General features: G+C 43.2%; 20 protein-coding genes across 31 annotated transcripts; 11 read left to right on the forward strand and 9 right to left on the reverse strand.

Moving 5' to 3' along the window:
- The first annotated feature begins 56,510 nt into the window (after nt 1-56,510).
- On the forward strand, nt 56,511-61,454 carry LOC115566502 (uncharacterized). Its single transcript, XM_030392424.1, has 5 exons — nt 56,511-56,569; nt 56,987-57,607; nt 59,354-59,684; nt 59,784-59,959; nt 60,066-61,454. The coding sequence occupies exons 2-5, from the start codon at nt 57,018-57,020 to the stop codon at nt 60,292-60,294; spliced, it is 1,326 nt and encodes a 441-aa protein (XP_030248284.1). The 5' UTR covers nt 56,511-56,569; nt 56,987-57,017; the 3' UTR covers nt 60,295-61,454.
- An 81-nt stretch (nt 61,455-61,535) lies between these two features.
- LOC115566501 (glycosyltransferase family 92 protein F13G3.3-like) lies at nt 61,536-73,563 on the forward strand. Of its 3 annotated transcripts, none has more exons than XM_030392422.1 (5): nt 61,536-61,756; nt 66,480-67,094; nt 68,008-68,338; nt 68,454-68,629; nt 69,187-73,563. In XM_030392422.1, the coding sequence occupies exons 2-5, from the start codon at nt 66,508-66,510 to the stop codon at nt 69,416-69,418; spliced, it is 1,326 nt and encodes a 441-aa protein (XP_030248282.1). In that variant the 5' UTR covers nt 61,536-61,756; nt 66,480-66,507; the 3' UTR covers nt 69,419-73,563. The 3 variants fall into 3 exon arrangements, with proteins under 3 accessions (XP_030248282.1, XP_030248283.1, XP_030248281.1); XM_030392423.1 differs by lacking the exon at nt 61,536-61,756 and adding an exon at nt 63,934-64,580 and having other exon boundaries at nt 66,800-67,094; XM_030392421.1 differs by lacking the exon at nt 61,536-61,756 and adding an exon at nt 64,481-64,580.
- A 197-nt stretch (nt 73,564-73,760) lies between these two features.
- On the reverse strand, nt 73,761-82,173 carry LOC115566294 (programmed cell death protein 10). Of its 2 annotated transcripts, none has more exons than XM_030392112.1 (8): nt 82,019-82,173; nt 80,422-80,654; nt 79,429-79,482; nt 77,243-77,360; nt 76,970-77,096; nt 75,313-75,391; nt 75,121-75,206; nt 73,761-74,682 (listed from the first exon to the last, which is right to left on the reverse strand). In XM_030392112.1, the coding sequence occupies exons 2-8, from the start codon at nt 80,509-80,511 to the stop codon at nt 74,601-74,603; spliced, it is 636 nt and encodes a 211-aa protein (XP_030247972.1). In that variant the 5' UTR covers nt 80,512-80,654; nt 82,019-82,173; the 3' UTR covers nt 73,761-74,600. The 2 variants fall into 2 exon arrangements, with proteins under 2 accessions (XP_030247972.1, XP_030247973.1); XM_030392113.1 differs by having other exon boundaries at nt 74,322-74,682; nt 75,121-75,203.
- Nucleotides 82,174-85,214: 3,041 nt separating this feature from the next.
- LOC115566240 (inositol-3-phosphate synthase 1-A) lies at nt 85,215-93,225 on the forward strand. Its single transcript, XM_030392023.1, has 11 exons — nt 85,215-85,412; nt 85,782-85,906; nt 85,995-86,156; nt 87,821-87,950; nt 88,248-88,441; nt 88,784-88,933; nt 89,528-89,743; nt 90,296-90,460; nt 90,543-90,656; nt 91,407-91,624; nt 91,893-93,225. The coding sequence occupies exons 2-11, from the start codon at nt 85,793-85,795 to the stop codon at nt 92,086-92,088; spliced, it is 1,659 nt and encodes a 552-aa protein (XP_030247883.1). The 5' UTR covers nt 85,215-85,412; nt 85,782-85,792; the 3' UTR covers nt 92,089-93,225.
- Nucleotides 93,226-94,183: 958 nt separating this feature from the next.
- On the forward strand, nt 94,184-96,283 carry tpgs1 (tubulin polyglutamylase complex subunit 1). Of its 2 annotated transcripts, XM_030443185.1 has the most exons (3): nt 94,184-94,535; nt 95,180-95,834; nt 96,109-96,283. In XM_030443185.1, the coding sequence occupies exons 1-2, from the start codon at nt 94,198-94,200 to the stop codon at nt 95,823-95,825; spliced, it is 984 nt and encodes a 327-aa protein (XP_030299045.1). In that variant the 5' UTR covers nt 94,184-94,197; the 3' UTR covers nt 95,826-95,834; nt 96,109-96,283. The 2 variants fall into 2 exon arrangements, with proteins under 2 accessions (XP_030299045.1, XP_030299044.1); XM_030443184.1 differs by having other exon boundaries at nt 95,180-96,283.
- An 881-nt stretch (nt 96,284-97,164) lies between these two features.
- On the forward strand, nt 97,165-101,477 carry LOC115565812 (protein ANTAGONIST OF LIKE HETEROCHROMATIN PROTEIN 1). The gene is made up of 4 exons (XM_030391347.1): nt 97,165-97,469; nt 98,425-98,973; nt 99,049-99,209; nt 99,861-101,477. The coding sequence occupies exons 1-4, from the start codon at nt 97,305-97,307 to the stop codon at nt 100,291-100,293; spliced, it is 1,308 nt and encodes a 435-aa protein (XP_030247207.1). The 5' UTR covers nt 97,165-97,304; the 3' UTR covers nt 100,294-101,477.
- A 616-nt stretch (nt 101,478-102,093) lies between these two features.
- gna11b (guanine nucleotide binding protein (G protein), alpha 11b (Gq class)) lies at nt 102,094-129,167 on the forward strand. 2 transcript variants are annotated; one of them, XM_030391350.1, is made up of 8 exons: nt 102,094-103,323; nt 115,295-115,479; nt 117,153-117,307; nt 118,937-119,065; nt 120,041-120,169; nt 122,979-123,108; nt 123,246-123,399; nt 124,115-129,167. In XM_030391350.1, the coding sequence occupies exons 1-8, from the start codon at nt 103,188-103,190 to the stop codon at nt 124,303-124,305; spliced, it is 1,209 nt and encodes a 402-aa protein (XP_030247210.1). In that variant the 5' UTR covers nt 102,094-103,187; the 3' UTR covers nt 124,306-129,167. The 2 variants fall into 2 exon arrangements, with proteins under 2 accessions (XP_030247210.1, XP_030247208.1); XM_030391348.1 differs by lacking the exon at nt 118,937-119,065 and having other exon boundaries at nt 102,099-103,323.
- Nucleotides 129,168-130,645: 1,478 nt separating this feature from the next.
- LOC115565815 (TLE family member 5-like) lies at nt 130,646-138,640 on the forward strand. The gene is made up of 7 exons (XM_030391352.1): nt 130,646-131,051; nt 132,736-132,833; nt 133,467-133,530; nt 133,946-133,990; nt 134,090-134,152; nt 134,340-134,414; nt 134,547-138,640. Exons 1-7 carry the CDS (start codon nt 131,025-131,027, stop codon nt 134,784-134,786), a joined length of 612 nt encoding a protein of 203 aa, XP_030247212.1. The 5' UTR covers nt 130,646-131,024; the 3' UTR covers nt 134,787-138,640.
- A 1,272-nt stretch (nt 138,641-139,912) lies between these two features.
- Nucleotides 139,913-155,628, reverse strand: plpp2a (phospholipid phosphatase 2a). Its single transcript, XM_030391351.1, has 6 exons — nt 155,308-155,628; nt 142,534-142,685; nt 142,178-142,440; nt 142,003-142,060; nt 141,425-141,601; nt 139,913-141,142 (listed from the first exon to the last, which is right to left on the reverse strand). The coding sequence occupies exons 1-6, from the start codon at nt 155,366-155,368 to the stop codon at nt 140,993-140,995; spliced, it is 861 nt and encodes a 286-aa protein (XP_030247211.1). The 5' UTR covers nt 155,369-155,628; the 3' UTR covers nt 139,913-140,992.
- A 1,138-nt stretch (nt 155,629-156,766) lies between these two features.
- LOC115597280 (interleukin-31 receptor subunit alpha) lies at nt 156,767-170,735 on the reverse strand. 4 transcript variants are annotated; one of them, XM_030443066.1, is made up of 16 exons: nt 170,554-170,735; nt 169,541-169,694; nt 168,654-168,800; nt 167,629-167,791; nt 165,674-165,834; nt 165,435-165,598; nt 165,088-165,262; nt 163,834-163,916; nt 163,291-163,522; nt 161,608-161,796; nt 161,415-161,516; nt 160,069-160,215; nt 159,851-159,976; nt 159,652-159,748; nt 159,442-159,523; nt 156,767-158,661 (listed from the first exon to the last, which is right to left on the reverse strand). In XM_030443066.1, the coding sequence occupies exons 3-16, from the start codon at nt 168,754-168,756 to the stop codon at nt 157,918-157,920; spliced, it is 2,568 nt and encodes an 855-aa protein (XP_030298926.1). In that variant the 5' UTR covers nt 168,757-168,800; nt 169,541-169,694; nt 170,554-170,735; the 3' UTR covers nt 156,767-157,917. The 4 variants fall into 4 exon arrangements, with proteins under 4 accessions (XP_030298926.1, XP_030298928.1, XP_030298929.1 ...); XM_030443068.1 differs by lacking the exon at nt 169,541-169,694 and having other exon boundaries at nt 168,654-168,785; XM_030443069.1 differs by lacking the exon at nt 169,541-169,694 and having other exon boundaries at nt 159,442-159,520.
- A 6,635-nt stretch (nt 170,736-177,370) lies between these two features.
- spmap2 (sperm microtubule associated protein 2) lies at nt 177,371-180,388 on the reverse strand. The gene is made up of 6 exons (XM_030391871.1): nt 180,213-180,388; nt 180,055-180,116; nt 179,914-179,971; nt 178,771-178,897; nt 177,848-178,007; nt 177,371-177,757 (listed from the first exon to the last, which is right to left on the reverse strand). Exons 1-6 carry the CDS (start codon nt 180,272-180,274, stop codon nt 177,516-177,518), a joined length of 711 nt encoding a protein of 236 aa, XP_030247731.1. The 5' UTR covers nt 180,275-180,388; the 3' UTR covers nt 177,371-177,515.
- A 1,335-nt stretch (nt 180,389-181,723) lies between these two features.
- On the reverse strand, nt 181,724-189,473 carry LOC115566298 (SH2 domain-containing adapter protein F-like). The gene is made up of 8 exons (XM_030392120.1): nt 189,248-189,473; nt 187,899-188,148; nt 187,646-187,747; nt 187,349-187,511; nt 186,375-186,638; nt 186,118-186,292; nt 184,409-184,528; nt 181,724-182,880 (listed from the first exon to the last, which is right to left on the reverse strand). Exons 2-8 carry the CDS (start codon nt 188,142-188,144, stop codon nt 182,694-182,696), a joined length of 1,257 nt encoding a protein of 418 aa, XP_030247980.1. The 5' UTR covers nt 188,145-188,148; nt 189,248-189,473; the 3' UTR covers nt 181,724-182,693.
- A 729-nt stretch (nt 189,474-190,202) lies between these two features.
- yju2 (YJU2 splicing factor homolog) lies at nt 190,203-193,683 on the reverse strand. The gene is made up of 8 exons (XM_030392412.1): nt 193,527-193,683; nt 193,140-193,240; nt 192,758-192,902; nt 192,496-192,630; nt 192,229-192,410; nt 191,935-192,091; nt 191,292-191,460; nt 190,203-191,058 (listed from the first exon to the last, which is right to left on the reverse strand). The coding sequence occupies exons 1-8, from the start codon at nt 193,548-193,550 to the stop codon at nt 190,937-190,939; spliced, it is 1,035 nt and encodes a 344-aa protein (XP_030248272.1). The 5' UTR covers nt 193,551-193,683; the 3' UTR covers nt 190,203-190,936.
- Nucleotides 193,684-195,590: 1,907 nt separating this feature from the next.
- LOC115565973 (cocaine- and amphetamine-regulated transcript protein) lies at nt 195,591-197,374 on the forward strand. The gene is made up of 3 exons (XM_030391689.1): nt 195,591-195,825; nt 195,971-196,051; nt 196,880-197,374. The coding sequence occupies exons 1-3, from the start codon at nt 195,691-195,693 to the stop codon at nt 196,985-196,987; spliced, it is 324 nt and encodes a 107-aa protein (XP_030247549.1). The 5' UTR covers nt 195,591-195,690; the 3' UTR covers nt 196,988-197,374.
- Nucleotides 197,375-198,688: 1,314 nt separating this feature from the next.
- On the forward strand, nt 198,689-207,613 carry LOC115565951 (microtubule-associated protein 1S-like). Its single transcript, XM_030391642.1, has 10 exons — nt 198,689-198,939; nt 200,128-200,223; nt 201,268-201,350; nt 201,718-201,855; nt 201,996-202,491; nt 202,785-202,871; nt 203,159-205,620; nt 205,962-206,103; nt 206,209-206,426; nt 206,777-207,613. The coding sequence occupies exons 1-10, from the start codon at nt 198,744-198,746 to the stop codon at nt 206,930-206,932; spliced, it is 4,074 nt and encodes a 1,357-aa protein (XP_030247502.1). The 5' UTR covers nt 198,689-198,743; the 3' UTR covers nt 206,933-207,613.
- A 2,764-nt stretch (nt 207,614-210,377) lies between these two features.
- On the forward strand, nt 210,378-214,088 carry LOC115597299 (interferon-induced protein 44-like). Its single transcript, XM_030443105.1, has 8 exons — nt 210,378-210,427; nt 211,144-211,636; nt 211,856-211,907; nt 212,260-212,455; nt 212,599-212,751; nt 212,846-213,017; nt 213,222-213,322; nt 213,409-214,088. The coding sequence occupies exons 2-8, from the start codon at nt 211,156-211,158 to the stop codon at nt 213,655-213,657; spliced, it is 1,404 nt and encodes a 467-aa protein (XP_030298965.1). The 5' UTR covers nt 210,378-210,427; nt 211,144-211,155; the 3' UTR covers nt 213,658-214,088.
- Nucleotides 214,089-215,014: 926 nt separating this feature from the next.
- On the forward strand, nt 215,015-217,242 carry LOC115597300 (growth arrest and DNA damage-inducible protein GADD45 beta-like). The gene is made up of 4 exons (XM_030443106.1): nt 215,015-215,234; nt 215,825-215,926; nt 216,022-216,238; nt 216,473-217,242. Exons 1-4 carry the CDS (start codon nt 215,197-215,199, stop codon nt 216,575-216,577), a joined length of 462 nt encoding a protein of 153 aa, XP_030298966.1. The 5' UTR covers nt 215,015-215,196; the 3' UTR covers nt 216,578-217,242.
- Nucleotides 217,243-219,175: 1,933 nt separating this feature from the next.
- On the reverse strand, nt 219,176-229,415 carry gng7 (guanine nucleotide binding protein (G protein), gamma 7). 3 transcript variants are annotated; one of them, XM_030443804.1, is made up of 4 exons: nt 229,285-229,415; nt 225,898-225,992; nt 224,960-225,075; nt 219,176-224,816 (listed from the first exon to the last, which is right to left on the reverse strand). In XM_030443804.1, the coding sequence occupies exons 3-4, from the start codon at nt 225,038-225,040 to the stop codon at nt 224,691-224,693; spliced, it is 207 nt and encodes a 68-aa protein (XP_030299664.1). In that variant the 5' UTR covers nt 225,041-225,075; nt 225,898-225,992; nt 229,285-229,415; the 3' UTR covers nt 219,176-224,690. The 3 variants fall into 3 exon arrangements, with proteins under 3 accessions (XP_030299664.1, XP_030299665.1, XP_030299666.1); XM_030443805.1 differs by lacking the exon at nt 229,285-229,415 and adding an exon at nt 229,097-229,278; XM_030443806.1 differs by lacking the exon at nt 229,285-229,415 and adding an exon at nt 228,752-229,080.
- A 3,805-nt stretch (nt 229,416-233,220) lies between these two features.
- On the reverse strand, nt 233,221-254,579 carry diras1b (DIRAS family, GTP-binding RAS-like 1b). The gene is made up of 3 exons (XM_030443807.1): nt 254,379-254,579; nt 239,850-240,191; nt 233,221-239,655 (listed from the first exon to the last, which is right to left on the reverse strand). The coding sequence occupies exons 2-3, from the start codon at nt 240,156-240,158 to the stop codon at nt 239,368-239,370; spliced, it is 597 nt and encodes a 198-aa protein (XP_030299667.1). The 5' UTR covers nt 240,159-240,191; nt 254,379-254,579; the 3' UTR covers nt 233,221-239,367.
- Nucleotides 254,580-257,287: 2,708 nt separating this feature from the next.
- LOC115566342 (receptor expression-enhancing protein 5) lies at nt 257,288-266,475 on the reverse strand. 2 transcript variants are annotated; one of them, XM_030392178.1, is made up of 6 exons: nt 266,324-266,475; nt 266,089-266,223; nt 262,582-262,675; nt 261,608-261,746; nt 259,434-259,602; nt 257,288-257,936 (listed from the first exon to the last, which is right to left on the reverse strand). In XM_030392178.1, exons 2-6 carry the CDS (start codon nt 266,201-266,203, stop codon nt 257,899-257,901), a joined length of 555 nt encoding a protein of 184 aa, XP_030248038.1. In that variant the 5' UTR covers nt 266,204-266,223; nt 266,324-266,475; the 3' UTR covers nt 257,288-257,898. The 2 variants fall into 2 exon arrangements, with proteins under 2 accessions (XP_030248038.1, XP_030248039.1); XM_030392179.1 differs by having other exon boundaries at nt 259,412-259,602.
- Between the last annotated feature and the right edge of the window lie 2,485 nt (nt 266,476-268,960).

The raw sequence follows: 268,960 nt of genomic DNA on the forward strand, positions 1-268,960 counted from the left end.
GACAACGATTCTCCGCGCCTCCCAGTGTTACATGACAATACTTATTTACAGCGTCTTCGAGCGAAAAATGGCGGATTATTCGGCGCGTTGGTTAGGTGTTATTCCCATAAGCTGATATGTGTCTGTTACCGTGTCATTCTGCCGCTGCGGTAAGCTGGTGTGGAGACACTAAGATGGCAGGGACGGGGGCCCGGCTGACGTTGACAACATCACATGAGCCTTACGGGGGCCTCGTGCTGCAAGCTTTTCAAAGCATGTCTGTGCATGTGTGTGTGTGTGTGTGTGTGTGTGTGGTTTTATGTCTTTGTGGGCGTTTATGTGAGTTTTAGGGTTTGTAGATCAGAAAGAGACAGAATAAGGAGAATATGGATGAGAGGATGGAAGAACTGGGGAGTTCTTTTTTTTCTGATTTTCTGAGAAATACTTGCGGAAGGAAGTCGATTTGCTTTGAACAGATTTTTTTTTTTTGCGCCTGGATTTTCAAGTCCTGGCACATCCCAAAGAGAAAAAAAAAAGGTGTTGACTTTCCCGCTGCGAGGGGAGCGAGAGGAGCATTCAGAGGGAGAGATGAAAAAAGACAAGAAAAGAAAAGAAAAGAAAGGGCGGGAAATGGAGACGATCTGCTGATCAGCGTCCCCTGAAAAGTACGAAGAAAAACAATAAATGATTCAACGAGATGTTTATTTGCTCCCCGAAATCAGATTTTCGCTGAGGTATTGATTTTTTGTTTTCATCCAATTTTCCGCTTTTTGAATATTCACTATATACAAATTATTCGCTAGATTGAGAGCTCCGGAAAAAAAAAAAAAAAAACTCAAACAACCCCATAAAGCCTCAGGATCAGTGCCTCACTGAAACAACTATAAGAACAGCGCTGATCGCACCATAAATTCTGATTTGCGAACGTGCCTCCCCGCGCTTGTTTCCTCCCCCTGTCAGGAGCGAGCCAGCAGCAGAGGATTAGAGCCTACCTCAGCACCGGAATGCCTTGTGACTGCTATTGCACAGCTCCCATCACCACCTAAATACCCCAGCTGGTGGCTTTAGTATTGAGAGGCAGTGGGCCACACAACTGTCGACTTTGCTCTTCATTTATGATAAACTTAAGTCGGCCTTAATCTCCGCCCGTCGCCGTGTGTTGAACCAGTGTTTGGAACAACATGTTTATCTGGCGGGGAAAAAGGCGAGTGGAGTGGGAGCCAGGGGAAGGCACCCGTTCACAGAGATAACTCCGGAATATCTTCTCTCCCTCCAAGTGCTGCTCAGAAACCCGGGGAGTGCGATTGTGTTTATGTGTCTGGGTGCAGGGGCGTAACAGTGATTTATGGGTCCTGTGCACAGACGGGGAATTATGGGGCCTCGCTTTACTTTTTTTTCCATCAGCAGGCAGGAGGTGGCAGCCAACGTCTAAATCTAGCGAGCCAAAAATGCAAAGTTCACACAATTTTCTGGTTTGCTGATAACTTTCTAGACCGGGCTGGGGCGGTTTACTTGAATACGGATTACAATGAAATGTCGGTAATTAGTGACGTAAAATCAAATCTAATCTGATCTGAATATTGTCGGATTACTTGTCTGATATAAATGGAGGCCTTTGCAGCTGACGGCAACTTTTTATTTTTGTCAAATTTGTCGTCAAATTCGACGTAAACATTCTTTTAAAGTGACGTCAGGATGTCAGAAGCACTTTTTCATGTGTTGATTACATGTTGGTTATCATGAAAACTGTTTTTAATCAAGTAATCTGTGGAACTGTTAATCTAACTGTTAAAGCTTTATTATGAGGTTCTTGTACTAAGTTACTTACAGCCCTCATAAGTCCTTAAAAGATCTAAGCGTTAAATAATAGGATCACACACTTAGATTAAAAGACATTTATAAGCACTTACAAGAAACTTTTTAAGTTTTTAAGCTGCTTTAAAATGTTAATTAAACCTAGAGTTTAATATATTTGTGTATGTTGTTCTCACTTCAGATTAAGTGGCTGCACAAAGCACAGTTGACTGCTAATAAACTATGTATTAACCTCAATAAAGCACAAAAAAGCTTAGTGTCAACAATGTTAACAAAGACTTTATGTTTGTTATGCTATCAAAGATGTAAAAAGTGCCTATAAATGTCCTATAATCTTAACAGTACTATCATTAACGCATATAGTCTTATAAGGATTTATAAGGGCCTTGATACCTGTTAACTAACACTTATGCAAGGAAGAGTGACCCTATAATCTAAATACACTTTTTTCCTCCCGCTCATAGACACCTGTCAGTTTTCCTCATATGAGTCTGAACCGAGCCATCGAATGAGTTTCCGTAGCTTTTCACATCGATCATCCTCTGGCACACCATTCGTCTCTTTACTCGGCAAAAACAAAGTGATCCATCAACACTTATCTTTGGAACAAAACACAGGAAACATCTGGCCGGGTCACTGACCAGTTCCTAGAAGGCAGCCTGACCGGAGCCGAACATTATCCCAACATCCTGTTTTGCACCAAATCTAAGCCTTTAATCCAAGGACATTTAATGAGATTGTGATTAGAGTTACTTACTTTTTGTAATCTGATTCCATAACCCTGCGTACACGCAACGTTTTACGACCCAACCCTGTGTCTAGGAAGACTTGTGTGGGTACCTGAGAGCACTAAGCTGGCAAAAAAATTAAGGTTATGATGTTATAGAAGCGCCTCAGACTAAGATTTCCTCAGCCCAAAGCCAATTTTTCAGGATTTTCCTCTTATTTTCAAAGCTCACAGCAGAGAGGCAGACGGGACGTTTTGTGGAGAGAGAGACAGGCAGATAAAGAATCTGACAAGGGTCCCAACGCAGCCGGATTCAAACCGAAGATGTCACGGTTGTGTGATTCACATCGAAGCCACTGTGATGCCCCGAAGTCAATATTTTTTTAAACTGTCTCACTCTCTCGCCGTCTGTCAACACCAGACAAACAAACACTGGAGCGACCGGCGGCAGACTTAAAATGCATTCGGCGCGGCAGTGCGATAACAACGGCGTCGAGTCTGCTGCTGTTTTATCAACCTATCCATCATAATGTAGTAACAAGTAAATCGACTGAAAATATTGACATCAGCTGGAGTTATGTAGCTCTCCCTAAACATTAGCTAGCAAGGCATCACACGCACGAAACAAAATCATTGAGGCTGCGGCGGTCGATGCTTTTATATAAACAACTGGTCAAATGACTTTGTGTAATTTGAAAGGAGTCGAAGGTAGTGACGAGCCCGGAGATTCATCAGCCGCCTGCAGCTCTGCAGAGACAGAGAGCAATAACTGAAGGCAGGTTTGCCAAACATAAAGTGATAAATCTCATACATTCTCAAGCAGATTATTTTTTACAATCTTGGCTTTAAACAATATTTAGGTTTTAAGGGAGGGGGAAAAAAAACACATTAAGAGATGTTGGTTACAGCCAGCTAATCTTCGCAGGATCGGTCTGGCTGTTGTTCTGTCAGGGTTTTATTGAGCGAGTAACTCTTTTATGTGGGATAACATAAATTAAATATAAACGTTGGTTCTTCAAAATTGATTTTTCAGTCGCAGACAACAGGAAAATTTTGCAGAAATAGGCCGTAAACTCGGCTAAGGCTCGCTGTGGCAGTGTCACAAGCTAGCTTTGATTTAACCCTGCAGTTTATAGCTCTGTTTTGTAGTTTTTCTCACTTATATGGTTTAACATAAATGAATGAATTGGATGTTATATCATCAAAATTGAACTTTCAGTGAGAGACAAGCAGTCAGAAACCAGCAGTAAACTTAGCTAAGGCTAGCTGTAGCGATGTCAACCGCTGGCTTTACCGTTTTGTAACTCTGTTTTCTTATTTTTTTCTCATTTATATGGTATAAGAGATGAATTACTATGATGTTACAGTATCAAAATTGTTTTTTCAGTCACAGAAAACTGAAACCTATTGCAGAAGTAGGCTATAAACTTAGCCAAGGCTCGCTGTAGCATTGTCATAAGCTAGCTTCCTCTTAACACTGTAGTTTTTAACTCTGTTTTGTATCATTTGCAATGCATATGGGATACCATAAATGAATTACTTGGATTTTATGTCATCAAAACTGATTTCTCAGTAACAGGAAACAGACAGATGTTACAGAAATAGGCAGTAAAGTTCAGGTAAAGCTAGCTGGAGAAGTAGAACAAGATATTTCCCTTCTACAGGAACTATCTTGTTCTTTCTTCTTCTTCTGTCTGAGATTAGACAAGAGCGGAAAGTAGACAGAATATTTTGACTATATTGGGATCAAATTTGTGATAATATTTGCAATCTGATCTTTTTTAAAGGAAAAATGTGTCAGTATTGTGTTTACGCTCTGTTCCACTGGCCCCAAGTGGCCAAAGATCGCTCGATACTGCTTTAAACTTCGCTGATTCTCAACACGTTTGGCTGGGAAACCAATTTTTTGGATCCACAAAAACCAAGTCATGAATTACTCTTCAACTTGAGAAGAATATGATGAGGAAAATGCTGAGTTTCTGAAGTCTTCGGGGGAAACGGACAGATTCAGAAAGAACAGAAGATCCAGAACAAATTCTACCTTAACTCCCTTATCTATTTTACTCTGCAGAGTAGTGTGAGTGTGTGTGTGAGTGTGATGAAGCAAGACGAGAACAAAATCATCAGTATGCTTCGTACGCACTCCATCATTGCAATTTTAATCCAGTTTACAGTAATAATTAACAGTACCGTTCAATGCTTAACAGCCATATTTGTACCCACTTGACCTGAGCCTGCAGTGTGCGATTCACTTCATTTCTACGTCCATTTGTTGAAGCTCCGGCGCGTGATGTTGTTGCACTGGATTGCACGAATTCATATAATTGTTTCTGCCTCGTCTGCTTTGAACGGTTTGTGTTCGAAATCTGTCGAGGGCGAGGCAATTTACAGGCTGTTTACAAAAAGAACTTCTCGCCTGGCGTTCTTCCTGTCGGATAACTTTGCGACATTAGTGTCGTATTTCCGCCGTGTGCCTCGCGATCGTCGAGATAAAAAGCTTGAAATGTTCCCGCCGCGATGACTTCCAAATGGTTTTACTAACCCGTCGTGCGGCGTTTTGGAGCGCCGTGCGTTTCATTTGTTTGTGGGCTTTTTTTTTTTTTTGGATGATTTTTCCCACCAACCCATGTTTCCAAAAACCAGAGCCGTGTGAAATAGAAGTGTGAAATCTTCCTAAATATGCACTTGGGGGGATGACAAAAGGCATTTTAGTTCTGACAGTTTAGGGAGCCATGTCTCATCCCGGGGAGATGCTGTTTTATATGAATGCCAGCATAAGAAAAAGGTGTGCGCGTGTGTGTGTGTGTGTGTGTTTTGCTGAATGTGAACTGGTTGCTGTGTGCACGTGGCAGTTCTGCAGCCGTGGAATGAATCAGATCTGCTCTCAAGACTGCGTACCTCTCTCCAACGGGGGACTCGTAAAAGAAAGCCCGACATGAAATCCATTATGCTTAATTCCCCAAATCCATAATACCCTCAGAGGTCTTAATCTCCATCCCATTCTTATATAAATTAGCTTCCTCGTCTCTGGCAGACACAGCTTTCTGAGTCGACTCCAAATGCCCAGACCTCTCTGCTCCGAGTTGGACCGAATCACTGCGACTGCGAGGAGCAGCCATGATCTTTTCTTCGGCCACAGCATCTTAAAGGAATAGTTCGACGTAACCCCTCCATAAAACGACGGATTAGACCAAGTCGGTCTCCGCGGGGCCCTTTTATAGACCTGCGTCTTTACAGCCTGACACTTTTGGGAACCATTAAAGGAAGCCGGATGGGCTATTAGCATTTCATTCTTACAGTCTCCCTCTGAATGTACAGAAGGATGTCTCTGGGTTACTTTGGCACTGAAGAATAGCTAGTAGCTCTCACCTCTTTTCTATGATTTGTGAACAAAATGATGGTCATTTTTACACCAGAATGACAACGTCTGACACTGTTGGGCCCCCTGAGCCTTTTTTGGCTACATGTTAGCAAATCGGCACCATTAAAATGATGCCAAATTAGCGATTAACAGTTCGTGTTTACGGTCCACGACTGGACGGACAGACAACTCTCTCTGGATGACTTAAAAACACGAGGATCCTCAGTGAAGCTCTCGCCTCTCGTCTACGATTTGCGGTTGTTTTTCGAAATGTCAGAGATTATGATATCGTTGGGGAGGCGTGTGTCACAGTGAATCTAAAAATATGCGCATCATGTACTCGATGTCATGACTGATAGGTCTCAGAGATGACTCGGTGCTATTTCTGACACGAGCCGCAGCGATCCGGCGCCGAGGCTCTGACTGCTGGACGCGCCGATCATCTTAAGAACCCCGGCGTGCACCTTGTCCCTGCACCTCGAGCAGCTTCTTTGTCTCAGGTGTTCGGCACATGTGTGAACGAGTCTTTGTCATTGAATTCTGAGTTTCTTTTTTGTGATCTGACTGAAATGAGTCAGCGCTGTCACTGACAGAAACGGTGGCGTGTGACTGACAGCGCTGTTGTCACCCAGCTGTGATTCACTGCACTTCACACTTAAAAGCTCGTTAAAAGACAGAAACCCTCATAATCTGATAATTTAGCATAATAGATCAATAATAGACCGCAGAGCTTTTAATCTGTGCCGTGCTTGTGTAGGGTAGTTTTGTACTGAACTGACAGCTTTGACTCGCAGCGGGGTAAATGTACTTCAACCGAGGAGCGAAATTGGAGCTGAAAGTCTCACATTGTATACGTTGATGTATTTTATTCGTACTAATGTACATACTGAAGTCATTACAGGCGAGTCTTACTACTCGCCAGCTAGCTCGGCAACACCCTCGGGCTGTGTTTTCAGGGCTAACAGGACCTAGCGGCTATCCAAATCAATGCGTAGAGAGCAATAACTTCAGTGGGAGAAGCATCCCCCCGCTGTGGCTCCTCCTGAGGTATCTTCAGTTTTGAGTTTCTGAGTTTTTATAGATCTTTTAATTGAAAATTCTCTGAAGTTGCAACAAACATTCGGAAATTGATCTCAAATTATCAACAGAATGTAGCGAAATAATCGTTTTGGCGTTAAGTTAGCATGCTAACCAGCTAGCCATCGGCTCTACCCGGTCCAACTTTCCTGAGCGGTGTAAATTACAACACTTTTCCTCCTGCACGGCTAACCAAGCTAGCAGCTAAATGGTAGCTACGGTTAGCAGTTATACTCGTGATATGCTGCCCGCTGTTTGTCATGTGAAGCAGTGATACAGCTGCTCAGGATAAAAAAAGACTATGAACCGTTGACAGAATAAAAAGATGAGTTAATTATTGAGCTGGAGAAGTGCTGGTTGGTGGATTTCGCTACTGTCTGACACAGCCAGGCTAGATGTGCTCCCTCAGCTAAGCTAACTGGCTGCCGGCGGTACTCTCAGAAAGGGGAGCGGTATCAATCTTCTCATCGAGCTCGCTGCCGGAGAGCAAATCAGCGAATTTCCCCAAATGTCTAACTTTTTTGCTTTAACAGCAGGGGGGGAAAAAAGGGGGGGTCGTCATCTCACGAGGGGGCCACTCGCCACCAGGAAACAAAATGAACTTGTTATTTTCGAGGGCACGCGCAGGCGGGGGGGCGAGGGAGAAGGCGACACTCTTCGTCGGGGCTCAGATGTTTTTTTGGCCTCCAGTTTCCTTTTCTGTTCGGGGCATCTGTCAGAGGCTGTTTTCTCGAAAGTGGTTCTGGGACGAGGATGAGTGAAGCTCTTCAGCGCGACTGTGTGTGCGTGTGTGTGTTGCCTGTGTGTGTGTGTGTGTGATGCTGGATAACCAGGGGCGATGCGCCACAGTTTCGAACCAGGAAATAAAAACAACATTCCAAAGAGAATAATGCAGCAGGAGGAGGAACCTACTTCTACCGAGGTCCCCTGGCGTCGCTCGGATTGCTATAGCGCGCGTGTGTGTGCGTGTGTGCGTGTGTGCGCGTCTACATGCCTCCACCAGCTTTTTGTGCGTCTCTGTGTGTGCTGGTTATGTACACATGCTTGTCCTCCAGCGCAGGAATGAATCACACACACTCACACACACAGAAAGAGAGAGAGAGAGAGAGAGAGAGAGAGAGAGTCACATAATTAGTGCCGAGTCCCCACAGCAGCATATTCCACAGATTCTTCTCCACATTTCCAAAGAACACAATGTTTTGCTCCTCTCTTGTGCGACATTAATAAGCGGGGGGGAAAGACTTTTACTGTTTTTCAGCACTTTTTTTTTTTTTTTTTTTTACCCCCTTCTTTACTTATTCTCCCCTCCCTCTCCTCTTAATCGCTCCTGCTTTCAAACACCTCCCTCCGTAATTATTTCCTTCCTCGCTCTCCCCCCTCCTACTCCCCCCGTCTTTTTATTATTTCTGCCTCCCTTGCCGTCCTTCCCCCTTCGTTACTTCTTATTTAATCTCATTTCGTTTTTTACCATACCCCCCCCCCCATCACCCCCATCCATTCCCCCTTCTTCCTTCTCTCTTCCCTCTCTCTCTCTCTCTCTCTCCTCTGTCTGTCTCTTGTTAAATGGGAGCAGTGACCCCATTACGGAGCGCCGGTGCTGCGGAGCGTCGGAGGGAAGAGGAGGCGATGGAAGGAGGAGCAGGAGGAGGAGAGGATGGGAGGATGGATTACGTTCCGTGGGTTTTGAATGGGATGATTAATGAGCGTCGCCTCCAGAGGGTGTTATCCCCGCTCTGGACCAGCAGGGACACCACTGGGTCACCTCTGGTCACACACACACACACACACACACACACTGCTCTGATACACACCCGACAGCGTGCACACATAAGCTGGCACGCTCGGCAAACACACTGTAAAGCACACACACACACACACCTCACACACACCCATCACCGCTGACATTATCATTAACAATGGTGGGACAATGGGATCGGGGGCCACAATAGCAAACACAACCCAGAGGCTGGAAGTGTTCACAGTTCATGAGCTGGATGTTACGCGACTCTCTGCTGCTGCTGCTGCTGCTGCAGCTGCTGCACTTTTCCTCCTCGCCGCTCCTTCCTGCACGCTCACTTTCCAAATACATGATTGATTAGTTTGACGACTTGATTAAAATTCTGAAAGCTGTCTATAGACATCTCGATATTGAATGTCCTCTTTGTCAACTTCCAGCAAAACTATTAGTTTCAGTCTTGATTAATCCTTCAATTTTACTTTACTTTTTTTTTTTTTACTTTATTAGACTCATTGATTAAGCCCAGAGTTTGTCACGCCCCACCATCCCCACCGCGCTAATCTGAAGCTTCATCAGCCATTCATATTGTGGAAATTGGCGCCGAAAATGAGCTCAGTTAAACGTGATTACATTTAAATAACATTATCAAGAGCACGAGCTGCATATTTCTTTTCACTTCTACATTTTTTTTTTTTGACAAAGCTGCTCACAGTGATTTCTCCTCAATGAAAAAAAAAAAAACTTTATGGGATTATCAGCATAATTGGACTGTAATGAATCTCGAGCTGAACGATGACTCGACTAATGTCGGATTGCAACGGTGTGTAAAAATGTTCACGGCATGATTGATATCATGGTCATCGCAATTATTATCACGAGTTTTAACGACACTCGAATTGGAAAAGAAACACTTTCTGGGCGAACAAAACGCTTTTGCATAGTTTCGCAACATGAGCAGACGATAAGCGATTAGTGGGGGAACATGGTACGATAATCATCAGGTTTCCAAACTCTTCTGGTTCCGCCATATTTGTCTGTTTTCATGCGACGCTTGTTTGACAGTGAGCTGAATAATTGATGCTGAGGACCCTTCGTCGGGCAGAGGAATGTGAATATTTACCTTACAGCAGGGATGTCACTACATATTGATTTAAACCGCTAACAGTGATATAAAAAGTTAAATATTGATATCATGTTAATAATACATGTATGATGATATTGTGTACATAATCCAGCACCTTAAATCATTTCCATTCTTTACGCTGCGTCATCTTATATGCCGGTAATGCATAAAGAGCGTCATACATACAGTTATGGTGACAGACTCTCTCCCTCCCAACACTTCATTTCTAAAAGATCATCTTGAGGCACCTATAGGTTTCTTTTGGTCCAATTTCTCATTTTATGGTGTGACAACGCTGCGCTTATGCTCTGGTTGGGTTTAGACACAAAAAACACCTGGTTAGGTTCAGGAAAACATCATCCTTTAGCTTAAAATACCTGTCCCCCCAGCACAGCTGGAAACTGTCCCATGGTCTATTTAAAAATATCGAGTGGTTCCACTCTTACAAATGTTGAAACGCCGTCTCAAACTGCAATCTCTGGCTTACCAGCCTCCTTGCTCCTTGCTTACAGATATGAAAGGTTGTAAATATGTATTGCAAACATGATATGACACATTCTGTTGGCATGTCAATAGGATACATCGGGTTATGAAATGCGAAAGTGTCAGTTGTAGCAGAAATGTTAACTACCAACTACGACTCGGTTGGCCAGTTCCGACTTTTTTGCCAATCGACCCAACTACTTTTCCTCCAGGTGCCTCCGACTGTGAGGTCTGCGTTCTCTCAGGCGCGACTCATCAGTCTGAATGCGACCTAAATATCTTCACGTGTTGTCATCGCATTCAAAATTAGTTTTAGTTCAGAGCGTGTTCTCCCTCAAAGTGAACCCGCGAGCGAGATTTGATGTCCTCAGGCTTTTTCCTATTCACTTCAGGATTCAGGCGTCTCTCTCGGACGAGCGTTGCCTGTTTTTCTTCTCCTCCCAGTTAAAAATCTGTCTCCAGCTTTAAATGTTTTGCCGTCTGAATGACACTCGCTAACTTGAATACTGATTGCTTTGCTGGCGTGGAGGCGCTCTGTTTGTTTATTGGCCGTGACTGAACGGATTCATCCAACTTTTGTTCCGCCTCAGATCCATCCAGAAGTCACGTACCGCCTTCTGAGGAAAACCCGCTGGTTCAAGTCTATAAAATGTCAGGGAACAGAGTCGGCTGGAAACTGCTCGTTTCTGTTCCGACGGAGACTTTTGGACGATTACGATGCACTTTTCTCCACCGTAAACGCAGATTAATTGATTATCAAGAGTGTGAGTGGTTGTTCTGTTTCATCACAGCCGAGCACTTAAAACCATAATTATGTAAGTCAGATTATACGAGCCTTGATTACAGTGTTGTTTTGATGAGAGGAGAGGAATTAGAGTGACGCCGTAGGTGTTTTTGGAAGGTGTTAAAAAAAAAAAAAACCTCTGTTTGAGAATGCTTTCTGGAGTCTGCTGTGTCTGCCCTCATTTTTATTTTCCTCCTTCATTTCGTCACTCAGCAGGACTTCCTTCTACTGTCTTCTCCCCCACCACTCCTTCCTCTATAGGAACGGCTCTCGTATACCTCAGCCACATGTGGACAGTTGATGGCAAAATGAATTTCACTCATTCCCGCGATGATGAGAGACGATGGGAGACCGGGAGGCGCTGCTGATGTCGACTGCAGCGGTTGAAGATGCAGCAATAAAACATTTCACAATATATTAAGCCGCCCACATCCGAACCGAAAAACGCTGCGGCGATCTCCGTCCCGCGTTTATAGGGGTTTTTTTTCTCGACCAAAAAAACTTCTCGTGACACTGAATTTGCAATTATGCGCGAGGCTTACCCCGCGACTCCGCCAGAGGTTAGGAGGCCGCGGATACCCAATTGTTGAATCGAATAAATACGCGGCAAAGTACCGGAAAAGTGCACAGCTGAGCAGATTCAGCAGGGGCAGAGTCAGTGCTTTTGTTTTTCCCGACTCATTCCGACCCATAAGGGCCTTTTTTTTTTTTTTTTTTAAATGTTGCAATGTAAATGTGGCATTAGTGCTCTGTGTGTCGACCGAGTCTGTGCCGTCTGTTATTCAAATAGCGGGCTGGTTATCAAGCAACACACACACACACACACACACACACACACACACACACACACAACATCCAGTTTCACCAGCTGAGAGTTTTTTTCCAGAATCTCCTTCTTCTCCGCTTCAAAGATCTCTCAGTTTCAGCGGTTCAACCCGTATTTCACTTCACTCGATTATTGCTGTGCCACACCTGACTGCCTCCGAGCCCCCTTCTCTCATTTCAGCCTCACAGAAACACTGAACCGTACTGTACACCGTCCTCCTGCCTCTTCCCCATCTGCCTCACTCTATTTGCCTCACTCAAAGTCGTTCCCTCTCGCTCAAGATCAAACGGTATATCGATAAAAAAAGAAGAAAAAAGAAGAAGCCCGGATTGGACACTGAGCCCCTGTTTACACTTGATCTTGGGGGCGAGCTCGGCCCATTCGCACCGGACTGGACTTTCATTCCCTCTAACTGACCGCGATAATCCACTTAGCAGCGCAACTTCTGCTCTCCCTCAGAGTCCTTGGCTCGGTTTCCAGAAAGCATCTTAGCATTAAATATCATCTCTCGCACACAGTTGTGTAAGTTTTCCATACAGACACAAGTGGTGCTCTCGCCAGTGTGCCTTTTTTTTTGGGAGGGGGAGGACGCTGTGAATGAGGAGAAGAAACGATGTGAGATTTAACTTTCAGCAGCAGTCTTATTCTTTTTTTACAGTCCACTCTTTTGGCGAGACTCATTCATGGCTGGAATGTTTTCGTGTCCTTGTAGGTATTCAGTGTCTAACCGTCGCTCAAAGAGGCATTTACATCTCCTGAAGGATTGCATATCTGTGAGCAGTGAAAGAAGCACAGATCCGAGTCGAGTGCTACATTTTTGCGACTCGTTCAGGCTTTCAAAGACATGACTTTTTATAGAAGAAATAACTTAGAAAGACTTGATGAGGGTATATAACAACCACGGTAACAGCTTTTTAACCCAATACTGTTTTAAAATGGACCAAAAAAAACACAATGAACATTTTTTATACTATACGAAAAATAAGCAGTCGTCTGCATAGTATTATTCTGGGTGCCAGTCAAGTGTATGCAATGGACTTTCCATTTCTTTATGTTGCCAATTTATGTTTCTTGTATGTGTCACTGTGCTCATGCTCTGGTTAGGTTTAGGCACAAAAAAACACATGGTTGGGCTTCAGCAAAGAATGAGTTTTAACTTCATGTTTATAACTGTTACTGAATTGTTGCTTTTTACCCCAAAAAATAAGGACAAACAACTACTTTGGTTTGATCCATCACTCATCTAATTTTTGAATAAATAGCTTGCTAAAAAAATAAAATAAATATGTATATAAATGTATATAAATGAAGTTTTTAGCCACCAATATATGAAATTTGAACATCTAACCAACCATTTATTGACAATAAATTGAGCTGACATGGCTTTTTAAAGATGATCTTTAAATGACACATGAGTATTTGTAACAGGGTTGAGAAAATACCAACGTCTTCCACTTAGAAAACTTAAAAAAAAGGGTATAAAAGTTGCCTGAGATTGACCAACACTCTATGAATGCTGAAATACATTTGTTAATAGTTTCAGTTTTTAAAAGATGAAGTGTTGAAGGGTTACAAGTTGCAGTTAAGAGTTACTAATGTTGAAACTCAGTCTGCAGCCATTCTCGCCTGTAACTCCACCACCATCCCCTCCACCTCCACCTCCACCTCCTGATAGGTAAGTCTGGTCATAGATGTGTAATGTAAAAGTGACGCGACGGGTTTCGTAGGAATGTGAACATATCATTGGTTTGCAGAAACACTTTATCCTGGCGACTAAGCTGCTATTTGTCCGCAGACAAACATAAAAACTTTGGCAAGAAAAACACTGAAGATGTTTTGAAGCCAACAAAAACACTAAAATGGGTAATAAAGACTTTGTACATCGGTGGTACAAATCTGCTGTTATATTATCAAACATAATTAGAACAATGTCAGGATTGCCAGTTCATAAAATAATCCTTGTGCTGGTGTTTCTACTCATCCAGCAGCTTGTCTTTTCAGCTCCTTAATTAACCATTAAAGGGGCACCATGTAGTCTCGGGGAAGATATTTTAATTAGAAGAGGAAGATCTTCATTGACTGATTCTCCTTATGTCCAAACAAGCCACATGAACCAACTCTATTTGTTTTTCATGATTGCATAAACAAACTGATGACACAGATTCATACTGTTTTACTTTGTTCATATGTGGCGGACCCTGCCACCTTTTTAGCGTCGAACGGTGTTCTGGGGACCTCATTTTCCTCTGAGAACAGCTTGTTTATTCAGTTATGGAAAAGATAAATCTTCCTGAGCTGTGTTATTACCTCATTAGCATTGTAAATATTTCAATTCTGAGTCTGAACTGCATCTCCAAAAGTACAAAATGCCCTTTTGAGATTGCTTTTAGTCAAAGTAAACAGATTGTATCACCTAGCATTAGAAACGATTTATCAAAAAACACTAAATCCATCAGTTAATAACCTTCAACCCTTCATTTAGGGTGACTAACTAGAAAATTGGTGTCAAAACATGTCACATTGATCAGTTAGTCCCTGTAATACTAAGCATTAATAAAGTCTGGTTATCATCATTTTCACCAGACTAATGAACATTATGTGCATTGAATCATTTGAGTAATGCGGCTCACCTGTAACCTGAAGAATGCAGAGGCATTAGCTCAATGCTAAGTAAGCGCTAATTCTACAGAAGCCTCTTCATGGTTTTACATTCTGTACGTAACACTTCCTGCTCATCCTGCTAATACACTGTGCACTAAATTATCATTGTATTAGAAGTTATAAAGCATTTGAAGACCTCAGATAGATTTTTTTTTCTTTTTTATAGAGTCATGTTTTTATTATCTCCACCAAGGGCAGATATCCTTTAAAAAATGATGAAGTGATTTTCATCAAAATTTGGTGAGCAGCCTTGGGTGGAGAAACAACCGGTCTGGTTTTTAATCCAAATCGCTTATTTCCACAATTAAATGATGATCTATTTTTAAAACGGCGGAGATGAGACTTGAATCCGAGGGTGAAGGTTGCAGGATAAGAAGAACATTTTAGTGAGACTCTCAAGTCAAGTGTCCCAGTAGTTTGTCAAGTGAGCCCAACGGCATAATAAACTAATGCTAGCATTCAGCGCAGCGCACCGCTGTCCCAGGGCAACCAAACATCCCTCCCCACCAAACTTAAAACCCACTAACACCTACAGACATCTGGCTGTTATCTTCAGTGGGAAAGGGTACAATATGTATTAATTCCTGCAGTCGTCACAGGTATGTATTGGCTCCTGCTCCTATCGACAGTCGTGCAAACATGGCACCTGCATGGACAGACTGTGTCTAGAAGATCCACACCATGAAATCAGTCACCTTAGCAGAGGGCTAAACAGCAAGTTAGCAGAGTGTTCATGCTCTTTTAGTCCTACAGTGTGGAAGTTTTGGGTAATTTGATATCCAGGCATCAAACTATTTTGGCTTCATTACCAAAAAACCCATCGATCCACAAGAGGTCAGCGTGCGAGGTTGAAGGTTTGGCACTTGAAGCACCTGACGCAAACAACCAGCGGTGACTTTGCTGAGGAGGAACATTTTTTTAAGCTGTGCCTTATCCAGCCTAAAGGTGTTTCGGTGCTTTTATTTTGAAATGTTCCATGGGAACGAACAGGGACTCACCTCTGGTTGCAATATCCAGCTCTCATTTTTTCGCTCACATTGCTCACTCAGCGTTAAGAAAGACTGAAGCAGAAGATCTAAATAAAGCAACCATCATAAATTGTCACTGGCCTCAATGTTGCTTACACTTTCCCTGTTTTTTTTTCTTCTGGCGAATGTGACACACCAGAAATAGAGACAAGCTCCACTGGGAATCAGAAATGAATCAGCTGCCAGTTTTTAGCTGATTACCTGCATTTAAAAACCTGCATATACGGCACTGCGACATGAAATCTTGATCTGGATCACGGCCTTGAAGCTAACGGTGTACAGATCCATCTCATGCCAGACGGGATCGCGCTCAACTAAAATTTGACTTGAACGGAAAACATGGCCAAAGGTTAAAAAGGGCTGAAATCAGAAACGATTAACTTTAGAGGCCTTTGTACAGCTTTAAAAAAAAATGTTACACTAACTTCTTCTGAAGCAGTTATACTTTTGTTTCGAGGCAAGAGATGAATACTGAAGTCTGTTATGTTTTTTTCTTTTTTTTTCTTCCCCTCAGAAACTCCCTGATCTCTGGTGTTGCAGGGCAGCTTGAACTCTAGTTGGCGTTGAGGTTTATGCGGCAGGCAGGCGGGCTGCCGGGCGGGCAGGCGGTCGGGGGCTGGGAGGTGGATAGAGACGAGGAGCGGCATCTGAACCTCATTAACCCTCTGTTGTTTTTTTTCATATCCCCTCGGTCAGTGTCAGCAGTTAGAGGAGCCTGGTAAGAGCGAGCGCTGTGAGCTGTGGGAACAACCAACACCTACTGGAGAGGGAGAGAAAAAAAAAATAAAAAAAGAAGCGTCTGTTTATATTACAGCCAAAGTGTCTGTTTGCATTATATCTTACAAGTCGGCGTGGCTCCCAAAAGGCGAAGAGAAGTCTGTCCCTCGACTGCGCTCTGCATCGCTAAAGAGAACAAGCCCTGTTGTAATAACTGTAAATATTATACTATCATACCTTTCAGAATACTATGAGCTCATGTTTTATTGAGGCGTTGAGTTGCCCGCAGCTTACATTAGGCTGATCCTCGTTACAAGTGTGTTGGCGAGGAAAATCATAAATATAAATAATATCTGCAACAAAATAAATGGAGTTCGTAGAATGTTATAATATTTTTATGTGACTTTCCTCATTAGAAAAAGTTTGTACAGCGGTGAAGCATGAATTCATATCGTAAAAATCCATCATGTTATATTATTTAAAAGTGCTGGTGTGCCTCTTTCCTGCTAATGTTTTTTAACATCCGGTTTCCTTCTTTTTGTTTACCTTTCAAGGTTGTTATAACAGGCTGACAGTATCATAATACAATATTCTGTTTAAACGGCTTAATATATTCAAATGCAAGTTATTTTTTTTACGGCTTCACCGTTTTAATGAAATGGAAATGTTTTATTCTCTCAGACCGCAGCCTGACAGGTTCGTTTTTTTCCGTCCTAAACTTCGGGATCCCCACCAGATTTAAAAAAAAATAAAGCTCAGAAGAGGGTTAGAACAATGTTTGGCTGCGCAGCACATTGTCTGCCTGACTGGCGCGCCACCAGGCACCTGCTTGTTAATGCCAAACGCAGAGCACACACTCATCGGTCCGACGCCGGCCCCGCCAGACAGACAGACCGTCATAAATTTGCATCAGGCACGACGCTGTTTCGTTTTATCTGGCGTGGTGTGTCACGGCGAGCACACCTGCCAACGCTCCCGATTTTCATGGGAGACGCTCTATTTTTAACCCCATCTCCTGCTGTCGTGACGGTCAAATGGGTGTTTGCACAATTTCCAAATGTGTTGTCATACCTGGCAACGCGACTATGCTAAGCCAGGAAACACAGTAGACGTCTTTGACACACAGTAGCGTCAACACCGTGGTTCTCCACACACTGATGATAACGTTAGATCCATTTTTGATTGTTTTAAACTAAAATTAGTCTGTAGGATTTAGTGGAATACTGGGTTGAGGTCGCAGATTGCAGCCCACCCTGCCCTACCGAGGCCTCTTAACATTGTGTTTTGTCCCTCTGGGCTACTGTAGAAGGTAACGACAACACAGAGGTTCTTAGTTTATAATCAGTATCTCCGCTTAAATCCCCTCTAAATCCGAGACCTCTAGACCTCCAAGTGTCGTCTAATTAAAATGTATCGCTATTATTACCGTTGCAAATTCGGTTTAAGCGCGTCAGCGACTGGAGGACGAGGTCGTTTATAACTTAACGGGCTCACAGGAGTTGCCATCCCTGCATTACCAGCTTTAATTTGATAGCGTCTCCTGAATCCAACTCCTTCATGAAATATGAGGTGTGTTTAATGACGGTCAGACACATGAATGTATGCACACACACACACAATTCCCCCAACACACAACTGTACATACACTTTTAATGACAGCCAAGCATTCCCTTTAATATTCATGCCTTTTTTACGTAACCTTTACGTAACTGTGGGACATGTGTACACGTTTCTACGTGCGTGCGCGTGCTCCGCTCCATGCACGTGTGTGTGCATGCATGGGCGTGTTAGTGTGTGTGTGTGTGTGTGTGTGTGTGTGTGTGTGTGTGTAGTTTAGGTCTTTTCTCTGTAGTTTCCCTCATTATGAGAAAGCTCTTTAATGTTTGTCTCCCAGTGGAGAGGGGAAGGGAGTGTGAAACTGTTATTGCAGAGAGAGAGTGAGAGAGAAATCTGAGGGAGGGAGCCAGACAGACACTCCTGCTCATGCAGTGTGATCTCTCTGATGATGACACCCATATTTGCCTCGCATAGCATCCGCGCGGGGGCTACCTACGCTCGCGGCGCTCGTCAGAGCGTCAGCGTGACCTCAGCACTTCAGTTTGCCGATGTTGGGGGATGGGGGGGTGAAGAATGATTAGGGTGTTTTACTTAAGAGGATAATATGGATCAGGGTGGGAAGGAGAGGTAGAGGAGGTAGAGGGGAGGAGGTGGAGGGGAGGGTGGTAGGAGAGATAAGAGCAGATGTGTGGATGAGGGGAGAAAGGAGGGGGCAAGGAGGTACAAGACGGAGAATAAGAGAGGCTGAGGAGGGATGATGGCAGGCAAGGAAAAGGCAGAGTCTGCTCCCATCAGGCTCTGACTGTACATGACAGTGACTGGAGAGCCCTCAGGATTGTGTGTGTGTGTGTGTGTGTGTGTGTGTGTGTGTGTGTATGTGTATGGGGGGGTTATATATGTGTGTTTGTATATGTGTGTCTGGGCATGCTCTGTTGGCCACTGATAACCCCACAGCAGAACTGTCACAGTCACGCTTTCACTCACAGTCGCAGCAGTGTGGGCACAGTCCTGTGTGTGTGTGTGTGTGTGTGTGTGTGTCTCTACATGTGTGTGAGTCCATCTGCCTCTCCCTGTCTGCCCGGCTCAGCGTCAGTCTGTTACTATATTCCCCGATACCTCTCCAGTATCAGAGGCCATGATTTAAAACGGCTCGGTGGCTGCACGGGGAGCTCACAGATCTGGGGGAAGAACATCGCCTGGCTAACAGGAGCCTCGTGGCCATTACTCCTGCACAATAGCTGAGCAGCCAGCTGGAGTACCAGGAGGCATCGTGGTGGGCTGTCGCTGGACCAAAACAGAACAGAAAAATAAAAAAATAAAAAAATGCAGGGAAGAGAAGTTGGGAGTTGTTTTAGCACTCGCTCAGGGCTGCTGAAGGTGTGGCCCAGAACACCATCACAGGTTTCACCTGCGTAAAAAGATAACAGAGACATTTCTCACCTTTTTTTTTTTTTGTGGAGGTATTCCACTCTGTGTCTGATGAGTTTTATAACTCAAGGCAATTGCAAACTATGATATAATTAAAAAAAAAAAAAAAACTGTCAGAGGTCCTCGTTAAAATACTTTTCTCCTCCGAGCCTGAGGGCAGGTTTTACACACTTTGCAATTTATAAAATTCACAAAAATTAAAAGCGATAAATATTCACAGGTTTGACAGATCTTCGTTTTTTTTTTTTTTTAATGATTTGCGGTCTTCCATCACGTCTAGATGCTTGATCATTATTTCATAACGATGATGTGATGGGTTTCGCCGTATCATACCGAAAATGAATAACTCTCAGCAACCTGCAATCAAAAAAAAAAAAGAAAAAAAGAAAACTGAATTAATCATCAAAGTTTGGTTTGATGAAACGCAAAACAGCAGGAACAAAAAGTATTTCAAACGCAACCTTCAGATGACTTTCTGTGAACGACGACTTCAAATCGCACACAGCCACACTGGGGGAGACAAAGATGCTATAGCAGTAATTAAGAACAACAATGAATACATGTAAGAAAAATAACAAATATAAATTGTAAGATGCCTGTTACTATGTCCCGAGTGGGTATGTGGAAGTATTGAAGCTCACAGATATAACAGGTGAGTTTTGTGCCGTGTGATCCGAAGTTCAACCAGGACGGAATACAACTTTGATCGGGCTTGAACAAAAAGCTACATCTCGACGTCGAACTGCACACTCAGACATACGTACGACATTAACACTGCTTTGAATCAATATGGGAGAGAGCTCCACTGTTCGAGACAGCTACAATCGCATTATCATTCCGGCTGTCTGTGTAAGGTAATCTGATTTAAACCTACATTTGATCCTGTCATTTTGCGCTGTGAACACATAACATATCATGATACGGTGTATTGGGTGGCAAATATCCTCCTCCAGGTGCCGATAATGACTTCAGCCGACGCACATGTGCTTCGTTCTCCGAGCCTTTAAATGATTCTGATCAATTAAAGCGACCGGAGAGGACCGAGCACGCTGATAATTCGCCTGGCAAGCGGTGCGAGCTCATGTGGAGTGAGCAACAATAAATGCTGCGAAAGCTTCCGTCGGTTTCCTCTCCCGGGCTCAGTGAACCAACTGCGTGACTTTCACTCAGGTCGAGATGCATTGTATGAGCCGGTGCTATTGATCCTCTTCGTTTAGATGACGCATCGATTGGCGGTGTTAGCTGCGCTCATTTTTCATGTTTGTAAAAGCTGGTCTAACATGTAATGGCAGCAGATTCCTCAGTGGGAACATATAGAAAAGCTGTGCTGGTGGTGTGATTGTAGGGATGGCAACGCTGCTACGTCAGTCAGTTCAATATATGTGAACGACGGATGGAGGGACTGCCATGAAATCTCACACGGGCATTCATGTCCCTGGGAGGATTGGATCCTACTGACTTTGGTGATACCTTGATAATTCTTCTAGTGCTCTGACGAGATTCACATCTGTGGTTTTCAGTGAAATGTCTGGGCTTGATCCCAATCAACTCCTTGCACCTACCTTAGTCCTACTGCTCCGTTTTCACCTTCACACCCAGGGGTAGGGTGTCCCGATTCTTCATGGGATAGACGGGTATGTTTAGGTGTCAGTGCTGTAGAAACTGATTGCAAAATTGTACTTGACACGTTCATTCGGCCGTCATACCGTTGGGAACTTTGGCACAATCAGAGGCAAACTTCAAACTGTCATTTTAATGTATTGTGGTCAAATCGCTATGCTTTGTTGACGTCTCGGTAACCAACCAGCTCGCTAGCTATGCTGCGGTGTTATTGCTGATCTGTACGTTTTGATGCATTTCATTCTGGCATCCCTCCTCTGATGGTGTGTGGGGCCTTAACTTTAGCTCGAGCAGCAGTGAAGTTGCTGCTCCTCTAACATCAGTGCAGACTGATTGCTAATGGAAGCCTATTAAGCACTGCCAGTGGCCAGGTAATGAAGCAGTCTTCTTATTTATTTGCTGACTCGATTGATAAGATGAAGTTGTGAACAAATCGTGGGCGTCATTTTAAATGGCTCGCCGAGAACGACGGGATCGTCCACCGCGACGCAAGAGCGATCACCGCGGCTGAAGGCGGCTTATTGGAAACGTCCACTCGCTTAAAATGATCACTGTCCACAACGAGGGATCATCCGTCTTGAAAAAGTCGTCGGAGGAGATTCAAGCCTCTCGCTTCTGAAGGGCGAGGGGACGCTCTGAAACGAGGGAGTGAGCCTTGGTTCATGTTCCCCTCAGGATGAGTTGTAATCACGCTGGTAGTCCCCTGACATTTGCTCGAGCACCATCACTGGTCAGAATTTTATTTTGCTCCACGCTGTGCAAAAAGTAGCCTCAGCTAGTGTCACCGAAACACCAAGACACCAAGACAGTGAGCGTGCTACACATTCCCTCTAGTGATATTGTCTTGTGTCTTGTGTAGCACACTGATATACGCATTTAGCTGAAAGCCCCACTTTGATGAAACACGGCCTCACAGAGCCGGCAGCATGGCTCGAGACTCCTATATAATAATATAGGAGTCAATAAATAGACGTTAGGATCATGTTGCATTTCAGAACAAGACAATATGCTGTAGGATTATGTAGTGGGTTTTGCCGCTGGCCCCCCATCACATTGAATCATCTCATGTTCCGCTCTGCATTGCAGCAGGAGTCCTCCGGTGTTCCTGTCCGTGTGCATCATTTTCGGTATAATACGTAAATGTCACGTCATGTCACCGGATACACAGCCGAGGAGGATGCCTCCCGCGGTGCCTGTTTAAAATTCATGGTGTTCCTTCTCTCAAAATAATGTGGACATAATTGGAAAGTCAAGTGGATGTAAGTTTATCGCTTTAAGTGGTTCTTGCCTTTTGCTGCAAACAGTTCATAATAAGGAGGAGATGCAGCCCCCCTGAGAACTAATGGAGTGGATCATTTTAAATCACCTCAAGTAACAAAAATGTGGCCGCCTGAAGATATCGGATTTTTAGTAAAGCGGCGGACCGGAATTCTTCTTCTGGTTAATATCCTCTCTGACGGGGATGATCCCGGTCTTCGCTTTCGCGCATGAAAAACACACACTGAGCTCGATGTTTGCAGAGCTACCTATGAATGTCATCTGCACGCAACGTTTCACAAGGGAAGACAAAAGCCGACGGAGAATGCGTCATTCAGCTTCACAAAGTCGCACTCCAGCTTTTCGTACCGCAGAAGTAATTGGTTTCATTGTGCCTTTTCTTATTTTAAGGACTCGCTCATCAGCCAAATTTGTCAATACGAAGACGGCAGAGTGAATTTCGTCAGCCCGAGAATATCGAATTTTAATGCGCTGTCAGGTCTTACAATAAAAACATAATTACACTTTTGGCAACACACACACGGAAAAAAAAAAGGAGCGAGAACTGGAGAATCAGACTGCTTGGTAATATTCCCCAATTTGTTTCGATCCTCAGTTTTCCATGACCTTTCTGATTAGGTGCTGATTAATTTGTTTTTATTTATTCCTGCGTGTTAAAATTAATTCCAGGTAACCGGAGAAACTTTGCACGCTTCACAGTCCACGACTGCAGGTGCCTAGACTTGATTTGAGACACATTCATGAAAGCTATTAAAATGTTCCTCGAGATTAATGACCAGCAATAAAAAGCAAAGCATACAGTAGCTTCTAATAAGTCTTCTGTTTTCGCAGGCTTAAATGAATCTGTAGTTCAGGGAAAATTGCTGTCTGATCTCTTTGTTTTTTGTTTTTTTCCCCAGCACCATTATGATCTCATCCGGTACTTTTAGTGTTTCTGCTGACAGTCCTCGCCGTGTTTCCTGCTCTGGTGGGATTAGTGACACCACTTTACACTTGTATTATAAACCATCTTCATTTCCTGAGTTCCAGCGCTCTCCCCCTCGTGCTCACAGGCCACTTGACAAAGCATCCTAATGCTCGCAACAGTTCACTGATTACCAAACAGCCTGACAGCCCAGTGGCGGCGGCACAGCCGGACGGGCCCATCGTGCTGCTCTGCTTCTGGTCAGAGCTCGGTGGGGCTGATTGTCGGGGAACTGCGAGACGTTTTTCAGCCTCGATGGCTGCCAACTTACAAATAGCTCCCCGCGGACCCAAACTGAAGGAAGGTCGATTTAGTGGATCAAAAGGGCTCAACGGGAGCAGGCCTTGTGCCCCTATAATTTTGTGGGTTTGAATCTGTTTCCTGACCTTTGCTGCACGTTATCCTCTCCCCACCTTCCACTTTTACTGCCTCTAGTCACGACTTTTCCGTGCCTCTGTCTGCTGCTCATCATTTAATGCAACAGGAGGGTCATAAAGAATAAAACTTTCCCCTTAACGCACACTTTACAGCCTATGTAGCACCTTTATCTAAACTCAAAGATCGTGGAGAGCGGGGCCCCGTTGTGGAGAACGTGTCCTCAAACAGAAGCCCGAGACAAAACAGAAACTGAACTTTGAATTCACCAAATGGCATTCAATACCTCATTAAACCTGGTATTAAAAGGTCTAATCTGTATCCGTATATGTTGTCTGGATGATAAATGATCCGATCTCGCCTTTGCCTTGTATTTTTTCAGCGCATTCTTGTGGTCCTCTTTCGGATCAGGTCTGTCCTTCCGAGTTATTTGAGGTGGCAGCCAATTGGATCCAGACTCTCTTTTAAAAGAAAAAAAATCCATGAATTTTGTGAGTTGTCGAGTTAGGGAAAACTTTAATGACTTTTCAAAATGCCATCTATGACAAATTCTTAATTATCTGTCGGCTCTTGTAAATTCTGCAAATGTGAAGTACGGAGTTATTCCTTTCTTTGCATAAAAAAATACTGTCCAAGTTTCTCTCTGCGCTGCGGCACCAGCATCAAGGCTACTCTCTAACTTAGATTATATGGCTTTTTAATGGCAGATCAGCTGCAGTGAGGCATACAATACAATCTTTACAACGATGTAAAGAGTTGCAGGCGGTCGGGGAATAGAAACCTAAGGTAAATCGTCTAAGATCGGTGCAAATGTAAGGATTTGAAATGATATGCAGCAGGAGAAAAGGTGTAGCTTAGCTGTTACATGTGATGGCAGCCTCCCAATAAGGGCCTTATAGATCAAATACATATGCATATCACGTCTCACAGTCAAAGGAGACCTCCCAACTTTTTCATAGGAGGTACAATGATGAGTGATATAAGCACCATGAGTAATAAACCTAAGAGCAGAATGACAAACAGCGTCCAAGGCTGAAGGGTACAGGGAGAAGAATGCTTATAAATCACATCTCATTCCAGAGAAAGACACCTCAACAATCCTTTTCCTGCAAAGCAGCGTTAGTTTGATTCTACTTTAGTTTGTCGTCTATCCAGATACGGAGATATTTTCTATTCTGTCTCTCTCTCGACGTTGGGTCCTTACGGTGGCTCTGAAGGTCAAAAGACAACGCGTTGCGGCAAAGAACATTTCAGAGAAAGGAAACACAATTCAGGAAATGGTCGTGTTTGTGTTCTGTGAAATGTTGTGTTTTGTGAATTGTCATTGTGTTTTGTAAAGAGACCACAAAAAAATGTTCTATGTGCAGCTTGGCGAAGGGAAATGCTTGAACCAAAGCTTATTGAGCGTCTTTGGCGACAAAATACAAAATTGTTCTCAAGGTTGTGCATCAAATTGTGTCCCTAGTTTGAATTAGAAAAGCTCAGCGCTCTCACCTCGGACCCGACTCGTCAAGACGACTTCTTCTATTTTCTGTCTCTACTATTGACTTACTTCAACGTCTGTGCCTCCAAAAATACAAACTTGTCCATTTGTCAATTTTAAGTGACGTGATTGGAGGGAAGGTGTATTTTGGAGAGCGTAGGAGGCAGCGAGTCAGGAGTCAAAAAACTCACAGGGGGTGAGGTGTTTTTAGAAGTCCCATTTTTATCTCAGCTGCACAGTTTGTAATTCTTCTCTCTCTTCTGCCTCATGGCTTCGTGTGAGAGCTGGGAAAGGATATACTGTATCAATATTGTATCGACGGGGCAGGATCTGAGGATCTGAGGCCAGATATTGTGTTATATAAGTCGTGTAGCTTCAATTATGTCCTGTCTCGGGCTTTAAAGCTGTTGTTTAGGTCGACTGTTTCAACTCAGCCTGTTTGCCCTTTATATACATACCACATTGCAAACACCTTCTTAATATGTCATATCCAGATGTCTACATACTTTTGGCCTCGTTACGTACGTGCGATGTAGGTTAAATCGTGTATTTTCCTGGTCTTAAAGGCTACAGTACAAATCAGGCTGGATTTCCACTTCATTTCACCCGCTCGCCGCACTGGGCTGATTTATCATACTGTACAGTATGTGATTAGGTCATGTCCCGCTTTAATTACATTACCCACAGTAATTGTGTTTACATTCTTTCATTTACTTTGTTGAATGGGGTGACAGTGGGCCGCTCAGGCATTCACAGCGCTGGAATTACATCCAGGTAACTTCTATTTCACCTTGCCTCATTTCTGAATAGAAGGCTATTACCGCGTGGTCGCATTCTTCCGCTCACTTTGATACGGAGCGGCGATCGCGGTCGGAACGCGGTTCGCCGCGGAGGCGGCTTTGACTGATTTGTGTTGTTAATTCAGGGAGGACAGCGGGTTCTTTCTTAAACTTTATTTATTCAGACTCATTAAGGACTTCTTCCTCTGTAGTCCCCACAGGTACAGTACCTGTAGTCACATGTTTAAGGAAGGATGACGGCAACGGACGTGGACTTTTATTGTCTCCTCTTTCACCTGATTTATGATAGCGGGTTTTCTGGCCACTTGCAGTTAAGTCAAGTGTCGAACATGTCTTGAACACATCATCAAAGCTCCAATATGTTCTTCTACCTCTGTTTTTGGTCTCCACCAGCCGAGTCTTCATCTGCTGAATGCTCCACTGTTGCCAGCTAATCACTAACTGCGGATCACTGACTGTGAATACCTGTTGGCTATTCGATGATGAGCAGATAGTGTAAACAGAGTTTACAGCTGCTAGAACAACGTCATAGTTAAACATGCTAAGCTCTCTAAAGCCGAAAAGAGCTGCCGATTCCGTAGATAAGTCGCTGTAGGTTGTCACCACAAATGTCCTCTCTTCCCGTTGTTTGCACATTGTTATCAGAAAAACATGGTGACATGTTAAAGAGCATTTGGCTCCATTGTTACCTGGACTTTGTCTTTGAAAGACTCACATTGTTCATACATAAGGATCCGTTCTGAGGACGATGTTGTTTGTTGGCGTACCATCTTCACTTACAAAGTAGTCGCTGTGAATTTCCTCCTGTCAAGCCGTTAGAAGTCTAATCTCAAGCACTTTGTCTCCTTCGTCTTCCTCTTTTTTTTCTTTTTGTCTAATTTTAGTGCTCTCCCAACAGTGTGCTGCCGTTTCCTCTGTTTTAGCTGCACTGCACAAACTGCTGCGTCTAAATAAAAGGCACACGGGAAACTGCCAACGTGTCAAGCAGACTGCAAGGTGGTGTTTAGCCGGACAAGGACTTCCACCCACCTTCTGTTATTTCCCCCTCAAAAAAAAAACAAAAAACAAGTATTACTGCAGAGTCATGGCAGGTCAGGCCGGTGATGTCCACTCCACACGCCAAACAACTGAAGCGCCGGGCTCCGTGCCAGCGGATGAATGTCAACCGCACAGTGGGGCGAGCCTTCAAGGATAAGAATCTGTCTCTCTACGGTCACCTTTAGTGGTCAGATTCATGAGAGAAATCTCCCCTCGCTTCTCACCCTGCGGAGGGGGGGGGGGGGGCGCCGTTATCTTTGGCTGCAGATTCGGGCCCGAGGGGTTGAGGGGGCGACGCCTGGGATGTTGTCTCCTCCTGTGGTTCAGCTCGTGGTTTGTGTGGGAACGGTTATCTGATGACACTTTTATAATCCCTCACACAAGTATCCCTATAGCGCCGTGTCTCGTACAATGCTTAACTTTGAAGCTTTACAGTGGATTACAGTAAGAAATAGGGTCGCTAACCTTTCAGCTCTTAATCTCCATAGTAGGAGCTTCGGCGGGGCTCTTTCGGAAGACGCGCGATTTCCAAAAAACACTACACGTCCATTTAGCGGAGCTCTTTGTGACCTGTAATGTATTAGTTAATGACTACAAAATTCCCAGCCTTTTAACTTTTTTTTTTTTTTTATTTATTTTTTCATTGAAGCAAAAGGTGTTAAGTGTGACTTGTAATTTTTGATGATAATAGAATGTGCTCCCATGCCAGCAATTATGTTTGTGCGAGTACGTGCCACTTGTTTTTCCATTTGCATATTTTAACACTAACTCCACGGGAGCCCGTGAACAGCCAACTGAGGTACTTACTTTGAAGTAATAATGTTTAAACTTGTAATATATTTTCAGTGATTTAGACTCAGAAAAGAGCGTTTTATTCCGCAGTGCACGGTCATTTTTCTAACAAAGAGTTGAGCTTTAAGTTCTGTCTTTGCTGCAACAATCTATATCGAGCGCAGGGAAGGGAAGGAAAAAAAAGAAAAAAAGAAAGAAAGGCTGAACGCTGGTGGTTACAGCCGATTCCCAAGGCTGCCGGTGTTGTAGGTTGACTGCTCCTGAGTTCCTCTGGAGGTGTGTGTGTGTTTAAAAAAGCCCTGAAAAACATTCTGCCGCTGTGAAAAATCGCTTCAAAGGGGGCATTTCAGCAGTGTTGACTATACGGCGAGATACGTCTTAAAGAAAACACTTTCTTTTCCTGGCCCTGATGGATCTCGGTAGAGGTGCATCCAAAGAAGACAGAAGAGGCAATAGGGAGAACAGCAGCGGCGACACAAACACACACATGTGGACGCGGAGGCAGACGGATGCCGTAGAGCTCATGCAACACACATGGGCGGTAACGAGCGAGAAACATGCACAGTCTTAAGCTGCTGCGCACAACTCGACTGTAAGAATATCGGCGAAAGAATAGGCGAGTAAATGTGCCTCTCTATCCACTTCTGTTATGAGAATATTAGGAGATGGTTCAAAGCAAACAACTTGAAGGAATTCGTTCTCCAGTCAGTCGTGATTAAACCGCTGCAGGAGAAGATGAAGTAAACTGAGAGAGCGCCGGTCAAATCTCAAATGGTGGGGGGGGGGAACGTAGAAAACACGATACACAAACGTGAAATTTTATGTTTATTTCATGTAATCATTTGGAAATGTTACCTCGTCTCCTCGCGGCTTCTGACGCTTTCATCTGTTTCCCTTCTCTTCGGCGTGGCTTCGGTGGACGTCATGATGCGTTGATGATTTATTTACTAGATCTTTTTTACGTTTCCCACCGCAGTGTCAAGAGCAAAAACTTTATTGTAATATCTTCTTCTTTTTTTTTTATTTTTTATTTTTTACCCCAATTCAAGGCTCTTCCACTCGGTTTTGTTATGCTGAAATTGAAAAGTGGATGGAATTGCACCCCAGTTGGCATCTTTGCAGCTTGGCACAGCAGGACTGTCAAAACGTCGGTGCGAGTGTAGTGCGTGGAGCCGAAGCACGAACCATTCTCTGCACTTAACGAGTGTTTCTTTTTTCTTTCTCTTTCCAAAACCATGAACACAAGAGCAGTAGTGTGAGGAGTGGATCCAACTTTAATAACGTAAGCTGCAAACGTTAGCATACCCAGCTAACTTACACTGGTACCTTGTGTTTTTTCCAAGGACAAGGGACATGTTAAGCAAAGACATTGTTTTGGAGTGTTACACTGTGACTCGTTCTGAAGTGGAGCATCCATACTGTGAGTTTGTTGAGGCTACCGTTAGCAGCCATATCCTTCATTTGGTTCGCGGATGTTTCCACCCCTGCAGCTCCCTTTGTTTACTCTCTTTAAGCATTGCTTTTGGTCTCCGAGAAACTCCTGAGAGATTTTTCTGTGCCTTTAACTGCTCAAAGGCGCGACTTTGTTCATCAGCGAGTGTGCCTGCCTACTGCTTGGTGCTGAGCAGATGGCGTGCTGTGTCCTATTAGCTTTTTTTCACCAACAAAACAATGCTGCAACAGCTGCGAGAACGAAACCGAAACAGTAAATTTTCGGGGCCGGACGGCGGAAACAATTATCCCGAAAAGCCTCTTTTAAAACTGCGAAGCTGAGCGGAGCTGCAGGGGTCGAAACATCCGCAAACCAAAGTGAGGAACGGAACAGAGCCGCTCACGGTGGCCTGGACTTGACTTGTGCTACTTCAACTGAAACAACGACTGAACGTTTTGCAGAACTTGTCCTTTAAGATCCTTCTCCACGTTTGTCCTCTCACCTGCAGCAGGACAAACCCTTTTTTTTCGAGCGACAGTTCACGCGTCGATCCGCAGTCGCCGCTTGAAAATGAGAAGCACATGCTTTTGTTTTGTGAAACGGGAAGACCTATTGTTCCAAAGACCGCTGCAGATTCCAGGCGGTAAAATCTGCCACCGCGTACGGGCCGAGTACTGATTGCTTTACACGTATGGATGCAGCAGGGAGGTTATCCAACAGTCATTTTCCGGTGGCAAGAAAATGGCCTCTCGTCCTTTCATGCATCGTGCCTCCCTGTCCCCCTTTCTGTCTCCTCTCCTAGAGCACTTCCCTCTGTCCCATTTCCCATCTCTCTCTCCCTCTAACTGCGCTTTCTGCCAACCAGGATGCTGACAATAGCTTCAATAAAGATGAATTGAAATTGGCTGTGGCTGGATTCGGCTTCCCAAGGCACACAATGGAAGGACCTAGCGCTGTAATTATTACTCTGGATTCCAGCACACTGTTCGGCAAACTCATTCTCCCTCCCCGCGTTCCCCCTCCCCTCCTCTCCCTCTATCCACCTCTCTCGCCGTCTCTGTCTATCCGTCGTTCTCCACCTGAGTTCCTCTTCCTCGCAGGTTGATATTTCTCACCTCCTCCTCCTCCTCCTCCTCCTCTTCTCAGTCTGTCCCTGCTCTCTGTCAGTCCCTCCCTCTTCCTCTCTTTTACTCTCTCTCTCTCTCTCTCTCTCTCTCTCGCTCACCCTGTTCAGCCCAGTACAGTCCATTATTGTTGTTTGCTAAAGTAGAACTATAATTTCACAGCTGAGGAGCCAGATCAGGTCTGGAGTAGTGATTAATAATCTGACGGTGAATAATGATTTCATCCTCCATATTCAGCTGTAGGTAATTATGCGCTGTGTAATCGTGGAATAGATTTGCTCATGAAAAACAGACTTATTCAAATGTGAGATAGAAAAGCGGAGCGCCTTGGGTGTGTCGAGGCATCCGTGAAGCTAAATTTACATGGGCGGGATCCAAATATAGGCCCAGGAATGAGATTAGAACATTAGCGTGGGCGTCACTTCAAGCCTCTCCGGTCTCAAAGTCTTACCCGGTCTTGTTTCAGCCGCCGGAGTGAGGCGCACTTGCCTGCCTATCCCCCGCTCATCACAAATGTGATGAATGTGTCAAAAGAAGCGACGCGAGGCATTTCATTCTCTTTGTCCTTGTATCTCTTCTTGTCTATAATGATAATGGATTGCATTTATTTTCTCGATGGAAGTCGGTGGGGGGGATCAAAAGGTGGCGGGCGCGGCAGCAGACGGAGCGAGGGGAAGATTGCTGGGAGGGCTGCAGATATGAGCCTTCATATTTTGTTGCTGCTGTTTTTTGTTTTTTTTCGAGGGTTTTCTTTTTTTAATGTTTTTTTTTAAATTGGTCTCAAAGCAGCTGAGCATTGTGACGGCGGGGGGGGGGACACACACACACACACACACACACACCGACAACACTGTCACTCACTCAGAAGGATTCAGACACACAGAGAGGCCGGCCACACACACTTTAAACTCCATGGATCAGGACGTAATACACGCTTTGCATAATTAATTGAGGTATCTTGATTTACGTGTGTGTGTGTGTGTGTGTGTCTGTCTTTGTATTTGCACAGCTTTGGTTATTTTGGATCTCGCCGAGGATGCTGACACACACGCACATTATACAGATGATCAAAACAAAGGTCACAATGCAGTTAATCCTGGTTCCATAGCAGTGCTAAGTGTTTTGTACAGTGTGTGTGTGTGTGTGTGTGTGTTTGCACAGGTTTGGTTATTTTGGGTGATGTCAACGAGACAGTGAAATCCTTTTTTTTTTTCTTTTTTCCTGTAGGTACAAGTTTCTCTATCCGGTTGCCAGGCAACCGAAAGCCTTGGGTTGGTCCACAAAAGGCATGTGCGTGCACGTGCATCCAGATGTGCACGCACGCACCGGCACACATTAACACACGCGCACACACACACACACACACCTGCGTGGGACCGCAGTAAACATTGGGCTCACGCAAACAAGAGCTATCGCCCCCCGTCACTGTGTCCACTCTGGGGTTTGTTCTCACAGATCACATGCCAGATCACCAACAGTGTGCGAGTGTGAGCGCATGTGTGTGTGTGTGTGTGTGTGTGTGTGTGTGTGTGTGTGTGAATGTGTGCATCAGGGGGATTTTTAAAGTGCCATTGTTTAGACAGTTTAGATAGTTCTGCTTGCCAAGGAATCAACAATCCCCCGTCTGTACGCACGCGCGGCGACACACCAATATAGAGTCACGCCGCACATATGCATGCGTGCATACACACACATCCGTGCGAACACACATCAATGACAGGGAGATGCTCATCCCCACTCAGGCGTGGGAGACGGGCGTCAGGTAGAATTTCTTTCCCCCATATTTTCTCGCGGTGACAGGTGGGGTAATGGGCCATTAGATTAACACCAAACAGAGGAGGTGGTTTCAAACGTAATGTAATGCTTTGTTGATAGAAACCAGACGCTGCTCTCTTCCTGACGTAGGCTTTTTTTTTTCTTTTTTTTTCTTTCTGCAGAGCATGCCCGTACACGCTTCGCTCAAAATAAGGCCAATGATGATAGAATGAGGCAATCTCTGCTCTTTAGTGTGTGTGTGCGAGTGTGTGTGTCAGAAGAGAAAGAGAAGGCACAAACACGGGGAGAGGGAATCCAGATGGAGGGTACGTGTGTGTGTGCATGTGGGGGTGTGTGGAAGTGTGTGTGTGTGTGTGTGTGTGTGCTCATTAAAACAGAGATGGAGAGGAGAGAGAATCCTCTGTGCCCATCAGCGAGGATTTACTGATGAGGGAGTAAAGGGTCTCTCATCTCCCCTAAGACGTTCCCTCTCCAGCCTCCTCCGCTCCCTTACTGCCTTCTGTTAATTGCCAATTGTTCAATACTGTAAATTCCCTCTGTCAGCACGTAACCCTGTGAAGACGGAGAACTTTAAAAAATTCTGACCCGTTTCAAAGAGGGAATTTTGTTCTGTATTCCAACTGTAGATGGTAACAAAAAAAAAAAAAAAAAAAAAACTGCACCGCCTTCAGCTGCAGCTCGTTTCAAGTTGAAACAGATGGTTGGACAGCGGTGGTGCTCCTGCAACAGGTCAGACTTGCGCGACTACAAAGCTCGGCTAAGTGAGGGTGATTTGTAACGGCGCGGTGCGAGAGGATAAACAACGACTTGACTGGAAATGAGTGAGAGATTATTTTTAAAAAACCAACAAAGGGTTTTGCCTTCCGCTGTCATGTGGAGACAAAGACGTCAGGAGCGTATTTTAAGAATGCCAGGCTCCCTCAAAAATGAGTCACGTTAAAAAGAAATACTCATAAATGACAACGTGTCGGGAACATTAAAGAGCATGCGAGGTGAGGCTTTGTGCACAAATTGGCACAACGTGTTTCATATTAAAGTCCTCCTCCACTCATGAATGTGTTTTGCTTGTTGGTTGACCTTCGCGGTGCAGAATGTGTGCAGACTTTGACGCAAGAAAATCTGTTTTCACATTCGTCGGCTAAAGGAGGCTGACCTCAAGGTCAAGACTTTGAGCCAGTTAGCTCCCGCTAGCTGGAGCCACAGCAATCCCAAGGTAAGAATTCTGAATCATCCAGCTGGCTGCTCTTTACAAACCAACACAGAAGAGAGACACCAACTAACTTTTCCTTTTATTCAATTGAAAGTGACAATGATTGACATTTTCACCTTAATCTGCAGCTCCACTCGGCTTACGGAAGCTTTATAACCGGCTCATTGAGAGACGTTAAAGTTTGGTTCACTCTTGCCCCTCTCAGGCAGCTGTTTCATCAAATGCTGAGCACACAGAGACAGTTAGCAACTAACTTGCAAAAGTAATGGGGCATTTAGCAGCTAACGAGCCAAATATTGCCCCTTAGCAGTTGGTGGAGACCAAAAACAGAGCTAAAAGAGAGTAAATGTTGGATTTACATTCGCCAACTTGCCACAAACTCAACTCTCAAAGAAGGAAAAATGTGACTCAGGCAGAAATGTTAACGAATGATGTAATGTTTTTAAGTTTTATTCACGATTGACATTTTTATAATATTGTAACAAATCTTGTAATGATGTCACCGAATCACCTGAATCTGCAGCTCCTCTCGGCTTTAGGAAGCTTTATAGCTAGGTCATTGTGTTGCTGTTTGACTGGCAATGTTAAAGTTTGGTTCACTCTCATCGCTCTCAGGCAGCTGTTTTCATCAATTGCTGAGCACACAGAGACAGTTAGCAACTAACTCGCAAAAGTAATGGAGCATTTAGCAGCTAACGAGCCAAATATTGCCCCTGAGCAGTTGGTGGAGACCAAAAACAGAGCTAAAAGAGAGTAAATGTTGGATTTACATTCGCCAACTTGCCACAAACTCAACTCTCAAAGAAGGAAAAATGTGACTCAGGCAGAAATGTTCATGAATGATGTAACACCTTAAGGTTTTATTCACGTTACAGTCTTGTTTGCAAACTTCCCTCTTCATCCTCTCAACCAAATGACCTTGAGAAAATTAGGGATTTCTCTTGGTTGATATTGTCGTTAAGTGCAAACTTAACAAAATAGGCAACAAATGTAGTCACTTTTAGACATTTTCATACTGAAATGTATCATTTAATATCTTTAACAAAGCCTCATTTGCTGCATACCTGCTCAGTTTACCAGCTACAGGATGTGATTCTGAATTACATCTCGTCATCAAATTGCAGAGCTGCTGTTAACAGCATCGGTTAGCCGATTTAAAGCTTCCCCAGCCGTGTTGTGATTCTAAAGATTTTCCAGAGAGAAATACACTAAACCCCGTGAAGAGTAAAAGGACAGTCTCTGTCATTGATCTCTCCAGCCAACAGGAGCTAGTTGGCCCGCTGGCAGTACAGTTCACGCTGACAGGTGCTGAGTCAGCTCGGAGAGTCTGGGACACGTGTGATCAGTTAAAAATCTGGAGGCGCGGGAGTTTCACAACGCTGGTGACAAGTCCGCTCGACGTTGTCACATAAAACACAGAGTTTTGACGTGAAAATGCTGAAATTACACTTTATAATAGGTTGAGTTTTAAAAATTGGATGTCCCGTTTCTTTATTTATTTAGTATCGACCACTTTGGGGCTCCACATAACGCGGAGTGCAGCTACAGATGAGAGACATGTTGCTGCTGTTGCTGGGCTCCAGAATGTGGGCCCCGTGACAAAAAACTCAAAATCAGCTCTGACACAATATCCATAATCCCTGACATGTTTTAGGGCCCCTGTCCAGCTCTGGGTAAAACCCCCTTTATCACCACAGTGTCAACTTCTCACAGGCTAAGGAAAACTATTTTACTTTTGGATGAGTGACAATGCATTTTTTGACACCAGTCAGCGAGTGTCTGAAAGGGATTCGCGGGCCAAACAGACACGAAAATGGAATCGAGTCTGCACCGGAGTCACCCGAAATTGGACCTTCCACATAAGAAATACATGAATCCATACTGCAACCGGAGTGGACATCGAAATAATAACGCGCCACCAGTGACAGCCAAGATAACAACTCGGCGTAGTAATTGCTTGACGGCGAAACAATGAGCGTTCGTAAAAAAAAAAAAAAAAAAACAGATAGAGGGAGAAGCGAGCCGAGGGTCGGCTGTTTGTGTTTGCTGCTCCGGCGTCGGCAGCAGATCAAGATGACTGAGTGTAAGCGAGCTAGTCAAGGCCGCGCCAAAGAATCCATATCAGGAGAGAGGCAGAGGAGTGAAAGGCAGATCAATGTGCAAACAAACCCAGCCTTGCAACAGAAAAAGAAAAAAAAAAAAAAAAACCCTCTGCTCTGGCTAGAGGACTTTTTTTTTTCATTATTCGGCACTCTTATCTTTAGTCAAGGCTGAAAAATATGTCTGGTAAATATAAAAAATATATATATAAGGGGGGAATGTTGGAATGGTCTACAGAAGTCTCGGCCCTGAAATGTTACAGTGGTAATCTGTGACAACCTGTTTTTGTTCCATTACGTCTCTGTTTGTGGCGCCTCGTTGCTCTGGTGTTTATGCACTTTACTCCGCGGAGAGCACTCGTCATTTAAACAAGGGAGAACAAAAACTCCTTTTTCCCTCGGATTTTGTGGCGCTGAAGTTTATGTTGCCTTACATGGAGCACCCTTGTTTGCCTTTTTTTCGGCTTTGGTTTGCGAATGTTGCTCGTGAGTGTTCGCTCCTGTCAGGCTGCTGCTGCTGCTGCTGCTGGGTGTTCTGGAACGACAAATATAAAAAGACTTTCATGAGCTGTTGTGCTGCTTTAATTGCCAAAAGGGGAGCAGAAAGCCTGACATTTATTTCGCGCCGAAAGGTTAAGGATTATCACGACTGGGAAGGGATAGATGGATGAGGATTATATTGTTACTCGCTATTACCTAGGTGAATACAGGTACAGGCGACAATCCCTCAACAATTTCACATTCAGACGAGCTGGAGGGAAACAAAGAGGAGGAGGCGGGTTAAAGAAGATTTTAAATCCTGGCGACGTCTGTTGAGGGCAGGAGGGAGCGAAACTCAATATTTGAGGAATCGCACCTCTGCTTTCTGTTTTGCTTTTCTGTTCCTTCATTGCCTTTGTCAGCCTCGGAGGCGGTTTCACACCACACACCTCTCTCTCCCTCTCCCTCTCTCTCTCTCTCTCTCTCTCTCTCCTCTCTGACCACGATAGAGAATGACGCCTTGCAGCGGACAGGCAGAAAAAAAAAAGAAAGAGAGGAGAGAATACGCAGACGGATTACCAGGCAGATAGATCAGGAGGTGGTGGAATTATCTATGCAGCGAATCACAGCAGTTACAACTTGTGATCACAGGAGAAGGAGCGAGAGGCAGGGAGACAGAACGAGAGTGACAGCCGGAGGGAGGGAGGGAAGGAGGGAGGGATGCAAAAACAGGTGAGGAGGGAGGGAGGGGAGAGGAGGTGTAGTTGAAAGTAAGGAGAGAATAGAGCAGTGGAGGGAATCGATGTTCCCCATGCGATCCATAGAACTCTCAATTATCCTACTGCAGCCTGTCGACGGCAGCTCTCGAAATGAAGAGGGGGAGCGAGGAGGGGAGGAAGGGGGAGACGCGAACAGGTCGCCGGCGTTTTTTGCAGGGCAAAGTGGTGGTGATGGTGAACCGTGCTCTGCGATGCAAATGTACTGTCCTGTTTGTCTAGCGGGCGCCGGCTGCAGAGGACAAAAAAACACAAGACACAGGAGAGAGAGGGAGAAACAGATCGACACAGGGAGGGAGAGAGAGAGAGTGTGAGGGGGGAGAGAGAGGGTGAGAGTGGGACAGCGACAGAATGGAAATGAGACACAGAAAAGACAGAAAAAAATGAAAGAACGGAACAAAGGGAGGGAGGGAAATAGATGAAGGTAAAGAGGGACAAAGACAGCAGAAGGTGGAAAAATAGGAGGGGGGGGGGACGCTTTGAACGGAGAAGAAGAAGAGAGGGAGAGATAACAAGAGATGTGAAGGAAAAAAGAAAAGAGGGTAAATAAATCCAATAGAAAGCTTCCACTTACAGCATCTGACTTCCTCTGAGAAAATCAATGCCGACTGTAGCACAGATTCCCCACAGGCCAAAGAAAAAAAGATCCGCTCTGCATGAGCATTTTCACACTCAACACACATGTCAGCTGTGCTACACCTGCGAGCACACTCTATTTACCCAGCACTCATTTGCTGGACTTAAGTGCCTGGCGTCTAACCCCCCCCCAACACAACCCAAATCCAAGTGTAACTCCAGTCCTAATCCTACAGCCGTGTCGGATGTTGTCTAGCTTCTCCCCGTGATTTGTGAAAATCTGTCTCTCCATCCTCGCCTGCGTGCTGAAAAGAGGTACAAAAGCATCTTTTAGCTCACAAACCAAGAGGAACAAATGATTCTGCTATCATATTAAAAAAAACGCTGGTACTTACTGATGTGAAAAACAAAATGACTGTACTCCTAATATAATCCTTTGAACTAAACACACCCCCCGCTGTAGCTGAGACATTACAGATTCAGGACATGGAGGGGAGAAAGAGAAAGCACTCAGCGCAAACTGGGAGATTGACTGCAGCCGAGTTTCAGCTTCGCCCGGCTGTTTTAATGGCGATGCAATGCCGAATGGGTCACACATCGCAAGGTTTTTGTGGCAGTTTCGGCTTGGCACGCTGCGGTCGTCAGTGCTCCCAGTGTTTAACGGTGGTCCGGCCGGCAAACACTGATTACACTTCTTGCCCAACACCCCTAACATCATTTAGCACCGACGGACACTATAAACAGCGGTAAACGTCTGCTCGGCGCAGCAGCAGGGCCAGCAGCAGAGTAGCAGGAGTCACGGTTCACTTGTAACGTGTCGAGAGTAGTTTACTAAGAACAAATTTCTGATTTTAAACCTGAAGGTGGGAGGAAACCTGTTGTAGTTAATGTCGTGTCAATGAGGGAACAGTTAGTTACCTTACTGAGAAGTTGGAGGTGTGCAACCTTTGAACCTGCAGCTTCAGTACTCCCACAGACTGAGTGAAACTACTCCCCGACAAATTTATAATTGATCTGCTGCCAACAAATGCAAAATGACAGTTGTTTTGCTCTGTAGCCACATTTTGATGAATGATAGCAGTGAACGATGCTAATATCACTGAGCACTTTGCATTTCCTGTGTCTGACCTACTTCAGAGTGAAAGTCAACTCGTGTTTTGCCCATTAAAAGCTTTAAGTGCGAAGCTGCATCAGTAGGAAAGCGAGTGTGTTTGCTTGTAAAAAGCCGGTGTACGAGGGATTACCGGTGTTGTCACGACAGCAACCCTAGTTTCTGCTCACTTAAAGCTGAGAATCAACAATTAGGTGCGTTTTCTGGTGCATCTGGGGCTCGAGTCAGTGTGGGATGGAGCGCTGACACTGACTCTGGTCATGCATAATTCACTCGAGATACATGTTTGGGGAAGCTGCTAGTTTGTATGTGATTTGACCCATTTTAACTATGTAGGAGCAGTGTGTCGCACTGTGTAACAGCTTACATGCGTGTTTCCTTATGTGGGAGGAAGCACCCGGAGCATCTGGAGGAAACTCACTTGGAGAACATGCTAACTTGACACAAAATGACGCCAAGATGGGGTTCAAATCCAGGACCCCCTGCTGGGAGGAAACACATGGCACGTACAAACAGGAAATTGCAAGAATGTTAGCATGAACTTCATACGATTAACGAGTGAACTGTGTCTTTAAAAAGATTAAAAACATTTTGGGAAATACCCATATTCTCCTTCTTGCTGAGTGTTCATGAGAAGATAGTTACTGATGTCAGTGTGTACAAACTGGTTGGTGGTTAGCTTAGCTTTGCATACAGACTATGAGCAAGGGGAAACAAGCTAGGTTGGCTATCAACGGTTAAAAAATAAAATAAAATAAAAAATAATTTAGCATTTTCACGAAAGACACTAAATTTGTTCCCCCTCTCCTCGTTGTAACACTTATCAGGTAAATACAAGCTCCAGTTGGCCGTCCGCATTACAGAACATAAACACCCGACGACAGCTTCTCCGCAGATCGCTGCTGCAGTCAGGCTGATAAACAGGAGTGAAGATAAATCCCCTTTTTTGAATCTCTAAGGTTTAAAAAGTCATCTCAGTGATCAAATCTGACTGCAGGTGTTTCTTCCTACAGAAGGTCTGGCTCTGCACCGTGCTCCCTCCTCGTGGGCTGGCCATATTATGTGTTTACATCTGTGTTTCCACATCATTGAGGACCAGTCAGAATGTCCCTCAAACATTGTGTTTTTTGCTCCAATTTGTTTCCTCGCAAGACAGTCCAAACACACACACATATACACATACAGAAATGATATTGCACAATCAATGAGATACCCCCCGCGGACTCAACACACACACACACGCACACACACACAGCCAACAGAGACACACAGCACGCTACACAGGAAAATAAATGCAATCTTAAGGTACGTTGATGACTCATTTTAATCGATGGGAGACGGTCTAACCGCTCCAATCTCCGGGGAGGGCCGGCTCCCCCCAGCTCAGCGGGGGGGTCACTGGGAGGAGATCCACCAAATCGATAGATCACTTAAACTCGGAGTGGAAAGAGAGAAGCAAAACCAATCCATGAATCTGGTGAGTTATGTGTGTGTGTGTGAGAGAGAGAGAGAGAGAGAAAGAGAGAGAGAGGGGGGATTGTATGTAAAGTGTGTGGACGTGAAGAGAAGGGAATAGAAAAGATTTGTGGCACTAAAGCTCTTCTGGGTCCGTGAGACCCAATTCTCTTTAAAGAAACTTCATCATCCTCCCTCAGTGTCACTGTGTGTGTGTGTGTGCGTGCTTGTGTGTGTGTGTGTGTTCGGACGTGCACTCGTACAGTATGTGTGTGTGTGTGCTTTCGTGTGATAATTGGGCGTAAACAACAGTGAGACAGTAATTAGGGAATTGCCATTTTCGCTTCTCTCCTCAGCTGTATTGTCTTTAAAGGTGCCTGTGATTATGATTGATGCGCCTTTTATCCTGTGTGCGTGTGCATGTGTTTGTGTGTGTGCATGTGTGTGTGTGTGTGAGCATGCATGCGTGTGTGAGATTGTGATAAAGGGGTTATTGTGTTCGGACTCAAGCTGCGCTGCACTGAAAGGGGGCCGTACCCAGTCATTATGGTCACTAAGACATCCATTGATCAAACTGTCAAGTATCTATGTTTGTGTGTGTGTGTGTGTGTGTGTGTGTGTGTGCAGTTTTGAGTGTGTGTGCTCGAGCCTGATAAGCTAATTGCCCCTTGGCCAATGGAAATACACAGTCTAATGGCTCCGAGACATCAAGTCAATTAGCACATATAACAACGGGCAGCGATGCAGTCATTCACTTTACACGTTTTCCCCCTCATCAAACATTATCAGCCCGTTGTTGTTCATTGTTTCCTCTTCCTCGGCGCGCTGCTGGTATGTGCATACACACCTACATGCGATGCTAACATGCTTGCACACACCCACTTGTGGTGCGTTTCCCTCAGCGCGCATTGCAAAAAAAAAAAAAAAAAAAAAAAAAAACATCTGCGCGCGCCAGCTGAAAATGAGGCTATATGTGGAGAGAGCTGCGAGGTGGTTATACCTCGGGGAGCTGATTTACAGTGCAGGAGTGTGTTTTATGCAAACACACACACACACACACACATGTACAAGACACAGATACATAGAGACACAGATGCCTGCCAACACAATAATTTATTCAGTCTAAAAAAAGGAGGAAGCTGCTGAATCCCTCAATCGACACGGCGCCTTTCAAACCTGAACGCACACACGAACACACCCGAGCGGCTTTTAAAAAAAAACACACATGTACAAAAACACACATGTCTCCGAACGGGCGCACACCTATAGGCAGATCGCACACACACAGAGGTATCTGGAATAAAATGGGATTAACGGTTGCTGCAGCTTAATCCTGTTTGTTTGGTTGTCTTTTTTTTTTTTTTTTCAAAGCCAGATTCTGACTGCATCACATTCGCATCAAGCTCCTGAGTTTAAACCCAGATCTGTCAATTTTCTCGCCCACTTTTCCCCTGTTCCTCTCACGTGGACATGTTCGGAAAAGACTGCATTAAGTGCCTTTATCCCATCTCTGCATTCCTTCGGAAGCGAAACTGCGATTTGACGTCACTAAACCCATGAATGTTTCCACTGCTCCGATAGATTAAAAGGTAAAAGCTTGAGCCTGTGAAAAACTCTGGTTCAGCTCCGCAGGTCAGCTCATGGAAAGTGCGCTGTGGAAAAATGAATGAGAAAGGCAGTTAGCACTCACATGCTCCAGTGGAGCCGCTCAGCAGCCGACAGTAGCCGACAGGGGTTCTGCTCCAAGGTGTGAATGTTTGTAAAAGCTGCAATACACCAGAAACAAAATTGAACTTGTGCAAATCCAACCGCTGTCCATCACGCTGCTGTGAGCAGAACTCACTGCAACTTCGGATCTGCTCGTTTAGACTCTCCAGATGGGTGTGCTTGAAAATTGCAAGTTAAAGGGGTCACTTAACCAAAATCCCCTCGAACACATGCTCTCTCTCCGGGCCCCTAGTCGTGTCTAGTCATGCAGAGTGTTTGAGTTTTATGAGCAGAGGTTTTGGGGAAATCTGCTTCTGGAATCGGGGTGAATGTAAATGTTTTGTTTGTGCACAGTCAAGGCAATTAAATGACTATTTACTATGCAAATTGGTGCTAATTATTAGGAAAACAAAGACATCGTAGTTGAGTTTGTTGTATTTTGTTCGTAAGCAGTTGGTCATTAAAAGGGAAAAAAAAGACGTGCTTGATTTCAACAAACTCAGTAAATATTAATCATGAATGAGCCATTCGTGAGCCTGCAGGTAGACACGACTGACATTTTTCACTGTTCGGTTTGTTATTCTTCAGCAATCCTGAAATAAAGTTCTCAGACGAGCTCTGTTTTTCTACAGCGATCTGTCTGTTCCTTCCCTGGAAGCGACGTCAGAAAATGTCATACCCGCGTGAGTCGAACGCGCACAGATTACATGTTTACACGGTTGATATTTTTCTATTGAACGGATTATTAAAGGTTTACGCTCGGGGTCGACCAATATCGCTTTTTCAGGGCCGACGCCGATACAAATTACAGGAAATCAAGGAGACTGAAATCAGATATCTGTGATGAGCCGACGATTATCGGTCCGCTCATAGTTTACAACGCCCCTGTTTGCCTGATTGAAAACTCATTCGGATCCCTCCTGATTGCCGTTGAATGCGAATGAGGTGTTTTTTATTCAGATTGAGGTATTATTCTAATGATCAGTGGAATATCAGGGCCCATGTCAACGCAGCTGGTGAGATCTGCGGACATGATATCAGTCACATTGGTATTCTGTCCTCTCACAACCTAAAATCAGTTACTGACCTCATTAACCGTGCAAAACAGTCGGTGAATTCTGACTTTTTTGCCTCCGGTATTCTTTCTGTGTTGCAGGTATGCGGCGAAACATCGTGCATGTTCAGTGACAGCCACCCTGAACATGTAAATACGGGTTGAAGCGATTAATATGCGCCTCAAGGGTATGCGCCACTTCTCTCAGGAAAGACAGATCTTTCGGTCTGAATTGTAACTCCCCACAAATGCTTCCTGCGGCTTCTGTCCCCTGTTCTGTTTGACCTGATTTATCTGTCTAACTTCTGGCTGGCTAAGCCTTGCAGCTTTCTCTATGATCTTGTCTAAATTTACATCTCTCTACATGCCCCTCTAATCGTGGCTGAGGAGAAGTTCTCATCGCTGCTGATGAAAGAGTAAGAGGTCGATCAAATGCAAAGCGGGGCTCTCTAAAGCCTCCTTTTGCATCACACGCCGCTCTGTCTTTGTGGCATGCGGCTCGAAACGCCGCCAGGATGGTCCGCAGGCAGCACTCCCATGAAAATCGATGATGAGCCTTTGGTAAGCCTCCGTAAACAAAGTGTGAGAACATTTCTGACTCGAGAATGAGTGTTTGTGCTCGGCTGTAATAAAGACAGCGGGACAAATCTGCGTGTTTGCGGGTCTGATAGGAGGAGGATTCGCTGTGATGGTATCCGATGGAGTGGAATGACCAGATGTCCTTTCACGTCCCAGATACATTAAAGATGTGGTGCAAAAAATTTGGCTGTCAGCATAAATCAGTGTCAGCTTCAACATGCACCGCAATACAAAACAAACCACCGCATAACTCGAGGAGGAGATTACAGAGCGGCATGGTGTCCAACAGCACCGAGGGAGCAAACGTGTCACTGATTCTCTCTATTTTAAAGGTGGCCTGTGGAGTTTTTGACCAGCGGTGGCGCTATTGAGCAATGTTTTTGTTTTGCGTACCAAAACGCAGATGAGAATTAAACAAATATACGTGTTTGTAACTCACCCACAGAGGCAGTGAAGAAGAGAAACGCACGCTAGCAACCGCAAAGCATTTCAGAAACTGAGCGTAAATGCACAATCTGATAATGCCATGATTGTGTTGTTCCTGCAAAGTCACCGCAACTACCAGATCCATTTTTTGTGTCATCATAGCTTTTTGTGACGGAGAAGTCCGCCTTTCTAAAAGATCATCAACGTGAAAGAGTCGACCCACTCGCCAATATACATGTTGATAATGCACGCTCCTGCAAACAACAGATGTGGCAGACAACTGAAAATAAAGAAAACTCAAAATAATAAGTTAACTAGTCAACAATCTAACAATAAGCTGCACAGGCTGTTTCACTTCTTGTTCAGCTGCATCGACGGTCCTGGAGTAACATTATTTTATGATGTTGCAGGAGCAGCACCAACATCAACAACACCGCGGTAGCAGATCAACTAAACGCCGGAATAACTTCTGTTTGTTTACAAGAAAGCTCTACGGGGTACCTTCGATTTTTCCTGAGCAAAGATGGCTGGAGTAAAGACCCATCTGTTGCGACCCAGTCTGTCTGCCGAGAGCACGGCAGATACAACACAGCCAGATTGCCGGAGCTCCGTGCAGACACGCACCTTCCTACGTAAATGCGAAAATATGTTTCTAAAGCACATGTTGGGGTCGAGTCTGAATGAGCAAAAGTTTAAGTAATTTACACATAAAAGTCTCGACGCTGATCTCACCGGGTCAGATGTGATAAGCTCTCCGCAAATGGCTCAATTTATTTATTTGATGTATTTATTTGTAGTCTTGCTAAAACTGCACTTTTTTACACAGGAGCTTAAACTGATGAACCCACAGAGAATTAACACCTGACTCTACAGTTCCTCTCAGAGTTTAGTGTCTTTCAGCTCGTTCTTTTGGTTTTACAGCCCACTATTTTAGGGCACTTTACATGTTTTCTCCACTGGAAGAGCACCCTAAGGGTCACTTTGTCCCCTTTTTGCCACTGGAAGAGCACCTTAAAGATCACTTTATCACGTTTTCTCCACTAGGAGGGCACTTTATCCTGTTTTATCCACCATCCAAGAAAACCCCCGCGCCCCTGGTCCACCAGTGCCTCCATGGCTGCTTTCAATGCCTGGCTTCTTTTGTTGTTCAAGTAACTTTAGTGTTTGGTAATAAGTTTCAAACCCTGTCAACTACAAAATTATATACTGTTGTTTTAAATTATACAAAACTTTACAGCTCTTAAACCAACTAATTGTTCTATTTAGTAGGAAGAACTAAATAATACCAACTCGGTATGAATACAGTCTTTGTTGTGTTTGCAGCTGTTTTTATGAGGGCTCTCGAGTTCCTACTAACATCTTCTACCACCACCCTTCGCTTAATAAACTGTCCTCATGATATACCATCCCGGCCTCCAGGCGCAACAACGGAGCTGAGTACAGCGGAGGAGTGAGGCGGTGACGGCGATGATGAAGACGGCGGCGGGGTCATTGCGTCTCGGGCAGTACATTTTTAAGTGTGCCTACACAAAGTGCGTTTCCATCGCGTGGGAACATTTTTCCGGGTTGCCGAGCGGAGAGCAGGGTTTATTAAAACCATTACTTAACCTATAATATTCACCCAAGAACTATGACTTACTTAAGTGAGCGTCTAATGACTGTAATGGTTGGTTACTTAGTATGACATGCTGCTGGAGGGAGCTCTCGGATTGTTCTCGATTAATATATATATAGCTTCATTTGCGATGATGATCTGTTCGTGTAGCATTAATTAACTTAGTTATGGGTGAGCAGGAGACGGTAGCTTCGCCGCTCACAGCGGCAGTGAAGCTTCGTGTTTTTTTATGGCTTTTAGAGGAGAACGAGGGTGAGTTGTTTAACGTCCTCCGGAGAGAGCCGCTGGAAATACGATGGCATGATAAACTGCCTTAAGTGATGTCACCTGAGCCGTTTGGGGCTGCAGGTTAGAAGTTATAAGATGTAACTAGATGTTCACTAATTAAGTGGTTCATGAGCAACTGCCAGAATTTGCAAATTATAATGACGTCGCAGTGAAGTAGATCTTTGAACTCCTGGATATAAAATGTCAACACCGTCACACATTTTTTTCCTAGTAGACCGTTGCCAAAGGTCGCCGAATTTGAAGAAATTCCCTCAAGGTGTTTCTGAAGTATCTCATCCAGCCACAGATGAGGAGGAGGAGGAGGATCAACCACTAAGAAGAAAACAAATTCAAAAATAAACATGTGACAGGTGTGAGAAAAGTAGTAATCAAACATTTTAGTTAAGTAGAAGTAGCATATAAAAGTGTTGATTTTTAAGTCCGTGCAAGGAAATACTTTTTGCGATGTGAGTTTGTTCAGCACCATCTGTGTTCGGTGGGTAACTCCATCAATTTTACACATTAGAGTGTGCTAACAGGTCTTGAGGAGTACTATCATTTTTTCGTTTTCCAGCCAAAATGGAAGCCAAGAATGGCCTCGGTGACTTTCACAAAAATAACATGAGCTCATGTAAGCGCCCTGAGTAAGTCCAGTTTGTTTAGCGAGAACGAAACGCTCTTCATCGCTAAATATTAATAAAGAAGCGCGTGTTCCCTCGGAGGGGACGTGTGATAGCTGGATAAATCTGATCTTACCAGGGATATATTGTACAGCATGCACCTGTACCTGCTGTAATAAACTCCTTCAGTGCACCTGGGAAAACCTGCAAGGTAATATCATATGTAGATTCACGTTATTGCCATAAAGCACAGCGAGGACGAAGCAGAATGACAGCCGAGCAGAAGTTCATATTTTCACGGATCATTTCAGCTCATGAGTCATCCTGTGTGTGCAAAACCTTTGCTCTGCTGACAGCAGGTGGAGACATCGGTCAGCTGTGTTTATACAGGCCGGAGTGGCGCTTTGGTAATGTGATTCAGTTTGAATAGAGAGTGGAGACACTAATGAGACATCTGAGTGGCTTTAGTGTTCCTTAAAAAACCTTAATGCTCCTTTTCTGTAAGGTAAAATGTTGTTAAAACGATCCCAGAGTCCGACTAAAAGTAAAGTTATAGTGCTGGAATATTGCTTTCAGTCATTTGTTATTCTTTTTAAACAGCCCAACTCCACCTTCTGCCCCAATATGGCCGCTCCTGGCTCCAGATGGTCGACGGCCATGTTGCTAAACTGGCCTCAAACTGTGGTCCACAAACCAATGGTGATGTCCAAAGAGCCAGATTTCTCCCTTCAGGAGTCGGTGGAGGTCACAAACAGAGTTGAAACGATTGTGATTGTTGGTGGCCAAAGAAATGCTAATGTCACCCATACGTCTGCTCATTATGTAAGTAGGAAACTGTTTTTGCCTTATCAACTTTTTTTTAACCTGATAATATAACACTGCTGTGTTTACAGCCTGGCCCCCCCCAAAAAAAAAATATATATATCTGTTATTTTCAGGGTTTACAGTTCTGGCACAGGTAGATTTCTTTGCACACATTCCAAAACTGGCAAGGCCCTGTTTCTTGCACAGAGGGGCTCATTTTAAAGAACTATGTATTTCCCCAGTTAACATAAAAATTGGAAATAAAACCCCGGCGACCCACTTTCTAACAAAACCTAGAATGCCTTCTCTCTGTCTCAATTTCTAGTGCACAAGGAGTCCAGTGCCTCTCACACAGGACTGGGACACATTATTTACAAACTATTTCAATACAAGGCCGGCAGCAGGGGCTGGCTCCTCTTCATTACACTCTGAGAGCAGGGAATATAACAGGACTTGGTAAGGCGCACACTGTGCTGGGAGTCATTTGGCTTTTCTGTCTTCTGATAATAAAGAGAAACAATGTAAGGGTCTGCCTCTCAAATGTCCCGCACTGCTCCTTCTCTCCTCGCAGCTATTTCACAACACTGCTCCCTTTCTTCGCAGTTATTTCACCTGCAGGGGGGAAAAAAAAAAAAAAAAAAAAAAAAGCTCAGCTAAGGTCCTGATTTCACTCCAAAATTAAAACTGTGTACATAAAATCACTCAACAGCATTTTGGCTCTGGACGAAGACCAAAAAAAGTCCTGATTGGATCAAATCTAAGCGGCGCTTGAACGCAAATCTTGATTCGACTCCAACCCTGAAATCAACTCTCTCTCATTTACATATATGGGTCAGGCGCTTCCTCAGTTGGGAGCCTCTGTGGTCTCGGGGGGGCCTGGGCCTGGCTTTTGAAGATCTGCAGAGCGGGGCTGGTTTTGGTGGATGAGCGGGGGCCCCTGTGTGTCGATGCTATGTTGATTTGGGTTTTCCAAAAAGTGCTGAATCGTTTGGAAGCGAAATCCACCCCGCTCCTGAGATCTTCTTCTGCTCCTAACAGCGATTCTAGAGCTATAAATAAAGCCCCGAAACAGCCTGTTCATTCTTTGTTTGTAGCTCTTAATGCATATATATATATATATATATATATATATATATATATATATATATATATATATATATATAATATAATATAATATATAATAATGCAGCTACTGTGCACATGGAGCATGTAAAGCCTATATTTCAGGACCATGGATAGCTACAGGACACATGAATCATGTCAAACAGACGTTTCAGTACCACGGACAGCGACAGTTTATATGTAACATGGAGATCCGCTGAAATTTCATGTTTTAAAACTTTCCAAGGTCCATTTTTTCCGACCGCAGTGATCCCATGCAGACCCGACAGCTGTTAAAGTTGTTGTAAAAGCTGCAGTACCTAAGAAATGGACAGCTGGAATCCATACTCTCAACAATTAAGGGCAGCAAACCAGCAGAGAAGCTGCTAACTGCTGCTAGCTGTATTCTTTTAATATATCCCTGACTTAAGCTACTGTCCTTCAAAAGTAATGCAAAGTAATCAAGTTACATTACTTTGATATTGTGATACTTGGATTACGTGACTCCCAACCCTGTAAATATGTCTATACCTTACTTTTACTTGTATTTTTGATACTTAAGTACATTTAACATCCGATACTTTAAAGACGTTTACTCGCACTGATGCCTTTTACCTTTAGAGATGTAATATCTTAATACAGTATTTTTACGTTCACTTTCTAAGTATGACTTCTGGATACTTACAGAAGTTGAGACGCCATCTCGAACAGTGGTACCTCGCTTTTCCAGCTGTCGCGCCGCCATCACCATGCCCTCCGCCTCCTCATATTTAAGCTGTAATGTGAATGTGATGTGACACGAAACACGACATGCGAACCGGACGTAGAAGAATCTTTATTTCATCCAACACGTTGTATAATGTGGTGACGCTGTTTGTTAAGGTCATCTAAGGCAGCACATTACATCGTGCGACTCTGTCTTGTAGAGAGCGGCCTGTTGGGGGAAAAAAAAAGCTCCAGTTTTCAGACCTTGATATTGCTCACCGCTCGCAGTCGACACATTCATAAAAAAACAAAAAAAACAACCTTTAATCAAACGATCACGACCTCACACACTGAAAATCCCTGGGCCAGGTTGAATTGCAGCAAAGGTGTTCTGGTTAATCTCTGGGCAAATAATGAAGCTGCCATTTAGTCGGCTGTCTGCTCTGCCAGATGGGAATTTGGAGGTGACTGGGCACAAACTTAAAAGGGGGCTCTTAAATATGTTAATATGTTAATCCAGCCATGTCCTAACAGCCCTGCTCACCCCCAAAAAAAAACCTGCGAAGAAATGATCAAAAGAAAGAAGAAGGTTCATCTTACTCTTCATACTGTATGGATTCACGGGTCCCCGGTGTTTGAATTTACAGCACATATGCGACAATATGGTTTGATTTTAATGGCATTGTCTATATTTTTATCTCTCGTATCAAAGATGGCTGTTTTTAAAGTGCCATCTGTCACGATGAGAGCACAACAAACACATCGCAGCTCGGGGCCAGACTGACGCAGCAGCAGCAGCAGAAGCAGAGACTCGTGGTGAATGTTCTGCTCTTTGGTGGCATCTGCTGGCGAAAAACAACGCTTGCTCTCGGAAAAAAGTTTGACTCCCAGCAAAAGTGCTGCGGCTGCTGATGTGCTATGATCAGAAAATGTCAGTTGGTAGCATCAAACAGCCACCGAGACACCGCAAGAGGAAGTGGTGAATAAATACACTGTCCATACACTCTTACATATGATAAGCTAGACAAGTATCTGCACAAGTACACCTGCATAATGTTAGCTCAGTTTCCCCATGTGTGATGGATGTTCATGTGCTCCAGATTCCCTTTGTATTTGCTGCTGATGTGATACAGTTGGATTAAAGCTTCACAAGGCCGAACTCTGATTTTATACGGCTGCTGTTTCCAACCTAGTTTGACACTTTGTGACCCCCAAAAAATCTGCTCGGTGCCCCTCAGGTGTAATACGAGAGGTCGAGTTATCTGATATTTCACCATTTCAGATTTGAGAGCTGTGTGTTTTTTGTTCTTGTGCAATCTTGTGAAAGGCCCGTTCCTTGAGTGAAATATGACAACATAGGTCTTCACGGGGGGTCATCGTTTACTCTTCCTTTTTCCCGTTAATTAGTACATTCAGCTGGATTCTGGCCTTCTACTTATGTTGCTGTTTATTGGGACTGTCTGCGGCTGCTACCTTGGCCGGGCCTCTCTCGTAAAAATTGCTCTCGATCTCAATGAGACGTCCGGGTAACATAAAGGTGAAATAAATAAATATAATGAAAATCTTCTGCTGTTGTTTGAGTAAAGAATCTGAGTACTTCAACCACTCTTCCTGCTGTGTCGGTGCCTCATTCTGATTGGCTGTCTGTCTTGGTCGTCTGCAGAAATCACGCACACACCTGTCGTTTTTTACTCATTTGCTAGGATTTGAAACGTGGCTGTGCAGGTAGGCTAACTGTTTTTTGCCCGAAGAGAGCTTTGTTTGGTGAGACTGACCGATTAACGTAAAATCCCACCTGCCGTTGATGTCTGGAGGCACATAAACTCTACAGAAAATCAGCAGTTTATCACATTTGGGACTGAAGTGCTTGAGGAACACGAAAGAAAGGAGACACGGGGCGAAGCAGCTGCAAAAAGCAACACTTTAAACGTCCAAATAACTCAAAAAATATGGTTAAGGCTGCAGTGATGGAGCTACTTCAACCCTTTCTTTCTTTCTCCTCGAAAGAAATAATCATAATGCAATTTTTTTACACACATTATTTAAAGATTTTTTTTGGGGGGGGGGATTATTTTTCACTAAATAATTTTTTTGAAGCTCAGTAATCTCCCACTTTATATTTGGGTACCAGGCCTGTATTTATTCAGAGACTTTCCACGTCTATCATTTGTGCTGTTATTGAAAATGATACTCACTTAACCACTTGCTTTTACGCTGCCGCCACTTTTTCTTATCCTCTTTGCAGAGAAAATCTGTGTTCACGATGCAAATTTATTTAAAAAGCACGCACAGCCAACGTGGTAATGGCCGTCTGCTCGAACACAATACATACGAAGCGGCATGACTGCAGATGAGACTGAGCTGACGACACACAGCAGCGTCTGCTCCAATGACACTACTGTATCCTAAATATATATGACCTATAACAACACCTACACACACACGTGTCATGCTGTATGCCTCCCTTAATGTATGTCCGCAGCTCTATCCACACTCACTTCCTGAAAAGTCATTGTTAGAAACAAACTAAAACCCATCTACGTCGTATGACTCCAGACAGATGTTTTTATTGGCTCCTTTACAAGATTTGTGTGAGAAGGACCTCTGTTCGCGGTGTAATTGCCGTCTTATCAGTGATAATCAGTCCGACCTGCCCCGTTTGATCACAGTATTATCAGCCCCGTCAATCATTTGGGGGGGGGGGGGGATCAGCGGTTAACCAACTCTCTGAAGTCTGCTCTTTCATTTTCTGGAGGCGTCTCTTCATCAGTTTGTGTTTGCAAGTTTAAGCTTGCTTCTCAAATGTTGAATATCTGCAACGGCGGCTCCGACCTCTGGTGCAGGATTCTTCTATCTTTGGCTGAATGGACTCAGAAGGTTGTTTTCCTCCCTGTCGACTGGCGTCGACATCTTCACGGTTGTGGTTTTTGGTTTTCTCCGGGGCACGCGGGGCCATCTCAAAACCAATTTAAAATGTCCATCGAGGTTACAAACTCTTGCCCCCTACGTACATCTGCCCTGACCAAGAGTACAAAGCACTTGCTGGAGTCTGTCTGCCCACACGGACCAGAGGAAGAAAGATTTTGATGTACGCATCATTGGTAGATATAAAGAAGCTCCATCGCACCCCTTTGCTGTCTTTTAAGCCAGGAAATAAATAGAAGCTCAAGCAAGAAATGAAGAAAAACGCACACAACTTGGGTTTTCCCCCTGCCGCTACCGATGTTAAATGTCAGCGAAACCCATGTCTGTCTTCAGATCGACTCAGACGCTCTCCAAAAGGAAAACAGAGGACTGATGGGTAAGAAGAGGAACAGTTTATCCTCACAGTCTGTATGATTTTCAACAATGCGCTTCAGGATGCACAAAGCCTGGAGATGTACAGGTCAGCGCTTTGCACAAAACACACCGTACACAGAGGGTAGACAATAACCGCAGCACCGCCAGAGAGCCCGGCCTCGAAAGCAACATCACAACGTTGACAAAGGAAGTCGTTATCGCGGGGCTTTGTGGGCCGCATCACATTGCATTTCAAGTGTGCCCGTCATTAAACGCAACGACAAATGTTCAGTCGTTTTCTGAGGGAGAGGGCAGAGATGTTTGTCCTTGCGTGGAACGGTCTTCAGAGGAACTCGTTTGACCTGCTGCAGGAGGAGAAGGATGGCAGGACGGCGGACAGGAGGGGCATACAAAATAGTCTCTGCATTCTGCCACTGGCTGCGTTTCATGAGAGGTCAGCTAATGCATTTAAATGTTGAAAAATGCAAAATTTCCGTCAGCTTGAGAGCGAGCGTGCCTGGGAAACACTGAAGATGATTCAGGGTTCATTGTTGGAACTCGCTGGCTGTCCTCCGACACCTTTTCCAATTAAAAGCCCATAGAACAACTCAACTGTCGTTTCAATTGCTTCGGGCTGAAGGACTTAAAACCAGCCTTAACCTGTTTTATTATTTTATTTTTTTATTATTTCTCTGCTGTCGTTGCAGTCGATGCTGTTCTTCACCAACACCATTATCAGCGCCCTTGGGGGATCTCTGGCTGGCTTCTATTTAGTCTATAAAGTTATATAATTGACAGGATTGATGTTGCTATAATAAAATGAAATGCAGTTAGTGTCTAACCTGAGTAAGCCTTGCTTGTTATGAAGGACGAAATGCTTCTCGGTGATGTATTTAAGTATAACTGCTAGAATAAACATTGACAATGTAGGCGTCTGCTAACCACAGGTATGTTTGTTGAATGCTTACATTTCTGTCTGTCGCAAATTAACGTTTCCTTAAGTCCAATTCAAAGTTTTTCAAACACTGTGCTTATGGTCTGCTTAGGTGTAAGCCCAAAGGCCAATCGGTAACTAACCAAGCTAACTGCAAACCACAGTATCGTCCAAGGTTGATCATTAACGAAGGTGGCATATCACGTTCACAATGTTAAGCTGATCAGCCACCTGTCGCAGCAGGAAATGAAGGTGAAGGTGAAGGTGAAGGTGATGGTGGTGGCGTTGCTGCAAGCCAACAATCGTGACTATCTACGACTCGTGTCCATTTTGAAGCGTGCCGTTATGGTTATGAGCAGTGGGGACGGGGACGGGTGCATCTAATAATAATAATAAGAATACATTTATTTTATATAGCGCTTTTCAGGTACTCAAAGACGCTTTACGGGTTAAAACAGAAGTATAAAAACAACACACACGTGAAATAGAAAGAAAAGAAACAGGTTATACATTAAAAGCGATTTTAAAAAGGTGAGTTTTGGTGAGTGTTTTGAAAGTATTGAGTTCTGTTCAGTGTCTGATGTGTTTGGGGAGGGTGTTCCAGAGGGAGGGGGCAGCAACTGAGAAGGCTCTGCCACCCCAGGTTCGGTGCTTGGTTCTGTGAGGTGGAGTGAGGAGATTTGCGTCCGAGGAGCGGAGGGTGCGGGACGGGTTATGGCGGTGGAGCAGATCGGTAAGGTAGGGGGGTGCCTGGGTGTTGGCGGGCTTTGTGAGTGAGGAGGAGTATTTTGAATTGAATCCGTTGAGGGATGGGGAGCCAGTGGAGTTTCTGGAGGACGGGGGTGATGTGGTCACGGGTGCGGGTGTGGGTGAGCAGGCGGGCAGCAGAGTAAATCTAAGGAAGTCCTTATGTTTAAATAATTTCCCAGTCTGGGATCATTAAAGTAATTCTATCTATCTATCTATGTTTACTTTTCTGCTTGTAAAAGTAGGTAACCTCACCTGACCTGGTGGAGTTCAAACACTACCATTACATCTTCACATCTGAATGAGCGACTCTGTCGTTGAAGGCAACATCGAGTAAATACTTAACTGCGTCAAGATCATTTTGATTGAACATTAACTTGTAGGGAGAATGGTGACTCCGCACTGTGTGACTTTGGTTGAGCGGTTAGGCTACAACAGGTTCTTTGGTGCTTATCGCCACTAAATCAGGAACCGCTAACTAGCTCAGTGATTTTGGTGAACCCTGATCATAGTTTCTTAGATGGTGTTTTTCAATGATTCAGTCATATCAAGTGACGATAACTCGCTTTATTTATTTTTTTTGGCTTTTATTAGATTCTTATACACTGTAACTGTGTGTTAAATCTATTCAGAAGTATTGTTCCACACTTTGGTTTGGTTTTGTTCTCCCAGTTGTTCGAATGTTAATGAATGTGCTCTTTTGTTCTTTTGAGTTTTTTGTTTAAAATGTGCAGCAGATTGTAATTGCTTGTCATAGTCTCGCTTCCTGTTGCTGACTCTGTTCAAAGGGGGGCAGCACTGAGTGATATTATTGTTTCGCTGCCAAGTTTAATTTGGTCTTTTGTTTCCACTTAGCATGCAAACGAGGCAGGGATTTTGCAGAGCGGAAAGTGCTGCGACCGCAGTGCGAAGTAGGCCCGGCTTGTAAAATACGCCTGTCAACATACTTGGAGGGTGTTATACGTCGATACCTTCCTGTTAAGGGGGCGGCTGTGGCTCAGTGGATAGAGCAGGTCGTCTAGTGATCGGAAGGTCCCCCTAGCTGCATGTTGACGTGTCCTTGAGCAAGATACTGAACCCCAAATTGCTCCTGATGTGCAATGAGTAGTCGGCGCCTTGCATGGCAGCCTCCGTCATCAGTGAATGAATGTGTGTGTGAATGGGTGAATGTGGCATGTATTGTACAGCGCTTTGCGCTGTCGTTAGACTGGAAAAGCGCTATAAAAATGCAGACCATTTACCATTTAAGCACCTGGTAATACATGCATAAAGCCACAGCGTGCTTCTGCGCTTTGTTCTTTTCATTGTGTCACACTGTCTGAAGACGAAAAACGGTGTGTTGGGCACTCTATAGGAAGTTATATGTGGGTTTAGTGAATCTGTAAGTGAACGTAACAGAACATGAAAAACCTGCACAAACCACTTCCTTTGACTGCTGCTATGAACACCCTCAGCAGCGGTGGTGAATAGTTCAGCTGTTCCGCCGTATAACACACAGGGATGTTGAACAGTTGGAACTTTTATCGGCAATTTTAGATCGTTCATTTGTTCTAATACGCAGAACTTGGGTATCTATTCTTACAGCAAGTGGGAGCGCGGTCAACTGATTTTTGCACAGGACAAAGTGGTGTTTAAACGCCTGGAAGGGCTCGAGGAGGTGCTAACATTCACGAAGCTGAGTTAAACGCTCTGAGTGGCTTTTAGGGTCCTTCAAAACCCCTGATGCATAAATTCTTTCATGTTCCCATCTTACAGCGAGGCAGGATTGCGCTCCAGTCGCTGAGTGGTTTGGCTTCTTTTTCCAGCGCTCGTTCGACTGTCAGTCCACCGATACTTTCCTCCTTTTCAGGTTTTTAGTTGTGTTTTAGAGTCGCTTATGAGAATTTACTGTGATTGAAGCTCCAGGAACCAAAATTCACGGGTGTTAGTGTTCATTAAGGATAACACTCTCTGGCCCGCCATGCACACAGCCAGCTGCGTAAAGACTGAACTGAGAGCATGACTTCATATTTCACATACAAACAAGCAACTTATTGTTTTAGTTTTTTATACTTATTTAATTTTTGAATCATGACTCTTTTTTTGATTAGATTTTTAATCTACGTTTAACTGTTTGTCATTATTATTATATTGTATTTTATTTCAATAAGTTATAATACATTTTTGTGAGTAGTGTTTCATGATTTCATATTTGCTGTTTATTGCTTGTGTTATCTTTCATTCTTTATGTTTTTATCATCTTAACTACGCACATATTGATTGCCGTCTCTATGACCCTTCTTGTTTTTCAATATTGTTTGAAGTTTTTTTCACAAAACAACCACTTGCAACTGCCTTTAATTTGTTTTTAATATAAATAAATAAATATATATATATATATATATATATATATATATAATGAGTGATTGATTATAAAATGTGTTGCATTGTTATAGATTAAGCAATATAATGTAGACAGCTGCACCTTAGAAATAAACAGTATTATGCTTAAACATTCAGGCATGTACAGATAATAATAGACAGTGTCAGTACTTTTATTTTTGATACTTGTGTTTATTTTGATGGTACAACTTCCAATTCAGGATTATGACTTGTAATGGAGTATTATTTATCTTTTTGCTTGCTTGATTATAATATTGAATACTTCCTTAACTTCTGGGTGCATGTCTCAGTAAACAAATGGTATGCCATAAAAATGAATATATTCTCATATTTATTTACTTTTCCATTTTAATGAATTTTTCAGGCTGTTTTTTTGTTCAGTCTTGATTTTGCTGGTTTCAGTCTTCCATACAAAATCAGGAGCATTCAGTGTTTGGGCTTCACAAAGTCAAAACTAGGGCTGCTTTCACCCTCTGTAATTAAAGACCGTATGTATTGTTCCTCTTCACAGTGGACGCATCGCTCCACCCTGGAAAACAGACAGAAAACGCCCACCGACAGATAATAGTGAGGAAACCACAGACTTCTTATCTAAAACGTCCACCTGGCTTCTCTTTCAGTGATCGGCTCGAGAGGAGAGCAGCAGCCGCCTTTCAGTGAGTTATACAATTTAATATTTATGCTTAGAAAACAGGAATTACCTGTTTGAATTCTGAGGTCAAGCAGCTCTGTGGTCCAATCGGCCTGGAGTGCATTCGTGGGCTGAATTTTATGGTAATTGAAAACTGTCAGAGGGGTTATTGTGTCAGATCTCTCACTCTTTAAAGACAAATCCTGCAGTTTGAAAGCCGTACCTGAAGAGAGGCTATGTGGGAAGTCTTAATTATACACTGCTGGATCTGGTTGGCACAAGGGTACACATCATGTACGTGGTTTTCAGGCTAATATTTGAACGCAGGCAGTAAATAAAGACCGAATTGTAATTTCTCAGTGAATCTTTCCTTAAAGGAGGTATCGCTGCAGTAATGCCGCTCTCTCTCTCTGTCTCTGTCCAATTTATGATTCTGCCTCAGGTTGGGAATTGTCTCCTTTGGCTGGATTGAGATGGCAAGAAAGTCCAAATGGAAGTTCCTTTTCCTCGTCATTGCTGCTTTCATTTTAATCCTCTTCCTCACTGTGAGAACACCCACGACGCACAGGTCCATCCCAAAGCCTCGCGGGCCTTCGGACGCATGCCCCCTGCGGATCTCCGGGGAGAGCATCACCCCCCTCGATGACACCAAGCACCTGCTGGTGTCGGCCTACATGGACCAGAGAGTTAAAGGCTTTGACGTGCGCATCATTGGCATGTTTAAGAGAGACTCCATCCAGCCTCTTTACTGTCTCTTCTGCTGTGCAGGCTTGTTATCAACCACAACTCCAGCAACAATTTCACAACACTCAGACAACTTTGGTTTTCCCTTCGTCACTACGGACGTCATGTGTCCGATTCCTGAAAGCTGCGACGCAACACACGTCAGTCTTCTGACTAAACCAGACACGGTGGGGGTATTTAACCAACCGTGGCTTCTGATAAGAAACAAGAAGGCGAAGGAGGAGAACAAGCTGCCGTTTGACTTCACAGTCTGCGTGTCCAACCTGTTTGGAGACTACAACAACGTGCTTCAGTATGCACAAACACTGGAGATGTACAGGTGAGCACAGCGACAGCAACACAAGCCACATAATCAAAACTGGGCTGGGTCAGTCTTCCCTCTGACACAGGGCCGTTTCAAGGAATTTGGGGGCCCCAAGCAAAATGGACATGGAGCCCCCCCCCCCCCCCCCCTGCACGCAAAGCCTACAGGAACCACAGCATAGCCATACAGTTTAAGTTCACCCACACTTTATATAATAAAAAAATGTTGACAGTGCAAATACTGCTGTTGCATATACTGTGCATAACATTTGAACATTTTGAACATTTTAACATGTGCAAAAACACATACACACACACACACACACACACACACACACACACATAAATACATACACACACTCACATTAACATTTTTCAGTTCTCACAAAGTGAGAAAATAAAACACTGCCTTCTACTGCAGGTAGCTAACATAAACATTGCTAGCCTACCTGCTGCGAAATTACACTAATTGTACAAGACAAGTAGAGCTATTTTATCCAGTGTAATGTATCACTTACCACTATCTTGTTTTTTCTTATCCTCCTCTTCCTTTCTCTTCTTTCTTTTCTGGCTTCCTGATGCATTATTACGGTTCATGTGATGACTGCCGACGTTTTGTATTTTGCCGGCAGCAGAGGTCACAAACCTGGCTGGCTGGCTGCTGTCAGCGACTACTGAGAGGGGCCCCCTTGAGGGGGATCCCGATAACAGTGTCATTGCACTTTACTGCATTGACTATCAAAGGGGCGCTCACACAGTTTGTCGCTGCATTTTATTCATAACCAGTCGTTGTCTTGGGGCCCCAGGCCAGCTCGGGGCCCCAAGCAATTGCTTGGTTTGCTTGCCTTCTCGCGACGGGCCTGCTCTGACACTATAAATACAAAAAAAAAAACCTTATTAATATAATATAATTGTAAGCTTGCGAATGAGCTATTTGGTGGAATACCAAATCAGCTCAAACACATGTTCTCACAGAGCCGACCGCAACACGGAGGATTAGATATCATGGAGGCAAATTGGCAGTAGTAATAAAAATATTAGTGTCAGCATCTATAATAACCAGTTGTGGACAGTAATGTACCACAATTTACTGAAGTTCTGTACTGAAATACAATTTTGAGGTACTTAAATGATAAATTATTTCCTTTTGAGGACGATTAGTTAGCAGATGGAATATAAACCCCAGAGTGACCATCCTGCGCTCAGTCCACTCAGCCGGGGCCCGCTTGCACTCCTTAATAATTTGAAATGATGGTCCCGGAGCGACATTACTCATGATGTTGCAGGAGCAACACCAACACAGCCGTATTAGATCACGCATGTGGAGGCAGCATAATGCGGGCGGCGTCCCCGTGCCGTATGCAAATCTTTGCTGCAAGTGTGCTTTGACCCGTGCACGGCATCATACAAACATGATGAAGTATGACAGGGAATTATGTAGAAGACGACCAATGGGAAGGAAAAGGTTTTGTTTTGACCGCGGCTCCGTGCTCCTGTTTACAAACAGCCTGGAGACGTGCAGGCCAGCGAGGCAATTATAATCCAAATTTAATCATAACATGACGCTGATGTCCATCATGGGTTATAAACAGACTTACAATGTGTTACAGCGTGCCAGAGTTACAAGGTCAAGTATCAAAGGTATCTCATTTATGCTGCTTGCTGAACATGGCCTTTACTTATTCTTTATGCTTATTGTAAGCTGCGCTGGACATTTGAATGTATTGTGATGAATTTTAACTCTTTCCTCACTTTGCCCCAGACTGCTTGGTGTGAACAGGGTGGTGATCTATAAGACCAGCTGTGGCCCAGACCTGGACCGCCTGCTGCAGAGCTACAGTCAGGAGGGCTTCGTGGAGATAGTTCATTGGCCCATCGACCAGCATCTGAGCCCGTCTCGTGGCTGGCTGTTCTGGAAGCACGGGGGGGACGTGCACTACTTCGGCCAGCTGACCACGCTCAACGAGTGCGTTTACAGATCCATGGACCGGTCCCGCTACGTCCTGTTGAACGACATAGATGAGATCGTGATGCCGTACCAACACGACAACCTGAAGGCTCTGATGGAGATGCTCCAAAAGCAGCATCGAAATGTACGGTATTTCCTCTTATTTATCATTTATTATGTTCTGTATTTACTTTATTGGCTTTCCTACTTCAGTGCTGACTCCATCAAACCTCACATTCTGCAGGTCGGCGTGTTCCTCATTGAGAACCACATGTTTCCAAAGATATACTATACTGAAAGCATACGTGGCCCCCTGGCTCGGTGGAACGGGGTGCCGGGCTTTAATATCCTGGAGAACATCTACAGGGAGGAGGTGGACAGGAAAGTGTACCACCCCTACAAGATGATACTTCAACCAAGGTAGACTGACTTCATTCGCTTTTTCTCAACGCAAACACACAATAATACGGAGGATTCATTTGACGTGTTGTGACTGTGTTTGACGACGCGTGGATGTTCATCACAGGTCAGTGGAGCAGACCTCAGTGCATGCTGTCCTCAAGAGGTCTGGAGGGATATTCAAGGTTCCACCGGACGTCTGTCGGATCATTCACAGCCCAATCAAGGCGACAGTGCGGCGGCCGCGGCGGCTCCACGTGGACACCCGACTGCGGGACTTCGGAGACAAGCTGTCCCCGAGAGTGAGCGGGGTGCTGAGGAGAGCGGGGCTACTGAGCTCAGAGCCGCAGAGCTAACGGATGGGATGGACAGGCTGAGTGTACACCGTTGACATGTGATGATAGAAGACATGACAGTGTCACAAAAGCAAAGCCGAACTGTATCGATTGCCCCGTGGTGGCCGGCTTCAGTGTGAGAGCAAACAGTGGCTGGTGACGACGGTCCCTATCTGACAACAGAACTTGATACTGGAGTTTCTAATTGCCCTCGTTTTTGCAGGGCCCCCTCAGCACCGCTTGTTCCCATCTCCATGAAAATAACACGTACTACTCAACTGTCGTTGCAACCGTTGACATGCACTTTAAACTATCTTCAGCCGTGGCGGCTCCATCGGCGCCCTTAGGTTCCGTGCTCTCAAAACAACCTGGTTGTTGACCCTCAGTCTACTCAAATGCCTATTTGAGGCAGCATAGCGAGACACGTTTTTTGTCTTGTTGCCCCCAAATGTATGAATAACTAATGTAAACTCAGGCTCAGGATGTTTGCAGAGACAAAGTCGCTCGGAGGGTTTCGGGAGCAGATGACTTTCAACAGTACAGGAGACAGTGTTACCTGCTGAATGACACACACACACACACACACACACACAAACAAGAATCCAGGAAAAAAACAAGAATGAATCAAAAAGACAAAGTAGCAACAAAAGAGTTTCAACAAAGTGCAAACAAAAGCAAAGTACAAATCAATGAAAACACTGAAAATGAAAACCAGAAACACACCGCGGGGAGACACTGACGAAAACAATGGAGATGACGCAGGAGATAACAGGTGAGAAACAAGGCACGAAGTGACAAAGACAAGAGGGAGAACAAAGACTATATACACAAACACTGATGAGGGGATTACAGGTACAGGTGGAGTGGAAGGACAGGTGAGGGAAAAGGAACAGAAAAGCACTGGAAGGAGGGAAAAGCACACAGAGGGAGGAACTGAAAGGCGACACGCTTTAAAAAAAAAAAACAGAAAACGCGAGAAACAACAAAAAAAATATCATGACAACTTTAATATTCCCAATTTTCGACCTTATTCCACTCCTCCAATATTTTGAAGGCAGATATTGTACTTTTTTACTCCACTACATTTATTTGATCACTTTAGTTACTCGTTACTTTGCTGTATCAGTTTCACATATTTCATTTTCGCACATACCATAATAAACAAAACTAATCACCACATATAAAGCTTTGAGTGTTGTGAGCATTGTTTTACTAAATGTGGAAATTCAGCACAAGCGAATACTTGATCCCTGTTTAAACAGCGCCCAGGTCTTCATATTTGTTGAAGGCAGGGTCGAGTCGCAGTCCGTTCTATAGCTGTGTAAACAGTAAAGAATACAGCACTGTATAGATTCTCATAGGTGTTGAGTGTGATGCGGTGTAGCTGAGTAGCTTGAGCTGAGGTTCGTCAGACTGATCGATTCACTGCGTCGTCTCAGGGCTTCACTGGAAACGGGAACACCGACGGTCTGACACAACTGTGGTGAGACAACACAAGGCGCTCTTTATTTGTCTGATTGTATCAGGTTAGATTAAGTAACTCTATCTGGTGAGAAGTTTGCATGTCACAGTGTTTCTCTGTTTTTTACATTTTCACTTCCTCACAACAGCCTCCATTTGCCTTGGGGGAAAAAAGCTGAAATGCAAATACAGTTTTAAAGGAGGAAAATATAGAAAAAAAGAAGTCTGGGGAAAATATATTGTGAGTACATAAATACATTTTCTTCAAAAAGAACAAATCAGAGAATCAGAATCAGAATTTTATTTATTTGTCCCACAAACAGGGAAATTTCTTCATCACAGCAGCCAAAGGACAGGCTATTGTAATAAACAGTAATGATATTAGAAGAATAAAAAATACAATAAAGAAGTAAGAAATAAAATGTAGAATGACATGGGAAAGTAAATAATAAAGGGAATTAATACAGACGTATGATGCATTTTTGTAAATTGACGCTATACATTTTTATTCTTAATATTGTCAGGCAATTCTTTTTTTGCACTTGATTGCATATTTATTTATTTATTTATTTATCATTACTTTTAGAATCTGGCAGTTTTGGTCCTCCGTACACATGACTGTGTGAAGGATATCACTACATGGGTTAAGGATGACTTTGTAAGACTTTTGCTCTCTTCTTCATGTATGTTTTATACACACAATCATGGGTTTGCAGGGTTGGGCCTCGTTGGAACATGCAGGTTTTGACACGAACTTGTGCACTGAACAACACGCTAGGAACTAAAATGCAGTATTACTCGATCGGCAGGGTCAACTGTCACCATAGGTTGTGGACGCAGGTGTGGTTTTAAGGCGTAACACGACGGCTTCTGTCTCTGTTTGCGTATCCAAGAAACACAGCAGTATTGTCTTTTCCTACGTCTGCTATTAAAGAATTTGGTTGAGAAAAAAAAAAGAGGGAAAAAACACCATTTGAATCTGAATTGTTGATTTGGAGCTTTGCAAGAGATTTTTAGGCAATATGTCCTTTGTGAACAAAGACAAAAAAAGAGAGATTAACAGCCTGGAAATGGAACAATCGATGTTCAGACCTGGGAAGTGGAAAAACAAACTTGTTCTGTAACTGGAAAGTTGCCAGTAAGATTTCTCCTGATAAGTCAGACTGTGGTTGTACTGGACAAAAGAAACATGTGGGCAAATAAATCATGAGACATTAACATCGCTGGATAAAAGCTGAAAAGAAAACAATCTTGATGCGCTTGGAATACATCACAGGTTTTGTTCTGGAGGTAAAAGAAAGATTCAGCATATTTCTATTGAAAATCGAACATTAAGATTGAGTCTTTATCTCCTCGCCATGATGGAAAATCGGATTTATAGTCCGAAAGAAAGATTCTGCAACTTCACTGCAAAACAGTATCACAGCATTCTTCCTCAGCAGCTGTATTAGATGGAGACTTGTTTTAAGATAATCCAAGCTCGTCTCTGGAAGCCCCGAGAGCCCAAATAGATTTAAAAATCAGTATTTTAACCCTTTTAAAATCAGATCTCCTCGCTCTTGCTGCTATGCTAAAAGCGTTAGCTCGCGACCTGTCTGAAGCTCGACCGCGTGTCAAGGGTGTAAATAAAGTAAATGATATATATACATCAGACAAAACAAGGTTTAGGCAAGAAAACTACTTGGTCAGGTTCAGAAAAAAACATCGTGGTCACAATGTCACTCATATACAGTTATTTGTGTTATGTCATGTTCGTGTCCCTCCTCGACTTCAGTGGTAAGTTAAAAGAACTCACGGCTGACTTCTGGTTTCACACTGGACGTTAACATCTGTCTCCTGAAGGAAAGCCCTCTGCTCGTTCAACCCAACCATCCACCTCCGACCTATACACACTTTTAGCTCTCCACTCACTTCTCCGTTACAGCCGCAATTCACACTGCTGGACGTATTAAGCTGCTTTCAACGTCGTTTTTCTGATGAGGATGGGGCTGAATCTCTGCCTTATCCTTACAAAGTTCGTTAGGATAAGGCAAAGAATAATACAGCAAAATACAGCTTTCGCACGATTGAAAAGTGATTGAAAAAGTATTATTATATCATCAATATTATCATTATTACCATTATTGTACCATGGTAGTAAGACTGAATATGACTTTAATCCCCCCCAGGCGTTTATATGTGTGTTTATGTGCATACATGTCTTCCTCATTGTGTCTTTTTTTGTGTTTGTTTGCTTTTGTTGCCTTTGTCTGCATCACCAATATAAAAAGAAAAAAGAAAAAGAAAGAAAGGAAGCACCGACATGTTTCCTGGAGTTTGGGTTGCTTCCAAACTATTTGTGATGCCGCTTTAAATAAAAATCCCGTTGCTTGTGAGCGCAGCGAATAACTGTAGGCTACACTTTGAGCGATGAGGGGGGAAAGTGTGCTGCTCCTGTCAGACTCTGCAGGTGCACCAGTCTACACAGGTAAAAACCAAACATCCACCTGTAGGAACAAGGAACAAGGAACAAGGAGAGAAAAACAGATCTGGACCGGAGGTGGGCTTAAATGCACTCAATCAAATCACTGCGCTTACCAAACCAGGGTCTCACCTGGCAACCTGAGCCAGGTGCGCAGCCGGAGTGCGTGACTGCGCGCACAGCTCCCCAGATGTCGCTCCTCCCCGGGCAGAGCCGGTCCCGCCCTGCGGCAACTGCGCACCGGGTAAAAAGTCTCGTCGGGGAAAAGCAGCGGGACAGAGAATGGGAGACAGACAGGAACAAGAATCACAGGGACTAAAATACCATCCTGCCTCCGCGTTATATGGGTGTCTTCAGCCGTCACACGCCTACACGTCATCTCTGAGTGAGTCACAGTATCCATCTTCTAATGCGCATTAGCTGAGTATCTCTACATCATGACACGTAGAAAGAGATTTAGCTGTTGTGCCATGCTCAAGATTCTGTGTTATGAGGCTACTGTAACGACACTCCTGCTAAATATCGAGTTTATGAGTGTTTCCCTACTTGATATAAGTCTGAGAGGGTGTCAGTTTATGTTTGGAAGTGTCACAAAGACACAGTAAAAGCCTCCTATCACAGACACCGCAGCTGTTCCCATGGAACCTCTTTTTTAATTCCCATCAGTCTAATTAAAGAACTGGAACAGTCAATAGGACAGTTCATTTAATCTCCATAGAAGGTGCTAGAATCGGGGAAGATGCCCAAGGTGTATTTTTAGACTTTGTCCCTCTCCATAAACAGTGTCCTTACGGTCAAGAACCCTGGTTTTATATAGTTGTAATGATTTGCAGACAGCTGGTTGCAGTAAAAAAAAGATCATCAAGTAGCCGCAATGTTCAGATCAGCAGAGTCAGAGAGCAAGTGGTTGCTTTTAAAAGGTGCAATATGGAAGAATTTTAGTGGAAAACGTTGAAAATGTAACTAAACTGATCAGTAGAATGAGAGATTTGACAGGTGGCCAATCTTTACATACTGCACCTTTTTTAATATTTGGTCTGAGTGTCAAGATTTTGGACAGTTACAGGTTTTTAAAGGGGTAACGCTTCACAAGATAAACTGTATATCTCCTCAAATGGATGTCATTCTATAATTAGGGGTTACATGTCATGTCCATGTCTCTTTTATTTTATACAAAGAAATAACAGATCCCATTATTCATTTATTCATATACAAAACTTGATCTTGTTGGTTTTCTTGCTGTCCGATTTGCTAATTTTCTTCATTTAATATTTGTTCAAAATAATTATGATATGAGAAAATCTATTTTGCTCATTTGTGTACATTAAATCATCCACTTACTCACTGAAATAACCCCTATAAATCAGCAACGGTTTGCTCTGAAGTCACATGCCCAGCATCATTGTCATATCATTTCCTCTTCAGAGGGAGATGTGCAGACAGTGTGGTAAGTCACCACTTCCCCTCTTCTATATTTTATCGATTATAAACTGTGTTATCAACTTATTCATGTAAACTTGAATTAGATGTTATAGTTATAAATATGCAGTGAAAGTGTATAAAGACACAAGTTGATCGAAGTCATATGGTGACAGGTCTGAGGTCTGCAGTGAGCACGATGCCCTAAAATGTCTGAAATGCCGAGAAGCAGCGCCAGTACAGGGCTCGGCGTAATGCTGATCTCGATAGAAGGGCTGCATGTAAAATATGCTAGGACTAGGCGAAAAAATGAAATATCACACAAGTAGTATAGTCAGTGACTTTACTGTTATGCAGACTGTTAAACCAAGGAACTTAAAAACAGAAAGAAGTGTCACTGAATCCAGCTTTGGTGCCAGACTGTTCTGACGGCTGTGTTGAAGTCTACGGGAGATGCACAAAGAAACAGACTAAAACCCAACAAATCTACGTCCTGTGACTTCGGGTGATGAGATGCCTCCAGAAAAATGGAATAACAACACTTCAGAGTCGGTTGATGAGTGACAATTTTCCCCTGATGATGGACAGGGCTGTTAATATTGTGATTAAATGGGCCATGTCAGACCAAATATCGCAGCTGACATTGCAATTTCACAGAAGCCTTTTCCCAAATGAAATCAAGGGAGGAACAACATGTCGATTAAGTGAGTCACTATATTGTTTGACTCTGATAAAGACACTCGTGGTGTCGGAATGTTAGTTCTTTTTGATAAAGTTTTAAATCCGTGCTTAAATACTTGGAGCCATATTTCTTTGTGAGTTTCACTGATCACATCTGGCTAACTGATTCATCACTCTGCCTCAGGTTGGAAGTCTATCTCCTCGGTGGCTGGATGGACAAACTGAGAAGGAAGTTCCTTCTCCTCTTCATTACTTCTCTCATCTTCTTCATCTTCCTCACTGTGAGAACATCCACAACATACAGGTCCATCACAAAGCCTCGTGGGCCTTCGGGCGCATGCCCCCTGAGGATCTCCGAGGAGAGCATCACCCCCCTCAATGACACCAAGCACCTGCTGGTGTCGGCCTACATGGACCAGAGAGTTAAAGGCTTTGACATACGCATCATTGGCATGTTTAAGAGAGACTCCATCCAGCCTCTTTACTGTCTCTTCTGCTGTGCAGGCTTGTTATCAACCACAACTCCAGCAACAATTTCACAACACTCAGACAACTTTGGTTTTCCTTTCGTCACTACCGACGTCATGTGTCCGATTCCTGAGAACTGCGACGCCACACACGTCAGTCTTCTGACTAAACCAGACACAGTGGGGGTATTTAACCGACCGTGGCTTCCGGTAAGAAACAAGAAGGCGAAGGAGGAGAACAAGCTGCCGTTTGACTTCACAGTCTGCGTGTCCAACCTGTTTGGAGACTACAACAACGTGCTTCAGTATGCACAAACACTGGAGATGTACAGGTGAGCACAGCAACAACAAACATCTGAAACTGAAAAACGGAATATTGTAACATTGAAAAGGTGTGTTTTTGGAAGTAGAAAACATGGATTCTGACTTGATCCTGAGTCGTTTACCAGCTGCAGGAGAACTCGGAGATTACTTTGTTATCTTCACTCCTGTTAATCAACCTGACTGCAGCAGCGATTCTTGCAAATGACCTCCATTGTCGGATGTTTATGTACCACAATGTTGCCTGTGGAGAGGAGAGGGGAAAAGAAGAGAGAGAACCAGAGTCTCTGTTGAGTGCTGAGTTTAGTCGGTCCATGCTGTTGCTCGCTAGCTTACGGCTAATATACAGTAATTTACACTTGTGCAAGTGACGCGATTGACCGTAAATGATCCTGTGGTCACACGAGGCTTTCTGCGTGAACATACCATAATGCCTGAGTCTAAGATCCAGCAGTGAGCACATAAGCATGAGAGGTCAACAATGTCAATTCAATGATGGTCAGAGAGATTGTCTCAGTATAGGTCTAGTACACTCAGACAGCTGACATACAAAGCTAATGACTAACTGGTGAACAAAGTTGTCAAGTTATTTCATCCCATTCATCCCTCTGTTAAAAATTAACAAATAGCCAACAGACTACAACAGAAATTGCTTTATGTGTGGAGATGTTGTAAAACATGTAAATAGTATCACCATCCTGTATGCAAATGTTTTTTGTTGCTGAGGCATGACGTGTGCTGGAGCTTGGCCATGCATTGGTTGAAGACAAGAAACAGTATTTAAAACCAAACTTGATCAGATTACATCCCAGCAACACTTGTTAGCACTTACGTATGTCTAGTTTACCAGCTTTGAGCAAAAGCCCCTCCGATAAAAAGGAATGTATTGTGTTAAATGTTAACTCTTGCCTCACTTTGCCCCAGACTGCTTGGTGTGAACAGGGTGGTGATCTATAAAACAAGCTGTGGCCCAGACCTGGACCGCCTGCTGCAGAGCTACAGTCAGGAGGGCTTCGTGGAGATAGTTCCTTGGCCCATCGACCAGCATCTGAATCCGTCTCGCGGCTGGCTGTTCTCGGAGCACGGGGGGGACGTGCACTACTTCGGCCAGCTAACCACGCTCAACGAGTGCGTTTACAGATCCATGGACCGGTCACGCTACGTCCTGTTGAACGACATAGATGAGATCGTGATGCCGTACCAACACGACAACCTGAATGCTCTGATGGACGTGCTCCAAAAGCAGCATCCAGATGTAGGTCCCTGCACCCGAGAGGACAAATATTACACCTATGTCCAAAATTTAGGATTTGATATTTATTAATATTTCTGTTGTCTTTCAATCTTCCCTGCTGTGTCACATCCTGCAGACAGGGGTGTTCCTTATCGAGAACCACATCTTCCCCAAGACACATTTTGAGCCAAGTGGGAGGTTTCACCTGCCTCAGTGGAACGGCGTACCAGGAGTTAATATTCTGGAGCACATCTACAGGGAGGAGCCCGACAGGAATATATACCACCCTTACAAACTGATACTTCAGCCAAGGTAGGCTAACTTTACCAACATCTGGTGCTTTGATTGAAAAAACAACCCAGTCACCAGAATAAATGTGGGCAATGTACGATTCTGCAAATCCCGGATATGTTGAAGATTTGCTGTTCTTTATGTTGCAACTTAAGGTTTATTTAGATTCAGTGTTGTATTGTATGTTGTCACAGCACTGTTTTATGCTCTGGTTAGGTTTAGGCAATAAAATAAATTGGTTTGGGTTTAAAACCTTTTTTTTTTTTTGCTTTAAATACATTATTCGGTCACCACAATCATGGCCAGAGATGTCCAACTTCCCAAGTACTGCGAGGTACTCAAAGTCCATTAAAACTCAAACCCAACCAATTGGATTTTCTAATTGAGATTTGACAAATACTATTTCAAATATGCTGAACAACAAATGACTAATGTCCATCCTAAACCTGACAAACAAACCGCTCGTTATGGTTTCATAAATAAAAAAAAATCACCTCAGTTTGTTGAGACTGTCATATTTAAATAAAGAATAAAGCCAAAGAATTGCTCTCAACCATTTATGTCTTTGTGCACCACAGGATGGTGGAGCAGGTGTCAGTGCATGAAGTGCTCAAGAATTCTGGACCGTGGTTCAAAGTTCCGCCGGACGTTTGCCGACTCATTCATGTCCGTGTCGCTCTGCGGTGGTCGTTAAAGCTGGAGGAGCTAAATGTGGACAAACGACTGTGGACCTTCAATGAAAAACTGATTCCCAACGTGGACAAACAACTGAAGAAAGCGGGGCTGCTCACCTCCGAGGGGCAGATCTGACAGATGGGAAGGAAAAACACTCGGGACAGACGGGTTGAACAGGTTTAATCCCACAATGGGTGTTCAACTCTGAAGAACAGCCTGTCTAAATGTGGAGAGGTAATATGATCGTCATTGCCATTTTTTTATTTGTTTTCTGATGACCGCCATGCCCTCAGTGAATGCCATAATGTTGGCGCTTATCCGTTTTATGTTACATATTCTATGTGTCAAATAATGCCTTCCATTAACAAGGAGGAGAAGCCAGTCGGAGCACTAGCAAATCTAAATCAGTTCTTGGCTTGGCTTGTTCCTTTTCTCAGAGAACCAGATTATCAAACAGAGTTTCTTAATATTTTATACTTGTGGTTAACCAGGAGAGTTTAATGGCGCCCCATTCAAACGATCTATAAAGCATGGCAAAAGTGCATTTAAGGCTTAGTCAACTCCTTTTTGCTTTGTAAACGGCACATAATCAGAGAGCAGTTGATTCTATATAGGACACAGCAACAGTGAATGACAGAGCAACAGTCCCATCATGTCGACACGGTCAGCGCGTGAGCCTGTTGAAGTCCAACAGTCAATTCTTTTAGCTCTTTTTTTGTTTTTCACCAACTCTGTAGGGAGGGGCGGCCCTCTGTTCACTTTAGGTGAGAGACTGGGTACACAAAGCAAACACAGGGTATTCATAGCTCATGTGTGCAAGTGAGCCCAAGGTTTGCTTTCAACACTTCGGTGTATTTAAAGTAATTCAAAATAGTTTTGACTATGGTGTTTATATTGCCGGCTCATTGTGACACGATACAAAACTCATATATCCAGCCTAAATATATCATTTCTCTTTGCTGACTGAATACCTGCTTTCCACTGAGAACTTCAAACATCAGTAGGAACATTATGCAAACACGAAAGAATATTGAATATGTTACAAGTATTCACCCTCCTTTTCTTTTCATGGGTGCTGCTGAGGAAGAAAGCGCTTCATTAAACATTGATCTCAGTCACAGAACAAAGACAAGGCATATTGGATTGAACGACACTGTGAAGGAGGACGGGGATAACTTCAATGTAGTTTTACTTTTCTTCGGTTTTGTTCGATGTTGGGTAGTAGAGGAACAGGAGACCTCACTAGAAAACCCTCAACGAACTATTTTTATGTATTTTCTGAGACGTTTCCTGTACAGAAAGTGGCGGTGGTTGACTGTTTTTTTTTTTTCAGGACCACATTTACCAAAACGCGATTTAGATTGCATGCAATCTGCCAAACTGCCTCCAGTGATGTCTCTCTGTGGCTAGGTTGCATTTTGGGTAATGTAGGTGGCAGGTCTTTAAAGGCCCACTTGTCTAGGATTACAATCCTACTACACTGTTGGACTCATTATGGACCAAAACAAACCAGAGATACGGCCCTTTTTATTCCACACATTCTTCTTTCTTTTCAAAACCTGCTGCCTACATTACCCACACTGTAACTTAGTCACTGAGTGACATCACTGAAGGCAGTTTATCAGATTGCATGCAGCTCCCTCTGGAGGCTTTAGTCTACTTTTTTCACATATGCATAAATACTGCACAAGACCTGAAAACCCACTAATGTGTATAATTAGTGGAGTTACCTTTTAAGTTTCACATTATTTATCACTTCTTACTGTATTTATTTGACAGCTATATAGCAAGATTTTAAAATGAAAACATGTGAATGTATAACATACCTTCAGACTGAAGCTGGGCTCACATGGGATCCCTCTCATGCAATCTCACGGGGAAGCAGACGTAAACAAAATGGAGATTAGCATGGTGTAACAACTTGCTTTAGGAACGGGTTGCAGTGACAAAAAAAACAAAAGCACAAGTTTTATCTTCTTCAGCAAGAGCTGGAGGGGAGATTTAGAGTTCGGTCAACAGTAAAAGGCTAACCGGGATTAGCTTCACAGGCTAGAATGTTTACTGTGGCTTGAAAGCCCGTCATCTGACTCAGGATGCCTCACTGTGTTGTGGACATATTAACTCTCCATTATTCTGCACTGAATACTTTCACTTTTTGATACATTTTGCTTATTTAAACTCTGTTTTACTAATGTGACCATTTCAATTCTTTGCTTTTACTGGTGCCAGCGTGGTTTTTTTATATTGTGATGTTGCTACTTAAGGAAAATCTCTGAATAATTCCTTCTTCTATTCAAACCCACACAAAAAAAACTTTTTACTGTACAATTTGAGTCCAGGAACCAAGCAGCAGGAAAGGGCCTCGATAATGTCATGGTTTCCTGCTATGCACTTTCCCGATAGGGCTGCAAACATTATTGTCACAGAGCCCTGTGGAACTAAGCAGCAGTATTTCAGCAGACAAAAGCAGTATCAAGGAAATGACCTGGTAACAGTTAGGAAACATCTGTTGATAAGCACGTGAATGCTGATCTAAAGAGCAGTGACACTGGTGATGACACACATTATCGAGGTACTGGGGATAAAACATGATAAAGATTGCCGGAGCTTTGATAAAGTGCACAGAAATTCTACAAGGTTACTTTTTTTTAGCGATTTCACATAATGTTTGACCTCTTAACTGTCGGGCCTAACAAAGGACAGGGATCAAATTCAATTCTTTGCGTGCGTTTCCCGTAAAGCAGAAAAGAAGCAGAGATATTCTCCCGGTGAAGAAAACTTTCTACTTTTCTTTCTGAGTCATACAAAACATACCAGTCTCAATAGAACCATGCACATAAAGTAAAACATGTCTTGTATTGTATTCATTTGTAGCCCCAGTTTGTGTGTTACCATTACATCCAGATAAATAAGAGAAAGATTGAACATTAAATGCTGCTCTGAACTTATTTCCTTATATATCAATATTTCACAATCAAAATAAGTGTGAAATATTGGAAGAAAACATTTAATATATGACAATATAACTGAAATATTAAATCATTGTTTACAGTGTAAGTCTTGAGCAAGGAGGTTGGTCATTTCCAGTCTGTGCCTGGATGTGGGGGAGATGAGAGATGATGTCATACTCTTTCCTGTAGTTTTCAAGATCACAAGTGGAAATTGGCAACAGGCTGTAAAAGCGCCCCAGAGGGAGGTGTGTAAAATCTGATGTATTGCCTGAGGTGGTGTAATTTGAGTCAGCATTGGGCGGGGCTGAAGACAAAAAGATTTGATGGCTTTTCAAACCCACATCATTAACACAGAGTCGAGCCAAAGCCCAGGGCTACACGATTCACACTGCGTTTTTACCAGCCCTGGGTTAAATATCTGTCGGAACACACAACTGTTTATGTTCTAGTGTGATGGGTGACCACTGTCTACTTTAGTTCAGATGATTTTCAGGGGATAACTTGGGGCTAACCCTGTTTCATAGCAGGGCCTGTATGCACCTCGGTTAGAGTTGGGGTTTTCTCACTTTGGAATATGTCACAACTGTGCTAATGTAAGGCTTCTCACACTGCACCCAGCCCAGGGCTAAAGGCCCAGCTGGTAGCCCCAGGCTAGAAAGTGTTAGCATTAGCATAATTCAGGCACAAATTAATCAATGCAGTTATACTAAACCTTACTACTTCCATGAGTTAACTTGGAGTATATCTAGAGCACGAAATGGACTGATTTGCACCTATAGCTCGTTGTCTACGTGGTGTCAGTAGCTTCACCCTCAGAATAACTTTTTCATGCAGGCTAATACAAAAAAACTTGGCATTCTCTCGCGTGGTCTGAACCGCACCAGCCCCATTTCCCTTTCTGTGTGGGCTTGAGCAGGAAAAGTACATGTACATTTAACGAAACCTATTGGGATGAGGAAACCTTATTCTACATAATGTTTGGAATAAAAACATAACTAATAATGTAAAAACATCAATTTTGTGTCAAGGATATTTTTATTTATATTGAACTATGTTTTGTATGAATGCAAAGAGCGCAGCATTCCATGCTTGGGTCTTAATTTAACCAAAGACAGATGTTTTTTGGAACTTATTTAACACATTTTTTTTTTTTTTTCATCTCAGGGCTACTTTGCACCTCATGTAAACACTGTGAATATCTTACTTGTCTAGTTTATTCTATCAGACTTGTTTGGTGTTTGTATACTTCACGCGCTGACTTGTTTTGTCTGTGTACAACTACTGCACGTGCCTTTAATTGCAAATAAAGTATTTTGAATTGAATGAAAATATGTTCATTATCTTGTTATTCCCTCATTTATTCATGTATTAAAAGGAAACAACGTCTTCTCTTAGGAGCGTGTTTCTGACAATGGTGTGTACAAAATGAGGAATGTTTTCACCATCTGTTGGTCTTTTCAGCTTAAAGCCTAAAATGCTCTTACGCAAAGTGACGTATGGCACCACACATATTGGACTCGGACACATTTAAAAAAGCATCATCATTTGGAAACTATTTATTGAACATTTGCAACCAGATATCAGTTAAATACAGAACTTTCAATTCTCTCTCTACATCCCCCAACAGCAGGGACTGGCTCCACTTCATTACACTGAGAGGAGGGAATGTTACAGGACTTGGTAAGGCGCACACTGTGCTGGAAGTCATTTGGCTTTCTGTCTTCTGATAATAAAAGAGAAATGAAATCTGGGTCTGCCTTTCAAATGTCCAACACTGCTTCCCCTCCTCGCAGCTAGATCCTGCGCGTACAGACCATGGCAAAAAAAAACAAAAAAAAAAAAAAACAATGACACAAAAAAAGGAGCCGAGAAGAGAAAACCAGTATATACGACTGAGACACACCCCTATGGAATGCGGTCTGAGATGTGTAGCCGTGATTGAATAAGCTAAAGGTAAAATGATCAACATGAATATATTAGAAAAAAAAAAATGGCAATTAGTCTTTAATAAACACCTCGCCTCACCTACTCCCAACAAGACCAGGGTTATAAATTAAAACTGTCCAAATAAAATCAATCAACCAAGAACTTTGGGCCCATTCAGTTCCACTTCAAGACTGGAAAAATCCTCATTGGAGTAAAACAAATGGCACTTTTCAGTCTCTTGAACTGGAATCTAGAATATCGACTTCAATGGAATCGACCCCCAACCCTAAAATCAACTCTTTTCTAATTTACATATATGGGTCAGGCGCTCTTCAAGCTTCCACCATCCTAGCAGTTGCTCCCCATGGATGAGGGGAGAGGTGGGGGGGAGGCGGGAGGCGGGGGGGTGGGGACTCTGTGGACTCTGTGGACTCTGAGGGCTAGGCCACAGTTTTGAAGGTCTGCAGTATGAGGTTGGTTTGGTGGATGAGCCGGTTTGCACTGATGAAGACATTTATTGCCCTGGGAACACACAGAATTACAGCTTGAGAAAACAGAATGGTGACGCTGGTTAAACAAACGCTTAACTAGGAGAGGAGGAATGAAAGGGGGACATTCAAAGTCCCACAACAGAACTGGTTAACAAACGACCCGCCGAGTCACTGCTAACATTCCTGTCCCGTCGTCCTTTCTCCTCCACCTTGATATAACAGAGGACAGTGTGTATAGGAGTTGTGAGATAAGATAACAAACAATAGCCTTCTGGAATTTGCAAGGCAACAAGCCAAGAGACAACCAGACAAAAATTTAAAAATAACTAAAGGGAGTAAACTTAAGACTAAACAGAACTGATACCAAATCAACTGACTGCTCAGTGATTCCAGCATTAATCTGGAGCCACCTCAAATCGATGGAGCGGAGCAAAGAAAAATGATGTTGCGCTGTTGTGGTCATACTCACTTTCCGTCTTTGAAGTATGTTTTGAGGGTGTCGCTGAAACTTTTGGAGTATTTCACAAACTCCTTTTTCTGGTGCTCCAGGGCCTTCTCAAACAGAGAGAGAACACAGAAACATATTTTAGTTTTATAACCTGGGGGAGGGAAAAAGGTGATGAATGTACACATAGTGTGCGTTTGCGTCTCCGATACTCACTCTGCGATTCTGGTACTGGTATTTCTTTATGACATTGTTGACTGTGTCCAGGAGCTCTTTTATGGCACTGGCTATGTCTCTGTTGGAAACCAACGGCAACGGCAAGTGAGGATTTCACAACAGTAACTCAACATCCAGGATGTGTAACAGATATTTGTACAGCAACAATGAATTGACTTTTGAAACAAGGACAGCATGTTATCTGAACTTTTCCAAACAATAATGACTGGATTTCTACTGCAATGTGATCTATTTTTGGGCTACATGTATTGGTCTAAGGAGGTGGGCATAGCTTTTGGTTTGTTTCATTTCCTGTTCGGAAGAAGAACTTCCAGTCACTCTTTCTGGCTACTAGTGTTGTCACAATACTGGAATTTCTAAAACTTCTATATCATGGGGAGAAATTGAACATTAACATAATCTTTTAGGAAAAGATAAATCTAACAAGCTGCTTGTACTGTGCCCGGCTTAAGGAATGTCAGTCAATATGGATAGAGGACTCGGAGCACTTGCATGTGGCTGAAACACACACACAGTCAATAAGTAAAGCACAGTTTTATTTGCATGCTCCAGTGAAGGAATCCGTTTTACCCGTCATCGAACTAAAGATATCGATTGGTTTCAAGCGGATGAGTCTCTGTAGATTCGAGCTAAACACCACTAAGTGTAACATTTTGATTTTAGAAGTGGGCTTGAATTAATTTTACGAATGAATTTTTAGCTCGGGACCAATCTCCCTGCAGTAAACTGTGGGAGAGGCTGAAGTTATTGAAGGCCTGCGCACTGCACCCCTAGGGTACTCATTATTGATTGTAATGTTAATTTTACTGGCTTTCATATTCTATTACTACATAAATCTCCGAGCAGTTTAGGTCCTGGATACCCGTCAGACCTCCTGGCAGAGTAGAAACCTTGCAGACCCTCTCAGGTCGGCTGGTTCTGGGTTTCTTGGTTTAGCTGCCATTAGCTTCGACACTTCTCAAATTGAGGACTAAACTGCTAGAAGAGCTAAGACCAAAGACAGTGCCAACTACTGATAAATCAACCTCGCTTATCTTGTTTCTATCATATGTTTCATGTGCCGAGTAACAGCTTTTTTTGACAACATGGCGCCCAGCGTGGCAGACGCGTTTGCGGAGTGCTCCCGACACCAGTTTTTCTTTGTACTTATTTTAGCGGTACTGTGTACAGTTAATAGGCCATCAGGCTGCTGAATGACTCGGTCTCATGACAACTCTGTATACTTGAACTATAATGACTATTTGCACTATACTCAATCCTGTGAACAATATTTGCACTGTTCCAATGTATAGATTCTATATATCTCTCATGTCTTTCAGTGCCTCTTATGTCTTTCAGTGCCTCTTATGTCTTTCAGTGCCTCTTATGTCTTTCAGTGCCTCTGCTGAACTTTGCACATGCAAACATGCCTGTCACTTATACATCTTCTTATAAGTACATTGTGTATATTTTATATTTGTGTGTTTTTATATTTTGTGTGTCAGGGAAACTTGCAAATTAAGAATTTCATTGCCTGGTGTAAACTATGTGCATATGACAATAAAACATCCTGAATCTTGAGTATGAAATGTGCTGTGTAGATAAATGTACCTTAATACTGCACGGTTCGTGTATGCTTGTGCGCGTTCACACTCACTTGATAGTCTGTAGGAAGCGTACTCTGTCATTGATCTCATCGGGGATTTTGCTGAGGATGTGTTTCAGAGCTCTGGCCTTCTCATTTAGGTCCTGGAACTCCTGCTCAGGTCGGTCAATCATGAACTCTGCAGGAACAGAGCGCTTAGCACATTCCCAAGAACTCAATGATTTATAGAAATGTAAAGATAAGATGGGTATGTAACCAACGCCTGGGTCCCAGAGTCACAAAAGACCATTTCCTGCAGTGCTTCTTTTTCTTTCGTTTGCTCACCTTCCACATCGTCGGCCGCCATGCGCAGTAGGGATTCAGTGAAGTTGATTTGGACGTTCTTTTTCTCCAAGATCTTCATTATGATGTCCTGAGTCAGGCCAGGGTTCTCCCTCTCCGCCTGACAAATGAAGGGTGAAATTGGGCAAACATGGTGACGAAGACAAATAAGCAGGCAAGTGGAGGAGTGCAGAGAACAAGGGCGGAACTTTATTGAATGCCATATGTATGCTGTGAGCATTTCAGAAGTATGCGGAAAAGCTCCCCTCCTGAATAATTCAGCCTGGAGTTACAGCAGCCAGGAGGCGGCGGGGGCAAGAGAGACACCAATCAGTGAGACAAGCGAACAAAAGACCCGCGCATGTCATCGTAAAAACAGCTGTAAGGTGATCACATCTCCCTTTGGTTTGGACAAAGCTGCCTCTCCGTCATTAATATTTCATCTGTGCTCACAGTGAACGCCGCTGCTCATCAGCAGCGGTGCAGAGGTAATCTACAGACGCTGTGCTTTTAATATTCCGGTGCAATCACAGCACAGATAGATAAAAAAAAAAAAAGGGGGGGGGGGGTGGATCAAGACATTAACCAAGGCTCATCTGATGAATACCCTCAGATATCACAGCAGCACTCTGAATATCAACTTCTCTGATTTCATATTGATTGAGTTAATTTGTGTGGGTGTCAAGTAACTGGAGGTGCCTGAGCATAATTGACACCATTACAAACATAATCTATAACAATCAAACCTTTAGCTAACCAGGGATTTAATCTACAACTACAGAGACATTCGAAGACAAGCTTATTACAGCTTCTGAATTGTGAGGTCTGTCGTATATGTTTGTAAACTGAACATGTCATTGGGTTTTTGGAATTTCTTTTTTTTTAAAGTATTTTTTTGGCCTTTTATGGCTTTATTGACAGTACAGCTGAAGATATGACAGGAAACAGAGAGACAGAGAGAGAGAGAGAGAGAGAGAGGGGGGGAGTGACACGCAGCAAAGGGACCCGGGCCGGGAGTCGAACCCAGGTCCGCTGCAAAGCCTCGGCACATGGGACGCGCGCTCTACCAACTGAGCTAAACGGTGTCCCGGGTTTTGGGAATTTCTAATAAAAATTATAGAATTGAAAGGTGGGATTACTACTACATTTCAGGAGCAGAGTTTTCTGTGGGAGAGAGGAAGTTTCATTGGGTTTTATAGGCTTTTTAACTTCCAAGACCTTTTACATGCACAAGAACCTGCAGTATACAACACACTGAAGAAAAGGAAAAAATGAAAAAGGACAATAATTCTCCTTTTAACTATTTTAAGCTGCTTACACCGTCATTATTTTCATCACAGACATACATACATACATACATGGCACAACAAAAACTCTAGCGAGCTACAACTCATGAGTGTCTCCCTCTAAAAAGTAGAATGTGCACTCTATAATAGTTTTATGGTTACACCTATCGCTTACTATAGTCATAATGTAAATACCCTCATATCAGATCAATAGTTAAACACGATTTACTCCTTTTAATCTTGTGAAGTCTTCCTACTGATAAATCATCTTTTTATCACAAGAAATCAGCCGCTTTTTATTTATTTAAAGAAAACGCAAAAATTAATGCAGATAATGGCATTAAACTGCACCTATGTCCACTTTGGGTTTCCATATTAGTGCCACTTCAAAGTGACGTCAACAATAGATACCAACATGTAATAAAGTGAAGTTGTACTTATATGTAGCAGTGTAGCAGTGAAATAAAGTTGCAAACACCGATGGGATCACCATAACACAGAAACAAGCAGCAGCTACTGGTTGCTGGAGTTGATCTACTTCACTTGTTGCAGCTCGATGAGGTACTGTTTTGATTAATTTACATACCCTGTAATTTGCATCAGGCCGTATGTGGCATGACCTCGTTGCTGTGGCGTCCTAAAGCTGAGAGGTTAAAGCTTTGACCGCAGTCGCAGACAATGTGTGTACACGTTCCCTGCCAGTGTCCTCGAGGAGGAATTGTTTGGTAGAAAATTGGTTTAGAGCATCAGATAAAATGCAAAAGCAGTGAAAATGTGTTCTTTGAAAAAAATAGAAGCGAACAGGGACTCCATTTACGAATATATTAGAAAGGGAAGCGGGGGTGGGGGGGGATAATGTGGTTCTTTTGTGTTTCAGGGCATCAAATCTGTGTATAGTCCTACCTTTATGAAGGCCGCTCTGAGCGTCTGAGCTGCTGATAGGTTGATCCTCTCCAGCTAAAGAAAGACGAGAAAGAAAACATGTTATCACAGTCAAATCTGGACTTTTTACTGTGTCATCTAGACTGGAACTTGCACAGGTTTCAAATGCAGCTGCAAACTAGGCTACACCTTAGTTAAATATAATAACACTATACAGTGTGTGTTTAAGGATTTATGGTCTAATTGCGGCTTCTGTTTGTCACAACAAATGCAAATTTATCAGACCAGTGCAAACATGAATCAGTGTAAAACATTTGACTGAGCTATAATAACTCTACGCTCATCGCACTCTACTGCAGTATTGATAACCTGTCAAATGCATCAGGCTACATAAAAACTGCAGCGGGAATCGATCTTATATTTATGTTGTCTTTTCTCTGCGAGCATTTACAGACAAATTAGCCTAGTGCCTTATTTAACGACACAATACCCATTATATGGTCGCCACAGATTGACCGCAGCAGTTAGTTCCTCTACATCACACAGAAGATTCAATGGGCACAAACACAAAGTCATCTCCTGGTGTTAAAAAAGGTCAAAACAACACAGTATGAACAGGATTTATAGGATACATTGGGTGGAGTTTTGCTGTCCATAAAATATGTGTGGGGCTTCACAGCAAATCAGCGTAGAAGATGGGAACAAATATAACTGAAAAAGATCCCAAATTGATTTAATAAGACAATATTTACACCCTTGACGCCATTTATGCCATTTAATGTTCATTTCAGTTGTTTCTTTACATTTAATATATGTCACCATCCACTTCAGTCTTTGAGGAGGATGCTGCCACGCCGTCTTGCTGTAAAGCTCCAGGAATGTTTGATGGACTATGACACCTCGCCTGATTTTTCCATCAGCATGACAGTGAGAACTTATCCTTCAACAGTTTAACGATACTGACAGACACTCGACGACACAAAGAGGAATGAATTACTAACGGTGACTGCTTACCTCATTGAAAACTGGGTACATCACGGCGTACAGCGTCATGGATACCATGGAGTTTGTCTCCGCTTCATTCTTCATCTCCTCCATTGTCATCCTCCAGGGGAGGAGCCGCTCTTGGTGAAAAGGTGAGGAGGGAAAACTGCAGCTCACACACACTCACACATACACTCACCTACCCACCCACACACACTCACACACACTCTGAAAAACACGGGAGCTCCAGAGTGACAACAGGCCTGGGGAATAAAGAAATTGGATAATGATGAAGTTTGGTTTGGTTTAATGGATTTTTTTTTTTTAACCTATAAGGCGAGACATTGAATATTTGCTATACATTTGAATTTGATATCTAGGCTTCTCATGTAGCTGGTTATTAGCAGGGATGCACAGATCTGATCCACCCAATAAGTTTGCACAGATCCTAACTTGAGTGAAGTGGATCAGGTGCTATGATGGAACCAGCCCACATCAAATAAAATGTCTCTTGCAGTGCCTCAGCTATCGATTATATTCTTTCAGTCAATGCCCTCATGTTACCTCACATTCAAATCCTTCTGATGAGTTTCTCACAGTGAGGTATAAGATTCAATATCCAAGTGGGACTTGGTGGTGGCAGACACCCTGAGTTTGGACACTGGAATGGGCTTTGGCAGACAAAACAGTTGGATCTAAATATACTGAGCGGGAGATTTTACAGTTAAAATATAAACTCATCAATGCTCTCTGATGGAAGAACCGTTTCCACAAACACATTTCTTCACACATATCAGCCAACACAACCTGTGAACCCAACATATATATCAACCAATACTATATAGCTTATATATCATATGTTCTGCTAGGTACTAATTAAAGAGCAGGAAGTGATGACTTGTTGGTTTGTCTTACTTGAAGGAGGGGAGTGGCACTGTTCTGTGTCTGGCTGATGACAGCGGGGCTAATGTGACTCAACATCAACTTAAATGTGTAAAAATGCTTACAGTAACGAGACAAGGCATACTGATAACAAGCGAGACCCCTGTTAAATGTTAAGTCTTGCTATATTCAGGAAGGGTCTAATTCAGAGAGGAAGAATTACAATATCGACAGAGTAATGTGAAGCAGTGCACTGTAAGCTAACGTCAACTAAATGGTAAAAATTCAGGCATTCGGCTAGATTTATCGACAATATGTGAAATTCACAGCCTGTCAGAAATATAAGATATACAGTAAAATTAAAGCCAAAGTGTCTGACGCGAAGATGGCTAGCAGGCAAGCTAAACAGACTAGCCAGCGGCTAGCTAGACATGGCTAACAAAGTAGCTGATGTACCGATAAGCGAGGTTTGGCGGTCTATTTACGGTAAAATACCATCAAAATGTACAGTCAGATATATAACCAACTGCGTATAGTGATTAATTAATTGCGATCAAGCCGTAGAGATACCCAATTGAGGCCTATGGCCGACCAAATCGATGGTAGCAAAGTGCTATCTAGCTTACGTGCTAGCTACAGCAAATTGGAGATTTGTATTAGCTTTTGAGCTAAAACACGTCAACAAACTGGTGAAGGACGAATGTGTAAGTCTGTATACACGTGTCAAATGTGTACACATATCTACCTTTGGTCTGGCTTCTTAAATAGGTGGGTTACGCCGTCGATTGCCTTTTAGCTGCTATGTTTTCTTTACAACTTAAGGCGGAAGTTTTTTAGGACTAGCCTGAGCGACATCTTCCGGACCATTGCTACGTAAACACACGTCCTCCAATCAGAGAGCGGAAGGGTCCAGCGGCTGTTACGTCACATGAAATAGTTACATTTTTGTTATTGTAGCATTTGTGAGGATGTTTCAGGAAGTTTAACAGGAAGTGAAAATATACTCATGCCCCCTGCATTTAGGAAATGAGAAGGTGTTGGCGACATGAAACAGAACACAAAATTAAAAGAAAAAGGATCAAACTAAAACAATGATTTATTACACTGAAGCTGAAATCATATATAATCATAAATCAGTCAGCTGTTTAGATAATTGACCAATAATTAGATGTTTCAGGAAAACTTTAAAAATGTGACATATAGGATAAGCAAAAATGAGACTTGGACTTCAGTTTATTCCCTGCCTTGGTTATTGACTGTGAGAAACTTTGTGTGAACTAATCTTTATTTCTCAAGATGTATGTAACCGAAAACATTTCATTCATTCATTCATTCATTCATTCATTCACGAGCAGCTTTTCTTAATCATATACAAAAGTATTTTTAATATGTTTGGGTTTCCGACTGTTACTTGGATTTGACACATTCTCAACATTTCTTTCACCAAAACATTATTTTATTTAACAAGAAAATAACTGAGATCAATCAGTAATGAAGGTAATGTTATAGGCGCACACATTTCGACTGGTAAAATAGATGCGTGATGTCTTCTGTGCGTCTCGTGCGAGCTCTTATTAAATTCTGAGAAATATCTATCAGGGTTTGTACACATTTTTCAAGGTCAAATTCAAGCACTTTTCAAGCACTTGTAAGGGTAATTTTCAAGATTTTCCAGCACCTTATTGCTGGGGTAAAGTACTTATCTACAGGAATATATATACTCATGATTTTATTCTTCACTTTTTATCACAATCATGTACATTATATTATGCTCTAAACATCTAAAATTATGTTTTATAATAGCAAAATCTTCAGAAATTAATTATCTGGTCTGATCCCAATTTTGTGAAAGACAGAGTTATAATGTCAAGCACTTTCAAGCACTTAAACCAAAATCCAAGCACTTTTCAGACCTTGAAAACACAACATTGAAATTCAAGCACTTTCAAGGATTTCAAGCACCCGTACGAACCCTGATCTATTTATCACAAAAGAATAGCAACACAAAGTAGGGGCTGGTTTTTGAAAGACATTTGTTTAAAGGAAAGGTCTTAGGCTGTGCTCATGTCACGAGTTATGGTTTTTATTTTATTCAACCTTCATATATCCAGGAAAGAAGTGTTATTGAGATTAAAAATCTCTTTTCAGTAGAGACGCAGCCAGGACAGACATGACATAGATACAGTATAGCAATTAAAGTGAAGACAGATAAGATATTACTGAATCATAAAGTATCAAGGCATTTATTAACATTCGAAATATCTACAGCTAGATGTCATTTTCTAGTTGAAAACTTTTTCATTTATTCTTTTTAACTCTGATGTATCCAGCTTGGCAAATAATGACTTGGAAGTGTCCTGATAGGGAAACAAATTGATGCCCCCTTGTTGCTTCTTGCCCTTCTGTCTCTATGACATTTTGCACATGTCGAAGGGTCAAGTGTCTAATTTTAGATCTGTTATCAGAGGAATGTAGAGGTCATCTTTCCTGCTGACAGTTCAGTTGACTGGTTAGTGTCACTCTGATGGCTCAGAGGAGTGAAAGCTCCAGGTGGATGAAGCCTTTGGGCAATATATCTGGCAGCCCCAGAAAATTTAAGTTCCTGTTTAGAGAGACCGTTTCATACCTCACCTGTCCACTAGTCGCCCCCATTGAGTCTTACCCTCTTCCCAGTCACCTGATCTCACCATCTGTACCGCTAATCAGTCAGCTTTCTCTTGTAGCTGTAGATATTGGTTCTCTAGATGAGAGTTCAAGCGTTTCCTTCCAGTTATCAGTTTTATGTTTATTTGCAGACTGTCACTGGAAATGATCTGCATCATGAGTAAACCACCTTTGATTGAATCTGTCTGTGTCTACTTCTTGTCTCACATCTTTTACTTTGTACCACGTATCAAAGGATCAATATGTATAGGCCTATGAGCAGTAAAGAGTGTACCAGCTTTATTCACAAGGGCTTCAAATATCCAACTGAAATGTTATAAGATGAGATGATCAAAGCTTATTATCAAAGTATTATCAAAGCTATAACAGAGCTCTGCAGCTATAATTTGAAGGCATTCACATGCAAAATGGTTGAACATAAGCAATTTTAGGAGACCAAACGTGAAGAGAAATGAACCCACAAAAAGTAGAGTTTGATTTCCTTGGCATATCAATGGCTTTTTGCTTGTTCGGGGGGCTTTTTCCATTAACTCGGGTCTTTATCTAGAGAAGCACATTTGGACCGAGGTCAGGGGTGACCGACTGTCCTGATCAGGAACCCTGTTTGGCTGTCACTGATTGCTTTGTCAGCATGTTGAGGTTGATTGCCATGATGCTTAAAAGCTGTGCAGACTGAAAACAGTGGAGCGCAGAGCCTCAAGCACTGTACTTGCGCGGTCATCTCAAGGCGAAGCAAACTCATTTTGATGATTGTACAAATGTCTTTCATTCAGCGATACAATTCTTTATGTATTTTCTACTGCTAGCAGACATCCTCTGTGATTCTGCAGAAGCAAGAAAATAGCAAGAGCTCTCTGTCAAACTACTATTGTGATTACTGGCATATTTCATATTCACAAAAGGAGATTCTTTAAAAAAGTGCTGTGGCATGCACGAAGGACTTTAAAATCTTATTTGAAATCTTTGGCTGTCTGAGTTAATTGAATCATATATTGATTAAACAACCAAATTTAAGTTTAGATTTATACTATAGTTAGTAATGTTGCTTGGGAATACTATATCATAACAATAATAACGATATTTGTATCATATTTAAAGGCTGAATAAAGATTAAAAACTGAATTATAATAGGAATTCTCTAGAATGGAGCATCTTGACGCATCCTCACCATGAGCGCAGCCATTGGCCGCTGCTGCCACGCAGTCCCTTAACCTCTCCATCCTCGCGGTTATGTAACAGAGATGGAGCGCTGTGATTGGCTCGCGAGCTTGCTACGTCGACGGTAGATGCGGATTCAGTCAGTGAGACGGAGGAGCTGTGGACACCAGGCGACACCGGCACATGTAGACAGAAAGGTCTGGAAACCTGCTCTTACGCAACCGAAGAAACATATAAGACCACCGCGGGCTCACCCTCAGATTCGTTTAAGCATCAAGGCAACTGAAAGACATCTTTCCTCCTGAATAGAAAAGAAGGTGAGGCTGTTTCCGGGTTTCATTTTTGTTTAATTTCCGCGCGTCATTCATTTACCGTCACATGTATTTCTCGGTTTTCTAATCGACGTAGATATCTCAAGATGGTCTGACAGGAATAATTTTACAGTTGGGGAGGTTTAAATGGTAATGTGGGGTATTTCTTCGTATCACAACAGAGCATGCCGGTAGCCTGAGCTAGTAGTGACGTGTTGAGGAAATGGCAGCATCACCAGTGCCCTTTCCACACACAGACACGCACACACACACACACACACACACACACACACACACACACACACATACACATGCAAAGGGAGAAGTTGGATATACCCTTCTTGTGTGTGTGTGTCTCTCTCTCTATCTTTGCAGACTCTGCAGCCATGTCTGTGAACATCCATGTCAACAGCCCCAATGTGAGGTACACAGAGACACACATCACTGCCCAGTATTCATACCAGACCACATCAGTGCACAGAGAGGGGAACAACATCACGGTAAGAGGACTTTACTTGCGCTTTAATGTGGGTGCAAGCGTCTGTATGTGTCTCCTGTTGGGTAATCTTTGCTCCATGTTGGACACAGCTGAGCCCCCGCACCACCGAGATGACATTCCGCACTGAGAGGACGGTGCCCCGGCTGGGTGTGATGCTGGCGGGCTGGGGAGGCAACAACGGAACCACAGTGACGGCAGCAGTGCTGGCCAACAAGTTGGGTCTGACCTGGAGGACCAAGACTGGACTAAAGGTGAGGGGAGTGATCATTGCTGTACTCGAGATTGGAGCCCGATGTACACAAACGATTGGCTGATCTTATCAGCCGATATTGACCTAACACAGATATATCAGTATAGATTTATTTTAAAGATAAGACAGATGGAATGGATGCTTGGGAGATTTTATAACAATAAACAAGAATTCTCAGGTTCTCAGGTATCTGTACTTTACTTGAGTATGTATTTGTCTGACAACCTTTTACCTTTACTACATTTACTGCACAAATTTTAACACAAATATCTGTAATGGTCCCACGCCGATATAAGATATAATCGAATATCCCAGTATTTGCCATGTTATGCAATAGTATACACAAAATCGAATATCGAACAGCTGTGTGAGTCTTCACCTGAGAGGAACCGCTCGGACTGTAGTCAAACATTACACTTTGATTATCACAGTGATATTACTCACACTGCTGGCCTGTTAAAGTTTTAGAGGGAAGAGAACCAGTCTGACTGGATGCACCTAATATTTGAGTCTACTCCGTCATGCTTGCAATTCACTCTTTGCGCTGATGTTCTAATTTGTTGTATGTGTTGTTGCAAAGGGATGAGTCAAGAGGTGACTCACACATTACCCTCTCAACAGGCTTGCTAGTTTAGTTTAAATGTATTTGAGGGGAATTATCGCTAATTTTTATTTTTGCGTCATTGCATGCCGCCTTCACAACATCACAGGACTGATTTCAACCCGCTGGTGCACATCACGCAAGGCAGATATGTGAGACGAAATGATGTAAAAGACGTAACAAGACGGAAACAAACAAACAAACAAACACACACACAGGAAGACTGGAGTGGGTAGAAAAGGTGTGTTAGTATCTGCAGAGACCCTGCTGCCCTCTGCACGGATGTTCCTATTTACTCAGTGTGTTGCTGCTCTTCCAACCTGAAATATCAATATTTGACATCCTGGGAATGAGACTCAACAATCAACTGTCTTTCCGGTGCATTTACAAACAACTCGGACAAATCTTACTGCTTCTAAGTAACAGTCTTTGAATTATATTCATATGACATGAGGTTCAGTTTGCACAGAAATCGCCGGTAGACATGTCCTTCAGAGGGATTCTTTCTTACTTTAACTTGAGTAAAGGAGTGGAATCAGTACTTCAACTCGCACACAAGTATCTGTACTTCAAACTCTATATTCTGAATGAAGTCTTTATAACTGCACTGTAATAGGATGTGAGTGCCTCGAGGGACTAATAAAGAACCTTCTTGCCCTACTTCATTAAGATAGCCCACTGTATGTCCCATGATGCTCTGGTAGAGACCCATTATAAGCTGGTTATGCTGACATGTTCAGTAGAGTGTTAAGAGCTTTTAACTGTCTGGTCTCTGGGATTTCCCCTTATATGGGCGTACATTCTGACCGCTGTGAGCTGGTTCCTGTGATTTCCATTTTGACCGTCTTTCACGTGATTTTAATAGTCTTGCAATAAACCTTAAAGCATGAGTTCACCCAAAAATGGAAATTCTATCGTTACCCTGAAAGTGCTGCAGGTGCAGATACCTTGTCGCTCACACTAGTCTAATCTCCTCACTGACCTCTCCTGGCAACTCATGAATAGGGAATGAAATCACAGTGCTAATCTCTCTTTTCTCTTCTTTCTCTCCCACATTCCCACAGAAAGCAAACTACTTCGGCTCCCTCCTGCAGGCGTCTACAGTTTGTCTGGGGACAGGGCTCGAGGGCGACGTCAACGTGCCCTTCCGTGACCTCCTTCCCATGGTGCACCCTAATGATATCATCTTCGACGGTACGGATGATCGCAGATAGTCAAGGACTAACCTCTGACTCAGAAAAGCAGAAATGTGTGCATGTGAGAGGGCGAGTGAGGTAACGGCAGGGAAATCTGACCCCGGGGCAGCTTCATGGTGCACATCAAGGGTCGAAAATGGTCAGAGATGTGCACTTACAGTCTTCATAGTTACATCATAAGAGAAGCGTTTCAAAGGCAAACTATTTATGGAGCTGCTTCAGCCTCTGCTATTTTTAGATATAGAAAATGAGAGGTATCTAGGGACGCTGGTTTAAGTGTGTTCGTGTTTTTCAGGCTGGGATATCTCCTCAATGGATCTTGGCAGAGCGATGGAGAGAGCTCAGGTGTTTGACTGGTCATTACAAGAGCAACTGCGACCGCACATGAGCCGATTGAAACCCAGACCTTCCATTTACATCCCAGAATTCATTGCTGCGAACCAAGAGAGTCGGGCAGACAACGTTCTCACTGGGACCATGGCAGAGCAGGTAATGAAACATCACGATCGGTTTATTTGCAGTCATGATCGATAATTCAACTCCTAATTTTGATTTTAGTTAGCTCCATCTCACTATTGGTATTTTCACGTAGCGTAGATCTGCAGGCCAATGATGTCATGATGTTTGGAAACCAAGAATAGAGGACTTAAAACACTGCAACCTCTTCGATTCGCCTGAAAAGTGAATTATAGATGGCTCACCGAAGATTTTTAGACATTTAATTGCAGAATTCTTTCACATTATATCTTAACGTCTCTTCTCCAGCCATGTTTTCCACTAAAATTGTGTTGTTTCATATGCAATTTTTTAATCCGACTGAATGTTTTCCAGGTGGAGCAGATCAGAGCTGACATACGGGACTTCCGTCAGTCGAGCGGTGTGGACAAAGTCATCGTTCTGTGGACCGCCAACACTGAGCGCTTCTGTGATATCGTACCAGGGGTCAACGACACTGCAAATAATCTGCTAGCTGCAATCCAGGTGAGAGTTTCAAGACTTGAGGATTTATAAAAAACATACTCTGAAGTGCACAAAACCTTCAGTAGAGATCCAGTATGAAAGGCTTTAGCAGTCATGGGAACCAACCTAAATTGTGTCGGTGGCTGCTGGTCATGAATCACCCAATCGACTTTAATTTCCTCCTAATGCCGAGGACCAAACAGTAATCCTCCATCACATTTAGTGATTAATAAAGCTTAGAGGATGAAAAGATTAGTTCTCCCAACACTTCACTGTGGATTTGTGGATGAAATGCAATAATGAGCAGCCATTCCTTTTTTATATCAGATCAGGGGAAGAAAATTATGATCTGCCCCTCATGAGTGAGTTTTTATTTTATCTCCTGTCTTCGGCATGCTTGTACCGCTGTCAGCAAAGATAATAGTCTATTTCACAGACTCATGATCTTCAGCAAATAGCTCAATTTCAGATAGACATGAAGTCGACAAGAGTTGTGCTACAGAGATGATGTGAGGAGAGTCTCTGGGGGGGAAATGCAGCCTTGTGAGTCAAGCTTTCTTCCTGAGTTTAATGGTATGATACACTCAGTAACTGTGATTATCTCCTTTCCATTAGGCAGGAGCAGAGGTGTCTCCCTCCACTCTGTTTGCAGTGGCAAGTATACTGGAGGGCTGCGCCTACATCAACGGCTCCCCGCAGAACACTTTTGTACCAGGCGCCGTAGAGCTGGCGGTGCAGAAAGGCGTGTTCATCGGAGGAGATGACTTCAAATCGGGTCAGACCAAGATCAAGTCTGTGCTGGTGGACTTTCTTGTCAGCGCAGGTATCAAGGTGAGAGAAGGGATGCAAGGATAGAAGAAGAAGACTGACTCCAGACTAACTTTTCATAATCGCTGCACTGGTGTGTGAATAATACCTTTTTAATTAAATTTGTTTACTCAGAAAATTGTAAAAGAAGCTCATCATAATTTCCCAGAGCCCAAAGTGACTTAATTAAATAACTTTTGTCCAGTGTAGATTCCAAAGACTTCCCTTTTACTTTCACAAATGACAAAGAAAAGCAGAGTCCTTCTCCGGTTTGGAATAACTCCAGTCTGTGCCACGTTCACTGTCCTCCTTGTTTGTTTGTGTTGCCTTCATGCGAAATGTCCTACCTGCGTCCGTGCCACGCAGAAGAATGCAAAGTGTTATCCAAATTAAAATACAGCTGTAAAGAGATTGAATGCATGACATGACAGGTGTATTTTCTGTCATCACACAACATGAATTGTCACATCTCACAGCCCTGATCTACAACACCGCACAACACCACAGCTATAAACTTACAGAGCCATGTATTCTCCGAACAAAGAGATTTTAATAAGCTCCTCTCCTCCTCGACAGCCCACCTCCATCGTCAGCTACAATCACCTCGGCAACAACGACGGGAAGAACCTGTCGGCTCCTCAGCAGTTCCGCTCCAAAGAGATTTCCAAGAGCAACGTGGTGGATGACATGGTCCAGTCAAACCCCATATTGTACCAGCCGGGAGAGAAACCTGACCACTGTGTGAGTGACGCAGAAAGATAATGAGCCCCCAGAAAAAAAACAATCGATGTGACTTATTAACTGTCTCTGCGTGTCATTTCAGGTGGTGATTAAGTACGTCCCCTATGTGGGAGACAGCAAGCGTGCCATGGATGAATACACGTCTGAAATAATGATGGGAGGCACCAACACTATCGCACTGCACAACACTTGTGAGGTCAGTGTTTCTGTAACACCTGAAACTGAAAAAGGCAAATTAAGCAAGTTGGAACAATCTCCAATGTGAGCTTTTACTCTGCTAATTGCTGTCTAAACACAACGTTCAGAGCTACTCTGTATCTGAGTGCAGCGGCGGAGGACGAGGCTCGGGAGTGCGGCAGCTTACTGTTAATCCCTCTTAACAAGTCTTGGAGCTAATTTAAAGAGACATCTTCAGGTCATTGACATAGTAATTTTATGTCTCACTGAAATAGCTGCTTTAGCCCGACCACCACCGTTCCTAGGCACCAATTTGCGTCTATTCTTTTAATGATTATACACTTAATCTTTATGTCAAACTACATTAATTAAGATAATGACTCAAGCAGAATGTTTAAAGATGAGGTGATGTATCTCAGCACAGTTTTATTCATGACATTCACCGACTTCCTTCCACACTCTCTGAGGTATCTTATGATGTTTCCCTGGAAATTGTAGGAACAGGCGAACTAATAAAACACACTGCTACCTTTTAGTGAAATTATGGATTTCTCTGGGGTTGGATATTGACAATGTACAAGCCTTTTTTAGACAATAATACAGAAATGTTACATATTATGCTCTGTAAAACCCTTATTTTTGCACAATTTAAAAACGTCTGATTTGACAAGTGCTTATGGAGAGACTGCTATAGGCTGGTCAAACTCCTACATACCTCCACCCTCTGTTACTCCACTATACTCACCTCATCTTTCTGTGTTTTCAACAGGACTCTCTACTAGCCAGCCCGATCATCCTGGACCTGGTGATCCTGACAGAGCTCTGCCAGCGCGTGACAGTCCGGCCCCAGGGGGAGCAGGACTTCCAGTCTTTCCACAGCGTCTTGGCACTGCTCTCTTTCCTCTGCAAGGCCCCTCTGGTCCCATCAGGGACCCCGATCGTGAATGCCTTTTTCCGCCAGAGGGCTTGCATAGAAAACATATTGAGGTATGGATAAGACCGCGGTTTCTTAACCTTAAAAGTGCTTGCTCATGCTCGGGACAAGATGATCTCCAAAAGCCCCTCCAGCAGATTATTTGAAGGGTTAAAGGGCCTTTTTGGGTCACTTTCTCTGCCAGTTTTGAGAGGAAGTCTCTGTATGTTCAGCTTATCCTACTTTTGCAGCTTAATATGAATCTATTTATGGCTTTAGGCTTCAAGATGTTAAATTCTTGTATCATTGGGTAACAGCAGTCTCACTCTTTGTCTTTTTCAGAGCGTGTCTCGGGCTGCCTCCTCAGAACCACATGCTGCTGGAGCACAAGCTGGAGAGAAACTTCCTGCCCCCACATACAGCCTACACCAACGGCAACGTGGTCGCCTTGAAAAAAATTGCCCATACCAACGGGAACCATATACCTTTAACAAACGGCTTCTCTGCACATGGCGACAGTGCAGCACATGCGATATGAGTGCAAATACAACACGACAGCCCAAGATAGAACTGAAAGAAACACGGTTATACACTCTGAAACCTTGCATAAGAAGACCAAGGGCCCTCATTGATCAAGCAATCAATTCGAAACAAACATTTAGGCAACACTAGTTGGTAGATTCAACTTGATTTTATGGGAGAAGAATTTTAAAATCAGAAGTATTTACCGAGTCTCAGCCTATTAACGAACGGTCTGGTGCTGAAACATTTGCATATCATTATGTCCACTAGAGCTACTGAGCTTTATAAAAGGCCCCTCGACTGCAATAATCAGAGTCTCCACACAGCATCACATTGTTGAAGGCAGGCAGCTTTGTTGAAATATGTCTTACAGAGTTTGTAAATCCAGAATGAGTCATGTATTGAACATTTTGATAAGTAAATTCAGATTTAAGGGTTTTTTTCCTTCATGTTGCTTGTATATTTATGTCCTTGTTCAGATAGTTTTCTGTGTGTCATACAAACGTAAAATACAGTTAGAAATAGGTCAAGAAAAGATATTAAGCAAGAAAATGGGATATTCATCTTGCTGTCTGTGAAAACTTAATACTACTGTATTTGTTGTTTGAATATACTGTACTGCTTAATGAGTGAGGGGCAGCTTCTAAACTTACTGTAACTTTTGTTGTTGTATTTCACTGCCTTTCTGTAGTCGTTCAAAAGTTTTTTGTGTGAAGCTTTCTGCCAGAAAATATGGATACAGTTACTACTATTTTATTAAAGTTTAACATGGGCTATTTATATACTGTAAACGTTAAAATATTGTTTGTAACTAAACAAACCTGAGGAGTTAATCATCGTGTGTGTCATCTCTCCAGTTCAAATATGCTTTAGTTGTGTGGATTAAACGGTGATACAAAAGCAAATATATAATACACCATCTTACAAACATGGTAATGAGAAACACTTTATGATAAAACCAACATCGTTGAATTAATTGCTGATATAATCAAATTAGTCTCTCCTTTGTGTGCAAATATTACACCTCAGTACTTTATGACTCAAGTTTCTTTATGACACAACTTCCTGAATGTCTGGTCATTTGATTTTGTCTTATCTGTTCTTTGATAGTTCCTGATCAACATTTAAAAAATAAAGTGTTGTAAAAAAAGTACTTGAGTTGAAGTTTCAAAGTATCTGAACTTAAGTATCAAAAGTAAAAGTGAATTATATATATATATATATATATATATATATATATATATATATATATATATATATATATATATATATATATATATATATATATATATCTACGTGTATATTTACTGCATACTATGGGTAGACCAACAGTATTTTTTGAATTGGCAATAAATTTAAATAATTTCAAAATACACTGCTGTGGCTGTGATGCAGCATGTTATCTGCAGAGTAACTTGTAACTAAAGTTATTAAACAAATGTAATGGAGAAAGAAGTACAATATTGGCCTCCAAACTGTAGTGTAGCGGAAGTATATGTAACACATACTGTACTTAAATGGTACAACTACCTCAAACGTGTATTTAAGTGGGACTACAGTATTTGAGTAAATATACTTTTTGTTACATTCAGGGACTTAAAAAATGCATATTTAGACTGGATTGTATCGAGGCAAAGATCTGCTGTGTTATGCTGCCATTATCAATAAATGGTAAATTTATAGTTTATAGTTAATAGTAGTTATTGGACTTTTCACAAACAACACAATTCTTTATAAACCATTTATGCAGCAATTATAAAGGTTCATAAACCCACAGATACTGTGTACAGTACTAAGTAACCATTAACTAAATATTATGAATGTCATCTGCAACTTTTCAATAACTGTAAATGCTTAATAAATGACTGAGAGCATTTTATTGTTTGTTGAAAATGAAATAAATAACAAATAATTAACTAGGATTATTATGAAGCTATACGTGTGAGGTATTGCTAGTTATAAATTAATTAATAATCAATTAATTAACTAATATTTAATTTACATCGGTTTTATATTAAATAAAACCGATGTAAATTAAATATAAATAAATAAATACAAAACAAAAACTTCCTTTCTACAGACCAGCGTTACGTCACTTCCGCTAACATCGCGTCATCACTCAGCAATGGCGGACAAGGAGAAGCGCCGGTCCGGGGCAACTCCTCCAGGGATGCCCGAGGGCAAAGCCACCAAGTCGGACAGCGACAGGGAGTTTCTGTCGCAGGCCGGGGTGGGAGAGCTGCTTCGCGGCGCCATCCTGAAGATGGTGGAGGCCCGGTCCGACGATCCCATCGGCTTCCTGGCCGACCACTTCTGCCACCTCGCCTCCGTGACAGAGAGCGGCACAGCTGGAGGCGGTGACGGAGTCCAGCTGAGCAACGGGACGATGAGCGCAGGAGCGCAGGAGCAGCAGCATCTCAACCGGGCGCTGTGGCACCTGCGGCTGGCGCACCACTCCCAGAGGTCCGGGCGAAATATCACTGTTCTATAATGAAGCGAGGAAATTAGTTCCACCTTCTCAAGTCTTCTTTTAAAGGACGACATAGTAGACATTCGCAGCAAAACTGATGCCTCAGATTTTCTGAAGGACTGAAAAGTCAGTCCGACATATTTTCTTTATGACCTTTAGAGGCATGTAGGCATGAAAGTGACGTTAATTTTAAAGGGTAAATTCGTGCAAAAATGAAAGCTCAGTCATCTACTTGCTTGCTGATTTGCTTACTGATAAATGCAACTCTATGGCAACTTTCTTCTTCTCCCTCTAAGAACAGTGTCGCTGTGACTCAGACATCCATATTTGATCAAACTAAACGACTGAAAGATAGAACATGGTGATGAAATATACATTATAGGCCCACCTCTGTTAAAAACAATGATTCTGCCGGGATTGAAAATGAATCATGGTGTTCTGCTAGTTTGCAGACTTCATTGAAAAACTGCCCTGTCATCCTCCCTCTGATTATTGATCATTGACCTCCTGCCAATAGTACAGTGAAGTCGGCTATTTAGCTACCACTGAATCAGACATTAAAGCTGTGAAAGCCTTTCCTTCAAACTGCCAGAGACAACCTAATAACTTGCTTCCTTCTTTCCTGTTTTAAACCCAGATCCGCCTTCAGCAACAACGTCCGTGTGGCCTACGACCTTTTGAACCTCAACGGGCCCCGTACATGCACGGTTGAGGTCCCTGAGGGCCTTGACGGCTCCTGCGCCGACAGCCCGACAGGAGGAGGAGTGAGAGGAGGCCTCTACACACATACTCTGCAGTGCCTGTGCAGCGAGGGTGGGGTCCCTGCCTCCACTTCGGCCCCGCTCCTCCGACGCCTCCATTGCCAGGACCACGAGGCCGTCCCTCACGACGTCTTCCGTCATGGCGTGCTCACGTGCGCAGTTTTCTCTGACTACATCCGGCAGGCTCAGAGGCTTTACGCTGAGGTGTGCTGCCCGGACGAAGGGCCGGCCTCGCAGGCGCTGTGCCTGGCCGTGCTGGGGACCTTAAAGGAAGCCCTGGAGACTTCTCAAGGCTGCGATGGAAACTGCTGTGCAAATGCTAATACGAAAGCTGCTTCCTGTCTGGAGGCCAACACGAAGGCCATCCGCTACCTGGAGGCCAGTGCCACGATCTCGCCGTACAAGCTGGCTCAGGCCATAGCTGGAGCACAGACGTGTGGGCCGGTCGGCGACATGGACGCTAAGGAGTTTGAGAACGCAGCGGCGGAGCTCTTCATCACGCGGGTGAAAGTCGTGTCCTAGGTCTCCTGTGTGTTTTCTCATAATTTATGAATGTGCAGCAATCTAGAGTCTGCTGTAGAGGAAACGACGACCCTGTGTGTCCCTCCTCTGACCTCTCATCTACCCCTGAAGAGGAAAGCAAGAAACAATAAGGCAAAACACTCCCAGATACACTAAACCCAATAACTCCAGTATTTGGAAGATCAACACTAACTGTTTAAACGTGTTTATTGTCTGTCGTTCAACTTCTCAAAGTGGAACGGATGTTACTGATCGAGGAGCTTCTGTGTTGTGTTGACAGTCGGCTCCTCTCTCCGACTAAATGTGCTCCTGGGGACCCTCCGCCTGTTTATCCCCACAGCCTCCATTATTGTTTAACCATTGCCTAGAAACGAAATGTTCATCACTCTGTACTGATCTGCATAGTTCAAATCCACTGAACCAACCCTGTAATAAATTCTCCTTTCTTTAACCCATCACTTTCACGTTTTCTTTAGAGAGATGTTGATTAAACTCGTGTTGTTTGTGATGCATTTATATTTAATAATGTCAGACCTGAATTGGAGGTAGACGAGTCAGATTAACTTTTTTTTGTCATTGGATTTTGAAGTAATGTGCACATGTGTCTGTTTTGGTCTCCACTCTGTTCCCCAACTCGTCCTTAGCCGTGCCCGTCTGCAGTTTGGTGTTGAGCAGGTTGTATAGATTGGAATTGGAAGTTCAATTTTTTAAAAGCTCATGAGCTCTCCAGAAATCTGCATGTGAATTAATATGCGCGAGCACTAGTCACGGCACAGTGAGAAGATTGTGCAGAACTGTATCTACTCAAGAAAGAAGACTTCAGAGAGCCTTAAAGGGGGCAAAGTATTAAAGAGGATATTTATATCACGTAAGATAAATTAAATCTGAAATTATTCCTAGATGTCAAGGCTAAAAGTGGTTTAAAAAGGTTTAAATGGTGGTGAAGCAAGTCATCTGCATAGAATTAAAATGTAATAAGTAAAAGACAGGTGTTCAACAATTAAGTGCTCAGTCTGGCAGCACAGGAGACAGTTCAGTTCAGTTCAACATTTGGTACGAGGAAAACAAACAGTCTTACAAATGACAAATAATGGCCCATTTCAGAATAATGTTTCCAGCGTAATTATTTCTGCTGACTATAGAACAAAAACCTCATAATTAATTTCTCATATTTTGTATATAAGCCTATATATCTGCAAATGATCTATGTTTAATGTTAGACAAAACAAAACAAAAAATAAAGTGTAAGTATAAAGGAACTCAAAATGGACATACTCGTCTCGGCCACTAGGTGGCAGCACCACTCTGGTAGTTAAACAAACACAAACAGGAAGAAAGCGGAAGTGCAGCACAGCAGCTGACTGCATCCTCTTTAAATGACAGTCCAGCAGCAGTGACACCTCAGCTGCTTCTGTAAACATCACCTCCATCACCATAACTTCATGTCTCGCCTCCTGCCTCCCGGCTGAACTCGTCAAAATGGAGGACGAGGAGCAGCTGCGCTCCTTCATGTTCCTCATGACCTACCTGCTGCTGAAGAGGAGGAGGGACGTCACCAGCGCCGACGCTCAGAGGCGCAGCGAGATCCAACGGCGCATCAGACACCGACAGTACTTCTTCCAGAGGCAGAGGAGGATGCTCATGGTCAGTCACCTCTGTCTACCTCTGTGCCCCACAGCACATATAACTCCTGCTGGACTTCACTTTATATAACATAGGAGTGGAAGAAGTGCAAAGTGTAGCTTCTTTGTTATAATAATTATAATAATTCTTTATTTATATAGCAGCTTTATAAAAGGATTTGACAAACAAGCAATAGCAGGAAACTCAGGAAGACAATAGAACAGAATAAACACTCAGCAGCCAAACACAAGGAGGCCAGTCAAAAACACAAAAAGACAATATTAGACATTACAAGTAAAAGGCGACATCTAATGCATGTCTGTCCGTCCCGTGAGAGGGATCCCTCCTCTGTGGCTCTTCCTGCGGCTTCTTCCATCTACGTTATTTTGTTTTTTCCTCAACATGGCAAGTTTTTCCTCACTGGAATGGAGGGTCTAAAGACAGGAGGATGTCGTTCACTGTACAGATCGTAAAGCCCATTGAGGCAATGTGATTGTGATTTTGGGGCTGTATAAATAAGACGGATGGGATTTGATTTGTAAAAGGAAATAAGAGCGATGAAACGGGAAAGGTCACAGAAAAAGAAAGAGACTGGCAAAAACAGAGATAAATAAAAGAATAAAGCCAATAGAGGACGAGAGGAAGACGTCGTCACATCAGAGGAAGTAAGAACCGATCAAGGGCAACAAAAAGAATATTATAAGTTAAAAATAAACAAATAAAAGCAGTAAAGGACGGTAAGAATGAAAACATCACAACAGGAATTGAGCATTCAAATCTTCGAAAGGTACATGTGTGGATATAATATTTAGCTTTAAGTATAAGAAAAGTTATCAGGTGTCATTTGTCTTTATTTCTTGCTGTATTGAAAGAAAATGGCAAACAAACTAACTAAATAAACATTAAAGAGAAATGAAAATGTCAGAAGTAGACTGTGTGCTTTTAACAACTTTTTCCTTGCTACTCTTCTCTCCAGATGATGATCGCAGGAGGGATCCGCTCCAACGTCCGCATCCGCACGCGACCCTGGACCACCACTCCGAGCACCGACTGGTGGGAGCGCGTCGTGATGACTGAATTCCAGCCGTCCGATTGGCTGGACAAGTTCCGCATGAGCCGGGAGACGTTCTTCTACCTCTGCGAGAAGCTGAGGCCCCGCCTGGCCCGCCAGGACACCAGCTTCCGCCTGGCGCTGCCGGTGGAGAAGCGCGTGGCGGTGGCTCTGTGGCGCCTGGCGTCCAACATCGAGTACCGCACCATCAGCACGCTGTTCGGTGTGGGGAAGTCCACAGTGTGCAGGTGCGTCAGGGACATGTGTCACGCCATCGTGGCCCTCCTCAGCTCCACCTACCTGCGCTCCCCTAATGAGCAGGAGCTGGAGGATTCTGCCCAGCTCTTCCTGTCCCACTGGGGGTTCCCACACTGTGTCGCTGCACTCACCACACTCCACACAGCGATCATCACGCCATCCAACAACGCGTCCGACTACGCCAACCCTGCTGGCTGGCTCTCAGTGCTGTCTCAGGTAGAGGTGCCGCTCGCTAGTTGACCTCCATCAGATTTGGACTCCTCTCCTCTTACCTTCTCTTGTGGGTTTCAGGTGGCGGTCAGCGGACGGGGACAGTTCTGGGATGTGTGTGCCAGCTTCCCAGGTGGGACCGACCCGGCTGACATCTTTCAGAACTCATCGCTGTGGGCCACAGCTGCAGAGGGGGGACTGTCCCCGGCTCACCCACCTGTCTTCATGGGGAATCCGCTCAGGTAAAGTCAAATCCAACAGCATGGTGTACGTCACATTTTTTTTTAAAGGATTGTATAGCAAATTTCAATCTTTGAAGACATTTTTTTTTCTTATTTTCCTGCTCTGTCTTTGTTGTCATCTGTCCACCTTCCACTCCAACTGAGCTTTTCGCCAGATACGTCTCTGTAAAGATGTATCCACAGCAGTCTCTGAATTCCAGTTGTTTGAGTTCCACTTCTTTTATTTGATTTAGCCAGGAGCAGCCTTAAATCCAAGCCTTCTTCTTTATTCCTACTGGTTGGGTTGGATGGTTGAAAGATGCTGTGGGCTCAAAAAAAGTCCAGTGCTCTCGATCCAAAACCTGCATTTTTTTCTCTGATACTGAGGAATTTATTTCTGTAATAGTCAATAATTGTTTCAGCAACAAAGCTGAAAAAAATTATTCTTAATTACAAAAACATGAAATTTGGTTTGTATATCACAGTATTACATCTATATATTGTTTTTTGTAGTTATTAGACTTTGTTGGCCTGGTTGCGGTTCTGTTTGACCGATTTAAACCCAGGATAATGATGCAAAGAGTCGAGGCATTTTAGAAAGCTTACTGTTTTGTATGGAAAGTGTAATTATTGGTCAAATATAACCGACTGAAACCCATCTGTTGTGTCTAGGTATGTGCTTCTAGGGGAGCCCTGCTACCCTCTCCAGAGCTGGCTAATGAAGGCCTATCCTGAGGAAAAGGGCAGGAGGGCGAGCCACGCCGGACTGGCGGAGCCACAGCGGCTCTTCAACCGGGGGCTCGCCCGAGGGCTGCGCGTGGCCGAGGAGGCGCTGCTGAGGCTGAGGGCGCGCTGGCAGTGCCTGAGCAAGAGGAACGACTGCGGGCTGGACGTGGTGCCCACCATGATTCTAGCTTGCTGCATCCTGCACAACGTGTGCGAGTCCCACGGGGACGACTTCAAGACGGAGTGGCAGGTGGAGGTGTCCGAGGCGGAGAGCCCTCAGCCCGGCCACAAGCTGCTCCTCCCGACCAGCACGGACCAGAGTCATGCTGAGGAGGTCCGACAGCTCTTCTGTGACTATTTCGAACAGCATAATAACTGAAAGACCTTCCAACACATAAAGACTAATGTCACTGAAATCTTTGTAACATCTGTAATGTATGTGACCGTTCGTGTTAAAGGTAAAGTGTGCAGGATTACAGGAAGCTATGAAGTGCTGCAGGGATGATGTGTTTTTGTCGTGTGGCATCCAAATCCAAAACCCACCGGCTTTGAGACAAGAACCAGAACCAGAAGTGCAAAACATGCTCAAGTATTTCTGTCTTTAAGGACTCATTCCTGCAGCACTCTATTGGCAGAAATGGAATATGGTGTTCATAACAATGGGCCTCATTCATGAACAGTTCTTACGAACAGATTTGTTCTTAAGTCCCACTTACGAAGATTTTACGAAGATTGTGGCATTCATGAATTTTTTCTTATCCAGGATCTTAAGGAACCTCTTAAGAACAACTTAAGAAAGAATCTAAGAAGATTCTTAAGAAGATATTGGTGAATGAGGCCCAATGTTTTCACAGGTTTATACTAATGTGTGTTTGTTACCTTACAATGAGCCTTTTATATGTACAGAGGGAGCAGGTCCTCTTCACAAGGTCCGCCATGCTGCAATGCCATTTTCTACAGTAGCCCAGAATGGACAACTCTGTTTAGCAATGGGTATTTCATCTGTTACAATCTGCCACCTCGCAGCAACTATATCCTACTTATTAGACCTTGAAATTGTGGCAATGTTCGCAGTAATCTCAAAACACTGTTTAATTTAATTGAACCAGACTTATTAAAATAACCTAAATCTGACAATTTAGACCTCAGCCAAAGTCTGAGACGTCATAAAAATCACAGTACATTCATGTGAAAAACGTGTTTGATTTAGGCAGGAACGTGTCTTTGGTGCCACCGTGTGGCCGATCTTCACATAATTCCCCCACTAGCAGGAAAGCAAAATCATCTTTTCCCCATTTTGCCTCCGATTAACTGTGGTTTTCTATTGTGTCATAAGCATCAGAGTCTGAAGGGACTGCTTGTGTGACTAGATACCTTTTTCTAATCATGAAACTGCTCATTTATTGTGGTTTGTATATTTTTATGTGGTGCATCATTGTATAAAGATTCCAGAGTTTTTTTTTAAGTAACCTTGTCGCATATGGTTTCATCTTATCTTTGACCCTGTATTGTAAAGCAGCGGGTAAATGAAGATTTGTTAAGGAATATATTATATACAAAATATTTTTTGTGAGTGCACATCACTGGCTTTAAAAGCTTCTCTGTTGTTATAGGTTGAAATATTTAAAAATCAAGGACCAGTATTAGATATGAAGTATATAAATGAGTAGATGAAGCTGAGATGAGGCAGCTGAGTGTTGATGGAGATGCAGATCCCTCATGTTTTCTGAATGCCAGGCCTCCTCCTCCTCTGCTTCCTGCACTTACTGAATGAGTGTGAGCAGATGTTTACGTGCAGTTGCGCCCCGCGGCCACGAGGTGTCGCTGCCGCCCCGGCGCACGTCCGCCACAGTCGTCGCCAGTCATTTGTCATGTCTGATGCCGCTCGCGTTATTCTGCGGGGGTTATTGATGAAGCGATGGGGATTATCAGCTCCGTGAAATATCTTCCCTGTGTTCGATGACCAGCTGCACTTGGCGACATGTCTTTGCACTAAATTGCGCAGCAGGAGGTGGCTGTTTCCTAGCAGTGCACGCATGCATAATCCTAAAATGAATAAAAACTGAAAATCTATTCATATTGCATCTTCACATCGACCTAACTTGTCAGATCCCACCCCGAGGACCCGCCTCGTCCATTCAATTGGTCTGTCACAAACCTGTTTCATGCAACCCTCCGTCTGTCACTCAACACCGCCGTGTCTCCTCCTCTTTGCTCGGCATCAGACTGCTGTGTGTGCCGACCTTGTTCCAGCGACGAGCGTTTTACCCCCGCAAAAAAAGCCAGCTGTTTGCAGCGAATACATTTTGTGGCGAGAGCCCGCCGGTCCGGCACGCGTTTCTTTTTTAACCCCCCATCTTTTTCAAGGCGGTGCTCGCAGCCGTGTGTTTAAAGCCAAGCGTCAAAAATGAGTCAGGATGTGATGGGGTGCTGCCCTGCTATCGCTAGCTAGGCGGACAAATTCCTTCAACCAGCTCGCTGCTTCAATCACTGCGGGTTGACACAACATTAGCCGAGGCGTTGTTTGGTGAGCTAGCGGGCTAGCAACGGCAGCTTCTTCCTAGCCGCTACGTGTAAGTTAGCCACCAACGGCTAATGTAGTTACTTAGTAAACGGGCGCAGTGCTGCGGCGTGGATAGTGCAATAAGGGGTTATCACACTAATGTTAGCTCACTAGCGAGGACTACTACTTTTTTTTCCCCACACTAAGCGTCAACTAGCTAGCTAGCGTTGGAGAGACTGCACAGATATAAACGGGTTTTGGATGTCGCGACACTGCAGTTGTGAACCACTTTTTTTGACGGATTGTGAAGATTGAATTGGACCAACGGTCAGAAACGAGAATTGAGAGTTGGACCACCGAGTGACAAGAGAGAGAGGGGGTTAATGTTATAAAGCAGGTATTAAAGAGGCTAATCTGTTGCCGTCACAGTATTTTTTATTTTTTTTAACATTAGCCGTGTTAAGGCAGAGCATCTCGGGGAGGCCCCACCGTCTCCTGACTCCCTCCCCCTGTCCGAATCTCCCGTGATTTGCCGAGAACACCCGGGTGAAGTCGCAGTCGCTCTCGGCTGGGGGGACAACTTGACAGCGAGGCCCCTAGCTAGTCTCCCCTCCCCCAGTCCCGTCCATCCCCATCCGTCCGAGCCCGACAGACCCACCTCCTCGCCCGAGATCGAGGGAAGGCGAGCGCCGGGGATTCGGGATACGCTGAATCGGTGGGCTAAAGTGTTGCCGGGTCCCGTCTAAGCTGGGCTGCCAAAACCAGAGGGGATGACTCTGGAGTCCATGATGGCTTGCTGCCTGAGCGAAGAGGCGAAGGAGTCGAAACGAATCAATGCAGAAATTGACAAACAACTCCGCCGAGACAAGCGAGACTCCAGGAGAGAGCTGAAATTACTTCTCCTCGGTATGTGGCATGCTTATTCTCACGTATATTGCTGTTGTCATGTCTTGCGTCGTTACATGGAGAAAACTAACCTCCTTGGGCCTTCTTGGTAGGGCTAGCAAATATGCTACTAGTTAAGGGCTGCTAGCTTGGACGCCTGGTTGCAGTATGAGTAACGTTATTGCGTGAAATCCGAAATGCGTGGCTCGTCTGTGAGCCTGCTGGGTTAAAATGGGTTAGCCGGCCCGTCCAGGTGCACATCTGCAGGAACCAGCGAGGATGTGTTTCTTTATTCGATATTTGCATTGGGGGTGTGCAGACCTACAGCCCATTTGGGCATCGGGAGTTACTAAAGATGTCACCGTTTGCAGGCTTACCACATGCTTGTCAGTGGGCCAGTTTGACATTATGGACTAGCCCCTCAAGCTAATCAATTGGTCAGCTTCAATGCAGCCACTTAGGTTTTTTGGTTAGAAGGTGAAGATGGTCACTTGATAATGGGAGAAGCAGCAGCAGCAGCAGCTTTGTGCTGCTCTCCACTGTTGCTTTCACCAGGTTGCATAACACTTGTACAACTGGATGAGGCTTCAGGTGCCTCAGCTGAAAACCTTTGCTTGCTTGTCCATTCATTAAATTATCAATCCCTGTTATTTGTTAGTGTGCACATGGTGTCACACATCTACCCTTCCAGAGGGCAAGGATACTGAGGGATTTGCCCCCTCATCCTGTAGTCTAGCTGAGTAGGTTAGCTATTTTTATAGCTGGTGTGTGGGCAGGTGGGAGCTGCTGTTGAATAAGTTGCTCTGTGCTGCATTGATTCATAGTTCTGTGGACACCAAAAGGAACAATAGGCTCTGCTTTTATTGCAAATGGACAACATGTATTTTGTGTGTGCATGATGTGAAGAGCCAGCCGTTTAAAACAACACCACAACTCCTTGGAAAGAAAAAAAGAAAAGCCCTCAGCAGGTGTCCATTTTTAGGACAATTAGAATTATCTAGGTTGCATGCTTAGTTTAAAAAACGTTTGCTCTCATTTCTCCCCAACCTAAAGCAGCCCTGGTTATTTGACATGTGTGTCTCCTTTCATTTCCCCACTGAATACCTCAGCTCGGAGAAGTAGGCCACACCAGAGCCATACCGTTGATGGGACATTTTTCTATTCCGTGTCATACGTTTTAAATCCCCGCTGCACTCTATTGTACCTGGTGGCCAAGGTGAGCGGGTTAAAAGTGTTTTTTGTGTCGCAGTTTTCGGTTTGCTCCTGTGCTGCGATTTCTCTTGCCAGATTGATCATTGAAGTGTTGGGCTGATTTCAGGACTCTGGTTTTTGATATATCCATCACATCCCTGATTTTGACAGCAGACATGGGGGGGTGGGGGGAGAAGAGACACCTATCAAAAATGACAACGTGTGAATGGCTGACAGCAAGCAAGAACTGCAATCAGTCGTGGTGTAAGTGGCCCATCCTGTGTGAGTTAAGGCTGTCAGTGGACGCCCGGATAAGGACGTGTAAGGCAGGATTAGTGCAGGTCTTAATAGGCTTGGTTAAACACATCCGCTGCTCAGACTTTGAGATGTCACTGACTCCTATTATCCCCTGGCATTATTCTCAGGCCCACGGCCCTCGGTGAGCCGCCTGCCTCTCCACACCTCACTGGAGGAGGAAGACAACCTCTGTCTATGAACATTTGACCGCTACCTTCCATCGAGTGTACATTTTAAAGGAGAGGGAAAGTGATACTGAGCTGGATTTTGAGCTCTGGACGTTTATCCATCTCAGTTGAATGTTGTGGGAGTTGTTCTGTCACTAGCTACCCTGCAGTTCGGTGCCTGTATAGGAGATACAACAGCTCCTTCTAACAAATATCCTCAGTTTTAGTTGCACATTATCTCTTACTGCAGACTGCTGTAGCTTTAGTGCTGGAATATTTTACCATGGTGGCAGGTATGACAATTCAGATCACATCTGATGCAGTGTGTCTGTATTTCCTGTGCAGCAAGTGATGTAGGGAAGTTGATCAAAATGATTCAGCAAGAACTAAAGAACACTTTAATCGCTAGAAAGATGGCCCTCGGGCTGATGGGCTATCCATGCAGCAGAAAGACGCAAAACATTTTTTAGATTGGTGCTACATGCCCAAAGAAAACATAGAGAAAGGGCTGTGGTATTCCTTTTTGCTGAATAGGTAGAAAACCTGCAACAACCAGAATGCACTGCACCACAAACCAAGTACTGCCGAGTTGGGCAGTCCTTGGTTTTGGCTCGTCATCCATTTTTTTTGAAACAGGAAACAGTCAGGCGGCCAGCTGGTAACACACAATAATGTATTCCAGATAAACAGTTCACTAAAATATGTTTTTGAAAACATCTTAGGCAACAATAGACAGTGGACAGGATTGTGGTTCACATTTGATCAACACTAACTCGTTCTGACAGTTTGATCCGGAGTTCGGTGAGATGCCCCTCATTTGATCCAAGAAGGAGAGAGAGGGAGGACTTGCTCCCTCGATCCAATCCGTAGTACAATCTGTAGCTGATAAAGCAGCCCTAAAGTCCTCCAGATGATGCATTTTACATAATTTAGGGCATCTAAAGAGTAGAAGGTTCTGGTTTAACAATGTTCAGTTGTGTGTATATATACTGCAAACATTGTACTCATACAAAGCTGGTAGAAAATCGGCAGTTCCAGTGTAAGTCACTTATCAAGCAAAAATGTGATTAGCTCCTATTCCCAAGTTTTGCTAGAGAGATGAGACAAGACAAGATATTGAGGCTACAAATTGTAATTGATTTAGCTTGCATTAAGTTATAAACAGAAAATACTTGAACAGTTACTTTCCTAAAGACTAACATGACATCTTAAAATTGCTTCTAATGCCCATCCAGAGGGCCAACATGCAGAAGTAGTCTGTTTATAGTGTTATTAAACAGAGAATGGAGCCCATTTTCACATTTAGGAAGCTGGAACCAGAATGCGTTTTTGGCATTTCTCCTTGTAAAATCACTTAAATGATACATCAAAATAACTGCAGATTGCCTGATTAATTGATTAATCTGGTAAATGTTTGATCTCTAGATTGATACTGACGCTACTGCCATGTAGCATTTCCCGAAACAAAGTGTTTTTCTCACACTAGTTCAGGTCCACCCTCCCTCTGTCTCTCTTTCTCTCTCTCTTCCCGGCAGAGTTTACGATATAGCCAGGGTGCGTTGCCAAAACAGCTATGTCTCGACAACAGTTATGAGGTTTGGTCACATTTTATGCCAGACGCAGACATGAATCTTAAGAGTATGATGAAGTAGAATGTTCTGGTTAGTTTTGTAGGTAGGAAGTTACAACAATCTTCAAGCTTTAGCCACATGGTCAGAAAATAACAACTCTGCCAGGGCTGCAGCAATGCCCACAGTCTGGCTGCCTGTCACTGAGGGCCATATCAGGCCATACCGCCAGCTTCCTGCTCCACAGACCAGTGGTTTGCCTCTACTTGGTCAAAACACAGTGGGCCAGGAGCTGTGGCCCCTGCTGCATTGGGTAAATGAACTGCTGGAGCGAGCGAATGGACAGTAAAGTGAGATGGAAGGGCAAACGCTTTAGGGTTTTCTCGAAGTGCTGACCGAGATGAACTGTGAGCTCCAGGTCAAAGTGTCAATGTACAAGTTTGTTTCGTCTTTTTCAGAAAAAAAAGTGTATTTGATGTGAAATACAAAGAACGTAATGTCTGATGATCAGTTAAAAAAGACCCTCGATGATGCCTGGAAGGCACTTTTGGTCATCGGTGTTGAAGAAAGGGCTTTAAAAAGGGGCAAAACTTGGCTCAAAATCCCAAAGTGTTGTGGATGGCTCGGTTGTACACAATCTCAGGCAGAGGTCTAATGTATAGTCGTGTGCCAAGTCCTCATTGATTGAATTGTTCTAGCTGATCCTCCCTGTCTCAGCAATATGTCTTGTTACCAGGTTAAGACATCCTTTAGAGGAACAGTTTGATTGAACCAGGAAGAGGATCAGGGGTTAGGCTCAGATGTTTATTGCTGACCTTGCTTCTCTTGCCAAGCCGTCTTATTTTGATCATATATGGCAATAGGGATCTTCTAGCTCTACTCCTCAGCTGTGTGTGCGTGTGTGCGTGTGTGTGTGTGCGTGTGCGTGTGTGTGTGTGTGTGTGTGTGTTACTTTTAATGCCTGTGAATGTGGAGCTATGTGGATGGTTAGTTATTACCTAAATCCTCTTTATCATGGTTGGATCTAATGCTTTTTTAATATGGAAATCGTTATGAGACAGACTTCTGTAATGTGCGAGAGTTCAGAAAATCAGATAAGGACATCTCGGCTGATAAAGAGCTACATGTGAAATTAGCATTTTTGATAAAGATTTGTTGAGTAAGGCTATTAAGGAGTTGTGACTAAGGCACGCACTGGGTGATTTTCACAGTTGAACAATAAACCTATCTGGTCGACGAACTATGTAATGATTCCAATTTTTCACACACATGTCTTTGGCGTGTCTTAATGACAGACATGCATGTGTCTGTCCAATCTCTAGTGCACTTAGCTGTTGCCTGTCCTCAGTGTAGCTGAAAAAAAGACCAGAATGTTGTTGAATAACGGAACCGATATTGTTAACGTCGCTCCAGAGACGCACTTGGATAGCCATATTGTCATTTTGAGCACTTGTGGTTGTAAATGCAGTCGCATCATTGCTGTGAATAAAAATGTGTTGCTAACAGTCATCATTCACCAAGATTCTTCAATGAATGGAGATTTTATATGAACACTGATAAATTCCCTCTGGTAAAAATGATAGATTTGGTCCCGTTACTTGCAGGAGTGCAGTCACAATGAGGGAACTAATAAATCTACAACTGTGAAAAGAATATTAAACCCAGCAGCTACACTGGTAGAGGCCAAATTGTCTTCTTGTTTTTCTTTTTAGCGTAATGGAGTCATTTCGCCTTTGTTAGGGTAGTGACAAATGGTGGATGGCATGCAGTTCATGGATAGCACCTTGACATTTATTTTATTGATGTAATGTTCTGTTGCACTTAAAAAGTGAACTTATTGGAAAATGAATTTGTGCTGATTTTGGTTTTGTGGTAGTCTCTCCTTAGCCACACCAGTTAAGTTGCCTGCGCCCATTATTATTCTGCTATGGGGAGAAGAGCTTGTGGCTTGTTTGTAAATCCTTGCAAGAGGAAAGGAAACAGCTGCTAGCGTGTTCAGGTTTGCAAAGTTAACGGCAAGGTTATTGTTGGGTTAACTTGCTGCTTTCGGCATGTAAGCTCTGAGGTTGTTGGTTTTGTTGTGTCCCGTAGAGGTAAGGATTTAGAAAATTGACCAACCTTATTTATCTGGTGGCTATTGTCCCCTGACATCATCTGACAGCGTGTCCAAGATGTGTTTTAATATTTAAATATTGATTTAGGGTTTTCCTGTTACATTGTATAACATCATCGAACAGCTTTGTTAGCCAAAAAGTGAATGAAAGCTAAAGGAAGCTAAAAGGTTATGCCTTGAAATGTCTTTGATTTCCCATCTGATTACCATTATCCATTGTGTTTTTTCTGGTGCAGAGAAATCAGGAAGCGTTAAAATGATAACAGTTTGACCCATTCATATGTTTATATGACCTGCAAGCTGGAATACAACAGTACGACATTTGAGCTTCCCACCCTGAGCATGATATCAGAGGAAAATGGCCTCCATGTGAATATGGTCAATGGCAAGCTTATACCCACAGTCTATAGTCTGGAGAGTCAGACTGGTTTTGAGTTGATGAGAAGGTTTGAGATTTGTTTCTGGTAAGATGACAGTTTATGTATCATACATTATGTATGAAGCCTTGGAATTACTGCAACGATTGTAGAAATGTTTAGCTATGGATACATTACAGTGTGATGTATGAAGGACCAGGTATTGGATCATCTCATAAAGCCCGATTGCAGAGGGTGTGTAATGCAGTATATATCTTACCCAGTACAATAACCACTGTCCACTTTGATTTATTTATAAAATTGGGCAGCAGAATATGACATGTACAAAGTGAGGAACACACAGTATGTTCTCCATCATAGAACATAGCCAGCGCCTCTGTCCAGACTCCTCCTCTCTCTGCTCGTTTTCCTCACCTCAGCCAGCCTCGCACACACTCTTTGTCTCTCTCCACAACATTGTGTCTTTTACACAGCCGCTCATGCTGCTCACCAGTGCACAGATGAACACACACACACACGCACATGCACACTCCTTTTTAAATGGGGTCATGGCTGGTTCTCTGGAGATATGGGGGTGAATGAGGCTAGATGGTGACTGTCCCACATACCACTGCTACCCCAGTCCCCAGACAGGACGGGGACATGGCCTGCCTCTCTGTTCGCTGCCAGTGTCTTCAGCCCTCTCTGTGCTGACAGGGTGGCATGTTCATTCCTGTTTACTCCCACCAGCTGCTGCGTACAGTAAAGCCCACACGTCTCTGTGATTTTCAACTTCTGTCACTTCATCTTTCAAGTTGGATTTTGAATGATAGAAGATGCTCACACTTGTCATTTTTTTTTGGAGGATGTTTCGGCTTGTGAATGCTGGCGTGAAAATCAGTGCAGCAGGGATGTGTAATAAACGTGTTCTGTCCATGTGTGGACACGGAGCGATGTTATCTCATAGAATCTCCATGATGAGATTTCCTAAAATAAGTGCAGCGGCTTAAGAAATAATGTCAACATCTAGGATTTGGCTGTTTTTAGTTTGTAGCGGCCAAGTACAGTGTGTGTATTGCAGACTAGAATACTGCTGCTTGCTCCAAATCTTTAGTAAAGCCTGTATTGGATTTTTCTTTTTCGCTCACCCACACCCACTCGACCAGAACAGCACTCGATGCACACTCACTGGTGAACAGACAAAGCCGTCCTAAGGTGGTTAAATGAAGGTGTGTGTGTATAACATGCAGTGCACGCAATAGCATGTATATTCGATTTACAGCTCCGACACCCACGCACATGGAGCACTCAGCAGATGCAGAGACATTAGCACAAAGCAGTATGGTGTTGTGCGTCGAACCTGACAGCAAGCAGCACATGTTAGAAGGCTGCGATAGAGCCGGAACAGACACGGCCCTCTTTCCCTTTGTCTTTGTACTCCTGTGCACATTCCTGTGCTGTCTGCATTGTCCAGGAAAGAGGAAAGAAAATGGGCCATCACAGCGAAGGTAACATCCATGCCTTGAGGTTGACCACAGGATCCGTGTGTGTCCACAGTTGGTTAGGCAGCTGGTGTGTGTGTTGCGTAGCTCCAGGCTGCCTTGGCTCAATCCCTTTCCTTTGTATGCCTGAAAGAGGCCAGTTTCCAAGATGAATTTAGTGAAGGATGGAGACCCACGCTACATTTTGGTTAGCCTTGTGACTGCTTGATTCACACAGTATCTTTCCAGGGCGCTGATAAAACGGCTAACGCCTGGCCCGTGCCAGTTCTGAGCTTTTTGATAATATTTGAACCTCTGCTGTGTCTATGCAAATTTCTTCTCTCTGCTGAGATTGGATTGCACCGCACTGCCTGAAAGGACAGTTCATAAACCGAGATAAGCCAACACTTTTCATACCAGTGCACCGTTATATTTGAGTGTATTTGCATGCACGGTAGCCATGATGCTGATAATCCCCGTCTCTTGTTCATGGAAAGCTGCGAGCGGCATTGCAGAGGGAAGCCGGGGTTGGCGGGGATGCTTGTGCATGAGGCCTTCAGTGGCCAGTCGGTAAAATGAGCAGGCAGTGTGAAGAAGGCAGACCCCCGTACACACAGACAAAACCCGATCGACTGACAGTGCGACAACCAGGGCTCAACCGAAACTGCTTGCATTGAGACAGCAGTGTGTCAAGTCCATCAGGTGTTGTGTCATGAGCTGATGCGTTATGTAAAGGCTTATGAAAGCTAGCCTGGCAGCGGAGGATACAGGTGAAGCGTCTTTACATGATGGACAGCTGTTACTATGAACATGCTGTTTTCAGTTCACATGTTGTTCTTAATTCCGACTCCACAATGGACCAGCGTTGGTGTGTGGGCTGTGTAGTGTGCCTTTGCACTGGGGCACAATCTGAGCTCTCGTGTCTTTATTCCTCTCTCACGCTCATTGCTACCTGGAACAGAAAGTGTTATCAAACCCAAGTCGTGTGCGAGCTATTAAAAGGTGACCTCCTTTTTCTAGGTCATTACCAAAAAAGAATGGATGGATTCTAGTTATGAATATCCAAAATTCTTGACAGAGAGGGATGAGAATGGAGAGGCATATTTCTAGCCTCAGGGAGGTTGGGAGGGGTTGTAACGAAGGGGAGGAGGAGGAGTGTGTATTTGTGGGGGGTGGAGGGGGGGAGCTGGTGAGGGCATGCAAATGGTTGTGACTGGTGGTGGTGCAATCTGGAGAGGAAAAGAGGGGAAGACAGAGGCTCGTAGTGTGTTGTCTGGTGAAAGAGGGACAGTTAAGAGAACACAGCGGAGGGAGATCTTGTGACGGGGTCACGAGAAATAAATCAGACATCAAGCTGGAGAGTGGTCGTCCTGCTCCCTTTGCTGAAGCAAACTGCAGTCACTACTAGGACATTATCACCACGGCCCAATACAAAGAATACGCTCTCTGTACTTTGCTCCTTTTGTTAGCTTCACAATCGCAGTTTTTTATCAGGCCGACTACCTTGCAGGCACCAGTTTGTTGTAGCAAATACAAGGAGAAACTGTAAAGATAATCAGTTTATTTTTTTTTTAAGGAATCGTAGTCTATCTAGTCTCTGTTCTCCAAAATTGGACTTTTTGTTAGAAGAGAAAACGGGGGAGGGTTATATTCCCCATATGGACACAGCGTTGAATCCCCAAATTTCTGAGATTAAGGCATTTCTTCCTGCATCACTGGAGAAGCTGCTATCTCTCCCGACATTTTTACAGTCCTTGGTGTTAGGAACCCCTTGGTACTGACCTCAGACCAGCAGGCCCCCCCCCCCCCCCCCATAAGAAAAAAAAGACTCTGTTGAGCCAAGGCCCCTCTTCTCTGTGGTACGCCAAAAGATGAAGAGCACAGAGCAAGCCTGAGGGGCTCACAGTTATATTTACTGTCTGCTACGAGAGAGAGGGAGAGAGAGAAGGGGCGGATGGGAGGGGTTAAAAAAAAAAAAAGGAAAAAAAAAACACAGGAACGAAAAAGAGAGGGAGACAGTGGAGGGGTTGCTATGGTAACGGAAATATGGCTGCTCTTCAAAAACCTTGAATGTAGGTGGTGGTGAGATGAGTGTATGTGTGTGTGTGTGTTTTTTTTTTCCTCCTCGTCTTTCCCTTTCAGTTTTGCAGATATTATGGATGTGCTGGATCCCTTTTGATTTCACAGAGGACTGAAATGCCATCAGCTCTTTTTTTTTAAAAAAATTTTTATGGCCTGAGGGCGGTGTTTCTGGGCATGTAGAACATAGGAGGCTAGTGTGAAATGTGGGTTAGGCCCAACAGACCCCCAAGCAATGGCAATCACCGCAGGCCGTAAAAAGCATAAAAAAGCTCAATGCAGAGAAAGATTTTTGTTTCCCTGAAATCAAGGAGGATTTGGTCATTAGAAGCTGAACGAATGTGTTCAAATGTGCACCTATAATCCAAAGCCTTCTCTCGAGCTCCTCGCCATATGTGTAAAATCTGGAAACCTGACACTACTTGAAAAATTGCGAGGATCTTAAAGCCAGATATGGACTCAGGAGGGCAGAGAAGGATCACTAGAGGAATGCAGCCTTTTTGACAACGACCCCTGCTGTCACCTTTTGGCAGAGGCACTTTAGTGTTAGATCCTGAATGTAGGGCAAGATGTCTTAATCAGCTTCATTAAATTAGCTCGTGTTTTCACCCCACTCTCCTCTCCTCCCTGGAAACATTATTTTGATTCATTCGCCTTCCAAACTGTGTTATATCATCCGCCGGACGCCGGACAAAGAAGCTTTGACATGTTGGCCGTCGTAACCAGTTTAGTCAATAAACTTGGAATTTCAGCGGAGGGATTTCATAATGCGTCAAACTTACTTAGAAGAGCATCCCACGTTAATCGAGTTTTGAGAGGAAGTATTAAGCTTCGTTTGTACCAGGTTGTGCTGTTTTTGCCTTGCTTATTGATAAATGAAAATAAATGGATGCTAATGAAACATCAAAAACACAAACTGACTGCAGCATGTTCTTGGATACCGTCAGCTGGCACCAAAGTTTTTGGTCACTTTTTGCCTTTAATGGAGCATCTGTCTCGGGTCACAGATTTGGCTTGTCGTCATCATCTTGGCAGAAATGAGGAGCCTGATTTCAAAATGAGTTGTCCACTAATTGGAGGGGGCGTCGGCCAGCGCCCTAATAGGACTAGGCAAAGTGAATTAAGTCCTGATCACAGTATATGTGATTTCAGTTGTACATTTGGGTTAGGGATGCAATTTTTAAGCATTTTCCTTAATTGATAGTTTGCTGCAAAGATCAATTATCGGTTTATCATTAATAATATACAAAATATGTTGGATTTTTCTCCATCAGGAAACAGAAAACATTGACATGATCTGTGTTTGATGCAAAATCCGAGTAGGCTACATTCGGGGAGAAAAAAGATGTTAACACCAAGTTACTTGATGATAGATGAGATAAAATGATGACTTTATTTGAATTACAGAGCTCCTATTCAGCTATTGACCCAACAAAATCCAACCCATGTTAAGGCTATTAAAAAGGTTAAAATGTCATAAAATCAGTTTGTATAGAACGTAATGTCTTATTTTTTATATTCAAATTACTTTTATTTTCTTATTAAATGCATTTTCTTACACCAGCATTTTGTATTTTATTTGGATATGTATGTAATCAGGTATTTGTAATTTGTAACAAGATACTTCTTATTTATTGGCCCCCACGTCTGATTGTTGGTGCATTTTCTAATCCGACAATTGTTTGTTTGATTAATGATTAATAAACCTGACTTGGAGTAGAGTAAATATTCTAGTAAATAAAATGGAAAATGGTAACACAAATCTGTTGCCTGATTCGTCCATGAAAATTGATCCGTTTCATAACCGGAAGCACTGTCATACTGCTTCTCGTGTGACTTTTGATGTTTGATGTTTTGAAGTCTCGTGTCGCTGCGTAAAATTCATCTTGTACTTTGATATACACAAAGTAGCCATAGTAAAACAAAAAGACCTATAGAAAATGATCTGTACTCATTCAACTCTCATCTCTCCTGCTGCAGAGATACATGACTTAATACTGCAGGGTTATGTAGAATTATGGCTGTAATAGTATATGGTGCAAATGGTGTAATGCATTTTTTCTGTGGCTTCTGCATTGCTCTGTGTACAGTAAAGAAAGACAAAGGTGCAATGATTCGACTGCCGAAATGTCAACTCAGGTCTCCTGGAATCATGGGCTTTAAGGGGGTAATCATAGACTTTGTTAAAATAAAACTGAAGTGATAAATCCAAAACTGAATGTCCTCTGAGTTGACAAAAAGTTGTTAACATCATATATATGGTTGATGAGTTTGTCAGACAATCGGTGGCTGTGTCTCAACTAGGCATATGTGTGTGACGGCTCGGATCTCAAATGAAAACACTAAAATGAGATGATGAAAGTAAAGAGCTCAAGCCCGCGGTATTGTGGTCATGCAGTTACAGTCACAGCACTGTGAAGAATGCCATGTCTCTTTGAATGTTTTCTGTGAACTCATTCTGTAAGACTGTGTGACTTACTACTAATTTCTCTCCGGCTCAAGTATTCTTGGTAGTTGAATGTGATGTTGCATTGTGTGTGTAGAGTGTATTCAGAAGATTATTCTCCCAGAAACAAAACCACACATCTCGCCATATTGGTTTGCAACGCTTGTATGCAACATTACACCCCTTATCTTCGGTTTCTGTTCTGTGTATGATAACAGGCCACACCTTAATATTGCTTTACCATGATGTGTCACACTCTGTGTCTGACTCTGGGCCTCTCTTTTCCTTTTTCAGGTACGGGAGAAAGTGGCAAGAGCACCTTCATCAAGCAGATGAGGATCATCCATGGAGCCGGGTACTCAGACGAAGATAAGAGAGGTTTCATCCGGCTTGTCTACCAAAACATCTTCACCTCCATGCAGTCCATGATCCGCGCCACGGAGACCCTCAAGATCCCCTACAAATTTGAACAGAATCGGGTAAGGGCTGACCGCTGACGTCAGAGCAGGAAATATTCTTTAAGTCCAACTGGTTGATCCCAGAGTTCCCTTTATCCCCTTTATTATAAAGATTTCATGGCTGAATTTGGTAGATTCTACACTGCATTGTGCATTGTTCATATTGTATGCCTTTGTGAGACACCAAAAGCCACACGCACAATCAGAAATGGGCTGTATTTTAAGCAAGCCTCAGTACAGAAGTCATTTAACAATTTCTTGTTAGTATGTGTACATAGACATGCCTTTAATACATTCAGATGCCTGAAAGTGAACTAGTTAGTGGTGGTGTGGGCACAATACAACTATTTAATTATAGTCTATTATTGTAAGCTACATTGGCTCTCAATTCCAGTCCTCAGAGTCCTGCTGGTCTTTTATCGTGAACCTCTAATTGAGGACCGATTTACACCTGGGATCAAGGTGAATGTGGTCCGTCGCTCAGTAGGACAGAAATCCACCAGCATGCTCCTTCACAAGAACCAGTGTTTAGAAATACTGGTCTACGTTAAGAATGAGCAGCACCGTCACCTAAATATTGAGCAAACAGATGTCATGTTCCAGAAATAACAATGATTGCTACTGTTGCAGCCACAGATTATGTAGAGACCCATATTTATGTGATTTTGAAGAAATATGTTAAATTGTTGTTTGTTCACAACCTACACAAAATAGCGTGTGTGTTCTCATTAGGAAATGTTCTACCCAAGAATGCAATAATTCCCTGAAAATGTAACAGCTCTAGAAAATGGAATGAAATGCAGTAATGTAATAAAATGTCCTGACTGCTCTTGTAAGAACATTTTTACTGGTAATGCTATACATTCCAGGTGGGTCATTTGACACTGATTTAATGCTTGGAAATGCAAAATGTAGGCTTTGTATAGAATTTTACAACAGATGGCAGCAAGTGATGTCAGAGCTTGACTCTTAAATTTTTCCCAAGGAGCACTTCTGTTCATGTTTAAGATTTAGCAGCTTATAAAGCAACAAATTATGTGTTTTTCCTTAATAAAAGAATACAAGGAGATATTTAAAAGCAAAATAGTATCTAATTGACTACAAAGAGGTCACTAGTTTAATTTTTTTCATAATATCTGTTTCAAACTGTGTTGTCTTGATTCATCTGATCACGTTTTACATTTTCAGAGACAAACCTTTGAGTTTTAAAGTTGAAGCATACTTGATATAAGTTACAGGGTATAAAAGTTCATCGTCTAATGCCATTTGTATATTGTTAAACCTTTCTTCTTAAGGCACATTTAAAAGGCAAATTCTTTATTTTCATATATATGTTTATTTTCTCTGTTTTGCCCATTTTGTCAACCCCTTCGTTTGTGTTTTGTCTCAATAATACCAGCTACGTGTTTTAAGTCTTTCATGGGAAAAACCTTCAGGTGCATTAGAAGTCTTGCATTTAGTTTGTCTAGCAGAAACATTATCTTTAGAATAAGTCGAAGATGTGGGTGGTTAGGATCAGCCCGCAGGTCCAAACAGATATCTGAAATAACTTTGGCTGAAAATGTTAAGAAATAAGTGACTTCTGTCTTTTTCTGTTTTCCCTGTCATCTCTCTCAATGCTCGCTTCCATTCATCGTTATCCTTCTTCTGCTCTTTATCTCACCTTTTTTCCTCCCTTGCCTGTGTCTTTCCAGTCTAACGCCATGCTCGTGAAGGAGGTGGACATCGAGAAGATCAACGGGTTCGACCACCCCTACATTGCAGCTATCAAGAGCCTGTGGTCCGACCCAGGGATCCAGGAGGCCTACGACCGCCGCAGAGAGTACCAGCTCTCTGACTCCACTAAATAGTACGTCTCTGTCTGTGTGTGATCTCTGTCTAGTTTTTAAGAATGGTATTTGTGTGACTGTGTGTGACACAATGTGCGAGTGTGCTTATGTAATAATTATGAGGATATGTCTGTGATCCTGTTTTGGGAAAATATACTGATGTATGCTGTGTTGTGATTATAACCAACTGTGCTATTCTCTTATAGGATTGTTTCTAAGTTGATATAAAATCAGAATTTGTGATGATTGCGTTTTGGACCCTAAACCTTTAATTGCATGTGTCAGGGCGATGGTTTTTTTAGAGTAAGTAGTAGGGAGTGTTTGGATGTGTGGTATGTGACAGGTTTTGTGTGTATGTTCTGTGTGTAATTACCTCAAGGGTTTTGTAACATGTGCAGGGCAGGGCCACAGCCTTTTGTCCACATGGGATTTTAGACGACAAATTTCAAAACTCACCAGCCTATTTCACAATTGAGCAAACTCTGCAAGCCGGAGGTATTAGAGCCGTTGTTTTTTCGGCCTTTAATTGTTGGTTATTGTTTAAGAGTGTCATGGTTCTCCAAATACACAATTAACAGACTTGATTTTTTTTTCAATTAGAATTTTTTTGGTTCTGCACAGACATCTATGCAATTGTTAAACTCCATTTTCAAACAACAGCTTGGTGGCTTTTTGCAGGTCAGTGTTAGGCAAGTTCAAATAATACCCTTTGGGATTCAACAATAACAAGAAAAGTAGACATGCAGTTTGTAACAGTTTGTTTTGCAAATCTGTCTGTTGGAGTTACCTTCAAACCAGTCAGTTGTTTGTAGAAGTTACTGCAAATGCAGATGCTTTCTTCCGAGGCATGCTGGATGGGGCCGGGGGAACTTCCTTTGTATTTGAAGATGAAAATCGATCAAAATCAAAATAATTTCAATCCGCAATAAAATCTTTTATCGTCCCATCCCCAATCGTTTATCGGCAGCATATGATGATATAATTTGTTGATGCAATGCAATTTGCTCTTGGGGCTTCTCGCAACTGAGGGGACTGGATGAAATGGCTCAGAGTTCATTCTGTCACAACTAGCTAATAGAGAGCAGAGCAGTGGCTTTCAAGCCACAGTCCTGTCTTTGAACTACATGCTGTCATCTGTGAACTGTATTAAAAGATAATAAACATCCAAATAATGTTTCAGCTAAGGTTTTATGTCTTTACCGGAAAAACCAATGATTTTATTTTAACTTAAATTGAGCTTTGTGTTTAATGTCTGAATGTCGGTGGTAAGAGATTCACTGACTCCTAACCTCGGATTAAAAGACATTGGAGAGGTGTGTAGACCCGTTGTGTGTGCGCATCATGTTGTAGCCAGATGTGTCAGCCTCCTGCTCTGTGGTTGTGTGTGTTTGTCATAGTTACTTTGTAACAAAATGTGACCTGGGGCTAAATGGCCAACAGCTCTTGACTCACTTTCTAGTTGCCCCCTGGTTGTGTACTTGCTGTACTACAGTTTGATGTTACTTAAAGACAGCATTCATGCAGGTGTGCTTGTTGTGGTGAGAATATGTCATGATAAAAATGTAAGTTCTATGTCTGTTTTTGCATGTGTGTGAGTGAGAAATCATTTAAAATTGTCTATTCCACACTGTTGTGATGTATATCTCCAGTTACCTTAGCGATATAGACCGTGTGACTGCGGAGGGATACGTTCCCACCCAGCAGGATGTGCTGAGGGTCCGTGTTCCCACCACGGGTATAATAGAGTACCCGTTTGACCTGGAGAACGTCATCTTCAGGTACCCCCGTGGCACCAGGACTGCAGCATCACCATAGTTAGAGGACAGAAACCACTGATGACTGCCAGGATTATAACACATTACTCAAGCTAGGGCTTATATATAAATTGACCAAAAAATACAAATTTGCTAGCTGATTTGAAGTGTTGCCGTCTCAGTAGCGTGCAGTTCAGACACAATTACAAACTTGAAAAGCTCACGTCACTACGGGAGAAGTTACTCAGCAACAGCCTATTTGTATGAATAGAGCCTGTTGTCCTACAGAGAGAAATAAAGCTTATGTTGCGCCTGAGGACCACAGTAGTTAACCTGATTAGATATCAGTGGTTTGTGTTCACATTTGTGCTGAGGTTCTGGCTCCAGGATTGAAACGAAGGCCAGACGTGCTGCACTGAAGCATGTGGGGAGCAGCCAGATGAAGAAGGATTAGATGGTGATGTCAAAGATTCTTCAGGAACTTGTTAAAAGAATCAGGGAAGCGATTGGGCACGGTTTAAAATACAATGGAATTTGAGTTCTTATTTACCTTTAGCAAAAATTATTGGTCCTATTCCTGCTGTCCTTGACATCATACTTGTCCAAACCTTCTTTATCAAATTCAGGTGCTGCCGTCACTGCTACTACTGTCACTGATGCCACCTCACTGTCTGTGACATACTTCACAACCCTACTTGACCTCACTGCAAATTTTGGCAATTAAAAAAAAAAAGTCAAGTAAAACACAAAGCCACGTTTTCAAGCTAATCTTACATAGTTTACAGGCAGAGTGTTGGTGGAGCAGTGACACTGACTAACACCCTTTACTTTCTGAGATGTGGCCTTTTCTGTGAAGCTTCCTCAACAGGACTCATCCACACTTCCTGGAATGGCAGGGGGGTTGCGGTAATTGCCTGTCACGCTTTATATAACTGTTTTCCTGTCTTTTTTTTTTTCTCTTTATCTCTCTTTTTTCCCCCCGCACCGGCCTGCCTGTAGTTATCTTTCCGATCTGGATCGTATTGCAGATTCCAACTATCTTCCCACTCAGCAGGATGTGCTCAGGGTGCGCATCCCAACTACAGGAATCATAGAGTACCCATTCGACTTGCAAAGCATCATTTTCAGGTAGAAAGATGACTGTCTGGGCTCAGACCCTCCTTGTTATGTTGTGAGATCATTCATCCATATGTCATCTGATGTGTTTCTGTCCAGAGCCCAATTTAACCACATTTTGTGTCCTCCCTCCTAATAGAAAGAACTTGACCAATCATTGAAATTCAAGTCCTCGTAGTCTCATCATAGTCCTACACTTTCTTTTACCTCCTGCCACCAACAGCAATCATACCACACATAACACAACCCCCTAATGAACAGAAAGTCCTACATTCTGGTGCCCGGTCCCTGTAAATGGGTCACCTCCTCTCTTCCTCCTCCTCTTCTCCTTTCCTCTCCGGCTGGCAGAAGAAACGAGGTCGTCCTCTCCGCGGTGGAGGAATGTTATTTTGGGCAGCAGGTCCTGCAGGGCCTATATTGGCCCTGGGTCTCAGTGGACCACAGTGGACTGGGCCACCACCAGGAGGCAGCCTTGCATTGTGAATCTGACTAGCTTTCTCACAGACCATGTTGAATCTGGTCTGGAGGCTTACTCCTTCGGTCCAGAGGTGCAACAAAGGCCAAAAAGTCAGGGATTAAATTGTGCGGATGCCATTTATATAATAGTTTGACATCAGATATTCCTGACAGACAAGATTTTACTGAATCAGTTGTCACAAATGAAGGCTTAATGAAACTGGGACCTTAACTCCCTGACGAGTGAAGGGTGACCTTGTCAAGGAGACCCTTGGGAAAACTGAAACCTTCTGAGAATCCAGTTAGTATTTTAGCCACAATTGCTCTTCATGAATGGTTTCAACGAGTGCCAGCCAAAGTTTTCATGCCAGTTTTTGAGTCGCTGTATTAGTCCATCTCTTAGGACTATATATATATATTTTCTTGAGATGTAATTTTCTCAGCTTGTAGCCTCTCATTAGGTTACGTAGCGGTCGTCTTTCTTCCATGAAAAGGATCCCACTGTCAAAGGTGCTCACTGTATCTTTTCATCAGCTCTGCCTCCTGTCCTCTGTCCGTCCGCCCTGTCCTTCGTTTTATGTTCCTCCATTTTCCTCCATTTGTCTTCTCCAAGTGCGATTCCAAACAGTCCTTTTTATGTGGTGCTTTATCACACACACCAGGGAAGGCTGTGAAAGCTGTCTGGTAGAGAAATGAATGACCCTCCACATTCACTGTATCACATAAACACAAGTACAGGCTGATCTAGTACCAGATGTAATGTCGACTCCTTGTGTGACCAGATGGATGCCACTCAATTTGAGAACTCTAGAGCATTTCTGTCCTTCTGAGACTGTTTGGATGCACAAACCAATCTGCTGCTCAGCTACCTGTGTATTCCAGTGCTACTTTTTTTTTTAACCAGCGCTTCTATCCTGATTGTCAAACTTGAAGTTGAGCCAAACCTGTTATACTGATTTTATACTGACTGAGAATAATTAGCTGTTTAAAACATACATTTGGGCTAAAACAGTCTGACACCATGTTAAAAATCACTGTTATTGTCACTTAGTTGGAGGATTTAGAACACCAGTTTCAGAAGTAGAATTGTTATTATGGGCAAAGAGGGGCTTTCAATTAAATACAACTTTTCTATGCAAAGGCTTTATTGACATGAAAGTTTCAAGAAAACAGTGTTACTAAAGCATCAATGAATTAAATGTGTCAAACCGTGGCAATACATGTAACTCTAAAATGCTTTACAAAAACTGGATCGGTTGTATCCAAAGCACCAGCAGGCAGACCCAAAGTGACCACGATCATCAGAAGATCAGTACATCAAGTCTAGTTCCCTGAGAGATAGGAAAGCAGAATCATCACAGATTCAATATAATACTCCAATTAGCATAGGTAAAAAGTTACATTTGGAGCAAATTCAAAATAGAAGTATCTTGGCGGATGGGGCTCTTGTATACTGAGTTCAGAAGAGGTGTCATGCAAACTTCTTCAGAGAATACCCAGTAGCTGAGAAGAGAAACTCCTGCATACAAAATCAGATTCTCATTCATTACGTGTGGAGAAGCGCCAAATAACTGACAAAATTGAATAAAGTCACAATTTGTTGGCAAACTAATGAATTTCTGGAACTGAGTGGCATTCATCTAAAAACTGATCCTTGATCTGTCTTAAATGAGAATTTCTCATCTTTGTGTTGGCACGCATGACACACATACTAAGAGGGACTACAGCATAGTCCCACTGCACATTTGTTTCTTGTTTAATTAGTTGTTCTGTCTTTAGTTTTTGATAAATCTAGAGATCTGCACACGTTTTCTCTCAGACCTTCAAAACTTCTGCCTCAGAAGTTGTGAATTTCTAATAATCCTCTTCCGAAGGCGTTGAATCCATCAGGGTTTTTTTTTTTTTTTTTTCTTGCCCAAATAAGTTTGCTTATAATGGATTTAATAGAACTGCAGAATAGTCCTTTCTTAAACAAATGATCGGGACCTAGGTGATAGGAAAAAAATAAGCTGTCCCAGGTTGAGACTATATCTTTATTTAGGTCATGTGCTGAAAATGTTTAAGAAAGAAATGCACCAGAGAATGTCTTTTGGACATATCAGCATAGAAAAAAAATAGTTCCTCTGCCTTCTACGCCTTTTTTTTAAGCAGGTCATAATTCACTTTTTATGTGAAGTAACATAATAAACAAGCACTGCCATTTAGACAGACCAATAAACATATCCTGATGGATTTAAAACCTCCTTTAATAAACAAAGTACTGCCCTTTTATGACTCTTGGCAACTGATCATGAACTAGGCCACCATGAGTTCTATATTAATGTTTTTCCCCTTCTTGCCTTCTTCACGTCCATCCTGCACTTAGGATGGTGGATGTAGGGGGCCAGAGGTCAGAGAGGAGGAAGTGGATTCACTGCTTTGAGAACGTCACCTCCATCATGTTTCTCGTGGCGCTGAGCGAGTACGACCAGGTCCTGGTGGAGTCGGACAACGAGGTAGGTGGACGTTGAAAACATCTATTGAGCACAATTATCTCACAAGCAGTATAACATGTATGTCTTTATTTGTAGTGAAAACTCAACAAAGCGTGGGAGTTGAATTGAAACTAAACAAAATGACTCTCCTGCTCTAGAACCGTATGGAGGAGAGTAAAGCTCTGTTCAGGACTATCATTACCTACCCCTGGTTTCAAAACTCCTCCGTCATCCTCTTCCTGAACAAGAAGGACCTGCTAGAGGAGAAGATCTCCTACTCACACTTGGTGGACTATTTCCCCGAGTTCGATGGTGAGATCATCTATATGTTGGTATGCTTGCGTGTGTGTGATGTGAGTGTGCAAGACGCGTTGCGCTTGTGGCGACATGAATTGTCTACATCGACTCTGAAGGTTTACCAGACTTTTGAGTGCATTGTCATCAGAGCAGGGTCACTGAGACTGAGAAAGCTGCCTCCCCTCTGGCACAGATGAGAGGCTCATGAGAAAGGGAGCTTGATATTGGACGCATTAAGTGCTGTATGTATTTTCTCTCAGTCCAGAGGACCGACAGCAGCACCCTTTAAAATCACTGTATAGATTTTTGAAATGCATTCTGTAGTTCTGGTGTTCCCGCGCAAAGTGAGTTCTCATTTTAACCAGTGGATTCATGTACAAAGTATGATGGTACCAAGCCACTGTTGAGAGCACACAACTCCCTTTAGAACCATCAACCTGCTGGTATTGTTAAATTACCGTTTATGTATGAATCAAACAATTGCAATGTGGTAATTAAGCTGTTTCCTGCCTGCCTAGTCCCAATCCTTTGCTAAGCCAAGCCCTCTAAAGCTGAAACTGAACACACAGACATGACAGTTGTATCAAGCACGCTCATCTAAATCTTGAAAGAAAGGGAACGAATGAAAGGATTTTCCAAAGTGGTTGACCTAATTCTTTAAATGGCTGTTTTTTAGTCTGATAGATAAATCAATGTTTGCATGTGCTTGTCTTGTGTTTTCACATCTTAGGTCCCCAGAGAGATGCACAAGCGGCGCGGGAGTTCATCCTCAAGATGTTTGTGGACTTAAACCCCGACAGCGACAAGATCATCTACTCTCACTTCACTTGTGCCACGGACACTGAGAACATCCGCTTTGTGTTTGCAGCTGTCAAAGACACCATCCTACAGCTCAATCTCAAAGAGTACAATCTGGTGTGAGGGCTCACGTACGACGCACACCTCCTCCCCATTGCACAAATGCACACCTCCCCGGGAGTGTGCGCTCAACTCCACATGCATTACACAGCACACCTTGCCGGCTCTCTCACACACACACACACACACACGCACACACACACCAACAGAACCCTTCCTGTTGTTTTGTTTGTTTTTCCAGTACAGTACATCCACAAATCCTCCCACCTGTAAAACGCCGTCCCTCCTCTTTTCACCAAAGCTCGCCCTCTCTTCCTCCTTCGCTCGGCAGCTTGTTGTGTCAGAGTCCCTGCTCCTCCCAAAGCTGCTCCACGTGTCAGATTTGGCTCTGGCTGCTGGCTCTGGCACATTTCATCTGGCACACAAACCTTTCACACGGGCTGTACAGTGACTGAAGGGGACTTTGGTGTTTGCGTGTGTGTGTGTGTGTGTGTGTGTGTGTGTGTGTGTGTGTGTGTGTGTGTGTGTGTATTTGGGGCAGCATTGACTAGCGAGGAGCTGTGTTTTGGTGAAACCCCTTTCGGCCCTCTGGAGTTGACCCTCAGCGGTGTGAGATCAGAGCCTCCGTCGTGTCCTCTCTGAGCTCCTTCAGTGTTTTAAAGAAGCGAGCACTGGATCTCCTGAAACCAACCGAGGACGAGCTTCTTCTTCTTCTTCATCATCTTCTTCTTCCTCCTCTTCTTGGGACAGAGCGATCAGGACAGGAAGTGAGGTCGCACACCCGGACACAAGGGGGACAGGGCCGAGGATTCTGTCTCCACCTCGCATCTATGAATGTACCCACCGGTGTGAGCATCGCAATCGCAAAAAAAAAACAAAAAACAAAACAAAAAAAAATAGAAATATATATTATGAAGTAAATGCATATGTAAACACACTTAAGACAAAAAGCACGAGAGGGCAAGACATAGCTAATCGAAATCTGTTCATTGCTGAGATTTTTTAAATGTTTTTAATGATAGAAATTTGTTGCTACATCTACTTCTATTTAACAAATAACGGCTCAAAGGAACGGTGATAAGAAGTGTAAGAAAATCTATAAAAACTTTTAAAGACATCTAAAAAGAAGCAACCAGAAATTTACTTGACTTAAGTATCCTTTAAAGATTTTCTGTGGGATTTGTGTTTTATGTTTAAGTTAATCACATCGCTTCCCTCCTCCAGATGTTTTCTGTTTGGATTCACAGGGACAATCTTCCATGTGACCTTCACAGCATCTGGCTCCACTGATAACACCACCCGACACCCTTATTACAAAAACACTAACAGCGGGTGAGAGCGCCCTGCTTTCGACACGGGCTCTGCTCTGGTTGGTGGAAGCAGATGTGGAGGGGGAGTGTGATGTCATCAGCGTTTTTTATCAGAGCACAGCTGCAGCTCTGGGCTGCAAGTAGCTTATTCAACAAAATAAAAGCTGTAAATGAAACACACGCCCGCCACCCCGGGGGTGTGAGTGGAATCCATGCGGTAACATCTCTGATGACGTCACACCTGCGTCACTCAGCCGTCCAATCAGACACACTTCCTGACGGTGAAACATCACATTAGGAAGTGCTTCTGTTTACTTTTTTTTCTTTTCTTTTCTTTTTTTTTTTACTGTATAGTCACTTTGTTTATATAAAGATTGCTTGCTGTTGAGTGGTGAGAGGAAGGGGAGGGGGGCTATGAAACCTTTCACAGAAAACGCACTCTGAAGTCTGCAAATGTTGTTTGTGTATATCTGTTTGTAAATACATATACACAAAACACTCCTGTACAAAAAAAAAAAAAACGCTCTGTGGTACACCATCTTTGGCAAAAAACAAACAGCGAAAAAAAAACAACAAAAAAAAGTATCAACTTCTTTCATTAGCATACAGTTTTTTCCTATGAATTTATGGTAGTAGTGATACTGTGATTATGGACTTTGTTCACTTGATTAATAGGACTACACAGAGCTGAGCGGTGTTGAGGAAACGATCGGCAGAAGGAGCATTAGTCAGAGAAAAGAGGTTCCTGCATACCGGCCTCTCGACTCCACACTACTGCAACAGCTCTGGCTCCGGAGTATACTAACTAGGGCTGGTTGAAAATCTTCACAGTATGGTGACGAGATGATTTTAAAGTAATTAAAGAGTTTTTTTTTTTTTTATTTATCTAATTTATGGACCAGGTTTGAAGGTGTTGATAATTTGACTGCTTTTGATTCTGTCATGTTGAAGTGCTCCTTTTCTCATGCTGGAGCCTACTTGAGTCTGAACTGCTGTAAAAAAAAAAAAAAAAAAACCTAAAAAAAAAACAAACCGAATGTCTGGTATAGTAAGGACTTTATCTCTGCTTTCTATTTCTTATTGAGACATTTCCAGTTGTACTTGCCATCACATCTCCATCCATGATAATACTGTTTGGTTTTTTCTTTAGGAGCCCTCACATTTGTTTTCATTTTTTATTTTTAAAAAGAAAAAGAAACTTGTATTTCCTCTCGGTTTATAGACGCAGCGCTGTAACGCATACCTAGAAAAATGTACAGTACGAACGTAGGTGGACTTTTTTTTATCAGTGATTGACGGCCCACGCGGTCCATGCTTGCTATTTGTAATTTAACACAAAAAAAAAATTCTGTTGTCGGTTTTTTGCATTGTTAATTTTCCAGTTTTTTGAGGCTTGCTTTGATAGTGCCAGTGAAGTGCAGATATACTTTTTTGGTCTTTGACCTTTTCTACAGGTGACTTATCCTTCATCCTCATTAAGGGCTATCACAGTGCATCAGGCATCAGACAGCGGGGAGTGGAGTACAGGACCACAGTGAACCAAGTCATCCACTACTAATCCTTGTTTATAAATGGAGATTACTTGCAGTATGTGCTATAAGACGTATAGGCAGGGTGTTAATGTAAGGTGTGTGTAGAGAGTTTACCAACACTAAGCAGTTTCCTTTATGTATTTCTTTATGTATCTGGCCCTTTTGCTGAATGAAGCGGACCCAGTATCCGGCTCTCTGACCTTTTTTGATGGGTAGCGCAGTGTTACCTGTCATACCTCATGCAGTATAGAATACACTTATCACTACAGACACTACTACCAGGACAAGTATTGCATGTCTCCCCCAAGTATTTGACTCATAGCTGATTGCCAAGTGATGACCACGCTGTCGGCTTTGCATGTTTTTAACCCGTTAACTACGAATCTCACACTTTATCGATGCCCGTTTCTCCAGTCTGTACTTGACTCTGAACGCAGCTATTGGTTTCTGTTCATTGCCAGTGAAATTTGTAAAGTGTAGGCTTTGAGTTTAAACTTAACTGTATGTTGATATCCATTCCGCTTTTCGTTAACGGAAACCTTAAAGCTGCGGAAAAGTTAAAGAAAACCATCTAAAAAGATTTTTAGCTTTCAGAAATGGTTAGCAGCGAGTGACTGGGGCTAAAATATATTATTATATATGTAATCAAAAAAAAAAAAAAGAAGAAAAAAGCCAGTGTCGTCCTTAACTGCCATTTTGTTTGCTGAAAAATGACACTAATCTCTGAGCGGAAGAAGCAGACGGCCAAGCGTTGAGACTGCTGTCATAAAGAGGGTCGGGACGCCAGTATTTAAAGTGGAACGATATACCAGTATGGATACCCAAGTATTTATCAGTAGTCGTGTTAAGATTTACTGTGTGTCGAGTGCAGCTCACTTCCATGTCGTATTATTAGACTTGACACTACAACTCTGGCACATGGTGAAGGGCTGACTGGCTGTTAGTGTGGGTTTGGTAGTGTGTTAGCAGCCCGGTGTTGCACAGTGTGTGTGTTTTTGTTTGTTTTCTTTTGTTGACACATTTAATCTCGACATATACGAAAGCAGGGAAGGCAGTCTTGTATGAAACTTCTCATTCTTTCATCCTTGTCCCGTTTTTTTTTTCTTTTGAGCAACGACCAGTGGGAGAGATTGGGTTTTCACTACAAACACTTATTTATTGCCTTTCATTGCCTTGATTAATGAAAGATGGCGTCGCAGAGCCCCCCCCCCCCCCCTTTTTTTTTTTTGCCTCTCGGAGCTCCGTGAGCTTTTTAAAGGCGGTCGTGCGACGTCCCTTCCTGTGGGTCAGTGGAATCAAACTTATCGATCAGCGCGGAGTCGGTGCATATTCACAATCTCACCCCCCCTTCTCCCTTTTTTGTGTGTTTTTCATTTTCCTGTATGATTTTAAAAAAGAAAAAGACAAAAACATTACCAGAACACTATTATTTTAGGACCACTTGATTTATTTTTTTCCTCACTCCAATGAAACCTGAAGGTCAATTGTGTAGTGGTGTATACAATGCTGTTTTTTTTTTGTTTGTTTGTTTTTTTTTCTTTATTTTGTATGTAAACCAAATGTAAATTATGTATTATACTGAGTGTGCCAACCCCACTCTCTCTAGAGCCAGGCTCTCTCTAAGTGCCAACGCTGTGGTCATCATCAGTGGACCACCACCTGAGATGGTCCCCCTTTTTAAATAAAACACACCGGAGACTAAAAGGATAGATGATTAAGTACACACAAAGACTTTATTCTGTATTTAAGATTAAAGATTTAAAAGATAATCTGCTGTTTTTTAAGAAACTGTAATTATAATTGCATGTGCTGTTTATTTTGTGTTGGAAGTGAGGGCTTTGATGTTTTCATTGAAGCAGAGCCCTTGACGAAGGGGGTTCAATCAGTTGGTTATTATCGATTTATTGATTTACATAACTCTTTGCCATATTTTTTTATGTGTTTCATGTATTTGTTTCAACCACTGTTGCCTGATCCTCATTCAAACATGAACATGACTTATGATCATTGCCGCCTTCTAAGAGAGAAACATAATGACAAGGTATCTGTTTTAAATTGAAATAAATTTGTTCCTATACTTGCTCATGGTGTGTGTGTTGAGTGGGTTTCATGATCTTGTGTGTTTTAAGGTTTAGTTTAACATGTTTCCAAGTCATTCACTGGGTTGCAAATGGTACATATTTGATGCAATGATTCACTATTTTTTCACGAAATATCAATATTTTCAAGGATCCAAAGTCTAGAATTCGTCAAGAACCTGAATAGAAGGTTCCCTGTTTAAATTAGACAATCAAAAATGTTAAATATTATAAATGTAGTTACACCCAGTAGCAATACCATAAAACAGAACATTTGGTGGTGTGATATCAGGAGCTGTAGGACGAGTTCAGGATTTTGGAGGTGCTGTGAAATAATATGAGATGACTTTTAAAAAAGCACCTTAAAGTATTTTTTTGTGGGTGTCACTGTCACCTTGGGCCCCGACGATGACGGGCCAAGAACAACACGCAGCCTGCATCAGTTTTCAGTGGGATTATCTCCTTTTTTAAAAACCAGAATGTGTAAAATTAGCAAATTCAAGCAAATGAAAGGTGCTATTTCAGCCTAAAAAAATCTATAAATAGGGCTTTTGAAGTCATACATGAAGGTTTTTTGTTCCTAATTTTGTGCTTTTTCTTTCTCCGAGGTACGTTATAAGTTGTGTTGAATAGTTGCTGTGGCATTAAGGGTTTTTGGTGGGAACATGATTAACCTGTTAGTGGGGCCGGGATCAATTTTACAGTTGGGCCACAGCACTCTCATAATATTGAGTTTTTGTCTCATAATTATTACTTTTAACCTCATAATGTTGAGTTTAATTTTAAAATTTATCTTTTTGTATCACAATATTGACTTTTATCTCATCATTTTTGACTTTGTAACTCATAATATTGACTTCTACCTCATAAATATAAATTTCCTTCTCATCATTATTACTTTTAAATTCATAAAATTGATTTTTATCTCATTATTACTTTTTAATCTCATAATGTATCATAATATTGACTTTTATGTCCTAATTTAGACGTTTTATGTCATAAATTTGAGTTTATTCTTGTAATTTAGACTTTTTGTATCATAAAATAGATTTGTATGTCCTAGTTATTACTTTTGAGTTCATAATATTTACTTTTATCTCATGATTATGACTTTTTTCCTCATAACTTACCGTTCTAAAAAAGTTATATATATATTTTTAAATCAGGTTAAATGTTCATGATTTGAGGTAACCCTGTTTCTGAACGGCCCTTGTTGCCCCGCTGGCCCAGGTGGCCCCGGTGCCTCTGGCCCTGCCGGCCCCGGTGGCCCCGGTGGCCCTGGAGTCTCTGGCCCCGGTGGCCCTGGTGTCTCTGGCCCCGGTGTCTCTGGCCCCGGTGGCCCCGGTGGCCCCGGTGTCTCTGGCCCCGCCGGCCCCGGTGTCTCTGGCCCCGGTGGCCCTGGTGTCTCTGGCCCTGGCCGCTGTGAGCAGCGTCAGTTCAGCGCTGTGTCACACGGGGCGCCCGCTCCTCCGCGGCTCGGTTTGTTTTCCGGGTGATGCTGCTCTTCTCTTCAAAGCAGAGGAAAGTCAGGGGCTCATGTGTCAACATCCAGGGCTTCCCCGGGGAGGTGTATCGTTAACGTTATTCCAAAAAAACCCAGATGTTCCTTTGAGGAGCGTTTTTATTTTTTGTTCGCCGGTCCATCCTCGGAAGCAGCGGGTTTTTGTGTGACTGCGGAGACCAGAGGACGATCTTCGGCTCCGGCTGCTTTGACGCTAGCTAACGTTATTATAAACGATGACAGAGTACAAAGTGCGAATAGCGTCTCCAATCATTTGATAATATCTGGGGACCTGTTAGCTTAGCCAGCTAGCCTGGTTAGTCGATTAGAACAAGGAAACACGGCGAGACACACTGCTGACATGATGTTTCCTCAATCAAGGCACTCGGTAAGTTGGCTAGTTGAACTTGTCCCAGTAGTAAAACTAAACAGCCGAGCAAGCTGAGCTAACGCTAGCTAGCAGCCGACAGCTGATGTTAGCTCTGCTGGCTGCAGGTTGCTGTCAGCTTGTCTCACAATACCAGACCCCTGTACACCTCCCCACGACGTTCATACCCTTATAGTAGAGCATCTTAAATCTTTAAATTAATCTAAATACGAGCTAAAACACACTCTCACCGGTATGTGGCTGCTAACACAGTGTGCTGCTAGCTAGCTACTGGTCAAAACAGCTAATTTAAGTTGATGGTTGAGTCTATAAGAGGGAGTTGGTGTGTTTTTCTTTCGTGTTTAGCTCAATTTTGTGTTGCTACAATCAAGAGAACAAATGCAACACACATATAAAAGTACAGAAAATGCACATACAATAGTTGAGTGTGACAAAGAAATCTGGGCACATGGTGGGGAAGGATTTTGCCAGTGAAATAAGAAACACTGCTGCAAATACTGGGCTGTGAATTTAAAGCAGAATTAGTTAAATAGCTGCGACTCACAGCCAAAAAACCTCCAGAGAAGTCTCGCAATGTGTTTATCCTGACAATCTAAAGCAGGGTTGCGCAAACTTTTCCCCTTTAAAGCAGCAGAAATCAAAGTTATCCCTTCAATTTTACCAGCCGAAACAAAAAAAAACATAACGTATTGTGTTAAAGATAAATATTGCACTTGGTTTACAGGTTCCCTCGCTTGACCGAGTGTAAAGTGTCATTCTGCCCCTCGTGTTCAGATCATGATAAATAATTAATCATTTGTGATTTTTCATATTCAAAGAGCATTTTTTTTACCTTCCACAAAATAAAAACACATGCAACAAACTTTTAAATAATCATAATATTCGTAGGCGATGCTGTGATACACAAAATATATCTTAATATAAATATAATATAATTCTCCTCAAAAACATTTAATAAATACTGGTACTGGGTAGCAAAATCAAGTATTTTGAGATATTTTGAACCAAAAACCTTGGTATATTTTATGTAACGTCTTTCAAGTAATCAATCATTAGACGAGCACCATATTGCATATTCTGTGCATTTTGGATGCAGTTTTTCGGACCTCAGTGTATCCGGGGCGACTCCATCCTCTCCGTTGAGTCTCATAATCCCACTGGAGACCTCTTGCCCTTGTGCCACTTATTTAGAGAGTAATGAGGTTTAGAGCATTGGATAAATCCTGGATTACAGCTCAGGACTGATGGTTTAAGTGTAGTCTATACATATCCAGACTTCTAGTGCAGTCTCCAAATACCTTACACATATGGTCAGCGCTTTAATCTCGCCTTCTGTAAACACATTTCCTCAATCACCACGATGCGGGTCCGCAGAGAGTTCAGGTTGGGGTTGAGTTTTTTCTTTTTCTTCTAATGACAGATGTTGTGAGTTAAACATGCTGTCTGCCTCTCCTCGGGGCTGACCTTCTTTTTGAGCGATCCTCTCAAAGAGTTAATCTCAGAGGTCAATCAAGTGTTTCGAAACAAACCCGAGCACACTTTAAATGAGGGATCCAGATTTTTCGGCAGCGGGATGAAGCCATGTACACCACTGGATACAGTATTCCTCTATTGCTGGCCTGAGAGGAACTGTCTCGTGTGAATAAATAAAAACTGATCATGTTCTTGTTGTTGTGTGTCGCAGGCATCCTCTCAGTCCGGTCAAGCTCTCAAGTTCACCACCTCTGACTCCTGTGACCGCATCAAGGATGAGTTCCAGTTCCTCCAAGCACAGTACCACAGGTAGGCCGCTAACACAACCATACACTGACTTTATTATACTTTCAAACTATTGAAAAATGTTCCCGTAGGTTATGATTCTTATGGCAAACACAGTTGCCTAGCTCTGTTTGAGCTTTTTAACTTAAAAATCTGTTATTTAGCGAAAGTTTTAGCTCAGTTTTTGACATTTGCTGGGAAAATGGCACCTAATACACACGCCTGATTGGCGTGCTCACTGCCTTAACAAAGATATGTATACGTCTTAAGTGTATCTAGGATATCGATCAGTGCGAGCTCTATGGATGGCGCCCCGTGCGTGGCCAAAGTCATGTGTAAAGTTTGTGTGTAATGGCGGCTGTTCCTGGAGATAAATGTTTAAAGGCGATTCTATCCATATATGGATAATTTTGGGGGTGGAAATATAGCTGGATCACTAACAGTGTAGATCTATTTAACAGAATCAGGCGTACGCACAGCTCAATAAATCTGGCGAAAGCAAACACACAGTTTTTTGTTGTGGATTTATAGTTTTGCGCATCGAGCCCAAAGACTTGTGGAGTAAACGTAATTCCCAAAGTGTCACTATTCCTCGACGGAACAGATTCATCTGTTTCCCCTCGTACTGACCTCCGTGGTTTAATATTTCTCTTCCAGTTTGAAGTTGGAGTGTGATAAACTGGCATCGGAAAAGTCGGAGATGCAGCGTCACTATATCATGGTAAGTGTCGCCGTTTATTTCTATCTCGTGTCCTGTTACATACCAAAGACGTCTCACGCGCTGGGCTGCGGTCTAATCGGAGGAATTCAGGCGCACAACGAGGATTTCTAGATCGTCTCCATTTATAATTCCAGTTGTGCACAGTCGCAGATTTGCTCTGTGGCTTCTTGTCACATGATCGGCAACTGACATACACTTCTTAAAGCGTCTCAGATAGCCAGCGATCAATTCAAGATGATTTAACAAAGCATCCTCTGGTTTGGAATGATGTGTATGGTTTTTCTTTTGCAGCGGTAGCCAAGCTAGTGTGTGCCGTTTTATAGAACGATGCTTTGTGTGTAGGTTTACAAATAGCGAGCGTCTTTAGCTTCGGTTTATTCTAATGTGTGTCTAATTCTCCCTCTTTCTTTCACAGTACTATGAAATGTCCTACGGGCTGAACATTGAAATGCACAAACAGGTAATTAAAGTCTCCTCTAATAAATCCTTTCTAGGGCGGCTCAGATCTTGTCGGATGACGATCTGAAAGGTTCTTGTTTTTTTTTTTTTATCTTTTCAGGCTGAAATAGTGAAGAGACTGAATGGCATCTGTGCTCAGGTGCTGCCTTACCTGTCACAAGAGGTAATGAAATGAAAACCATTCAAGTGTCATGTGTTGTGGGAGACCAATCAAACCATTTCCTTGTGTCATCTGAGGTCTTATTGTTCTCCTCAAGCGTAATGTTTTACTGTTTTATTAGTTAAAATATATTTATAATTCCAAATCTGAGGTGGATTGATGAAGTATGACCGTGTTGTCTCTATTCCAGCATCAACAGCAAGTCATGGGCGCCATAGAGAGAGCCAAGCAAGTCACACCCCCTGAGATGAACTCCATCATACGGGTAAGCTCTATAGATAAGAACCAGCTTGTCTCCCTACAGTTAAGGTAATGGATGAAGTGTTCGTCCAGAGCATGAAATAAGAGAAAATAAAACGGCCCACTCACAGTGTTTGTACCTCGTGTGTGTTTCCAGCAACAGCTCCAGGTGCAGCACCTGTCCCAGCTCCAGGGTCTGGCCCTGCCCGTGACCCCGCTGCCCTTGGGCCTCACCCCTCCCTCCCTGCCTGCCGTCTCCTCCAGCTCCGGCCTGCTCTCTCTCTCCTCCATCCTGGCCAACTATTCCCACGGTCAGGCCCAGGCGGTGAAGGAGGACAAGGCCCGGGAGGCTGCAGAGAGAGCGCCCCGAGGAGAGGACGGGGACAAGTCAGACTAGTGCAGACACAACGAGAAGGTTTGGAAGGGTAGGGGGTGGGGGTGGGGTGGGGGTGCGGAAAAAAGAAAGGTAAAACTGTAACTGTAAATGAGATTGATGTAAGTCTGGCTGCCTGTCTGCTGAGTGTTGATGTAGAGGAGTAACTGCAGGGATGATGACGAGCAGAGAGGGCGGAGGTGAAACTTGTGGACGTGCAGAGAAGGAAACTGCTGAATGGCTGAGAGTTAAATGTTCTTATTATTTAGTGGTAATAGACTCAGTTCAGGCTTCTAGACTTTAAAATAGATGCTTTTTTAGTGTAAGCCACTGTTGTAAGGCTTAACCAAGATAAATGTTTTCCCATTTGGAGTGAGAGCTGAGGATGAAGGCTAACAGCAGTGTCCCGTACATGGCTCTGAATCTCACAGGTTTATATTTCTTATGTTTTGTTTTTTTTTTTCGTTTTTTTTTTTTTGTTATCAGATCTGTTTTCAGTATTTTTTTTGTTTTGTTTATGTCCTCTGAAATGCCTCTGTCTGATTGTTTCTTGTTGGCTCCTGTCTGCCAGTCACAGTCAGCAGTTTTAACAAGTTCCCTCAGTTTATAACTCACAATAGCTCCGTCACCACCTTTTTTTTTTTTTTTTTTTCCAAAATGAAAAACGTTGCCTGGAGCTGTTTGGACAGTGACACCATTCAAATATGTACCAATTAGATATTAGTCCGATGTTAAACGGGATGTTTTTAAAGGGACATTTCACTTGTCAGGTGCGTTCGAACCCCTCAAACATGAAACAACGTGACTTGTCAACATTTTCCTTCATGCGACCAACCACTGGATGCGTTACCTTCGTTGTGTACCTCAATCCCAAATAAACGGGATTATATTGCGTTTAAAAACCTATAGTTTGTACAAATGGTAGTACACCCATCTTTGAGGGTTAATTTGTGTTTCATAGGCCTAGCTGCTGCTGCTGCTGCTGCTGCTGCGCACGCTACATGGCATGGACCATGACTTGTCTTGAAAGGTACAGTGTGTAATATATATCGAGTTTTTAGCAGCATCTAGCGATGAGGTTCCAGATCGCAACACTCTCTCACTCAACCCTCCATTTCCGAAGACACCGGAGAAGCTACAGAGGCTACGGTGGCCCGCACGGACAAGAAATGACTGTCAGAATTTGATCCATTTGGCTTGACTGGCGTTAAGTCTCCAGTGCACACGCTCTGTCGGCCCACAACACACTAGACCGGGGTAATTTCAATCACAGGAAGTCGAGCAGCGTCCATAGGAATGAACGGGGATCCGTCTCCATGGCTGTGTCCAGATTTTAATGTCACATCCTTGATGCAGCAGATGTTGAAAACAAGTAGCTGTCCTTGTGAATGCCTCTTTGTTTAGGTTTTATCTGTGTAAAATATACCTGATCTGCCACCCACTAAATTTTAAAAATGCAAAAGACCCTCACTAGTGTCAGGTTTGACAGTTCTGGGCTACTGTAGAATCATGGCGGGGCAACATGGCGACCTCCATGGAGGGAGACCTGCTCCCTGTGTCGATATAAACTGCTCGTTCTAAGGTCATGACACAGGTCAACAAACACAACTGCTCTTTTTTCTAGGTGAGTAGACAATGATTAAAACTAATAACTAATACTTCTGCCGACTGTGTTCTGCTAGATGCCGCTTAATATTTCACACTGTACCTTCAAATGACAAGAATTTAAGCTCTGAAAAGAATTGACTTTATTTTGTGTTTTCGTGAAGTTAAAGACAGGCTAATTAGACATTCAAAATGTGTCAGTGTGTGCTCGAGTGAATGTGATTGGAAAGAAGAAAACACTTGTTTAATTTAACCTTTTTTTTTTTCTTTTTTTTTTCTTTACTCAAAGCACCTTTTGTATTTTCCTCGCCCTCCCATGCTCCCGCCCCTTCCTCGTACTCGTCCACTCTTTAACTGACCAAGACAAACTTGAACAGGATCTAAACTTCAGAACCGGACGGTTGTTAAAGAAATACATGTACTGTGCTTCTGTAAGTTAGCACACTTCAGTTTATACTGAGACTGTATCAAGCACCTGTCTTTTTCTGTCTTGTTTAACTCATGTGTGATTGTCGGCGGGGGAAGATCTTCTCCCCCTTTTTCTTGTTTTCTTTTTTTAAATTCCCATAGTTTTAATGAAGAATGTGTCCGGGGTGAGTTGCTAAAGCTCTGTAAGCGACATCGAACAAGCGTTCCCTCAGAAAACAAGCAGATTTAGAGATGATTCTCACGGTCGAGATTTGTGTGGGTGACCAACGTTTGGTTTCCTGTTATGAAAAACCTTACACACACAAAAAAAAAACATGTCGAGTATCGGACTGACTGAATAAGAAACGATACGTAGAGGTCCTTAAACAAGCTAGGGTGAACAAATGACAAATTTAAAAGCATTTTAAAATCAAATTTCAGATGCCGTGATCGGAGTATCCACATCTGCTAATTTCTCTAACTTTCTAAAAACCTACAACCCAACATCTGGATTGAATTTTAATCAAATTAACTGACATCATCTCCTGGATATGATGTCGAGGCTCCTTGTCGCATCAACTTTGTGAAGCGAAGCGTCTGTTCTTAAGCAGCTACGTTACCAATATAGTTTAGAGTTAATTTGCCCACTTTCTGAATGTGTTAGACATAAAATAAACATTTGCAGCTCATTTAGATCAAGTAAAAGATACTCCAATATGATAACCTTTTGTTGTTCCTAACCTTCTCTGTCATCACTGAATTTAAACATCAGTGTAGCCGATCTCACCACACAGGAGTGACTCATTTCTCATCTGTATAATGTTGGTGTACGCAGTCAGTGGGTCACAGCTGAGGTGTGTGGCTGAGAGGTAGGGATGTTCATATTTGAGGCAGCAGAGGGCAGCAGTGCTCTCTCATCGACCGTCAGTGTCACGGGGTCACATTCACAAGAAAAAGCTTAAAAGACGTGTCCACCGCATCTTCCCTGCTGCTCACCCGACTGTGAGTGCACCTGTACCCCCGCAGGTGTTCACCTGTTGTAATGCGAGCGCTTTCCAGAGCTTTGACAACCCACCTTTTAACGTCTGAGCACGTCCGAGATCCCTTGTCCTCCGTATCTTTTAATTTGAAAAGCACTTAAGTTGCGGCTCAGTGCTCCTTTTTCTTGTTTTGATTTTTTCTTCTTCCTGTCTGTGCTAGTGTCGGGGAGCTAAGGATTTTCCCTCCCTTGGAGATTTGACCTTAACATACCGAGTGTGAGAACAGATCCGTTTCACTCGTTGCGCTGACGTCGAGTCTCTGTAGAAAAAAAAAAAAAAAAAAACCTCCTTTGGCAAAACTCAGACATATGAATGGTATGTGTGTTTGTTTTTGCTGTGAAGGGCCAATTTGTATACATATGAATATATCAATATACATATTTTTTAAAGCATTTTTGTATGTTTCAAAGCTGCTTTTTAACGTGTGTGTATCATGGAAGATTTTGGTGTTGTCCGTGTGCATTACAAGCCTACAGTTAAAAGAGAGGCACAATGTTGTATACCATATCGTTTTTCCTGTTTTTTCTCCCATTCTCTCAGTAGGCAGTAACACTTAACATTGTTTTCTAGGTTTGTAAATGTTTTATCCTTTTTTTTTTTTCCCTTTTTTTTTTTTTTTTTTGTGCAAACAAAAAAAAACCAGTTCAATGTGTTTATGAACACAGTCTCATTTTAAGATACCTGGGGCAAAAAAAACAAAACAAACAAAAGATAAAAAACAAAGATGTAAACAAGCAACTGTGTATTCTAATGAGAATGAATCAACCTTTTAGCAGTAAGGAAGCTTCTCTGGTGCCTTACAAATAAAAGATGTGATTGAGAGTGCTCATTTGTCTTCAGTTGGTTTCTGTCTGCGTGGGGGGAAAAAAGGGCTGAATCGGTCTGAAGGACACAAAAAGAAATGCAACTTTGAAGGGCATCAGAATCACCACAACAGCGGCTCATAGAAGTCGAAATGTAGCTAAGTTATGAAATTTTATAATTTGAGGTATTTGGTTCAGGTAGTTGACTCAGATACAAGTTACAGTTTTGAGGGATGACTCGTTACAGGAATATGAAGAGTCACAGAGACGTTATAACACATGGAAATTAGAAAGTTCCCTTTGGATTAGTCACATCGCACTGGATGAGTCGGCACCTTGAGTCAGATTTAAAAGTTCAACCAAAAATGACATTTCGGACATAATCTACTTCCTCCCGTGGCGATGGGAAAGTCAAGTGAATATTCGTAGTCCACAAAACTTCATCGCCTCACAGCAAAAGTGTTACAAAGAAATGCTCCTTTCAGCGTGTCCAGTGTAATCAAGGCATCCGAAGGCGCTTGAGATCCCAAATTTATTGGAAAACACTCGAGCTGTGCACCCACCTATTAATTTGCTTTTTATTTCCAGCGCTAGTCAGTCAGAATAAACCCGAGAACATGTTGTGAACAATTTTAAAGGCATTTCTTTGGTGGAAAGTTTTCTATTTAAATGAAAACTACCCACAGCGAGGTGTAATGCTCCACGGATTCAGGAATGGTTTAGTTGCAAAAATACTGAAATGATCTGATTTAATAACATGTAAACAGCTGCATTCTTTTCTCAATCAGCCAGACGTTTTATGCAATTCTGTACTTTTACTACTATATTTTGGCTGACTGACAGTGACGTCATACTGGTGTCGGTCTTGCAAGCCGTGTGGATTATTCAGGGTAGTCACACTTTCCCTGGAAGAAGATTTATCATCGACGTGAGCGCCATAAATTAAAGCCAAATCACCTCCATTGTCTTAAAGAAGCGAAAGAAACTAAAACTTAAAATAGCCACCGTGGGGAGGGTCACATCTTTTGACTTGAGAAAAGATATTCACAGCGCTCTGAAGTCTTTCAAACCGCCTCTTAAATGGTGTCACAGCCCCATTCCTTTGGCACTGAGGAATCCCTTCAGGTCCAGACACGAACGCTGCGTCAGTGTGTTCAACAAGAACACGGCACAGAAAAGTTCCAATGAAAACAAAGAACACGGAAAAACATTCCCTTGCTTCACAACAAAAAAAAAAAAAAACCCAAATACATTTTTCTTCCTCGCTGTTAAAAGTAAGCACTCAAAGACGACATGCTGGCTAATATTTATGGAGAAAAACTACACAAAAAACAACCCGACAGGCTGATAGACATGATTACATGATGTGCAGCTTCAACAATAGGTTACATTTGTTTATAAAGAGGGAGGAAGGAGGTCCATGAAGGTGTGTTTAGTTCAACTTGAAGAGACATTGTGGCTCCACGAGCAAGAAACTGAAATAAAATAAGATTTATGGGTTGAATGTGTCCCAAAAATGTCCGTGTTTGTAGTTTCCGTTCTCGCGTGGGAAACAAAAACCATCCGGAATATTGTTGCCAGCTCAAATAGTCGCACTGTGGCGTCACAGCAGAAGTAGTGGTGATACATTCTTTAAAAGCTACACAATTTATTAGATACAGTAGTTTTTAAAAACATAATAAAAAAATGTTACCATGCACTATACATGATGATGAATGTAGTTTAAGCAGTCCATAATAATTACATGCATACCTTTTTAAAAGACGGTAAAATATAGAGACAAAAGGCAGATACAAATCTGGCTCCAGTGTGGGTGAAAACAAAAACGTCTTATCTGACGGCAAAAAGCAACAAAGTGAACGACATTCAGCCTCCGAGGTTCCGTCACGCCACCCGAGGACAGAATGAAATCTTTGGTGGGTGGGTTTTTTTGAAATTGACAGATACAAACTCTCTAGCAGCCTAGAGGCACTTTTCAGTTTGACTCACAGCGTGTTAATCTCCCCCGACGAATCTAAAACCTTTTTTTTAGAATTGAAAAATAACATAAAAATATATATCATTGCACACTTACAAACAGAAAAAAACACTACAAATCACATATGTTCATTTAAAAAACACACACACACACACCCTGACTAAGAGACACACAGACGGAGCTTCTGTTCCAACAGGTTTAGGGGAAGTCTTCATAGCTGTTAAAAAAAAAAAAAAGTTGGGAAATCGTCTGAGTGGAGCAGGCGGAGTCTGGATCTCCAGGTAGTGGTCGCTGCGTTATTTTAATTCTGTACAAGTCACAGGTCCTTTGGTAACGGAGCTGCTGGTAGAGAGTTGTAGGCGCAGGTTAGTATGAGTAGCTGCTGCTGCGAGGAGCTCATACGGGTCCGGGGTAGCTGTAGTGGTTCCTCTGCTGCGAGTCCGGAGGCTGCGGGCTCGGTTTGCGTTCCAGGTGTTCGATCTCCGCCGTGTCCGGCCGCGTGCAGGGAGGGGGGCGCTGCTTGAAGAAGTCGGACACGTACCGGACCTGAAAGAACAGAAGGGGGGGGGGAGAGTTAAAGTGAGAGTCTTAACAAAATGCAACCTAGGCTTTTTTTGCGAATGTATACAAGTCAAACCTTCGCGTAAAAGCATAATTACGACGAAAGAGGCATTTTAAGATTTACCGCGTTTTCGCTTTGGGGTCAAACTCATTTTCAATGGGAGTGCTTGCCGCAAATTAGCGATAGCATCAAAATCGCTATTTTTAAAAGAATAAGAAGAAAAAAGAGAAAGATGGCGACACATTGAAACCAATGGTCGTACTCACAGTGAGAACGGCGATGAGAGCTCCCTGCAGCAGCCCCACCATCACGTCGGTCGGGTGATGCTTGTAGTCCGACACGCGGGTGTACCCGACGTACACCGCGAACGCCACCAGGAAGAACTGGATGGTCGGCCGCACCAGTCGCGTCCACTTCCCCTGCATCCGGGCCTGGACGTAGAGCTGGACATGTAGAACACAACATTTAGAAGATTATATTTTTATAAACTTTAAAATTGTATTGAGACATTTGTTGGGAGAAGATTTAGAAGTTCAATCCCAAATATGATCGACTGTCTTCACGATCTTCTTCTCCTTGGAATGGAAAATTTAGCATGACCTTGCTGTATATAGAACTATCTCAACACAAACAGGGATTAGACGGTCGAACCTGTCATCTTCCGGCCATTGTACAGTGTGTGGTGTTACAACAATGGTGTTTTCAGACGTCAACTGAACGTCTGTCTGTGTCTAACCCCCCCCCCTCCTGTTATGAGTCACTTTTGAGCGTCTTTGGTAAACAGACATCTCACGGACACGCAGAAGTCTCACGCGACGACAAGCAAAGACGGCGACGCACTCACCGACAGAAAGAGCATGGAGTACATCCCGAAGGACGAGTGGCCGGAGTAGAACGACAACCTGAGGGGCAGAAAAAGCAACAGAAAATTAACTTCTCAAATATCAGCTTCACTTGATATTAAAGATTTTTGAAAAACAAAAAAAAAAAGGCGTGGAGAGTGTTGGAGGGATGAGTACCTGGATTCAGTCACGTTGCGCGGGTTGCCGGTGCAGTTGATGTGCAGCATGTATCCGCTGCAGCTGACCGGAGCGCACACGGCCAAGAAGTTCGGACGGGGACGACCTATGGTGAACTTGGCCAGGTCGGTCAGCGATTGGCTGACGGCTCCCCCGAACAGGAAGGTTCCCACCACCTTGTAAAGGGCTGACAGGTACTGATTGAACTGGGAGTTGGAGTGCAGGCGCTTGGTGTGCACGAGGTAAGCCTCCCCCGTGGTGATCTGTGGAGCGGACGGAGGACACGTTATAATAAAAAAGGGTTCACGTTTTGATTACCGTGCATTAACGACACTGCTCAGACGAATGAGACTCACGATGACGATGGAGCAGGTGATGGTGACGGCGGCCATGCCTCCGTGGGAGATGGTGTCTCTCCTGTAGGGGTAGTTGATGCTCTCATCGTCGCAGTAGATGCCTCGCTGGTACGGACTGAACATGAGCGTCAGGATGGCTGAGGGCAGGGACGCTGGAGGGACGAGAGACCACAGGCCGTGTTAAGAGCGAGCGGTTAAAAACGGCTTCCCAATATCTGTCTGCTGTAGTTGAAATGGTTAAAATTGTGCTTGCAATAATTATGATGGAATTACATGATTAATGTTTGAGGTATTCTTCAAAAGGGGCCATTCTGCAGGATGTATAATTAGAGTTTTGGTACCTTTATTTGCATTTTGATGCCAAGTTTATACTTTTACTTCATTAAAAAACTTTGAATGCAGAAATAGGAGTATTTCTACATGGTGGTACTGTTGCTTTTTTCTGCAGCAAAAAATCTTCCACCATAGCTAAAAGCAGATGCATAACCAAAACGTAAGTAACTATGTATATTGAGGTAATTGTAATAATTGTAAATAAGAAGTGTGTTTAATTTGAATGCTTCTGAGTAGAAGACGATGCAACCGAGACATCGAAGCAGTAATACTGTCGTCTTTTGGAGCCACAGTGTATTTCTAAATAGCTGCAGGTCCATCCTGAGAGCAGCTTTAACCCCTCAGCTGCACGCTCACCAGTGAACCGCAGCACAATGAAGTGCAGCTCAGGAAACAGCTAAGAACACACTGATGAACTCATGTTTGGGGCTTTCGGGCAGTAGGGCCGACCGACTCTGTTAAGTAAATGAATCTGTCATCGGCGGAGCTCGGCGGCAGCAGCTTCACCTCTACGAGGTCACAGTCGCCCTCCGCAGCGAGGGGGGGCCACGCGGGAGAGGACGGCCGTGACCTTTGGTGTCAGGGCAGCGTTAACACAGAGAAGGGGCCTGGGAGCTGAGGACAGGACGCACACTCACGTACACACACACACACACACACACAAACCACTGACATAAAACGGGGGTCCAAAAAAAGGCGCGCATTTATAGAAGCTAGAGAACTCGGTTTAAGAGTTTCTCTGCAGATGCAAACAAAAGACTCGGAGGTCAGAGCACATAAACCTGTCTCTTAAATCTGAGCGGGGACAATAGTCTCAATCTTCAGGTCTGATGTCATGAACCTGCTGCACCACTACTATTAAAATTGCCTTCCTGTTTTCAAGAGCTCCTCGTCGAACTGCTGAGGGCGAATAAGAGCGAGGATCGGAATGGACGGCGTTTGTTTTTGGGCGAGCCGGAGCTGTACGTTAGCCGCCGTAAGGAGAGGCTCTCGTCTGACAGATTGCTTCCTTCCTCCAGAGTGTGCGACAGTCGCTGAACTAAGGCAGAACTAAGTGAAACCACGTGAGGACACGGAAAAGGAAAAACACGTCCGGACAGGTAATTTTTTCGGATTGGCAATTCCAACACTGACGTCATGTGAACTAATGTGGATGTCAACAGTCTGAGGTCATGTCGCCCGTCAGGTGTGAACACTTACAGCCAGTGTTTGTTCTTCTCTGCTTCCAAGGAATATTATAATGAGGAATATTAATGAGAGCACAGAACGTATGAATGGACTTTGTTTCACGCGTCACCTTGCAGCTGCATTCACCAAACACTTAGTGCTTTTGTTGCATGAGCAGAAATACTTAATCACATCTTAAACTCTTGATGTTAACCTTAAGTTCCCTTTGAGGTTTCATCAATTCTAAATCTAAAGAAGTGAAAAAAACGGTGCCTCAACGTTTCGACGTAGGCAGCCGCAGTTTTCGCGCCTGTCGAGCTGTTATGATCGAAGACGATGCGGTGTCGTGATGGGGAACCAAAACAGTGAAGTTGCTGGGAGCTGAAAGTCACTGTGAAGCCGCGAAAAAAGCAGAGGGAAGCTGCAGATTCAGGTTGTTGTTCTCTGGAAGTTCATCACTTTTATAGAAATTGTTGACGAGACCCGTGTTCCTGAGCACACGCCTCCACCAAGTCCCATCTTGTACTCACTCATAGGAACCAGAACCCCGCCCTATCTTGCAGTGTTTAAGAAACTCAGAAAAAAATATCTGGATCTGTCTTTTAATGGGGTCTATTCAGGTCTGAAACCCATCCTCCAGCCAAGGTTAGTGGAAATACGTTTTTTTCGTTGTGTAATCCTGCTGACAAACCAACCAAATTTTACAGCAAATAAATGTAACTTCCTGAAGAAAGATGGTTGATCGTTAAGTCTCAACTCCAGATTGTCAAATTCTGACACTCTGGGTCGATGGCCGGCGCGAAGCATCAGCATTCAACGATCTGGGAAGAGATTCGACACGGGGGAACTTCTGGAGGCCCCTGTGGACAAAAGCGGATCTTGATCTAGCATATTTAAGACTATTAATCTTTTTTCAAACAAAGCTGTTTGCGGGATGTGTAGCATTGAGGTAAAGTAAGCTAAAGTTATCGACATTTCGGTAGCAGGGCCTGCATAAGATAAAACATGACAGGCTGGTTGTTCTGCTGCTCTCGGGCAATACAGAAGCATCCGCAGACTACAGATCCCTCCACCATCAAGAACAATTTCATCTTCTGACTTTATTAGCTTATAATAGAAGGTCATATGGAGTCATCAGCATTAAGCAGAGACTGTAAAACAAGTCAAAAGTTGCTGTGTTGATCTGTGCAGTCTCTTTCACGGCTGTGTCGTGACGTGCAGCCTCTTTCGAACATGTTTGCTCTGTTTTGATTTAGATTTTATCGAGCCATCAGCGGGCCCGCCCTCTACACACTGACTAACACGCCGCCATTTCCCTGAACAAGTGCTACTAATGATCTCTGACGACGAGCAGTTTCCTCATTAAAACAGAATTTATTTATATGCAGAGGAAGCCCCCCACCGGCGCCCCCAGCCCCACTTTGCTCTTCACATCTCCGGCCTCATTATTCCAGTAGGTCAAGCGTGCTCTCTCGGCTCGTCTTTGAAGCGCGGTCCAACCATTGTTTACTCTGCAGGGTGCAAGGATAACATTTAGATAAGAGACCTGCCTGTTTGACACAAGTCTCTGGTGGCTGCTCACTGCCGGGCTGGGGTTGGGCAATGGTCCGGCCACACACACACACACACACACACACACACACACACACACACACACACACACACACACACACACACACACACACACACACACAGACAATCGCTAAGCTCATTCAACAACAGAATCAGCGAGGAAGTCAATTCCCCTACGGATCAAACATCCAGTGGCCCGTGGGAGCCGAGCCCACGGAGAGCTCCCCATTATCTGAGCGACTCTGACCTCCGTTTCTATCTGCTCTATTATTCCAGAGGGCCTGGTATGTTTTTATAGGCCGGTGCTGGTGTGGTGGACCTCCTCTCTGTGACGCTGGGTCGAGCCGAGCGGAGATGGGTTCATTCCCCAAATCTACTTAAATAAAAAAAGACAAAAAACTCTTCTTCCACCATGTGAGTTCGTTTATAGGAAAGAATTTGACTCTATTGAGGAGAGGCGAGTTGTTCCATGTATGTGTAACAGCAGTTTTATTATTATTTAACAGCACCAGGACTTCCTGGAGAAAGACGGTTGATTGTTGAGTCTCATTCCAAGGTGGTCAAATACTTTCCTTTGGTTTGGCGTGCCGACCTGATCGACCAGGAAGGTCTTTCTCCAGGAAGTCGCATTCTCTTGCTGCCGTTTCTTCGTCATATGAGTGTTTGTGTACATGCTTCAGACGTCACGTGTTTTGTGAGTAGATTACGTAACACAGCTCCCCGCTCTGAGATGCATTAACAGGACATAAGTGAAGACATGCATCTTGTTAGACGAGGAGACTGATGCCACTCTTATGTTTGTGTGTCGACTACAGAGCTGGAGGCAGCGCGGGTTCAGCCTAGCTTAGCATTAAAGGAGGAAGCTAGCAACACCCCCATCGCAATCTTATCTACATAAACAGAAATGTTCAAGAGATGGGATCACACCAGCTGGGACACCCGCCAGCATGTTAGTAGACATAAGTACATCATTGCATGAGTACTCTGTGCTCAGGGGTAGGACTATGCATGTCTTCAAACTTGGCCTTCATTGATCTGAACTATCCACTTGTAAAGTTTTGTAAATGGATCCTACACGGTTGTGAAACCATCCTGCTGACAAAGATCAGTCCACCGACAGACTGACAAGGGGAAAACAATGCCAGCTGCACTAGAGTGGACAGGAATAATCTGAACTGGGTTACAATGATCTGCAGTTTAAAAGAAATGAGGGCCAGGGCCGTAAAGTTGGGGGGCAACGACCTCCTAATTCCTATCTCCCAATTTCCGGCACCCTTGCTCGGACCATACCCATCTGTCGGCCTCGGCTCGAGCTCTGCACTAAACGCACAGCGGTCAGAATCACGTTCATTCTTTCTACCCCTCTGAAACTAAATTAATAAGAGGATCTCCCAATAGAGTACAGTGCTGCTGATGTACTTTGCCTTGACTAAAGTGCTTGAAGTCCTCCATCTCCAAAATGGCAACTTTTCAAGAACTCACCAACGTCAAGAAGACACGACAAGAAGCTCGGTGACAAAATGCATTTAACTTTCTTTCCTCCTTTCCTTTCTTCTTACCCTCTTAATATTTTCTTTTCTCCCCGTACCTCCCCACATCTTTCCTTTCACTCCTTAACTGATATGAAAATGTACAAAACTGAAGGTTTGTACCTAAACTGTAGTCCTCTGTATGTACCGTCTGTACTTTTACTGTTACTTTTAATTTAATGCAGCAAAAACAGAAAAAAATACACTCCTCGGCACACTGTAACAGCTTGTATCATCCTACTCTGACATTTGTCATGTAGCTTTTATTTTTTTTTTTTGCAGAGTTTCGATAAACCTTCACAGCTGCGAACAATGTAGAAACTGGTTCCAAGCTCTTTCCAAAGTGGCACGCACACACACAAAGCCTCGGCTGAGTTTCTGTCCTCGGTAACAAAACGTCCAGGGGAGAGATAAAAAAGGAAGAAGGGAAAGTATTGTTTTACGCTTTCACAATCTCTTCTGGAAAGAGCGCACCCCCCGATTCCACTTTGAGAAAATAAACATGATGGAATCTGGGATCAGACACAAGTACAACTTCCCCTTGACCTCTGACCCAGCGGGAAGTGAGAAGTGTTCCTGTTATTCAGCCCTCAAGATGAGCAGCGGAGGCCCGCGAGTGACCGAGACATTGATGGGAAACAGAAACAGGTAACAGTGTTAGGAGGTGAACGTTTGTCTGAGGCCCGAATGTAAAATCTCAACCGACGACTGCGAGACCTGCGCATCTGCTCGGTGGCCTTGCAGTTTGTTTGCTCGCGGGGATTCACACTGAGGCGCTCAGAAAACCAATATTTGACTTGGAGAGATCCTTGTTTGGTTTATTTTGGCTGTAACTTAAGCGCTCACCGGGACCGCACTGTATTTCTCACTCTCGGCCTCGTTTTCATTGCTCATTGTTCATCTTTTTTTGGGGGGTTAAATCTGGTTAATCCGTGAAACGCTGTTGTTGGAAAGAAGGCTCGTTATTTCCTGAGAGGACGGGGATTTTTCCTGGGAAAGTCCTGCAAGACAATGGGTGATATTTTTTGCTTCGGAGTTGCAAAACCTTTTCTTTCGTATGAAGGGGTTGAGTGGTTACATCGCTTATCTACTGACCCCCACTCAGACGATGACAAGCACTTTTATACCGACTGATCCTGAAGAGGTTCTGCCCTCACACAGCAGGACTTCATTTACCAGTCCGGCCGATCCAAATCATCTCAAACCAAAAAGAGGAAAATGATATCAAGCATTGGACGACTGAATTACAAATTTGCACAAACTATGTGATGTCGACACAAAGGATCTTCTGTCTCTCATTCTCTGGAAAATAATCAGACGCATGGGTCCGGCGATTATCCTTCACTCTCTGCCGAGTGCTACACTTCTTTATACTCTCCATTATCATTAACGTGCATTTTTAAACGACTGAGCCTGATTGATCGCTCTTTCTGAAAATGTTCCAGCTTGCATCATGTTCAGGGGCTCTGTAATTAAAGACAATCAATCCTGCAGACCGTTTTTGAAGATCGTATCTTACTGAAGCATCGACTGACAAACCGACCCCGACCTTCAAACTGAAAAATGGTTTTAGCGCTTCCTCTCTCTCATGAAACCACTACAGAACTGAAAAGACCTTCTAGAAACCACAAAGTGGAGAGCAACACGTTTTACAGCGCTGAGTTTTACAAGAAGCTAGCACACACAAACACACACTTTCTCTTCAGCGTCCATCGTTCATTTTCACACAGGAATGTCAAGGAGCAGAAGTCAACACTTGACTTTGACACATATCTGGCAGGATAGATACTGTACGTGCATTTGTGTGCGTGCGCGCGCGTGCCGCATCTCAACGATGTCAGCGAATTGTTAAAACAGCACATAAATAACATTCTACAGAGTCAAACGACCACAGCTGTTATCAGTCGGAACGGAACCACAGCAGCTCTGCAACAAAACCCTTAAGACGTTTCTGAAACGCTTCAGTTTGAACCTTAAAAGCTTTAATGAGCATAAATTTAATAATTGTATTTTGGCAAGGGACAAAAAAATGATAATTAAAACATCACATTGGGATCTTTTCCATTCAACAGTGGGTTCATATAAACATTCACGAAGATAAAACATAAGAATTTGAAACAACTGTCGTCCTTCGTCTTCCTTTACAACTTTTTCCTTTAACTTGCACTGCTTCACATGGACAGCCAACCATTAACGCTCACCTCACTTTGCACTGCATCAACATCCTGTTTCAGCCAGAAATGCATCAACGTTTCACCTTTCAAAGAGCTGGGTGTTTAACGTGACCATGCCGTGACATTAAAGGCATTTTAATAATTCAAGAGTAAGCCTAAGAGTTTTCTGGTGACTTCATATGTCTACTTGTTTGCTTTATGTCACTGTCAACGCCTGCAGTGCAGTAGTTTTATAATCCAGAAGATAAAAATGGTAACAAATGATTATTATGTGAAAAGAACGCAACCTCTTAGTGCTGAAAGACCTGCAGCGTTACAGTGGCGATGTCAGTCGCCCGTAAGTTGCATACATGTTGAAGTGAAGTCGTTCGAGCTCACAAAATAGTTACTTGACCGTCTGACGGACGTGTGAATTTCCAGAATGACTGGTATGTTCTTTAAAGTCTTGGAGGTTGCCGACCCGCGCCTCCAATATTCACGACTTCAGCCGACAGGGGTTTGGCTTCTGACACCAAAACCTATACATCACATATTATATGGATCCTGCCAGAGATTGGTGTAGAACAGATAGCGAGGGCTACAAATGACAGTGGAATCATATCTTGACCGACATAAAAAAAAAAAGGGAGTTCCCAGGGTCATAAAAAGGTGATCGAACTGTGACGTTGAAGGCGACCTCTTGCGTGGCTGAACAGCGCGGCACCAGCTGGGCTCGGTCTCGTCGACAGGCGGCCGGAAAGACTTCAGCTCTTCAGTGTCTCATAATGTACAAACACTGAGACAAACGGCTTTTATAACAGTGTCCGAGCTGAATGCGGCGAGTTCAGGGAGTTCCTCCGCTCTGTGTGATGTAAACACAGAGAGCAGGAGGTTCATCCAAACAGAGTCCTGATGTTAAGAGCATATTTTGACATGTTGGGAAAATACGTATCCGCCTTCTCGCCAATACCTCTATCTCTTCTCTGTCTGCTGGATGTAAACAGTCGGGAGAAACCCAGCTTAGTGCAAAAAAAGGGGGGAAAGTTAGCCTGGCATTGTCTAAAAAGCTAGCACAAGCTCATTTCCAGCACATCTAAAGCTCACTAATCCACACCTTATACCTCTTGTTTGATCTGGAACAAATCCAGTAGTATAAAAGAAACACTTTGCAGTGTCCCGGGGAGCTGTGTGACGGACTATTCTGGGCCAGAGAGCAAGGCCTGCCGTGTCTGCTGACAGCTCTGCGGCAGCCAAGAACGTGTCCATCTCTTAACCCCCCCTGAAAAAAATCTGTGTGTTGGTTTTAGAATTAAACAGAATATAATTTGTTAAGACTTTGAGTTGTGCAATAGAGACAGTCTGCCAGTGCCTACGTTGACCTACATTGGTATCTTGGGAGTATCCTTCAATGCGTTATAGCCCCAAAATACAGAACGTATTACGTACGTGTAGTTTCATCACATTTCACCAGATAAACACAAGAATTACTTTAAGTTCACAATTTTTAGGTTATTTAAACAATTTTTTGCTATTTATGCTTATTTAAGAGGAGAGTGCAAATGTGTTTTATACTTTTATCTGCAATTTCCCCCACAGGACATACTGGTACTTTTGCTTATTGGGATCATGAAATGATTGTGACTGCGTCGTAGAGATCGGCCTCCGCTGGTGTCACTTCACTGTGTCTCGTCAACGCGTTTTGCAGCACACGCAACATAATATCATCATTGACAACCTGAAAGACAAAAGCCTTTCCCTACTTTGCCTTTTTTTTTTTAGGATCAACTTAACATTATAATGCAAAGAACAATTGCAACTTCAGGGCCGCCTGAGGGAGCGCCGTTTTCATCTGGTTTCATTATTGCGTTTTAAAGGGATGTTAGGCACATTTTGATACCTTGCCCCCTTTTTCTTTCCAGAGTTCATGCAAAGATAAGTTAAACTGATCGGATGCAGCTTAATATTTAACTGAAGAGGTACTAGAGAGGTATCGATCTTCTCATGTGACATTAAGAAAGAAAGTGAAAGACGGAGACAGAAATAGTGAAACAAAAAGACAAACAGAGCAGCCTGTTCTCAGAGAAAAGTTCGTTTTGTAACTGTAACTGTAGCCTGAATTCCTACATGACCCTACAAGTGTGTGTCTGTGTGTGTGTGTGTGTGTGTGTGTGTGCGTGCTCACTTGCAAGTCGTGTATCTACTCTGTGCAGCGGCAACAAATAATGACAGGATGGAGGTTTGACTCGCAGAGGGGAAGAGGGGGAAATAAAACACTGAGCAGAATCACAGATCAGTTACAATCTGGACACTCAGCACATTCCTGCCAGATTACACACACACACACACACACACACACACACACACACACTCGTACACACACACACACACACACACACACACACACACACACTTTTCTAAATGAGGGGGGGATAAAACCTGATGATAGTTTACCCTCCACACACACGGATTATTGTTCTCGGGATGGAAAAACAAACAAAAAGCATAGAGGGAGGAGAAAAATGAAGATTCACTCAGGAGATAAATGAAGGAAATTTTAAAAATCAGACACGGAGGTGAAATGTTAGTTTGTGCAGAGAGGTAGAGTTACTGTCAGCGTAAACCTGGTTCTGGAAGGAACATTTTGCAAATGAAACTAGAGCTGGGAAATAAAACAACATTATATCAATATTGTGATAAAAGACACATGTTTCACAGACGTGTTTTTTTTTTACTTTACTCATCAATTAATATTATCTGAAACTTCCATACGTTCCATAGGTTTTTTGTTACCAAAAAACCAACGGAACGGATTTCCACAAAACCCAGACAGAGGATGAGTTTCGGCCCACAACAGACCTGTTGACTTTTGGTGCTGATCCAGATAAAATCACAAATATCTGAATTGTTGTTCTCACCTTGGGAATTCCTTTTACATTTTTGCTAATTTCTGTCAAAAACAGTTGATTTAGCTGTGTAGTATTTATGAGCGACTACGATTTGATGCAAACCAAATGAAAATTAAGATCCAGTGGATTAAAAATATGTTTGATTGAGTCAAAGGGGACCGCTGGACCTTAGAGAGGGTTTTTACTAGCTGTTAAAACACAAAGTTTTACTAATTTTTGCTGTAGATTTGATGGTTTTAGCTTCTCAAATTTAAAGAACTGCATTTTGCGACGTTCCCTGAGCCCATGATGATGTGATCTAATGTCTTGTTTTATCCAACCAGCAGTCTGGAAATGCAAAACTATTTAATTTACTGTAAAGTAAGACGAGGAAAAGAAGCAAATCTTGACATTTGAGGAGCTCAAACCTGGAAAATTGATATGAACAGTTAATTAATTATCAAAATAGTCGCAAATGAGTGTTCCTTACACACAGATACTGAACCCCATGTTATACTGTTCTATCATTCATAGGTGTGTTTCTTTTAAAATACCCATTTCTTCTTAGGTTTATTAGTATATTTGCATCTGATGATGTAATCTAGAAAAAGTTTCTCCACTGTATGTACGGGAAATGCAATCAAACAGCATGAGGGCAGAGTTTATCTCGTCCTCCAGGTGAGATCAGATCTCCAAAGTAATGGTTTTACTTTTTTTGTTGGAGGCTGCTGACTCACCTACACCTCTGACTGACACAAATCCCACGGACCACACTGACACACTGTAATACCCCCCCGCACCATGACCGCAGGATAATAAACACATGAACCTCGAGCTTAGTCAGCCAACGAAATGCTCGACTTCGAAATCTTTCTTGACGCGTCATTAATCACTAAACCTGCGATTTCACAACTGTATTCGTAATAGTGAAATTTCAAAGTTCTCTCTGCGTGATCGTGCGCATCCACAGCAAGAAGGACTTTCTCAAGAAGCCACTGGCCAATTAAATCAGCTCATCAAGTGTGTCCAAGAAATCCTCATCATGTCATTCCTTTATACCCGTCTCATCCATAGGGAGTCATCTTTTAAAAGAAATTCAAACCAAAAAGGGGAAAATTTCAAATATGAATGATGAGAATTATACAGACAAATGCATTTAATCATTTCATATTTTACTATAACTGAATAAACAGCTCCTCAGAGGAGAACAAGGCCTCCAGAGCGCCGTCTGAAGCTGGAAATAAACATTAAATGGTCACCGGGAACCCCCAAGATCCCAATTTGATTCAAAAAGACTTTATTTAAAGCCTTTTAAAAAGTTGAAATCTGGCCAATCCCTGCTAAGATAAAAGGTGTTCGCGTCTTAAAGTGGGTGCACGAGCTCAACCACTGAGGGTGTAAATAACGTCTTTTCACATACATTTGGGACCTCAGGGCCTCTGGAGACTTGGATTTCTGCGGACAAACTTTACGGAGCCATTTTATCTTTATTTTATCTTTAAAACAAGTCCCCAGCTACTTCAGCCGTTAAGGAGTTTTGCCGTGAAGTCCCTGGAATGTACTGCGGACTACGTAACTTCACCGGACTTTCCACCGTCATGAGGGTGAGAAAAATAACTACGGACTTTTCACTTTTTGGGTGAACTCATCCTTTAAATTTGTAAAGTTGAAGCCGTTTGATAAATGTTGGGAAGTAAAAAGCACTTTTACTTTCTTCTCGTGAGTTGTGGAAGAAGTAGAAACTAGCCTGGGAAGACGAGACTCAAAGATTTAAAGTACAAGAACCTCATTAAAGTACTTAGATAAAGAACTTGGGTGAATGTCCAGTTCTCCCTGAAGCTTCAGACTCCTTGTGAGGTGGAAGATGGAAGATTCAGGTGTGCACAGACACACACACAAGCATATATTTAGAGTGTCCAGGTGGTGGAACGGCAGCACGATCATTATCATTCCTGCCTGTCAGTCATCACACCGAACACACAAAAGTCGCCCCTGAAAAAAAACACCCCCAGAAAAGAAGCCCGGTCGAGGAACAAACCCCCCACGATTCCTCCCTTTCTTTCACCATCTCAGCCGCAGCCTCCTCCGTCAGCTTCGTGGTGACAGGCGTGTGAGGAGATGTGACACCGACAGCTGGAAGATGTCAGCTCTCTCGGTGGCTTTGTGCCCGGAGCGAGTCACAACATGCAGCAAGGTTTGTTCCCTATACAGTGAACACACACACACACACACACACACACACATACAGCAGAGGGGACCACTCTCAAAACACACACAGACAAACACACACCTGGTCTCCAGTTTCCAAAACAGGATTTCAACTGCCACAAAGAGGAAGATTCATTGACAATGATCTCTGCACTTCCTCTTCACCCCGAAGTTTAAAAAAAAAAAAAAAAAAAAGAATAAAGGAGGGCCACAGGGCGCAGGAAGAAAAATAATCCCTGGAAATTGTTCATTAGAGGAACAAAAAAGACAGTTTAAACTCTGTTTTTTTTTTGGGGGGGGGGGGGGGGGGGGGGGGGTTACTTCCACAGAAAACGGGCAATGAATCCAAAAAATTGTTCACCTCAGCGGATCAAATGCCAGATAGTGAGATAAGATAGGATTCGTCTCTTATCTCTAATGATTCCAGAGAGAGTGGGGAGAAAAATCATTTCTCTGACAGTCAGACAGGCAGCAGCAATCTTCCTCCTGTTGGGAAAGACTCTGTTTGGCCTGTTTGAACAAGACAGAGAGCGATGATTACCCTCCTGAGTGTCAAACCACTGCCTGTGAGGGAGTTTAATGCAGGTGTTTGCCACAGAACATTGTGCAAGTTGAATGCAGGTCCTGGATTTCATTTATTATTATTATTTTTTTTTAAACAGGCACCAGGAACTTCTCCTCACCCCATGAAGCAACAAGTGGATTATCTATAATGGATCTGCAAATCAGGTGTGTTGGGCAATCTCACGCGTCACTGTGCAGTCCGTTTCAATAAAAGCTGTTTTTCTTTTTTTTATTCGCCAGTGTTTTTGGGAGCCTCATCGCGCGTTACTGCCTGAAACTTATCACATTTTTCAGCCATGTTGTCGGGAAGAGAGGGAGAAGAGGAGGAAGAAGAGGAGGAAGAAGAGGGTAGAAGACACTCACCGACAAAGACGCACAGAATATCCACCACGATCAGGATCAGCTTCTTCCCTTGCTCTGTCATGTTTCCTCCGGTGCCGCTTCACTTTCATAAAGAATTGGATTGTTGTTGTTTTTTTAAAGGGCGCACAGGAGCATAGGTGTTGTCTAAGAACCGCCTGGAGTGACTGTGGAAAGACTACAATCGGGACAAGTCGACTTGCTCGCTCTTCCGGCTCCACGCCTCTGTGTACCTGCTCGGCAGTCTGTCTGCCTGCCTGTCTGTCTGTCTCTCTGTCTGTCTGCGTGCACGCTGCGCTATTTCAGGTGAGCAGCAGGGGACGAGCTGAGCTGAGCGCAGCGGCGTCCTGCCTCCTTTTTTTTTACGCACGGGGGGGCGCGTCTTTCCGCACGAACGGCGGGCTCACAACAGATTCCCGAAATCCCCACCCTGCAGACAGGAGGAGAAGTCCCCACTTTCTCTTTACTTTCTCTTTACGGTTTCTTTACTTTCTCTTCACTATCTCTTTCTCCGAATCAGAGCAGTTCATTCACCCACGTGGTTGAATCCATGGATGGCACGAACCCGTCTGACCTCAAGGCCTCTAAGTTTGGTAATGTTGTAACAGTAGAAAATGTCGAACATGTTGGGAAAAGTTACATTTTATGATTAAAGGGTAAATTCACCCCCCTAAAAAAATGTTGTGATGTGAAAAAGACATTCTGCAGCATTCTCCCAAACAACTGAAGTAGATGGGGACTAGTTTTAAAATGTTAAAGGTGGGGAAGCGCAAAATGGCTCCATACAGCTCGTCTGCTTTAATCCAAGTCTCCGGAAGCCCTGAGATCCCAAATTGATTTGAAAGATGTAACGCACACTTTTTTATTTTATCATATTGACATTTTTTGTTTTGCATTTTAGGCTCTTGTTCCAGTTTCTCGTCCGGGATTCTTTTTTTCTGTATTCTGCTTTTTCTTTAGCCCTTAGCAACCTCCGTTTTTAAAGGTGCGACATAAATAAAAGTTATTATCATCTCATTTCACGGTCATGCGTCCACCAAGAGCTTTGACTTATGGTGAGTATTTTCAGTTTTGCCATGTAACATTTTATAACTTTGATTTTATCCCACAAGCCTGTTTTTGAATTTAGTTTTCTGTTCTTCGTCTTCACTGATTTGATCTGCAGTTTACAAACAGATTAGAAATAAAGTTTATTTTAAGTTTTATTTTATTATCTATTTTTGGCAGAAGTGGTCTTCCATACTCAACTGCCTTTTCCCCACACCAGACTGCCTCCAGGTACTGTGCATGTCACGTCTCAGCACCTGAATACACCTGAACAGAACCTAGTCATTAATACTGTTTCTAGGAACTCCTCTATCTTTTCCTGCCAAACAAGTCAAAACGTCTGCCATGAAATAGAGCAATGAAGGCAAAGCTATCGTCCTGCAACACAAACAAATCATGAAATCAAAGTCTTTAGTCATCACGCGGCACATCTGCTGTTTTTATTCTGCAAATGTAAATACTCCAACACGCTGTACAAATACTGTACAAAACCAGAAAAGAACATCAACTCTGAAATAAACACACACACACACACACACTGCGACAAAGCTGGCTCAGTGTACGGATCGATTCCAGTCAGCAGCGTTTTAGCTTTTTTTAAGAGGTCTGAAACTGAGATGTGTGGGTTTTTTAAAAAAACAGCGAGGTGAGGTGAGAAAACGTCCTGGGAAAACTGCTGCAAACTGTCACGTGATCGAGTCGGTCTTTGTTTGCAGTGTTGGTTCAAAGTTAAAGGCCTCGTTCCGTAAAATGTTTTAGGCGTTTTTTTTTTTGTTCTACCCACTGACAATTCACACACACACATACACACGTGTCATAAACCCGAGGCGACCAAAAGCAGAGGCTTTCACGATCATCTGAATTTGCTTTTTCGCTGCATCACATTCGTTGGATAAAAGCTGCGCTACACAACGCGAGATCAAACACAAACATCGGTGCACGCGTACGGTGTCGCGGGCGGCGTTTTCTTGCTTATTCACATTCTCGGTATTTGAATCAAACACACTGCACAGAACACACGCCAATTAATACATCCAAAACACACAGCATTTAACCTTCACAGTCAATCAAAAATGTTCACGAAAATAGTACATCAACCACAAATAGTACAGTGTCTTCACTAAGTGTTCATATCCGTTAAGTTCAAACTTTCTCATGTCAAAACAGAGCAGATGTAATAAGAGTCATTCGACTTTGTGATCAGAGTTCAATGGGAAGAACGATACAACAGTAAACATGGTAAAAAGGTGTGTCCGGGTATTTTTATGGACATGAATTAATAAGGGTGATAGCAGGTAATGTCTTGGGCCACCTCCTCTGTTCAGTTCGACAGAGATGGATTCCTTTTTCTCCTCTTTCAAACCATCTGTCTTCTCCACACAGAGGTTAAAAGCCAGCAGCTCCCCTCTGCTTCGTCAGAAGTGAAGAATTCTCCTGGATGAGAGGTGAAAGTCCATCTGCCTACCGTACAACACTTAGAATCATCGTGACCTGGATGACTGAGAACCTTCATTAAGTTTCATTTCTCCTGGCATGAAACTAAACATCGGGGTGGGGGGGGGGCATTCAAGGATCGCAGTCCAGACGACAGTAGGAGAAATCAACAAAAATGGGTGGGGGGAGGTCAGGGACAGGTGAGTACAGCATAGTCAGAGCGTCAGAAGGAGCATCCGGGCGAGGGATTGTGTTCAGCTGGAGCGACGGGACTGAGCTGTAGAGGCTTTGACAAAAGAGGGTCTGGGGCGACGTGGCGTCGGCTCGGTGAGAAAGCAACACGGACGAGTGGAAGACGCTGCCGAAGTCGCTGACGGGGCTTTGATTCTGCCCTAGCAAATCACTGATGGTTTTCAGCTCATCTGTTTGGGACAGAGGGGAACAGAACCGGGCCACCCTGCCCTGCAGAGACACAGACGGCTCGCTGTCTCCACCTGGCGGCAGCTTAGCGTCGTTAACGCTGACGGCGCTGTGCTGCCAGTGATTGGAGTGGACATAGGAGGTGGACTGGAGCGGTATGGGGAGAACTCTGGGATCCTGAGAGAAGAGGACTTTGGAGTAGGAGGAGAGATCGGTGTTGGACGTGGTCTTGGCTCTGGTTGAGTTTTGGATGCACTCAAAACTTTTGGTGTTCTGAGGCGTCAGAGTGCCAGAAACTGGGAGCGGAGAGTAGCAGCAGTGAGTGGAATATGTTTGGAGATCACAGATGCCCTGATAGGAGAGGTCCCGCTCGGAGCTGGAGTGCTGCAGCTTGTCTTTACACAGAACAAGATCAGAGTACTTGATACCGATCTTCTCTGCCAGGACAGGCCGCTTCTGAGGGGAAGAACGAGAAGAAAAATCTGACTGTTACATTTCGTTTGAGGATATTCTTTAAGATAATAAAGAGTTTTCCACAACCCTCTTGAGTTTTTTCATTCATTTTACATTTGTTATTTACGGTGTCGCATCTTATTCTCATTTGTAGTCACACTCTCTGAATTCAGAAGTGTTTTTATCCAGTAAAGTATTAACATTTTTCAGGTGTTCTTAGTAGAAATTGTTTCATTTGCATGCAAAGTGACAGAAAAATGGTGAATGAGAACAATGTCAGGCTTCACAAAGGGAGTTTACGACTAAAGCACCAGCTCCTCTGTGAGGTTCAAGGGCTGACAACTCTGCTTTGGCTGCCATCTAGTGGTCAAAAACGTACCTTTACTGATTCTGAAAAACTCTTAACAAACCTGTGACCGTCTTTAATATCTAGAAGTCATGTAAGGCCTGTGTGTGTGTGTGTGTGATCCGATCACAGGAAACCAAACGAATCAAGGATGTAAAAGACCAGTGGGATGTTTTGTCTCAACTTTCCTTCCAGCGACACAAAAATGACTTTTAATTCCGAGAAAATCTAGTTTCTTAACCTGTGCGAATAAAATACTTTCCTGTTGCAACACATTTCGAAGCCACTGTAATCTGTTACACATATACCCTAATGCGGATTTCCTGGTCTGACACAAATTTCACATAAATGCAACTAAATATTCATCATCTCGTTCTAATTAAGGTAAAATACCAGAGAGGAGAGGAGAGGAGAGAAGGGGGGGGGTCAAAGGTTACCTCCAAAGAGACTTTTGGCATCCAGCTGGCCAAGCTGCTGTTGGAGGGATCAGGAACATATCCACACAGCTTGTGCTTCCTTCTAGAGGGTAGATTGTTGGGATAAATATGAACAAAAAATGAGAATTTAAAAAATGAGCTCTCGGGTACGCTTTCAGGTGAAGCAGCACAAAGTATGACGCTGAGGCGCGAGCGTGACGGAGATCTTACGTCGTACTCTTCACCACGCAGGCGATCAGCACCAGCGCCAGTGGAGTCAGCATGAGAGGCGGGAGGGCGAGCATCAATATCGAGAGGTCCTCAGAGGCTTCACACACACACACACACACACATGCACAAAGTAAGTGTAAAGATGCAGCGTTATCTTGTTAGGGCACACATTGGTTCCGTGTGTGTCCCAGCTTTTCACCTATGTGCATGTATCTGCTGGATCCAGCTCCGGCTCCGGCGTCGGTGACGGCCTGCACGCAGATGTTGTAGGCACCCGGCGACAGATTTTCCAGGGAGTAAAGTCGAGTGTCGGCAGGCAGAGAGGCTGAATAAACAAGTACATTGTGTAAAAATATTACCGACAAAGCATCCACAGATCACTATATTCCAAGGTGGAAGCTTGTTTGTGTCACTCACTGTTTTCCGATCGGTTTCCTGTCGAGTAGGAGACGACGTAGCTCCGAATGAAGCCGTGGAGCAGCTCCACAGGTACGGGGTCCCAGCTGAGCGCCACCGCGCTGCCGGAGATCTTCTCCAGCTTCACTGCAGGGCCAGCTGAGGGCGCTGCAGAGGCGGAGAGACAAGAGCAGGATGAGGGCGATGAGGATCGACCACAGGACGCGCTGCAAACACGACACCGGATCGCAATCTCTCGTTTCACAACCGAAGATCTGATTAAGTTGTGTTTGCTTCAACCAGCCGACAGATCCTGTCTGAGCTGAAGTGTTTGAACAGAGACCAGCGGAGGTGTGATATTGTTTAAATTAAAATGAAAAAAACATCAACACCAGTCTTTGTATCCATGACGGAGACAACACCATCAGATCACATTACACACCGCCCGTTAGAGGCGGATCGATCCAAATATCGATAGTATCTATACCAAGGTGAGTATTGGTATCGGATCGATACTAGCGCGATGAGATCGATATTTTTGTTGTAGTTTCTCTTTTATAAGTTCAGCAAATCGCTTGTATTTCTTCACAGAGTTTGTGTGATTGCAGTCTCTCTCAGTCCTTATGCGCAGCGCTCCTCTCCACCTCTCTCACTCCGCTCACTCAGGTTCACTCTGAAGTATGAATATGGCAGAATATAGTAACCCTTTTGTGTATCTGTTGAAGGAACATTAGTATTCCTATTTAGGCTACATGCAGATAGGTTATAGATTTAATTATGTTAAATATTATTTTCGTATTTGGCTAAAATCTTTGTTCTCTGTGTTTTATTATTAGCATGATCATAATCTGCTAATTAAAGGCAAAAATACAAAATCATTCAATGATCAGGGACTTTCAAGTAAAAAGTATCAGTATCAGTATCAGAATTGGCAATACTGGCCCTGTAATTACTTGGTATTGGATCGATACCAATCACCCACCCCTACCGCCCGTTGTTCACCTCATCACCATGAGATACAACATGAAGTCATCAGCTTTTACGTTGGACTAACAAGTGCCAATCAATAGTTCCTTTTACAGAGAGCCTCTAATGGTGCTTTGTCTGTGTGGAGAAGAGACCTTCCTACTCTGGAATAAAGAAAAAGTAAGAAGTGCAGCAAAGACCGAGCAGAAAACCTTGGATAAAACAGAGCTCACTGATCTCAGTGAGGGTTATCTCTTCATTCCTGACGACTACTTTGACTTTTCATCACTTTTAGTCTTTTTTAAAATCACTTTCTCATCAAGTACCTCCTTTTTTTAACCTAAAACTAACCACTTTTCAGCTTGGCACGGTATTAAACATATATCATGCAGATCACATACTTCCTTGGCGTGTATAGATGACCGTCTCCGTCTGCCCCACCACTTCTTCATCATGCAGAGCTTTGACAGAGACAACGTAACGCTCCCTCGGCTTCACTCCCTCTGAAACGACACAAAGGAAACAGGGCCCGTCAGTGTCCGCGTAATCGCTTCACGATTAGGCAAAGGGAAGACGATGTAGCTGTTGGGTTACCCGTGATGACCAGCGCTCGACAGGAACTATTCAGCCTTTCCCAGTGTAGGGCGCTGCTGGTTTGATCTGTGACGGGGAACCACTCCACCACAAATCCACCCGTCGCCCGATCAGCCGGAGCCGTCCAACGCACATCCAAGCTGCTGTCACTCAGTGGAGTCGCGGTGATATTCATCGGGAGCTGCGTCTCTACACAGAAATATGGGAGAAGGGTGCAAAGAATCAAACACACACATCACTGTATGTTTCATGTTTTATTCTTATTGGTTCCAGTAGTGTTAAACCGTCGGTTCCACCACGAAATGATGTCGTGATGACTAACGAGAACAGGAAAAAAAACGTGTGGTGAGTGTGACTATACGAACAGGGTGAATGCATACAAGGAGAAACTGTAAATCCAGCTTCGTACATCGAGAGGATGAGCGGTCACTGCGTGGTTTGAGTCTTTGGAAGTCCCAAGATCCTGAATTGATTTGAAATGAAGTTACTTGCACTGTTTTAAAAGCCAATATCTTGCCAGTAGCTGCTACGTTAAAGGCATTTCATCAGTCTGTCCGTCTGAAGTGGGTGTGAATAACCACTTTTTAAATCCATCTGGGATCCCTGGGCTTCCGGAGACTTACTATATCATGTAGTATTACTCTGGAAAAGCTCTATGGAGCCATTTTGTGCCTTTTTCAGTTGTTTTTTTTAACATTTTAAAACAACTCCTCATCTGCTTTGAAACTCCATGTTATATGGACTACGAAACATCACCCGAACCGAGGGCCTGACTGTGACGCGATAGCGACGGAAGGCCAGAGATTTAAACACCAACTATATCCTCCTCATGTGATTGGAAAGACCTGGATGTCGGGACTCACACCTGACCTGTGGCTGGAACTAGGACTCAGGACATTCATACTGAAGTTAGCAAAGTTTAGGCAGGACCATCTTTTAACGATTCCAGTCATAGCATCATCACGACTCAGGTATCTGTTTTACAGAGGAGTTATTTAGATGACCGCTTTTACTTCTACTTAAGTTTGAGCACTTTCCCATCTTTTCACTCTTGTCCGGCTCTGGTCTGAAAGCATTTCATCGAAGCTCATTGACGCACTCTCGGTTTCACACGCACAAGAAGTGACAGGTAGATCTGTCAAGAATGCCAAAAGAGACCTTGAAAAAAATCCTGCCTTCACACACCTGGCCTGTCACTGTACGACGGGGGCCTGATTGCTGATGCCTCCCATGGAAAATGACAAAAGCTAACGTAGGAAGCAGGCTCCCAAAATAGAATAGCAGAATGATTTTGGAGGATGTGCGACAATCCAACTCGCACTTTATTTGGATGTAGGCGGCACTCCCTACTCACACCAACACAAAATGAAGCGATATCTATTGGACTAGAGTATTTATCACTTCCGCAGTGTCCCAAAAACTTAAAGAATACGTGCCAAAGAGCCCTAAAACAGCACTAGCAACATGTGGTGGAAAAACGCCTCACTAAGAAAGCTTAAGTTGGACTTAAGCTAAGGAGGGGAAAGAACAGAGAGCTGGAGTTTCTGGTGAGTGCTGAGTTCAGTGAGAGTTGACGTTTGGCGTAATTTCAGCAGACAACTTCAAATATCCATCAAAAGTCAAGTCTTTTTTATAGACATTTAAACACATAATTCTATCATGTGTCATTGATCATGGCGCTACCTGTCTCTGAAGGTCCCACGAGCCATATCCAGGCTGTTGGCGAGGTCCCTGCAGAGGTGGAGGCCGTCAGAGCGCAGGGCCATCGTCCGGCGGGCAGGCGCAGGCTGCAGGAAGTACTCGTATTGAGCAAATCTCCGCAGCTTCCACGGTCATTCAGGATCCGAGTGATCTCCGTCCGACAAGTCACATTGTAGAAGAGAACTCTGCCGTTGGCGAGAGAGTGAGGCAAGGGCTGAAAAACAGAAAAGGGAGAAATAACGGCGAGTTGCGGTGAGATAATCGAGCTTTAAATCTGAACTCAGACAAACGGAGGTTTATTCTGCGGCCACGTCAGTTTTAATCTCGACGAGAATCAAACTAAAATGCAATAAACGAGTCATTTCAGCGAGGGGTAAACAACAAATTAGGGACATTCGGTGAGGAGATGGTGATTAAAAACTAATCAGAACCAAATGTTATTAAGCTATCAAGCTCAGAGTGATAAAATGATTCAGAATGTATTAAAGGAGCACTCATAACTCAAATTCACACACGCACACACACCTTCCAGAGCAGTGTAACGAGTCTCGAAGCGTCCTTTTCTGTTCGGTCCACCCGCCTCCAGAATCGCGGTGCTGCAGACGGAGCTGGAAGACGGAAGAAGGGGAAAGCATGAACGATGAAACTGATTCTCTGGTTTTTACGCCTCGTTTCTGCATCACTCTTCAACTTCGGTCATCCTCTGGCCATCGCGTCACCATGAGGTCAAAATCTGCGGTTTCAACTGAAATGTCTCAGCGACTACGGGAGGAAATTTGTCACACACATTCACGTCTCTCTCAGGATCAACTGTGATTTCGCTGGCGATTGCCTGACGTTTGTGTCAGTTCGCCAAATATCTGGCATTCCCATCAGCACTTTGTTTTTATTGCTAATCAGTACATATTAGCATGCTTAGACACCAAACTGAGACATGCGCCTTGGGGGCACTGTGGGAAAATGGGTTTTTAGTTCTGATGCTACGAGCCACCCGGTGCCTTGTTACAGATCCTGACATGCTTCCTACTGAGAGTAACATGAAAATGTTTTCCAGGCATGTAGAAGTGGGTGGAGACACTGTATATCACCTGCAGTGAAAGACGAAGCTATGAAGAATCTTGTCTACCTTTTTTTGGTCTTGCAAAATGTAAACGTCGCTTTAGGTCACTGAAAACAGACATTTTGGAAATTCCTACCAAGGTGAGGATCCTAGATGTTGACATCTAGGCGGGTCACATTTCCCTGCCTCATTCATAGGATTTCCTGTAACCAAGCAACCAGGCACAGAGTCGAGAATCTGCTTCCTGTTTACACCGGCATGTTTGCCCTTTGTATGTGAATGGGCATGTGATATGTGTTTCCAGGTGTGTTCGTACGGATGAGTAACGTTCCTGGAACTGTCACTCGTCAACAGAGAAATCATTTTCGTTTTAAATCCCCGTTTTTAAAGAGACAGTTGATTGTGTGGACGAGGCCTTAGCCTGCTACTCTGGTGACCTGGAGCCCGGTAAGTGGCAGAAAACTGAAGAATGGTTCTGCCTTTCTGCTTACAATTATGAACAAAGAAAGGTGCGCAAAAAAGCTTCAACAATTCTATTGCTTCCTCAAAGACGGTGACAGACATGAAAAGTCCTACGGAGGCTTGAATCTCACTGAGAATACCAAAGTTTTATCATCTTCTTGTTATCAATGCTGCTATGAACCAGCAGTGGCTTCACAGCTGTGAAAAAGACTTTTATTAAACACAAAACAAAGTTCGTTACGTCTGTCTCCTCTCACCGCCCTCTGCTGTCTTTCCCTCGCAGGCATTGCTCCACAGGCTCCATGGACTCTTGTTCGCGTCCCGGTAACTGTGACGGAGCCTGACGGTGTACGAGGTGTCAGGTCGGAGGTTTCTTGGACAAGCCAGGAAGCTGTAGTTCCTCACACTCACATTCTCCACTTGAACATCGAACTGCAACCGAAAGAGAAATAGGACAGTGTAAGGAAAAGATTAACTTGTGAAGAAACTACACATTTTTATTCTGTAGTCAGGGTAACACTTTATTTGAACGCAACCAGAGTCAGTCAGTTACTTGTCTTCTTGTATTTGGGTTTGTGTTGAGGCATGTTTGGGAATGGCTGACCTGCCCCTGCGATGTGAACTCGATTTGTGATTTCAGCTCTCCGGTTGTCACTTCGTAATCAGACAAAGGAAAGAAAGCCACGGACCTTTTCCAGGTGACTTCCAGACACCGAGGTCGCCCTCTGACTGGCTTTACACTTTCCACGGTCACTGGAGGCAATTTCACTGCGGGAGTACGGGGAGAGACGGGTGAGACAGAAGTAGCAGAGCAACAATAAATGAAGGTACAAGACGCCTCACCTTCAATCATGCCAGACTGACAGCGACTTGTTGCGCGCGCGTCCTGGCTTTGACCTTGTGCCGTGACGCTGATGCAAAATTTAAACTTCACAGATGACTCTGTCTGTACCGTGCAGCTGGTGTCGGATGTTGTGCAGGAGAACAGTGTCGTTATATTGGAACTGTGCAATCCCCGGCCACATGTAAACAAAGAAACACACACACGCACACCGATAAAAGAACAGATTCAAACAGGTTCAAAACATCGAGCCCGAGTAGCAGTTACTATTCTGCCATGCAAATGGTTGCATGTGTATGTTTTCGTATGCAAATGTGCATGTCCATGTCACTCGCACGCAACCTCAGCGATCCCAGGCACAACCACATCACAGGGCTTCCTTGACACATGAAATTGCTGTCTCATCACCACGTTTGAATAATCACACGGCAGCACATTTGTGTGGTTGTCGCTGTTAGTTGTGCAACCGCGCATCAAGTCAGTTCATCAAGCCCGCCATCAGGAGCCTCACACGAACGGGAGATCATTCAAAACTGATTCCAAAACGCAAGATTTTCATACATCACGCAGATCTGTTATCAAGTGAAACTGCTGGCACAAACACGCCAACATGCAAAAACACAACGGTTTTCTGATTGGCACGCATGGCTGTTTCAGTCTGACCTGATCATTTTTTACGCCAATAAACACGCAAGATGGCACATTTAAAAAAAAAGGGACAATGTTGGAAAGAAAAGTTAGCCAAGCTGCTGCATATTCTCTGGATCTTGAGGTAAAATAACTTTAATCGCAAGAGATCTCAAAGCAGCATCATGGACCCACCCACAGTTTCTAAATGTGGCACAACTGATGTAAATATAAACCCAAGGCCTGCAGCAGTTTGTCAGACGTGCTTACCACAGACAAATGCCATAATAATGTAATTTGTTGAAGACGGCTTGCATGTTGAAGTTAACATGTATGTAGCGCTGTGCTCCTGCCCTCTCACTGTAGAAACAAGTGATGGGGGGACAGAGAGGCTCAGACAGAAACACTATTATACCCTAGCAGAGGTTTGGTGCCACCAGGCAGTCAGAGAGAAATGTGCCAGAAAGGCTCCACTTTGAACAACACAAACATATCAAAAGTACATCTGAGACAATATCAGACTATGTATCAGACTCGGTTTCCTGCCTACCAGCTCAGCTCAGCTCAGACATGTGAAATGGAAGCTGTTTCTCAAGTAAATGAAAGCTGTGTGTCATCCCCTCTCTAGTGATGGTGCCCGACTTATTACAAATAATAACCGCTGTTGCATTGGTTACACAAACTCTGATGTGATGATCGGTCGCAGACACTTGAAACAAAATGAGGAAGGTCCTCAGGGATGGAACGAAATTAAAACCATTTGCTGACAAATTTTCATTTTTAGAGAGCAAATGTTCTGCTCTCTGAATATCTGCAGTTATCATTATCATTATTATTATTATAATTATCATTACCCAGCACTGTTCTGGATTTTTTTCTGTTAAAAGGATAAATTCACCTAAAAATGAAAATTCAGGTATCATCTTCTCAACCCCATGGTGTGCACAAGTGGGACCGCATGTCAAGGGTGTAAATATTATCTGATCAGATTAAGTCTGTGCAATCAGGGACTTGGATTGCATCAATTGGCTGCACGGAGCCATTTTTTTAGTTGTCATTGAAAGCATTTTCTTATCTTTTCTAGTGGTTTAGGAGAGCGCTGCTATGCTGTTTTGCCATAAAACTCCAGAAATGCATTGTGGACGACAATTCTTCACCTGAATTTCCAGTTGGGGCGAGTGGATAATAACTGAATTTTCATTTTTTGTGTAAACTTATCCTTTAATGTCTGCATAGCCGAAGCTTGACTTTTCAGATGAAAGACCTGAGGCAGTTTTTCTCTGTGTTGGAGCATGTCTTCTAACAAAACTGAAGGAATGTTTTATCTCACAATAAAGGAATCCTCAGGACGTTCAGCGTGTAGAGCCTCGTGTCGGCGTCGCCGGCTTCCCAGTAACAGGTGACGTTGGCGCGATGATGAAACTCGCATCTGTGGAGCTGCGGGGGTCGGGGAGCCGTCCTGGAGGTTGCCATGGAAAAGGCCGGAGGCGAGACTGCAGAGGAAGGGAGAGAGGACGGTGCTTAACGGCACGGAAGGAGCTTGTGGAGTTTTTTTGGTTTGTTAAATACAGACGGGTGAAAAGTTAAAGGAAAGTTATGGTCATTGAATGATTTGATGCAAGATGAGAGGAGACCAAAGACCTGCAAGGAGCTTTGTACGTGCTTTTAACTGACGGGAAGAGAATTTAAGGGGGGAAAAAGAGGAACGCGGGACAGATTTGCAGATAGAACACAAATGAACGTGCTCCGTGAGTCAACTGTTGCAGCTCCTCACATCCTTCCTTGGTAAAGTTAACAACACGAGACGTCAAGAGAATTATCACTAAATCCAATCTCACCGTGTGGGATGATCACAGTTCATCATGTCAAGTGTTTTTACAAATGGCTGCAATTAACTGTTTGGCCTGAGGTTTAAAAATTAAGCTCAGGCAAGACTGTACAAGAAGCTGGAAAACATCCCGCTGTCAGATCCACTCTGAGTGGCTTGAAGGCCTCGTTTGTAATTACTGTGCTGGCAGATTTCATAGTTGTTGGACACTTTCCAGGAGAGCTTGTCTACGGTTGTATTATGCTATCTGAAATCAGTTAACTTTAAACTGTGCGACTGTTCTTACTTGTCATAACCATGCTGTCCCGAGTGATCCGATCACAAGTGGATAGCTCGGAGTGCCAGAACCCATTTTAAGATCCGATCGCTCAGAACACGAGGTGTGACACTGACTGTGTAAAAACTAGTCTGGTGACTTTCTCCACATCATCTCCTTCAACAGCTCTCAGAACTAATGTCTTCATGTCATCACACTGGACCTCTATCAGTCGGTCTGCACACAGGAGTTAAAAAGTAAACAGTGTTACCCAGAATGAGTGCGGCCCCCAGCAGGCAGGTCCACACCACAGCCGGGCTTCCCTCCATCGACACCAGCCGGTCCCTGCAGCTCTGCCCATTCGCCGTCCTCATCACACTACCAGCGACTCAGCTGGAGGAACCTACAGCCGGAAAAACTAGAACAAGAACACGACGCTGTCGAATTAAAGAGCGCCAGCACAGGATGAACAAGGATGGCACAACTCAGTGGTCACATTTCGTCATTTGCTACAAGGTAGCTTCCCGTAGTAAAACCAGTTTCACTACAACATTTTCTATTTTGACCAGCAGCTTTGTCCCGAAGTGTCCCTCTTGGCATTGCAACACACTAAATGACAGAAAAAGAAAAAAAAAGTGTCTAGGTAGAAACAAAATTGACTTCCTAAAGTGGGTGTGGGGTGTGCCTGTTCATCAAGAAACAGAGAGAGATCTAATCAGCGTCACAGCCCGTTTAACTTAAGCGCCTATCTGACACACGCTGGGCATGTTTGGTGGCAAACCGAAAATAACTGCCTGCAATAAGGGCGACACTGCTGGAATGCGGGCTGTTAATAGATGAACAGTTTGTCCTGCTTCTCACGCTTTTCAAGGAGCTATTCCGGGTCACAAAATTCATGTCTGACCAGCTCCAATCTCCCACTCTTGAGCTTTCGTCCACACTAGACTTATCAGAGTCAGTCATAGCGACATTGTCAGACAAACGCGCAGAGGAGTCGTGGGTTGACATTCGGGACAGAGTGCCCTCGAGTTCTCCAGGAGTTTCTTGTCGAGGCCTCAGTTGAGCGCACATCTGTCACATCTCCAGATGCGCTGCGCACACATTGTTCTTACCAAGTAATCGACAGACTTGTGGGTGAAATGAGAAGACGTTTCTCACCCGAGGCCGGAGGTGTTTTAACTGTCTCGGCACTCAGCCCCAAACATGCGTCTTTCCTAGACAAGAAATGTGTGCAGCCCATGGCACAGTTCAGTTCTATGGAGTGACTGAAGAAAACCACCTGACAGCAGAGCTACACCAAGCTCAGCGTCTGCTGGAAAGAAATAAAGAAAGCACAAGGACATGTAGTGAACGACACTGTGGGATTTCTCGCTTTAATGCGACCTTACCGGGATGCTTTTGTGGATGTATACACACTGGTCTGTATTTCACTGACCCTGCCCGTGACCTCTGCTTCGTGCGAACGCAGTTTCTGCTCCTGCCTCCGCTGGATTAACAACTATCTACGGAACAGCAGCGGTGAAACCCGAAACAGCAAACCGAGCGCTGTTTTCCATGAACAAACAGAGGACACAGACTCTGGATGTTCAGCGCATCATCGACATCTTTGCCTCCAATCACAAAAACCGGCGGATTGTACTCATTTGAAAATCTCAACCTGGTGAGTTTTGATATTGTTTTTATTGTTTTGGGGAACTTTACTGACTTTGTTATTGCGTTTTGTTGCCTGTTTAATGCTCTTCCTTGCTGCGGTCTTGTTGCCTAATTGGTATACTTAATTTGTTGGAGAAGTGTTTCGACTCTTGGCTGTTGTGTGGTAGACTATATAGGACAACGTATCTATTAACTAACTACCGTCTCTCTCTCTCTCTCTCTGTGTGTGTGTGTGTGTGTGTGCGCGCGTGTTTTTAGCTGTGGGACAGTGTTGTTTTATTGAATATATATGCACATTGAAATTATAGCACTGATTTGAGCCCCGCCGTATATAGCACAACCAGAATAAATACTACTCTGGCGCTGCCACTGGACATGAAGGCACAGAAATAAGCGGTTGAACTAAAAACTGAACTTTATCACCAGAGTTTTCAGTGTTATTATCCTCCACACAGCACGCAGAGACATTAATAACATATTATTAAGAATGCATCTGAAACGGAAACAAGGTTACTCACCTCGTCTGTCTGTCTGTCTGCCGGAGAGTTAATCATTGCATTTGCCTTTAAACTTGTCAAACTCAACGTCCTCCTGTGTTTCAGCAAGTTCCCACGTCCCCATGTGACTTTCACGCACACCGGCGGAGAAGGTCCGGGTTGAATCCCGTCCAGGTCCCGGTGTGAGCCCGGACCACATGTGCGCCTCCTCCTGCTCCAGCTGCACAGATCGTGCGCGGGGAGGATCCCAGATCTGATCCACCCAGCTGCTCGTCAGAGGCGGGTGTCACAGCTGCGGGCTGGCGTCCCCCGTGGAGGGTCGTGGGAGGGAAAAAAAAAAGAAAAAAGAGAACTGATTCCACTTTAACTTGATACGAGAAACTTACTCATCAGTCAAAATATACACGTGAGATGAAAGGAGGTTTCACTTTCTCCGCTTTTATATTTTTATTTATGTATATATTTACAGTTTGTACAAACAAAGTAATGGACTCTGGATTCATTTATAGGATGTTACAGAAATAAATATTAAAGAAGAAGTTCACCCACAAATGACAATTCAGTCGTCCACTCACTCCCGTGCTGATGGTAAGTCAGATAAAGTTTCATAGTCTTCACAGCAAAACTGTCCTGACCAACTGAAACAAATGAAAAATGGCTCCACACAACTCCTCAGGTGTCATTCAAGTCTCTGGGAGCCCCAAGTTGATTTGAAGAGACCTTATTAACACTCTTGATGAGCAGCAAGGCTTGTGCTTCTGCTTCAAACGGGGCACTTTTCAGATCAATTTGGATTTTTGCAGAGAATCAGCGCTCTTTTAAACAACTTAAGCATATAAGGACCAACTAAAGATGGCTCCATGCTCCTTGTCTGACGTCGTCCATGTTTCCAGAGGAAACAAATTGATCCTAATCCCAAATTGATTTGAAAAGACTTAACTTATATGCTTTTTTACGATGGAATCGTCACTGTAGCTGCTAATCTAAAAGCATTAGGGCCATTGATTTGTACAGAAAGGCTAGATATATATTAAAAAAAAAAAAAAAAAGACTTCACACATGGCACTTATACCCAAAACTTTCTGTTTTTAGGGTTTACTTCCTGGTTATCTGGCCCCACTAAATATGGATTGGCCCTCAGATCAAGAAGCGCTCATTCATGGTTCATTTGATGGTTCTAAAATTGTGCGATATAGATTTAAAAAGTGCAGACGCCCTCAACAGTCATGGGTTAAACAAGAGTAATAAGTTATTAATATCAGGGAATAACAAATGTTGTTCTCCTCAGGTAACAAGATCATTTTCTCCATATTTTGAGAAATCAAACTTTGTTAATGTCATTATAACAATATATATAGTATAATTTTCCAAAACAACAAGATAATATGTCATGAGAGAACCAGCGAACTGTATGCCGCCATTATTTGGTTCCCATGTACTTCACTTCTCAACAATCTGACTTCCTAAAGTGGGTGTGGGAGGGATTTGTCACGGCTCCCTCTGCAAAATAAAGACAGAATCTCAGGTCTGTACTTGTCTGACAAGCCGGGAAATGTCACCTGAGTCACCGTCACCCTGTGGTCCAGACATGATAGAGATCATGGCATCCAATCTTTGAGCCAGAGATGAGTCATCTTGCTGTTGCTATTGATTGTAGTGGTGTTGCATTGGGTTGCCTATGAATATGTGTAGGCATCGATACTATCGCAATATAGATCAAGTTGTAGATCAAGAAGTGCTCGTTTCACAGAGATGGCTCCAAAATTGTGAGATACAGATCACAAAAGTATGGACGCCGTAAATGTCCGCGGGTCAAACGTATTATTCTCACAATTTTCCACGTGAATGAATTAAATCAAATATTTTTTCTCGAGCTCAAGAGTTAACGCTAAGTGTGAGCAGATATAAGTGCTTGTTAATGTGTTTGTTAAGAACTATAAATCCAGCTGTGAGGTAACCGTAAGTGGACACTGCTGTAGGAACAGTAGTAAAATATGTACGATATAAGTGCTGTGCATCAATAAACATTTCAAATGTCCCTTCCAGCTGAGTACAGAAACATTACAGTGTGCCTCTAAGTGCTGGATCGTAGGCAGCTGGACTTGTTTCAGGTTCTTGGAGATGTTCCACCTCTCATCCAAAAGTTTAAAACTGAGGAAGCCTCTTCGCTCTCAGCTGATCGGTGGTTCGCTGTGCATGCATTTGACATTTTACAGTAAGTGATACATACATTCGTACACGCAAGGTGCCGACGAGCACATCAGGAGCAGTTTTGGGATTCAGCATCTTGCTTCGACATGCAGACCAGGGGAATCAAACCAGCAACCTTCAAATAACAAGATGCTGGCTCTGCCCCCTGAGACACAGTCCCCGTACAAAGCCTGCACGTCACTCACGAGCAACAAACTCCCACATTATATCTTTAAATTGGGCTGAACTGTGTATCGGACAGGCGTCTCTCAACGGTGTGAATTTCCTTTTGAATCAAGCGGCCCAACAAAAGAAATAGAAAAGAAAAACAGACATATTGTGCAGCTCTTTTACTGACGCAACAACGCATTGGCAGCGTAACATTTGACTATCTTACTGTTGCTTAATAATAATACATCAATACATCAATTATAAGCAGTTAATCATCATCAGTCAATCAACACATCAATTATAAGCAGTTTATATACTTTTATATATAAAAGTCTTAAAGTATCTGATATTAAATGTGCTTTAGTTAAAAATTCAAAGTAAATGATGAATATACAGTATTTACATGTACGCACATGTACTGTATACTGTCTCCACTCATCATCAGCATCTAAAATTTCAAAACGCACTGCTTTGGATCAGATGCAGCGTGTAATCTGTAAAGTAACTAGTAACTAAAGCTTTCAAATAAATGTAGTGGAAGTACAAAGTAACAGTAAGTACAGTAAGAGTAACTCAAACTTAAGACTAAATGTACTTTGTTCCCTCAGTCAAGCCCGACAGAGCTGCTGTCAGTCACTATGTATCAAATGTATATAATGACAAACAGGGCTGCAAATATTGATTAATAAGAGTAATAAATATATACTGAATGCATGTTTTAGTCTTGCTCCTTGATTCCTAGTTTACATCTCTTCAAATGTCCTTTTTTCCCCAAAACCAGAAAGTCTACAGCACAAATCAGTCGGTTTCCAAAGATTTAAAACAGATAAAAAAACAAAACAAATCGTCTTAAATTAGAAGCTTAAACCAGTAGGGAACATGAATTTGTAATAAGTTAATACAAAGAAAAACAACTTTAAATAGACATGAACATAGGCGGCGCCAGGGTAGGGCTTGGTTGAGCTATAGCCCCATCAAGAATTGTGTTAGCCCTACTGTTAGCCCTACCATTAAACAACCAAGAGAAGTGCAGAGTCCAACAGCGCCTCCACGTTGTAACGGCATTCAGGCAGCTGCGATGAAAGCTGTCACTGATCTGGGTTCATTAAGAGTCGGCCTCCAGCATCCCCATTATTATTAATCAACATAGATCGTCACTGTCCTGAGATCAGTGGGGAATCTGTCAGTCCGTACGTCACTCGTGAGCACACTTTTAGTGGATGCTCGTCACAGAGACATTTAGTTGAGACTGACTTTGTTAGAAGCTACCTGGCTGTAGTTAGCGGCTTACAGTCATGTTATTAAGTTCAAAGTTTATCATGGACAAATTTAATATTAAACATCGTCAGGCGGAACAACAGAAGGTGGTGGCGGGCATGTTGGATAAAACTATGGACACACCAACACCTGCAGGGGAAGATGACCACTTGGGTCCCACGTCTTCCACGTGCCAGGCTCGGCCCGAGGAAGATGAGCAAGAAGAAGAGGAGATGGAGCAGCAGCAGGTGCAGGAGGATGCTGGCCATGATGCTAATGCTAACACTGACATTAGCCAACGACCCGGGGATGGACCGCGGCACCCCATAAGGAAAATTTACCCTTCAAGGCTAATAGGTAACCAGCAGAGATCTTTCAGTGCTGCCTGGTTTGACACATACAACTGGATTGAATATTCTGTTGAGATGGACGCAACTTTCTGCTTCGCCTGCCAACACTTTTTGGGTGGCGGTGGGCACCGGTTCCATTCAGAGCCGGCCTTTTCTAATGGATATAAGAACTGGAAACGCGCAACGGCAGGCTTTAAAAAACACAACGCAAGTGCGGCACACAACTTCGCCATGGAGGCATGGGCTGAATTTAAACTGGCAGCGACAGATGGCTCAAGATAAGGAAACATGCTAGATGCGGGTCATTCAAAAATCGTACAGGAAAACAGAGAGTACACAAGGGCTGTGGTTTGGTACCTGTGTTATACTGCATGCCAAGGCGTCGCTCAGCGAGGTCACTGAGAGGATGAGGGGTCAGAAAATAAGGGCAACTTTGTGGAGTTGCTGAACGTAATTGGTGAGTTTGACGAGACAGTAGCAAAGAAACTGAAGGATAATCCCAGAAATGCTAAATACACACATAACAAGATTTTTGAAATAATGGCTGACATGGTCAGAAATAAAATAAGTGCAGAAACCCGAGAAGCAGAACATTTCGCCCTAATGGTTGACGAAAGCAAAGACATCTGTAAAAGTGAACAGATTTCCATTGTTGTGCAGTATTTAAAAGGAGACGAGGTACGTGAGGAATTCCTGCACTTCACACATCCTCCTGAGAAGCATACAACAGACTCTATCACAGCGCAATATTGACAAAAACATGTGTGTCGGACAGTGTTATGACGGCGCTGCAGTAATGTCGGGCTCCAAAAGTGGCGTTGTACTGTACATTCACTGTCATGCGCACAGGTTAAACCTCGTTTTGGTTGATGTGGTCCGCAACTTTGAAGCAGCAGCAGAGTTTTTCGAAACCATACAAATGTTGTACAACTTTTTCCCAAACTCTGTCGCCCATGATCTGCTAATCAAGAAACAGAGAGAGATCTAGTCAGCGACACAGCTCATTGAATTTAAGAGCCTATCTGACACACGCTGGGCATGTTGGTGGCAAATCGAAAATCGCTGCTTGCAATAAGGGCGACACTGCTGGATATCATGTCTAAGCCTAATGCGCGGAGGAAAACTGAGGCCAGGGCTGTGAATGAACTTGCTGATGAACAGTTTGTCCTGCTTCTCACGTTTTCGAGGAGCTATTCCGGGTCACAAAATTCATATCTGACCAGCTCCAATCTCCGAATCTTGAGCTTTCATCCACAATAGACTTATCAGTCAGTCATAGCGACATTGTCAGACAAACGCATCTTCACAGCAAAACTGTCCTGACCAACTGAAACAAATGAAAAATGGCTCCACACAACTCCTCAGGTGTCATTCAAGTCTCTGGGAGCCCCAAGTTGATTTGAACAGACCTTATTAACACTCTTGATGAGCAGAAAGGCTTGTGCTTGTGCTTCAAACGGGGCACTTTTCAGATCAATTTGGATTTTTGCAGAGAAACAGCGCTCTCTTAAACAACTTAAGCAGATAAGGACCAACTAAAGACTAACGTCCCATGTGCAGAGGCTTTGTCCTCGCTGCAGCGGACCCGGGTTTGACTCCCGGCCCGGGTCCCTTTGCTGCGTGTCACTCCCCCTCTCTCTCAACCTGTTTCCTATCATATCTTCAACTATCCTGCCAAAGAGCCAAAAAAATATATACTTTAAAAAGATCCAATCCAATAAGAACTGTTCGTCTGGCGCGTACACCAAATATGTAATGTCTTTAGGGTTTACTTCCTGGTTTATCTGGTCCCACTAAATGTGGACTTGCTCCCAGATCAAGAAGTGCTTGTTTCACAGTGATGGATCTAAAATTGTGAGATACAGTTTTAAAAAGTTTAGTCAAGAGTCAAGAGTTATACATATTAATGGAATAACAAATTCTCAGGTAACAAGATCATTTTGTCGATATCTTGAGAAATCAAACTTTGTTAATGTCATTATAACAATATATATGATATAATTTTCCAAAATAACGAGATAATATGTCATGAGAGAACAACTTCATCAGAATCATAAGAGCAGACACACCGCAGTGTTGGCTGGGTTCAGGGTGTTTCGGTGGGGACTCCCTGATCTGACATGTTCAGCTTGAATCCGTTGCTACACTCAGTGAAATCAAAGCCTCTCAAGGCCCCGAGATCCAACATTGATTTGTACAGATGTTATTTACACCCTTTATTTAAAAAAACAAAACAAATCTTCACTGTTTAGTTGTGACGCTCCGGAAATGTTTTGTCGACTACAAAACTTCACCTGACTGATTAGATAAGGACTGAATTGCATCACTGAGTGAACCTGTCCTTTAAAAGACTTTTGTTATGGCCCATTTGGAGTTATGAAATGTTTTGATTTGTGATTCAACAGTATCCCTTCATAAGTGACTCACCGGCTCTATGGCTTGTGTTAGCGATAACTCAGAGAACAATTAGAAAATGTGGAGGGACGTGTGCGCAGGATGTGTGTGCTCCAGGATGTCTCAGAGCAATTTTCAAGCTGCAGTAAACAATATCCCTCTGATTGTTTGCTTTGTTTCAGTGTCTAACTGTGACGTTGATGCAATTACAGAAGTCCTCTTAATCATAATAATGGCACGGATGAGCAAAGCAAAAACAAAACGATTCACAACACAGGTGCTCACGGCACATTCGTGAACGCGTTCAACAGATTCTGATTGATGAGCTTAAAACCAATGCTCAGCGCCACAACGTCATACTTTCACTTAACTTCAGGTTCATACTAATTCTTACCCCGAAGAACTGAAAGGTTGCAGAAGAAGTAGAAATGAGTTTTTAAGAGGTCCAGCAAATGTCATACACAGTAGGGCGCCGCTGTACTTCTCTACCCGTGTATTTATTCACGCAAGATAGCAGAAAAAACACATACAGCTTTGTCATGATTTTCCATGAAGGCAACTTTATCACAGCATGGAGAGGAAAACAATCAGCACTTCTTCAGGGAACGGACCTCCTCCCTCCTAGTTGGAGCTACATTTGCGAGGCAGAGGCAGGCAGAGCTGTCGTATCCGAGGCGAGGGGCTGGCGGAACGGGCCGCCCGGCTGACCGTGTAGGGGTCGTATCCCTCGAACAGAGCCTTCCTCTCTTTGGGACTGGAGAGCTCTAGAAGTCTCTGGCTGGCGTTGTAGTGTCTCGCCGCTCTGGAGACGAGCCAGCACACTGAGCGCTCTCCTTCGAACCCTGGGTGGTCGTGCTTAGGGGCTGCGAAGACGGACGCAATCGGGTCAAACAGCGAACAGAAACAATGCAGAACTTGATCAAGGACACCGCATGGTGTCAAGAAGAACCTACTTGCAAGCAGCTCGATGTGTGCCGATGCTTTGCAAGGTAAGTGGGTCATGGGCACCGGTTTCGATTTGTGGCCCGAGCCCTCCAGAACCGGCCTTCTTTTAGGCTGGGCGAGCTGGCAAATACGTGAAGTGGCGACCGCCGTCTGCGTGGCTCTGTTCAACTGGGATCACAAATCAGGTCATTGATGAACGTACATTAAACACACACACACGAAGGCACAACATAAGACACGACCTCCTTTGAATCGATCAAACAAATGAAACTTGTATCTGTGAAAAGTGAATATCACAGCTAAGGTTTTGTCCAATACTTTGTTTCATGGCCAAATACCTGCAAAACTATTAGCATTCCCAAAATCTGTGCTTTGTGTTTTGTGATAATTAGCCATGGTTTGCATGCTAACACACTTCCAACAGCATGTTTTGAGCCGAGGCCTGAAAACCTCTTCCTCCCAATGATCCAGAGCTGCTACACTAGCGGGTTAAACACCGACACTCCCATGAGCAGTCCAGCTAGCTGCACGGCTAACTGAGCTTACTGCTGCTTACTGCTGTGTGTTTTTTGCGACAGCGGCGCCAAACAGTTCTATTACCGGTAAACATTTAAAAGTCTTCTATTTCCACTTAAATTTGAGGTTTAACCACGTGTATAGAAATAAATGTAAACAGGAAATGTATGAATACCAACTTAAACCCTTCAAAAATAGCTGTTATCACGTGTGCCATCTGGACCATCAAGTGCACAGTGAAAAAACCCTACTGCAGAAATCAAAAACAACTCAACCTGTAATCCTTTACGTTCTAACTAGCTGCCACCCTGCCCTTACCGGCACAGTTGTTTTGGCACAATCAGAAACTTGCCAGCTGTCCCACGTTCTGCTTGTAAGAAGCAGTTTCTCAGGAAATTAGGCATGCGTTACTCACAGGGGCCAGCGGTAGGCGGTCCGGCCTCCAGCCAGCCACAGGGGCTCGAGGTTGAGCCAGACTGCACAGCCTGCTGGACGCAACGGCCCTGAGAGCATGTTCACTCACTTCCCATATGGGCGAAAGTCTGAGGAAGGAAAAAAGTGGATGAGGGAGAGGAGACGAAAGGAAAAAGGGTGAATGAAAGCACTAACAAGAGGTGGCACAAAAAGATAAGTGGGGGGAGGTTATAAAGATTTCTAGTATCATAGAGGGAGATGAAGAAAGAGGAAAGAGGAAGGAGGAAGGAAGGAAGTGGGTAGGGTGGCAGATAAGAGACACAAGAACAGAATAGAAAAATAGTGAAAAGGAGACTTTCTCATAGGTGCCCTGTGGAGATTTCCTGTCAACAACTTGAGGCCTTACAAAACACACAGAACCTGCAGGAGGATTTATGTATCTAAATGTTTTGCGGTGAACTAACATGATATTGATGAATGCGTTATATATTATCACAATGGACTACACAGCCTATATTTCACTTGATTAATTACTGAGATCTTAAAAATGGCTGTATGTAACAATGTGTGGCAATTTACGCGTATTATCTCTGATACGCCAGATACAATTTGCAGGCTATGAAACTTAACCATAACGTTGAGGATGAGTAGCTCATGAGTGAGTTTCCACGTCATATAACACGTCATGGTCTGAAATTCAATGTCGGACATCAACAGTAACAAGACTTCTCACATGACAGCTTGTATTTAAAGTCTTAAATAACAAATTATAATGTTGGTAATTTATCGAGTCATGTTAAACTTGTTTCTGACTTTTGCTGTTCTTCTGCCACCTCCAGCAAAACTCCACACTTCTTGATGTTTTTCACAATAAAAGCCTATTTACACTGCAAAGGCTGTACATTTTTAATGTATAATACTTTGCAATTGTTTGAGGAAAAAATGCAAAGTACAACATCTGACATGACTCTTGCTGTACTAATCCAACTGTGGGAACAGACATATACTGAATGCATTAAAACAAAAGGTAGACATGGAGGAAATTACAAAATAGAGGCCTGTCCTAAATAAAAGGTACGGATCTCTCTGCCTCAAAGGTAAAAACAAACCACACGTGTGCAATAGTAGAAGTTGTTGTACTTACGTGACTTCAGTGTAGAGCTTTTTACTCCTACTCAGCTCCAGCCAGCGATGGCTTAACTCTACAAAAGAAAAATAATTTTGCACATCATCACAAAATGATGGCTTGTACATAAAAGACAGAAGCGGAGAGTGATGGACGTACCAGGCTTGGTGGTGGATCCAGTCTTCTCCGGTGGAAGTTCATCCAGCCAGTAAACAGAACGACTGAGAAATAAATAATACAAAAGAAAACTGATCTCAGAAGATAAAGAAGAAGACACGGAGACAAAGAAAGAAAAAGAAGGGTTCCGTCGGGCCTACCGGTCTGGGTATCTGAGTCTGTCGGGTTTGGGTTGAGCGAGCCTCTGAGTCCGAGTTGCCATGGAAACGGTTTAAAGCTGATTGGGGAACAGAACATAGTGCTGGTGAATTACAAGTATCGATTCCAGTATCAATTTATGCACATTCCTTGCAATGATCTCCCAAATGTGGACAAAGACATGTAATGGAGGCAGGATAGTTTACATTTTACCAATAAACTTTACCATCTGAAATGATACCTATGTGTTTATTTGTATGTTTTTCATATTATTCCGACACCGCATGATGACGATCCGCCTGGTTCTCCAAGAACTCCCAGTCCGGACTGCTACAATGAATTTTACCTTTACCGGGTAACATTAATAATCTGTACTCTCACAGATAAATAGTAGATAATTGTTTATCTTCTAGTTAGCTTTAAAGGGGCTCTTTGTAATTTGGAGAAGAAATTCAAACACAGAATTCAAATATTTACAATATTAATGAGGTAATGAGGTAAAATCAGACTTTTTCTTTCAGTAACTGAATAAACAAGCTGTTGTCAGAGGTAAAAATTAGGTGCCCAGAACAGTCTTTAAAGCAAGAAAGGTGGCAGGGTCCGCCAAATCTAAACAAATTGTGTTGTCCTTTAAGGTCAGTTTGCTTATTCTGTCATGAAAATAATCAAATAGTAAAGATCTTTCTTGTCTGATTAAAGTTTCTTCCCCGAAAACTACAAAGTGCACCTGTAAGCTACGCTAAAGTTTAATCATACCGCACCTGTAGTCGCTCCTTTCCTTGTCCGGTTGTGACACCGACACCTGCAGGTTGCTAGGGGATCAGGTGACGCTGGTGGGGTACACTACACTGAGGACCATTCATGAGCAGGGTGAGACAAGATGGCTAAATCTGCCTTGCTGTGCAGTCAAATATATCTAAATGAATCATGTAACAGCTGTACAGTGAGGGATGATGAATATCCACTTTTGAAACTTCATATGCTGACAAGTCTCAATTAAAGTTTTGTATTGAGTTTCAGAAAACGAGACGTAAACAAAGTGGTTTCCTGGAAAGAGGAAACGGATTGATCATTAATTTGATCTTTAACTTTAATTGTATTCCTCCCAGACAGTGCCAAACTCAAATACAGATTGTAGTTCTGGGAAAGCATCTTTAAAGTCCAACTCTCGCCAAAAAGCAACCGAGGCTTTATTTGTGATTGAATGCGAGTCAAACCTTCCTGTAAATGCATAATAACGACGAAAGAGGCACTTTTAAGATTTACCGTAGTTTCGTTTTTCGGGCAAGCTAATTTTCAGTGGGGTGCTTTTGTCTTTTTTGTCGTAATTAACATTTACATTATAAACACTAACATTTAACTATTCAACATGCACATGAATACGGAGACTTTAATCTTACATTCAGTCTCATTTGTTTATATGTATGTGCTGTGAAATACCCATTTCACACTCCTAAATCTAAAATCCACAGACTGACATAGAAAGCAGAATTAAACAACGCGACACAGAAAGTTTAAAAACAGACAACACCTTTATTTTCAACACACATTTTAAATCTTATAAAACAGCAAATAACAGTAAATAATCTACCAAAGCTTCTTTAATAGTCATGATCACAAAGCCACGAGCTTTCAATATAATACTGTAAGTTATTACTCTCTAAACTAGTATTGCAGGAGTCTGTTACTGTGTGAAGTTAACGAGTCACGTCAGTCGGACATTTTACTGTCGTTCACACATAACATGAAGTGAGGAGGACACTGCAGGGCACAGCATCAAAAAACATTCACAGGCCTCTGAAACACAAAAGAAAGCCAGAGACGGCAGCAGTAAATATGTAATGTTTGGTTGATGATACACTTAAAATGGATGATAAAAGTGTTTTTTTGCAGTTACAGCAATTTTTCTTCGGCATTTTGTACTTTGACTGCCCACGCGTCATATCCATCTTTTGTTTTTTGTCATTTTAAGAGAAAATAACTGCTGCTGTGGGTGAAAAGTCAGCCTAGTTGACAAGAAAACCACCGTTATCCTTCAAGTGAGCTGGCAGTACAGTCTAGCTCTGCAATACAGTAAAAGAGACAAATCTTCATGCAAGATTCTGTAATTTTTCTACTCTCTCAAGACATCTCAGTTTGTCTTCTTATTTTTTACCTAACAAGTACTCAGCTACCATCTTAATATTGATGATGGCTGATTCTCAGGAGTCTTAGGGATTTTTCAGTGATAAAACCAGTTCACAGGCGAATATTCATGAGGCGACAAGCTCTCTTATCAAGCTGCCAGTGTAGTTACTGGGGTTCTGGTAAATTATGGAAAAGATGGCACCAAACAGTCCAATCTCTCTGAGCGGTTCAGGTAGAAATGGAAGGAAAAAAAGGCAGGTAGGAAAGGAAGGAGGCAGAAAAATGTAAATATTGAGTATAGTATTCAGTAGCACCAGAAGAAGAACATGTAGGAAGAACGTGCGAGTGCGTCAGTGTCAGAGGGTCTGCACTATGACAGGATACAGCAGGGACATGTGCTCAGCTCCTCTGATCGGCAGCTTGTGTGTAGTGTAGTAGTGGATGACCTCTGGGATGGTGCAGAAAGGAGGGCTGTTCTCCCCGAGCACGTAACGCCCCTCCGCAGACCGAGTGAACTTCATGTGCATGAAGCCCTTACAGCTCCTGACAGGGAAAGGAGGAAGAAGAAGAAGAAGAAAAGATCAACATCGTCTCGTCTGATTCACTCCAAAGAATGCTGTGACATTCACAAAGCAAAACTGAAAGTTCGTCCGTGTTGGTTTTATCTTTACAAGAAATCACAAAGTTCCTGGAGCGACGTGTGGGTGTGCATGCGTAATCCTCGTGTGGAAAAAATTTTGGTTTTGGTTTTCTAAAAATAAACCTAGAGTCCGGGAAAATGTGTAATTCATCCTTAAATGTCGGGGAAATTACAACGTGCCAAATTTCATAATGACAGACACATCCAAGGGAAAAGTGTTACAGGAAGCAGGAAGTGGAGACAATTCAGGGAGTGTGAAACTTTGGACAAATTGAAATCCTTCACTTTTACCATTCATAGACTTGAGAATAAAAAGCTATCCATCTTCTTACAAATCATTAAAGGGCAAGTCCATTTTTTGTGTGTGTTTTTCAGGTTTTGATCTCATTCTGTAGCTTACTTGTACTGTTCCTTATGAAGTTAAATCCAAAAATTCAAAGTAAGTATGGTAGAGGGGCAGAGCCAGCCAGGTTGCTGGTTCGATTCCCCTGGTCTGCATGACGAAGTGTCCTTGGGCAAGATACTGAACCCCAAACTGCTCCTGATGTGCTGGTCGGCACCTTGCGTGGCAGCCACCGCCATCAGTGTATGAATCACTGTAAGTCACTTTGGAGAAAAGCATCTGCTAAATGTAAATCTTTCATAGGAATTAAAAAAATATATATTTCTTTCTTAAGCACCGTTTTAAAAATGAAGAATTTAACCTTTGATAAATGTGGAGCCTACATAGGAACATCTTGTGTTGGTGTCATTTCTTGTGACATAAAACATCAGACAAGATGCATCACTGACACCCCTTGATCCATTTCTGCATCATTTGATTATTTATTTGATTTTGGTTGGCTTCAAACCAATCAAAGGACTGCCTTCCTCATTCCTTCAAAACGAGCACAGATGTGAGGTTAGAAGCAATTCCCAGCATGCAGCGGATCTCAGAAAAACAGCTGCTTTGATGCTAATCATTTATTCGTGCTGAAAACACACTCGCAGAGAGGAAAAGGGGGGATGGGAGAGGGAAAGAGCAACAAAAATGGAGCGCTGGGGTGGAAAGCGAGATAATGGAAAAATGGTGAAAAATTAAAAGCAGCCTCAGGGCTCTGATCTGAGAAGACTCTCTCATCACCCACAGACCTTCACAATACCCGAATGAGGCAAAAAAAAACAGATCAGATAATTTTAGAAACAGTACAATACAGTGCGGCACACTGGGGTAGATTTCCCCTTTAAGAGAGTGTTATGATGTTTTAAATCAAGACAGCATGAACAGGATTTGTGTTTTTTTTTGTTTTTTTTTATTCAGAACAGCTTAGAATAAAGTATTAGGGGAACATGATTTAAAAAGCTTGTGAGCTGGGAGCAGCTTTTGACTGCAGCCCAGAATGTGCAGTCAAAAGAAAAACGTGAGGTCAGAATGTGAGCACGAGCGTCTACCTGAGTGAGAGTGAGTAGTCGTTCCTGGAGGTCTGGCTGTTCCTCACCAGGTAGGAGCTCTCCTTGCACAGAGTCAGTAGACTTTCTGCCTCCGAGCGACTCAGCGTTCCATGGTACCACCTGCAGAAGACCAGGAGGAGACAGGACAACAAAGAGTTTCTTTAAAACCATGTGATGTAACTGTAGGACAAGTCTTTTTGTGTCACTCACAGCATGACATGTCAATTTGGAATCTGGAGTCAAGGAAGTGAATAACAGCAGCTGTACAGCATATATGCTGATACTGGCAGAGTGATATGGAAGACGACACACTGAACAACAGCCAACGGACGATTACACAATAATAAGCGTGATTGTTTCTCATGTTAAGGAGATGGAAAGCCGGTCGCCAGTGTACGTCATGACTGTCGTTACTGACATCTTTACCACTGCGACACAAGCAGATGAGTCATGGTGTCTGGACAGGAAAATCTGGTCTGCTCACTGCAAACAATCCATTTATTTTATATCCGATTTGAGAAACAAGTCGGTAAGACCTTATGTAGAAGTCAAAGTGATTCTTCATTCTCTTAAATTTACTTGAATTTGTAAAACTACCCGCAGTTTGGGTCATGACTGACACAGATAACAACACAGAAGGAAAAAATATATGGTGGGTTCTATTTTTAAGGAAAGGAAGTCAAAGTGGCTGAGCTTTGTAGGGCTAATTACATAAGTAACAAATAGCAGCAGAGAATGTCCGGTGAGCAATATGTAATGTCTGCAAAATCTTCCAGTAATGTGGATTCATTTCAGTAACACTTAGTGAATTTCCATGAAGAAAAAAAACAGCTCATGAATGAACTCTGTATGTAGAGAGTAAGTGAAGATGATAGAGACCTAAATACCATTTGCTTGTACTTAACCATGTACAGAGAGGAGTTAGCATAATAAAAACAGACTGGAGCGGAGGTGGACACATAGTTAGATAATTAGACACAACTAGCGGAAACACAACAAAATCTCAAAAGAAATTAAACCTGAAGTTATTTTTTGATCAACATCCGACTATAAACTAATTTCCTCCTTGTACCCAACTGTTGTAAAGTTGTAAAACAAACATTAAAATCCAATTTTTCTCAATAGAGGGTTAAAATGATCTTCCCAAATGTTCCTAGTGTCACACACAGTTTGGTAAAAAAAAAACATGGGTAGGAATAAATGATCATGCATATTGATTCAAATATGAGCTATGTTTGCTTGTTGATTTGCCTCACAGTTTTTGCTGACAAATGAGAAACATAAAGTGTCAGAGTGTTAGAAATTAGAGTCATAGATTTAGATTTTATTTTGGATTACAAACAACTGTAAGCAAATCTTTTCCCTAGTTTAAAAATTATATTGGTAAAAAAAACTCCACTGTTATCACCTCTGTTTGATTTCTCTACAGCACTTTAATTATCTTTATCAAATTTGTGCAACTAACTGCAGCACTGTAACTCCATTAAACTGTTTTCAAGTTTATCATTAAGGTATTTTATTATCTTTTTTCAATCAAACTGTATTCAATTTGAACTGATTTCATTTTCCTTCCTGTTTTTAATGCCGTTCTAGTGAAACTCTGCCAACAGATTCTGAATCAGGTGATTATGTTCAGCAATGTGAAAGCTGCTCTGGAGCGAAAAAAGCAAAACACTGGCTCCATTTTAACAGCAAAGATGTCTACTCACACTTGTCTCTCTAGTGGCACAGACGGATCCACCCTCTCTCCCAGGAGAGGAGGGGTGTCACCAACTAGACGGAGAGTAGTTGACTCCGCTGTGGTTGATGTAGTGCCTGTCTTGGTGAGCCTGGTCTGCTCTGTCTGAGCTCGCGAGCGCTCCCTTTCAGCCCCTTCAAACTGAACTGTGGCCGGACACAAAGATACAGGAGGTTAGTTTAAAAAAAAAGCACACATGAAATGGACACACTGAGGAAGTCAGTTTACCTGCTAGAGCTTTAGAGATGTTGTCCTTCTTCCACTCCCAGGGCTGGTCGTATTCATCAGCTGGCCTCTCATCGTCCTGGGGCAGCCTGCTCTCCCTGCTGTCTATCTGGGCAAGTCCGCCCTCAACCCACTGAGTTGGTTGTTGTTGTGCTGGTGGTGCAGCTCGGTGCTGGTGACGTGTCCTCTCCTCATATGGGTTGTCATATAACTGTCCGCCATCTCCACTCCCGGACCTGTTAGTTGCCATCATGCTGTTCTGCAGTTCTGCACAACAAACACAGAGTAAATCAATTTATGGAGAGTTTTAATTCCGAAGCAAACAGAGCAACTATGCTGATAAAAATTAGCTGAAAACTGAAAATACGGAGCAAGAAAGATGAATATCTGGAGCACTGACGCACTGCATGAAAAGAAATCTTATGAGCAAGTGTTTTATATCCTTGAATGTTCTCTCTCTTGTATGTCCGATCAATTCCCCGCCCTAAGTTTCCATCAAGGCGAACAGTGTTTTGCAGAAGAGCTGGCTGTTGGCCAGGTGGTGCTGACTCATATCCCCTCCATTCTCTAGTCAAGATGGTTTGTGAATCTTGCCAAATGCATACAGATCACAGTATGTCCTAGATTGCATCCTTGTTGCAGAAACTGTATGTTATACCCCTTTCACCCACTAACACCCACTGACATCTGGCTTTTGTTACCGGGAACGGGCACCGTTGTTATCGACTCCCACATCAAATGACTTTGCAGTAGTGACGGATGTTTACTGAGTCCAGCTGTGACAAAAACACAGCACCGTTCCCCCTTTCCAGGAGCAATGCTACGAACGCATTGGAGATAAAGACGATGGCATGTAAATAGATTTAATTCAGCATGTTATTAAGATTAAGATGGTAGCTGTTAAGTGTACAATATGCTACTCTGTCATTTGTTATCAAGAGCCCTGGCTAGTGGAAGGAAAAGGTATCATGGTTTACCTGAGATGATCCGCTGGGCCTCGAATGGCTCCATGTAGCTGCAGCAATCTGTTGGTGCAGATTTGGGCTCCCAGTTCGGTCGGCCTCTTGGGTCTGGACGGACATCAAAGGGGTCAGAATAATCTGTGTCAGCGTCCGACGCTGCTGGAGCAGAAGGTACCACCTTGGTAGGGAGAGAGAAACAAAGAGCATCTCACAAATGAGAGAGCAGGAAATATGACTCGAGAGAAAAAGAGTGAGCAAATTAGATAAAGTGAAAACATAGAATTGAGGAAATAAAAATAAATCAGTCCTTACAGGTTCCTCTTGAATTGTCACGGGACTCAGTGGGACTTTACAGCGACCAAACTCCTGAGAGTCCACTTTAATTAGTCTGTGCTTGGGAGACACCACTTTCACCTGGAACATAACACAAACAAAATCACCTCAGTACTCAATGTCGAGAGAAGATCAAGCACAAAAGACAGTCAATGTTACAAAAATCGCAACAGTTAACAGTGAAAGTGAGTGAAAACACAGTGAAAAGACAGTGAAAACACGCATGTCTTACCTCCACGCCATTGGGCAACACCGAACCAAATGCAGGGAACGAGGGGAGGCTCACTGTGGCACTACAGGGGTTGAATCCACCATTCTGATGCTCCTTGTCAGAGTGCTGGTACGGGTCCTCAAAATCTAGCTCCTTCTGAGCTCTGTAGGCCCTCAGAATCTCACTCTCGCTGTAATCTGGCCTCGGGGGCTGTGGAGGGTCACGCCTGGTGCCAAGGTTTAGGTAGTCCTTCAACCACTTTGCCATGGAGCTGGGAAAAAAATGTCAGTGTTTTTTTTTGTTGTTGTTAAATAATTCAGGATTAGTACACAAATTTCCCCTTTAGCATGTTATACACAGGTCTTTGAAGTGTCTTCAACACCTCATGAGTCATCCCGCCATTAATTCCATGTCTTCCTGACATCACACTGCATCAACATGTCACACATTTGCATAGATTGTGCCTGTTTTCACGGTTGAAGTGAAGCTAACTAGAAGCTGAGAACACGACAGAGCCGACTGGAGACATGGTGGGCGATGCTTGCTCGGGTGTGTGTGAGCTGACCAATCAGAGCAGACTTGATATTAAAGATTAAGTAAAACAGAGCATCTCAGACAGAGGGTGAATATAGCGGAGCATTAAAAAATGTAACCCTATTCTTGTAGCAACATAAAATTAAATCATGAACCTGGAAATTAACATAATATATCTCCTTTAATTACTTGTATTTCTTGTGATGCTGCAACACACATTTTCCATCTGTGGACCAAAAAAAATCTTGATATCTTATGCATCACTAAGAATAAGCATTAACAGTAAAAATAGTAAACATATATACACTTAATTTGGACCTATCACCTGTGAGTGACCCAAATAAATCACCATGAGGTCTTTGTTTATGTTAGTCAGAATTAACTTGGCTGAAGTTTTTTTAAATCCCCTGAAGAAGTGGCCATGCCCTGGAGGAGCAAGCTGTTGACATCCATCAACAGGTCCAGCGAAAATCCTTTTTCTAACAATAATAAAGTGAAGCTGAAAGTGTGTTTTTAATGAAGGAGATGGATGCTAACCGGCTTGCTAGGTCAGCAAATCCCTGACAATAGCTAGTTAGCATTCTGAGGGTAAATAAGAGGGTTTTCAATCAGCCACTTACTCACAACAGTTGATTTAAGACAATTTTAAATAGAAAAAAACTATCACTGCGAAGTTAAATAGTTGACTATTCTTGCTGTTTTTGTTATTACTTTATAGAATAAGCAGGTTAAACTGATGTGAGTCGTCCAACTGATGCTCACCGCTCTGTAAATATGCCAAAGCTAAGTTAGCTTAAGTTAGCCGGACGCCGCTAACGACACTTCTTCACGCTCACCTTCTTTCTTGGCATTGACGGCTTCCCGTTTCAGTCACGTCTTCTCGGTTATCATCCAGCGTTCCGTTTTTCCTAACGCTACCAGGCACCTAGAAATAAAACATCGTGTACCGTGAAATCCGGGTCCAGCCTCCGAGCCAAGCGGGTCAATCAGCTAGTGTTAGCCGGGGCAGACCGTGGAGCAGACTGTCTCCGACACAACACTCACTGGCACGGCGGAGCGAATTAAAGGGGAGGAGAGACGTAATTGGTTGGCCGACATTAAAGTTTAAAGCATGCTGCGAGCATCAGGACTGCTGCTAAATCCACACAGATGCAATCCTTTGTCTGGCAGATGCACTTCCACTAATGCAATGCCAATTTTCTTTTAATACTATTAGAGAATTACTATTTTTTTTTTTTTTTTATCATGTCTTCTTGGCCCACATTTAAGATTAAAGTGTCCTCTTGTGGTCAAAGCTGGGACATATTTCTGATATTAAATGCCACATTTTGATTCAACACCTTGGGATATTTTCAACAGCAGCAGTAAGGATGTGAATATTAGTGTTTTTCATACTTTGTTTAGGTTATTTGAAGTGTTTTAAGGGAGGCAGAGACATTGCAAATCAATCACACGTCAAGAAAATGTTGAAATCGCTTTTATTTTTGAGTGGAAAAACAAGAGCAAGCATATACTGACAGATTAAAAAGAAATTATCAATCGATTTGCCACATTTTAGCTCTGATTTTAATGAGCTGACAGTTGTAGCTGACCTCTGGTGAAACTCAAAAACTGCTTCACTTTGGCTTTGATCCCCGTAATACCGAATAACCGTGTCTCCGATGGGTCTGTACGCTTTGTAATTTGCAATATAAAAGTAAATTCAAGATGTTAGAGACCATTTAGTGCTTTAGAAATAAGTCATAAAGATCTTACAATCTGGAAATAAATGCTTGAACAAGTGTTTCTGTATCTTGTTTAGACAGAAATCCTTTATTTCTTTATGTAATAGCAGGCTGATTTTCTAACTCTTTGTATGTGGCTGTCACGCTTCAGGTCCAAGTCATATAAACACTAAGATTTCTGTTTCAATTTGTAGATTTTTGTTGCACGAATTCAAGGTGAGCACTGGCTTTTTATCTTTCTTGCTTTGGGCAACAACAATTATTTCAGTTCTTGCACATCCACTCACTAATGTGTTCGATGCAGACAATCAGTACAGACTGCAGTCATGTGGTGATGCCGTTATGTAGAGTTGTGGGAGGAAATGTTATTCTCAGTGAAATATGACAAATCTTTAGTTTAAATAAATACATATTCTGATCATTAACATTTAACATTTATATTTAAAAAAAAAAGAGGGTACAGGTGTCAAAACATGTTGAGGACAATAAGTTTAAGTTAAAGACATTTTAATAAACATTAAAATAATCACCTGACATTTTGTCATGGCCTCAAAAGAAATTCAAACATTAACATTTATCATGTTAAATTCTAATAAACAACACATCCATGAACCAGCGGATCAGATAAGGAATTATTTTCGATTGCAGACAATACAATTCCTTTTAATAACAGCCCACAGACACATTGACTTATTATCAGTCTTTATACAAAGACCCACATACTGTCTACACATGATTTTGAATGTCATCATTTATACAATTCTGTGTCAATGACTCAAAATCTTCCCGAGCATCTTCTTTTCATTCGCTGTCATTGCTGTCACTGTCTGAATACGCCCCCAACAGGCTGAGAGATGACGAGCCGTTTTGCGTGGTGACAGGCTTAGAGGCGTTGTTGGAAACAGCCACAGATTTCTTTGAGTCTGAAAAACAAGATACACAATGAAAATATTTGATGAAGGAAGTGAACAAGCAGCAAAAAGATAAGCGTGTGTCCAAGTAAATAGGAAACCTAAACAGAAATCACACATCTGCTCATGTGAACTGGAAGGAACAAATGTTTGGTGAGAAAATAATTAAAGAAATTAATAATATCTTTCAGAAGATTTGGTCTAAACAGCTTTCATATAAGCAGTAAGATAAGCTGATGTGTTACCTGTTTGTAATTTGGGTGCAGCAGGCCCCACTGGATGGGGTTTGGCGAAAGTTGGTCTGGGTTTCTTTCGCACGACCAGGGACCCGAGTGCCCCTCCACCGCCCAGCGTCCCCACACTCTTCTCCCAGGTCTCCACCTTGGCCCTCTTCACTCCTCCAGTTGAGGTTCCCTGTGGAAATGCACAGTGTGTCACAATGTTTCCTGCTAATAAGTTAGCTTCATTAAGGTTCATCTGTTGAGCTTTCTTTTAGTATTCGTGTCTTCAGTAACATACCAACATTTCCCCCTGCTGTTGGTTCATATTAAACATTTTCACAGGAGGGTTTTAACTGTGAAGCAGTCACTGAAGAGGTAATACATATGTGCCATCACATTAAGCATCTGACAGCAAACATATTAAATAAGAATGTCTCTACAAAACAAGACAAGGTTCTTTACAGGCATTCGACAGCGGATCAGTTTGAAGTATTGTAGGAACAGTGAGGAGAGTTGAGGGAGCAAGTTGAAGGCTACAGCACTGAAATCAAACCTTGAAAGTGACTGAAGAAAATTGCCAAAATACTTGCAGATGTGATTTAAACCTGTCAACTGCAAGTCACTGCATGAGGCACACACTTTGCTGGATGTGAGTGGTCATACGTACCGGTGCCTGTGTGGGTTTATCAATGGTGAGGATGTCTGTTGGTTTGTCTGTGCTGGATTCATTTGACTGGGAGCTTTCACCCTCCTCTTCCTTCTCTGAGTCAGAGTCCGAGTCCGAGTCTCTGAGTCTTTTCACGAGGGCGCGCTCCAGCATCTCTCTGATAAACAATTGAGACAGTCAGATTTTATTGAGTTTTTAACGGCACAGTCTGATTATAAGGGGAAGACACATGAGCAGAGATTAAAGTTAAAAATAAATGTTTAACCGTTGGTCTTTTTAACCTTCCTCACTCACTTTGTCTCTCGCTCATCTTCTTCTTTCTCCCTCTCCTTCTCGATCCTCTCCAGCTCTCTGTATCGGTCGATCATTCCCTCGAAGTCCACCTGAGCCTGCCTTTGGTTCAGCTCCTTCAGCTCCTGAAGGTTCTCCAGCACCTCCATCTCCATCTTAGAATCCTTTGTGCGGTTCTCCAACACCTGGTTGATGATTGGGAGATCACAAACTCTTTATTCTTTTTGCCAGTTAAAATAAATCACGGTAAATTACATTTACAACTCCTACCTTCATGGGGTTGTTCAGTTCCTCTTCCTCCCTCTCCTGCTGGACTCTCTTCTCCTCCTCTTCAATCAGTTTCTCTGCCTGGAAGTTTCGCGTTGCACCGTGCTCCATGGCGTAGTCTGTGTTCTCTGGGTCGGTCTACAGTCACAACATGAGATACCAAATTGTTATTTTTACATAATGCTGGAGATATCCTACCTTTAGGAGTACTTAGTTTGTTTTATTTCAACAAATATCAGCGATAATCAGAGCATTAAATACTCACCTTAAAAGTAATCTCAGCAAGACACCGAGTACATTTGATGTAGAAGCGGAAGATGGGCAATCCCATGTACAGCTCGTTCTGAACGGTCTCTTTGCGTGCGTTGAACTTCTTCCCCTTGTAGATGTACTCGCCACATGTTTTACACCTGCAGACAACCAGAGAGGAAATGCTGATCATGCTACAGTCACAGAGGACAGAAAGTCCATGTCCTTCAATAAATTCAACCAAGTCAATGAAACAGAAATAAGCAATCCTAGTGATACTTTGTCCTGGGATTCAAGATATAAACATGTGACATCCACACTATATTGATTATGTTTGTGTGTTGAAAACTGCTCATATAAGCCTGTAAACATATGTAAGATGACAGGGAAAAACATACCTCATATTGAATGGAGCCATCAATCTGACCACATACTGACGATCTTTTGGGAGTTTAAGTTTGGGGATTTTAGACGGATCAAAATCCGGAGGGTAGTATTTCTGTGGATAAGAAAACAATCACTTGAGTTACTGACATGCCTGAAAGTGGAACAAACGTGGTTATAACAATGACATCTACAGAAAAGACTGGTAGCTAACATATTAAGTACTTTAGATATCCCAAATGAGCAACTGTAAAAAATTTACAAGCCCAACGTTTACTAGAAATAGCTCAATGCTAGCATGGCTAACAACAATTAGCTTCCGAGCTAGAGTTAGCCTTCTTGCTCATTACGGCGGATAAACGTTGCTAACAGAGGCACAACATTAGCGTTCGCATACTTACATTCAATACTTTTCTCTCGGACATTGTTGCTTTTGTTAGAAACTTAAATTAATTAGAGATAGATACGTTTGAATAGCTAGTTTTCAGGGGGTATTTCCATAAATGAGCTTTCTGTCTCGAGGCTGAACTCTACACTTCCGGTTGTCGCATCCGTAGTTTTAATGTACTTCAAAGGGTGGTGCTGCCCCCCTGTGGCAGAGGTTAGTAACGACACCTGGAAAAAATAATATGTAGTAGATCATAAAGGAAGACAAAGATATGATATAATCATATAAAAAATAAACAATAAAAGGAATTTAAAAGGAATAATCCTCAAAAAAAGGCTATTACGAGTAGAATGGTTTCACATAACACATAGAAACATGACTGTATGATGAATATATTGTCACAGAAAACAAAACCTCTCTTTGGATTGCTTCAAATTGATATAAAAGGTCTTGGATTCCCTTTTATCTGTCATTAGTGCAACAACTACTCCGTCAGCAGTCCAGAAGGAGCCAAAAATTAACCAGGAATTTTAAATAATTGTATGAAAATCAAACAAAAATGACAATAATATTACACGCTTAAAGATCACAATTACGCAAGCAGAGGAAGCATTAATATAAACACACATAGATATTATATAAAGTATTTCTGAGGCACTTTTATTGATATACAGTATTTTTCCCATCGCTTTTATTCAACCTGAATGAGTCACAGGCTTTATGTATTGACTTGTGCCCTCATTCTGCTGCCTGCCTCCGCCTTGTCTCTTTATCATGATCAACATGGAGGAGAGATGTCCTCTCAGGGGTAATGTGGGGTCTCTGACAGGGGTTGGTGTGCAAACATAACACACACCCACACACACACACACGCACACACACACACACACACACACACACACACACACACACACACACACACACACACACACACACACACACACACACGTACGACGGTTAAGGGGTGTTTAAGGTTATTCCCACAAGAGGAAATTGGATCCTGATTACAGATTGGTGTCAATGGGGGTTAACCTGCAGGTCTGATTTATTGAACAGTGGTGACAGGACCAGACAGGCAAAACGGATTAGCAGCAAACCGACGGAAGAGAAAACGATTGTGTTCATAAATATACAACCTCCATAACAGCATGTCGAGAGTATGACATTATGCGTTCAATCAAATCTCTCTGTATGGCCTTCTTTTCTCATTTTGATTTAACAGTTTTATGGTCAGATTCACAGCTGGGTTTGTTGATGGAGAGTTAAACCTCATTCTGACACATCAACAAGACTCATTGGTGAGTCAGATGCCGTCGCCTGCAGCAGTGCAAGCTCGAGGTGTCCCATGTGGAACCAATTTGGAAACCAACCCCCTCCATTTGAGGGAATGGCTCTCTGCTTTTGGATATTGGAACAGCTGGAGCTTGATAACATCATGGCAAAAGACAAAATATGACTTACTGTTTAAACGGTGGAATATCAGTGTCTTGTTCTAAATATGTCTGTTGAAATGCCTTTGTAACACAAGTTTTTCATCTATGTGTTTACCTGCACACTTACGATTTATGTTCACTCCCTTGTAATATACTTTATGTGTACTCTTGTCCGTCTTTGTGGATATCATATCATCATGCATGGTGCAGGAAACTAATGTCACTATAACAGCCTAATTTGTGTTTGAGAGGGAAGGTTGCTAATTCTTGTTGTATTTTGTGCATCTTTTTTCAATTTAAAAATGTATACACATGCCTGAGGGTAAAGGTGGAGTAGGTGGATGGTCAAATGGGGGATGTTCCTTCAAAAAAAAAGTGAATAGTTAATACCAACAAAATATCTGTGTTCATCAGCAGGCCATTTTGAGATCTAGAAAAGACTTTGATTTTGAGGGGAAAGCAGTTTGACCTCCGTTCACCCACCAGATTACTTTGATCAAATATGTTTTATGAAATGTTTAACATCCTTGACATCATCCTGGCAGGTCTCTTCCTGCTGATCACGGAGGTGATGACACTGTCACCCTGTCGAGAATGTCTGTCATGAATATTTCAGAGGCTGGATGATGTCAGCAGCTGCCTATAAAGAGGGGGGGTTCTCTGCACAGGACACCTCCACACCTCCAGAGATCCTCCGCCAATTTAAGAGAAAAGGTCTCCACCCTGTTTGCGTTTTTCAGCACCATGGTCAGCGCCCGAGCTCTCCTCCTCGCGGTCACCTGCTGCTGCGCCTACCTGTGGCTCGCCCGGGCAGAAGACTCGTCGCTGGAGACGCGCTCGTTGGATTTCCCCCAGAAAAACCAGCAGGAGAAAGACCTGGTGAGAGAAGTCTGAGAGAGGACATGGGTGGTGCTTTTTAAATGACTGTCTAAATCTGCCCAGGATGATGAGCCGATAAGAGATGATTTATAGTTTATGGAGCTTTAAACTTTGAATTTTAATGTCTGTTGTTTTGTTCCTGCAGATTGACGCGTTGCAAGAAGTTTTGGAGAAGCTGAGGAGCAAAGAGATGCCCTTAGAGAAAAAGCTGGGCTGGCTGCCTTCGGTAGGTACACTTCATCATAATAAAGGTTGACCAGCATGCATTTTAAGGATAGGTTACTTTATAATTCATCAGTAACATGAAATAAACATGTATATATGTATGAATAAGTATATAAATGTGCATAAAACAACAATATGGTAAATATAACTATACCAGACCAATTAGACATGACATTACTGGCAATATCAGTGCCCACAACTTGAACAGAACTGCATTATTCTCTAAATTAACTTTATGATAAGCATTTTAACTGTTAGAATAAACCAACACATAGTTTTCTTACTTTTAAAATGCTGTTATACGATCAAAAAGTGAAGCTACAGCTCATTTTAATGAACCTTTATGAACATTGACCTTGAACAAATGCCAGAGTTCATGTTATACGCATCATATTTGATTCATTTGAGGTCTTAATAGCTTTTTTGGGGGGGGTCTATAACATTTGGTTAGGTGTTGCTTCATTGTTTAAATCAGTTAATAAAGTGCAGGAAAGTTGGCTTTGAACTGTGACTGTGAAATGTTTCCCCCATTAGTAGTATAATGTAGCATGTAATTTCTACTCTTATCTCAACTAAAATATAGTATGACAAGATATTTATCCCAACAGCATTCTTAGGTTTCTGTTTTTTGAAAGAAACGATGGGAAAGGTGTAAATTCTGTGTAAAATCTGAAAAGATCTAAAAGATACATTACTTATTCCATGCTTTTCTCTTACTGTATGAAGCAGTCACATACCTAAGTGTGTTCCTTATATATTTGTTGAGTTCTTCTCTTTCAATATATAATATTTTCCACAGTTTTTACGGATGCTGTTTTTGTCTGTGCAGTGTGACGCAGGGGAGCCGTGCGCCGTGCGTAAGGGCGCACGTATCGGCACGCTGTGCAGCTGTCCACGAGGGACGTCCTGTAACTTCTACGTTCTTAAGTGTTTGTGAAGGAGAAGAGATGACAAAGATGGAAAAACACAAGAAAGAGTTGTTGTCATTGTCTGCGAGACAAATGGAAACACGATGTAACATGATGTGATTGATAAATGAAACTTTTCTTTTATAAACTCGGGCTGGGAAATGTTAGAATATTGATTTTTTGATTAGATTTGAAGGTCTGTATCCGTCTGTCTCTGTCAGTGTTTCTGATCTGCACGTGGGGAGTTATTCGTGGGGCATCTGTTGGCAGACATTGAATGTATTTTTTGTCATGAATATTTTTCTTATCTTGTTTTTGTGTGTGTTTTTGTTCCTGTCACAGGTGGAGACAGTAAAGCTATTGGTTTCTTAGCACATTTGTAAGATAAGGAGGTCAATAAATCAACTTAAATTCAAGTTTCTGTGTGTCAGAACATCGTTTTTTATTAAGGTCTTTTTTAGTAAACTTTAGTTAACAGGTCCTTTTTACGTCCTTGTGATGCATATTGATATTAGTAAGTCTGAAAGTGTGATAATAGTTCAGTTGTTGAGGAGAGTGCTGCAGCAAAGAGAAATGTTTTGCAGACTATGAAACGTTTCATCAGCATGAGTGAGTGAATGAAGGTATCCTTTAATAAGTAATAGGACCTCTAAAAATGTTTATTAGCATTTTTAAGACTTTATAAGTGTAATTAACAGTGTAAAAAAACATGTTTAGTGCCAGATTACAAGACATTTTTGAGCACGTCTGAGAAACTTGTTATCAGTTTAAACACATTAAATACATTAAAGGAACAGTCTGTAGTTTTGGGAAGACATTTTGATCACATGAGAAAAATCTTTGGGCCTAAACAAACTAAATAAACAAACTGTTGTTGTTTTCACGACTGAATAAACCGAATAAACAGATTCGTCTTAAAGGACGACACAGTTTCAAACTGTTTTACCTTGTTTATATGTGGCGGACCCTGCCACCTCTCTGGCTTGTTTTCCTCTGAGAACAGCTTGTTTATCCAGTTAAGGAAAACATACTTCTGTGTTTGTGTTGTTACCTCATTCATTTTATATATATTCTCCAAAAGTATATAGTGCTCCTTTAATTACAGCCTAATGAATTTCTACAGATTGCTTTAAGTCGCGTGACAAACACATTCGATGTGTTTAATTTAAATATTATGTCATTGTTAAACCTTTGCTGTGCGTTCATGTTACTTTATTGGGCTTAATTTATATTTTTAGTATCCACTTATAAACAGTTTTGTGCTTTTTGCAGCTATTGCATCTAAAGCAAGAACAAATGCCTTTTAAGGTTAATAAATCCTTCTTATTTATGCACTTTTTAACAGTTTTCTTTCATAGTTAACTGCTCATGAGTATTTATTATACTGTTATTAGTATGTATTAATCTTAGCAAAGCAACAATACAAGTAGTAAAGGTTTAGCAATGACATTAAAGGTAAGTTATAATAACAGGTTAGCTAGATTGAAATAAAAAAAAATCTAATAAATGTGTTTGTGTTGTGCAATTATGAGAAACAATGGTGTTTTGCACTCAAACAGATGTTAAAACAGCTTTTTGTAATGTTTCAATGCAGCATCACTTGTTGGTAGTTTCCCGTTGATTAAAGCCAATAAAAATATATATATTGATCCTTTCTGCCACGTCTCATCAATAATTCAGCCTCTTCCTTCACGTCCACTAATGCACAAGCGCATTCCCTCACACCGGCCGCCTGTCTGTGATCTGTCGGTAATAAAAGCCGCCGTCAGCCGGGCTGTTCACTCAATGACATCACATCCCAACTGCAGGCTCCCCAACATGGCGTCCAGCCGGGTGCCGGAGAGGGAGGTCCGGGAGGAGGCGAGGCGCGCCGCGACCGCGAACCTCGACTTCAGCCCCCACAAACACTCCCTGCTCATCATCGTCGGACGGACCGCACACCTCAGACAGACGGGACACATCTGCGGGGACATCGAGCGAGGTACGTTTGCAAGCCGAACCCGCCTCTCACACCTCCCGCAACACCGCTCTCCTCCTCTCCCAACATTCGCTTGAGAAACGAAGACGAATTGCAAGTTGTCGTCGCGTAAATTATCGTAGAGGGATGCTTTTATTTGCCCCCTATTGCAGTGTTTATGTCATTTGTTTTATCCACCCTACTGACCGAGGAGGATGCGTCATCTGGCGGTGCTCCACCATCAGCATCACCTCCTCTGGGCGCAGTATGATTAAAAAGCAGTCGGGTGGTTTGGGTGTCATTACGCAACGAGAAAGCTTTTTTGGAGGGGGGGAAAATGTTGCATGCTGATATCCAGTCAACACATGGCCACTTGTGAACGGAGAGCCATGATAAAAGCTTTGTGTTTATGTAAAGCGGTGGCTGTGGAGGCTGCAGGGAGTAGACATGGGTGCACCGGCATGATAACCCAGGACAGTGTGTGTCTTTACTGTGTGTCTGCAGATCTAATGGTGCATTTGAGCATTTGAGTGCATGCAGTTCATGTAAAAACTGCACATAGGCTGTAGATTGATAACAGAAAAAGGAAACAGGACATACTGAGAGATGTTTATCAAATTCGCAGGGCTTATTAACATTTCATAACTGTCTGGTGAGAACCCAAAATGTCAGCTTTTCATGAGCCGAGAGGGACAGCCCTGTTTGCAGCTGATAGACGTGCAGTTTTTCAGAGTATTTCAATGTGATGTTATCGTTTTTATCTATTGGAGTAAGTAAGTAAAATGTGGCTTTTCAGAGGAAGCTGCACATCATCTGGTGACACTCAGGGATGTCATTATGGATCCCGTCGCATTTCTTGTAGTACCGTTCTCCATGCCTGACTCAAACCAGTAACTCACACAGTAGCACAGGTTGTGTTTGTTTTTCTTGCGGTTCTGTTTTGCGTCTTCTGCGGCTCCCCTTTGGCGCCCTCATCCTTCAAAAGCCACTCTTTGCTGCAAGAGTGTCTCTGGGCTTGGCAGGTAGAACTAACAGGCCAGGTGGCGGACACCCAGCCTGTTCGCCTCACCCTACATGCCCAGAGACACTCCAATTGCGACAGCCAAAGTGGTTGGTGTGTTTACTGGGGAAACTACTATAATTTAACTATGACAAATGTGTACGTTGTTTACAACATAGCCCCATGTGACTGTAAGTCTCTAATGTCTCCAGGTATTCGTTCGTGGGACGTCGACTTAAAATCCTGTAACCTGAACCTCTTCCTCCAGGAGTTTCTCTCCCACCACACGGCGTCTTTCAAGGGTGCAGGTCAGTAACTGTGTTGATTTGACTCCTCGTCCAAACTCTCAGACCCTGTATCCCACAGATAAAAAAAGGCCCGTCGCCATGGTAACCCGCCCAGTTTGTCCGGTCAGAGGTCAACAAGGAAGGAAGGAAGGAAAGTGCAGGAGCAGTCGGTGATTGTTAAACATGGGTGGACCCTCTGGACGGGGAACAATAGAGATCTGTGCCACCTCTCTTTATGCATGTGTTGCAGTATTTTAGTTTGCAGAGTCAAGGACAACCGGGGAATGTGTTGAAAACGCAGAAAGACATCAGAGTCAGATAGTCGTATTACCGCTGAGCTGTGAGGTGAGGTGGTGAACACAGACAAGAACAGACACATCTCTTTTTACAGAGCACAAAATGGCAGCCAAATACAAACCGTTAGAAAATATGTCACTCAGACTCAGACTAGGGCTGGGTCTTTGTGGAATTTGGTTGGGAAAAAAATAACGCAAGGAATTTGAGTAACGGGCCTTCGGAACAATGGCATGGCACCATATTTTAGCCTTTATGCTAAGCTAAGATAACGAATTACACACTGAATCACAAGGACGTTTGACATTTGAACTTGAACTAAAATGTGAAAGATGTCATTCACTGCAACAGTCAGAGCGGACTGTCCTGATTTTTTTTCTCTCTAACTTGAATCAAAGACAAAGAAACTCTTGTACTTATATGGGTCATTATTTTCCAGTCGGCTGTGTCCGCCTCGGCATCCTCAAACGTTGATCCAGCTCTCTTCAGACAGGAGTTAACTTGGCATCTCAGCCTCAGACTCAGCTGTTCCACTCTTCTTCCTTCCTCTTTTTTCATTCGACGAGTCGATCACCCGCCCGGTTATCCCAGTTCGCTTTCTCACTGACCTCTTTGAGTTCAACTCCCATTTGTGTCGGGCTTCGGATCTGTTGGCTCGTTTCCAAACTCCCTCGGCTCTGAATTTTTCCCTCTCTTGTTTGCTTCCCTTTGTCTTGCTGCCTGCCTGTCCTTCTTTTTTCTATTCTTTGTATTTTCTCTCTGCCTCTTCAGGGCAGAAGTGTCTGCGCCACAGTACCAGAGTGTTGGACACTCAGGTGCTGATCAGTCCGTCTCAGGAACAGGTTCGTTCAGAGGTGAGGGGGAGAAATCCTGGGTGCTTCACCAAGTTCACCAGTTGACCAGGACAAGTGTTACAGTGATGCAGTTTGTGCAGCTTTTGTCACTGTTTTAATGATAACATTTAATTGAAATTACAATCTTGAAAAGCATAGTTTTGTCTAAAAATAAAAAAAACTCCCATCACAATTTCCAACGGATCAAGCCTACTAATGTTTTGTGTCGCTGGAGCAACAGTCTAAAATCAGAAAAAAAGTCACATTTAAGATGCTGTTGCCACCAAATGTTTGCTATTTCTGCTTCAAAAGTAAATACTGTAAATACTTTTCCTGGTAGAAATGAGGGAAAAAATAATGAATCTTTCCGTCTGTCTGGTCCTGGCAGGTGTCGGCTCTGCTGTCCAGGGAATCGGCTCATAAGCTGCTGATCTTGGCCGGCCAGAGCGTGGAGGACAGTGGAGACCTGCTGTTTCACAGAGGACTGTTCTCGCCACAACACCTGAAACAAATACTGACAGAGCAGGTACGACAGTGTCTCCACCTGTCTTTGCATCTCTCTGTCTGTAACTGTATTGATAATACTGGTCATGCTTGCTTTGCACACAGTAAAGAAAAAGATCATAAATCTCTCGGATGACTGCTGAAGAACTGCTCTGTCTTTAGTTCATAGATCAAGAGAACTCCTCCTCCAAACTCAGTCTGACTCTGAGTTGTCCAAACATCGGCCAGTGGAGGAAGACTCTCCTGGGAGACCAGCCTCTGCAGGGTCCTTTCACGCTGCACATCAATCCCCCAGAGGTGCTGCCTGCCATGGAGGCCCTGGGGGAATTCACCTCCCTCATCTCTGGTACCCTCTCCCCTCCGTCTCCCTTCGACCTCCTGCCTCCTCCCACCACGGTGGGTTTTCTCAAGCTGTCCCGCCCCTGCTGCTACGTGTTCCCTGCCGGCCGCGGCGACTGTGCCTTTTTTGCCGTCAACGGGTTCACGGTGCTGATGGATGGCGGCTCGGACTCTCAGGCTTGTTTCTGGAAGCTGGTCCGCCACCTCGACCGAGTTGATGCAGTTTTGATAACGCACGTTGGGACAGAGAACCTCCCTGGGGTCAACGTCTTCCTGGAGAGGAAGGTGGCTGAGATGGAGCTGAGCTCTGATGTCAAAGGTAAGAGGTCCAGTCAGTTCTATTCATGCTGTACAGCCCAAAATCACAAGATTGCCTCAAAAGACTATTCAATCTGCTCAGCATACATTACCGTCTTTACTTAGACCCTCGATTTCAATAAGGAATAACTCCCCTTGAATAACTAACAGGGGAAGACCTTAGAAAGAGCAACAGAGGAGGATTTCCTGTTGCTGTTTCTGATTCATCGTGATTAAAAGATGTCAGGAGATATCTCTTTAGTCCTCTCCTCTTTATGTGTTCCTCTGTGTCTTTATCTTCTTTTATCTGAACAGATGACTCCTCTAAGAGGCTTATCTCCCCAGAGCTCGGAGTTGTGTTCTTTAACGCCCCCAGCAGGTTGCAGCTGGAAGATCAGCCCTGTGAGTGATGCATTTAAACCCTACAGTAATACAGTACGTCTCTGTTAACCAACCTGTTTTCTGCAAATCATATATATATAGGTTGAAACTTTATGTTAAAACTTTACCTCTCTTTGGATTGTCTGGTTGGGTTTAGGCACCAAAAAACACTTGGTCAGGGTTAGGAAAACATAATGTTTTGTTTTAGAATACCTGTTTTTGTCTACAAACATGACTGTAAATGTCCAGACTTCCCGTTTCTAATGTGAATGATTGCCATCAAGTAAAGTTGTCATTCTTCTTCTCAGGTGTGGACAGTGTACTGAAGAGCACACAGCAGGCGGCTCTAACCCTCCACTTGTTAAAGAAGTTAGAAATCAGACCACAGCCATTGTTTCGACCACAAGGGATCCCCATCGAGCCACTAACCCTGTTCCAGAAGATGGGAGTGGGGCAGCTGGATTTATACATCCTCAACCCCGGCAAAAACAGTCAGGAGTACCAGACATTCATGCAGAACTGGCCAGACGCCGTGTCATCAGCCTCCAAATCTCAAACTCTCCCCCTCACCGCGCTGGCCTCAGTGTGTGCGCTGCTTGTGTGGCACCCAGCGTGTCCTCAGGAGAAGGTGGTCAGGGTGCTGTTCCCCGGTGTCACCCCACAGGCAAAGCTGTTGCAGGGGCTGGAGAAGCTGAATGGGCTGGCCTTCCTCCAGAAACCTACTGTGACGACCGGGGACCTGGAGAGGCTGGGAGAGGACAAAACGCCCAAGAGGACGGAGAGCCAGGACAGTGTTAAGTCTCAAGGGAAGGAGTCAACGCCGAAACACGGAAAAGATCGGGGAGGTAAAGAAGAGGGGAAAGGAAAACTGTTCAACGGAGTCGCTGCAAGAGATGCTGATAAAACCAGAATCAAAGATATAGGTGTCAAGAACAAAGCAGCAACTTCAGAGAAGAATACTTCAAAGAAAGGGAGAGGTAAGGATGGGAAAAAAGAAGATAAGCCTGGCAGTAAAGAGGAAAACACTGTCACGAGGCATGATCAGGGGAAACGGGATGTTCTCACTCCAAAACCAAAGAATGACAATAAAACTAAACTCAAAAAGGACGCAAAAAATGACTCAAAAACAGGGGGGAAGAAAACAAAAAAAACATCAGGAAAGGAGGCAAATAATGGCAAGAAGGTGAATGTAAACACAGAGTTGCCAAATAACAACTCAACCAAACCCGACGCTGGGAATGTGTTAGGAACATCAGAGGCAGAGGGACTCGATGCAGAGCAGCAGAAACAAAAAACAGAGAAAGAGTCTGAAGAGAATCCCTGTGGCTCCAAAATGTCTACCCCTGAGGACATGACAGCTGACTTTCTAAAGCTCAAGGAGGAAACTGCGGCACAGGTGGAAACAGCAGATAAAGGAGAGCAGAGACGCAGCGAGTCTGGAAATGAAAAGAGCCTCGGAGACCTGAGCAAAGCGGCTGACACACTTGAGGAAGAAGCCGGAGGTAGCGCGGGGATAATGGGAGGAGAGAGTGGTGATAATGGAGTGCGAGACAAGGACTGGACTGGAGAGAAAGCTCCAGAAGAGCAGCCTGGAAATGCTTGTAAACCAGCAAAGGTTGTAGGATTCCCATCCCCCTTGAATAAGACGGCAAAGAATGAGTGCTCAGTCCAACATGACACAACCCCGACTGAGTACACTCTCCTGGACGGGGCTTTGAGAAGCAGCCCTCCCTCCAGATCCTCTCCAGAGAACCAGGTGCCAGTCAGCCCTGACGAGGAGACGGTTGAGCCAGCATCCCCTGATTCACGGCCCAACAGCGCCGGCCACACTCCTTACTGTCTCTCCCCAGATGATGTGTGGTGCAACAGGGCCACTCTCAGCAGGTTACAGGCCCAGATGGGTAACGCAGAGTCAGCCGATGTCAGCGATTCATCCAAGCAGAGTGATGGGCAGTCAAACCAGCACAGAACCACTCCAGAGAGCCACTCAACCGCCAGAGAGAAGCACCTGAGTTTCCTTTCGTTGGGTTCATTTAAAGAAGGCTCTTCAGACCCCTCTCCGTCTCTCACTACCACCACTACTACACACTCAATGCCGGCAGAGGTGAGCTCACCTCAGTCCACAGAGGTAGATGAGTCACTGTCCATGTCCTTAGAGCAGGGAGCGACCCCTGTGAGCCAGAGAGATGGGGAGGACAGCGTTCATCACTCCAGCTCCAATGGAGGCCATTTTGTCGGGGTGTCTTTACCAATGAAGAAGCCTCCGAGATCTGTAGGGCAGGGTTTTGAGATGGGGCGTCCTCCCGCTCCTAACACACTTCATTTTGAGGCGTCAGCTCACGATGTGGATCTATGCCTGGTGTCTCCCTGCGAGTTCAAGCATTTCAAACCAGCAGACTCCAGCTCAGGTGCGAGCGAGTCCCCCAGAGGAGCTTTTGCTCAACATCATCACGGCAACAACAACAACAACCCCAAAGACACATCGCCCAGCGAGTCAAACGCCCCCGTCTGCACGGAGGACTGCCCCTCCACCACGGCAGACGGAGTCCTGGACTCAGATGAGGATGAGTCATGTAGTGAGCCGTCTAACTCCCCCCATGACCTCCACACCAGCCGGGCTCTGCCCCAGGACCCTCCGCCTGCCCCTCTCAGGGACAGTCCGCCCCTGCCCCCTCATCCAGACGCCTCCATGCCCGTTCCTCAGTCTGAGTCTGATGCTAATGGGAAGAGGGCAAAAGCCGCCGGCACACGAGGGAAAAAATCGCCAGCGGTGAGTTTGTCTTATTAGCACTGGCGAGAAGGATGTTTATGTCATTCGGCCCATTAGTTCATGTGTGCATTTAAGATAAATAGTTTGGTTAAAGGTCTTATTTGTATCCCCACTCAGCGAATGCCCTCCAATTCACCAAATATTGAAGTGTTTATTAGTGTATTCCTTCTCCAAAACTCACCTTCAAGTGAGAAGATACTTACTAATCTAGATGGTCAAAGCAGACATTTTGAGATGACTATTACCGCATATACTTGAATAAATGTTGTGTTTATTATGATTCTGTGAGGCTGAAGCTATTGTTCGTCCTCATCAAGTTCAATTTTGCTTTTTGTCGCCAGGTTACTGAGGCCTCCCAAAGATCAGGCTCAGGGAAAAGCAGGATAGGGAGCCAAAGTGGAGTCCTGAAGGGGAATGCCTCGTCCACTCGAACGCCTTCCTCCAGCCCCCGTTCAGCACCAGCAAAATCCTCACCCAATCCAGGTACGAGGCGTAAAATGTAAACAATATAGAAAACTGTTTTGTATTTTTCAAACGCAAATGTATCCATAGTTGGTGTCCGCTGAACCGCTGTCTCTCCTGTCCCAGGCTCTAAGTCTACCTCTGGCGGAGAAGTCAGCGTATACGTTGACCTGGCCTATATCCCCTCCGGAGGCTCCTCTTCTACAGTCAGCGTGGACTTCTTCAGATGCGTTCGCTCCTCTTGTTACATCGTCAGCGGCGACAGTCCAGAGAGAGAGGAACTGTTGAGGCATACGCTAGACGCATTACTGGACAGCAAGATATCCTGGCCTGAGACTATGCAGGTAAGAAACTCACAACTAGAATGGTGACTCACTAGAGCGCGTACATCTGCCCGAGGTTAAACGGCCTCCTTTTGTACTCACCAGCCACCTTCAGTCAATACGCCTGATTTGTTTTTTTGTCACCTTAAGCATGCAGCAAAATAATGGATCCATGTGAATCTGTCAGGGGAACTGGGAAGAACTTGGCTTTAAACTGGATCCCGAACTGAAACCTATCCATGTTTCTCTGCAGCTGCTGAAAAAACATTTTTAATGTGAGCAGCTTGGTCAAAGTGCTGGGCATCAAAAGAAACCAATGCAGATCATTTTTTCTCCCCTTTTCATCCCCTTATCTTTTCCCTTTCTTTCAGGTGACAGTGATCCCCACCTTTGAGTCGCCGGCGATGCAGGAGTGGTACCAGCAGACCCAGGACAGACAGAAGGAGCTGGGCATCACCGTGCTGGGCTCCAACAGCACTGTCGCCATGCAGGACGAGACCTTTCCCGCCTGCAAGATAGAGTTTTGAGGCAGACTCTTGGGATGCAGCGACGGAGGATGGATGGTGATCCCTAGCTGAAGAATGGAAACGTGTGTGGGACAGTCAGAGAAAGTTAAAAGGAAATTTTCTGGCCCTTTTTCTGCATGAACGCATCCGAGTGGGTAACGACGGGACGTTCACCCCATCCCCTCCTGGTTAATCTCTTCTTTGTGGGCTCTTTTTTGCACCAGAAAGCCCTTATTTGTCTCTATCCAAGATGAGAAACACGTTCCCGTGGGGAGTTTTTGCATGAATTTCTGTTACCCATGACCCTGTGCGAGACAGGAGAGGTGATCACACTGGCTGCGGGAGAAGCACGTCGGGCTGCAAATGTGCATCCACATGAAAGCTGATGTTGTAGATTAGTCAATGTAGTTAGCATACGTGGGGTTAAAGGCGCTATGTGTGGGCTTGTTTTCTCAATACAGTCAGCGCTGAGGTGTGATCGTAGGCTGTGCGATGTTTAAAGAGCGAATTCGCAGCTTTTAATGCAACATTTATTTAGTTAAAGACCTTGAATTCTGCAAATTAAACTGCTGAAAATACTTGGTGGTTTGTGAAAAGCACTTAGCACATTTTATTTCTTTTATTTACTAAAATGATATTTATCTGATTAGCACAGAAGATGATTAAATTGCAAAAAAAAAAAAAAAAAGGTACATTTTACCTGTAATGACATCACAATGGTGGTCAGGTGTTTGTTGTGAGCGCTGTGTGCAGTTTCGAGGTGAATTGTGTCGTAACTGCTTTAAGAAGTATCGCGCCACCGAGGTCTCCACCGCTGACCTGACTCGACGTATCTGACGCGACTGATAATCGCCCGCTGGCTCTGAGATTAATGGATCTGCAAAGACAAATCTGTCGGCAGGGATTAGAGCACCAGATTAAAATTGATGGCATTACAGCAATCATCTCATTAACTATCGCAAATTAATTGTAATCCATTGCGAGTCCTTAACATCATACTAATCAGGAAGCAGACAGCGAAATAGATGTTAAAGCGATGACATGTACTCTGATTGTGAATATGATCATAAGCTTATTGTGGACACATATTTTGCACAGCATTAATTCATGGTGTGGTCACAGTGGGTGGTAACGACAGCTTTCCACGTTGTAGTTTGTACATACGAATGAATTAGAAATCAGATTCTATTTATACTTAGAACAAAGTAATCTTGAAACTGAAACTACTGAATTGCTGTACTAATATCAGGAATGCTTTAGTTGTTTTGGTCCATAATTGAAGTCTTCTGGACTGATGTATATCACTAAGTAACAGGTAAAGGGAGGAACAGTGTCCCTGCTAGTCCAATTAATTCCTCGCATGACAGCATAGAATTTGACATATATTATGGATAGATCTACCAAATATAAATGACTAATACGTTGATATTTACTTTAGCTTAAAGGTGCACGTTGTAGTTTTGGGGAAGAAATTTAAGTCAGAGGACAAAGAAAAAGATCTTCATTGGGCCTAAATGAACTAAACAAACAAACTGACCTTAAAGGACAACACAGTTTCATACTGTTTTTCTTTGTTTATATGTGGCGGACCCTGCCACCTCTCTAGCTACAAACAGTGTTCTAGGACCCTTGTTTTCCTCTGAGAAGAGCTTGTTTATTCAGTTAAAAGTCTGAATTTGTTTTATTACTTATTAATGTTGTAAAGATTCAAATCTGACTTTGAATTTCTTCTCCGAAATTACATGGCGCCCCTCTAAATCGTGGTCCAAGGGGCCCAACAGCAAACACCTGCTATGTTTAGATGTAAAATGGGGTCCGAGAGCAGCTGTCACATTCTGATGAAATGTAAATAAAAACATGAATGTGACGTACAGTACAGTTTCCTCAATACCAAAGCATGAGACTGCAAAAAGACACCACTGACCGTTTTCTTCTGCTCCGTCTGAATGCTGCCTCCGAACACAGAAAAAAGAAACTTTGTTTTGATTCTCGAATCATCTGAAATATATTTTGTAGTTATATAAATGCACTGTTACACTTTTATCATCAGAGATTTTGCCCCCTTTCATTTTCTGTTTGTGTCACATGTGTTGTCCAACCTTAATTCATCAGTCATGCCCCCCAAATTCTCCACAAACGTATTTTTTTCTGCAAAAGGCTGCCAGATTAAATGATGAATCGCGGGGGTCGAACCAGATCTGTAATCATGGATCAACAATTACTTCACCCCACAGCAGCCGAAGTGAATCGTAACTATGTGTATGTGTCCCGCATGTATAAACTAATGTATGTAGCCTACTGTATGTTGTTTCATTCATGATATTCATGAAGACAGAGAGCTGTGGGAGAGTGGGAGAGCGGGATGGTTGGGTTAAAAAATAAAAAAAAATGTTTTGAAATAATGTTGAGAACATTTCACTTTGTCTGTAAGCGCATACTGTAACAAAATGTGTGGGTTGTTGGGCCGGCAGTAATGTATGAATAAAGAATGTGCATCACCATCCAGACGTGTCTGTTGAGAGTCATGGAAGTGCAAATTCTTAATCAGTGCTGCCGTACGGACGTTGAAGTGAATAAGTTATCTTGCTACTTTTTAGCAGAAATGTCTCAGCAACAAAGCCGGACATCGACATGAAACTATTATATACATACAAACAGGTGCACACAACAGTAGATATACGTTATATAGAGCAAAACATGTTCACCTGCTTCTTACGCTAATTTACGATTCATAGATTCGTTGGGTTTAACTGAGAAATGAAAACAATGTGCAAAATTTTTTTCTGAGGTGATGAAAACTTTACATTTTGGAGGTAAAGGGACACTTATGTCTTTTGCCACTAGTAACTGTAGTTTTTAGATCAGCAAAACAGCATTAAAGATGATAAAAAAATTGATTGAGGACTATTTGCACTGAATACTGAACTACTGAGTGCACATCCTGTTCCTGAGCAATGGAAAATTAACTTTTTGTTTTGAGTTTATTTCGTTTTGCTTTATATTTATATGCTGCTGTCTTGACCAGGGCTCCGTGTAAATATATATAGACAAGTCTACCCAACAGCAGAAGTTGTTAGAATTAGCTTTACACTGACATCCTTAAATGATAATATTCCAATAACATATAAACAATTGATGAGTAGAAACATTTTGCATAAAGAGTGTTTTTACTTTTTATATTCTGTTCAATGTTAATTTTGCTACCGGTGTTCTTTCTGTGTGCCTTAAAAAACAAGATTTTGAATACAGCATAATATAGCAAATGCATATATTACAGCCTGCCTTACATTTTTAATTGAAAACTCCTGAACTCATTAGACCTACTTCAGAAAAATCGTACTTCTGGACCAGACTCTGCTCACATTCATTTTTACAGCCTTTATAACTGTAATAGGAGGAGCCTCCTGAAGGGTTGGTCATGATGATAAAAACTGAACTTTCACTTCTGTTTTTACAGACACACTGGAGCTGAATCACTGCAACCAGCTGCATTTGACTGAAACACTTCTACTGCAGGTGAGTTTGATTATATTTACCTTCATAATGCTAAAGTCAGATTAAAACAACAACAACTCAGAACTGTGAAGTTGGTCGATTATCGATTATTATTATAGATTGATGATTTGTGGGTTTTTTGCTTTCCTCCTGTGGATGATGGATTGCTTTCACTTTCTTCTCGAGGCTGAAAGCACACGCAGAACATTTCAAGTATCATATTTCATATTTTCAACCCTTTTTGTGTTTTTTGAGGAAACTATGCATCATTGGAAATCTGTCATTTTGAGTTAAACACATTGAACAACTCGTATGCACAGCAGGCTTTATTCTAGGATGCAAGGATCTTGCCTTTATCAGGGTGTTGTTGCCTGAAGCAGTTTCAGTTCATCTGCCATGTGACTGTGACATCACCATAATGACCAAGTATACAGAATATGAAGGCTTCTTTATCAGTCATCACTTTTATTTTTATTATTATTATGTATCATTTTTATTATTTATTTATTGTATTATTTATTATTATTATTTATTATTATTATTTATTGTTATTATTCTTGTTATTATAAATTATATTATTTATTAATTATTAATATTTTTATTATTATTATTATTATTATTATTGTATTTTTAAATTTATTTATTTGATGTGTTATCCTTTGAATGGAGAATAAATACAGCAGGCTCAAATATTAAAAACTCTACCATAATATCTAATCACAGTGCTGCATCCTCAGGTCTCCTCCATCATGTCTGCCGTCACATCCAGCCTGTCTAGAGATCAGCAGAACAAGTTGCTCTCCCTCCTCGGTCACGTCAGACTCCACCTGCTCTACAAAGCCAGCGTCCACGGCTTCACCGCTGCTGCTTTCCACGGCCACTGTGACAAACAGGGGCCCACCGTCATCGTCGCCTACAACGCTGCTGGGTTCGTCTTTGGGGCTTACACCTCCAAGGACTACACCCAGAGCGGTGGGGCCGTCAATGACGAGCAGGCCTTCCTCTACAGCATCAGTGCACAGGAGAACAAACCACTGAGGGTGGGAGGTATCAGCGGACAGTGTGCCTTCACAGATGTAGGCACAGGTCCGAATTATGGTGCTTTGGTGTTCCTGCATGAGGACAAACCCGCATTCCAGTCCAACCCGGGGACAAACTTCCACTTTCAGGCTGCAGCTCTGCACGGAGACGACTTGGTGCTGACTGAGTTTGAAGTGTATCGAGCTGAAGGTGCGTGACGATTAGCACGGACTCTTACTGAATATAGGAAGTTTATTTTATCCACACTCCTGCAGTCAACCTTTCAAGTAAATAATTGGTCCTTTTTTTTAGCTCATGACATGATTAAAATCTGCTAGTAAACTGACAAAGAATAGCAGTTTCTTACAGTGGACTGTAGTGAGCGCTGTCATGTTCAGTTAATCTATTTTCATTTATTTTCACTTGCAGGTTTAGGAGGTCTGCTGGCCAAAGCCTGGAGGAACGTGCAGTGGACTCCTGAGTATGTACACGTGAAGCCTTTAGTCCCAGGAACAAGTATTCAAGTAACTAAGAAGTTCCTTGGCATGTGATCCACTGTTGGACTCACAAGTGCCTTCTATTATCCCCCTATGTTAGATAAAACAGGATAAACTGCCCTCTGGGGTGCACAAAATATGGCAAAGTGCGCTCTCTTCACTAGGAATATATCATAACTTTCTGTGTGCTGATGGTGGCCAAAATGAAACGCTGCAAGTATTCAACCAAGCAAAGTCAGCACTGCAAGCCCCACCCAGTGCAGACTCTGTTCATTATCAGCTAAACTAGCCAAACCTCTTTAGTTACCGTGTTCATGATGTTTCTCTTCCCTCCAGGAAAAAGCAGCAGCTGATGAAGAAGATTCAGAGCTATCAGTCTGATATTAAAACAGTTAAACAAGCCCGGGTGGCGTTGGTGGGGCGCGTCGGGGCCGGCAAGTCCAGCTTCTTCAACTCCATCAGCTCAGCGTTTCGAGGCAACATGACATCCCAGGCCATCGCCGGTACAGCAGCCAGCAGTGTGACCACTCAGGTACCAGCACAGGATCTGTGGCCCTTCAGAGGGGCCTGACCCCTACGTAGGGTAAAGGGTCCAATAAAGGTTTCCAATCATTGACTACTTGCAAAGATGAATGAGTTTGTTTGATTAAGTTACACTTCATGTCTCTTCTGTAGTTCCGCACCTACACCATCACGGCAGGGAAAGGCGGTGGAGCCCTCCCTCTGATCCTGTGTGACACAATGGGGCTGGAGGAAAAACCTGATTCTGGTTTGGACATTGAGGACTTGGTCAACATCTACAAGGGTCACATAAAGGATCGCTACCAGGTCTTCTATATAACTACCTAATTTTCTACAGTTTCTTGTGTGACTGATTACGTGGTCCCAATGTTTCCACCTCTTGCTTCATGTTCGTCCTCAGTTCAGTCCCTCCGCTCCGATACTGGCGGATGCTCCAGGCTACAGGCAGAAAGTGACTCTGAACGACAAGATTCACTGTGTGGTTTACGTGGTCGACGCCAGCCAGGTCTCGATCCTCACACAAAAAATGATCGACAAGTTCGCTGCCATCAGGAAAAAGACCAACCAGCTGGGTGAGGAGTATAATAAAATAATTTTAGCATCTTTTTATGATGTTTTGTTCTAATTTGTGACAAAAACTGAAGTGTAAACACATGAACTATATTTCTTTCTTGCTGTAATAACTCACTTTCCTCCTAGGGGTCAGTAATCTTTCACTTTATCTTTCCGTCTATTTCAAATCTGCTCTTTTCTTTGTCTTCTGTTCTCTCTCGCAGGACTTCCTCAGATTCTGCTGATGACCAAAGTAGACGAGGCCTGTCCGCTGGTGGCAGAGGACTTAAAGAATGTTTATCGCAGTGTTTTCATCCAGAGAAAGGTTAAATAATCATACCGAGGTGGAAACCTCTTGTTCTTGTTTGTTTTCTATAACTTCATCCATCTACGTTTCTTTCTTTCTTTCAGGCCCGGGAGTTGAGCGAGTCTCTCGGCATCCCCCTGTCCTGTGTGCTGCCAGTGAAGAACTACAGCGAGGAGCTGGAGCTGGACCAGGACACTGACATACTGCTGTTTTCTGCCGTGGAGCAGATGCTGAACTATGCAGACAGCTTCTTTGAGAACCAGGTTGTTGAGGACCAAGAGGTGAATGATCAAGCGGAGCTCTACAGGTCCAGTGATCATCTCAAAGAAGACTTATCAGGACGCATTGTTTGAAAGACAGAAACTCAAAATAGTGAGTCGGTTGGTCAGATATATTCAGTAAACCATGTGTACAGGTGAATCCATTTATTTGTAGTTGTCTTTAATAGTCAGCAGTTTACATGCGACATCTAAAACATGCCCATCCTTCTTGGGGGCCTCAAACTGAGATTGTTTTGCTAACATTGAGTTTCAGATGTCTTGAAATGTTCGCAGATTAAGTATGTTTATACATTTAGCTCCTAATTGGGTGAATTTAGCCACTTCAGTTGTTTTATTTTCACTCACTATTTCTTTTTTGCCATGTTGATGCACGTTTCAACAGATTTCATCGACTTTTTCTGCACACTTCTGGGATATTCTAATAAAAATATTGTGCATCTATACACGCTGTTGTCATTATCTAGTCCACAAAATGTAAATAAAGGACAGATGTCGGATAATAACTTGTCTGGCGGTTGGTTTGTCAGCAGGATTACACAGAAACTACTGAACAGATTTCCACGAAACCTTTAGGGAGGATGGGTGTCGGCCCATTAACCTTTTGGCTTGGATCCGGATAAAGGGATGGATCCAAAACCTTATTTTACTCTCACTTACTTTAACATGGCGAGATAAAGAGTTTTTCAATGTTCTCGTTAACTCCTCGGGAAATAATAGATGGATCTTGATGGAAAAAAAACCCAAGTGTATTTAGGTGGCTGGTATCTATAGATCCCAGAGCTTATGTACTTTTGGTGGCAGGGTCCGCCACATGTAAACAAACTAAAACAGGATAAAATCGTGTTGTCCTTTAAGAGCAGTTTGTTCATGCAGTTTATTCAGTCATGAAAACAAATAGTTTGTTTATGCAGTTTGTTAAGGCATTTTCTTTACCATCTCTACATAGTGCACCTTTAAATTATGGTTCAGCAGTTATGAGCGGTTTAAAATTCAGAGTGATACAGTTATCAAGGTTGATATTGGAGTAACCTTAGGGTATTACAGTTTTATAAAAGGTTTATGCAGCCTTCTCCTCCCCTCCATCAGCCACTAGATGTCAGTCATAATTTCATAACCTCTGGTCTCCAGTTATGAAAACTTAGGCTGTTATGAAAAGATGATAAACTGATGTTGCACAACCGCATCCGGTCCAGCACGATCAACAAACTGCTGTTCTCAATTAGCTGATTTATTTATTTTTTTCCCCCCCGTGGTTATTTGTATACATGCATAGATTAAAAAAAAGTCAGAATGACGAAGCAGAAGTCGTGTGAAACCATCCCCTGAATGCAACCACACAATCAAATGAAACCACCAAGTCCACATGACAGAGGGCAGACGTCGGGTTTCCCTCGCAGCCAATCGCAGGAGTCGTGCAGTTTCGGTGCCGCCCCCCCTCTCGGCTCCGGTATAAAGAGTGTCGCAACGTTGCCAACAACAAACACTCGAGCAGACCCTGGACATACACACACACACGCTGAAGAGAGACTCAAAACACATCACTCACCGACATAATCACCTTTTATTTCTCCTCTCTCTCTCTCTGGGATTAATTTCGGATTTTGCAAAAATATGATTCCCGAGGAACGCTGCGGCTCCATCGAGAACAGGTGAGATTTTCATTTTCACTTCACTTTTATGAGCTTTTTTTAATGAGACATGAGCGTGAAAATCATGCGTGCAGAGATTTGCAGCAACGCATACTTAATATGGTTTAAACATCTGACATTGGACATATGAGATTACAACTTTAAAAGCTGCATGTGCATAAATCAATTTTGAGCTTTTGCACAGAACATCCCTGTCATGCTAATTTTAGGACTTGATTGCGCAATACTGTGCATGCATGTTGCCCACCCTGCAGGGAGGCTGCATGTGGACAGCTATGTTTATTTATAGTAGGCTTGAAGTCAATATTTTATGAATAACACGACTTGTGCATCAGGAAAGAAAGGCTCTATTTCTTTGTCATGCCTGGGAGAGAAGGCATCTTTAAGACCGAGCTGCAAAACAACCTGAAATGTTATGATGAAATGTACTTTTGGTGTCTCGTCACTTTAACACGATTTTATGCATTTGGTTGATACAGTATTGTAATGATTTATTAAAACACTGCAGCAGGTGTCCGACAGGACCAGTGTTCAGTCATTTATTCGATTACACAACACATAAGGCTGATGGTTCTGTCTGTCCCTCTCAGGATGCAGGCTGTGGGTCTGGCTCTGGAGGAGTTGCTGGTGACGGCTCAGAAACAAGACTGCCTGACTGTTGGCATCTATGAATCAGCCAAACTTCTCAATGCGTGAGTTGCATCTACTTCACAGCGCCCGTAGAGCAGAAAATAACTCCATCCCACACATAACTCATCCGTAACTTTTCCCTCCTGTCCTCCCTCAGAGACCCGGACAGTGTGGTCCTGTGCGTCCTGGCGGCCGACGACGCGGACGACGTGGCGCTGCAGATCCACTTCACCCTGCTGCAGTCCTTCTGCTGCGACAGTGGCCTCACCATCCTGCGGGTCTCGGGAGTCCGGCGGCTCCAGCAGCTGCTGGGAGCCGCGGATGCCAACAGAAACCAGGAGGAGCTCAGAGACCTCCACTGCATGCTGGTTACGGTGAGTTGACTCAGTCAGCAGAACAGCAGCTCTCTCTTATGTAACTGCAAGGCCGCAGTGGGAATGTAACCTTGCAGATTATTTCCATGCCATGGTTGAAATGCTGCTCCACACTTTTGGCTGAAGTGATTTTACTTTCTGGAACTTTTCAAAACAATTTCCTTGTTGCAAAACCTTCAAGCAGACTAATTCAACCGAAGCCTGAACCTGAATTTGATGTGTTTGATTCCCCAGAACCCCCAGGCTGATCACTGCAGGCTACAGGAGGTGGGGACCTACTGCCAGGAGAGCCGACGCCTGGACCAGTGGGTGCCCGAGCTGGTCCTGCAGGAGCGCTGAAGGGGCCCGGCACCCACATGCATGAACAGAAAAAAACAAAACAAACGGGAGCTTTCTGGGTTCAGATACTCATGAATCGTCGTTGCTCGTGCGGGGGATCGCCTGGAGAGGACTGGACTGTCCCGGGCTTTTTCTGACTGGTGACCGGCAGGAACCAAAGGACTCAGTGACATGTGATAAAGTCAGAGCGGAGACTGGTTCACGAAATCTGCTTTGTGCAAAAGATACAAACAGAAAATCAGATTCCCACTGTCAGTTAAAACAAACAACTAGATCCGAGCTTCTGTTTTTGCGCTTCCGTTCGGGTGTGACCATCAATCAGAGGAGCAGCGGCGTTAGAGAAAACGCGCCCACACCCCAACCTGGAATACCTGTGTGGTTTTCTACGGACCCCACAGGAATGCTGCGATGAAACTATGCCCAACATTCCTGCGTATTCCGCCATGGGAGAGTCCTTGGAGAGGAAAGGTGTGTGTTTGAATGCGTGGTATGCGGCGCACAATGCACGCGTCTTTCTTTAGAATAAAGACTTTGGGCGTGCGACGGCTGTGTGCATTCTTTAAAAAAAAAAAGAACAGCCGATCCGGCGGAGGAATCGTCGCCATAGAAACTGAAATGGAAATGATGTTTGAGTTTGGGTTTATTCAACCCCCCCCCCCCCCCCCCCCCCCCCCCCCCCCCCCCCCCCCCCACCCCAAAAAAATACATGATGGTGACTTTGGGTCTGCAGAGTGAAGTGTGTCGACTGTAAATTCTCATTGCGCTGCAACAGAAGTCACAGTTCAGTGTCTCTGTGCCTTCAGGAGTGCTGCTTCTTTGATAAAATGCCACCATGAGCTGTAATTTATTGACTGTGTGAGTTCATTGTGTCGCTATTTATGGTCTAATTTTTGTGCTCAATAAATTATTGTATTCATAACTCACGGCCTTGTGTTGTCAAGATGTCTGCGCTCAGATTTCAAAACAAAAGCAAATGTGTGCGTAATGAAACCGGCACTGCAGCTGAGTCACGCAACTGCAGTCAACACCTGGGTTCAAGTCATGGAAAAAAAAAAGAAAAAAAAAACATGCGCACGGGCCAAGGTCTTTGTCAGGAGCATTACACCTTTCTTTGTAGTAAACAAAAGTGTGCGATGAGAGGGAAACCGGGGTGGAGACAGAAACTTCTCTGTGGTGGAATCAAACAGGCAAAACAAGCTGATGCGGACCTGCCGTCCCTGCGAGTCGAGCGGGCGGAGGGTGGGAAAAGTCTCAGGAATGATGCTCGGACAGTTTCTTCCCAAGCAATTTGCATTTTAGATTTAATTCATGCCACGCCGCGCAGTTAAACTTGCACATGCACGGTCCTGATAGGGAGCCAAATCATTTGCAAGACGCGTCCCAGAGGAACCCCACCCATGACGCTCTAACTCCACATGATCAGGTGTTTCTGTCCTCCCCCGTGCCCTCCTTTCACTCCGCTCTCACATGTCTGTGCGCGGCTCAGGCTGCACAACAGAAAGAGTGGGAACATTCAGGCACATGGACCTCCCATTTGTTTACCACTGGCTGGACAGGGGCGTGACAGAAGAGGGGGGACGCACCTGTGATTGGCTGCGTTTCATCCACCCTCAGTGTGATTGGCCTGGACTCGCAGAGGGGTTGGTTTGAAACTTGGAGGAAACTCGTGACTGTTGAGTCAGTGCTGCAAAGGGCAGACAGACGGGCCGAGACAGAGGGCCTGCAACAATGACATTCCTGTCAAATTATCCAAATGGGAGGTTTAAAGTAGCCGTGATCTTTTGTTTACTCTTTCTGCAGCAAATTCCCATCTTTGTACTGCACACCCTGTACCTATTAGAACACAGAGCATGTGTGTCCATGTGCATACCTCCACAAAAAACACCTCCTACTCAAGGCTGCACAATTAGGCAAATACAAACACTGAATAATCATTTGCAAGAATGCTGGAAGAAGCTCTTACTCATGCCATACTAATGTTGAAGTTAATGTGAGTTTCTGACTTGTAACAAGCAGAATTTCAACTCTCAAGTCCCAATTATGAGCCAGAAACTCAGCTTTTTGTCCAATATGTCCAATTTGGCCTTAGCTAATGTGGTTTGAAGGAACGAAAAAGCCTAAAATAAGGAATATATGATAATTAAATAAAGTTAAAAATTAATACATTAATAAATCAAATGAAAAATGTGTGGCAAATTAATAAAAACAGAGGCAAATTGAAACAAAAATGTCAATTTATGTCCATAATGTGAAAGTTCCAGATCTATGTATGGATGCCTCACATGAATCAATGGCATTATTATGAGACACAAATTTAAAGGATGTGGAGTACATGCTGATGTTCTCCAAACTTTTTACCATCAGCACAATCTTAGCTTAGCGTGCTAACAATTGCAAATTAGGAGTAAACACAGAGCAAAGGGAAGGCTGAGGGGATGCTGTTGCAGGTGTTTGGCCATAAACCAAAGTATTAAATGGATTTTGACCCGATGATGACACCACAGGTAATATTAAATTAAAAATATTTGTCATCTGGGAACCATGGATGTCTGCAGAAAAAACTTGAATATATCCAGTAGAACATATAACGCAAGCACGTTTGTTATTATATCATCTTTTTATTAATGTTATCTACTTCTCAATATCATCTTTTTAACAGCAATATCCACAAAATATTAACAGTGTGCAAGAAAACATGAGTTATGGCACATCAGAGAACAGTTACAAAAAATAGATATATTTTCTTCATAATCAATCAAGGCAAAAAGATACATATACTGTATGCATACACAGGAGATCAGAACACAAAAAGATGAGTCTCGGGAAGGGCTCAGAGCTGATTCGGCGATGCGTGATTTCAGAAGTCAGCCGGTGAGGAGCCTCAACTCTCCCCACCTGACCTGAAATCCACTTCACCGGGCTCGCTTTGCGTCACAACACCAGTGGATTTCCATCTCGAGCCGTGTGTTCTGCTTTAACACTGTTCATTCTGTTGATCTGATCACCCCCAAGACCAGCATTAACACAATATACGCCACTATAAGGCAAACTAACGACCGGTCAATCAAACTGTCAGTCGAACAGGCAATTCAGGCCGACTGTCTCTGATTGTACGCCCAACCAGCTATGGAATGATTGGAAAAAATAAAACAATAATGATAAAAATTAGCGTCCGTCAGACAACTCTAGGACAACATCAGTGTGTGTGTGTGTGTTGACATGTATGCATGCTGGCAAATCTTTTGCAGTTGTAACTCTCTTTGACAGAAGCTGCATCTTGCAAAGGAATTACAAGGAACTGCGTTTCCTTTTCCACGAAGGAGCTATTTCCTCAATCCTACAGCGGTTCAGAGAAAGGTCGGCGAGAGAAAGTAGTTCCTGGATTAGTAACACTGTGTTGTTCCCTGCCCGTCACTGCAGGTTGCACTCTAACGATCACTTCAGATATCTCTACAGATGAGACACAGGAATTTAATCAATTTAAATGAATAGTTTGGAATTTTTTGCTGCTTAGCTTAGCTTAGCTTAGTTTAGCATAAAGACTCGAAACAGGGGAAGACAGCTAGCCTAGCTCTGTGAAGAAAGCTCAAGTGGAACTGGGACTTATTGGATGTTATTAGGGTTTATTTCAATGGCAGCTTTCTGTGTTCATGAAGCGATCAGCATTAAACTTTGTTGAAATCACTAAGGTTTCAGATCCTTGCAGCAAACGCTGCATTGGATGCCGATTCATCTCTGAAGGTGAAGAGTGAACCTCACGAACTTGCTTCATGTTTTCATAACCAGACCAATGAACCAACACGCAGCACTAAGTTGCAGAAGCCATTGGAACAGAGGCTAGGCTAGACTAACCAAATATGGCAACTTGCATCTCTAAAGCCAGCTAATCAATTGTTTAATCTGTACCAGAACCAAACGGAGGGGCTATAAGCAGCACTATTCTCTGCCGCTCGCCGGGCAACTTCATAATGATGACATGACTCCAATAAGAAATGGCTGGCTGTTTCCCTGTTTTGAGTGTTGAAGCTCAGCTAAGCTAACCCGCTGCTGGCTTTAGCTTCATACTGAAGAGGCAGATATGAGAGCGGTTATCGATCCCTCTCAATTGACTCTCTCTATTTCCCAAAATGTCAAACTATTCTTTTTGGCCTCTAAGGCTTAAATGTGCGGTGGAAATACAAGCTGCTAAACCAATGTGGCTGAGTCAGACATGAAACAGAAAAAGAAAATGTTTGCAGGAAGAGAATTTGTCATCCCTGTGACTGTTTTTGGGGGGCTACGATTGGTCATCGCGTCAAAAAATAGCTTCCCACACTGCAGCTGAACAACTTTAGCTTGTGACAGAATCCTTTTCCACTGCTCTGACCTCGGACTGATGAAATGAGAGCGAGCGGAGGCCATACGTGCCGCTCTGACTCACACGGCGTCACATGACCTCTCCTCCAGTCAGACTCACCCTGACCTGGATTTGCGGGACTTCAGTACAGTAACATTACTATGTGACACTCTGCACAGCACCGGAGGCACTGTGTGTTCATACACACTGTCTCTGACATATACACACTCACTCACACTCACACACACAAATGCGTGCACCTCTATTTTCTCTCCTCTGCCCACCGCTCTGCCGAATCATCCTTTTTAGCTACCAAACACGAGCAACCCCCACACACATGCACACACACGCCCGCCCTCAGCCCTCTCCGTGGCCGTCCTCCAGCTCCTGCTCGCTCTTGCTGTTTGGAACAAAAGGCAAATGAGTGATGAAGCCGGGCTTTGTATCAGGAACCATCGCCTACGTCAAACAAACAGCGATGTTAATTAGCAATTTGACCCTGATTTGAATTGTAAATTAGTCATTTCGGGGTTTTTTTATGTAAGAAATTGTTTTTCACATTTTAGGAAATGTGCTCACTCGCTCTCTCGCCGGGAAAGTGGATTTCTCCCTCGTGTCTGTGCCGTAAATACGAAAGCTAAAGGCAGCAGTCGGTTAGCTTAGCTTAGCTTAGCATAGAGACTGTAAACGGGGAAACATTTAGCCCGGCTTTGTCTAAACTTGACCAAAACATTTGTCTACCAATAGCTTCACTCAAATAGCTACAAACACTGGTTGGTGTTAATGTGGCGAGCTAGCAAACGCCAGTTAACCGCTAGCTAACATGAAGGGTTACATGTAATTCAATGCAGTAAAAATGCTACGAAAAGCTACTTATTGGAGGTTAAGACATTTTTTTTAAGTCAACCCTAACGGCGGTGATTCCTCAACCCAATCAAACAGCGACTAGGATGACGGTCTGGTATGTGTGTGGCTAATATGCTCAACTTTCATGTCGCGTTGGTAGCGGTGATATGTCGTTTAGGGAGACACTGACAATCAGGTGTTTTAGCCGTTTCCAGTCCAGTTTTTGCTACGCTAAGCTAACTGGCTGCAGACCGATTAAGGGTACGGACACAAAAACTTTTTTCAATGTGGTATTTTTGCAAGTTGTCCCCAGTGGACTGTCTGCTTTTCAAAACTCACCCTGACTCCCAGAAGTCACAGGTGGCTCTTAATGACCTAGTGATTAGAGAAGAGAAAGAGCAGTGGGTTCAACTCCCCCAACAGTCCATCAGCAGCAGTAAGCCCTGTCCAAATGGCTCCACCCTGCTCTGTCACTGTAGGTCTCTCCTGACAAAAAGCCTCAACTATATGCTCACATGTAAATACACAACAAAGCATCTTCCTTTCAGCAGCAACCGCCAAAAGCAGCTCTCAACGCCGAGCCATACCACTGCTCTATCAAACCTTAAAGAAACAACTGCAAGAGCGAGGGGGTGTGCGTTATGTGCGTTATGTGCGCTGTCCTCGTTGCCCGTCGACCACCAAAACCAATGGAAAACTTGCGGGCTGCTCTGGTGTTAAAGGAGAGATCAGGAGGTTGGTTTTTGCCACCGAAATGAGGTCCCATGTTGATTCATCCTCTAGCAGGATATGATCCAAAACCTAACAGGGCTTTTAGTGTCTATCTGGCGTTACTCTAATATATCCTCATCAGGCGTTTTGGATGTGTATCTGTGGTTGAAACCATCCTCCACTATCTCAGGCCTCTTAGACCTGAATGACGCAAAAAAAAGAGAAAATGATAAGAAATGAAGACAGACATGATCCTGACTGACAGAACAGAATAAGTAGTACTAAAAAAATCCAACATACACAGAGAGGGGGATTCTGTGTTTTAGATTTTGTATCTTACAAACACTGTACAGGGTAATACTCAACTGACCAGGTTCCATGGACTCCATAGAAAGAAGAAACTCAGAAAATAAACCCAAAACAGCTACTCTTCAACTTATCACTTCTGCACATGTCTGAAAGAAAGTTTATACACTTAGTTTGTTTCTCTTGACTTCATTTTTTTTTTTTTTTTAATCACGTCGTCTTCAGTTTTTACAATCAAGTTTGGTTTGTCAGAGAAGAGGAGGAGGAGCATCGCGGAGGAGAGGTGGAAAAACCGAGGGGGGGGGGGACGATTGCTGGCTCTGATCCCCGACCAGTTTTTTAAGCTCACGTTAAAGCGAGCTCTTCTCACTGGAGAGACTTTAAAGACTGGTAAAGCCAGGTCGCATCTATGATAATCTGATTTAAATCCAAAGTGTATCCTTTTTCTCGACTGCAGAGGCAAACAAAACAAACGCCTCCGTCTTTTTCTTCACTTCACTTCCAATTTATGACTGGAGAAGGCGGGAAAAGGGCGCTTCACTTTTAAACTTTTTGTTTTCTCCTCCGGCCTTAAGGTCCTCGCAGACTGATTCTCAGTCTGTCTGCGACCTCGCCCTCTCTCAGGGTAAAGCACAGGGAGGCTTGATGTACAGTAGAAACCTTTGTTTAAGATCCTAGCAGGTATCTGGTTAGGCGTAACCCCCTAGAACACAACCAGGCCCCCCCTGTCGTTTCATTAGCATTTAGTGCCAGACAGGAAGAGTAACCTGATTGGCCAGGGGCGACACCTACGTCAAAGCTAAACATTGGAAGAAAAAAAAAAAAAGTACAGTTTTATCTTTTCTGTTAAGTAATGCTTCAACAAAATATCAAAACATACATTGAGTTCACAAACAAGTATCTCTTAAGAAAAATGCAGTAAACGTCCAGGGTTAATAGCTTGAGTTCTGTGTAGAGCAGTTCACTATGTTACCCTCATAGGTGCAGATCTGAGGTCAGCCCAGACATCGATTTTTAAACCAACAGCAGCCGCGGCGAAGCTGCCGTGGAATCGGTGACGGCAGATCGGCATCTAGAGACGACTTTCTGTACATGTTGGCACAGCTGGAGGTTTGGCCAAAGGCTGCGGACGGCCAAAGTGAGGCCACAGGCAGAGAAGGTCTGTTCATACAGGTTCTGGGTGGGAACATGCTATAGCCCGAGAAAGGCAAAGGCTTCAGCCGCTCGCTCCAAAACGACCTGCCATGATTTTAGCACTGGCAGGCCGGAGGGCAAAGCTCCCAGACCTTTTTTTTCTTTTTTATAACAGCCTTTGAAAAATAAAAAGCATTTTACTGAGCTTTTAACGGGACACCAGCTCGTGTTTGGCACGACTGGCAGGAGCGCCTACCATCCTTTTTATCTGTTGCCCACATGCATCCTCCCACTCCTTGCCTATGGCACTGCTGTCCATCCTTCACCCAACCCCCTTACTTCATGACAAAAGAAGGAGAGAAAATCCCAGTTTCCTACCGATTATTAATGTCCAAATCCCTTTTTTTTGTTTTCAAGTTAAACTGACACTTGTAGTTAATTTACCAGCATACATGAATATTACCAAAGCACCTTGGATCATACTCAGTGATATACTGATCTCAGCCACTGTGAGAAACAAGAAAACCTGCCCCCTAGCTGTGGCTCAGGGGTATGGCGCTTTTCCAGAGTGGCTATTTTTGGGAGTGTGTCTTGTGTTTGTGTTGTACTAGATGGGATGCATCAAGTGTGTGTGTGTGTGTGTGTGTGTGTGTGTGTTTGCATGTCTCAGGAAGGATCAATTGAAGTATTGAGCTTGAGAGTGTGTGTGTGCATGTGTGTTTATGTATGTGTGTGTGTGTGTATATGTGTGTGTATGAGGGCAGGAGGAATGTAGTGCGGCTATAGGATGATGCAAGGTTTCTTGTCCTTGAAAGGGTTTTCGGAGGTGGGAACCCCAACCAGCAGAGGGTCGCTACGAGCGTGCTGCTCACAGTAGCTCATCAGGTCCGCCGCTGCTTTAGACACCTAGAGGGGGAAGGGAGGGGGAGACAAGAGGAAGGTGGAGGAAACAAGAGGAGAAAAAAGACAGGGGGGACAAAGAGAAAGGTATCAGGAGATGATAATCACGCTCACACGTACAGGAACGCAGCAGTGAAGCGCCGTCCCACCTTGATGCGTTCAATCCCTGCCTCGATCCTCAGCTGTTCCACCAGTTTCCTGGCCTGGGCGATATTATTAGTGGTAGACATACTGATCCATCAGACTGCACCAACACAGGAGAAAACTGAATGAGAGAGAGGGAGAGAGAGAGAGAGAGAGAAAGAAAATGTTTACAGTGCCAGACAATGATGGATGATTTCATTAACTATGCACGGGCTGGGCGAGTCCTCGGCACTAAAAATATACTTGGGAGCAAAGTTTTACATGTTTGTGCGCAAGTAGGACCAGTTTTAGCAGATCATCCAGGTGACATGCAGGTGAGATGTGAGGTCTGGCTTGCATATAAAATACTTAGATTATGTAATATATACAGTATTTAAAAAAAGGTAGCATAAAGGATACATTTGCTGAGGTAGGTCAAAGTTCACAGTATTTTCATTGCAGAGGGAAATATTGCAAATAATATGTAATATTCATTTATTGTTTTCATCTGTTATCTTAATCGCAATAATTTGATGTATTATTGATCCAATAACACGATAAATATATACTCTAACAAAGGACATTTCCTGCATAATGTGTACTTTTATTTTTGCTACTTTATGAATGATGACACTTCTGCTTAAGTCAGTGTTTATTTGAAATGCTACACTGATTTGTGAGCTGTGTCACCTTTTACCTTATCAGTAGTTTCTATCAGGTGATCGTTTGGCCTCAGCTGTGGAGTTACAGCACCACTATGAGGCGACCACATGATGGTGCAACACTTTCGACGAGCAGCTTCACGGTCAGACTACATTCAGGATTCAGGAAAACTAAGGATGGAGCCGTTTCAAAAACAGCTTCAACAATATTATCTATGTTTGTCGTCCGTGTTGAATATCCTCCAAGCTTTTTAATATGTTGTAGTCGGACACAAAGACACACAGAGACAAGAGAGCGTTACCTGGCGGCACAATCGTGGCGAGGACGATCTGAGCGGTGCAGCGGACAGTTGCCAAGTCAGGAGCAGGTCAGAGCTGAACTCACATTGGCTTGTCTCTGTGGAGAACAACAAACATGCTAAACATTTCAAAATATCAGTTTCATTTGTAGTTTTTTGTAACTTAATATGGGGGATTTTTCTGTTGTTTTAGTACTGAGAGTGAAATCTGCGTTGAAGGCATCTGCTGGAGAGTGACTAAGGTTCCTATGGTGGCAGTTGAAAACAAGAAAAAGGGCTCTATCTAGTTCCTGTGTTTGGTTTGTAAAAACATGGCGGTGCAAAATGGCGGGCTCCATGGAAGACACCCCCCTTCCTGTAGTTTAATGTACGCAAATTACTTACTTACATTATGTGATTTAAGTTGCGTGACTTACATTGGCATATTACATGACGTTACAAGACTGAATGTTGTTATTTCATCCCAAAGTATGAGCTTATCCTAAACTTAACTGAGTAGTTTTGGTTCCTAAACCTAACCGAGTGCTGTAGTTACTTGGAAAGTGTAACCCGATATTACATTTATTGCTACCGTGGAGCCCTTCATGTGCAAATCCGACAATAGAGAGTTAGGTAGAGCGCCACAGTTTGAAGTTGAAGTACGCTGAGCAAGCTGCCGTATTTGGCAAATTGGTAGTAAAGACGTATTGCCCAGATCGTCCACACTGGACCTTTACTGCAGGCAACTTTGAGTGGGGATAACTGCTGAGTTTGGTTAGAAAAACATCAAAACCAACCCAAGTCAACAGACATTTCAAGAGAAGAATGTATCATCATCACAATATCTGTCACCACAACTTCCCAAAGCACCACTGACACCACCTTACTGACCCCATGTAGGACACAAGGAGCTGTAGAGTCCAAAACTCACTTAAAAAACCTCCAGTTCATTTCGTTTACGCGTCTCTTAGTACAGAGTAGAAGTTTCCCCACCGGTAAGTACAATCAAACACACCTCGCTCCTCACATTCATCACCCGGAGTGCGTCTCTCACTCTGTCTCTCTGTCTGTCGCCCTCTCTCTCTCTCCCGGGAAGAGAGTCCTGCTTTAATTACTCCGACTGTGGAGTAGCTCAGAGATTCATGTCTGTAATTAGGGCTTTTGTGCGTGTGTGTGCGAGAGAGAGAGAGAGAGAGAGAGAGAGAGAGAGAGAGAGAGAGAGAGAGAGAGAGGAGACACCTGATGAAACTCTCATTCTGAATCCTGATCCTAATCTTAACCCTGAGACAAAATCCTAACTCCAACCAAACCTTCGGAAGCAAAACCGAGCCACTTTTCAGGGTGATTTACAATTTTTATATTCCAGAGGCCACATTTCTACAAATTTGTCGTACTGACTTCATGCTTCATGTTTACGACCGTGACTTTCACATCAGGAGGTGGAGGAGTTAAGCGAGAAAGGTGACCGCAGTCTGGAACTTGTTTTAACATTTGTAAGCCACACACCACATCGGGACATCTCTAGTCATGTTTGTAGTGACCAAATGTTTTTTTTTTTGTACGGTTCGGTTTGGTTTTTGTACCTAACCCTAAGCAAATCGTTGAAAGTTAAACATAAAGCCTCCACATAAAGAAATGTAAAGTTTCAACATCAGCTGCTGTTGACAGTCAAAAAAGAGGCATCAGCATTGGAAATGATTCAAACAGTGATCTAACCTCTACATGCCTGACCTGAATGTTACCCTAAACGTCACCAAAACACACGTTTTAACACTGAAACATAACGGTTCACCATCTGAGGAGCTGCTCTTCGTCCCTAAATAGAAGGTGTCAGTCATGTGTCAGTGTGTGAGCAGATGTACGTGTTTACTACAAGAACACACACCTACAGACACACTTTTCCACCTCAACATACATTCTCATTATCTGTCAGGAGTGTCCCTGAATCACCCCCACATGCAGCATCAGTGACAACACAAGACTAAAGATATGAACAACAACCAAAAAAAAGGGAGTTGGTGCTCTTATTTTGTCGTCAAACCCCAAAATAGGATCTGCTTCCTCTAAAAATAACAACTAATTTTAACAACACAATCTTCCAGAGACAGTAGATCTTTTGTTTTTCTTTTAACAAGTGAGCTGTGAAACCAAATCTAAAAAGGTGTTTACGCACATATTCTACTCATAAGAAGGTGTCACCTGCAGGGACAGCATCCATAAATCACTTCTCCTACACACAAACACACACACACACACACCTAACTCATATCATAAACCCACTGCTTTCATTTCTCCAGCCTGTTGATTTTTCAAACTTTCTGCTGTGGCGCATTCCGCGCTGACAGAAGGAAGCTGTACCCTTAAAAAGAAAAAAAGGAAAGAAAGAAAGAAAAAAAAGGAAAAGCAGCACAAACATGAATTCCTGCCCCTCCACGGCCAAATCTCTCCTCTCCTACGCCCCCAGATTGAAAACACTTTCTCGCAAAGCCGATGCACAGAAGCAGAAAAACCAACACAAGCAGCTCGTTTGTCTCGGCCTGGACCAGAAAAACATCACCAGAGCCGGACAGGGCCCGGTCAGCCGAGCCAGCCGAGCCAGCCGAGCCCACAGCCGCTCACAAGACGCGCAAAACTGCATCAATCCTTATTGATCCTAGCTGCTCCCGAGCGCCGATCGGGGCCTGCGGTTCGGAGCCATGTCCTCCGCTATAGGCCCCTCGCTCGCTGCTCCACCGTGTGAAAACACAATGCGGGCATTTTGATGGATAGAACAGCATGTCCCCTCTCTCCCATGGCTATCTACACTCCACACACACACACACACACACACAGACGGGCGCGCACATACATACGCACAGGCGCGCAGGCACAGGCAGACCTTGTGCACATTATCAAAACCAGAGATATTTTTCCCAAGTGGAGACCAGACTAGACCGCTTCAGGTCTGCAAAACAGGCCCCTGATTGTTAGCCGTGGGAGCAGGGTGGTGACATGTTTGGAGGGAGGCAGGCTCCAGCAGCCAGTACGAACCCATCCAGCGACAATGGGCACAAGACCGGAGCGCATGCCTTTATGTTCCGCTATTATGCAAATTGATCGGCATACGGCCTACATCAGCACATAAAATCCAGAGAGGGGTTCTTTCTTTCTGTCTTTTTGTTTTTGGATACAGTAGCTTGTGCGTCCTCAAGTCCAGCCGAGCTGTAGGAAATCTTCCACTGACCCTGTCCCCAGTCCTCCCCACCCTCTCTGCCGGCAAAGGGCTGGGGAAAACCGGATTCGTGACACTGATGAAGCCCCTCTCCGCTGCAGCCGCCCTCGGTGGCGAGAAGCCGGGGTTGCAGAGGCGCACAGACGCGTTACAATTATTATACACAGGGAGAAAAAATACCCGAATATCTCCAAACTCACCTCCGAATGCGCTGTATTGGTGATTTAAAGGGCCAGATCCGCTGGTTTCTCACCCTCTCTGCTCGCTCACTCCCCGTCTTCACCGAGCCAAACGCCTCCCCCTCCGTTGCCAGTGTCTGTCCACTCCTCTATACCCCCCCCCCCCCCCCCCCCCCCTCCCTCTCTCCCTCCCTCCATTCCCTTCGCTTCCTCCCTTCCCTTCCCTTCCTCCCTTTCTCCTTCTCCCTCCCTCCCTCCCTCCTTTCATCCGATCTGGTGACAGCACCTTTAACACGGGGGCTCCAAAACAAACACTCTCGGATGTTCGCACGCCCAAATCGCACGAATTCATCCAAGAGTCCGGATGGAAATAAGATCCAGTTCTGTCCCATTAGGGGAAGAATGCGCTGCTTTGTTCGGGACCAGTAAGGTCTTGTGACACCCTCCTTAAATCTGGAAATGTGGTGGATGTTTTGAAGAGCAGAATGGGTTTTACTTGCATGAATGAGACATTCAAAAATAACTTCCTGCTCTCACAGTTATTTCACAATGAATATGTCGTTGGATCCCTCCAAAACCTCATTTTCTGAACCTGCAAAGGTGATTGTTCAGTGGCTTCATTTTCCCAACCAGCAGATTTCATCTCTGATCTTTTAATCTATTGTAAATAAAACGTGTGGGCTCAGATTTCAGGCAAACAATCAAAAAGTTGAGAGCAGACTGCATAAATATTTTCATTGCATATCAAAACATCTAGGAATCATAAATTATTATGAACTAAATCAGAATATCGTTTTTTGAGCTTCCTAAATTCTTTTACAATAGATTTCTTTTTAGATTAAATGTCTCCAATACATTGCTTTATATAATATACAGTTTATTTTGGTTTTAATATAATAGCAACCCTAAATGCACTGAGAAACATATGTCTAAGATGTTAAAGCTTAAAAAAATGAAAACAAATAAATCTGTGTTCCTCCTTAAAATTCAATACTTTGTGCAGGATTTGCTGACAGAAAACAATGACCTTATTTGTGCATTTAATGAAGTAAAAGTTATTTATTAGTAACTCTCATAAAACACACACTGTTGTTCACAGCAACCAAAATCAGAAGATAAGACCATGAATACCACGTATATGAAAACATTTAGGAGTCAGAAAAAAGAAGAAACATGGAGTGCATGAACCTATAATTTTAAACATGTATCAGTTCAATACAATTCAAAGGCTTTATTGGCATTAAAGCCAAAACATCCGTGTATAAACATCAGGACAATGTACAAAAAATAGGAATACGACAGAAAAAAGACGAAACAAACTAAAAAACACCCCCCAAAAAATATATTACATTTAAAAAAGAGTGTTTGTGTTCTTTAAAACTACTTCCAGTGTTGCTCTCCTGTTGTACGCTCCGTGTTTGTCGTCATTAACCACATTTCGCAGCTCCACCGTGACCTCAGCTTCTCCCCCACTGCGTCCCCTCTGGTCGCGCACATCTGGATCCCCCGCGAGCTCGCCGCGCTGCGCTGCCACGAGGTGGCGCCATTGATCCAGCTGGGCTCCCGTCCTCCTCCAGGGAGGTGGTGAGCCGCTCCTTCTATTCCTGGCAGTGCCCGGCGCAAAGAGAAAAAACACAAAACACGCATCCTCCGTCTCCAGCGAGCTGTAGTCCACTCCTCCACACTGTGGGGCTCAGAGTGCTGCAGGATTGTTGGCTGAACGGGCCGCGGTGTTGATGATGATGATGATGATGATGATGATGATGATGATGATGATGATGATGATGAAGATGAAGATGATGATGCGTGGATCTTATTTTCTGCACCATATATTTAGTTGTTTTTGTGCACATGAAGACTGGAGGTGCGGGTACATCCCGACCTCAACTAACGCTGCTTTCATGCACACACACACACACACACACACACATACACTCATACACAGTCACATCTCCTTCGTTGCTGTACGGGAACCTTCTCCAGCCGCCCGTTATAACCACAGGAGAGCTATTTATAACTCCAACACAGCGCCGCATTGGCCCCGTTTCCACTGAAGTGTGAAATTATGCTGATGCCTATACATTTCTCCTTCATTTTCTCACCTTTCAGCTCTCTCCATTGGTCTCACTTCCTCCTTCCATTTTGACTCCCCCACCCCTCCCCTCCCCTCCCTCTTGTCGAGGAGGCACAGCTGGTTACAGCAGCAGAGCTCTCCATTCTCTAAGAAATCAGCGGTGGAAGCCCATGAGTCACGGCTGAAACAGATGCTCTCGGGGCTGACAGAGGTGGCACCCCTCATCCAGCTCTCCCACACGGACCTCTTTTATTTATTTGTTTTTTTTGTCTCCTGCTCTCAGCTGTTGTGTGTGTGTGCGAGCTCCCCGCAGGCTCATCTTTGACCCGATGCAAAGACTTTCCTCAGCTCGTGTGCGTGCGTGTGCGTAGGTGTGGAGGTGGAGGCGGAGGAAGAGGAGGAGGAGGAGGGGGGCGGGGGGGAGGCCGCTCTCGGCTCCCTCCTTTGTTATACACTTCAGCATCAGCAGCCTGGGAGACCTCCGTCTGTCGTAACGCATCCCCTTGTCCCCACCAGGGTCACATGATGCGACAACCGTCGTCAACGTCACGCCGTCTCCATGGCAACCGAGCCGGGCACAGCATCCCCAAGCAGATGTTTAGAGGGTTAAGAGAGCAGTGAGATTGGAAAGGAGGAGGTGTGGGAGACTTTGCATTCAGCATCCCGATGTGTTTTTTCTTTATGTTTGACATGTCAGAAGACGATTTGTTCGAGATTTAATCGGGGTACATGTTCCTAAAAAGTAAAAACTATAGGTTTTGTAGTAATCACGGCTCCCCTAAAGTATTTTGTGACAAAGGGTGGCTGGTATTGGGTGTATTCTCGGCAGCACAGGCTATGATATACATAGATCAACCACGAAAACACCTGCTTAATATTGTGCAGGTTCCCCTTTCTGACCTGTCAAGGCATGGTCATAGGACCTCTGGGGATGTCCTGTGGTGTCGGGCACAGGGACGCTCATAGTGGATCCTTTGCGTCCTGTATGTGAGGGGATGGGGCCTCCATGGATCTGACTTATTCCGGTCTACTCCGTCAAATTGGGGTCTGGGGAATATGGAGGACAGGTCCACAGGGAGTTGACTAGGAGTGTACACAACTGTGTTTGGGTAGGTGGTGCACATGAATGCTAGGAGACAAGATTTCCCATCATTGCACTGTAACATTTTCTCTTTTGGCCTTTCACAGCTCTATTGATAAGACTAATTGAGAGAGGAGAGAAAGGGGGGATGACATGCAGCAAAGGCCACAGGTTTGGAGTCGAACCATGGCTACTGGGGCACCCCAGAGATTTTGATATTGTAGCTGATCGGGGTAGAATAGAATCAAGCTGTGTTTATAATACATCGCTTAGAATAGAGTTTTTCAAGCTCAGATAGGCATATTAGGCTCCCAAGTGGCACCACTGACCAACTTAAAAAAAAAGTACTATATGGCTTACTGTTCTTCCAAATAGTTCCTGTTAGGAGCCACACAAAAGCTTAGTTTAGCTCATAGCTGAACATGGACAGGAACAACTAAACTTCTTTTGAATAGCATTTCATTTGAAGTATGCAGTATTTTGTCTGCATTATCACCATTGTTCCTTGGCCCCATGATGCCAAATGCAAATGATAGCTGCAACAAATGGGTGCTGAGGGTGTGGCTGTCTGTGTGTTTGAATTCAGGTCAACCTCTCACTAAACTCAGCACTCACTGGAGACCCCGGTTCTCTGTAATGTTACATTCATGTAGTAAAGTGAATTTCCCCACCGAACGTAAACATTTGGCTACGGAGGTCTCCTCTGTGGATCACTGCAGCAGTCGAGTCGATAAAAAGGAGTGAAGATAAATCCACTTTTAAGTAAGCAAGAGGAGAAAAGTCAAAAAGACGAGAAACACCCCTCAGTTCACATTTTTATTAGGAAAATCATTTTGCAGATTTGATTATTATTATCATCTATATATATATATATGTTATGTTCAGTTATTCAGAGGATGCATCAGCACAGTATATCTTAATAGGAAGACTATTGCTAGAATAAATATCTATACATCATAATTAGTCAAATAAAAAAAAAAGTTCCAACTTAAAGAAAAACAATCGAATCATTTACAAAAAAAACAAGTAGTGCTTCAACGAAATAAAAACCATTTTGCAAAACAGAAGCTGTAAATGCTGCTGAGGAATTTTATTTAAAAAATACAAAGATGATTCACAGTTTGTGTCCTTGTTCTCATGCTGGCTGGAACACCAATAGGGACCATGCAGGAATGAAGGGCCAGAGCGACAGGATAGTACCAAACTACATCACCCACAAAGTCTATTTGCCCCACTTTTTACGGCCCGCCCTCGGTAAACAACTTGTGAGGATCTGAGGTCGATCAGACGAGATGTAAAGGGGTGAGCCGGAGAGGGTGACTGGGGTCAGTTTTCCATTCATCCTCCAACAGTGATTCTCCTCAGATTCTCTGCCTAATTAGGACTGAAGCCTTTTAACCTCGTTGTAATGGAAACACATCTTAATTAGAACCGGAAACCTCAACCTTTCAGGTGTAGTGAGATTTTAACCGACTGCCCTTTGTTTCAGCGTCAAAGGGGTCACGTTTCCCGTCCTGATATGGAAGAACACATGTGAACCTCTTCTGTACAAGACTCTGCAACGACACGACCAGCGAGTGTCTCCCTGATGGTAAACGAGGTGAGGTAAACTTCGTCTGGTCCCCCATCCAAATCTGGAAAACGAGGTTTCCTATGGAGGCTCAAAGTTGTCGATATCGAAATAAATAAAAAAGACATCATGGAACAAATAATCACACAAATTTCCTACAAACAAAATATATGACTAGTGAAATAATCCAAGTTTATAATAACCATCATTAATAATATTTCATTTTATAGATGAATTATATAGATTATATAGATTTATATGTAGATTCTAAGTTATATTTATAGATGAACTACACAGTATCTATTAATCATTTACATTGTATTATAAACACCCGTTGCAACTTTACAATTAACAATGAAAAAAAACTATTAACTAAAGATTAATTAACAATAAATGTACAATTTATTAAGGATGGTTATTATAAAGTGATACTGTTTATTTTATGGTTACAATTTCTATCACAGTAAACAAGGGCAAGGGTGATAAAACGTGGAGCTATGAAATAAATGTTCACTGGGGTTGTAGAATAAAAACAGAATTTGGAATATGAAAACAAAGATAAAAAGCTCTGAATTAAATTAAAATGACCTGCAGTAAAGTCACTGTTGGCTCCCAGGATGATGATCGAGAATTAACAGTGAGTTCTAAAGCATTGTTGGATTATTTCAAATGTATTTTGTTTGTATTGATTTCATTAATATAAATATAAATGTCGGATGCTTTGAGCCTCCACAGATTTCCTCTATTAAAGTCAATTTGCCGTTTTTCTTGCAAAGAAAACTACAGCACACTTTGGGGGAAAAAAAAGCCCAAAGTTGTAACGACTTCACGACAGCTGATAAAGGTGACATAAAGCCTCCTACGCTTCCTGCGTTACTCTGAATCGGACGCTTTGACCTCTTTAGAAGTAGACTGCACCTTCCCACCACAGCATTCTCTCCTCAGCACTCTCTCATCTCTGAAATATGAAGTCCTTTGAACACTATTTACAGCTATCTACAATCAGATGTGAGCAGGGGTCGGCCTTTTTCGGTCCGTCCAGGTGCGGACAACTCACAAAAAAACACACAAACAGAAAAAAAAACAAACAGAAAAACAGGAGGGGATGAAAGAAACTCGTGATTTCAGGGGAGGTGGACGGCTGATTGATGGAGAAGTAGTGCTGAGAAGAAAAAAACAGCCAGTGAGTGAATGAGGCCTGTGTGAATGCGTGGATGTGGTGCTGTTTAGGGCGTGCAGTCAGTCTGTGTTGCCTGCTTTCTATGTGTGTGTATGTGTGTGTGTGTGTCTATGTGTATAGGGGTGTGTCTGAGCGGCACTGGATGACTCATGCAGAAATGTGTAGGCATCCTCCTCTGGAAAAAGCTTCAAATATCTGACAGATGATGGCACAACAACAGCACGCACACGCACACACACACACACACACACACACACACACACACACACACACACACACTCATGCAGTGCCAGATTGAAGGGATGCAAATAGGTGGCTGCCTGATTGCGCACATACATGGATGCGCTCATGGTCACACACACACAGCAGCAGCAGTGAATATGCCTCATCGACAAATGAGATGGGACAAGCCATGGGAGGACGGGGTGGGGGTTGAGTTCGGTTGGGGGGGGGGGCAGAGGTGTCTGTCCTGATTCATGCCAGCCCAGAAACTCAACGGACGCTCACACACATCCCATGCACGCCTCCCCGCATGCAAGCACATGTAAATCTTATACAGGCCCTGGCCCATATTTTCACACTATCTCCATTAATAGCTCCCCCTCTCCCTCCTCTCTCTCGCTCCGGCTTGTTTTGTCCATACTGCTACTCGCCACGCTGTCTCATTGTTTTTTTCCCCCCTCTTCCCTGCTGTATCATATTCCACACGGGAACATGAGCAACGACAGTCTGCTGTAGACGTCAGCAGAACGGCAGATTGCACAAACACGCGCCCGCAATCTGGCGTTTGCGTGAAGCGACCAGAGGTGTCAAGCTGATATTTATGCAAGGGGTGTACCGGTAGCTACACATCACATCAGACCAGGACTGCCTGATAGATGTTCCAGCTTGTTTTTCTTTTAAGCTTTTTAACCTTTAGATGGACACAATAGATAGATCATGTCAGAGATCACATCATCCTTCTGGTAGCTTAAAAGATAAGTTCACCCCCAAATGATTCACTTCTGTCATTATCGACTCCTCTCACGCCGATGGAAAGAAAAGTGAAAACAGGAACACTGTTTTGCTGCGACGCTCCAGAAATGTTTTGTCGACTCGGAAACTCTCCATCAGCGCGAGGGTGAGCAGATAATGCCTGAATTTTCATTTTTGGCGGCGGACTTATCCTTTAATAGACCAAAACAAACCAATACAACTTGTTTTTTTAGAGATACAAACCGATGGGAAGAAAAACTCAAATAAAAAGAGAGTACGAGTGAGCATCCCTGGCATCTAACAGGTAAAGGGTACGTTTACAATGCAAGTTTTTGAGTTTAACAGGACCTCACGTTAGTGCAAAGTACAACACATCGATAACAACGGCTTCATTCAGCTTTCAAAATAAAAGGTCAAAAAGTAAGTAACAGCCATGGAGTGGAACTTTAGTTACATATTCACATTTTGCTAGTATTATCTGATTGATAGATCTGAAGAGTGGATGTGTCAAATACAATATATCATGAGCATCATTATTAAGCTTGTATATTACAGTACATAGCAACATCGAATCTCCTACTGTAACAACATTTCCTGGTTACAAAGGACTTATTCCCATTTTTTCTTTACATGGGTAACATCTTACTTGAAGCTTTTTTTTTATAAACATTTCATTCAACTATACCATATGCTTATTTACAATAACTACACGTTTGAAATAGTTTTTTTCTGATGTGGGTCTGCGTGAGGGACATTTTACATGGTGCTTATAAATTCATAAGCGAAGTCTTCAAGTAAAATGTCACCCTAAAGTGCCCAGTTGTTGATTCTGCTGCACACATAAACACAGAGAAGGAGACAGATGAAAACAGTTGCTGTGCTTTTCCTTTTTTTTTTTTTTTTCAATATATGTTTCCAGAGAGATGGACACACAGTTAAAAGGGGGCATCATCCGCGTCTTTGGGTTTAACAGTACAGGAGCAGATTATCCTCCATCCAAATTGTTGTTAAAACCGCCTGAGAGATGGAGGAAAAAAGTCGACAAATAATCTGAACCCTCCTCCTCTTCTTCCCGCGTCATACCAGCTATACGATCCCTCGGTCGGGGGAAAGGGGGGGCGTTAGACGTCACATTTTCTACTTCACGACCACAGCTAACCCGGTCACATCACGATACCCTGTTGTTCAGCAGAACCACAACCTCATTGTGCCATGTACCGGACAAGGAAAACACTTTAGACGGAGAGCTACACCTGTAGTTTATGATTGTTCCTCCATGTTTAGGACTGGTGGATGAATGAAGATGAAAATCACACTGAAAAGAAAACGAAAATACACAACAGAAAAAAAAGAAACACAAGAAAACGTACAAATAGATATGTCGGTAAAAAAGTATTGTGCTTTTGGCTGTCCTGTGTACACTGTGTACAATATTCAGAGCTCCTGCGTGAAAAAAAACAAAAACATGCACTTTGGGACATACGGTGGAGCTATTTAATGGCTCCAGGAGAATGTTTACATTATTACATAACGAGGCGAAGACATGACAAATTGTGTTAGTGTTTGTCTGTGTGTGTGTGTGGGGGTGTGTGTTTATGATCTAAAGTGCAACGTGAGGGCATTTAGGCTGAGTGAGCCCTGTTCGTCATCATGTGTTACTCAGATTAACTTTTTTTTTTGTTTTGCATTTGTGCGCATGCAGTGTGTGTGTGTGTGTGTGTGTGTGTGTGTGTGTGTGTGTTAACGCGTGCGATGTGTTGCCCATTCTGTCGCCTGCATGCGCGAGCATATGAGAGCTAACGAAGAACCGAAGAGGAAACAGAATCACCAGTTCTTCAGGTTGCACTGACTGGAAATATTTTGTATCCATCCCTTGTTTTGTTTGAATAATTTTTCCTCTGTGTGCTTTTTGTTTTAAGAAGGGACTTTTCTTTTTTCTTTACTTACACATGACTTTAAAAGAGCATCGTAAAGCAAACGAACACGAAAAAAAAAGGCAAAAGAAGAGAAACCTTCAAGTGAAAAGTGCCAAAGCAAAACTGACATTCTCGAACCTTTGCGTTCACTTTCGTCTTACCGGCTTGGCAACGATTATCCGAGAGTATCATCCTCAAGGCAGACTTGTATTGTTTTTGTTTTGTGTGTTGATGATGAGAGTCCAGCTTTCTTGTCATCCAGAGTTAATCTACACTAGAAGAGAAGTCTTAAAAGGATTGTTGCGTTGTATCTGTAGCGCGTGCGCATACCCGCCACTCCAGACATTTCCAGAAAGTTCGCAGATGAGTTAAGATAAAGGTAAAGTAAGGGTTCGGATGAGAGGATGCTTCTTGGGCAGGGTATGTGTAGACTAGATGGAATATGTCTAAATATCCCACGTTTATATACATCAGGAGTCCTCAGGAGCGGCAACGTTCGGCTGCGTCGTTCATGCCTGCAGTCTCAAACCTTCGGGGCCCTGTGCTTTCTCGCGTCTTCCTAGTGTTTTAAACCAGACGAGTGAGCTTAACTAACAGTGTCGACTCTGTTACATATACATTTCTCTATATTTTTTGTTATAGTAAGGGGGGTGAGGGGTGCTGGGATTACGATGGGGAGCGAAGCTGAGCATGGAGGGAGGGTTTGGAAGTGAGAGAGGACACGAAATGGTTTGTGTAGATTGTTGATCGGAAACCTTCCGGTTTTTCCCACGGCGTGCGGCAGTCTGCGGTCTTTATTGCAGTCCGAGGTCTTGATGAGCTCCTCAGCCAGGTTTTGTGGCACTTGGATGATGCAAAAAAATCCACACACACACACGCACACACACAAACACACACATATACACTTGCACACATGCTGTTTCTGACTATGGAAACTGTGACGCACACTTCTTGGTTTTTTTTTTCTCATTTGCTTCTTGATAATCTGCGTCAGTCCCCTCTAATCTCCCCTTGAAGCAGAATGCACATGGATGTAAAGCTCCAAACTGAAATCCTCGGATGCTGTCAAAATAACTTGCTGAGTGGTGTGTGTTCACGCACCAGTCAAACGGAGGAGGATGTGGATGATGAGATTCCCGTTGCCATCCAGACGTTTTGCTCTGAGTGATAAGTTTAGTGAGTCTCTCCTCTTTCTCTCTCTCTCTCTCTCGCTCTCTCTCTCGTCATCCTTCTGTTCCTCCTTTCCTCTGTGTTTCCCACCCTCTCTCTCGCCTCCACCTCCTCCGCCTCCTCCTCCTCTCCTGTGGTTTACATCACGCTGCATTTGCCCTTCAGTCTCTCGGCGCGGGACTGCTTCCCCGAGCGCTTGCCGTCGATGTTGAGGCTCATGTTCCTCTTCTTGTCCAGGTTGAGGAGCTCCTGGAAGAGCTCGGTGACGTTGTGGTTGGTCTTGGCCGACGTCTCCATGAAGGCGCACTTCCACTGGTTGGCCTGGGCTTCCCCGTCCTTGGTCTCCACCTCCCGCTGGGTCTCATCGCTCTTGTTGCCTACAAGCATGATGGGGATGGCCTCAACATTGCCCTTTATGGCCAAGACCTGCAGAGGAGGATGACATGGGTACATTTTACCTGGACAATACTCCCACTCTCTACCTGAACATGTATAAATACGCTCATACACTCCAACTTTTAATCAAATCCTTCTTTGTTAAAGCACACACTCATCTACAACCAGCCCATCCACACACACACACACACACACACACACACACACACCACATCCCTACCCACCTGTTGATAAATGGGTTTCAGCTCCTCCAGGGACTGTTTGCTCGTGATGGAGTAAACCAGGATGAAGGCGTGGCCTTTAGAGATGGACAGGCGCTGCATGGCCGGGAACTGGTGGCTCCCCGTGGTGTCGGTGATCTGGAGGGTGCACACGCTCTTGTCGCAGCTGATCACCTGGCGGTAGGTGTCCTCCACCGTGGGGATGTAGGTGTCCCTGAAGGTGCCCTTGACGAAGCGCAGGACCAGGGAGCTCTTCCCCACTCCCCCCGCCCCGAACACCACCACGCGATAGTCGTTGCTCTGCTCCGGCATTCTGCCCCCGTCAGGCTTAAGACAGTGTTACACCTGTGATGTTGAGGGTTCGGGGAGGAAGCAGGGGTGAGACGGGTGGGGGGAGAAGAGGATAATTTTAGCAAGCGAGCAGTCAGCAGATACAATGCAGATGGGGGAACAGGAGGGGAAGCGCTGGTGGGACTCGACCTCAGGCCAGTCGGTGTGAAAGCACTCTAGTGGTCTGACTATTAGCCAGAGTACAAATTAGAGAGGATGAGGTTGGTGAGGCTCCAAGAGTTTCACCTGACGCAGGCATTTTCCTAATCAATACCGTTTCCAGAGTCACACTTTCTCAGTTTTCAACCCCAAAACAAAAAAAAAACATCCCAGCGTCTCCTCATTTATCAACTTTAACAACTGCAGCAAACCCTGGAAGAGACAGACTGAGAGACAATGCTCCTGCAGCACAGAGGGGAACAACAATAAACTCATGTATAATATAACGCAATCCAATACAACAATGACCCAAACAGCTGTCTAAAAAAATGACTACAGAGTGGAATCGACACAAAACAAAACAAGAACAGAACATTATGAGCTCCTTTACTGCAGCACTTCTGCCCTGGATTCCATGAGGTTACGTGTGCGTGATAATTTACATATCTTGAATGTACGCATGATAAGATTAGTGTTTGTTATGGATCCACGTACAGGGTATTAAACAGGGTCGAACTGAAAAGATGTGGAAAATCCTGCATGTGTGAAATGTTTTTTATTGATATTTTTTGTTCATGTTTAAGGTAAACATAATTAATTTGGGGATTTCTTAGATCCGGTGGTGCTACTCTGTGACATAACCCTCAAACACCTGTGACTCCATGGGGAAATTATTTTTCTAACTCCTCTATGTACGACTCATTTTAGGTATCTAGACTACAACGAAAGGCTGAATATAAATCTTCAAAATAACCTTGTCAGTATTTTTATGGTAGATAAAGTAGCTAAAATGAATTCAAAAATGGAGTTTTGTTACATAAGCTAACAACTGGCTTTGAACACAACAGCAGTTCTGCAGAGCCACTTTAAGTAAAAGTATAAAAGTATGAGAAACACAAATAAAAGTACACATTAGGCAGCACAATGGCCCCTAACATCGAGATATCAACCCTTAACAATATGTACGTTTTAGAAACTCATTCTAGGTTTTCTGTGTCAAATTTTAATCTGAAAAGTAACTAGTAAATAAATCAGATACATATAATGGAGTAAAAAAAAAAAAATTTACAATCAGTGAGTGATCTTAAAAGGGAAAAAAAACAACCACAAATTAGTACATTTGTACATTGTACAGTATTTGAGTAAATGTACTACACTGAGTGCAGATCTAGTGCCATAAAAGATATCTCTTCCAGAAACACAGGAAGTAAAATACAGCCAGGATTGTAACTAATTTACAATCAGACACATCTTAAAAATTAAAACAACCAAATACAGGTTAAAAATATACATTTTACACTATTCCAGTGAAAAGAATACACAGTTAAAAACAAAGATTTCAAAAGTTATAATAAACTCGGGCTGAAGTGAGCAGCATCACGGCGCACTGAAGAGCTCCACAGATCTCGACTCCCGACATCATCTACTGCAGCTCATGCATATGCATCGAAACGATGTCCTCACACCTAATCTATCGCTCTCTCTGTAAGTGCCCATGTGTCTGCTGAGCGTCTGTGCATGATTACACTTTGTATCTGTTGCATTATTTATCTGCTGAGCTCCCAAACTTGCTTTAAGGTCCCATAATAAGATACTCATTCAGTTGTGATCTTGTGCAGCTCTCGGAGCTCTCGCTGTAATGAAACAGTAAATTGACATCAATACCAGATGGAATAAGTGGATTTCTGTCATGCTTGCACTGCTGGAACCCACTATTGATGGCAGGGCAGCTGTAATTGCATTGCCAGGTTCTAGATAATATCAGTCAAGGACTTCAAAATAAATGGGGTTTTCAGGGAGTGCCTCTTGAGTTTTATAGTCAATCTATAGCTGTAGGTCTGGGTGACATATAAGAGTGTTTTATATCCATGCTGAACACACAAACACGGTTTAATTTGCAGGTGAGTCTGTGTCGTCTCCTCATGTGCCTGCAGACTGCTGAACGTTTCCCTCTGGTCTGGCAAAGCGGAACATTTTTAAATGGCTCTCTGGTACCATCGGGGGATGATTCCCTCTGTATTTTTGTTGAGAATACTGTCTGATTGTTGTCTGTCAAGACTTTGCGGCAGGAGTGAAGCATACATTCTGAGATAGATAACCGCAGTAACGGTTTTCTTTTGGACACCTGATGAATACCTGAACCAAATTTCACACTCTTTTAGCTCAGTTTTGGTCCCTACCACCTATACTGAGGTAAATGCTTCACTGTATTCACCCCATTTTCACTAACTGTGCAGCACTGCTGTTCGGCAAGTAGTGTGCGGTAGGTTTTTAGGAGCTATTTTGCAGAAACCATGGCCCAAAAAGGACAAGAGCATGCTTGTCAACCCTCCTGATTTTCTTAGGAGACTCCCATCTTTCATTGCCCTCTCCAGAATTTCTCCCAGGGGTCACAATTCTCCTTTTTTCCTCCCTATTCATGGTAAATGTTGACAACTCTTGTCCCTTTTAGTTTGTGTTGGTATTGGTAGGAAAATGCCGACAAAACCAGGCCTAAACCATAAAAATAGAAGTATAAATGGATAACTTTGGGGAATGCCAACAGTCACTAATACTTGGAAAATAACCAAAAAATACTTTTAATGGAATAATTAAAACAAAATATCCTTCGTTTATCAATTCTTAAGTGCCCAATGAAATGTAATAGGAAAAAAACTGAAGGTGTATAGACGGGTTTGGATATCAAGGGGTTCAGTGAAGACAAACAACAAAAGGAAACCTGCAGGTGCCATGCTATTGAAAGGCAAGCAACACAAATAAGGGCGGCCCTGATGCAGGTGAACTATGGGTACTTTTGATCGTCACAACCAGGTTGCTCACAAAGTCCCTCAACTAGAAAGAACAAGAGCAGAAAAGAAGTCTCAGTGGAGACTAATCAGCCAGAACTACGTGCCGTTCCTCATCTTAAGCCCTCACTAAAGGGCGTCGTCGCACCCTGATTGGCTGCGAGGGGAAGGCCCCAAGCTGCTCTCCCTCTTTAATTAGGAGCCAGTCTCCACACCTGCAACAGGTGATCTGAATCCACTGCGGTCAGTCCAGAGGGAATCTGAAATTCAGCTAAAAGAGAGAGCAGAAGTCAGGCCCCTTCCAGTGGACCTCATGAGACCACATGAGACAAAAACATTTTAGTTCCTGCTTGAATCAAACATATGACGTTTGTGAATTAAAAAAAAATTTCCAAGTCAAAATGTCATAAAGAAAGTAAAATATCATCTAGTTTTGTGTGTAATCACTCACATCATTGAGAAGCTGACAAATATACGGTCAGCGGTTAAAAATAGATTATAAATTAATAAATAAAAACTATCAATATTAGTTTCTGCCAGAGATTCCTGCAAGTTTACACATTATTCTGCATTCTTTTCTGTCAATTACGAGTAAAATTTAAAGTGTTAAACTTAAAAATGCATTTGCAGTGTACCCAGACCTCTGCTTTGGTGAGAATGTACCAAAGTATTAAGCTGACTAGACAGACAGCTAAAAAATGAGCTCTCTAAAGTGGAGGGGAGCTTCAGATTAAAGTGATAACTCTGTATTAATCTCTCAAACCCCCCTCCACACTGTCACATTGTTTTCATGTTGTCATTTGATGAATTTTCATAATAAGAACATTGAGCTGCTTTAAGCTTCATTCCGGGCTTTGTAAATGAGAGTCTGTGCAGCGATGCGGGTGTGAAAAATAATCACGAGGGCTCAAAGTGTGAGTTATGACAAGCAACATCACGACAAGACAAAACTGTTGGTCAAAAATGTGCTGCCAGTGCTGCCTCGAACTCTTGGCTCCGACGAGGCCTTCAGTCACTCTGAAGAATTGTGGTCTGAGCTGCCAGAGCTGACCACAGTGATTTCTGCCTCTGCTAACACACAGCCATGAGCAGCAACAACGTGCTAACACGGTTTGTAAAAGCCAAGACGTGCGTATCTTAGAGATCATCAGAGTCCGGCTGAAATCACATCCCTCTTTGTCGCCAAAATATTGTCAGTGTGGTCTTTTGAATATATTCTTAATGGGTTTTTTGTTACAACAAGGAAGAGAAAAGGTCTTTTCATGTGGCAGCAGGGGCGGGGCAGCAGATGGTACCATGGTACAGTTGCCAGAGCGATGCTGTTACAGCAAAACAAACAAACTCGCGCTGCAGCCTTCATGCTATGGACTAGCCTAGTCACGTCAAGCTGCACACAAATAACACATGTTGCTTACAGTGCGCGTGCCAAAGTCCTGTTTTGGACGAGATGACTGCAGCACATTTCAACATTTCAACAGCGGATGTTTTTGAAGAGGGACTGCAGTGTTTCAACATTTGTACACATGACACCACTAGATATTTTTAAAGAACCCACTGGGGAATTACCAGTTGTGGTTCTGAGAACAAAACAGGTATTTTAGGCCCAAACATGATCTTTTCCCAACCCTAAACAAGTGTTTTTTTGTGCCTAAACCAGGCCATAAGCACGAGATACAATTGAAAATTGAGCCCACAGACTTTTAAAGTTGCAACATAAAGAAATGTAAAATGTAATCAACACTTAGCCTAAAAAATACTCATCCAACTCTGCAGTTTCACTCAGTGTTTTAGCATCTTTTAGCTCATCTTCTTTTTGGTTTTACAGCCTGCAACATTAATATTTTGATTCACTGTCACTGATCTCACATGAGCACCGTAACTGGCCGTAGCAGGCAAACAAAGATCTGATGAACCAACTTGTACAAACATACTGGAGAGTTTAGCGGCTACTAAGCTAGATGTACCCCTCGGGAGATGGTGGAGACCAAAAACAGAGTTTAAAGAGCGCAAAAAACAAACACAACTCCACATGAATGCCAATGATGCTCTTAACAATATCTGCCAGAGTTTTAATTAGGCGACTGTTTGCATTTTATGGATTGTTGCACTGCCTCCGAGTGGCCCGACGTTAATTACAGCGAGCTTGAGGCAAGTGCAGAGATCTGAGGCTGTGAAGAGCAAAGTTTGAACCATGCTTGTCTGTAAACTGTGAAGTTTCGGGAGGGGGTAATAAAAATAATACAGTTTGCCTTAATTCTCTCCTCCTAAAAAAACCTGACCTAACAGGGGATTTCTTGTCCTGTCTGACTTATTTTTAGCAGAGGAGCTGTGTTCCCAGATCTCAGCAACTCGGTGCATGCTGCTATTTTTAAAAGACCGAAATAACAGCCATTACCACCTAAAAAAAAATTAAACCCAACACAGTGCTTCTATTCTGTTGCTTATTTTGATAATACTGCAAAGAAAAGTTAAAAAAGACCAATTCGAAAACATCTTTAATATAAGTAAACTGATCAGTACGGGACATCTGTGATGGAGCTGCACACTCGTACATTCTCTTGATCCTGATACCCTCATCAATACTGTTTTTACTTCGTCCTCATGCATCTTGAACTTGTTTTTCCTTCTTGTTCCCTGAGCTTTTTTTTTTTTTCTTCTTTTTCCTGTTCCTCCTCTGCCTCCTGCTCGCTCACCCCTCCAGGTCTTGCATGCTGCATGATCAATAAACTAAAGCCGCTGTGGTTTTGATCGATGGGGCTCGTCTGTCTGGGAGCCCTGTCAGTCTATCATCCCGCCTCGCTTGGTGCCTGTTGTTTTTTTGTTTTTTTTTGGGACTTTGATTTTTAAGCTCCCCGCGACAACGAGCCTTATCATCAAAACAAAACCTCCCCCCTGTGCTCCCTCCTTCTCTTTCTCTCTTTCTTTCTTTCACCTGAACTAAAATTAGCCGCCTCCCTCCCCTCCGTCAGCAGCTAGAACTGCACACACAGGTGCAACCTCACAGTGACACACACACACACACACACACACGAGAGCACACGCACACTGTACTTCCGCTCCCTCACCATTCGTCCTTGACACCCAGCCTTCTGAGATTAATGACACTCCCTCCCAAATGCAAGCTGTCTCTCTCCCCCCTTCTTCCTCTTCTTCTACTTCCTCTCTTGTTGTATTTGAAATGAGAGGACTGCAGCTCCTTAATGAATTAATGGTATACTATAAATGCATCTGTGGCAGTGCGGCCAAATTCCATTAGCAGATAGCTTTGGCACAGACCAAACAATCCTGCTCCCCTCTCAGTCAGAAAATAGATGCGACGCAGCCTTTCTCCACTCGTTTATTTTCGCAGAGCGAGCAAGGAAATGTCACCTTTAGCGAGAATATGCACATAATTTTCCTCAAGAGAGCCACTTACACAGCGGCACAAAGGAAGCGCATTAACCAACATCAAACACAACGCCATTCAACAGATCAAGAGCGTGATTAAATAGACACCCACAAAGCAGTCCCATGGTATCTTGTGGAGACGGGGTTTTAATCAAGCCGCGGATACCGGAATGCTGCGGATACGCGGCTATTTGGTTCGATGAGTGTTTTACAGGATGAACAGATTTTCGGCTCAAGGTTTTTGCTGAAATATTCAGTCCCCTTCTGGCTACAGCTGTTCTCCCTCTGTCTCTCTCTCTCTCACTCACACACACACACACACACACACTTGACTGCAACCTCATCACGATGTCTGAAAACCTGCACAGTGTTTCTTTAGCTGCCAGACTGTCATTGTGTTTGAACATGTGTGCGTGTGTGATGTGTGTCCACATCTGTGCAGTCAAGCAGAAGATTCCCTGTTCTCTGTGAACAAATCAGCTCAGGGTTTTTTCAAGTGTGTGTGTGTGTGTGTGTGTGTGTGTGTGTGTGTTTCATCATGAGGAATGAATCTGCATTTTTTCAAGCGAGAGCAATTTTTAGGACCCGGGTGTTTTCATTAGGTCTGAGCAGACTGTGGAGGTTCAATTTATACGTTTTGATTCAGTCTCTCACATTCAGTCACGCTGCTGCTGCTTCACTGTGAGCTCGCACCTGCTGACAAAACGCACAGAGAGCCCACGGGAAACACGTCACATGGGCTTATCTTAAAAGCATTTGATAATCTCTCGGATTTGATTTAAGATTTATGAATGTTGAAAAGGTGTCTCTATCATTTCCCCCCAAAAAACGAAAAGAATAAGACTACATATTTCCCTTTCTGCGTCACTGTGTGTGTGTGTGTGTGTGTCTACTGATGATGCAAACAAAGGAAACCTTTCTTTCATATCCATCAGAGCAAGATCTATAAAATATTGACATGGTTTTGGGTTCTAGATTTGTGGTTTCCTGCCCGAGTCGTGTTCCTTCCTGTCTTTGTCCTTTTCCTGCCTTCCTGCGTTTCATTGATTTATCAGACCTTGTGTGTCTAATCCACGTGTATTGCCTCGCTTTGGGTCAGTTTGTCTGTGCGTGTCTTCTGTGTTCCTAATTCTGCTTGGTACATTTCTGGTTTGTTCTGCAGCCAAAGTCACCGCATCTGGCCAAGAAGTAGAAATATTCCTCTCGTAAGTACAGAGATGCCATTTTAACCATAGAGTTGATAGAGTATCAGATTAACTTTACGTCAGACTAGGTGTGACCTGTGTGCGTAAATGCATGAGGAAATCAGAACACTTGTGTGTTTCCTTGAGGTGTTTGATGGCTGAGTGTTGAGACCACGGCGGTCTCTGCTGCTCATCGGTGTCAATCTATACTTTGATTGGGCCGTACGCCGCCTTCACTTGCATGAGAGAGAGTATGTGCACTAGACTGTACAGGAGATTGCAGCACTGTGGTCTTGGCTTAGTAGCTAATCATCGGGCTTAACCTCCTCTGTGCTCCTGCCCTGCTCTGCATTGACCCAATTCCCAGGACTTAAGTTACCAGCGGTCTCCCTATAAGACTACACGCAGCTCCTGATGCAGGCTGAAGCCCTCTGATACTCGGGCACGTCCCTTTGACTCAGCACGCACTGACACTGACACTGTGACATGGGAATATCAGCAGGGCCAGACACAAAAAAACAACAGAGGTGACATTTATGTGTCTATCGAAGCTCACAATAATATATTCGACTCAAGAGTGGACGGTTCTGCAGCCGAAAATCGACCTATTAATCACAGAACGGGCTCAAGTATTTTCCAACTCAGCGCAATTTTGCAAGGTCACCGTTCAGCTGTGCACGGTTTGGGGGGTTTTCCTGGATGATTCTGATTGCAAAGACATTTAAACAGTTGTGTTTTATTACGTTGACTGGAATGATAGCGGGAAAAGACCAAACTTTCTACTTTCTGCAATCTAACCACAGTGCAAGTGTTTCGACCTGCCAGTGTGAGATGAGGAATTGCTACTAAGAGCTTAGAGAGAGATGTGGACTTGTACTGTTCTGATGACTCGCAACTTGACAGAAAAAAAAAGACTTGATGCCTCGGTTGACTAGACTTGGGAATTGACCTGCATTACCCAAGACAAAACGACTTGGGACTTGCTCGAAAATTAAAAACATTCTCATCATCTGGTCAGAAACATGGCAGTTTTCTTGTAGCTGATGAAGCAATTAAACTTTGAAAGTCTGAGTTATGAGGTTTTCACCACATTGGCTGCAGACTGTTTCAGACAAACATCGGTGTATCGTCAGCATGGTGCGGATTGCAGTTCTTATAGTGAAATCCGCACACATAAGCAGCACAGTCGTGTTGATGCCTGGCTGATGAGCATTCCCCACTCTACTAACTTTAATCCTTAATCCTTGACTTGGCCGCTCTCACCATTAATGTAGTAAACAACAGGTGCAGCTTAATACTACGGCAAACACTCCTTAAGCAGGAACTTTGTCAGGAGTCCAACAGAGGAGCAACTGGTGTGTTTGTTTAAAGTGCAACCAAATAAACACAAGTTGGTTTGATGCATAGGAAGGCAATTTGAATACTGTACAGGAGTGGTGGACCCCGCCACTAATGATTAAAAGTACGCACGTGTGTCAGGGTATATTTTACGCATTTGTTAAAGTAAGAAAATCTTTAGTTTAACTCGATTAGGACACATAAGATGCAACTGATGACAAAAATACTATTACTACTGCTACAGCTACTAGTAATATTAATAATTGTGTGAAACTGTGAAACTGTGACATTTTCTAAGATGGTCACGAAACTGTGAAAAACTCACATTAAAAGAATTTTGCGGAAAAAAAGATGCTAACCATAAAAAGTATTGAATAAAGTTTTAAAGGTGATTGTTTTTCAGAGTATTCATGAAACCAAATATTGCTGCGATTCCTTAAGATACTGAATTACTGACTCTGAGTCCCAAGTTGCCAGATCTGCAGTGAACTGTGCTAAAGCAGGAGAAAGGAAGTTTGACTTGATCGCACTGACATAAAACAACAGGGTCAAATATCGTATTAGTTGGAATAATCCAGGGCGAGCCGTAATCTTTCATCTCCCTGGTGAACTTGCAAAAAAGTGTTAAAGAGCAATATGATTGCAGAACTTTGATGCATAAACAAATTGAACTCCTGCCATCTTCAAAGTGTTAAAATGTTCTTTAACACCTTTAAAACAATTGCCAAAATGAATGGAATAGGGCTGCCTCACTGCAAAACCCACATATTTATCAGGATTAGCATTTAGCTCGTTAGCACCGGTGCTTGCTGTTGCTACGGGTTGAGATTAAAAGTCTGAAAATGTGAATGTGTGACCTCTGTCAGATTTCTGGGGAGGTAAAATGAGCTTACACACTTAGAACAACTCCCATTCCGAGAGGCCGACTTGACTCAGCTGTTTTTAAATGAAACAAGCCAGCAGTACACAGCGCATCCCTCGACCTGCAACTACTCCTTAATAAGTCTTAATAAAAATATAGATGTGCGCTCTCAATAAGAGTTTAGGAAACAGTCCCCCCTCAGGCAGATTGATTCCTGAGCTGTAATCATATCCTGCAACCACAATCACGCTGATTCTGTGCAGCAGTTTTTACACAGGACTGGAAGCAAGATGGCCATGTAATTAGTGTTGTGAGTGTGTATTAGTAGTGAGTATTAGCATGACCTGGGGATCCCTGGGTTGCTCCGTCTGGCCTCATCATAAGACCCTGCTAATACCACAGCCTGGCAATCTCTGAAACACAGCAGCACCTGCTTAACACCAGAAATGAGCCAAGACGGAGTCGAGAGATTCATTTCCCAGCATTGCTCGCAGAGGAATCGCGTTTGATGTAAAGCCTGCTTAATGTATTCGGATGTATATTTTCAAGAACAGCCTATTCTTAGATGCCGTGAAGGCACCAACCTGTCTGAAGCGCTAATTACAGACGGGTGGAGTGTGTGCTGCAGGAGCCTGCCTGCAGTGACAGATGGTGACAGGGTTGGTAGATTTGGATCGACTCCACTGGTTTTCCACAGGCGAGCTCAACCCAGGCACGGTGATTTTATAATACCGGTTGATCCACGTCTGATAACGGTGCAGATAGGTAAATGCAGCGACGACGTGGGAATCCCGGCTCAAAACTGCTTGTGACGCTCATATGATGCAACTGGGATTATAAGAAAACTGAGCGTTAAATTTTCTTTATGTCAAACAACACAATACTTCGTGTTTGATGTGCTGAAAATTGACATTTCTTTAGGCTCGATTTCCATTTTCTTTTCACGTGGCAACACTGTGCTTATGACCTGGGAAGGTTTAGGCACAAAACCCGCTTGGTTAGGGTTAGGAAAACATCATATTTTGGCTGAAAATGTCTAGGTTTCTCACTACAAACATGGCTGTAGATGTCCCGAATTTCTGTCAAAAATATCTGCTTTTTCATGGTAACAAACATGGCTGGAAATTGCCCGAGATCTTGTTAGAAACACACAAGTTTGCTGGCAAAAACATGGTGTTCCCGTAAAAGATAAGCAGTTTATGTCGCCACAAATTAAAATTACCCAGAGATCTCCCTGAAAATATCTGGTTGTTTCATATTTTCAGATGTTGAAACGCAGTCTTGAACTGCAGTCACTGGCTTGCCACCATCACCTCCACTTCCTGATATGAAAGTCAGGTCCTAAACATGTTATGTGGACACAATATGACAAGTTTTGTACAAATGTGAACGTGATCCGTGGTTTGCAGAGAAAAGTTAACTGCCTACATGTTATTCTGGCGACCGAACAAAATGACAAATAAAAACATCAACTCAGAGGTCACACTGTGCATAATCATCCAGAATAGTCATCCTGGCATTCGATTAGCCACGCACAAGAAGACCCAGTGTAATGCCACGTATAATAAAGACTGTATGGACCTTTTCAAATGAGCTGATGCAGTCGGAACAACTAAAACACTTTAGCATTGATCCGTTCCAGTATTAAAGCAGACGTCGTTATGCAGTATATAGTTATATATAGCCCGAGTGCTCAACAGAGAGGGTGCACTTGACTAGACTCCTGCTGTCAGAGCAACAGACTTAAACATCATGAGGAGACAGCAGTTAACTATTTTTATTGGTAGAAATAACCCAGGGGAGTTAAAGAGGCGAAAGAAAGAGCATCACAGACGAAAGCTCAGTTTCTGTTTCATGCTTTACTGACAGAAATGTTTCCTATTTTCTGAGCCTTACTGTCACAGATATGACATGTACGGAGTTTGTGTAACCTCACAACTCAAGCTCAACACTCCTGTATTATTAACGTGATTCAGCGCATTCATAAATCTTTCCTTCCGTGCGCGTCTTCCTCCTGAGCAACAACCAAACTCACACAGTTTCACTCATTGCAAATGGCAGCCGTCCAACAAAACCACTGCTACACACAGGCTGCATGTATTAAATTAAAGTAGCTCCACGCTCCTTTTTTAAGAAAGGGTATGTTGGGTATGTCAAGGGCATGTTTCTGCATCCCCTGCATGCTTTGGGGTATATTTGCATGAGTGTATTAACATGTTATTTTTCTATTTTTCTATTGGACTTTAATTTCTTATTCTTATTTCTTAAGATATTTTATGTTTTATGATTGCTTTTAGCACAACAGTAGGTAATTGCTGATTTTGGTAAATGCTACAAAAATAAAGTTAACCTAAATGTTGATGAATGACTTTTCTTTATCAAATATCATATGGTGTTAGAACCGGTTATGTAATATGTGTAATTTGTGTTTTGTAACACTATGTGCTAATTTATTCATATGTAAGTAAATGATTGAAAGAGACATTGTCGGGGGGGGGGTTTCAGTCAAAGGAGAACAGTTGCCGCTTACATCTTATGTGCATGTGTGACTTATTAATCAAATTTGCATAAATTAACAAGCTAAATACAGATTTCAGAAACGACACCCACAAGATGCCAATACTGAATGTTTTCTTTACATTCTCTGAAGCTGCAAAAACTTCTCTGCAAGCCAAATTTAGACCTGCCAATTTACATTTCTAGATCTCTCGGCAAAACGTGTCAAATCACATTCACATTGTTGGTTTATGACCCAGCTTTTGGTATCGAGAAGCAGAGGGGACGGTGGTGGAGCCGGGGAACACACTTCGAGAATGTGTTGAATGTTTCCGAGAAGACCTTGGGACAATTCCAGCCATGTTTGTGGCGACCAAGAAAATGTATTTTGAGCCAAAACGGGATCTTTTCCTAACCCTGACCAAGTGGATATGGTGCTTAAACCTAACTGAGCCATGAGCAAAGTACTGTCACGGCATAAACGTGAAAAACATAAAGAAAGGTAAGGTTTCAACAAATCTGTGGTTTTCAGAAGCACACAATGATTGGGCTGTCTCACACAGCTTTGTTGGGCCTTCAGCTCATAACAAAACAAACCCCCTCCCAAATAAACCACACATCATCATCCATCTTTAATGTCAGCATCGTGTCCTCTTTCCATGTTTTTCCTTGTTACCCAGTATTGAGTCATTTCTTTGTCCTGCCTCGGCAGAGAGGAGGGATATTATGCAACTGTGCCGTGGTTATTGGAGGCAGACAAACAAACGGACAGGCAGGCAGGCAGGCAGGCAGGAGGCTGACACTCCCCCACACTTCCACTTATCCTCCATCCTTGACCAGCACATGCACGCTTTAACATCTGCATCTCTATGCTTCTCCCAGCCACACACTTTAGAGCTTAATCACAGGATTTACTGTCATACATCTCTGCTGGCTCTTCTCTCTCAGCCCCTGCAACACACACACACACACACACACACACACACACACACACTCAGTACTGGCAGCGATCAATGCATACAGGAAGTTGACTCACATACATATTCACACATACATAGGCTGGAGGAAGGCCTGAATGATTCACAACTCCTTCTGCATGTCATGATGCCTCTCCTCTCTTCTCCTCTCCTCTCCTCTCCTCTCCTTTTCCTCTCCTCTCCTTTTCCTCTCCCGCTTCTTGGGAGCGACAACAACAAGGCACGGAGGAGGAGATCATGGAGAAATCCAGATGGAGGATTAACCATGGCATTTGCCACAGAAAAACCGTGCTTTATGCGTCACGCTGGCGTCATTATTAGTGCATATAGTCTGAATGTTGACGTGCGTCTCGGGAGGAGGGGGGTGGTGGCAGCAGCCAGGAGAGAGCTTTGCAGATTGGTGCGCAACGCCATTACAGACCACCCCACTGATGGTTCATTCATAAATACCAGAGGATCGCCATCTCGCAGTGGTGCCATCATTTCGCAGTCGCATCGACCCCCCTCCACTCCCCACCAACCCCACCTCCTCCCTCCTCCCCCCCTCCACCTCCCTTTACTCCTCAAAGCAATATGATAAACCCAACACCCTCACATCTCTGCCCTCTCTCTCTCACTCTCTCTCTCTCTCCCTCTCCCCTCTCTCTCTCCTGCTGACTGCCAATATGGCTGTGCGGGCACTGGCTACATATTCACACGATCGAGGTTTTACCAAACACAAAATGCGCGCGTCGCGAAAGGATGGATGCAAATCCCCCCCACCCCCCCCCCCCCCCCCCCCAAAAAAAACCCAACCAAAAACAAGCGATCAGATGAATGAATACATGTAAAAAAAAATAAGTACAAATAAAAATAAAATCTGTCGTTTCTCGTTTCGGATGCGAGCAGCGGGGGGATCGTGCGCGCTCCACGGATCGGCCGGCGCAGACGGAGCGCGGTTACGCCACTGAATACCAACATCTAAAGCCCCTCCGTGTAAAGATGCGCGGATGTCTGAGCGGGCGTCTCCGTACCTGGTCGTGAAGTGCGGCTCCGCTTCAGGCTCGTCCTCGGTTCAGACGGATGAGAGACAAACGCCGAAAGCGTCTTAAAGCATTTTACACGGTTCATGTAGAGCTCATGTCGTCCGATTTCCAACACCACCACAGCAGAGACTCCCTCTCTCTCTCTCTCTCTCTCTCTCTCTCCCTCTCTCTCTCTCTCTCTCTCTCGCAGATAGGACGTGGGAGGTGCTATGCCCTCTCCCTTTTCTGTCCACACTTGGATTTCTCTCAGTTTATACACTTCCGAGTGGTTGGATGCCAGCAAAATATTCTTTTTTTTCTTTTTTTCTTTTTCAAATCAATAATTCATTTGTTTTTAAAAGACTCTCTTTTATCCTGGATTGGCGCAACTGTGGGAATGTGACACACACACACGTCACATCTAAGACACAGATCACATTAAACTGATGAAATACCTCCACCAGAGAGATTCATTTCCAAATGATCTTTGGTCTTTCCTTTTTATCTTTACGGCCAAGTCAGATTTATTTACCCGTGCCAGTTTCTCTGGCGGAAATGAAGACGATTAAAATGTAAATTTCTTGCGTAAAAGGTCAGAAATTACGCATGACAAACCCACTCACAGGAATGTTTTATGTATTTATTTATTTTACTTATGATCAGATCAAGCACGAGTATCCACGGAGAGAGTGGAAATGCGTGATTGCATTCTTCGTTTTTAGTTTTAATAATTAGCTACACGTGAAGTCAGCTTGGAAGAGGTTTGTAATTGGCAGAATAAATCACATCTCTGGTTCTGATCCAGGATCAGCACCACGGAGAGCGACATTGATTGCGTTTCAGCAGCATGGAGAGAGCCACGCATACATTAATCTGTGTACAGTCGGCTGCATATATACTGTCAGTGCACACACGATAGAGCAAAACAAAAAAGAAAAAAAAAAACCCCGCATGTAAAGGATGGTACGGAGAGAGGATGAGATAAGAGATCGCACAGTGAGATAAACCAGGAAGTGTACCGGCCCGGTGTCAGCGCGCCCAGATGGATCCTCAGCGACATTCTCATTCATTTCCTTTTACATCAAGTGTGACGAGGAGGCCTAGCTGTGGTGCTAATAAAGGCCCATAGTCGAGTTTAGACCAGGCCTTGTTTTGAGCTGTGTGTCTGTACGTGACGGTGTCACTGTATGACTCACCAGCCCTCCATTCAGACAAGCCTTGTGTTTGTCCCCCTCTGTCGGCGAGACTCAGAACTGCAGCAGCAGGACACCCGACAAACCAAGCTGCGATTGTGATGGTTACAAAAAACAAACAAAAAAAACAGACAGGGCTCTTGAAAGTAGCATTGATTGTTTCAATCGAGGTGGATGATACAGAGCCAGACGAGATGGATATACAAAGTCAGATTGGAAAGGAAGAAGAGAGGGATCCAGAGACTCAAATCAGGAGGTGTCACTCAAGACAGGGCTTAAATCAATCAGTCTATCTATCTATCTATCTATCTATCTATCTATCTATCTATCTATCTATCTATCAACATGTCAAGCTGGAAGTGGCACTTAAGGAAAAAAGTAAGAGGCAAACCTAAACTGGGGGATTTATCCTCAGGGGACCATGAATGTCTGTACAAAACTGACTCCACATTCATCCACTAGAGGTTGAGATATTTCACAGGATAGGTGACAGCTTGTGGCACAACATTACATTTGAGGGAATCACCAGAATCATTAGGATTCATCCTCTGTGGACCATGAATGTCTGTACAAAATGAAAGGCCATTTAATCCACGAGTTGTCTCAACATGTCAATGAGAACCAAAATGCCAACATGGTTGGGGCACTTGAGGAAAAGTCAACAAGCATACAAATTGTCGTGGCAATAGTTTAGATCTTTAGCTTTTACAGCCATGCTGCTATGTTGTTGTAATAAGAAAAAGCTAAGAAAAAATGCTCATACACGTATAAAACATGCTTTTATCCGTTAACTCCTTTCTTTCTTTGTCCCCTCCAAGGTCCCACACTCCGTACGAGGCCTTGGATCAAAACCGCACAGCAACACAATGCAATAATTGGTTTCTGTGTCCAATTTCTGTTTAATCAATAACTTGTCGGCCACCGGCGGCTGATAGGGGGGGATACATAACAAACACCCCAGCAGACACATCTTCACAGCAGCTATTTCCAGATGGGTGCCTTCCCCTCCCTGTGGCGGTGTGTGGCCATCACACCGGCTCCGTCCCACTGTTTCCCCCACGCATTACATCCAGTGCACGAACACAAAAGGCCTCCCCTTTCAGAGGCCCTCAAGCGTGAATACAGAGCCAAATACAAATTAAAGTGTGGGTGGTTAGGCTGTCTGAATGCCGGTAAATGCACTTGAGGTTGACAGGTCAAAAGATCAAGTGGATGTGTGGGATGGGAGGGAAAATGTGCCTGGCATTAGCATTTTCCCTGCAACACAAGCGCACTAAAATAACAAACATATTCAGGGATTACAAACTGAAACAATACTACATTTAGAATTTTATTCAAAATGATCTACAGCTACATAATTTCATTTAAAAATTAAGTTCACACGTTACAGTAAGAATTCGAGGTAATTTTTTTGTTACTAAATATAACTGCAACTTTTAATGTTTCCCAAGACACACTGAGATATTTGCCCATTATTTAACATCATCAAAGTTAATTTATGAGAAAAATTTGGTGCTGCAAAACGAGCTACACCCAAATCCACAGAGGTTACATATCCAGAAATACAATTTCCTCGACTTCGCCCAGTGCTATAAAAAAACAATTACAGAAATCACTGGCGCGTGAACATTGTAATTTGGACCAAATAAAATCCCATTTCCCACTTTGAGAGGAATGACACTGCTCAGAGAGAGGGCACCAGAAGAAAATGAAAGACGCCGTTTGTCAGGTCATCAGGGTTCCAGTTTTATTGCTTCATCATCAGGACAAGATAAATTAAGACGTTTTAAAGACAGAAGACAAGCAGGTAGATTGAACCTTCCCAGGAGCTCAAACAGAATTCATGCTGCTTGGCACATGCAGGAGCAAGAAGACATCAACGACATGTAAAAAGGTCCAGTTTTAATTAAGAATTTTAGAAAAATGCTGTTCAGAAACAACCTGCTTTTATAACCGTTACGTTATCAGTCTCACTTTTCTGTCACAAATGGCTCATTTAGTTGCTGAAACCCGCAGGTACATAACCATAATTTACACCTTTCAACGTATTTTTTCCCCCCCACTTACTCTGTCAACAAAGACAATAAAGGGCACATGAAGGATCACAGTTGTACCGGTGTTCTTGGCTGTACCGATGGCAGTAAACCGACGTGATGCACAAACAAGCTCGTATTTATTTTCAGGAGTGTGGCGCTCCAGTTCACCATGTGACGGGTGGGCTCATCATCATCATTCGTCACGGAAGGAGGGAGGACAGACACACACACACACAAACACTCATTCAGTAACCAAACACACATACATGCACACACACATACAAAGCCTTCCCACGTCTCTCACTGGTTCTTGTCGTGATTGAGGACCTGGTTAACAGCTGATGGAACAAAGAGAAAAAAACAGAGTTTATTTTGCAGAAAGGTAAACACACACTAGGATGAGGGCGTCGTCCATCACAGATGGCTGACAACATTGTGATGCCAATTTGGTGGACATCGCCCAGACCTAACAGACACAACAGATTACTGTGTTTGAGGATGTTTTTTTTTTGTTTTTTTAAATAGTCATATATAGAAGCGTATCAGACTAATCAAAAAAAGTCATGGAAACAGACATCATGACTCTGTAACTGACATAATAATGAAGAATAATTCCTTCTGTATAAGTACAAAAAACCCCACAGGCAGAGCGGCCAGAGTTTACTGTGTGGGTTCGTTTCACAAGTTGCCTTTAAAGCAATTTAATTATGTGCATCCAAGCACAAGATACAAGTCAAAACAAAGCTAAACAGATACACTGTCATAAAAACATTAGCAGATTAACAGAATCCCTGGACCAAAGTCTGGAGGCTGGAGCAAGTTGTGGCAGTCTAATAAACACAGAAGGTTTTGTTCAAATATTGTCACTCGATGCCCTGAAACACCGAGCTGATCTCACTGTTTTTAATCACTTCTTTCATTGTTCGTTCGTTCGTTTTCTTTTCCTTCAGGGTTGCGGGATGTTGCCGCTTTTTGCGGGGCTTACTGGGGCCAAATCCAGTTTGACTTATGGGCGAAGGCCAGGGTACACCCTGAACGAGTCGCCAGCTCATTGCAGGACCCTTACTGATGGCAGTGGCTGCCCTACAGGGTGCCAACTGCACATCAGGAGCAATTCTGGGGTTCAGTATCTTGCTCAAGGATACTTCGGCATGTAGCTCAGTCCCACCCCAGGGGAGCCGGGGATTCGAACCAGCGACCTTCTGATCACTGGTCCACCAGCTCAACCCACTGAGCTACAGCCGCCCCCACTTCTTTCATTGTGAAGAAAAAAAATATATACTACATTAAAGACTAAATGTTCTTTCTCCATAGTAATTCAATACTACATTATACGTGATTACATTTACAGGAGTATAAAAGTCCTTTGTGATAAAGTTGGCCATTTCTAATAAAATAAGTGCAACTAGTCTTCAACTGTACCTGTTTGCCATTATTGTTTTAAATATTAATAATTGGTTGAGTAGCAGAACGCCCGTCTCTTCTGTCCTCTCAAAATAATAATCATATTAGAATATTTTTAGTAAGTTGGGTCTCTCTTTTTTTTTTACCATTTACCCTTCTCAGTTTGTGAAGACTGACAAGGTCTCTTTGCTGCATACTTAACTCCGATCAGGTTCGCTGGCCTACATAATTAGCCAATGCAGTTTTAAAATAGCAAAAGGTACAGATCAGTGATTTTCTCGTCTTGTATATAATTTTGTTCAGTTGTCAAAAACCTCAGAAACTGCAGCTCTGACTTCCATCACGGTCAAGTTGCATGCAAGAAGAATCGCTTTGGAGCTTCTTGAAAAGAATTAGTGGCTGTACTTGCATGTATATTGTCGGTATCTCACCCTCCTTTGTGACTTGCTCAGTTATGTTCTTAGCCTTGGAAGTAATATCGCTGACCATGTCGTCCATGGCAGACTGGTGCTTCAAGAAGAATGGCCGGATGACGCGCTTGTACAGGATCTCAGAGCCGTTCCACGTCACTGGAGCCATACACCAAATCAGGAACACACACTGAGGAGAGAGCAGGGGGCAGATCTTAGATGACATGCTGCTGTGTGAGCTCATGTGTCGAGCTGAAAGAAGTCAAATCAGAGAGCTTTTTGTTGCAGCTACTTGGGAATATATATGAAACTGTATTGCGTGCGTTTGAAGTCCTTGAGCCGTAGGACTGCACTCTCACACTGAGGTGTTGTTTATCCACTGTTGTCTTAAAAAGGCATGAACACCACTCGATGTGATGCCTGCGATGACAGCAGGGGAGGAAGGCTGTGCCATGTTGTTGCAGCAGAGAAGAGAAAGCTCCTGTCAAGGCAGGTGGTGTTAGCCCTGTGGAGTGACAAGCTATGGCCTGGTGGCAAACCTCCGGGTGGTTCAATCTGGGACACAAGCTGAGGGGAGCAGTGCTTTCAGGTCGGCTGCACGACCTATTTAATACGCCGACTGATTCATCAATTCGTCAAACCAAATTGAGGAAAAAAAATCTGCAGCTAATCAATAAAGAAAATGATTGCTGTTGCAGTTACCTTGTAGACGTTTTTATTAAATGCTTGCTATTATGTTGTTGCTGTGTTACATAACAGGCCAGAGTTAATTTACCATCTCATTACCAAGAGTGAGGCACCATTTATTAATCCCATTTTTCCAGGATTAAATGTAATCAAGCAAAGTCAAGCAACGCTGATTGCTGCAATAAGGCTGAAACAACTGGATAGTGAGGTGATATTTAATGGTCAGATGAGGACTGTCTGATATGTTGGATCAACTTATTAGGACACAAACAAACTCTAAGGTCAAAGTGGACATGAAATGTTTTGGAACAAGTCTGTGACTGATGGGGATTGATCTGTCGACAGGCTGGCGCAACATCCCAGTTATTGCGGAAGCCTCCCAAACCGCCTGTACGCCTCACACTCCACTCTCGTGAGTAAGACCCTGAGAAGCTTACGCCACTTCCTATTACACTCCAAGAGTGGCAGGGCTCCAGGCTGTGGCCATTTAGTTGCATTTTGAAACCATTTTGGGGAGACTACAAGCACGTTTTATAGCAAGAAGCACCGTGTGACGTGCAAACCCATTATCGTATATCATGTGAAACACCAGGAGCAATGTTTCCAGTGGTAAAGATTTGCCCTGACCGCCACAGCAAAAACTCCCTGTAAAACAACAACAACGCATCACAAGAAATCTATTAATGGACTATGGTAAAAAAAACGGATTAGAAAAACAAAGAAAAATCCCCCGCTTAGCCTCTGTCCCAGTAAGAAAGTGGAGAACACTTGATGTCTTTATCATATCTGGTTTCAGACTGCGATGCCCCTTTAAAAAAATCATGGAAATAGAAAATGACTCTCTTCAATTTGTGACGTTTTCCCTTTAAATAAAACTGAACATTGTGATTTCTGTAAACTGACTTTTATTTCTAAAGGATTTATCAGTACAGTTAAGATGAAGAGCATGACTGTGTTGACCTGCGTGACAATTCAAGTGGTGCTACTAAAGTGAAGAGTAGGGAGCCAGAGTGCTACTTGTGAAACAAGTAAGTCTAGAGCCCTCTAAAGCTTTCACCATTCACATCTCACTCTTATGTTTTGCAGCTTTGAGTCGCTATTGTTTCTTTTGTGTGATGCATTGTGGGACATAAAAGTCCATCAAACGACATGAACATGTTTTTTGAGTATACTTAATTGCGTGACTTTTCCAGGATGAACACATCCACCTTGAAATAATCTGTAATGTAGATTTCAGACACAGCAGACGTCTGCATACAGTATTTTTCTTTATTTTGCCATTACAGGACCGGTCCACAAGAGGGCGCTGTTGCAAAGCTAAAATATAGAGGCCAAAAGACATCCACCCTGCTGTGACTCAACACCCTGTGACTCTGTGGTTGCACAGCTAAAGCAGACTGAAAGTCAGTTGTCAACTTTATACAGGGGAGCTACAGACTGCAAACAGTAATGTAGAGCATACAGATCAGTCTTCCACATCATGCATACACACTAGAAAGTCATCCTACCTTGCTAGCATAGTAAAATGGGAACCAGGAGAGGAAGATGTCAGAGAAGGCCTCCACGATGCTGAAGAGTCCATAAACAACCCAGTAGGTCAGCCACTGTGTGTCGTCCTCCTTAATGTTGCTCTCGATGGCCTTGATACTGGATGAAATGGAGGCATGGTTCCATTTAGGATATTGATAAGGTCACAGTGGAAAAAATGACATAAATATCGAAAGTCCCTGCGTCTGCACGGCATGTAATGGTGTTTGTGAACTACATTTTGATGACCTGACCAGCACGCACTCGAGGTCGCTCATTAAAATGATTTAATAAATGGCTTTACAAGTACACTAGACCTAAATATAAGGGATAAATGGGAGTTTGTGAACAAGTCTCAATGTTTATAAAGCTGTTTACCATCAAAAATCCCCAGGGTAGCTTTAAGCAGCACTTGAAGTAAAATATCTAAATCTGAACCCAAGTTGGTCTCAGAACAAAAGTACTGTAGTCTAAGAACAACAAATTAATGACAGATGTTAGTCTGTGTATTTCAACAAAGGGAAAAAAATAGAAACCCTCCTTTTTATAAACAAACTTTGCTACACTGGGGACAGACTCAAGGGGCTTTCCTTTCCACGTTTCTCTTCTCTTGCACTGATTTGCTTAGCTGAGCGACCAATCAGAGTGACTTTTGTTCACCAACGGGCTCTGGCACAGACACTACATGATTAATCCGCCAAAAAAGCCACAGACAAGGGCAAACTAGTGTCAATGGTGTGGGACTCACTGCTACAACTAGGGCCACGGATAATCAGTGATAAGCCGAGGGGCCTTAGGGACTTCCTCTTCACAATGCGCTAAATGTTTGTCTTTGGATATTTCCTGCCTCTGAGCTGGATTTTAAGCACCTGTCAGTGATGGGTGTGGCTGGAACACCTTAACTCAATGATCAGTGACTTATGGCAACACAGTGTGAGCTCATCTTCATACATACGAGAAATACGCTGGATAGGCGAAGCCAATCAGGTTGCAGAGCAGCGAGGCTCCGTATCCAAACAGCAGATACAGCCCGAGAAAACTCAGGAGACCTGCAGAGGGAGAGAAAACAGCAGGGATGTGAGAGCAGAAGGCAGAACGGGAGGTGTCGGGTGAGATCATCCAGCTATTAGACAAATGCGTTTTAATGTCACATTCTCTTGCGGATAATAGCGCGTGTGTCTGACAGCAGGATGTCAGATCAGCGCGGTACCAGGATTAGGAGGAGCACTAAACACAAGTCAAACACTGCTATTCAAATCCAGGTGGTGAAAGAGTTGACTTTTACCCAACCACAAAGATCGCTCAGTCATGTGAAACACCCTGCTCTGTGCCGTCCACCTCAAGTGCATGAGAGATTCCACAAATGCCTGAATCTCTATTGCTATTTGAGCTCTATCTGCAATTTACAAAGCGATCTTAATAGAAGCCTTTAAATAAAATCAGGGATTTTTACATTTAATACTGTGTTTGTTCAGTTCTTAAAGTAATGGTTGCATGTCACACATTTGCTGGTTCGAGCTTTGCAAAGGTCAAAAAATGTCTCTGGGATTTAGATTTGCAAAACAATTTATTAGAAGATGTCAACTTGGAAAGTATAAGAGGAATTGCCGGATTAAACGATAATGAAAGTAATAGTTGCAGCCCCAGTTTCATTTGCACACGTATACGGCAATAATACACTCAGTGGCCTCTTTATTAAACACACTTGTACAATCCAATTAGACGAATCACCGACTGCAAATATATTCTTGCACGGCAGTCAGTGGCAGGACAATGAGCTCTGTAGGAACTGAACTGCATGCTGCACTCTCTTAACAATAGCAAGCTGGCTGCATTTCTTACACCCGCAGAGGTGTAAAACAGTTTACCGGTTCGCTGGCTACCTTCTCCAAAACATCCATCACTTCCCACAAACATCCCAGATCTTTTTCTAAACTTTTGTCCCTGTAAGATTGGGTTCAAGGCAAAACAGGACAAGAGGCAAGAACACTCTGCTGCACAGCTGTCAGTGCAGGTATAGGCCATACATTATTCAAATTCAGGCAAAACTCAATTGCTGATACAAACTGTATCACCCCCAGATTCCATAAACATAATGAGGTCATGCAGTATCTAATGCACTGAAAGCCTTTTATACCGTTCTGGCCTCCGGGCTATCTCATTTGTGTGCCCCGCCTCATATACAAATATTGCCCACTCTCCTATCTCTCTCCAATGAAGGCAAAACTGGAAGAACTGGCTGAAAGGGAAGACCCCGGAGAGACACTGGCAGACGTATGCAGGCACTTTTCAAAAGGAAAATCATAAACTGGCACATTAAATTGATCAGAGATGAATAATAAAAAGCTGCCTGCAGGATTCTTATGACTGCAACAAACATTTCCAAACCCGCATGCCATGTGGCTTCATTCTCTGAGTAGGCAACTCCTGAACTCTTAGAAAAATGAACAAAGCATCCACGCAAACACAGATTTTCAGCCTTAAGTGAAAACACATGAGAAAAGGGGGCACAAAAGTCACGACACAATTCCCCTGAGTGCATGTGCTTCACTAACTCATTAAGAGTTGCAGGAGTTGTTATTCAGTCAAAGATCAAGTTCCTCTTCGCATCGACTCATCACAAGAACCCATTGTTAGGAGTACAGTGGGTGGGGGTTGAGGTCGGCTTCACAAACACGAAGCTAACGATCGACGGCCGCTCGCTCAGTGAGTTTGGCTGCAAACACAGCAGAGATTCCATGTCTCTACTCCAGCCAGCGCAGTAAGACTTCACACTCCCGACTGTCACGAGTCGGTATGAACTTGAGACGTTTCCCTGCACACTTTAAATGGCACTTTGTAAATCCGCTCGACAGACACGTCCAGATCAAGGCAAGGTACAACGTCACATTACAGTGAGCAAACCGGCGAGAATGTCTTGTATGCAACCCAATTATCAGTGTTACGTTACGCAACAAGCCTGCAGTGAAACACACGGCTGGTACCTCACTGACGGGCTAACAAGACACTAACGAGGTATTTCTGCAAGCAGGACAGGCCATGGTATAATTTGCCTGCTCTCTCTGTGTGTCTACCTTCTGCTGTAAATGCAGGGTGATGAGTGATGAGTCAAACTCTATTTGCATACAATCCTCAATATTTGTTTTGACAGCCACTTAGGTGTTGTGTACCTGTAGTTGTCAGTCTTGAACTTGCACCAACCGAACACGCTGAATTGACATTTTAAGATCGTATGATCATTTTATCTATAGCGCCTCTGAATCAAAAGGGATCTTGGCACTTTAATCCTGCAAATCTTAAGTGTAGGGCTGCAAGTAACAACTCGTTTTATTATTGATTAATCTGCAGATCTTTTCGACAATTAATTGTTTAGACTTTACAGTAAAGAGAGAGAGTAAAGAGAGCTGAACGTAACATCTTCAGGTTGATTCTCTCATCGTCCAAAACCCAAATACTCTTCATCTACTCTCGCAAATGTCTTGTTATGTTAATAACAAACATGTTTTATTGATTGCGTTTTAAACTTTCGGCGACTAATATCCAATATCTGTCGGGTTAAATGTTGACCCGATCGCTTTTCAGTGCCATGTTTAATGTTGGAACTGTAAATAGCAAAACCCTCAGGGCTAATTTCAAACATCCACATGATCCAAGTGTGAGTACAGACCAAGTACTGACAACACATTTGTCATGCAGCATTAAACATCCTCTGTGACCTCAAAATCAGTTGTTTAAACGCTGCTGTGGGGATCAATTTTGAGTAAAAGACATTGGGTTTGAATGTAGGTCACCCTGGCTGACACGCTTCCTGTATCTGGTTGGCATCGTAGACACACAAAAAAAAAAAACGGTGACCACATAGCCTGAGGTGCAGGGCCTTTATTGACATGTATCGTGCCTGCAGACTGACAACAGGGCAGTGAGCATAACTCATGGAAGAGCTGCTCGCAGTTGTATAACAAGTCATCCTAGAATCTCCCTCCATATTTGCCTCTGCACTGGGATATTTCAGGACAAGATAAAAATACCCCCCATGAGGGCCAGCTGCTGGTGGTGGTGGTGGGCACAGAGATATTAGAAGGCACATTCATATTCTTTTACAACATCTAAATAGGTGTGTGTGTAAAGGAAGGTGTGTGTGAGCTCTAATCTTGTAATAATCTCTCTGTAGGTCTGAGTTGGATGAACTTTGGTATTTGAGCCTGATAAGTTCAATAAAAAAACATGAGGCAGCCAGCAGTGCGACAGGATATGAAACCCGACAAAAAGTCAAGTACTCACGCAACCAGTGTGCCCACAACGGGTTGCCAGTTTCAGTGTGACTGGCAACTTGTCAGCTAAACGCGAGTAACGGAGATTTCAAGTTTATGGAAGAGACGTTCAAGTTAATATTTATCTCAGTTGAGTCCTTTCACACCGCTTTAAAAGTGTTTCTCTGGTTGTTCTTTTGTTGTTAACATACCCAGGGCGATGTACTCCCTCTTCACTCCCGTTTTTTCCTCCAGCGTCGCCAACTGGTCTGTCACAAAGTTTTTCTCGTGGAGCACGGCCACAAAGCGCTCCTTGAACTGCGACATTTTTCGGGCCTTTCCTGAGCCTGCGGTCGACAAAAACCCACGCAGAGGAGAGAAGAAGTGTTACAAGGGGCGATGTTTGAGGGAATTTGGGGTGAAAAACGGAGGAGTTGTTCCACTAACCTTGATAATGTGCTCGGGAACTCGCCGCTGGGTGGGCTGGCTGGCTGCTGACTCCACGGAGCTGCGCTGGCAGTGGGAGGGGGAGGAGACTCAAAGACCCGAGCGGACCAATCAGAGAGCTCCGCTGGCTCTTCACCGACGCAGGTGATTAAACAACGGTGTTACTGTGGAGGAAAGGTAATGATGGGCCCTCACAGCAGGTAGATTACATGCAGGCCGTGTTGTAAATAACTGACAACAGTCATGACGACACATACACATTTCTTGTAACCAAATGTGGCCAAAGTGTTTCTTGATTAGGCCTATATTTGGAAACTAGATGGTTATTAACATGATTTATGGATGGCTTATGTATAAAATAAACAATTGATCTATATCTTTATGACTGTCCTTTATTTTACCTGCTCTGTGCCTCAGAATACAACCAAGCCAGTCATTTGTACCTGCTGAAATACCTTTAAAGGGCCAATACAACTCAGAAAAGGCAGTATTTCACCTGTCTAAAAGAGACAGGAGCTCCTACCTTGTGACTGAAAGGTTGTTTCTGCATCAAAATGACTTGATTTCACTCTTGGTGGTTATATTTGACGAGTTATAGTCCACTCACTCAATTTTACCTGTTGAAATACCTTTAAAGGGCCAATGCAACCCATAAAAGGGAGTATTTCACCTGCCAAAAAGTGATTACAGCTCCCACTTTGTGACTGAAAGGTTGTTTCTGCATCATATTCACTTGATTTCACTCAAGGTGGTTATATTTGACAGATCATAACCAATCCAGTCCTTTTTACCTGTTGAAATACCTTTAAAGGACCAATACAACCCATAAAAGACTGTATTTCACCTGCCAAAAAGTGATTACAACTTCTTCCTTGTGACTAAAAGGTTGTTTCTGCATCAAAATGACTTGATTTCACTCTTTGTGGTTATATTTGACAGATCATAGCCCACTCACCCATTTTTACCTGTTGAAATACCTTTAAAGGACCAGTACAAAAAGGCTGTATTTCACCTGCCAAAAAGTGATTACAGCTCCCACCTTGTGACTGAAAGGTTGTTTCTGCATCAAAATAACTTCATTTCATTCTTGATGGTTATATAATAATGAGATAAAAAGTCAAAATTTGTTTGAAATTCATGTATACCAATTTGGAAACTTCAGAAAAGACTCATTAACTCATTTACTGAAAATGACACGCAGCCTGTGAATAGTACCTGGGTGATAAGAAGTCTTGAAGCTGGGTTACATTCAGGGTCTGTTTGTCTTTTTTGAATTTGGCCTAGAATTTATTTGTTAGGTTTTATGGTTTATTTTTCCTAAAATCACAGCTGAAGCATCTGAATGATCGCAAGCACAGTCATTGAAATAGTGAAGAGTGAGTACAACTTCAATCTCATGTCAGAATTAAGTTGTTGTGAACCTGAACTGTCAGCAGAGGGCAGCGTGCATCTATTTATGAGCACAAAGGCTTTTGAAAACTTTGCAAAGACAGAACCAGCAGAGGGACGAAGGGACCTAAAGTCAGACATGTACTCGTTCATGACTGGTTTATACCTTGTGCCTATTTACAGTTTCATTAATGCAACTCTGTTCCTCAGAGTTTAAGTTCTTATATCACAGAGAGTCTGAACTGTTTCCATGCACTCACACTGAAAACTGCTTCAGGATGATGTCGCCAATAACTCTGATTGTCATGTTGGGTTTACTGAGTCAGGGTGACAACAAACTCATATCAAGCAGAAGTGGAACTATATCATTATCTGCAGTAAACCCTGTGAGTAAATGATTTAAATATGTTCCTGTGTTCCATTAAGATCATAGATGGTGTAAATCCAAGCAGTGTTTCTCCTGATGTTGTGTCCCACGTTGCCTTCAGTGTTCAGCTGAGAGCAGAGAAATCATTTCCATAGAGAGGAGGCTTTGCATGGTCAGCTGATCCTCCAGTGAACTGAGAAGGTTTATAGTCCTGTGAGTTCAACACTGCAGGACTCACATCTGTCAGTCAACACAGCAGAAAGCACAACCACCATGACTCTCATCACCATCCTCATCTGGACGCTGGCCTGCTGCTGTTTTACAGGTTGGTTCACTCAGCAACATTTCACACATGATGTGCTGCCTTTTCTCTCATTGATTTCTGCTGATAAATCAATGATTTGTTTTTGTGTGCAGGATGCAGCGGTCAGGTGACTGTGACTCAGCCTCCAGTAGTGACATCTGCCCCAGGATCCACTGTCACTCTCACCTGTAAAGTAAACCCAAAGTTTTATGTTTGGTCAGATGGAAATAGTTCGGTACACTGGTACCAGCAAAAATCTGGAGAAGCCCCCAAATTGGTCATCAACTTGGGTAAAAATCCGACAAGTGAGTTTTCATCTCGATTTTCTGGTAGAGGAGACGGAGTGAATGCTCCAATGACCATCAGTGGAGTTCAGGCTGAAGATGCAGCAGTTTATTACTGTAAGAGTGTTCATAGCATCAACAGTGCTAATGTGTTAACACAGTGATTTGTCATCGTACAAAAACCTCCCTCAGTCGGACTGCAGAGACTCTGAGCTGTTACAGCAGGAACCGACTGCAGCTGCTGAAGAGGAAGAGACTCTGACACAGACCACTGAACACAGAGCTGACAAGAA

This window comes from Sparus aurata, chromosome 16, assembly GCF_900880675.1.
Source record: "Sparus aurata chromosome 16, fSpaAur1.1, whole genome shotgun sequence".
NCBI lineage: Eukaryota > Metazoa > Chordata > Actinopteri > Spariformes > Sparidae > Sparus > Sparus aurata.

Coding starts and splice junctions, on each gene's coding strand:
- LOC115566502 (XM_030392424.1), top strand. CDS start 57,018: ATGGCAAGAAAGTCCAAATGGAAGTTCCTTTTCCTCGTCATTGCTGCT. Junction 57,608..59,353: donor CAAACACTGGAGATGTACAG/GTGAGCACAGCG, acceptor ACTTTGCCCCAG/ACTGCTTGGTGTGAACAGGG. Junction 59,960..60,065: donor AAGATGATACTTCAACCAAG/GTAGACTGACTT, acceptor TGTTCATCACAG/GTCAGTGGAGCAGACCTCAG.
- LOC115566501 (XM_030392422.1), top strand. CDS start 66,508: ATGGACAAACTGAGAAGGAAGTTCCTTCTCCTCTTCATTACTTCTCTC. Junction 67,095..68,007: donor CAAACACTGGAGATGTACAG/GTGAGCACAGCA, acceptor ACTTTGCCCCAG/ACTGCTTGGTGTGAACAGGG. Junction 68,339..68,453: donor TCCAAAAGCAGCATCCAGAT/GTAGGTCCCTGC, acceptor CACATCCTGCAG/ACAGGGGTGTTCCTTATCGA.
- LOC115566294 (XM_030392112.1), bottom strand. CDS start 80,511: ATGACAATGGAGGAGATGAAGAATGAAGCGGAGACAAACTCCATGGTA. Junction 77,097..77,242: donor GGCGGCCGACGATGTGGAAG/GTGAGCAAACGA, acceptor CTGTTCCTGCAG/AGTTCATGATTGACCGACCT. Junction 74,683..75,120: donor ACATACTTCAAAGACGGAAA/GTGAGTATGACC, acceptor GTGTGTTCCCAG/GGCAATAAATGTCTTCATCA.
- LOC115566240 (XM_030392023.1), top strand. CDS start 85,793: ATGTCTGTGAACATCCATGTCAACAGCCCCAATGTGAGGTACACAGAG. Junction 90,657..91,406: donor CACTGCACAACACTTGTGAG/GTCAGTGTTTCT, acceptor TGTTTTCAACAG/GACTCTCTACTAGCCAGCCC. Junction 91,625..91,892: donor TGCATAGAAAACATATTGAG/GTATGGATAAGA, acceptor TGTCTTTTTCAG/AGCGTGTCTCGGGCTGCCTC.
- tpgs1 (XM_030443184.1), top strand. CDS start 94,198: ATGGCGGACAAGGAGAAGCGCCGGTCCGGGGCAACTCCTCCAGGGATG. Junction 94,536..95,179: donor CTGGCGCACCACTCCCAGAG/GTCCGGGCGAAA, acceptor TTTTAAACCCAG/ATCCGCCTTCAGCAACAACG.
- LOC115565812 (XM_030391347.1), top strand. CDS start 97,305: ATGGAGGACGAGGAGCAGCTGCGCTCCTTCATGTTCCTCATGACCTAC. Junction 97,470..98,424: donor GGCAGAGGAGGATGCTCATG/GTCAGTCACCTC, acceptor TCTTCTCTCCAG/ATGATGATCGCAGGAGGGAT. Junction 99,210..99,860: donor TTCATGGGGAATCCGCTCAG/GTAAAGTCAAAT, acceptor TGTTGTGTCTAG/GTATGTGCTTCTAGGGGAGC.
- gna11b (XM_030391350.1), top strand. CDS start 103,188: ATGACTCTGGAGTCCATGATGGCTTGCTGCCTGAGCGAAGAGGCGAAG. Junction 103,324..115,294: donor GCTGAAATTACTTCTCCTCG/GTATGTGGCATG, acceptor TTCCTTTTTCAG/GTACGGGAGAAAGTGGCAAG. Junction 120,170..122,978: donor TTGCAAAGCATCATTTTCAG/GTAGAAAGATGA, acceptor TCCTGCACTTAG/GATGGTGGATGTAGGGGGCC.
- LOC115565815 (XM_030391352.1), top strand. CDS start 131,025: ATGATGTTTCCTCAATCAAGGCACTCG. Junction 131,052..132,735: donor TTCCTCAATCAAGGCACTCG/GTAAGTTGGCTA, acceptor TGTGTGTCGCAG/GCATCCTCTCAGTCCGGTCA. Junction 132,834..133,466: donor CTCCAAGCACAGTACCACAG/GTAGGCCGCTAA, acceptor TTTCTCTTCCAG/TTTGAAGTTGGAGTGTGATA.
- plpp2a (XM_030391351.1), bottom strand. CDS start 155,368: ATGACAGAGCAAGGGAAGAAGCTGATCCTGATCGTGGTGGATATTCTG. Junction 142,061..142,177: donor CGCAACGTGACTGAATCCAG/GTACTCATCCCT, acceptor TCTGCCCCTCAG/GTTGTCGTTCTACTCCGGCC. Junction 141,602..142,002: donor ACTCCATGCTCTTTCTGTCG/GTGAGTGCGTCG, acceptor CTACATGTCCAG/CTCTACGTCCAGGCCCGGAT.
- LOC115597280 (XM_030443068.1), bottom strand. CDS start 168,756: ATGAGGACGGCGAATGGGCAGAGCTGCAGGGACCGGCTGGTGTCGATG. Junction 167,792..168,653: donor GGGGGCCGCACTCATTCTGG/GTAACACTGTTT, acceptor CTTCCTCTGCAG/TCTCGCCTCCGGCCTTTTCC. Junction 165,263..165,434: donor AGTTCACATCGCAGGGGCAG/GTCAGCCATTCC, acceptor TTTCGGTTGCAG/TTCGATGTTCAAGTGGAGAA.
- spmap2 (XM_030391871.1), bottom strand. CDS start 180,274: ATGGCAACTCGGACTCAGAGGCTCGCTCAACCCAAACCCGACAGACTC. Junction 179,972..180,054: donor TGGATCCACCACCAAGCCTG/GTACGTCCATCA, acceptor TTTCTTTTGTAG/AGTTAAGCCATCGCTGGCTG. Junction 178,008..178,770: donor ACCGCCTACCGCTGGCCCCT/GTGAGTAACGCA, acceptor TTGTGATCCCAG/TTGAACAGAGCCACGCAGAC.
- LOC115566298 (XM_030392120.1), bottom strand. CDS start 188,144: ATGGCAAAGTGGTTGAAGGACTACCTAAACCTTGGCACCAGGCGTGAC. Junction 184,529..186,117: donor GTGCCACTAGAGAGACAAGT/GTGAGTAGACAT, acceptor GGTCTTCTGCAG/GTGGTACCATGGAACGCTGA. Junction 182,881..184,408: donor GACTACTCACTCTCACTCAG/GTAGACGCTCGT, acceptor TTTCCCTGTCAG/GAGCTGTAAGGGCTTCATGC.
- yju2 (XM_030392412.1), bottom strand. CDS start 193,550: ATGTCCGAGAGAAAAGTATTGAAT. Junction 192,092..192,228: donor GAAGATGAGCGAGAGACAAA/GTGAGTGAGGAA, acceptor ATTGTTTATCAG/AGAGATGCTGGAGCGCGCCC. Junction 191,059..191,291: donor TGCACCCAAATTACAAACAG/GTAACACATCAG, acceptor CTTGTTTTTCAG/ACTCAAAGAAATCTGTGGCT.
- LOC115565973 (XM_030391689.1), top strand. CDS start 195,691: ATGGTCAGCGCCCGAGCTCTCCTCCTCGCGGTCACCTGCTGCTGCGCC. Junction 195,826..195,970: donor ACCAGCAGGAGAAAGACCTG/GTGAGAGAAGTC, acceptor TTGTTCCTGCAG/ATTGACGCGTTGCAAGAAGT. Junction 196,052..196,879: donor AGCTGGGCTGGCTGCCTTCG/GTAGGTACACTT, acceptor TTGTCTGTGCAG/TGTGACGCAGGGGAGCCGTG.
- LOC115565951 (XM_030391642.1), top strand. CDS start 198,744: ATGACATCACATCCCAACTGCAGGCTCCCCAACATGGCGTCCAGCCGG. Junction 201,351..201,717: donor AGGAACAGGTTCGTTCAGAG/GTGAGGGGGAGA, acceptor TGGTCCTGGCAG/GTGTCGGCTCTGCTGTCCAG. Junction 205,621..205,961: donor GAGGGAAAAAATCGCCAGCG/GTGAGTTTGTCT, acceptor TTTTGTCGCCAG/GTTACTGAGGCCTCCCAAAG.
- LOC115597299 (XM_030443105.1), top strand. CDS start 211,156: ATGTCTGCCGTCACATCCAGCCTGTCTAGAGATCAGCAGAACAAGTTG. Junction 212,456..212,598: donor CCAGCAGTGTGACCACTCAG/GTACCAGCACAG, acceptor TCTCTTCTGTAG/TTCCGCACCTACACCATCAC. Junction 213,323..213,408: donor GTGTTTTCATCCAGAGAAAG/GTTAAATAATCA, acceptor TCTTTCTTTCAG/GCCCGGGAGTTGAGCGAGTC.
- LOC115597300 (XM_030443106.1), top strand. CDS start 215,197: ATGATTCCCGAGGAACGCTGCGGCTCCATCGAGAACAG. Junction 215,927..216,021: donor TCAGCCAAACTTCTCAATGC/GTGAGTTGCATC, acceptor GTCCTCCCTCAG/AGACCCGGACAGTGTGGTCC. Junction 216,239..216,472: donor TCCACTGCATGCTGGTTACG/GTGAGTTGACTC, acceptor TTGATTCCCCAG/AACCCCCAGGCTGATCACTG.
- gng7 (XM_030443804.1), bottom strand. CDS start 225,040: ATGTCTACCACTAATAATATCGCCCAGGCCAGGAAACTGGTGGAACAG. Junction 224,817..224,959: donor CAGGGATTGAACGCATCAAG/GTGGGACGGCGC, acceptor TTCCCCCTCTAG/GTGTCTAAAGCAGCGGCGGA.
- diras1b (XM_030443807.1), bottom strand. CDS start 240,158: ATGCCGGAGCAGAGCAACGACTATCGCGTGGTGGTGTTCGGGGCGGGG. Junction 239,656..239,849: donor TGAAACCCATTTATCAACAG/GTGGGTAGGGAT, acceptor CCTCCTCTGCAG/GTCTTGGCCATAAAGGGCAA.
- LOC115566342 (XM_030392178.1), bottom strand. CDS start 266,203: ATGTCGCAGTTCAAGGAGCGCTTTGTGGCCGTGCTCCACGAGAAAAAC. Junction 262,676..266,088: donor GAGGGAGTACATCGCCCTGG/GTATGTTAACAA, acceptor CTCCCTCTGCAG/GTCTCCTGAGTTTTCTCGGG. Junction 257,937..259,433: donor TGAGCAAGTCACAAAGGAGG/GTGAGATACCGA, acceptor TTGTTCCATCAG/CTGTTAACCAGGTCCTCAAT.